Consider the following 288,358-nt stretch of genomic DNA (forward strand, 5'->3'; position numbering starts at 1 on the left):
AAGTCCAGCAACTCATTACACCACAGACAGTGGAGGGGGAAGACTACTGTCTATTTCACTGGTATGCAGTCAAACATTGATCGCTGTCACCCACTTCAGCATACAAACAGATGTACCTATATATTGCACAAAACATGAACAGATGAGCCGTAACAATATATGTAGAATATAGACATGCAGAAATTATATCCGATATCCTTTTGTTGTTTTTCACGTACTTGTACCAATACACACATGGAAATCTGTTCATGTATCTTCAAGCAAAAATTCGAACAAAATCAGGTACTTCTACACAGCTCAAATGTACCACAGACTGACAAAAATGAAAAAGAGTAAGATACAATTGTAACTTTGTATATAATTTAATCTGGGTATTTGTACATGTACACCCTGACTGATCTCTCTGCCACTAAAAAAAGCCTTTGATTCAGATTGCCACTGAAAAAAGCTTTTGATTCAGAAAATCTCATACTCTGTATGTAACAGTCCTTAAAAGAAAGTTAGAAATTAAAAAATTCATTCTGAATACTCAACAAAAATAAAACTCTCCTCTTCAGACTGTTGACATGGGTGTTTGTTTACATTAACTGAAAATTACAGCATACTAATATTTTATTTGTACAGACATCAGTATGAGACCCAGCTCCACTATGCAAGCAGTGATACAATAATAACTGAGCTCAGGTGCTCTCTTCTTTGTCATTAAAGCCCTTGTGTCTTTTTGCTCTTATTCTTGGCAAATTGCTGCAGCCCATCTTCAAATACAGCCTTAGTAAGTCCAATATCCTCATCTATAAAGATGCACGTCACACCTGGAGGTGACAGACAGACAGAATCATGGATTTACTGAAAAACACTAAACACTATTTGCTTTTTTTGAATAATGTTCTACCATTAAAATACTGTAGTATTTATTAGTAAGTTATTATTAGTAATTATATTATAGCTTTGTCAATACCAGTGAATTTTGTGACGTCATATCCATACATTATTACTGATAATGTATTCCATTATTCAGCACTGCGGCCCCACAGCGAGCAAGGTTTTTTTGGAAAAACGAAAATAGGACTGCGCATTTAAAAGGAGGGGAAATATCGGATAAACCATGTAATACACAAAACTATAAATCTTGACAATGGTTCACAATATTGATAATAATGTCTTACTGTACGATTTATTACATTTTATGAGTCCTCACGCACGCACTTGCCGTCTGTCTGGCTGGCGCTCAGCATGCAGTCCCCGTCCGATACGCTGGTTGTACATGTACTACGTTTGTTCATGGATGTAAAAAATAGACATCCATGGTTTGTTTACAACATGGTTCGCTTGGTATAGGTGAAACAGAACTCAGTACGTTTGCAAACTCCTAGACGATACTGGGTTTGACACATGGCATATTATGTATGTCAGTGGCCATGTAAACTATGCAAGCGTGAAAGGCTACTCGAACCAGCCGTAAACGGGCCAACAACGGCAGCTTGCTGTCATCAACCTTGACCGGAAGTGTCTACGGAAATTACTACGGAGCCATTCAAAGTCTCGGTCCAAGGTCAGCTACTACCAACAATCATGACGACCGTGGACTCTCCGTTGATCTAACATCTCGGCCACCTAATTCTGATGCACTGACTGTAATCGGAGACAACTTTCATTCATTGTTTTTTTCTCCACGTCTGTGATTTTACCTTGCCTTGTTCTCGATATGGCGACGGTACCGAAACCTTCTAGTATGTTTGTCAACTGTACCTTTCAAGCACCCGTTTACGTCAAGTTCTGTCGTTCGCCGAAATAAAATAGCTCTTCCAAGGAGCCATCGAAAATTAAATTTATAGACACAGTTATTATTGAAATATAAACATTTGAATAACAATGTTGAACTCTGTTGATATCGTTTGTAATGAATACTGTACTACTAGCGACATAATAATGATCGTATTGATCAGCTGATACCATGGCATGCAGCTCGCTGATCATGCTGATGTCGATGCATGAACATTCCGTTTTCTTCATCTCTGGCATTTCACCGTGTCGATTTTTTGAATGGCATGATATTTAAAGGTGATGTTTCAAGTTTGATATAGACGGTAGGGATGCAGTTACTTTTCATTTCCCTCGAAAATACATCGTTTTCAATTCAAAATGAACCGTGAAAGTGCTGGTCCTTTTTTTGTGCTGAACGTGCGTGTTCAGTGCAGTGCACTGTGCAGTGTGGAGTGCATGTAATATGTACAGAGTCAGGGCCGATCATGCTGGACGACGCTCACTGCGCTGGCTTCAAACTCGTTAAAATTCCTTTTTTATTCGTTTTCTACAACTACAAATTCACTGGCATTGCCAAAACTATAAAATAATAGCAATAATGCACCCCCTCCCGGCCCATAATGGACTCAAGCAAACTTTGCACTCCATAATGTACTCGGCTTCGCCTCGTACATTATGGCGTGCAAAGTTTGCTTTTGTCCATTATGAGCCGGGAGGGGGTGCATTATTGCTTAAGTATATATATATATATATATATATATATATATATATATATATATTTAGTGGAGTCTACCATAACATGGAAAGAGGTAGTCATTGTCTGCTACAAGAAGTCAACAGATTACAGAAGAATGCACCTCGGAGACAGATATTCCGACTCTAAAATTTTACAAAACTTTGGTGGTTTGCTTCTTGAGTAAAGTCATCTTGAGGTCTGTAGAGCAGATGGAGATTTTCAGTCTCGTTTTTGTGAAAATTGAAAGTTCAACTTTTTCCTGTACAATAGATGGTGGCAATATTGAATTTCAAAGATCAGTGAATTTTTGAAAAGTTGTTTCTCTGATGCCAAGATTTCAAACATCACCCCGTATGTCTATTCTCGATTTTGACAGAAAGCAGTTTATAATTTCCTTGTGGAAATGTATAAGCAAAATTTTAAAACTTTTAGTTTGCAGCGCATTACAGTCACCTGTAATCTAAATATGCCATTATATGGTCAAAGGGATGTTTCTTGGTATTCCAAATGCCAACATGAGGGCGCTGTTTTTAAAAAGCGGCCACCAGCTTGAAATCTTGTGATTGGTTAGATTTTCTTTTTCCATGGTTACTGGTACTGTGGCAAAATTGGAACAGGTAACAGTATACCTTTAAGGAAAAGATTTGCAGAATATTGCTGAGGTTGGATTATTATCTGTATTGGTTCATCAGCATAATCTCTGTTTCCCACAAATTCTAGTGCAAAGATCCTTTCAATTTCAAAAAAATATATATATCTGAAAAAACAAGTGCAGTGTTGTGTTAGTGCTAAGGCAGAGATGATTTGTTACTGTAGCTATAAGTGCAAGATGCTGGGCAGATTAGTTTTTATTTATGCAAATTATATTAATGAGCATTGTTTCAGTATTGAAATTTTATGCTAATGGTTCTTTATCAATGTGGAATATTCATCTGCCCCGAATTGTGTATTATATATATTGTAGTGTCTTACAGACCAGGTGATTTTGTATACTTGTAAGACACTGTGAATTAGCTGCATGCTTTTTCAGTGAAATTGGAATTTGAATCGAATTGGTTCTTAATTTACTGGTATCTACAAAGACACTTTGATCATTTTCTATGAAGGAAAATGTTTGAAAAGCTGCATCTTAAATTGGTAAACCCTTGAATTTCCAAATTAGCTAAAATAGCATTGCTTGCTAAAGGATATTTTTTTACAGTATTTCACCAGCTTGCACATATATACTGAGTAGTCAGCCTTGACCCTAAGAATCATAAAAACAGTTCAAAATGAGCAATTTCCATGGCATTGTGACAGATATTACAATAATTGCAATTCAGAAACTAAAACCCATTTCATAGAGTTACATCAAAATCAACACTGCTAATGATGCAATTCAACACAATTACTGTGGCGACAGTTCATACATTCATTCATATTAGATTTGATGTCTATGGTGAAAAATTGAATTTATGACACACGGTAATTCTTCTTCCTTTTCTCAAAGGCATCGCTAAGTGGTGAAAATACTCTGTTCTTGGTCAAAAAATCCCTAAAACATCGTACCAACATAATTCCCACCATTCAGCATGATACGCGTGAAGGACGAACTGTTGCCATTATTTTCAAATACGACTGGCGAACCACGAGAGGAACGATATTGACCAGTTTACCCGATGAACCAATATGATGCAATGTGATATTCTCTTTGACTCATAAAATTTCACATATTAAAGGTATACAGTCACCTGTAATCTAAATATGCCCATATATGGTCAAAGGGGCGTTCCTTGATATTCAAAATGCTCATGCGAGGGGGCTGCTTTTAAAAAGCGGCCACCCGCTTAAAATCTGTGATTGGTTTAGATTTTCTCTTTCCATGGTAACTGTGGCAAAATTGGAACAGGTGACAGTATACCTTTAAACGTATAAATGTAAGGCAGATTCAAGGAGATTTCAAGAAATCCGTAAATTGACTCCAGGAGTTCAAGAACAGCAAGAGTTAAGGACACACTGATATCAACATAGCTGCTTGTTGATGAAAACAAAAGCATGCCATTATGGTATAAATAATTTGACCTAGCCACGATCCCTCTTTGACCTAGCCTAACCCACAGTCCCTCTATCCACCGGTCTGGAAACGTGGCTGGTTTCTTTGTGACACTTCGTGATATGAACAAACACACGATTCACACCTTAAACAAAGGACACTGACAATGTTCAACTGGCCGTTATATCAATGTCGCTACCCCACGATCCTATGACAGCCGCAATGTGATCGTTCAAAAACATGACGTTTGTGGGTTGTTATTTTCAGAATATCACAAAACATTACAACTTGTTCCCTTTAGAAACACTAAACAATTTATTTTTTCATTAAATGGGTAACGTTGCCCCTCTAGATAAAGCTTGAAAGGGATGACACATTATGGTTGCATTATGATCACGATCGAAAAACAAAATGGCCACGCACTGTTCGCAAGTGTCATGGACTATTGCCCGAAATCAAGAAGACAGGCAAAATCAGCTGAATATTAACATCGACAGCTGAGTAGTTCATTACCGAACTTGTTATTGTGTTGACATGATAGCATTTTGTAAAAGGTATTTACTGTGCCTGAGCGCGAGCGTACGTATCGAGAGTTCGCCATATTGACGCTACATGGGAAAATATGCGAATAAAATCTACGTGCATTTCTGCAGTTGTCGTTCCTATTCTGCTCAGTTAACAGACATAATTTCACAGAATATTACACAGAAAACATATTTAGATCATATTTGGAGGCACTGACTACTAGCATTGCAAGAGAAAGGGATGACAAATTTTCCGGTGTGTTTCCAGCCGTGCCTGAGCGAGCGTACGTATCGAGAGTTTGCCATATTGACACTCCATGGGAAAGTGTGCGACCACACAACTAAAATCTACATGCATTTCTGCAGTTGTCTTTCCTATTCTGCTCAGTTAACAGACATGATTTCACAGAATATTACACAGAAAACATATTTAGATCATATTTGGAGACACTGACTACTAGCATTGCAAGAGAAAGGGACCACAATTTTCCGGTGTGATTCCAGCCGTTGCCTGTGCTATGTACGTCAACACACTCGCAGAGGTCAACCCCAGAAATTATCGCAGACTATCATCATTTACGATGGGATAAGGATCACCAAAAACACACACCGGTTTCAGGATATGCAGGGGTTTCATTAAGTTTTGAAGTAGGGGGCCAGAATGAAAAAGTAGGCGGCTTGCAGCTGCCATGACCACAAAGCGGTCGTCGTGGGGGAGCGTCCGGGATACCGAAGGCCGGAAACCCTGAAAAATGAGTTAAAATTCACTTTTTCCAGCTCACAGTCACATGAATTTCTGGTATTTTCAGGAGAATGGTCAGCAGTGTTCCAGGGCAATTTGTGTTCATATCATAAAAAGCCATTTTACCTGGGAGATTAGGCCTAAATATGATAATTCATAATTACAAATAATAAAATGTGGTAATGTTGACGATATTTTGAACAAAGAAAACTGAAGTCTTAGAACCTAAGAACCTCTATGCTTTTGGGAGGTAAACTATAATAATTCACTATTATTAATGATATAAATTTGATATTGTAGACGATGTTATAAGTGTTACATCTAGACAGGGGTTAGGGGATTGCCCCTCTGTTGAAATGTTGGCACCCCAATTAATTTGTCAAGGCGGACCATCCCCCCAATGAAATGTAGAGGTACAAGTAGAACACATGAACTGGTGAAATCCCCCCGAAATTTTCTATTAAAGGGGGAAATCCCCCTTGTTGATGCCATCCTGGATGAAACACTGATATTTTAAGCACAGTAAATGAGAAAATTTTCATTAATGTATAATGTTATGCTTTAAAAATTAATGTAAGAACCCTGATGTTTGGTATGGCAATCTGTAGATGAAGAACTTTTATACCACTGGGGAGGTAAAAAGGATAATTTATTTAACAATAACGATAAAAAATGACAATCATTACCATATTTCGCAAATAGAATCAAAGACCCTCAAGGTTATTTGACTATATGGGTATGCAAAGTAAGAACCTTGATATAGGATATGAAAATTTGTACGTTCAGAAGCTCACATTTGGATTTAACCTGACGATCGCTTTTGAAGTGAATTTTAGAGGTCTGATCGTATTTTAACCACTCTCTGGGTGACGTTTTTATTGGCGTCGATAGACCGAAAAGCAGTACATATAATACGTCCAGCTGGTTATATACCTTGACATTTACGCCTACCACGGTGCAACGCACGTCGGCTTACTAAAATTCGAACTGTAATCGGGAAGTTTTCGTGAGAAAAAAATCAGGTCATTGTCTTCGAAAACAGTTTAAATCCACGTAATTATCCTTCTCTTGTTTCTTGGTCCAGCTCAAAACTGAAGATCGTACAGAGAAGCTTGACCTTGCGATCGCTTCCGTCTTCATTTGTTCATCGACCATTTTGAATTGAGCTAATGACAGCCGACAGGTGTAGTACGCACGTTTTCATTGGCGTATATAAAGGTCTCCACATCGGGATCAGCATTTCAGGTAGCCAATTAGAATCGTCCGTTACAATTCTGATTATTATTAAGGCAGTATACGCCAAGACCGACCGTGCTGCATCGTAGTACAAGGCGATCGTAGTAGTCGCTCGTCTTGTAAATTTTGTTTCACATAAAAGCCGTTGCAAAGTTTGACTACACAGTTTGTGAAACTTGTCCGTATCATTTAAGAAGGTAAAAAATATTTCAGCGATGAAAGAGTTCAAATTTTCCGAAAAAGTAGCCGGCAAAATCGTGAGAGTAACCGTCAATTTCGCCGGCTGCCGGCTCTTAATGAAACCCCTGATATGATGATTTCTGTCTTTGTGTCGTAGATAGACGCAGAACACTTAATAGAGCCAAAAACAGCGAAAATTCGAGAAAAGCGTACACACAATCGGGGACTGTGGCATGCAGGACAAACCCAAGCTACGCATTATCACCTGACTGGCCCTCGTATCGCAGTTCGGCTGTGCTGTCTAGGTGATTGACACCTTTTACAATAGGCGTTTCCAGACCGGTGGATAGAGGGACTGTGCCTAACCTAACTGCCGACTAATCGGTATTTTCAACCTCTTACAATATTCTTTTGGCCTACCACTTGCGGGGCTCATTTTGAAGCTTATGGAGTAAATAAAGTTTTCACTGGCTCAGTCTTGTGAAAATTGGAAATTTATTTTCCCCCAAATAGACAACACAGGGATGGCGGCCATTTTGAATGTCAAATATGGGTGGTTTTGGATAATTTGTTTCTCTAGTACCAAAATTTGAACAGTGACCCCAAATTTTTATTCTTGATTTTGAAAGAGAATGTTTGAAAGTTATTTTGAGGAAAGTTTGCACAAAAATTAGGTCTTTCATTTTCGATACACAGACTACCTTAATGTGTATAGTCTGTTGTGTATGATACGGCTGAATTGATACTTTCATGTGAATGTTAATCTGTCACAGCTGAATACTCACCTATTGCACCAATATCACGAATGTTCCTTCCTTCATCATCAAAGAACAGCATATCTTCATAAGGAACTTTCATGGCGTCTTGAAACCTTGGAAGAGTGAAAATTGCTGGTCAATTTAGAACTGACTTAGTTTGACCAGAAAGTCTGTATCTACATGTATACAGCTTTACTTTTTTAGAGTATTGAAGTTCTTATGCAGGGACTGAAGAAAACTGACAACATGATTATGAAGGCGAGTATTTTGATACAAGTCCTGGTATTTCAGAAAGCAATAAGCAAGATATGCTGTTCACTGACAGACAAGTTTGCTCAATCATTTCTGGGGTTTTTTTTCCACCCTCTTGTTTCTAATGCTGTTGGGATCTCAGTGCTCAGGAAATACAGCTGGACACATGTCTACAAAAGCTGTTCGGCGAACCACAACAATGCAGAACTGAAATTTTAACTGTTTCTTTTATCTTCATGAGATTTATGAAGTTTTGTCACGGCAAAATGCAGAACCACCTTTCACTGTTTAGGTAGGTAGTAAGATCACCCTTTCACATTGCTCACTTTCAACAAAGTCATCATCACTTCATTGCAAAACATGGAATTTTATCGACTGACATCTTTTCTGTAATCTGCCGATGATTCTTTTCACAAATAGACAACTTACAATAATCACTTTTGTTCTTGTTTCAATGGGCAAAAAGAGACCCAAGCAGTAACGGACAGATATATAGAGCAAGTATTTTCCATTGTACTGTACGATACTATTGCCTAATGATGATAAAACTAGTACGCACCATACCGGTAAAAACTATATATGTTGGGGTAACAATGTTTAATTCAGGTCATAACAATGGTGTGATTATGGTGGCTGTGTATACTGCATGATGAGATAAAAAAAATCAAGTTACTACTACACACCTCTTAAAATGGGTCGTTTTTTTCCCTGGATAAATTTCTTTGTAGTCAAAATACTTATCAATATCATACAGTTTCAGTAGTGCTTTTGCGTCTGGAGGCGACTCCGTCCTGCAGTGAGACAATGGTCATAAATATTAATTGCAACTATAAAAGTGTAACTTGGTGTACCAGTGTAAAGTTGGCGTAAGCCTCATCTTCAAGTGACCTTTCTAGCTGACGCTGAAAATGACGCTACTCAGCATCAGCTTCAGCGTTGTATCTGAAGATTGCTGAAGTTACGCTACGTGATGACGGATAAATGATAAAATTCGCCCACAATTTTAATAAATAACAAGTCCGTTCTTTCACAACTTTCTTTTGAATCACAAAACTGGTTGGCAGGTAATATTTTATTGGGAAATTATCTCATAAAGACTAGTTTTTTGGTAGTGTTCATAATTTTCAGTCCATGATCAGTGGGTGTGTTTGTTGGTGTCCTGTCAACTCTTGCGATAAAACTTTCCCAAAATTTTATTTTATTTATCTATCTATTTATTTATTTATCAGATGGGTCAACAGGCCAAAAGGCCCAATAACAGACTCTGAGAAAATAAATACAAACAAACAAACAAACAAACAAGCAAACAGTACAATATCAACAAACAAATAAAAACTAAGAATACAATATGCACAGAATGAAAACAGAGAAAGGACCCTAAGAATAAAAACATCTGTACACAAACGTCTTAAAAGCAGTACTAGGTAAACAAGTCATCGTTGATGACACAGTCCCCACTTGTTAATGGGTGCTTTGATTACAGGTCCTCAGAGAGGATAGAGTCCTCTTCATTAGGTCTGTGATAAATATACTTTTGAATAAATTCGATTGATACATGTCTGAGTTGTAGTTCAGGAGATGAAAAAATTGTAATAAAATGGCCACATGGTGGCCATATTGGATCGAATCACAAAACAAATCAATGTGCATATGTATGACATAGGTCAATGTCGTTGTACCAAGTTTGAATAAAATTGGTTGAGATATGCCTGAGTTATGGCTCTGTACATGAAAAAATCGTAACAAAATGGCCGCACGGCAGCCATATTGGATCGTATCACAAAACAAATTGATGTGTATAGCTATGACATTGGTCAATGTCCTTGTACCAGCTTTGAATAAAATCTGTAGAAACATGCCTGAGTTATGGCTCTGTACATGAAAAAATCGTAATAAAATGGCCGCCTGCTGGCGGCCATATTGGATCGTATCACAAAACAAATTGACGTGCATATGTATGACATAGGTCAATGTCCTTGTACCAATTTTGAATGAAATTGGTTGAGATATGCCTGAGTTATGGCTCTGTACAGGAAAAAATCGTGACAAAATGGCCGCCTGGCGGCCATATTGGATCGTATCACAAAACAAATTGATGTGCATAGCTATGACATTGGTCAATGTCCTTGTACCAGCTTTGAATAAAATCTGTAGAAACATGCCTGAGTTATGGCTCTGTACATGAAAAAAATCGTAATAAAATGGCCACCTGGCGGCCATATTGGATCGTATCACAAAACAAATTGACGTGCATATGTATGACATAGGTCAATGTCCTTGTACCAAGTTTGAATGAAATTGGTTGAGATATGCCTGAGTTATGGCTCCGTACATGAAAAAATCGTAACAAAATGGCCGCACGACGGCCATATTGGATCGTATCATGATGTGCATAGCTATGACATTGGTCAATGTCCTTGTACCAGCTTTGAATAAAATCTGTAGAAACTTGCCTGAGTTATGGCTCTGTACATGAAAAAATCGCAATAAAATGGCCGCCTGGCGGCCATATTGGATCGTATCACAAAACAAATTTGCATGCATATCTATGACATTGGTCAATGTCCTTGTACCAACTTTGAATAAAATCAGTTGAAACATGCCTGAATTATGGCTCTGTACATGAAAAAATCGTAATAAAATGGCCACTGGCAGCCATATTGGATCGTATCACAAAACGAATCGAGGTGCATCTGTATGACATATGAAGTAATCCTTGTACCAAGTTTGAATGAAATCGCTTCAGGCATCTCTGAGATATCTGCGTGAGCGGACGGACGCACGCACGCACGCACGCACGCACGCACGCACGCACACACGCACGGAAATGACCAAACCTATAAGTCCCCCCCGGATAGGGGACTTATAGGTTTGGTGGGGACTAAAAAAATACCCACAGAAATGTCATTACACAGTGTAATAGACCTTGGGATTAAAAAGCATATTTTCTAAGATTCAACCTGCAACATGGAACTTCCAATAAAGATGGGGCCCTGAGGCATCTTAATGGTGCATAAAATGGAAATTGATATAAATGATAGAGACAAGAAAATATCCCTGAAACTATTCCGTTTAAAAAAGTTAGATCGAAAACCTTCAACCGAAGTGAGAGAGAGGGGAGATTAAAATGCATACAGGACTGTTTGTAATCACTATTATAGTACCCAATAAACTTCAAACACATATATTTCAGAAAGCTTTTTTGAACTTTCTGAACATGGTCACTCAAATATTGACAGTTTGGAGACCAGACCACAGAGCAGTACTCTCATCTGCTTCTTACTACAGATACATACAAGGATGTCAGAGCTCTTGGAGAATCACAAAAATTGATGCAAAAAGGGTGTCCACGGTTCGAAATGTGGAAAAATCGCCACCATGAGAGGCGATATAAAAGTCCCAATTATTTAGAGAACATATAAAATAATGAACTTGTATGACTTCAGGCCTGAAAATTAGACATATTAAACATATAGCATTCTGTTGTGTTGTAACTACATAGTGAGAAACGGATATTAAGGTGAAGTACTACGAATTACGTCAAAATTAGGTTGTGGTGTCATTTTCTTGAAACTTTGCACAAATATTCTTGGAAGTTGTGCAAGTCCAAAAATGAAATAAAAAATGGGGGTCACCATGCTTGTTTCCATGGAAACGGACGTTAAAATGGCGTCGTTAGAAATAAATAAAAATGATATAATTCACTTAGACTAAAGAAAGCAATTATAAAACGCGTAGCAAATGAGTTAATTTTAATAAATACCAAGAATTAAGATCCATATCTATAGAATGTATAGTTTTCATGATGTTTGTAAAGAAATTTTAACATAAGTACCGATTACAAAATGACAATATCGAAATTATATCACTACATAATTTTCGAACTTTCTTCCTGTCGCTTTGAATGGTGTCATTTTGACCAAACTTGGCGAATAAAATCCTGACATAATACCATTTAGTTTACACTTTTAATAAAAGGGTGTCACCACGCTACTTTTTACAAAATCTCCAGGTGAATGGGTAATATGCGCCATGTAAATGGAAGAGAAATGTTAATATTGAATAAAAACCAGCTTCCTAGGGGGTCAAAATATGAAAAGGTTAAAGGTCACATGTATTTCTGAGAGACTGGGTCAAAAAATTAGGTAAAAGCGCAATTTCAACAATGACAGGTGATGTTAAATACATGCGCTACAAAATAACCCATTTGCGGCAGGCTGAAGTTAAATCTGCGCAGAAATGTTCTAAAGCGTGTGCGCGTCCGAATTCGTCGCCCTTTACCTTAAGAGGAGTTACTAAATATTATGAAATACAAACACAACCGTGTTTTAATTAACATTTACAGTGATATGAAACTTGGAGCACATTTTTACAGTCGTTTTTACACTTATCATTCCACCAGACGCAGTCAGGAATAATCGGATCTGACGCCGGTGAAGCTGATGCTGTAGCATCATCCTAATCCTCATTTTCACGTGACCCCTGAGGCTGGGGATGAGGATGAGTATGACGCCAACTTTACGCTCGTACTTAGTATTGAACAAACGGTAAGGGTGACAAAGGGGATGAGCGGTGTGACCTATGACCTAGAAGTCTTCGGGTTAATTCTGGAAATTGCTTCAGTCCTGTATACCAGTATGTGTATAATTTTCTTCCATCAGAGAGACCTTTCTTGAGATAGAATTAAGTCACTTGAAGGTAAAATGCACCACATGGACAGATATTCTGACTCTCAAATTTTTTCAATAATTTTCTGATCTGCCACTTTTGGGGGCTTATTTTACATCTTGTGTTGCAACTCTGGGATGGCAGACATTTTAAATTTTAAGTATCATTAAATAATAGGTAGTTTGTTTCGCTAGAACCAAACTTTGCACAGCGACCCCTAATCATTATTCTTTATTTGGCGAGGGAATATTTTAAGTTTCATTAAGGAAAGTTTGAGAAAAAAACTATTCAGTCTTTCACTTTTGAGGTGCGTACTACTTCAACCTAGAAGGCCAGGCACACTAGTTGATGAAGATAGATAATGCAATGAGATTTGAAACTGTGTTGAGAAGCATAATACTAGCTGTCATGATACGCAGCTTACGACATAGTAGCAGGCTTCTACCAGTTGTACGTGTTTAACACTTTCACCACTAAAGTTTGGCAAAGTCCCATTTCTAAGGGAAAGTACTAGGTCATACACTATACCTTGTAGACCAGAGGATCAGTCCCTTGAGGGCGCTCTCTACGCTCCTCCTCTTAGGGAGCGCCCTCGAGCGACTGACCTTTCAGTCTAGATACCTTGAAGCAGCGGCAATTTTGATTCCTTTCGCTTTGATTGCTTGCAGAATTGGTACAACGTCTTCATGCAGCTTCATCTCTCGCTTCCTCCTGTCGATGACTTTACCATTGCTACAAAAATACCAAATTTATGAGGTTTTTGATCAAATAACAGTTGGTAAACACTTTCAAATTTCTATGCAAATACTTTACATTAAAACTGTGAGTGTACATTCATGAGAATACATCACACTTAATGTTATTCTAGAACATTTCTATGGACACAAACACGTGTCTAGTGTTTACAGAATTATTTACGGTCACACCGAGATATCTACAACTTCTTTACGTGAACTGATCAAATGAAAGGACATACAATTTCAGCCAGAATATCTATCAAGTGGGATGCAGTGAACAATCAATTCAATTGTTGATATATTTTAATCCAAAAATACCAGCTAGTGTTCTCAGAAATGTGTTTTTCATTACTTTTAAATTTTAAGAAAACTGCTTAGGTTGGTATGCACTCTTCACTCAAGTGTGTGCAATGCTGTCCTATGATAAGAGATTTGCACTCTTCTTTCAAGGGAATTATAAACGGGCATCCAATAAACCTGTCCATCAAAAAAGCTGTTTGTAAGCATTTCTTGCTGGGTGGTGGGTGATTTGTTTCTAAGCAGGTTTGGTAGGGAATTATCATTATATTGCTCAATGAGTAACTTGAAAAAGGCCTATTACACGAGGGATGGTGAGTATTATTTAATTTCTTTGGGTAGAATTTGCCGATGGTGAAGGAACAAGCATGTAGTAAGGGGCTGTTGACAATAAAAGCTGACGCACGACAAACGTAATTCTTTCATTTAGGGGGTAGGGCTAAAAAGCACATTTCGTTTTGTGTGCATCAAAATCGCATAAGGATTTTCTATTGTTTTTGAAGTGCGACTTTGCAGCGAGAACACAAAACTACCTTTGCGTTTATCAAGAACAGAATGACCACAAAATACGGAGACAGAAAAGACAACGAAAGGTCAAATAAAAACTTTTATAACACACCACATGCTCATTCTGTGTCGCGATTCGCCAGAATACGTCACGTGACGAGAAAATAGATACGTCTAGTCCCCACCAAATCGACAAAAGTGACGTCAGAGGGTATTTTTTGAAAAGCTATTTCCCTAGGGAAAGAGTTCTGACCAAATTTGGAAGAGTGCCCGGTCACGTGACCGTAGTGTCGTCTGCAGCTTTGCAACAATGGCGGGTGACTAGAACGTGATGTGCGTCCGGGATAGGTGACGACACATTCTCTAAAACAGATTTTCCAACATTTTCCAACATTCTAACAGCATAGGAACTTGAACAGCTCATCATACGAAAAGATTAAAGTACAACTAAGGATGTCGCTAGGTATGCTTAGAATATTTTTTGAAAGAAAGTGGTACAACGTACAACTGAAACCGCTGTGGAAACATCGCCCAGTAAACTTGTTACAATGGATTGTTGCGGTGCAAAATATCCAAACACATTAAAAAACTATATAACAATACAACATGAGCATGTGGTGTGTTATAAAACACCTATAGCCTGGTCTTTATTCGGGCTATAGCGCTCGTCTATTACCCCTCGTGGTCGTGTGTTACCAGAAACACATCGCTATACCCCTCGGCCTATGGCCTCGGGGAATAGCGATGTGTTTCTGGTAACACATGGCCCCTCGGGGTAATAGACGGGCACTATAGCCCTCATGACCAGGCAATGGGTGTTTAATATGGTTTTTCAACGTAAAACATGTATGTGAAACATTTTCCTACCTGCGAAATACATGTGCCCTTCCGGTATTTTTTCACAGGGGTGCGGATGGAGAGGTGCGTGTGGGTTTGTCAGAAACAGCATCATAATACGAAATTGATTTCGCATAAGAACTTTCGTTTTGAGGGGGGAGGGAGGGGGATTCAAGTAAAACGAAGGAATTACGTTTCTTGTGCGTCAGCTTTTATTATCGATGGCCCCTAAAGAGATGGTAGAGAGGGAAGTTGGGAGTTTATCAGTGGGGAGTATGAAGGGATCGTTGGATATTTTCTGGTAAGGAGCTGACAGAAGGGTAACTCAGTGGGTAGAAGGACAGTAACAAACAGCTATTTTTTTCTCATCCAAATTTTGACTTGGTTGAAAATGCATCAGAATAGCATATTCATATCTTAAAACAATTTTTCACAAGAGGCTAATTGGCTGCCCCTTATTGTGACCAAATGATTTGTAGCAGAGCTGGAAGGCAAGGAGAAGGTAAGAAAGATAACGTAATGACTAAAACCTGAGTTTCTTGAATGGTAGATCATAATGCGTATCAACCCAGAATGGCCATAGCGTGTAATCTGTAAAACAGGACAATGTAAAAGAAATGTTAGATGATTAATTTCTGTGAAATCAAAAGATGACAATAAAAGCACAGATAATATAAACCCTGAGGATTATCTTGTATTAAATTTTTAAGTTTTAAATTTTTGACCATACTTTGCTCAAGGGAACCATGCTTGTTCAGAATTAAGAAGAAAAACACCGGTCACCGTGCAATCTTTTGGATTAGAGAACTAGAAACACATTAATGACCTAAACTTTATCAATAGTTGAAAGTCACCGGTATACCCCTATTTTAACTTTATAATGGAAAAAAAATATTTTTTTTTATTTTCATGAAGACAAGACAGGAGGAACTTAATTTACTTCAAGGTTCAGTATGAGGTCTAGACTTGGTTCAAGTCGGTGAATATTGAAAAAATAAAATCATTTACAATAGTTTCTCTTGTCTCTCCTATTTCGAACAAGTTAAACCTATTCGGAATTTGGCAGCCCATGCCAGGTTTTCCCAGTGATGTAATGCGTTACCTTTGAGTCTACGCAGTAGTGAGTTAGTTTCTGCCGGATTCATTCCGGGTGAAACTCCCCTGTATAGCGTCCACTCCACTCACGCGTTTCACATGGAAATAAAACACAAATCGTCGCGTTCACTCCACTCAAACATTCACAAATCACAGACTCGAACCAAGTCTAAAATGAGGTCCTGATAGCAGTTGAAAATATTGATGAAATTAGAGTGTCCTTACAACTTGTCCTGAGGCACATTCTAACTGGACCTGCTTACCCTTACACACTCAACATTGATAACAATGGGTTTGGGTCAAACCATGGCGATAAGTCACCGACTCAAGCGATGTCAATTATGCAAAGGTTTGCCAGACTGACAAGCGTTTCATGCATCTCAGACACAGATGTGTGCGTTCCATACAGTTTTGCTTTCATTGCACCCTTTCACCAAAATGGTCTGGTCCAACGTGATTGTCATCAATGGTGATTGTGGACCTGTTTACAAGGTGCTGGGGATGAACAGGTTAATAAATGCCAACATGTCTTTCCTCTTTGCTTGTTGTGAAGAATTTACGAATTCAGCTTTGTTGCTTCATAACAGTAGTTGTTATTGGAACATCTTTCCTGGACATAGACACAAACTTTCTGTTGGTCAAAGCACTGATGATATGAGTGGTATGCTGTTAATGTACGTTGATGGATGATGGTACCGACAGGATGATGAAGATGATGATGATGAAGATGATGATGATGATGATGACGATGAAGATGATGATGATGAAGATGATGATGATGAAGATGATGACGAAGATGATGATGATGAAGATGATGATGATGAAGATGATGATGATGAATGTGATGATGAATACTAACTCTTGATGAGATTAACTGCAGCGTTATAAACAAAGTGTCGGAAATTACAGTACTGGAACTTTCATAGATTTGTTGGAAATTTCATGATTTACATTGCATAAATTTCCTCTGAACACTGTAGCCTAATCTGCAAATTACCTTTAAGCTTGCAAACCATTGCAAACACTGATTGCATTATACCGACAGTAACATCATCAAGCAGTTGTTAAATTTCAAAACAAGTAACAGTAATGAGTATTTTAATGGTTATTTCATCAATTTTTGTTACGGAATTTGGTTCTTGCATATCACTTCAACCATGAACCTACCACAGTAGGTTCATGGTTCAACCATGAACCTACTACCATGGAGGTAGTAGAGACCACGTATGTAGCCGGGCCTGAGCTTAGTCTGTGTCGCTGCATAAAGACACGGCTGGTCTGGATTATTACCGAGAAACAAGCTGACACCAACGAAGATGGAGTGATTTCGAAGATGACGTTACCCTCCTAGTCTCTGGTTGTGCAATTGTTTGTCGGTCAGACCATACACCCTCGAGAAACACGGACGACGACTGTGTGTTGATTAAATGTTGTTGAAAATATTTGCATCATTTAATCATTATTAAAATATATGAAAAAAAAACCAACTTCCTGAATGAAAAAGCAGATGCCGAAAAATTTAGTTCCGTGGTTGTGCCTTATTAAGTTACTTACCGAGATCAAAGACAACCAATGCGGGAACAATTGCTGGGAAAACTATGGAATCCATGCTTGGAGTTGGTCACCAAATGTACCATGCAACCTTCTTCCCCGCCCCGGGAACTTGACGATCGCCCAGACGCCCTATATCCGCCGTAAAGTCACCGTAGACTGTGCATTTACTTCGCTTTCACGTAGCTTATACTCGGCTACGCCACGTCGATACACGCCGGTACTTACCTAAATACCGACTTGAGCCACAACTCCACGGACCTGTGACCTGAGCTAACACACGTTTACTTACTATCCTACTTACTTACGGATAGCATAGGAATCAGATTGGGAGTATACCTCACAGAGAATTCCGCTGCGCCAGCACTGCGCCAACTAAATCAAATTTCCAATCAGTGGGGGCGCTCTTTTGATAGGCCCACCTTCAGTATTAAAAAAAAAGTTTAAAATTTAAGTGATGGGAAATGCCATATTTGTCGCCAAGAAGAAACACTGGAACACATCTTATTTGAGTGTAAATATGTTAAAGAAATCTGGCAGAAATGTATTTCTTTCTTTGTCAGAAAACACAACTTTGATAACAATATCAACATCAAAAGATTAGCAATCGCAGGAATCGAAAATGATAATAACGCAACATCTGACATTATTTACTGTAATACTCCCTTTGTAAAATACACAGTTTAGAACATTCGGTTACTCTTGATGGGATTAGAGTTTCCCTTCAATCCCATGTTATGCAATTAAAATGTTATCTTTCCTCATGGATGAATACATTATATTTCACCACGGTTACTCTACCCATCGGGGTAGAGTAACTGTGATTTCACTTATAAGATTATGACCAAAGCTGAGGATTTTATCACAAAGTTTTCAAGCTTTGTAAGACTTAAAGGAGAAGAATGCATCCTTAATGCATTTATATGATGATCTTTGTAGTTAAATAACTGATATTTTGGTTTTTTAAAACAAGTTGCATTGTAATTTTAACGCATTCACAGTTGTTTTATATACGACTTTGTTGAAATAAATTTATCTTTTTCAAAAAAAATATTTGGACAGGTGTTCGCACAACAAACACTACTACCTTCTCAAAATGCATAGGAGTCTATGCATAATGATATTAGTTTATCGATATTTTTTCTCTTCTTCAAGCAACATGGCTACTTTTTCAGACCCTACACTTTAATTTGATGCATTAACACATTCACAGTTATATAGATATGATTTTATATGTTATTAATGTTGGAATAAAAAAGTGTTCTTACGACAACTTGAAAAATAAAAGATATATTGGATAATAATAGAAATGGCTGCCGTGAACGATGGGAAATGATTGCGAAAATCAGAGGAGATACTAATATACATTTCTATTCCAGTTTCCTGAATCATTGTGACAAAAAATTGACAAAATGAAGAAAGTTGTGAAATCGTCACCGTAGAGAACTATGATATAACAAAGGGTCACGCTGACGTCAAAACCAAATCAATTTATTGGCAGTTGGTTGATTGGAAAATATGTACACGAAGTCAAAGGTCAAATTAGCCAAAACTGGACACAGGTCGATTAGGCATTATTTGTGATGATCTTTCGTATTATTATCATAAAAAATGATTATGAATATTAATAAATTATTAATATGAATGTTACAGAATATTAAAACTTTTTTTACAAACAATGTCGTCTATTTGAGGGCCCTGGGGAAGATAAGCATCTTTACTGAAGCTTACCAGGCTACCCTCGTTAAACAAGCGTTAATAAAATAATAAAATAATAATCTACTTTGTGTAAATACCGTCTGGAAACCCCGTTGTTTTGATAATTATGATTATTAATAAATTACGATTATGATTGATAAATCATATTTTACACATTGTAATCTGCTTATATGAACAACCCTCTAGAAATCCTTATATAGTTTCACAATCTATGCCAAAATATACAAGTGACACCATTGCCCAGGTTCAGTCTACGACGAGAGTTACTACACAGTGTATACGGACGGATGTGTCGCATATACGTGATCTACACGAATTTTAAACACGGCTTATACGTGTACACTGACATTTTTCAATTAGTCGTTAAGCGTTACACGTGTTGGATGAGCCGACAATCGCCATTCGTTTCTGCTGAATTGCCGGAGCGATGAAGTTAAAGACCTTCACCCTTGATAACATATTTGAAATTAGACACACACCTCAGGGACGTACCTTTTCACACAGTCCCTCCATTGACGGAGAGACTGCTTTTATGTACGGATAGATTTGTCAGCTACTAAACTTAAGTCGGGTGTATATTATTTGAGCATGAGGCCCTACAATTGCAAGCAATGGCACAAACATATTAAGCAGGAAATCAAGTCCTTTATTTCTCGCTAGAGTATCAGAAAAAGTAGCTTGGTCAACCTGTCCGATATCAGATCGTATTGTTTTCTTCCTTTGTAATTACGTAAGTGTGTACAATATCCATAATTAAATCCATAAAATACTAACTCGCATATTAATGAACGATAACACGGCACCTATATGTACGTCAGTGATAAACAGGTGTAACATGTGAAAGAATGTCCCATGAATAGTATGCTGAAATTAATTATCATATGATAATGGATACATGTAATGGCGCATAATTACCGGAAGGGTAACTTTATTGTTACATATACTGATACAATGGAATTCTTCAGACCTCTGCTCCTCCACAAAAGGGACCGTGTACACATCTATTCATCATTCACCCGGTGGGTTTTTGCACGCATTCCGTCTTCTTTATGATAACGATGCCAACATCGTAAAGTCGCGTTATAGCTAACAGGTCATGTATTTAAGGTGATAAACGATGATGTATAAATTTGTGAGTATGTTTCCCTCCCATCACTTTGCACAGCAAGTTCTTGTTCAGGGAAGAATGCCGTTTTCGGGATTTGCTATTCACACACAGGCATTTCTTGCATCTGACGAGAATTGTCATTGAAAGGATCATTATATCTTATTTGAACGGTCCTCAAAATTGGAGATTATTTACCTTGATCAATTATAGTCAGGAATGTCATTACGAATGCTATAAAACCTAAGTGGATATCCTCCCTAAGGTGATGAATTTACCACCCGGGAAAATTTTCAGCCAACGTTAGGGTTAGGGTAAGGATTAGTGTAAATATCCGTGGGGTGGATGTCAAAGGGACGAGAGTCCCAGAACCTCCGAATAACAGTGTATATGGACATCTGTTTTGGGGGATACACGCCACCAGCGGCAGAACAGTGAAACAAATCTCGAGAGGCACGTCATTCGGGCGGACGTCATCGTTTTATATACAGAAGCACTTACTCATAGATAAATTTCACAACTTTCTGTTTGTATATATTGGGAAATCTTTTATTTTTGATCATGAGTAATCGATCAATTTATGGCAAAGTGTATTGTGCGCGTCATTCATGCATTCCACGCTTAAATGTGAAATCTTAAGCTTTAGGCTAATGCTAGTATACTAGGCCTACAGTAGTCCGGCAGTCGTTTGAGTCGCACTCTGTGTGGATGTCATGTAGGTCGGTTCATGAATACTATTCATTCGTCCCAGTTTTACGTATACGTCATTTATATACCTACCTTTGCGTCGCTTTGGGCAAAGAATGTAAAGCACCTCAAATAAAAGTGAACAATAAAACACACTCAATAAATACTAGTCTATTTAAATCCCGGCCAATATTACAGTAAGACAAACACAGAACAAAAAGAATAATGACCAAAATTGCTCGTTACAAACTACGATCACTAATATCGAGGGAGACAGTACAACCAAGCTCCTAGAAAGGTTTGTCAACTTTACTCGTTATCATTGACAAATCATGGTCTATCCTGAGCGATCATGTCATATTTTTATATAACCTATAGGTCAAAGATCCTGGTACGGTATTTCTGTATGTCATCGTCAGATTTAAGCTAAAATTTGCTGAGTTAGAGAACTGTAGTTGGAACTGTTTGGCGTTGTTTGTTTTTGAATTATTAAGTTCCAGCCATTTGGATCATATTTTGTCATCGTCTTGGCCAGAGTATCGGCATAAGCCTAGCTTGTATCAATCTATAAGAGAGGAGAGATGATTTTTACCACCGAAGCGGAGACGTGAAATTTACAAGGTGACAACTGTCAACTTGAACGGATGTGTAATAATTTCGCGTCTCATTTGCCAGTGGTCGATGGAATTTTGTGTATTCATGTCGAACGCACCTCGGGGACAGATAGTCGGACTCTCTAACTTTCCCAGTATTTTTCTGAGCTACCAGTTAATGTTGTGGGGGCCTATTTTAAAGCATTGGAGTAAGAAATTTCTTACGGTCTTAGTTTTTCGAAAATCATAAGTTCTATTTTCCCCATCTAGTTTAACACATGAATGGCGGCCGTTTTAAATCTCAAATATCGCAGGTAATTTGTTTCCCTGGTACCAAACTTTGCACGTTGACCCCTGATTTTAGTCTTGATTTGGTAAGAGAATGTTCAAAGTTTCATTGAGGAAAGTATGATCGAAGGTTTAATGCTTTCACTTTTGACGCGCACACGACACGAATAATGTGCCTCATTTTTGCAATAAAATGAACCTTCAATTACTTAACATTTACTTTAAATTCTAATCAAATGTTGTTATTTCGTCATCCCAGACCATTTAAGTTTGTTAAAATACAAGGGGGTGTGCAAAACTTTGTTCCTACTAGCTGACCCTCAAGATCTGTGGTGCGTTTCTCCCTTTCAATTTTATTTTTCGCATGTTTACACCGAGTAGAAACCCGTACGTGCATTCAGTCATGCGCAAAAATTATAATCAATGTCTTGTTCTAGGTCACGGTCGTTTAGGTCACCGAAAGGGCTCCAAGTTTTTTCAAGTGTCAGTGATCTTTGAAGGGCTGGCCTCCACCGGGCCAAGGAATTTGATACAACAAACATATCCTTCAAACATATCCTTGGAGCAAGCTGGACTTTTATTTCGATGAAATGAATGACTTAGACGACTTGATATGCATCTGTGAGTTTAGGTGGTTACACTACAGTTGAAATACTTATTTATGATCTCATCTGTTAATGATTAAAGCGTGTAGGCCTAATGTTATCGTTCGTTTTCGACTACATTATCTGTCCGTCTTTTGACTTTTTGTTTCTAGTGTGAATCTAAACTTTGGACAATAATCCTTCTCGACTCGGTGACAACGTTAAAACGTACGTTTTTATTCAGGCTTCATGATAATAACCTCTGACGCTTCTTTCCATGTGTATAAAAACAGGTATGAGCAATTTATCGTGTGATCTTCAATAATAGGCCCGACGAAGGCATTCGCGCGCACATTAAATTTTGCAATTTTCGTGTGCAAAGTCGATAACTTAGCTCACTGCCGAAGATAACAACAATCCGATTGACTGAAAAAAAACCCAAACGTTAGTAGTTATGAACGGGTTGTAATTACATCCAATGGGGCGCTGAGGTCGCAGTACTGTCAAAGGTCTGTCAGACATAGTTTCGGTGAGCGTTGGAACGTCCTACTTTTCTTGCCTTCAACGTCTTCTATAAAGTAGCATTTGTGATCAATTGACCAGTAACAGTTTATCTGCAAGTGACACAGGACAAATATGTAAATTACTCGTACTGGTCTGCGAATGTCACCTTGTGCGTACTATACGCGCACACCTTGTAAATATAGTGTAACTACCATAACTTGTGATAAATAAATCAGAAGCACTTAAATACACAGTTAGTATGTTAAAATTTGGCATATTTTGCATATTTTGTAAAAAAATAACTACTAGTAATAGAATATCATGTTGAGTGAGTGAAATATTTGCGCCCTGGAGTGTTTTCATGAAGTGCCGGGGTCGTATGTGCATGCAGTTTACTCAAAGCAAAGAATGTCAGAGGTTATAGTTTGATTATGCATGTGTGCCAGTCTATTACTGTGGACAGATTTATATGCAACACAAGTTAGGGAGCATTCGTTTTTTATAGGAAGGGGGTCGGCGGAAATCAGGGGGTTGACTTTTACGAAACCGTTTGGTTTGGTTTTTTTAGGGGGGAGGGGGTCAGATTTTACAATCAATGATTGGAAGGGGTCAAATTTTACAAAGGTTTGTATGGAGTCATGGAAAACAATTTGACTTTGGAATTTCACCAAAATGTTGCTTGGTCCTCCATACATAATCTATGAGTAGTCTATGAGAAGCTATGAATAATTTCTTTTAAATACAAAACTAACTAAATCTGTGTATTTATAGACTCTTGATTATTGATATTAATGTACTTGATCAGACTAGGGTAGTTACTGGTGCATGTGTTAGCAAGAAATTTGATTTTGGAATTTCACCGACATGATGATTCACTATCTTGTCTATGAGGAAATTATGAATAATTTTTTTTTCCAATACAAAACTAGCTAACGGTCTGTGTATTTATGTACGCTTAATTATTTATATTAATGTACTTGGTTAGACTAGGGTGGTTGCAAATGGATGTTTGTGCAAGAAATTTGATTTTGGAATTTCGCCGAGATGTTGCTTCACTATGAATGTTGGTCTATGAGGAAACTATGAATATTTTTTTCCCAATACAAAACTAGGCAAATCTGTGTATTTATGTAATCTTGATTATTGGTACTTGATTAGACTAGGGCGATTATAAGTTCATATGTGTGCAAGAAATTTGATTTGGAATTTCACTAAAAATGTTGTTTTACAATACAAAACTAGCTGTGTTTTTAAAAAGTTGACAATTGATATAAATGTACGTGACGAGAATATTATATTTGAAAGACAGATCTGAAAAACCAATATGATATATTGAAATTTCACCCAGTGATTATATGTAAAGTTCAAAAAGGATTCTTTGAAAGTTCAAAGGGAAATTATAAGTCAATTAAGATATTACTGATACGGACTGTGACATTTTGGCGGGTTACTGTTTTTTGTGAATGAAAATTGGGGAGGGTAACTCTTTTCTTGCAAGCACTTTTGACGGGCCTAAATTTTCAGCTCGGGCCATAGGGTGCGAAGGGTTAATGAATCAAATCTGATTTTTTTCATTTTTTTTTTTTTTTTTTTTTTTTTGGGGGGGGGGCACATTTTACAATTGATGAATTTGACGGGTTTGAGATATTTTATTTGGAGGGGGTTACTTTTTACATTCAATCGACCCCCCTTCCAGTAAAAAACGAATGCTCCCTTAATACTGATTGTATAGCATCAAGAGCTAATATACGGTGGGTCTGAGACACTTTTTATGAACAACAGGTGGATGGGGGTTGGGGTAGCGCCCCCATAATCTGTGAGGGAAACAAGCTGCTTTGACGTGAAAATCTATAGGAGCTTATCTGTTCATGAATTTGCCCGTGTTATCAGCATATTTCGATCGATTCGTATCGACAGCTCCGGTACAGTGACGTAGCATCGTCGATAACGATGATGATTTTTTGTGTTTGTGTTTTTATTTCGTTTCTGCTGTCCTGGTACTGACGTATGAGGTATACACTGTTATCATTGGAGGTCGGTCGATGCATGGTAAAGTTCGGGCATGGACAGGGGTATATCGATAACGAGGCTACAGTGCCCTTTTTGTTTTGAAATATTGGCGTGACCTCAAAACTGTGCGAGGTTAGTCATGTGACGCGGGGTTTTTTTTGCAAAGATACGGTTGCTAATGCTTGTGTCTGATGACAAACGCGACAAGCATAGACGAGGACCGTCCAAATAAATTATACCCCCTCATAAACAGCTATAGATTTCGTAAATAGTAATAATTTCTCAATGACAACCATGGTCATAATGTAGACAGTAGTGTTCCTCGCTCGAGACCTTGACCACCAAGTCATGTTCAATGTCGCGACAAACAAAATCGTTCGTGGTTCACCAATTCTCCGCGACCTCGCCGTAAATGATCCAAATTCCAAATAGCTGTTATGGATTTATTGTTAATCTCGCTGTAGAATCAAATTTTATCGGTTCCTAATTTTTATTGTCGAGTGTCGGGAAACTGTAAAAATTGAAAAACAGTATATAAACTTTGAATATACGCACCAAGCTATTAAAATCTTTGAAGGACGACGGTTCAGGCCCAATGCTATGATAACAATTTACGCATTTCCTTTTCTGAATTATCTCCAAACCACACAGAGTTCGAAACTGAATGCATTTCCTCACAAATACACCGCCGCTTTTGTGAGATCTGGCAAATTGCCATAATAAATATCCACCGGGAGAATGGACAGGTAAACATACCATATACAGGTGGTACGTACCTACCCACACGGCGACGGCATGATAAAGCCTTTATTATATTATTGGGGTCAGACAAAGGTTATCCTGAAAGAGAGGTGTGTCTGTGGCTAACCTTTTTGCGAAATCAGCACGTTATGAACTTCCCTTTCTTGATTCTTCTCGAGTTTGTAAAGTAGCACCGACCTGACAGAGCCGACCCTGAGGGGTGTTTCTAGGGCTTCGTTACTGATAATTTCATGAAATCCTAGTTTCTTTTTCTGGGGTCTAAGCTCAAACATGGCCTAGCCCATGGCTAAAACTGTTTGCCCCTTCCTATAGCCTCTTATTACATGTAGCTGAGAAAACGATTTACACATGAATTTGTGTATACGTTGTTCACTGTCCTGTGTGGACGTGGGTGTACTCCCGTGACACCGTCACTTTTAGCTCTACACTCGATGATCGATGCGGGATCCATGAAGCAATAGACAGTGTTTCAAATTCAGACTTTATAATGACCAACGGGTCATAAAACGAAAGCCCGGAGAGCTGATTCCACGAAGGGCTGTTTTTCTTTCTGTTTATAGTTGTTGGGTGGCTGTACGAGGCGTTACAAGAATCCGAAGTGATAAATACTTTAGGCGTCACACAGAGAACGGAATGGCCCTGTATAGGGTCTCGTATCGAAGGACCCCCCCCCCCCCCCCCCCCGACAGAGACAATTTAAGTGTGAATCTCTGCTCTCACACTTGTGGGATTTTCAACAAGCAAAAAAATCAGAAAAGACAAACATTGCGTATGTGAGAGTCAACATATTTATTTAGAAAAAAAAATTGGTTAGCATTGACCGTTTGTTTGAAACATAACACGACACCGATAACATAATTAACAAAATTGGAAAAGGAAAAGATGAGAAATTTGTTTACTGAATCAACATGATTTCAGCTGGTTGTTCCACTACACAGCCAAGCACCTTACAGTATGCTAAAATAAAAAAGAAACACGTAAACGAAAGGCAACAGAGAAATACACATAGCAAAAGTATTAACAAATATTTACAAAATGTACTAGCTAAACACACACAGGTTGGGATGTACGCCCAACACACTCCCTCTCTCATGGAAGTTTTTTATCTTCGTTAAGTTTTTCGTTTTTTGTTTTTCTCTCTTGAATTCCGGCAGTAGTTTGTGTTTCAGGTAAGAGGAAAGTCTGGCAAAAGACACCTCGATTGGAAGTGGGGTAGCTCGCACTTCCGGCACAATACTCGACTGTTTCAAAAACTTAACAGTCATGGTGGGTAAAATTATTTATTAATAATTCTCCGAACTTCGATTAACCTTTACTGAATGGGGGCGTGTCCAAAATTGAGTACCAATGTTGGTATAAACACGGTATACCGCAACATATCGAGTGTCCTAAACCACCTCTTACCCATAACACACTGCTGTTGCCTTAAGGAAAAGTCTCTTGTAATTCTCATAAAACTGAGATTTTTCTATATGACTAGAAACAAAAATGTGCACACAGGCAGTGGCACTGGCGATTCAAGTCCATCACAACTGTAAACATTGTGAAAAAAAGGAATCTGGTAACAACACATTTACATACATCACTATGTCAATGTGAAAAATTACAAAAGTTATTTTGCGGACTGGAAAAAACTCATCGTATTGACCACAGGCCGCCTTGCGACTGGTCTAAACACATAGACATCACAAACGTTGACAATGCTATAAGTGCGATGATCGAACCTTTCGCATTACACGAAAAAGATACTCCTTTTAATGTGCGTTGAGGCATAATCGTAAACACTGCACATTTTACTACACGGCCTACAGGAATGCACACGGCTCAGTTGGTCAGCTATTATACGAATCATTATTAAGTAGAATATTTAGACAGAGACAAGGTATAAGAATGTCCAATGTTTCGCAACTTGATGGTGTAAAATATATAGTTACCTACAGGTTTTTGTTGGCCCTTCATTACACAAAGATTCGTTCATCCATGGAGGCAGGCTTTCCTATCTCCATGACTATCAATGAGTTAGGGACCTCGCTTTTGCATTTTTTTTTAATGTAGTGAACATGCATTCCATTTGCTTTTGAGTTGTCTCATAATGTTGTAACGTAGGAAAAAAAGCAAACATTTTCCCAGGCTAAACATCAAATGTATTTACAATAAGAAATTGCACATATCAAATCTTTGAAAATGACGGTAAGCAAGTCAACGTAAACATTTTGTTGATAAACGAAAACGACCTCCGCACTTTGTTTACACTGCGGGGTGGCCTTGTACCGTCCAGACAGTGTCTGCCATAACAAAAATCTCAAAATTCCAACATGGCGACGGTGAACTGCCGAGGACTGGTTCCACGTTTCCGTACAGTTTATGCAACAAAGTCCTGAGACGTTTGTAGAAAGTTCACTTCCAACGTGTCTTTCTTTGTTTTGTACACATCTGCCTTCAAAAATAAATCTTGTCACAGCGATGCCGGCGAGGGTGGTTCGCTAAAAATGTGGTCGTCCACCTCGGGATACGAGTATTTCCTCCGGAGTGGGTCTCCCGCTTGCTTTAGCCTTGCAACAGCCTCGTTGATTAAATTTCCCTGCCGTAAGAGTTCTTCTAAAAGCTGGTGTGGTTTCGAAGTATCAGTCCTTTTCTTTATGCGCCCTGAGTGTGTATGTCTGAGGTACGTACAATCATCGCCACCACACACAGTTCCAGCCCGACATTGTTTACACGCCACGCCATAGGGCGATGTTTTGTGAGCACGCTGCTTCTGTCGGGCCTTTAACTTCAGGGTTTCGCTCACTTTCTTCACCAGTTCGTCGATTTCCCCGGTGGAAATGGCATTCGGCGATGCCTGGGTGCGCCTGACGATGATTTGGCTGTCAATAGACGGCATTTTAGGTGGATATCTCCGTGTAGAAGTGGAGAACTGTTAAGAGTTCAGTATCTGCGTCAAAGGCCGTAGAGCGAAAGCCTCGAGTGAATGACAACAACATCGAATGTTTTTGTTCAGTTTCATAACATACGCCGCATTACTTTCAAGAATCCTTCCGCCAAGCCCGCGAAACTTCCAGGTCAAAAATGTATGTTTTACCCTGAGATACGAGTAACATTCAGCGAAAATGATGTATAAGGCTCTTAGCAAGTGTCGTATAAATTACTTCTCATTAAAACTTACGAATTCGATTTATATCTTGAAAATCTGTTGTTCACGACACGCCTTTGGACGGACTATATATCGAGGGGAGGAGGTATATTTCTATTTCCGGGTGGTGATTTGATTATTTGTTTACATCGTACCACACGAAGTGCGAACGTGACTGGCTAGGTGAGTCATTGGCTGAGAGAGATTAGGCGATCGTTGATTGGCTGTCCCTATGCCCTGCTATTTTCGAACTGCGACGTGTTTTCCTGACAAACATGTTTCTGCTCGCTGAACGGGGTTGTTGTTGTCGGCGGTTACGCTACAATGTCACCCCCTATGCTCCGATTATTAGTGCTGCGCTGCACGTAACAACCACCGGGGAAGTAGTCAAGAACGGAATGTACGTCAATAGACGTTTATGCTAAGTGTGTACACGAGTGTATCATGTTCTGGCAATATTATTTCATATTTTATAAGCATAAGCTTATACAGTAGAGTAGATACAGGGTCTTCCCCTGTGATATATAAATAGATGTAGTGTGTATTCTATCGGTGTTTTGCAGTTGCGCAATTGAACCAATAAAATTGAGCAATATTTTTAATTAACGCAAGCGATATTGAAAATAGTAAAACTGGAATGAATGACCATTTATTATCAGAACTAGGGACTTCTCGACACTTATCATTGTAAACATGTGTAGAGGTTGCAGTACGGAACGAAATAAGCTTACTGTCTGTGACCCTCATATTTTTTACATGTAAACAAAACTAATTTTGGCCTGTCGTCGGGTGATGTGAGGTAACATATCTATTTCCTCTAGCGACCCCCACCTCCAGTTCATCGTCTTGACGCTTGGCACTCATTTGCTGTGAACCACAGGGAACCGGTCTCTAATGTCGTTTGTTTGTTTTGTCTGTTTCTAATAGGAAGACAATAATTTACAATAGGGGGCCGATAGCTGAAACAGTATGTATGTATGTATGTATGTATGTATGTATGTATGTATGTATGTTAAAGCTTATGTATGTATGTATGTATGTATGTATGTAGGCCCTATGTATGTATGTATGTATGTATGTATGTATGTATGTATGTATGTATGTAGGCCCTATGTATGTGTACGCTGTTTGGAATAATAAAATGTGAAATGAAAGTCAGGACAATACGATTTGTTTATTGATAACGATGTTTTGCATGACTGTTCATGAATTTGAACCCAAGATCTGAAGTGGACATATCCACCAGTGTTTCATTTTCTGAACTAAAATAGATGCGTCTGATATACTGCCTCATGTTTTCAACTTTGAAACCTAAAACGTAGGTACGATTGCATCCTTTAAGGTAGAACACGCCTCAGGGACAGATATTTGAACTCTCCAACTTTTACAATTCTTTTCTGATCTACCACTTGTGGGGGTTCCTTTTATCTTGGTAAAAGAAAACTTTTCAAGGGCTTCATTTTTCGAAATTCGAAAATTCATTTTTCTCCACAGAGTTAACATGAGAATGGCGGCTTGAATTTTAAATATCGGTAAATCTTGGGTTATTTGTATCTCTTGTACCAAAATTTGCACGGTGACCCCCGAGTTTTACTCTTGACTGAAAGAGAATGGTTGAAAGATTCCTTGAGGAAAGTTTAAACAAAAGTTTAAGTCTTTCACTTTCGAGACGCATTCTACCTTAAAATAAAAGAGGTGACATCGTCGCGCAAGTTCCAAATCAAACCAAATCATCGATCAGGGCGAATATTTGGAGAGAGTGGTGGAAAAAGATGAGTGCTTACTCCTCATTACAAACGAGAGTAAGCTTATGCCTTATCTCGTAATTCTATTGACGTTATTCCCTCAAGGGTGAACACAGGCTGGTCAAGAACTAGGACTATAATAAAGAAGCAAAGAATTAAACAAAAAAATAATAAATATTTTAAGTTATATATATATATATATATATATATATATATATATATATATATATATATATATATGTATATATGTATATATGTTTGTGTATAAGTATATATGTTTGTATATACATATATATATATATATATATATATATATATATATATATATATATATATATATATATATATATATATATATATATATTATATATATGTAAATCCAAATTACAGGATTGGAGAGTGTTGGTAATTTTTGGAAAAATGATAAACATAGTGTGAAAAACTTAACAGATAAGATAAGTAATGACTAGACATTTTAAAATGGAAAAATGAAGTTAATGCAGAAAAGACATCATCAGGAGAGAATAACAAATTACGCATTTATAGAAAGTTTAAAACGGATTTTAAAATGGAAAAGTATTTAAGCTGTATCAAGGATAAAAATGACAGAAAATACATTACCAAGCTGAGAATAAGTGACCATAATCTGATGATTGAGAAAGGTAGACACATGAGACCAAAACTAAAAGCTGAGGACAGAATTTGTAATAGGTGTGATACCAACTCAGTTGAGGACGAATTTCATTATATCATGTGTTGTCCATGTCATACACAATCACGACAAAAATTGTTAGACTCGATAGCAGTCAACAATGAAAACTTCAACAACTGTGATTTGCAAGCCAAATTTTGCTACATAATGAGCAATACAGATAGCATGATGTACCTCACAACATTTATCCAAGAAACAGATATTTTTTTAAGATTACCCCACATTTCATATTCTGCATAAAGTTATATCTTATATATATATATATATATATATATATATATATATATATATATATATATATATATATATTTATATATTATTTTTTGATAAGTATCCTTTTCTTATTTTTGTAGTATTAGTTCTTGACTATGTTCACCTTTGAGGGAATAACGTCAATAAAGTTATTATAATGTGGAATTGATTTAATAGCAACATTTTAAGGTATCATTTGAGTATACTTATAAGCAAGCAAAACAAACAAACATGCAAAAACAAATAAACAAGCAAACACCGTCCATTATTGACAGGCATAAACACAAATACAGCCCTTTTTTGGTTCTTTCTTGCATATGGAAACAATCATACGTAACAATCAAACAAAAACGAACAAACGAGGGGCCAAAGTTCCCTGTTAACACACCAGTGGGGCCTTTCCAGTCTAAGACATTGTTGTTCACGGAATATCACGCTGAAGTGAAAGCTTTAATCTTAAATTTAATTCCAGGCTAGCTATATATCCCATGCAGGCCATCTTTCTTGCTGCAATATGCAAATACGATGTTCATTCCGGGTCAAGCTCGACCGCAATTGTGGCAGCGACGACAGGTCGGAGACCTTATCTGCAACGTCTTTTGGCACGAGTTCAAAAAAGAATTCATTGACTAGGATTAGCCCATTTACATGACTGAGACCCTTTCGCATTTCCAAGTGTGCCCTTACGCAATTGTTGACGAACTGAACTAGCCAAACAATTTTGTTTTTAATGTTCCCTTTTACGTACGTGCAGAGGCTCACGGACGCAGACACTGGTCAAGGAACGCGAAAAACACTCTCCCGCTTAGCGCTATCGATTGTGTATTTTCTTACCTTCACTCATTTGTCATAATGTATGTATGTATGTATATATGTATGTGTGTATGTGTGTGTATGTATGTATGTATGTATGTATGTATGTATGTTGTATGTATGTATGTATGTATGTATGTATGTATGTATGTATGTATGTATGTATGTATGTGCATGTGTATGTGTGTATGTATGTATGTATGTATGTATGTATGTATGTATGTATGTATGTATGTATGTATGTATGTATGTATGTATGTATGTATGTTTAGCGTTTATCGTGAGCATGCAACCAACCGCCAGTATTGCCACAAAACATTACGTGACCACGTCTGTGTGGTTATAGATACTGTAATAGATCCATGTGTTTTGACGGAGATCAGAGTTGTTTACTGTTATGCGTTTCGAGAATAACCTTGGCCCAGTAGACATAGACATGACAGACAAGGCGACCTTTTCTTTACGTGTTCAATAGACCCGTTCCCCTGAATATTTTACTCTGCCGCACACACGTCCTCATCTTTGTAACGTGCACCACCCATTAATGTTTTTTTTTTCAAGTGTCATTGATTTGTACGTGGTTTTGCGTATTATCAAAACATTTTCATATTCCAGATATCTTTTAAGTAATTTTTTTCTTTCCTGGAAGTATACTCTACTTCTATGGAGAATTTTTTTTTTTTTACAATTTCTCACCATCCCCTTGGAAGTGTGGCATGTCCTATCAAAGGGTCCTCAGGCTCCGATGATGATGATGTTGTTGTTTTTATTATTGTTGTTATCAACAACAACAACAATAATAAAAACAACAACATCATCATCATCGGAGCCTGAGGACCCTTTGGTCCTATGGCATTGAAGGGAGTCAGTGTACATCCATCGGAAACTCGGTAGTGGAGCATTGGCATTGACACAACAACGGATATCCAGCCACAATCACGTATACACCCGTCCGTTAGTTTTAAGATGGTGGAGATATTTCTGTCACTCACGCTCTGAAAACGGAAAGTTTTTATTGAGTCGCCTAGTCGGTGGCTGTATATACAGTGAAGGCCAGGTCGATGACTCCGGTCACTGCATACGCAAATATAAAGCAGAGTATGTCGCTATTATTATGAATGAAGCGCTGTGATCTGCGTGCTCAGAATAGTGGACACGTACACTTCTACGCACTTGCAATGACTGGCATTTTTATCACGGTTATTTTTAAAATTTCCCTGTAACGAATATCTTCATTCAGAGCAACGCTCATTTTCACTGACCGAATGTGATAAATAAATAAATAAATAAATAAATAAATAAATAAATTGATTAATAGTAACCAAACTCCTATAAGCGTTTTTCCACAGAACGAACCATTTACACAGTGTATAAACTTATCGCACATTGTTGATAACGCATGTATACTACCAATGGGAATTCAGGCATCTAGTTTGAAGGAGATGATGCTACTATCGCTGTTGACGTTGTTTGATGTTTTGGCAGACACCATTTACAACCAGCACAAATATTTTGTACACATGTTGCTTATGACGATGTTGGAAAACATGGTGCCATCAATAATCATACACTATCTATCTAATAGGTCGTCATTTATCTTCGAACGAATCAGTGTAGTCGGCGTAGCGCATCCAAGGAAGGGAAAACCAGACAGAGTTGAAAGCAAAGGAGGTATTGCTATGGTAGGTTTTAAGATTTATAATACAGTAAAAAAAACAAACAGCACAACCGCAAACACAACAAATGCAGTCGATATATTTTATCGACATAACAGTGTTCACAGTGGTCAGTTTTTAGGGATTGAACCCCGGGGATTGAACTGTTTATAGGTTCACCTTCAACAACGATGGCCAATCTCAGACTCAAGTGTCAGGTCGTGTTGTGGCAGCTAGCTGCTCTTATAGCTCCAGAGATATTTGAATTGAAAAAAAATGTGATTGTTTGATCTTAGATGATAAAATTGTTGGGAGTACATTGAAACATAGATGTTCAAATTAATCGAACCAGTTATTTAACAGATTATGAGGAAACACGTGCGTCCCCATGTGCCGATACACTTTTGTGTAATCGAAATCCCATATAAATAATCTATTATTATTATTAATCTTTATTTAAACTCGATAACTCCATAGGTGAAACACCTCTTTTCGTGGAGGTCGAATAGACAAAAGAAAGTCATAAAACACTTTACAGCACAGACATAAAAACACAAAATAATCTGTAACTGCCCGTCTAAAATTTAACGATCTCGAACTATGTCCTTCAACGATACCTTTAGGGAGCCTTCAGTAATTACAAGGGATGGGACAGGGGAATTGAGGCCACACCTGTATTGTAAAATGTGACCTTTCTACAAACATTCTACTTGACCCCCCCACCCCACCACCACCACCACCGCTGCAGTATTCTCTCCAGGAATTACTGAAACAGTATCAACTAATTTACATAACATTTTTTTAAATTGTTAATGTAAGTAAAGCACTGGACAGGAATAGTGGGGGAGGGGGTGTTTGTTTTAGGGGGTTGCCATTTTTCACTCAAGCATTTTTGAAGGGTCATGAAATTTCACGCATACCTTTGCGGGAGGGTATACAAAAATATCAAATCAAAATACATAGGAGTCTATCGGGCAAGTTATTAACAATTTTCCTCTACAAAACGAGCTATATCTGTGTGTGTTATCATATATATGAGTGTTTCTTGCTTGAAGTGGGCAGTAAAAAGTGCATGTGGTGATCTGTGTGTTTTATCATACATATGAATGTTTCTTGCTTGAAGTGGGAAGTAAAAAGTGCATGTGGTGTGTACAAGAAATTGGATTTCTGGTTTTCATCGAAAATGTAGATTCACTATATATGGTAGTCTATGAGAAAATTATAAACAATTATTTTCCAATATAAAATAAGCAATATCTGTGCATTTATAAACGTTTGATAATGTACTTGATTAGAATAGGGTGGTTAAAAGAGCGTATGTGTACAAGAAATTGGATTTTGGAATTTCCCCGAAATTGCTGATCAACTATACATGGTCTATAACACTAGCAATATCTGCGCATTTATAGACGTTTGATAGATTGATATAAAGTTTGCACCTGTACTGTCAGGGACACTTTACCTATATTTTTTCTCTTTTCTTTCATCAGTTTTAACTGCTCAAAGTGTTTAATGTAGGATACCACAGTGCATTTTCTTTGCTTGTGAAGCTTGTTGATAATGTATTTGTATATAAAAGAATTGGTGTATTTCGTCGGTGATTTTCTTTTCAGGAAATATCACATGGACAATCCAAGGTTCGGTAAGGTTCTGTTAAAAGTGACCCTAAAAAGTGACCCCCCTGTACAATTTGCTAAAAGGTGACCCTCCCTCCTATTCCCCCGCCACTAAATTACTGAATGCTCCCTTACGCAACATACATCTATCAGTCCAGGTACTGCAAATCAGCCCGTTATGTGAACGGTGGTGTTTTATAACGTGACGTGACAATAGGCCTGCAGCATTCCACAGACCCAGGAGAAACTCAGCAGTCTATGAACTTTCAAAAGCGTGTCGAAGTTTAAGGTAAAAGTGAAAGCCGTTTGTGACCGCATTCTCTCTCTACGGTTTGAAAAATTACCAATTCCGATCATTTTTTTCATTTCTCAAGCGAATCTCTGCGCTTCACCTCGTCCCCCTGTCAGCAACTCCGACCGACCTACGCACTCCAGCCAAACAGCCTCCAATCTGTCATTATTTCCCTCTATCATCGGCATACTCCGTACCAGCCCAATTTGACCTTTGTTTTTCAAATTGCTCGCTGAGCAAAGGACAACATTTGCAAACTGGCTTGCGAGCAAAAATATTGCCCGCCCGTATACAAAGAAATAGTATACACGGACAGCTGTCCCTGTATCCGTACTACGACCTCCACATCAATTGGCGTGGATTGGCAACAGGTAGAATAAAATCATGTCGCAGAGGAGATACTTTACTTGTACGTGGGAGTCTTAAATATTTGATGAGGAGAAGACAGATGAGGTACTTAAAATGAAATTTAGTCATGTTGGTAAACTTATGTTCACAGTATTTAAAATGATATACGTTCTCTTGAAAACATGTTCTGTTTTGAATTATTCTATGATTTTAGATGCGAGTTCAATTGTCCGAAGGATAATTTTATTGATACGGCTTTCTCAAAACTTTGGTTCCACTTTGACAAGTTCAGATAGCCTTCTGTAAAGCGCCATCACAGCTCGGGCTCAGAGTTAGTTTTCACGAACATCATGTTGTAATAAATTGTGCCACTAGAGGGTGCTATTCACGGTCGAAAACGTCGTCGAATGTGCACCGCGCCATAAGGTATCTTCAATAATCTTTTATGCCTTCTTTTTGCAGCGTTAATTTGAAGTCATTTTTGCCTTGATATTTATCGCAATGGCGTGAAACAGGAAAAGGGCTTATCCAAAGTAAGTTGAGACATAAACAAAAAGAAACGGACATACCCAGTTGTTGATTTTTGCATATAGAAATGAATGTTTTGGAAACAAAGTGTTATAAACGTAAATCAGGTTTTAACTATTTATGGAAATCTCTCCTCTTTTAAAGCATGGAGATTTACATTATGGAAACCCATGACTTGAACCAGCCGACAAATTGCATTTGGGCATGCGTTAGTGCGCAAAGTACACACAATATGATTGTTGAATTCTCCCAAAACCTTTTTGTCAATGGCATTGTTTGAAAACACTTCAATCTATTCACTTATTTGCATATACATTGATTTTTTTGGTGATTATTGAATTCATTGTTGAAAGTGAAGGTGGGGTATGCTTTATTGCATATTTGGAATTGTATTATAAACTTTTTATAGGATCATTTATTGACTATACTTGTAAACAAACAAACAGACAAACAAACAAAAACAAACACTGTATTTGTTGACAAACACAAACACAACTATTGGTTCTTTATTGCATATGAAAATAATCTTACGTTACTAAGAGACTTGTCAGTTTCTTCAGCCTGGGGGGACCGGTGGATTCATGGGGGGGTCACCCTGTTTTTGACTTTGGTGATTGGGAGGGGTCACCATGTTTTTGAAATGGCCAATAGGGGGGGTCAGTGTGTTTTTGAATGTTGACAAAGGCTAATCATTGCCTAAAATGCTAGTGTCAGCCACAAATTTCATCATTCAGTTGTATTTTTCGGCGCACCCTTTGGGTGCGTAACTTTAATATTATAATCAGTCATATTTTTCAGCACGCCCAACTTTAACATATCAAGCATACATACATCAGCGATATCTGTATGTTCAATATTTTCAGCGTGCTCTTCAAACTCATTACTTAAATATATCAGACATTTTTTAGCATGCCCTTCAGGTGCATGACTTTAATATACAAGGCATATATATTTCAGAGATATCAGGATGTTTCATATTTTTCAGCGTGCCCTTCGGGCGCCATACTTTAATAAATCAGAGATATCTTGATGTTTGCTAAATGAAAGTGTACCATTATGAAATCTGCATTTCATATGAAAAGGATGACAAATTCCTGATACTTTTCTGTTCTCTCTTAGTATGAGAATTCAGTATGAGAAAGCAACATGCACAAATATTTCACAATATATATTTGATACAGTGACTTATTTTAGAGATAGAAAAATGAGAAGATATCTTTCCTTCTCATTGATGCAATTATTTTCCTTTGTGTCACAAGTTTTCTGTAGAAAGATGCTTTTTTATGAACAAAATAACAGTTAAAAAGGGCAGTTTTGTCATTATTAGCTGTGCTTTTATGGTTTCAATGTTACAAGAAATGGTCCTCTCAGACACTGTACACATCAGATTTGGCTAAAAAAGCTCTCTATGGCTCCTCAGGAGATTTATTGGATGGTTGGCAAGTCTTAACACCCATCAAAGTTTTTGATTCACTGCTTTTTCCTCTTTGATATTAATGATTGACATCCATTTCTGTACAACAGTTCAGGACATCTGGTTAAGCATAGAAAGTGTGAAATACATTCACAGCTCATTCAAAATACAGCTAATTCAAAATATACTGTATTCAAACTTCAATTAAGATTGACACTTTGAAATTCCTATCTTACAACTGACATGTCAACAATTTCATTAAAACATAGAATGACTATTTAAAATATAAATATATATAAAATGTAAAATATACGTATATATATATACATATATATATATATATATATATATATATATATATATATATATATATATATATATATAATTATATAATATATATATATATATATATGTATAGGATAAAGCCCGAGTACGAGGGCTCTTCTGGTATATAAAGTCCAACCCAACGATAAATTGTCGAGGCCGCAGGCCGAGACATTTTATCGTAGGGTTGGACTTTATATACCAGAAGAGCCCGAGTACGAGGGTTTTATCCGACTTAAAAACTATCGCCCCTAACTGATATATTTTCGTTTTCAATGTGTTTACGTCAACCGTCCCCTTTGTCAATGTAACATGTTTAGGATATGAATTACAACTGTTATTTGTGAAATAGCCTTCCAATGTAATGGAACATCCTATATTAAAATGCCCTAGGGCACATTATATAAATGCCCTAGGGCACAGCAGATTTTATGTTGCAGCTGGTTTCCGCTGTGTTACCAAATTTGAATATTAAAACGTACCAGATGTCTACAGAATATGGCATGTTCACTTTTGATTGGACAGTATTTTACTACGGCGCTGTCATTCGTTTCTAGAATTTGGTGACCAAGGCTTTATGAGTAAATAAAACACCCTGAATTGAGCACTCTGATTGGTCAATCAACAGTAGATAGTTTTTAAATATATATATATATATATATATATATATATATATATATATATATATATATATATATATATATATATATATATATATATATATATATATATATATATATTATTTATATATACACAAAATGTATACAATGTACCCTCCAGGTTATCATCATAATGGTTTTATGGCAATCTCTGAACTTGGGCACAGAGAGTACGGTTAGTGGACATAAATATATATATATATATATATATATATATATATATATATATATATATATATATATATATATATATATATATATATATATATATATATATATATATATATATTATATGTCCACCTTTTGTTTTATCTATGTCGCGCGCCGGATGGGAGGGTCACCCTGTTTACAAAATTTGGAATAGGGGGGGTCCGCCACTTTTTGATGTCGGCAAAAAATAATCCACCGGCCCCCTCCAGGCCAAAGAAACTGACCAGTCTCTAATAAACAAACATGCATAAACAAATAAACAAACAAGAATCCAACTGTGACCAAACAGGATACAGAGACTGGAAACCATATCAGAATAAAAAATAAATAATTGTACAAGGGAATGGCAACATTGGAAAATCGATGTACAGTGTTCAGATAGTTATAGAATACTGTGTTCCTTTTGCACTTTTTTCTCCAAAGCAAAGTGATTGAATGGTTGCCAGAAAACATTGAGGGCACAGCTCAGCTTTCAGGATTCACTGCCATATAATTACCACCCTAAAAACCTTTCACAACCCGCATTGTTTGGCACACACCTATCGTTATTAATGGTGATTGTCAACCTGTCTACAGGGAAATAGGGATGAACATGTTGATGCCAATGAAATCATGAAGAACTTGGTCATTACACAATGATCATTATCAATGTCCTAACCAGGATCTGCAGAAAAAAATTCAGTCTTTGTATGCCAATTTGGTGCACACATCTTTACTGATTTTTGGCATGAACTAGAGCTCTGGGACAGACTAGTACGGCCCAGTACCCAGTCTACTCTTGTTGAAATTGATAAAAGTCACTGGTTTATGCCATTTAGTAATGACCATTCTCTATTATTTAGCAGGAGTTGTATAAGAAGCATAAGAGATTTGTGCCAAATACTAATTTAATTTTTTTTTTATTTAAGCCAAATACTTATTCCAGCATATTACTTGAAACACAGTACTCAGAACACATGCGTACACAGACCCTGTGATGATTGCTATTTCAACACACTATGGTGCTGGATACAGCACCCAGGATCTAGGAGCCATATGTGAAAGAGCCTGCTGTGACCTGTTCACCCCCCAATTCCAAGTGAACAGGACCGCACTCACCTTCGATATAAACAATGAGTTTTGGCCAAACCATTGTGGTGAAACAGTTTAAAGAGCAATGACATGACACATTGCAATTCATTTTAATAGATTTCCTTTTTTTTATTGTCTCGTAATTCACTACAGTAAACTGAAAGTAAATCTTGATGGACCAGCTATTTCAATGTACTTCATACATTGCCATTTAAAAAAAGGTGCTTTTCCAGAATTTTCAACATCACTTAACAGTCTCAGCTGCCTAAAGTAAATGACATGATCCTGATGTGTATACTGAAGTCAAACATTTGCAAGATATTTGTGCTTATATAATTTTGAAAATCCTTCCGCAAGACCAGTGCCAGAAATATTGTATTATGAAAATATAAATCAGAGTCTATTTACAGACTTATGATGCAATATTTACAAGAATATGATTTATGGAGCTTAAATAATTTGGCCGTTTTCCTAAACTTGAAAATACCATAAATTTCAAGACTGAAAATATTTAAGTTATGCGAACATTTTTTCAAAAGTTACCAACAGCATCATCTCATTCATTATGTAGTGTATTGTTCAAGAGGTTAACTTTTACCTGACTGAAGATTACTCACATCATTCTGAAGCCATATTAACATTCAATATTATTCTAGGGGGTACATTTCTATTTATAGCTAATGGAAGGCACCCTAAGACAGGTAGAGAACTACAATTTAGAAAACCGGGTGGACCTATCCTTCAGCTACACCTCCATTTTCATTTGATTTACCATTTAGTTATAAATCTTGGTCCACACAGAAATAAATTGTGCAAAATACTTCTGATCTACAGTATCGGAAGAAAAGGGGTCATTTTAAGGTTTGAACTGATAAAGTTGTCCTGGTTTCAGGGGGAGGGTAAACATTGCATGTTTTTTTTACGTTTCTGTTCTATGATCCCTCTGTGTTTCCATCAATGTTAATTCCATTCCGTCGATAGAATTCCGTGTTGACATGTTGTATCCTGACATGAAGTCTGTCAGGGGGGTCTTTGAACTGATCCAGTCTGTGTCCGTATTCTGAGGATGCAAGTGTTGGCACAACTTTGATAGTCTCCTAGAAGATAGAAACAGTAGATAAATAAATAAATAAATAAATAAAAAAATAAATAAATAAATAAATAAGTACATAAAACTTTTCTCATTTGAAGAGTCCCTAAGGGATGGAGCATGATGGTGAAAAATGCTTAAAAAGCTGATTGGATCATCAATGTGGGATGTGTTCTTTGGCTTATTGGAACATTTCATTGTACTCAATGTATTTTACGAATTTTAGATAAAATATATAAAGTAATGAGCTGTAGGATTAGAATTTTGTGAAAACAATTAGTTTTCACTCCTTGAAGGTTTAATTTCATAATTTACTTGAGTAAAAATTTATTCAATGCTCACACCAAGTTTTCTCATGGCTTTCAAAATATCTAATATATATATATATATATATATATATATATATATATATATATATATATATATATATATATATATATGACAAAGTTTATTTATATTAGTTTATTTAATAGCTAAAGATTATTGTGTGGTAAAAGTTGGAAAACAGAAAGACAGGTATCAATAGATTGAGAGATTACACATGCACACACACATACATACATACATACATACATACATACATACACACCTACATACATACATACATACATATGTGCATACATACACACACATACATACCTCATCATTGACATGTAATCCCCTTGATTTTGCATGTTCCCTGTCACATCTGTGGAGTTTGTTGTTGTAGCCCTCTTCCTTGTTGAATAATCTGTCAAATGTGGAGTGAGACCTTGGCTGGAGGAAGACATGACACAGTCACAGTTAATTAGGGCATTGGCAATGTGATATTTTGAGTAGAACGTTGATTTTATGATAGATCAATGATTTTTTTAATGAAAAAGAGCCTAAACACACAAAAAACACATTTTATCACTGCAGTTGTGATGCCATGATTCAAAACATCAATATGTAAATGACTGACTTGATACATAATATTACCCTGCTTCTATTGCAGAAATTGACTGTTCACTGTTCATGTTCTTGGTCTCAGTTGGACTGCTCCAACTCCACTTTTCTTGAAATAATATTATAGTAATACTGGATTTACAAATTCAATATTGTAGATTGTTTTGGAGTGTCAGGTCACATAACTGCAATGTCGTGAATCACTGATGATCATCTGACAAAACAAGTCATCCTCAAAGTTGATTACTAGAGAAACTTCAGTGTCTCACTGTCAGTGTACTTTCTATCTGTTTTACAGGCCACACATAATGTCCTAAGTATTTCACTCATATGAGGAAAAATGGGCAATGTTATGAAAATATTTATGGCATTTTAATAATTACTATGGCACGCATCTCACACTGATACAAGGAAACATGAAAGGCATGTAATTCAAATGGTTATGGCACCTAATTACGATGGCACCTTTTCATAGCTTCAGCAAATATTTTCCACAGCACTCTTTGTGAATATTTAATCTCTTGATTGTTAGTTAGGGACCAATAAAGAGTGTTTGAAGTAATGAAACAATACTTTTTGAAACATGAATTTTGCGACTTCAAACCTAAATTACAGTCAACAATAATTCTTTGAGCCTTGCAAAGGACTTATACTGGTTCACTTTTAACTGAACCAAAATATTCTTCTGGAGCAACCCCATTTTCCATTTATTTATTGATGAAAACACTTCACATAAAAATTGCAAAACCTTGTCAACAAGGCACGAGTGTAGAACTTAAATGGTTAATAACAGCCAGGTTTGTATTGCTTGTTGTGTGTTCAATATAGGACCGAACGTGCATGATATCATAGTGTCATCAACCTCAAATGAAGAGGACTTGGGTTAATCGCGATACAGATACTCACCATTGCTTTGCTATTGAAGACTGTTTGATCGGGAGGCTCAGTCCTTTCTGTTGGTATGTAGCTGAAAGCGCTCTTGGCAGCAAGCGGGTCCTTCCCGTGCATGAATCCCGGGTAGTCGTGGAGGCTTCGTCTTTCTTCTAATTCCGTCGTCATCTTGCCGATTTCGGTCACGGTTGGCGAGGAACTTCGTCAGTGTCGCTAGCAGTCCTCTGTGTCAGCGTATAACCCTATGTGTCAGCATCAAAGGTAACCAAGCAGCGAAGCACTTAGCAACTCATTAAATATTCACGAATGCATAATTAATTATGTGATACGGTGAAAGAAAACTCATTAACACAGGAAATTCCTGGTTTTGTTGTTGTTAGAAATTTGTCAGCCCCTTGTAGAAAATGCATGACATTGTTTTGAATTATTGCCGACCAAAAAGGCGTTAAAATGACCAATTAGTCGGTCTGTTTTAAAGTATTTCCTTCAGACCCTCTAAGCTTCTGAAAATTAAGCCTGAGCTTACACACTTCATTTCTGCTGGCAGAGCAATATTTCGATGTATCCGGGATGTAATTTTTCGGTAGTTTCAGCACAGTATAATGGGTTAGAAATTTTTACTACCTAGCGCCATTGAACGAGATTCCCGTCATTTTCGCTGTGACAGCCACAAGCTCTTGTTCATCTGATTTACGAGCTGCTCAGCTCAGATCTAGAGCGTTCGTCACAACACATCCCAAGATACATTGCGGAAGTAATTCCAAGATGGCCGCATCCATGTAAGTTTCGAGATATTCAAGAAGTTGTTGCCAACGTAATTTTGTCTCCTTCGTGGTAACATTTTAGCTACCTAATATCGTCGCGACGATAGCCAAATAATTAATGATCGATATGAAGTTTTAGTCTCGTGAACTGAAGGCATGTTCGGAGATTTGGTTCATGAATAACCGAGCAGTTCGATGCTCAAGTTGGGTGTGTCAACTGCAGTGTACACGGAAGATGACAAATTTGAAGTTTTACCTTTCACTAGTGAGAGGCTGAGAGGACGAAAATGTGAATTTGGTGGTCTTCAACAGCAAGGCATTACTCGCTATATCATTTTCTCCGGCTTATCTGTGATATTCGCGAGCTGGACTCATTTTCTTAATGTCTGAGATTTTCATAGGCACCTCCGCGTACGTGTAGAAATAATCGTACAGGATATATGATGATGTGAATGTTTACAATTATATTTCTCTTCACAGGATCAATCGCCAAAGTCTGTATAGGCCATTCTGCAAAACCGTTAACTCGTCAATGAGAAGTGGGAGTACCAAAGCCGTGTAGAGGAACTTAATTTGTTGACTTTGTGGAAAACAATAGCATTTATCACACAACAAAGTGTCAAGTTCCTGACACACAAAGGAGGTGGGCTGTGCCACTGATTAAGATGTGATCAGAACAAACCAGTTGTCTTTCAGGGCAAGCATCACAGCGGATGGTTTCAAAATATTAGATGTGGTACCTATTTTTACATAACAGGATCAAGTCATGACATTGATAATGGACAGGTCCTCTAGTTAGTGGTACATGTATTACATTTTCGTTACCTACAAAACTGGTTGGAGTACCCGCATGGTACTTTACGTGGACATTTTATGATAGTTGCAGTCTGGTTTCTCGCCCTTGCTCTCCCGCATCCCGTCAGCCTTGTGCAGTCTTGTGTGAACCTGTCATTAAAGCTACTGTGGAGAATGGGTGCGTGTGTATGCAAGGACGCAAACCCGCATTCTCACAGTGGAGACCACTATGCAGCAACCAACACCAGTAATACCACATCCAGAGCTCAAAGCCCCGACGGGATCGCAAGTCTTGGAACGGAAGGTTGTATCCCCTCGATGACTAGGACAGTACCAAGGAGCAACACAGACACATTGATCTTGGACACGCTTGCCGTAATCAGATCCTTGGTCGACAAGTAAGTTTCCACTTTGTCTGTATTTTCAGCAACACTTCAGAATGTCAACAAAGATCTCCTTTTCTTTCGATGTACCACGGTCCGGACTGTGGATGCACCACAAAGGTCAATGACATGCAACCAAGACTCATTTTCCCTCATATTATATTGAATGATATACCTTTACACATGTTCCGGTTTGTGATTTAGGCCGTTTAAAGCCCTCTTATGCAGTGTTTTTGTTAAGGGCGCTAAGCAGGTAAATGTTACCGGGGTTCCCCAGTCATTGTACCGGGGTTCCCCTTGTTATATCAATATAGTCAAATATGGGGACAGCAGCAATGTTACCGGGGCTCCCAAATCGTTTACCAATATTCCCAAACCTTAGCAAAAACACTGTTATGTGTATTGTAGTTTCATTTCAAACCATATATATGCGGGCTTGAATGCAATCAGCAGAGGGATCCTTGAGAAGTTTAGATTAAAGTAGCTATGTCATGCACATCATACAGTGCAACTTTGACTGGGCAGGATCAGCGAAAGTCTATATTTTTCCATGGATTGAGAAGAGGTTCATAAGAGGCTGTTGCAAACTTCTTCACACTTGCACCAAGTGTAGACAATTCAGGTTTAGGTTGGTGTGATTTCCAATCAGCATGAAAAGTTGAGTTGCCAGTGTTTCGTTGTCATCATGTGACGCTCCTATGTGTTTTCTGCTTTGATGAAAAATTTTGAGTGCTGTAATGTATTTGTAAATATTCTAATTACTAGTGTAATATTCGTAGGTTCTATTTTCACAGGCTTAAGAAGCTGTTTGTATTTTGCCAAAGGTCTTTTATCTCAAACTTTAGTTCATGTTGATTCGTTCCTCTGAAAAGGCTACCTTTTAGATACCACATTACATTGGAACACACATTGTCTTTAACCCTTTGAGCGGCAAAGTCAATTTTTGTTGCCTTTGTAAAATATACCGTAGACAATGTTTTTCAGATTTTTGCCAAAAGTTTGATAAAAAACTATAACCAATGAAATGTGATGTCTACTTGGTCCAAAATTATCAAAAATATGATAGAAAAATTAATATGAAAATTGGAAAATTGTTACGCTAAAATTTTGGTTGGAAAAATTACAGGACTCAAAGGGTTAATTTTCTTCCTTTTCAACACACTTTCTTCAGGTTTCTTCTCAGGTAATACCCTCATACAGTTTGATCAAATGTTTGCCAGTGTTCTGCCAAGCTTTTGCATCAGTGGGGTCTGAGGGCCCATGGAAGCTCAAAAGTGAGTCGCTGTTGAAAAAAGGGGGTCATTCTCAAGACAATTATACACTTTATTACGTGCCATACCCATGTTGTTGTTTCGAAGTTCGAACTCGCAGATTCCATGAGTGCTGCGGTTTTATGGTCCTACCTACAGTCTACATGGCGAGTAAGTGTACTCGTTCGGAAATTCATGTTGTCTCAGGTCATCGTATATCGTTTATTATTATGCAAGTCATTTGGTTGTTTTCGGCATCGTAGTGGAGCCAGCTTAAATCACGTATTCATTTTTCATGAAGACGTCGAACATGCCTCAATGAAGGCTGAGTTTCCGATGCATGGCTGCTCAATGTTTTGAGACTGCTCTGTTTTTCTGACTGATGCGTTTCCGATGTGGATGGCAGCGTCGTGCATTGGTTTTCAGTTTCCGATGATGTAAACGGCTGAGACACAATGTCATGTTCGATCGAAATGTCTTCACTCGTCCGGTTGTTGGATTTGCCTTTTTAGGGGCTGAATTGGTCCAAAGAAACTAAGAATTGTTCTGCCTCGGCGTTTTGATTTATTCATGGAAGCCATTTTCCTTTCCAGAGAGTACTGTGAGGCATTGAATTTAACAGAGACGCTGACTGGCTGACTCGAATCTAGCCAATGAAAACCTAGTTCACGATTATGCAAATAAAAAATCACTGAAGGTTGCTATGGAAGCAACACGTCTCATGTTCTCACGAGCGCTCGAGTAGCATGCACGCATGAGCAGCGTGGAATGTCTACTTCTGCGTTTGGCCTTTTGCGTATAGCACGTAAATAAGTGTATTTTTCTTACCCAAAGTTTAGTGGGACTGACGGCGCGCTGCGCCTTGCGGACCCGATGATTGATTTTTTTTTGGGTCTTCAATTTTATTTTTGCGGCAATGGCACAAGGTTGCGGCCTCGACAGAACACTGTTTTCATATCGTAATCTACTTTTTCTCAGGTACCTTTGTGACAACATTACCCGTTAAGTATTGTGGTAGTATTGTAATGTGAAATTACTAGTGGCAGTGTTCAGTTATAGTACATCTAATATCTCAAATTGTAAGTTGTGAATGGAAAGTGTACACTGAGCATCTGTGGACATGCTACTCAATATTGATGACTCCTCTGTAGACGTATGCAGCTGTAGTCATGTAGACAGCAAAGTTAGACAAAAAATGCGACATTTCCACTTTTGATGATCTTGGATTTTGTCAAGTATTACAGTTTTGGAAGGTTTGCTCGCACTTCAATACAAGGAACTTGTGTTTAATGGAAGGGTAAATATGTATTTTATTGTGCCAATATTGATTTTAAGCAAACATGATTTTTTGACATTTTTATTTTACAGTGAGCAAGATCCGCCGTATTCCATGCTGAAATTGCACCAAATAGCAGAAACAGGTAAGTCCATTTTAAAGCCCCAGTAATGCTAACTTTCGGAGGGATTTTTTCATTATTTTTATTTTTATATATCAATTGCAATTTCTTACCCTACTCCCCAAAGAATGTTGAAAAACCCACTATTTAGCTCGTCAACTTATCGTTCCAATGTGTAAAATACATTTTTATTGTTATTTGTGTTGTTTACATTTGAATTGTAGTCCGGACCAGAAGTCACTTTTCAACAAAAACAATGCAGTTTACAACCATAGGGGCTGAGTTGACAAGCTGGATACTGTGTACATCAACATTCTTTGGGGAGAAGAACAAGCAGTTATGGTTCACATTCAAAATAAAAATTGTGAAATTGTCATCAAAAGATAGCATTACTGGCTCTAAGTATCAGTGTGTAAATGCAAATAGCATTTACTGGTTGGTCTTTCAAAGCCAACTCTCAAGGCTATAAAACTTGCAAATCCTAGTGAAAGATTTGTCGTTTGTCGGCTCTAGAAGGACCTTTTACCCAGCTCAGTTTTTTTTATACAAGGAGGGTATTTGCCTACATGTTTTAGGGAACCTTCACACAAATGGCAGTAATAACTCATGATCGTTGCAGCAGAAAGATAATTTACATGGTGGCTGCAGGAAGTGAGAGTTGAATATTTCTGGGCTTGTTTAAATAGCAAATAATAAACATCTGATCATGGCCTTTTAATAACACTAATTACGGAAGAATAACAGACACTTGAAATCAGTTCATGATCATGATATTATTATGGTGAGGAGCTACTTCAGTAAACGTTTGTTCATGAATTTTAAAATTTGAAGGAAGATTCAATATTAAAATGAGAACAACAATCGCAGAGTTGTAAGGATTGACAAAGTGATATGCAAGGGCCATGCTGTCATTTATGGAGTAGTTCAATTTTTTGTTGTTGACAAAAACGTACTACCAAATGTGTTCGGTCATAAGTTTTGCATAAATATGATAAATCAGCGAAATTTGAACAGAAATGACTCATTGAAAAGTTTGCCCCAGTATTAGATGTCTTCTCACAGATTGTCATTGCAGAGATTCTTTATAGTTTTCTTGTGGTACGGGGATGAGCATCTCCACCAGCCTGACCTCACAGGCTAGCTGTTTTTCTGTCCAACCTAGCACTTTTTGGCATCTACTAGCCTGGCAGATTAGTGACTTTTGGAAAATTGATAAGGAGAAAGAATTTCTACATCACTTACCATCACTTACTTCCACTCAATATATTTTCAATGCTTGGTAATTCATGGCATATTAGTGAAATATTTCTAACACGCAACACTTTCTGATGTTAGTTAATTTGTTTGACAGTATAACTTGAACAGAAATTACAAACTCTGTTGAGCATGGGGCTAGTGGATTCTGATGGCAGGGTAGTACCTGAAAAGGATTTGCTCACCCCTATGATAGCTAATAAAGTGAATAATATATTTGTGTAATTTGCCGTACAGAGAGTGGATGGCTGGAAGTTGCCAACTCAATGATCAATGTTATACCCATGGATGATCCATTAGGCCCTGCAGTCATTACGCTGCTAATTGATGAGTGTCCGCTACCAACCAGGGTAAGTACAGTCGCAATTCGGGCAAGAATATTTTGTCACAGACAGGGTCTGTCTAGCTGTGTGTCTTCAGCAAGAGTAGATTATCAACAGAAAAGAGTTTGAATCCGGGGAGACAAGAATTTAAGTGATCAACCACTGGGTCAATGGAGGGATGGTCATAAGGGGATGGGGAATCTGTGGAACGAAATTGCTAGTTTTTTGCAACCTAACTGATTGGGGAAGGAAAAAACAATTAAATGACTGTCTACTTTAAAAATAGTTGGAAATTCAGAATAAACAAATATTTATGCACTGCAAATTGCCCCAAAAGAATGTACAAGTTCCTCTTTGTCAAAGATTGAACTTACTATATATATGCTGACTTGAACTGTTTTCCCTTTGGAGAGAAAAGGATTTAGCAAAGTGGCTATTTTTGAACGTGGCAATTAATTTACAGTTTGTATAGATGGTGATCGACTGTTCACACACAATAATGCCCCCTTATTGCAAATATTGCAAATTAAGATGAGAATATTTCTCCAAGGTTGTTAAGATGTTCAAATTTTTTCATGTATTTAAAGTACATTTTTTTCAATTTTGTTCAAAGTTTTGATCATATAGTGGTTTATTATTGCTTACATTTGCATTTGAGAAAGACAATATAAAGTAGGGATATATATATATATATATATATATATATATATATATATTTTTTTTTTTGTTGTTAATTTATTATGTTAAGACTGCTGTAAATTGTAAATTATAAAGTGTGTCAACTAGTGAACAAATACTGGCCTCCCGACTAGAACAGATCTAGGGTGCTATTAAAAACATGCAAAACATTATGTTAGGAGTATAACATAGTCGTGACATAGTTTGATGGCCATGCTAGGAAATATATGGAAGCTAAGGTTTCACTGCTACCGCATGGCTTGTGAGAGACCACTGTGCATAGCATGTGTATGGCCAGTGTCTTCTTTCATTTCATTTGAATCGTAAATCCAGTATTTATGTATTAGTGAAAGGAACACTCTTGCATCTCCGGTAGTTGAAGCACCCGAGAGAATGACACCAAGAACTACTGTCTATCTGCCTAGCTTATTTACATGCAGATACCAGTATTATTTTACACACAGTCAGGAACACACCTGTATTATATGTAGGGTGAAACCTGCCTAAACCGAACCTTGTCCAAACTGCAAACCTGTCTAAACTGAACCCTTTTCCCAGTCCCATTCCAATAGAGCTAGAACATCTCTCCAACATGAACAATTTTCTCAGTCCCTCAATGATTCAGTTTGGACAGGTTTTACTGTATTTATTTATGCATGTTACAAGCAGTGTGTCCTTCAAGCTGACGTGATCTGATACTGCATCATGTCAGTGTGAGGTCTCCCCTGACACAACTCTTGAAATCATTCATCTTATGAAATTGACTCAGAATGAGTTGTTGAGTAGGATAACATTCAAATAAAGTAAAATCTTTACTTGAGACAACTATTGAATTTTCACTAGTGGTACTTCCACCTGTTGCACTAAGGGCAATGGCAGACTCTAGAAAGTACTCTTTGATGCTAAAAAATTTTACACAATGCCAGCTCTTGGGTATGGGGCTATTAAAACCAAGAAATATCCACAAAGTCTTCCAAATTTGCTCGAAGAGAACAGAAACGTTATCATTTTTAACAGCACTTTGCTAACACATTTACAGAATTATGCAAAAAAAAATATTTTACTTAAACATTCGTATATGTATACTCAGAATCCCAGCATAGAATGTTCACATAGTACTCATATGCAAAGATATCCATTAGTAATATTTCATGCAAGAACTTTTGCTTTTCTACAAATGCAAATAGCAAAACAAATTCGTTTTTCAATTGGTGCATCTTACATGTTATTCTCTGTAGGAATCAGTTGAGAAGCTTTCAGAGATGCTAAGACTGGCTGATAGAACTACAGAATCAGTCCTGAAGATGCCAGCCAAACACAGAAACATAGCCACTGTACTTGGATGCATCGCGGAGAAACTTGCTGGGCCAAACAGTGTGGCTCTACTTACTAAAGACACTCTGGAGTATTTACTTGCTAACCTGGTGAGAGCATGTGGTTTTTTTCCTGATTCCTTTCCATGATGACTGTCTGAAAATGTGCAGGACCCAGGATATTTTTGAGCAGAAATATTTGGCAGGAGACTGAAATGTTCAGAGTTCTTGATGATTTGCCAAGTCACTGCCATTCTTTGGGTTGCAACGGGTTTCCTGTAAACTTGTGTTATTTTTATCTCCTGTGAAGCCAACTGGAATGTCATAAATACACATTGACATGAACCGTTTGTTGCCAGTTTAGTTTGTCACTATCATATCAATGTAGTGTAAACCGGTGAGGCATATAGTGGCAAATAAGATGCATATGAACAGACTAGATCATTTGAAGATGCTGAGAAACATATATGAACATGTTTTCCGACAGATTTGCCTTGTGGAGACATGATGCGTATGCATTATAATTTTCACTGACCAGAGCAGATTTTGATTAGGTATTTCCACACTGTGATCTCACTGATATCATCATTTTCATGCTGAATGTAAATGATTTGACATGACAAGATCCAAATTTCATAAGTCATTTCAAGTTTTGTTGAGTCTTATACACAGCACCTCAAGAGAAACAAGAACCAGGGCTGGTCACTGGAGTTACCTTTGACATCTGTACTTCATTTTGGCGATGAATGGCAGTATGAATAAATGCCAACTTTCATACTTTGAATTACAAGTAGTTCACATAGACAGGAAAATCACACAAGTTGTACATTGCAGCAGTATTTTTGTTGTATCTTCAGTGACTGTGAAAATCAAGCAATATAACATGTGATTGTGATGATTACAAATCTACAAAATTTCATATCTGTTTTGGTCTCTTACTTTTGTATTTGTCCCATTTTTTTTGACAGAATCCATGTTTACATGCCCAAGTGATATTGTTTTCAACAATTGCTTTGGAAAAATTCTCACAGACAAGTAAGTGATTCCTACATGAATATTCATAGACTACTGTGGCCTACTTACATAGTGCAATTTCTAAGTGTAATACATAACAGAGGGAAGTCTCTTTTCTCACTCTTTGTGATATCTATCAAACAACATTTGAAGTTTGATCGTACTCTTCAGTATGATTGCATAATTGCCTTAACTCAGGAAGGTTAGATGTAAGGTGGATAATATTCTTTATCGTTGTATATGTTGTAGGTAACTGTGAGTTGACAAGAAATGAGATGAGAAAAAATTGGTATTTCTGTTTTACTTTATGAGATACATCCTGTAGAAACATTGTATACCCTGCTCAGTTTTATGAAAAAAATTCAGCCTTAAAAAAAGTAAGGAGCTGATAAAGGGTGAAGCTTCCGGTGTTGATTGTGAGGGTTATTTCATATATTCTTATGTGAGGAAATGTATAATTTTGCCGATTTCATTTCCAATCAAGCTTAGTGTCACCACTCTTTGAGTGCACTTTTCAAAATGCATCTTTTTTTGAACATTGTCTTTTGTGAAAGTTTCAATAAAATGAAAATATTACAGTGAAATATTCTTGCATTTTCTACATGCAAGTCAATGGAAGTAGTAAAACTGTATTACACATAGGCAGTCACCTAACTTAAAGACAGAGATAGCGTGTCATAGAATTGCAGGTTTAATTCAGCCCACACCGCAATAAATAACATGGTCCAAACAAGAAATGACACAACCTATGCACTACCAAGATGCCGCGGGAAGGTCAGGCATTGTCCTTTACTTTGGGGTCAGAAATGTTCCTGGCAGGCATCTGACCTTTGCTCCTTTCATAAATTTGTGAGACAAATATTGAAAAACTCAAAATATTTTGTAACTGTTGATTATGATCAAACCCAAACAGAAGCCCAAAGCTTTTATTGGTGTTATGGTCTGAAGTGTGTATGAAAGAGAAATGATTAAGACTTTGCTGCTGAACAATATGTATTCCCAAGCTAGGTTGTTAGTACCGATATATTGCTAAAAAAGGTCAATAGCTGTAAATACTGTACCTCCTATATTATATGTTGTGTGTTTGAAAGGTTTGGAGGTATTAACAGATATGTTTCCTTTACAAGAACAATTTTTGTATTGAAAATTGTGAAGAGATTTCTCACGAACAAAGTACCTTCGTACACTTGTCATCCGTGCTAGACATGTACAGGCTTTTATGGCACTTGCAGGTACCACACTTCTTTTTCGGCTGAGCAGGTTTTCTTTACATAGAGGATGTTCTTCTGCTTCTTCTCCTCGCACTGGCTTTTATCAGTGTCCAGTTTGTCTTGTATGGATGACTAGCCCCTGATGTTGTTTGTGGACTGAAATGTTGAGGAATGTTGTCCTATATAGTGTCCATATTTTCTATCTATATGGAGATCCATGTGGATACAGTAAAACATGAACCCCTAAATGATCATTGCATATTCTCCAATCCAACTTTTTGATCATACCAAATCATTTTTCAATTTTATTTTATTTAAAGAAGAGTGCTATTCAGATAGCTACTATGAGTCAAAGATCCATTAACAGTCTTTTCTAAGAATTGTATTCTGTCTATAAAATACAGTTTCTCCTTGTAAAAACGTCCAGTATTCAACCTACCAGCTTGCATGTGTATTGTGTCCAATGCTGTTGCTGACAAAGTCAACTGAACTCTACTTGGGACTAAATATTGCTCATTGTTTTCAGAAAACGTTAAATCTGTAATCTTCTTGAGCATGATTTGAATATGAAACCCAGTCGGTATACTGCATAAGTCTGTTTGTAAGTCATTACTCAGGTCCATGGATGTTTTTGTTCTATGTTTTTACACTATAATCAATCATTGTCACTTTTTTGTGTGCTGTAGGTGAAAACAAAATTACAATCAAGCAAGCTGGTATCGGACCACTACTGCAGGTGTTAGAGAAATGGCTGAAACACGACGACTATGACATGAGACAAGTGGGCTTTTGTGCCCAGTGGTGTTTAGATAATTTATGTAAGTAAACTGATATTGCTGACCTGGGTGTTCTATCAAGAGTTTTCATAACGGAACAATTCAGGTGCTCCCATCTTCTACTCACAGTTTGGGTCTGGATTAGGATGGATGATGGCAGATTATCCACTCACAACTGACTCTTTCAGTCAAATCTACTTTGACAAAACAAGTCAATTGTCTTTTCTTGGTAGGGTTATAGTTCTCATCAGCAAAGATCATCTTCAATTGAAAGTGAGTTCAATACTTGATGAACTGTCAGATTGAAAATCAATTCCATATGTTATCCATTCAATGCATTTCTGTAGTTGTTTTCTAAATGTCAAAATCACATTAAAAGCTTCTATGGTTTATTGTTTTAAACTTGACTTTGTACCGTTTGTGGACATGTCATGGGTAGCAAACATGTTCAAGGAAGTTCAACTAGGGTAAGAAAAGATGAATTTGTAAGTTGTGAGAGTCGCGCTGTTGCTTACAAATTATTCACGGGTGCATTTGGACGTACTGTTCTCAACACGAACACGATCTTGAAAATGCTGAGCATGCTCGAATCTTCCAAGAGTATCGTGCGACTGTCTTGTCCCTGCAGTTGGAAAATTGACACTGACCTGTAACATTCTTGTGTTTCAGTTATAGTGGAAGGAAGAAGTTACACTTACGATACGTTGGACCTCAGCGGATGCAATGCAATGTTGAATGACAACGATGTGAGCGAGTATCTCAAGATATCGCCAAATGGACTGGAGGTGAGTAATCGTTTATCGCAGTCGATGACTTTCAGATCTAGGTTTATAGTTGCTGAGCTACGGACCTCTTTATCAGTTGTAGAGAAGTTGATGATGTATGTTTGTATGGTGTGTGTTTGTTTCCATCATTCAAGGTAAAGGTACTAAACTTAACCCTTTTACCACATTGGTACGGCCCAAACTTATTGTTATCAATGGTGTGTGTGGACCCTTTTACAGGGAATTAGGGGTGTAGAGGGTAAAGAAGTCATATCTGTGAAAAGACGATTTGGGATTTATGTCAGCTGTGTATTGCTTTTGACAATTATTAAATAAAGGGTCCTATAAAAACTGGAAACTTTGTAATTATGTGCGTAATACAATCATTTTAATTACAAGAAGACGCAAGTATGTTTTTGATTTTTTGCAATGGACAGTAGTATTGCCCTTTGCATTTTGTGTTGTAAGAGTCATAGGTGAGTGTTTAAAGTGAGCACCACAGATTTGTGTCACGAAAACAGTGTATGTAATTTTAAGTAACATGCTACTCATAAGATTCGTCTTCCTGTTCTGATAGGCACGCTGTGATGCATCGTCATTTGAGAGTGTTCGCTGCACCTTCTGCGTGGACTCTGGTGTGTGGTACTATGAGGTTACCATAATTACACCTGGTGTTATGCAAATTGGCTGGGCCACCAAGGATAGCAAATTCCTCAATCATGTAAGTAAGAAAAAAACAAAAGGTGTTTGACAATTTAATAGCTATCAAGGTGTAACTTTTGAAAAACACCACAGAGGGCGCTGTTGTTTGAGCGGGTTGGTCGCTCCTAGTAAAACGAGCACTAAAGAGAAAGAGATAGTGCAGTGTCCTCCTTGATTCTGTCAAGCAGACTGAATTTTTGATCTATCAAGCAGATGTCCTTTCTAAACTTTGATGTTGTCTCATGCAGTTGTCACATATTATAGTTGACGTAGTGATCTTCTTCACATGTGACATTACAATCATCGTAGCATCCCTCCAAAATATGTGTCACAGACAACTTTTTGCCAAAGAAAATTGGCTGCGTAGATTCATGTGTACTATCTACTAAAATCCCTTTGACATCCCTATGAACTGAGGCTGTTCCTGCAATAACAAAAGTTACCTGTGTCAATCTTTGTACACGCCTGTAAGAGATTACAGGAAGGATATTTAGGGACACACCATTAGATCTAGGGAGGTGGGGTTGGTCACAATCAGATTGTGAATATTTTTTTACAATTGTAAATTTTTGAATTTTTTTTCAAGTGAGTCATGACATGCTAATTTTTTTCTCTAAGTAAACTCAGATTTATCAATTTTTTGCATTCTGATTTTTTTTTGCAAACTAGTCTGAAGATTTTTTTATCCTAATTTTTTGCTTTGAAATTTTTTTTTCTGTTTTGACAACCCCCTCCCAAGATCTAATGGTCCATCCCTTAGGAAAAGGCATCTGTGTATGGAAACTTTGGTTGCTGTGACAAAATTGATCAAGTTGAGATATTGTTAATTGCCCTGATATATGTTTTTCACCATCTTCTCATTCAGGAGGGATATGGTATTGGGGATGACAAGGATTCATTGTCCTACGACGGATGCAGACAGCTGTTCTGGTACAGTGCCAAAAGTAGACCCCACAGTCATCCGACATGGCAACCAGGTGGGCACCATCTCTCTTTCAACCCTTTCATCACTGTGGTTTGAACCAGTTCCATTGTTTTCTGTGGTAAAGTTAGACCTGTAAAAAGGGAAATGGGGGTTGAAAGGGTTAAAGTGCTTCGTATATTTGGATGCATGCACCTCTCCATCTTTAACCCTTTGAGCGCAAAAGTCAATTTTTGTCGCCTTTATAAAATATACCCAGTCTAATTTTTTTCAGGTTTTTGCCTAAATTTTGATAAAAAAAGGTAGACAATGAAATATGACGTCCATCTGGTCTAAAATTATAAAAAATTACAGAAAAATTCATAAAAGTTTGCAAAATGTCGCTCGAAAACTTTTGAGGGAAAAATAACAGCACTCAAGGGGTTAATAAACAGAGTGTTGTTTTTCTATCCTGCTGCAGTTCTTATGCCAAAATTCACCTTGAAAAAGGCATGCCTTGGTGTTCTCTATGTTTTGTCATTATCATCATTGCGTTAGTATTCTTTAAATCTGCTCGTGGATGACCAAGTGATATTGAAGTGTGATGCAATGCCCGTACACTAATAATGTAATTATTCAAATATTTATTCGTGGATCTTGCAATACTTGCGATATACAATTAAATCACATCATAGCAAACTTCATCATTGTAAAACAGGTTTTAGAAAAAAATAGAAAATTAAATATTGGTGTCGTTTAACTTTGCACCCAAAAGTTGTAGTATTTTGTCTGTTTTAATCACAAGCATTTCATTTTGTGGTTTTATATTGCAGGAGATGTGGTGGGTTTCCTCTTAGATCTTGAAAAACAAGAAATGATTTTTTCACTCAACGGTCATGCCTTGCCGCCTGAAAACCAAGTCTTTCAATCTGCTAGGTAAGATTTGATCGCAGTTTGTTTTTTTTGAATGACAAAAATGTTTTCATGTCAAGGTGCATGGGGCTCATAGACTGATGGATGCGTGCTACCTGTGCGGTACATACCAATGGGGAAATCTGCATACCACTTTTGAAGAAATTCCTAGTTCTGTTCAAGAATGGTGAAGATTCTCTGATTGCTTGGGAACAAAGTGATCATAGCGATGAAAAATTGAAAATACAGTACATTCCCACATCATGTGTCATGTTTCATGTTTTTTTTCATTGTTCTCCTTTTCAGTTGTGGATTCTTTGCTGCAGCCAGTTTCATGTCATTCCAACAGTGTGAGTTCAACTTTGGTATGACACCTTTCAAATACCCACCATCTGTGCAATTTGACAGTTTCAACGACAAAGCTGTTTTACACAACGAAGACAGAGTCATATTACCGAGGTGAGATGTACGCTCTAACCAGAGTGCAAATGGCACCCCTCCCCCAAAAAATCCAATAAAATCCACCAAGTTGGTGTTTCATGTAATACCCTTGTGTTTAGTTCGCCAGAATTGTAGTGACATTGGTATGAAAGATGTCAATAATGTTGGCGTAAGGTTTGCAAAATTTACAGGCTGACTTTAAGATATTAACCCTTTGAGTGCCAAAGTCAATTTTTGCCACCTTTATAAAATGTAACCCACCCAATATTTTTCAGAATTTTCCCCAATTTGTGATCAAAAACTGTAGCCAATGAAAAGTAATGTCCATTTGGTCCAAAATTATCAAAAAAATTACACAAAATTCATAAAAAAAATTGGTAAAATAGTGCACAAAAATTTTTGCGGGAAAATTTACGGCACTCAAAGGGTTAAGTTTCCTTGTAAGTTCATGAAAATTTGAGCCATGAATACAGTAACAAAGTATTTTACCAAAGCTGGTTAGTTGCAAGGACTTCCAACAGACCTCGAGTCACCAACATTGTAATGTGTCAGCATGTTTCTATATAGCAGTTTACATTATGTATGCTTCCCTAAGAGTTGACGGTTTCTTTTTTTCCCCCCTTGTCAAAAACATGCAGGCACAAGAAACTTGCTCTGTTGAGGCATATCAGTGTGAGTGAAGGAGCCTGTAACCTGTGTTTTGATAAAATAGCAAATACAACCCTGAAACCGTGTAATCACAAGTAAGTCTTTTTTTCATTCAATGAAACATGTATCAGCAAATAACCATCTTATGAATTCTCAGGATTTATACTCACTTTCTTGAGGACAGTCATATTTATGATATTTTTGTGGTCTGTGAATAATCTTCAGAGCAGACCAGTTATACCAAAATAGTATTGATTGTCCGACAAAAAACTTCTGTAAGGAAAATGAGTGGAAATATTCGCAACTGTTTTTTTTTGAACTGAGAATTAACTTATCTATGATTGTGATTTTCTTTACCGCAGGGGACTATGCATGGAGTGTGCAATGCAAGTTGAGACCTGTCCACTTTGCAGGACGTGCATTACTGATCGTGCACAGGAGGACGCAAGACCCTCGTAGCAGAAAACCTTCTATGTGAACAAAGCCACAGTGTCTGTTGATGTGAACTCGTAAATTTACATTGATGAGAGTGTTTTTTTTTCTCCTTGAGTATTTTGTATACAGTGTAGTCGTTTTACCCTGTGATTTATAATGTGCACACACACGTTAACTGTCTCTTGCTCTTACAGACAGACAGACAAACAGGCAGACAGACAGACAGACACACACACACAGACTCATACTGATCCACACTAATGATTTCGAAGAACACTGAGATTTTTAACACAACTAGTTTCAATACTGTTTCCATTTCTGATACTTTTCCATTTTTGATGCCAGTTCACTGACGTGTTAGTTCTTTCCTTTAAAGAAGGACTGGCTGTTGATTTTTGCTTTTATTATTTTCCCGATGTCATAGCTTGCCAGATTTGCTTTTCCAGTAGAAATTTACAAAAAGAACATTTCAAGTTTGCTGCCTTGAAGAAGAAACGAAGCTCCACATTCCCCATAGTTACGGAACCAAATTTTGCCGTTGACAGTACAACAATTCATGGTACTATTGTAATGTTCAGAATGAGAGTACCTAGGGGTGTCTGCACACTAGAAGACTAGTGAATTAGATTTTTCCATGTTGTCATCACAATCAACTTTGTGAGAAACCTCACTTTATGTTTGTTCCTGTCAGAAAACAGTGGTTAAAAAATGTTAACTCGATCTCTTTCATTAATTCGCTACATTCATGGCGTAATACATGGCCAGGACGGTGTCTGCTATGTTTTAATATGGATTTTGAGAAAACTGAAAAATTATTGAGGATAATGAAAAATATCCACCATGCAATGGAATGTTATAAATCTGCTTCTCTGCAGCTAAGTTTTAAGATTTCTCATTTGCATATCAGATTTTGGCTACCAGTGATGTCACAGTGTACTAATTTACATATTTCAGTTGATTCATATCGTGGCCCATAAGAGATTACGAGTAAATCGTTTATGCAGAGTACTGTCAGAAGAGGTTTTACACATAGACGTAATATTTTGTACCAGACTTCACCAGCTATAACATACCATGCCCAGTAGGTTAAAATATGTATAGGTTTTTGGCAGAATACAGCTTTTTATTGACTTGATGGGGAAGTGGCAGGTTTGGCAGAGTAAGGGATATACCATTCTTAATTGAAGGTTTCATATATCTGATGTATCCAGCATGCTTTCACCCCTACATTGATGTATAGAGGTCGATCTTTGCCTGTGAAATCAATAGGGTTGTAGCATGGTTTTGCAAAGACTGGATTAACCAAGTCACTGTTAATTTTTAACTGGTGAAGTATTTCGATAATTATGGTGGCAAAAATTCTGTTGCATTTGAGTAGTACTGGCAAGCAAAATTGCTGCGTCGACATCAGGACTCACCATTGCTGTGGCTGGTGGTTACTGGAAATAATATTCAATAAAAACGAAGTCCCCCAAAGAATATGTTATAAAAGCCAGTATTCAAACAGCCTTCAGAACACATTCCATCTGGTTGTCTTTGAAAGTGAGCACAGTAAAAAAAACCAGATTCTTCTATGTAAAATTTTTCTGTATTTTGTTCACCTTGTGTGATTGAAATCATAAGAGCTCATGAACAAACTATTTTGATTTTTGGTAAGGGTAAAACTATTCACAGGACTGCATAATATAAGGAATGAAAAAATTCACATTAAAATTTCACCACCAATCCCGTGGTGTGGATTTCACCTTTAATGTAGGGAAAGTCACCCATAAGACAAGCAGGATAAATTCCACAAGGAAAGCTGGTCCCACTGTCCTACAAGTGTGTGGACACCTTTATCTTTTCCTCAAGTTTCTGAACTAATATCATTTTATGGAATGCACCTTCATTTCCATTTTGATACCATCAGTTGTAGTATTTGACAAGAAAAAAGTGTCCCATTAAATTATGATTGACCATTTTATGTCAAAGTCATACCTTCTGTAACTGGCCAGTTTTTTGTCATAATTAGCTCGGTAAATGAAGAATTGGCGTGTAGTCAAGAAAAATGGGCAGTGGTACCCTTCAAATGATGAGAGATATTATCTGTATAAACTATAGCACGTAGAAGACTATTCGTTTATTGGTACCCCCAAATGACCAATATTATATTTTCAAACTATAGAGAACTTACAAAGCTCACAAAGTTTATCGTTGTTCTGCCCCGAGTGACCAATACATAGAACACACATATCAGTGTCCTAAAGGGCCAATAGCAGTTTCTTGTTCTACTCCCCAAAGCATATTTAGATACACAGTATTCAGCTTGTCAACTCAGCCTGTACATATGTAGACTGAATTGTTATTGTTGACAAGAGAATTCTGGTCCGGACTACAATTCAAATGTAAACAATAACAGTGCATTTTACATGCAGACACTGTGGATCAGCTGAATAGTAATTATTTCAACATGCTCCAGGGAGTAGAATAAAAACTTGTGATTGACATACAAAACAAAAATAGTGTAAAAAATCATTAGAAGGTAAAGCTACTGGTGCTTTAATGAACCCTATAAATTGATACTGGTATAAATTATACATATGGTTGCTGATTTTTTTGATTGTTCATCCATCTTGCCTGGAAAGTGATCAGATATCTTCGACTTACAAAATCTATATTTCTCCTCCCAAAATGATGAAGTCTATTTGTTATGATAGGTTCTTACCTGTTGATATGATTTTACCCGTACAAAGAATCTATTTCCTGAATTCAGAATGAATCGTCTGGAATGGTATCATGGGCCAGTGGCTAGAGCAGTGGACTCACGATCAAAGGATGGTGAGTTCCGGCATGGCTGTGGTGTTGTGTCCTTGAGCAAGGCACTTTATTCCTCATTGCTTCTCCCTACCCAGGAGTGATGGACAGAGGTTGTTATGTGTGCATTTAGCTCTGCTGCGCTTATTGGCTGCACATGTGAGCTGTTGGTTGCTCCCCAGGGAGTTTGGTGGTATCAGGGGTAATAATAATTGTAAAGCGCCTTGAGCACATGTAGTTGTGGATATGTGCGCTATATAAGAACCCAACATTATTATTATTATTAATGGTAATAGGCAGCAATTAATCTTACCTGAGAGACCCCGTTTTACTATCCCATGTGATATTTGATGAACTTTTCAGTAGAATAATTCCCACTTTTGCTTCAAAAAACTTAGAGATACATATATTCCAGATTGATTTTGCCATTGATTCAATTCCAGGTATGATCAAAAACACAGTAGTAGCCATCTGTGGATAACTTTTTCCTGAATTGCTCATGAGAGACTCAGATTTTGTTAATGACAATGGCAAACGTCAAGCTAGAATTTTGAAGTGATTTGAGTCATGTAGTTTAAAGAATGAAATGAAGTCTAGCTGGCAATGTTGTAAGTGGCACTGACTGACGACCGCGGCATTTCATTGCCTGCCCACACACACACACACACACACACACACACACACACACTGACACTCATACATGCACTGCACAAACATAGCCGTTCAAAAAAGTGTGAAAATTTTACTGTGATTTTTGTCAGAGAAGCCTAGATTGTTTACACAAGTTCAATTATTATCGCAGTTCTAATATATTTCAATGTTGATTTCTCTGTACAAACTGTGATCTGATTTTGTGAATTTGATTTTTTTCCCTCACCCTCAGATTCCATGCAGGCACACTTTTTAACATTTGTTTAGATTGTACTCAACATTTCAAGTTATTTTCAATCTGAAAGTACTACCGTTATCATATGCAGATTACACTAAATTTTACCCCCGAAAAAATGTAAATATCGTAACTCATATGGTGGGTTGATTGTTCAGATTTGTTTTGAGAAAGATTTATATATATAGTGACTAGGAAATTTATACAGGCATGTAACTTTACAGCGTGGAAAACACGTAAGAATTGTAGTGTGTCAACACTGCTACATGTGGGACTTGGAAGCCAAGCGAGTATAGATCCACAAATTAGGTGAAAAAATGGGAAACGTTATCTGTTGAGATGGTTTATTTTTGTTCCAGTGGCAAGCCGTATGATGTTCAAAAAATTGGTTTCTTTTTTAAGTTGTGGAGATATTGCAATGTATGACTACAAGAGTACAAGTGATGTTTCTTACGCGTGCAGAACACTGATGTCATAATGTATCAACGGTTATGAATGCTGTAGCCTAGATTCTACTCGTCCGCTTGCCTCCGTACCTCCGACCCACTCTACGGAGGCGAGCGGACGAATAGAATCTAGGTTAGATATGCTGATGAAGTGGTAACTTCAATGATGAAACAATGTCTTTTGTAAATTGATAATAGGGGTACTATGTTAGCTGTTGGTTTTGTAATACTTTTCAAGTAATTTTTGTTGATTGTGTGTATCAACATTTTTTTGATATGAAAACACAGTGTATCGTATTGCTGCAGCGATGGTCCATAGAATGAAAGATTTAAGTCGTGCTTGGGCATTCAAGGTGGTTGCATAGGACTGAGTCTTTCTGTCTGTGTTATGGCCCTCTGTTGATTTAGCCAGGGTGATGCGTATTAGAAATTTGTGTAACCCCTGCACCACAATGGTTTGGTCCAACCCCAATCTCAAGAACTTCTCCCCAATCCACTGGCTGAATCAACTCTAGGTAGATGACACTGTTGACAGAAGACAACCTTCAATCTTGTAGTCTATGATATGTAGTGTATAGATCTCATATTTGGACAGTTGGATGCAAAACCCGTTTATTTGTAATTCTTAAACATGCAACACTGCAATTTAGTGGAAGTTTTGTAGGGTTTATAAGATGGGAGGTGCTGTATGTGAAAAAAAATCTCTTAAAATATTATCAGTGGTTTAAAATTACAATCCCTGTAGGAACAAGAAAGGACAAATATTTCTGTTGCAATTTTGTTGTGAAACAAAACATGGCTTCAAACCAAACTTGTACCTTGAAAAACGACTGCTGTAGGCTTTGTGGTTTATGCTTACAAAACACATTGCTTTCCATGTACTGTTAGCCTAGATTGTAAATTTCTGTACAGTGGATTTGCCCAGTGTATATAGAATAGTATGTCCGCGTTGAGAGGCAAACTTTGGTGTTTTAATATGAACTGTTGTAGTCATAGCTTACTCCTAAGCGTTCGTGGCACAGAAGAATGTTTATGATTTCAACTTCAAGATGAAAAGAAAAAAACAGGCCACTCATTTAACCTGACACAAACATGACATTTTGTGACAGTCAGTGTCAGTTTAGGAATTTAGGTCCAACCTCAGTATTCTGACGATGTGGCTCGACCATTTGCTGAGAAATGTTCACAATTTTTTCCGGTTTCTCCTGATAGGGGAATCCATCTTTCTCACCCACTCATTGCATTTGGAACATTTTCTCACAAGGTCCAGTGTCTCTACTCTGCAGATCACATATTTTTGTCAGCACCAAGACGGACGGATCCAGATGTCCCGCGACGTACAGATTTACATTTGATATGAGATTTTAATGGGACAATAATTTGGTCATTTCTTGTATATTGGAATTTTATTGTATAGCTCCTGTGCCTAATCAATAAACATTTTCCTTAAAAAAACATTGTATTGGTCATGTTTGTAGATATGCACCTTGTCACCATATAACCCTATCCAGCTTTGGGTCCACAGCTGTGGTGATGGTTATTTGATGGCAGTGTGAAAAGTCATTGAAGCCAAAATCATCGTGTTAAGGTATTCATGCTTTGAAAGTGAGAGACTTAAACTTTTGCTCCAACTTTCCTTGAGGAATCTTTCAACCATTCTCTTTCAAAATCAAAAATAAAAATTGGGGGTCAACGTGCAAATTTTGGTACTAGGGAATAACTCCAGATTTACAGATATTTAAAAATCAGAATGGTCGCCATCCCTTTGTTAACACTATGGAGACAAATAAAATGTTTGAATTTAGAAAAACTAAACTTATAAAAAGTTTTCTTACATGAAGAGCTTTAAAATGAACCCCCACAAGTGGTAGATCAGAAGAGAATTGTAAAAGTTTGAGAGTCCAAATTTGTGTCCCCGAGGCCCGTTCTACCTTAAAACGACAGGACACCTGTCAGAAAACCACCAGTACAGCTATGGACCACCAGCTAAACCTTATCATGACTTCAGTTTTGGTTTATGTTAGACACTGGCATGCCAAAGTTATCTCGGATTGGCAATAATTCTGAGTCAACTTTTGCAACCAAACTTTATTTTATTTCATGGAAAAAAAATCCATACTTCTTTGCTGAATTTGACAAAGTAGATAGAGGTTTTTAGACAAGAGTCACCGCAGTTCACTCTCATATCATAGTCTCATAACCCAGTTTGTAATATTGTTCAATGGTTTTTGGACCTACATGCTGTAGTTAGCCCCATTGATTCCCATGGGACGACCATTTGCCATAGGTTATTTAGTACATGCTTAAAGTGTGTTTGTGCCGGCATATGTTGTGCAATGAAACTTCAAGCCACATTTTATGGGAAGACTTCCAGCTTTTTCTGTCAAAATATTTTGCACACTTATTGGAGTTTGTCCAAAACTATCTAGGATGATCACTTGATCTGATGTTGGTATTACCGAAATATTTTTAAAAATAAGCGTGACATGCTGAAGTCAAGTACCAGGGTTGACCACAGAGGTAAACTTCATCTCCATGCGGCTTAGAGAATAGCGCCCTCAGTGTCAGAAGTTGATAAATATGAGCATCCTTGCAGAGCATCAGAAAGTGAAACATCATGTCAGTTTTTGTCAATGCAAGTAAGCATTGATGTTAATATTGTTGTCTAATTATCTATTATAGATTTATTCATCAATTTATTTTCACATTTTCTCAGGTACAATTAATTTTTACTTAATTTGATCATACTGACATATTGGGAACCCTCTGATCGGAGATGTGACGGTTTGTATCTGAAAAACACTCACGAGACGATAACTTTCAAGTTTCATGTTCCACGTTGGTGATTTCTGTTTTCCCCCATAGTTTTGATTGCCAGCTAGCTTCACGCAAATATCCACTAAAGCATGCCTGTACGCATAGAGGATGATTGCCTTTTTGTGCCTCCCACTTGCCATGCTGGTGGTAGCAGAAGTCCTTGGAGTAAGTAAAGCTTGTCACGGTCTTAGTTTTGTTAAAATCGAACCTTTCATTTTCCCCGTAGACTTAAGCACAGATACATATTTTGAATATCAAATAGCTGTAAAGTCAGGCAGTTTGTTTCTCTGGTACAAAACTTTGCACGATGACCCCCTGATTTTTATGATTTGATTCTCTCTTTGTTGAGTGAATTATTGAAAGTTTTGTTTGGGATAACTTTAGCGAAAGTTTTTGTCTTCGAGTTTAGAGGCGTGTACTACCTTACTTCCGGAAATTCCGGAAAAAAAATTTCCAATTTGTTGATGATATACACTGTGTTCGCATCTGTGACCACCACAACTGTCCCACTCATAAACTTTACCGATATATTCGGTTTGTGCATCTTCTGGTGCAGTCATATGACATGCTTTTTCAAGGCGAAGGGGTCAAGTGAATGTCAACTTCATTAATATTTTGATATTGTGTATTTAGTTTTTTTTCTGAGAACCTCTCTTCAACATGCGACTATTATGTATAAATATTTATTACACCTCACTCATTCAGCGTGCACTGCCATTGGTTAAACACGACTCACGTGACATGTAAAAGAACGTGATGATGCCCTCTGCGAACGTGATGATGCCCTCTGCGAACTTGATGATGCCCTCTGCATTTGATATTACATGGATGACGTCAGTTTACTTACTGCGCAACCTTTCTGCGCGTAACAAATTGTCGTTCGCTTGTAGGCCTACTTGCAGTCGGCAACTATGGCTGCGAAACGTCATGCAGAGCTGTCACCGGCACAGTTAGACGATATTTTGATGCAAGTAAACAGCAAACGAACGAAAATAGCAACAAGGAATGCAATTTAGCAACAAATTTGGATACGCCACCGAGGAGATCGGCAAACTTTCAGCGGCAACCTTAGACTTGGCACTGACAACATTTTACGCTGAGGTCCGGACTCATGCAGAAAGGCGAACTGTACTCGAAGAAGTTTGTTCGGTGTAATAAAAATAATAACACATGAGAGCGAGGGCAAGATCACGATTTTTTGCCTGCCCAAGGGATGGTGGTCATGATCGAAATATTGATGATGTCCGAGCTGTAATTTAAATATCAGTCAAATTACCATTGAAAATCGGCCGTAAAATTTTGATGTGCCTTTTGAAATCTAACATCCTGTTTGTATCAAATTTAGCATAAGATTTAAGAGGACACCCTTTGGTAGGGGACACCGAGTCCCGAAATAGTTGGTAACAGGACTTGGTTAACCCAAACACGGATTCGAACTAATTTGGTACAATTGGATCTTCATTTTGTTCAAATTTCTCAAAAGTGTTAGGTGTCCTATAGACGAATGTTGCAATATTATAAATTGCTCTTAAAACCAAGTGTATAACTTATAAAAAGAAAAGCAGATGAGCTTACATTTCCAGGTTAAACCGACATCATTTCACTATCCAATTATCCCAAATTAGTTAAAAAAGTGTTGCCGAGACATTTCAAACTGCAAAGCAGAATTTAACTCTACAGGCGCCAAATGTAAAATAATTATTTTACACATTAGAAGAACATATTCATACGAAAAGGTGTATTTGCATGCATTTATCAATAAAAATAAACTACTATAGCATAAGTATAAATAAATCAATACAGACATAAGTAAATACATATATGAGTGAAAAACATACATAGATGTGAACCAATTCACACAAGACATGAAGACAGACACATACATACATACGTGCATACGTACGTGCATACATACATACATACGTACGTGCATACATACATACATACATACATACATACATACATACATACATACATACATACATACATACATACATACATACATACATACATACATACATACATACATACATACATACATACATACATGCACTCACGCACGCACATACATACGTGCATACGTACGTGCATACGTGCATACGTACGTGCATACATACATACATACATACATACATACATACATACATACATACATGCATGCATGCACTCACGCACGCACGCACGCACATACATACATACATACATACATACATACATACATACATACATACATACACACATACAGGATCGAAAAGTTTACATGAGGGGAACGAAGTACGCATGCGTATATCCAGTCGCACACACACACACTCACACACACACACACACACACACACTGCTACTCGGAAAAGTTTACATGAGGGGGAACGAAATACGCATGCGTATATCTACTCGCACACACACACACTGCTCTGAAAAGTTTACATGAGGGGGAACGAAGTACGCATGCGTATATCCACTCGCACACACACACTTACACACTCACACACACACACACACACAACAAACAACACACACATTGCTACTCTCTCTGAGATACACACACTGACGCGACGATCTGCAGGCCCGGAAGTGCCACACCGGGGAGCTCACTCCTAACTCGGACTCTACGTACCTCGCGGCGTCGAAGGCTAGTGACGATGACAAAGATGTGCGACACTTTTTCTCTTTCTTGCCTTTGTGTCGTGAGTCGGGTTCGTACAGGGCTTTACACAGTGGTAAAGTGGTAGCCGGCCTGAGTAATACTACACTGCTTAGAGGCCCCGTAAGGGTTTCTGACTTAATGGTACCTGCCATGCCGGCGAAGTTCTGCTGGGGTTAACGGCCCAACCCAGGCCAATAAAACACTGGGAGTCGTGTATTACAGCTCTCTGCCATTCGGCTTATATTCTTTAATGGTTAAATACAGCATTCAACAGGAACTACAGCAACAGCTTACTGGAACTAAAGCAACAGCTTTACTGCTAAACTCTCTGCTCTCTAAACTCTCTGCTTACTTTACTCAGGATCGTACGTAGCCACTCAGCAGGAATGAATGTCTGGAATGCCAAGTATGCCCACTGGAACTAGACAGCAACGGAGTACGGAGAACTGGAATTTTCAAACTAATATTAAGAGCCACTGTGTATTTTCTAATAAACTCATTTTCACGCCTACGACATTTTAGTGCCTGATGTACAAGGCAGTGTATTTTTTTACGAATTTTCATTAGTTCTACGCGTGAATTTTTGATCGAAAATTGATGCTTTGTAAAGTTTGGTCAAACATCAAATGTATTCACTTTTCCCCGGACGTTTTTTGATGAAAGTCATATGGTCAACCCGGTCAATGTAGTATCATTCGACTCTTAATGGTACGAAATGTGTCAAACTGTCATCCGACCCCTATCGACCCCTAGCGTTTTCACGTAATGGGGGCTTTCTTTCTGCCTACTTTTAGTGATTTTCTAAAATGTGGACGCCTTATGTAAACATAGCCAGGCCGTCAGGCCTGCAGTTGAGGACCGGGGCAGCAGGTCACCTCGACACCTGTCCGTTTCGACCCAAGTAATTCACACCCTCTTGTCGTTGTTTGTGGTCAAATCAATCCCGGTGCCTTAGTCACTTCGACCTCAGTCAGTTTTCATGTTACATGTACCTGACAACGTTTTACTGAGTACACTTTTTATTAGTCTGTCAGAAATACAAAGTCCAAAGAAAGTACTTTTTCAGTAAAATCAATTTCCCAAACGACGATACTGAAAATCAGCTTATTTCTCTACTAACAAAACAAGAGTTATCTTTTAATGAACAACTTGCTGATTATATTTTTACTTTATATAAACAAAGAAATACCTAGTTATATTTATTATTATTAGCTACTATTATTATACTGTAATACTTTATCTTTATTGAAGAAAATTTTAACTTATTTTTGTATCACACTTTTATTGCCACAAATGTGATGTAATCCTATATTTACAAGCAAGCAATAAAAAAAAATATTATTATTATTATGCAACTTGTTTCTGTGAGAAAAACTGCTGGCTTCGCTACAACAATCCATGGGGTAGCTGTGATATCGCAGCGGTACTTGTGGCGTGTCGAACACGCTCGGGTCATTGGTTTGGGGTCATCGCCACAGTCCTGTGGCGATGACCCCAATGACTTCGATCGCGTTCGCCACGAGTACCGCTGCGATATCACAGCTATCCACGGGGCTGTGAACACTCTGATACTTGTGGGAGGCCTGGGGTACCCCGGCCCCATTGTCATTTACTGACTGGGAACGTGTCTCACTGAAGTACGGATGGATAAAGCATGTCATTTACTGATTTTTGGAAATAAAGCATTCGTCATTATCGCAATTGCTTGCCATATGCGGCAAGATTGGATGAGCGAGGCCGGTCCGCTCGCCTTGGTGTCTTGACGCCAAATGAGCCTATTTCCGGTTTAGGCGTTGGGCTTACAGCAATGCATTATAGGATATCTTACAGGGCGGCGTGGGTGAGTGTGTGTGTGTGCGCGTGCGAGTAGATATACGCATGCGTATTTCGTTCCCCCTCATGTAAACTTTTCAGAGCAGTGTGTGTGTGTGTGTGTGTGTGTGTGTGCGAGTAGATATACGCATGCGTATTTCGTTCCCCCTCATGTAAACTTTTTCGAGTAGCAGTGTGTGTGTGTGCGAGTGGATATACGCATGCGTACTTCGTTCCCCTCATGTAAACTTTTCGATCCTGTATGTGTGTATATGTATGTATGTATGTATATATGTATGTATGTATGTATATGTATGTATGTATGTATGTATGTATGTATGTATGTATGTATGTATGTATATGAGTGTGTGGGTTTGTGTGTATGTGCGTGCGTGCGTGCATGAGTGCATATGGGCTATGTATGTATGTATGTATGTATGTATGTGCGTGCGTGCGTGCATGAGTGCATATGGGCTTGTGTATGTATGTATGTATGTATGTATGTATGTATGTATGTATGTATGTATGTATGTATGTATGTATGTATGTATGTGCGTGCGTGCGTGAGTGCATGTATGTATGTATGTATGAATGTATGTATGTATGTATGTATGTATGTATGTATGTATGTATGTATGTATGTATGCACGTACGTATGTATGTATGTATGTATGCACGTACGTATGCACGTATGTATGTATATGTCTGTCTTCATAGGTCTTGTGTGAATTGGTTCACATATATGTATGTTTTTTCACTCATATATGTATTTACTTATGTCTGTATTGATTTATTTATACTTATGCTATAGTAGTTTTTTATTGATAAATGCATGCAAATACACCCTTTTCGTATGAATATGTTCTTCTAATGTGTAAAATAATTATTTTACATTTGGCGCCTGGTATAACTCTACAGTTTCTGGTAAACTTGGAGGTGGGAGGATGGGGATGGGAAGTCAACAAGTCTACATTTTTGGACAAAATACTTGTGTCAAAATTCCATATTTTCTATAAAATGTTACACCAAAACATACTTTCTCGAGGGTCCATGGGCCAAAGTGTTCATATATTCGGGGTCGAAAGTTGTACTAGAATCAAAAGAGGGTTCAAAAGTCTACATTTTACCAACATTTCCTCTTTCATAGTCCTCATGAGGTGAAACAGGGGGTCAAAGCCTTGGTACACATGTTTATGCCCTACTTACTCCCTGCTCAGATCCCCATGATAGCAACCGCGACAGCGCCACCACCGCTTGGTGAGGTTTCTATTCGTACTGAAACCATAGCTACAAAGCGCTGTCACGAGTAGATACATGGCTTGTCCATGCAAACATTGATAGCCACGATGCAAATTTGTTGATACGTAACATAGACGACTTCAAGCTCTTAAAAGTGAAAACTATGGGTTTTGTATTTCTAAAATTTCAACATCTCGACTAATCATGCAAAACACAGAACGTGGCATTAGTTGTTCCAACATTTACTCGGAACAGTTGGACCAATATTCACAATGAAGATCACGTTATGCTATGTATGATGAAGAAGCACTCTTGCACTTCAGTAAAAGAATCTCTTTTACGATTCCTTGTTTGAAACGCAAATTAAACCGAAAAGACCTGAATAACGGGTGTGAAGTTATGGTAGCTTCATTGCAAGCAAATTAGTTTTGTTTTCCTATTTAAGGCCATTTAAAGAAAATTATTTGTTTGCCATCCTTGGATTTGTGAAAAACCTACCAGCCAGGAAGTCAAAAAACAAACACAGACAAAAAGACACAAGTGTGTTAACATAGGCTCATTTTTTTATTTTGTTTCTTTTGGAAAATAATATTATTTTTATTTGTAACAGTGTTAACATTGTGTTTGTTTTCTTAAATTTCTCTGAAAACCTACCAGCAAGCAGATGGCAAACAAAGAATTTTATTTAAAGCGCCTAAAGTACTTTCTCGGAGAAGGTTTCATCAGGATCATTGGTGTATATTGTAGTACTGTATTTGTTCTGGAGAGCAAGGCTCAAATTTAAACTAAATAGGGTTCGCGTAATGGTGATTTACATCGTTCATCTAAAGTTTGTCAGAGTTGAGGTAGTTATGCTATTTAAGTGTGCTAAAATGAATGTAATTTCGAACTTTGCATGTCAAGCTCCAGTTGGTGAGGGCGTAAATAACGTGACGACACGTAACGGTTAGATGGAAAGAGCGAAAATGACATCTCGATCGATGGCAGCGGATATGATAATGATGTGACAGACATCGACAGATGGAGACTGTCACCGCCTACCGCATCGAATGGGACTTTAATGTTAGTTGTCGCACTGAGGTCGGCACCGAGAAACCAAACATCTCATAGTCTATGCGATAGAAATCTACCAGTCTTTCGATAACGTCTGGTTCGAGGGTTCGGTAATATTGATCGAGAAGTGTCGCCGCCGTTGATTGGTGGATCTCAGGGAACTTTACGAGCCCATCAAATCGCAGTGTAGATAATATGTACTCAGCGTCTGCGGCTAGTGTTTCATAGTGTCCAATGAACGAATAGCTTAGGTCACAGAACAGACCAACTCGACACTGCGGCAGCCAATGGTGACTGAGTCCGTTGACATAGCTGTCATTACCATTGTCAAGCACTAAGTGCGCAAACTCAGAAAACGTTATGTTTAGCCAATCGTGCTCATCAATTTTAAACTTGTACTTTGTCCTATTTTTCCCAGCGTATAATTTATCATAAGAATTTTTCGTCTCTCGGAGTCCCATTACCACTTTCCTTCCATAAACTCTTTCGTATAGTCTCTGTATGTGATTATGTGGGGTGAACTTGCACAGGTATGCGGACAGCAACCTCTCCAGCGGTTCTCGGACGAAGGTGAAAACCAGGTATCGCTGAAGTCTGTACGCGGACTCCTCCGCAGTTCTGCAGCGGCTGAGAATCCTGCTGGTCCCAAAATGGTCATGGATGATCGATCTCCAGGCGTTAGATCCGACTTTGGGCATCAGGGAATATATGAATTTGTATTTGTCGTTGTAAACGAGATTCCAATACTGCGGGTTTGGGTAGCTGTCGTCACGGATTTCGCTGATTTTATACTTCGTGCACACCTGACGGATCCTGCTAAGGCGTGCTGTACTCGCCAGGAACGGATCGTAGGTTGACCTTTGACCTGCTTCCTGCGTCCCAAAAACGAGAGAAACAAAAATATGATGTCTTTGGGGTTACAAGTAAACCCGTAGGGCAAGTAATTTGGTTGAGTTCATATACTGACAGTGTTGTCTAAAACGGAGCCGCTATGAAGTCTCTCTCTCTCTCTCTCCTCTCTCTCTCTCTCTCTCTCTCTCTCTCATCCTAAACTTATTGGACCAATTTTAAGAAATTTGCCTGATTAATACTTATTTTAGGACATCTTTCGGATGACATAGGCACAAAGCTGAAAACAAACAGTAACACTGATACGCAACTATAACGACACCTGCAAACCCGCAATTGATATATCTTACCGAAAGGTAGTAGCTCGCAGACAAAATGGCACCGCCAATCGATGAGTTATCTGTGAAATCAATCAAACGGAAGACTTGAAAACCACTAATGCACGAGACAGTTTCATCGTTCATAGTACAATGGATTTCGTCGGACTCAAAGATTTTGAACATGGCTCTTTCACTGAAAGCATAATTTAGTGTCACCTCGCATTGCTCTTCTTGATCCTTGATATCCCGCCTTGATAGAGGTTCTCTGACGGAATGGTAAATGGACTAATTTCATGCAACTTTTGATAATACCTTCAAGACGCGCTACGCTACACTGACCACATGCAATCGTTCCGTAACGAGAAATATAAGAATAATACAGAATTATCAAAGTTTGTATAGAATTTGAAAGTAAGGGCCAAGTCTTTGTTATTTCGTGGTCAATTATTGACAAAGCATCGAGCTACTCTAACATCAGCAAGCGATGTAATCTTTGTATAGCAGAAAAGCTGCACATTATCAATGCTGACAAATCTACACTGTTAAACAAACGCTCTGAGTTGGTTTCAAAATGCCGCCACCAAAACAAATATTATTTATCGAATTTTAACACCACCTATAAATAGAATGGTACATCCCGATCATACATATTATACAAGAGTGTCGAGCTAGGAATCCTTTCACTTCTGTCTAAAGATTGCAGGATGCATGAAACTTAAGTAACAGATTTCATTACTATACTTTGTACTTGAAGTAATTTTACTTGAAGTAAATATATATATCTATATAGATAGATAGATAGATAGATAGATAGATAGATAGATAGATAGATTAACAGAAAGGGACAGACAGATAAACAGCTACATACATGCGTACATATAGACAGATTCATACATAGATAAATACACAGCTTCATACATTCATACATACATACATACATACATACATACATACATACATACATACATACATACATACATACATACATACATACATACATACATACATACATACATACATACATACATACATACATACATACATACATACATACATAGTTCTCGATAGATAGAAAGATACAGAGATAGACAGACAGACAGACAGACAGACAGGTAGATAGATAGGTACATACCTGTGCTACAATGTCGCAGTATCAAAATTCCAGCTGCTGCCATTGTCACAACGGTTATACATTTCTTCAGTCTCAGGGCATACATTATTCGGACAAAACTGAAATAAATGTCATCCTCAGCGAAATTGGCAATTATCTTTTACGTCACATACGCAGCTTGCTGTCATGAAATCTCACCGACGTATTGTGTTAGTTTTACGCACTGAGACATTTTTGATTCCCAGCTGACACCTATTGCCACTTTGGCGCACTTTGTGCGACATTGCGATATTCCACCAATCACAGACAAGTTCCCTACCCATGCATAGGTCACATCTGGCGATTATGGCCACGACAGAGATGTTTTATCGTTTGCTTTGGCACACGCCTGCAGTTATAACCTTGTCCATCAGAGATTGGTCTTCCCACCTTAAAACAGTTTCCAACTCGTGTGTGTCAAATTGCAAGGAAAGTTCACTTTAGCCGTTCGGACAAGGGAACGTAATGGCGTTAAGAGCAACATGTACACCGGACCACGCTGTCCCTCGTGCCAGCCACACGAGTACACGACACGGCGAGGCTAGGTCTGAACAACTTTGATCAGCTGATGCGCGCGTCAGCTTGAAAATATCCTATTTTGTACTGCACTATTTAGATAGGGACTGCGTCCTTCTGGCACTGTGTTACGCCGACCATGGAAGAGACTGTAATGCTTAGAAGGTCAGAATTGAAAATAATAATTTTTGATCAACAAAGCTTTTACAAATGTACAGACCCGGTCACGACAGTAATAATACTAACCATTGACAATGTTGGTTTATACTGCTCTGCAGGTGATCCTGTAAAACATATCCATTCAAAACTAGTTTTGAAGTGAAAATACTATACATTGTTTCAATTTACCGATGTGAGATTAACGAGGAAACAATTATTAAAAGCTGTGATATCTGGATAACATTTTCCTGCCTACAGCGCCCTCACTCCATATGATCTCCCCGCCAAATATGAGCGTGACAGCATATGAATAACTACCTCTGCAGATAGCCCGAGAAAAAGCGAGCTATGAATCTCGATGGAACCGAACGACCAACTGCTATGATATCAGATTGTTGAAATATTTTAAAAGTTTATTTCAAACATAAAATATTATTTACAATCTGCTGGCAAAACAAATACAGACATTTCAAAATATAGACTTTGTTAATATTTGAGCTAGACACATGTCGATGGAACCAATCGACCAACTGCTATGAAATCAGACTGGTCAAATATTTAAAAAGTTTATTTTAAACATAAAATACTATTTACAATCTGCTGGCAAAACAAATATAGACATTTCAAAATATAGACTTTGTTAATATTTGAGCTAGACACATGTCGATGGAACCAATCGACCAACTGCTATGAAATCAGACTGGTCAAATATTTAAAAAGTTTATTTTAAACATAAAATACTATTTACAATCTGCTGGCAAAACAAATATAGACATTTCAAAATGTAAACTTTGTTAATATTCGATTTGTAACCACGGTTTGTAACCATTGTATGGCTAATGAAAGGTCTGGTTTTGCTTGTTGAATATTGGACTTTCCTGGTCAAATTGCTAGAATATTTCAAAAACTATAGGCGGAAACACGTGACTGTAGATTACAATGAGCATGGAGACAGGTAAATGTCCTGGAAAGATTTCATCGAGCATTATATATAAACACGTGACCTTTGCCCTATCAGATCTAGCGATGGGTACTTTGACTCTGTAACAGGTGTTTCAACTACAAGCTTATTTAAAACTGGACACAATAGTAGCAGTTTTCACCAATATAGCATTGCAAATAGTAGTTTGAGTATGTTCCACTCGACGAACTCACGAAAAAGTACGATCACATCCAATGCAAGAAAAATAGATGTGTTCCTAGTTATCGACCACTCTCCGCTTCGAAATCTGTGCCTCATATCTTTTTTCTCACTTCAGTGTGTTAAACGAAATCCTAGTACCATTAGATGAGTTTCTTGAAATGCCAAAAAATATCTCCATTCGTACCATGCCAGCCTTCCTAAGATTTAGGGGTGGACATACAGCTCGCACCTAACGTCATTATGGCGCACATTCCCCACTGCCGCTCCTACCACTATGATACGAGTATCTTTGTTTAATACATCCACGGGCAAGGCACATGTTACTTCACGGTCTTTCCTAAAAGTAACCGTGGCTTGTTGACCAGATACTCTTTCTTGGTCACGTTACCTATTACGGATCACGATCTCAGTGGGTACGAGTGTGGTGACGTAACAACGTCATTGTAAGAGGGAGGCGGAGTCTGAGGAATCTCGAATGGGGGGGTCTGGGTATGAACTGTAGCCATCGTTTGGAGTCGGGCGCGTACTTCTTGGAGTGTTCAGTATTGGATACGAGTTCCCATTTTGTACAGGGTGCACGCCATTGCTTCCAGCCGGCGACAGATGTGCGTTACTTCCAACACCCGTCGGAGGGTAGGCAGGGTCTCCTCCGTAAGGAGGGGCACTTTGAGGAAGATTTCCTTGGCTCTGAAACGCGTTGTTTGGGTAGCGTGGTGTCCGCTGCGCTTCGTCATATCTGAAAGAATACGAAAAAATATGCCTGGACTAAATCCCGTATCTTACACCGGCAAAACATTCTTTTGCGACAATAATTCAATGATAATACATGACCTAGAGCTTCCAACCGGTGTTTTAGTCGAAAGTCGATTGTTCTGAAACTCTTGCAGTGCTTCAAAATGGCAATTGCTGACAATCTTAAGGTAGTATGAGCCTCGAAAGTGAAAGACTTAACATTTTTGTTCAAAATTTCCCCAATGAAACTTTCGACAATTCTCTTTCAAAATCATGAGTAAAAATCGGGGTCATCATGCAAATTTTGTTACTGGAGAAACAAAATTACCCAACATTTTTGTAAACCGATATTTGAAATTCAAAATGGTCACCATCCCTGTGTTAACTCTATGGAGAAAATTAAAATTTTCGAATTGCGAAAAATTTAAATTGTTCTTACATCAAGAGCTTTCAAATGAAACCCCACAAGTGGTAGATCAGAAAAGAATTGTAAAAGTTTGAGAGTCGAAATATCTGTCCCCGAGGCGCATTCTACCTGAAGGCAATCTCAGATGTTGATTAGATTTACAAAGGCAAAACTTTGAAGCCAGACATGAAAGTGAATCGGGTTGCGTCCCTTGGTTGCGTGGTCTTGTATGCTCTATTGACGTTCAAACAGGAATTTCCATTTAACTGAATTAAACTAATGACATAAACGATAGGCTCAACACTGCTTCCTTTAACACCGTCGGTTCCTTGCAATAAAACCCTGAATATGCATGAAACAACGAAGCAAAGGAATTGCTCCTTTCGTTTGCATTTCACTCTCTTTGTGTCTGTTGGTTTCTCTCTGTCTGTCTGTCTGTCTCTCTGCAGGGCCGTTGCCTGAGCTTACCAACAGGCAGAACCTATAACTTAGTTCGGATTTGGGTAATTTACATAATTTACATAAATTTTCAAATTGATGGTGCGGAAAGTTCCAGAGAGCTGCTGCTCCTCACCCCCCTGCAATCTACGGTCCTGGTCTGTTTGTCTTTCCGTTTTCTCTGTCTCTATCTATCTATCTATCTATCTATCTGTCTGTCTGTCTGTCTGTCCCTCCCCCCTCTCTCTCCAATTTAAACAATCGAATGTCATATGCTTACGCTGGCGGCAAATCGTTTCTTCTGTTTCCTGTCCAGGCTTGGTTGGCTGGTACCGGTGCCGTCGCAGATCTTGACGACATGTGATATTTGTAACAGCAGATAGTGACGACGACGAAGATGGCGGCGACAACCGAGCCCGCAATTATACTAAGTATGCCTGCAAACAAACAAATCGAGGAATTTTATGTTCTGGATACTTTCATCTGTAATCATGCATCACCGGCATTCAAAAAACCCTTCTCATCCTTTATTTCACAGAATCAATGTGCGGAATGTTTGTATTTTGTCAGAGGGCGCTATTCATTTTCAGCCAGACAAAGCTGATGTGACGCAAAGATAGGGTATGCTGAATTGGCTACCGGAATAAGACACAACCAATCTACACATAGGAACGTGAAAGCGTCAATACCAAAATGAAAACAGTCCAAGTTCATGGCCTTTGAAAATTAGATCTACGAACGGTCCGAAACTACTAGTGCTTTTCGCTTAGTTATTTGGAAAACTCAAAGGAAAAGATTTTGTGGCAATTCCCCTATCCCAGGACTGTGTTTTATATGAAGTTGGGTCATCAAAATTTGGGACAGTCGCGTGAAATAGCTACGGACACGTGAAAATACCATTTGGCGTTGGCTAAGTGACACGATTTCTGCCACACAGCTTTGTGTTGTCACTTTGATATGCAAATCAATTAGCTTTAGTTCATTTTAATTTATTAATGGGAGAAGAAGTAGGTTGCATAGGTCAGAATTATGAACGAGTGACAAGGGAAAGGCCAATGGACTTAACTTTCAGTCCCTATTTTAGACAGGAAAGGCTGAAGAGATGAAATAAGTAAACTTCACAACCAGAGTAACATTCTCGTAGAAACGCACTATGGCTCTCGAATCCAGCAAAACCTATACTACACATGAAATGCAATGGGCGCTGTATTTCACAAACATTACATATGGTTAATAATAGTTTTAATTCATTGTTGATTTTAAGAAGCTACAAAAATGGGTGGTATACGGCAATAATATAAAATCAGCGACTTCGTTTGAAAACATTTCCGCTGTTATCGGCAGTGTTCTGGATGAAGTTAAATCAGTCAAAGCACGCCTTTACTGCTGTTGTTTCCGGTTCTCTTGACGTAAGTATAAGAAATACTATTCACTTACCGGGACCGCAGCCAGATTCGTCCGTGTTGTCCCCACAATGGTCGTGACCATCGCAGACCAACGTCTTGGAAATGCATCGAAACGACTTGGCACAGAAGAAATCCTGGAAGTTGGAGCATCCTCCGACTGAAGGAAAGATAGAAAGTGTTCAAAAATCGTCTGCGGTAATTGATTACCGATAACCTCGATAAACAGGTGTCCGGGACATCGACCAGAACACAGTAACGGCTTGTGTGAGCAACTCCTGTATTGAAATGAAACCACACCAGAAACTTCTATCCCTCGGTTAAAGGGAGGGTGTCGTTGGAACTCTACTCAAGGTTGCCAGGGACCCCTACGACCGATGTAAACACTGTATCTAGGGTACGTTTGCGGATGATGAAAGTTACAGCATGGTCGTTAACAATAAATATAGTAAAATTTAAATGTTGCTGCTATATTGACGTGATGCTAAGATATATCATGAAATACATTATTTGCAAACAAGAAAGTCGCACACGCGCAGTTCCGACGACATCCTCCCTTTAACTTATGACACAATATAATCATGGGTTTTTTTTATTCCATTGACTTTGATTACAAATTTAAACTTGCAGCGAAAAAAACAATGAAAAAGAGTTTACAAAAAACCAAAACCAAAAAACCAAAACAAACCAAATCAAACGACAGCGAGTACAACAAGTTAAACCAAATCTTATTGAAAACCGAAATATCCATTGCAAAAGAAGTCGTGCGAGGCAGACATTTTTTGATCTAAACTTGTACGTCTCTGTATTGTTCACAACATTGAAAAAATCTACTGATTTTGATACGTCCATTGATAAGTCAAAGAGAACACACACTTGATACCAGTCCTTGACACTTAGCAAAAGTAATTCTGTAATGCAATGTTCGAATTCCCCTCCCCTTACATTTTTTGTGTGACATTACCACAAAACGTAACATTGGTTTTTTGTTACTGACTGTAAAATACCTCCCCTTCCTGTTAGCATTTTACAGATATGAAAGGAAGATAGCTTCACATATACAGACAATTAGAAATTGAGACTTTCCATCATTTAGGTGATTCGTTCGGGAACACTCTTGATGAATATAGCGTTGCCAAGCCAAAGAATGGGAAAAAGACGACGCACACGTCGCAGAGCGATGCTGCCGTCCGACAGAAAAATGTATTTGATACACCTTGTTATGAATAAGTTGGTTTTTTTTCGATATCATAAAAGAAAGAAACTGTTTAACTTATATCTCACAAAAATTCCAATGTAGACCAGCTAAAATAATTGACAAAGGCAACTATACTTACAAGCTGTGTAATAAATCGAGTATACTCCTTTGAAGCCTTTATCGTCGGTTGTAATGACGCCCTCAACGGCCGACCTGACATCGAACTGAATAGTCAAGCCACTGTCCGCCACATACTCTTGCTCTGCTGTGTGCTGGTTGCAGAATTCATCGATTTGAGAATCGTCGTCTCTTACAACGATGGCGTCACCGTACGGATTCGAACAATCTGTTGGCGAAAGATTTGAAAATGCAATGGTCAAAATTTGAATCCAAACCACGTCCGTATAGTTGTTTTAATCGCAGTCCCTCCAAAGTTTGGCGTTGAAATAACACGGCTCATGTGTGTAGAACATAGGTTACCGTATGATTCTGGGTTATCGGATTCATATAATTCCATAACATTTCTTGTCACTACAAAGACATTGTAAAACGCGAAATACAAAACCAGCCAGTTGCATTGCAGAAAGTTTGTCATCTATTATATAAACGAGGAACACGCACAGACTACCTATAGTATTATTCCTGTTTACCCGTTAGCGTATCATTATTAATCCATTAAATTTATTACTAAAGTTATGTATTGTATTGTTTAAAGTTTTTCTTTTTTACTATAAGTTTCTACACAGGTGCTCTCAAATTTCGCTATAAGTAGCCAGATTACTGTAACATTCCCTCTCCCTTCAAAATAGAGCTAGCATTCTAGTTGTTTATCTTCACGCGTCAGGACCAATTGGCTCTGACGGAAGTCCTTCAAGTGGTTGGGATCTGTATTCATGTCGGCACCGGACTGCGCTGTTTATCAATCCCGGCAAGGGAACATTACTAATCCTCAAACTGTATGTATGTATATGTAACTCTAGAATTGTGTGCAGACAAGTGTGGCAAGAGTTCCTTTTAGGCCCCTCATAACTGGAAATCACTTTAATCGCTGACTTTCCTTGGAAGAAGCACATCAAATTCAACTTTTGGAGGGTTAGTTTTAGGGTTAGCATACTTAAGTGTTGTATATCCTACCTAATAAAACATTTTGGAGTGGGGGTTTCCGACAAGTGTACCTTAGAGGTTTCAAACTACAAGCATAAGCTTAATTTCTCCCGAAATTGGGGGCGGGGCGTAGTGTCACATGTCTACATTTTCGACCAAATGCTTAAATCAAAAGTCTACATTTTCTACGAGCTGATAAGTCAATAATGCATATTTTTAGATCAAACGTTGTGATTATTCAAAGCCGCATCACGCGGCGATATCAATGCGCAACATGCAAATTAGTAGGTATAAGTAGGAAGCAACACAGCCGCATGTTCTCCCTCCTTTGCAATTGACCAACGGTGGCACGTCATGGCGACTCAAGCTCCTTCTCAAGCTCCTACCACCGCTACTCAAGCCTTCGTCACAGCGCATGCCGGCCAACGTCCACCTACTGGCCAACAATCCCAAACCCGTGTCGCTCAGTCAGCCAGTGTAGCGCACCAAACTACGACTGCCACCCAATCTACTACAGGCCCAGGAGCAGCCGGAGGAGAGCAACCAACCATACAAAATGCTGGGCAGGTGAGTAGCGACTTCGCTGTGTGTACTTTCTGTGCGGTGTCTAGTTTTTTTTTTTCTATCTTGCTCGTTTACATGTCGTTATCTATGTCGCCTGTCACCGTGTACTTTTGCTGCTCCTTACGGCCACCTGTTGAGCTTCCCTTTGTCTCGTGTCGTAGTGCCGCCTTCTGGTATGGTTTAAGCTTTGTTCGTAGCTAAACCTGAACCCACACCTGGCTCAGTGTCGTCTTGATTTTCTGGCCCAGTGTGGCAGTCCGTTCTTTGTATGTCTTTTTGTACTTGCCACTTCCATAAATACGCATATTGCTGTTAAGGATGTACGCGCAATGGCCCGCGCCAAATTCTGCTTCTGTTGCGACCACGTCAGAGTCGGGAATTGAGGGTAACAGCCCTTCACTTTGGCTTTTTGACAAATTTTTTGCACATCCCTCTGCCAATACCTTTTCTCTCACTGTAAACACTCAAAAGTTTGGTCACCGGGTTTCCTTCCCGGCAGCTGAATGCTCTCGTTTGATTTGCCGTAGAATCTTTCTTGCAAAGGCTTGCCCAGCACCATCCCCATTACCATTTTTTTTTCTTCACTGGCACGCCTTAAAAAAACTCGTGCGGTCGACCGCCGTTTCCCTTTTTTCACTACAAAATAACTTTTTGGGAGGGGGTAGCCATATTCGCAAAATTTCTCCATTTTTTAATTTACCTGTTTTCCCATGCTTTCCTGTCGCGCGTACATCCGTCAGGTTCAGGCCCAGGTAGGCGAGTGCCTACGAGTGTGGCCAGTAATCCGGCCAGGCAGTCGGACCCGCAGAGGGGTTCGCTGCGAGTGTTGCCGATAAACTGTATGTGTATTGCTGAAGGCCCAGGTAGGCGAGTGCCTGCGAGGGTGGCCAATAGACTGTGCCAAGCAGCCTTACCCGCTAAGGGGTTCGCTGCGAGGGAAACCTCTGACATGCCGAACCTGCTAGTCACAGAGGTTCGTTTCCTTTTGATCTGGTGGCCGAGCAGGGCCTTACAACAATAATTCACAGCGTCTCTTACGGAGGCTTCCAAAAAATAAATATAAAACAAGACAAACCAACAAACAAACAAACAACAACAAAACAAGCAGTCATTTACTTTTTCGGCCAAAAAAAAAAAAAAAAAAAAAGACATTCAAAAAAAAAAGTTTTACATTGCTACGTGACAACACATGTTTATGTTTCGCTCCATAGTTTCCTTTTTCGGCTACTTATCTCAAAATCTCACGACCAAAGGATAGACCACTGTGGTGGTTCGGCCAAGTGCCCAATGGTGTTTAGCGTTGGGATAAAAGGGCGTGCCTGTTGCCTTGACTGTTTGCGTTTTCGTTTTACAGGTTGATGAGTTGGAAACACTCAGGCAACAACTCAAGAAACTGCAGGACAAAGCCGAAACGGCCTCTGTAGACGATGCCTTAGCTAAGGTGATGGAGATGGCCCACACACAGGCGTGCTGTTTTCTGGGTAGTTTCTATAAGTGTAGTTTATTCTACATTTCGACGTTCTCTTCCGTAGCCTAATCACCAAGGTAAGAAACAGAATTATCCGGCCAGCCAAGAAAACTGCACGTTCTAGTCGAAAAATAAACACAAATCCTTCATTGAGTTACCTAGTTAGATGCGGAAGGATCTCGGCTGTCCAAAAAACACACTCATGTCACGATAAAATGACAACTTCAGGAGAAATCTGCCGTGTTTTGACAAACTAGGCATTTCTGGCATCCAACGTTGTAATAACGCAACTCATTATCATAATTGTACGCCGTCCGCATCGCTGATTGGTCCGTGAGCAACGCCATCAACGGCATCAGACTGAGATGCACCACTTTCTATGTGCAGACACCGTCCATTATGTTAATGAGTTGCGTTATTACAACGGTGGCCATCAGAAACGCCGATGTTGTCAAAACGCGGCAGATTTCTTCGAAAGTTTTCATTTTATCGTGACATGAGTGTGTTTTTTGGACAGCCGAGATCCTTCCGCATCTAACTAGGTAACTCAATGAAGGATTTGTTTATTTTTCGACTAGAACGTGCAGTTTTCTTGGCTGGCCGGATAATTCTGTTTCTTACCTTGGTGATTAGGCTACGGAAGAACGTCGAAACGTAGAATAAACTACACTTATAGAAACTACCCAGAAAACAGCACGCCTGTGGATACGAGCCCTACGCCCGCCAGAAGAGAAACGCAGATTCGTTTGCATGTTTTGTATGTGGAGAAACTGGTCATATGGCCAGAGCCTGCCCTAACAAGAAGACATAATTTGCCTACCTAAGGCATGACATTTTGATGACCTTGGCGATATTCCACCAACTCCTGCCCTGACAGTGTTTATGTATACATGCATTCATATCCCACAAGTACTTTTACCCCACGCATTCCACTGACAAGCGCACACACGTTACACCCATATCCCCAGTCATACCAGTAAACATCGATACATACATACCCACCATCATTAGCACAGATGCATAGGAATGCTGTCAAGGCTATGATGTGTACCTTCGTATATTTACCAATCGCCATTAAAACTTAAAAATAAAATTTACATGTATGTGTCCTAGCACTTTATAGAGCGTTACCTCGTCGTTCCTATGTGTGTGTGTGTGTGGTCCACCTGCGTCGCTATATATGTAGGAATACAGCCTTAGTTTCTCTCTCCATCCGATTTCATGTAAACCCAACCCGCCCGACCCCCGAAAGCAGGGAGGGTCCACGTGACCCTTTGCATTTTATGCAGCCCGGCATTTGCAGGGTCCTGTCTAGGGGGCTCCCTCAAGACCTAGTTTCCTTTGGTTTTCCTTGTGTAAAAGCTGGTTTCCCTCTCCTTCACCAAATTTATCCGCCTCCCGTTCCTTCATTTCAGCCGATACCACAACCATGGGAATCCTACACTGCTGGAAACCGGCCTCCCCGTAGAACTGACTACACATGGGTAACTCTTGAGGGCGCCCCCGGGCAGGACCAACATCTCCCTGACGTACGAACCGTGGCAGCGGGGCTCCAAAAAGCTTCCCCACGCCTGTTGTCATTCCGGAACCCAAACGAATTTGTAGCCGGCGAAATACACAAAACACCAGACGGCATGGTCCGACATAGCCACGTGCGCAAGTAACCACGACCAAATTATGGACTGGGTCAAGAATGGAGCAAGTGTCTCCAGCTACTTCACACATTTCAAAGGAACTTTTAAGGGCGCTTTCTATGATTCCCCAAAGCCACCTCCAAAGGTCTTTTCAAACAACCCACTGTGTAAAAATTACGTAGATTTCATTTCTCAAACTATCCGCGATAGGATAAGAACTGGTGCTATTTCTGTGTATGGTTCGGTAGGGATTGATCCACCGCCACATATCGTTATGCCAATCACTATAGAGCCCAAAAGCCTCGCATGTGCATAGACATGCGGTTTTTAAACCTGTGGATTGCAGACAAGCCATTTAGATTTGACAAGTTGGTCGAGGTGTCTCGATACTTAGATAGATATGATTATCATTGTAAATGCGATGACAAGAGCGGCTACGACCATGTCTTAATTAAAAACGAAGATCGAATTTATTTTGGTTTTCAATGGGCTGGGATATGGTACGTCAATAAAACACTCCCGTTTGGGTGGAAATCCTCTGCATATGTTTATCACACATTGGGCTATACAATCACCGGTTATGCCCGAATGCTTGGCGTACCCTGTTTGCAATACATCGACGACAGGTACGTTGGGCCATTGCGGGTCGCCGCCCTCTCAACTGCTTCCCAAATAAATAGCTGGTCAAATCCGGAGCTGTCCGAGGCAGCCGCATACATTCTATTGCATTTATGCGTCTCCACTGGCTACTTCATAGCCTTAGATAAAAGCATCCTCTTACCGGTCAGATCGCTTGTTCTCTTAGGGATGACAGTCGACACGACCTTGCAGGCCTTTATCATTCCCGATAGTAAGAAAGCGCGATTTGTCGAATTAGTGGAGTCCGCCTTAGCTAAACATGCTATCTTGATCACGACGCTGCAGAAAGTTATGGGAAATTGCATCTCATTCTCCCTCGCAATTCCATGTGCTCGGATTTACATCAGACAAATGGCCCACGCTCTGTCTAAAGCCCAGACGTCCGCACAAAACCTTGTCCGCGTCAATAATCCCCTTAGGGAGGAGCTAAAGTGTTGGATAAAGATCGTTCAAACGGCATCCCACTTCAAATGGTTAGAGGAGAGACACACCACCCTGCAACTGTATACAGATTCGAGTTCACATAAGTGGGGGGCAGTATTCAAACCAAATTCTACAAAATCGCTTACATTTAGCGACAGCTGGGAAGACGAATGGAGAAAAAAATCAATTAATGAAAAAGAAACTGAAGCCCTTGCTAGAGCTCTGATTGCTGTTGGACCACAAGTTACAAACACCCGACTTAACGTCTTTTCCGATTCAGCCGTTCTTGTACACGCCTGGAATGCAGGTTTCCCAGGATCTAAATCTATCAGCCTCAACGATTTGCTTAAGAAAATATTTAGTTTCTGTATCGAGCACAACACCCAATTAAACATCGCTCATGTTCGCTCCCAACAAAACTTAGCCGACAGAGCGCCAAGGGAACTATCTATGATGAACGCGAAGCTGTCCGACCAAACGTGGAATAAATTAAAAAGAGAATTCGGGCCCCACACTCTTGACGGTATGGCTACATACTCAAATGCAAGGCTAAAGGACTTTATTTCACCCTTCCCTCAGCATAACAGTGCAGGTGTAGATTTCTTCCATCACCATTTCTCCCGCGACGATAACATTTACCTGTACCCGCCGTTCTCGCTTACGCATCCAGTCGTAAAACACATTGTCAACAACTCCCTCAACGCAACAGTCGTTATACACAAAGACAACAGTTACCCCGCTTTCTGGCCAATGGTAGCACATTTGGCAGTACGAATACTTAAGTTGGCCAATCGTGGAGATTCAGGCGTTATATTAGCGCCCTCTACAGACGGTTATAAACCATGCAGTACTCCGTGTGAACTCTTTGCAGCAAGATTCGTGGCACCGGCAACCTCAAGCGGAGATGAATGTGATGAATTAAAACAGTGAAACCGCTGTTTGAAAAATTTAACAACCATTCACAAGCTATATAACATTAAGTCCATGTTTATCCGCTTTTAAACGCATATTGCTCTTCTATCACCACAGGCATGTTGGATGAGCGGAAGTTACAATCAGGATCCCCCGATCTGCATGTTATGTGATTCCAAAATGCCTCAACCGCCGCAGCTGAGTCCCGCAGCCACTAAAGCTCACTGTGTTGATCTAGCGACAATAGATCGACGCATGGAAGAAGTGCTGGGCAAACGCTCCCCATATGATGTGCAAAAGGATCGTTTGGTCCAACAATTTGAAACATTTTTAGCGAGTTTGAGTGAACCCAAAACCGTGTGGACGGCTACATCCCAAGACATCGTCAGATTTTTGATTTATAAAGACAAGGACGCTAAGACAAGAGTACACGAAGTAACATGTCCTTATTTAGGCCAGTCTGGGTCTCACCAACCATGTCACTGCCCCAAGAGAATCCGGGTCACCACAGCCAAAAATATGATCTCTAAATTAAGCACCTTTTACAAAGCTGTGGCGACACAAGTTGGTTTCCCCCGACCAAACCCTGTCGATTCAGTATTAGTTCATAGATATCTTAAAAAGTCAGCCGAAGAACAAGCGAGGTCCATGATAACCCCAAAGCAGGCAACCCCATTATTTCTGAATAAAATGAGACGGGTCTTTGAGTATATAATCGAGCAGATAAAAGTATGCAGGCGCCCATCACAGATCTATGTGTTAGCAAGGGACTTGGCCTTCTTTAAAGTTCTCGCATTTTCAGGGGATAGGGCACACGACCTTGGTCACGTCAAGACCCAAGAAATAATGCGTTTCCCAGACAATTCTGGCTTTTTGTTTAACCATACGTTCGGTAAGACGCTGAGGGGGTCATCTACAAATATGTTTGCAATCAAAAGGTGTGCGGATGCTCTCATGTGCCCAGTCACTACAGTGGAGGCATACTTCGATTTGAGCATGGCTATCGGGGTTAATCTAATAACGGGATATTTATTTCGGCCCACCAACGCCCAGGGCACCGTCGAGCAAAAACCCGTATCGTCCCAATTAGTATATCATCGCCTTAAGACATACCTGCAAGAGACTGGAATAGATTCCGGCGAAACCCCACATGGGTGTAGGAGTGCCTGTGCAATCTCTTTGTCTATGGCTGGCTCGGACATCCAATCCTTGATGAGCCATGTAGGTTGGCGAGCAGAGGACACGGCGCTCTACTACATGCAACTGGCAAAAGTTACAAAAGTTGGGCACCAGCAGATAATCTAGCGAAAATGGTTGATGCGCCAGATTATAATAATATAGAGGCATATCACTCAATGAATAACCTGGTTGGTTTCACTAGAGCATTTGGAAATGATAATATTTGAAATATGCCGATTTGATTGTAAGATGAAGTTCACGTATGACTTTAATAATCTTGCTTTCTATTTGGGAGGGACGTATTACACTACATAGGCAGTCGACGGATTGTATGATTTCTCAGGCTGTACGTGGAAACCAATTCTGAAGAACAATTCTAAGGAAGCGAATAAATGCATATGTAAAAGCATCTCTTTGTCTCCTGACTGTGTTATGTGTGGTGATAATGGTGTCTTTAAGGCATGGGAGGATAAGCTAGTTCGTAAAGGCAAAGTTCATATAGTCCTCTCTATAAATACATATATATTGTACATACGTATATGCATATACGATAGGGTAAAGTGCTTGACGACAGGTTAGCCACCCAACACTTTTACCCAAACCTAACAATAGGCATATCCTTGAGCGGAGTGATAAGGTTTTAAATATTAAGTTATTCAAAGCCGCATCACGCAGCGATATCAATGCGCAACATGCAAATTAGTAGGTATAAGTAGGAAGCAACACAGCCGCATGTTCTCCCTCCTTTGCAATTGACCAACTTAAGGTTACGTATGGCCATACTATATGCAGGACTATAGGGTGTGTTTGTGCCGGCTAACCAGTAAACTGGCCCTTACCCACCCACCCTCCCAACATGTACGACTGGCTTGTGCTTCGCTGAGGATACGCCACCCAACACTTTTACCCAAACCTAACAATAGGCATATCCTTGAGCGGAGTGATAAGGCTTTAAATATTAAGTTTAGTAAAACCAGAACAAAGATCAAAAGTCATAAATAAATATTTTCTCTGTCAAAAGACTTAAAGACTTAAAGGGGTCGAAAAAGCGGTACATTTGCGTAAAATACTCTTTCGAAGGCAGTGCCCTTCGGGTGCCGATGTAGGCCTAACCAGAGTTGATGTTGCGGTCAAACAGCAGTACAGTATGATTGTGATACTTACCATGATTATTATATAATGCTATTTCGGTGAACTTGATATACACATGAGTATATGATCCGAAATTGTTCACCGTCAGGGAGCAGTTCGATTCGGATTCAGATTCGTACGAACTAGCAGGATACGCATCGTGGGACTTGAAGACGCCCCCAAATGACGTTATCGCGTTTGGCGAAGAATCACAAACTGAAAAAACAAAATCGGAAAGCAATAGCGTTATTTTAAACGCACTGCGACAATACCCTCTCCTCGAAAAAGGAAAGAAAACAAATTCTTAGAGAAATAAATACATTATACTTTCACAAATTGTATGAACGCCGAACGATACAAAGTGACGTCAATTCCATCGAATGATGGCAGTATAACAAAGTTATGTCGATCGAAAGAATGGTCGTCGCATGAATTCACTACCGTAACGGTGACAGGCTACCTCTAGCAAGATCAGGCTGGTCACTATAGGTACCAGTTTAGGGTATACTAAGTGGATGCTTAAATTTTGTGTCAGTGTAAGGAAACAACTTGAAACGCCAGCCTAAATGACTTGAAGTCTTGGACTGTATGGATATAAATTATTACACAAGCTAGGCTTAATACACAAGCTAGGCATGGAAACGAATCTGACAAGGGTTTGTGTCAAGAATCTGTCGCAAACTGCGGGTCGTACACAATAATTACCTGATGGAGAGCCTCCTACAGACAAGGAGCCAGCAGTAATGGCTGTATACGAAGCATGAAATCCCCGCCTTGTAATGGAACCGTCAGATTCGAATTGTAGGTATAAACTCTCGGACGAGGACGTTATGTCAGGTGGCATGCTTGAGCTGTACATTCCGAAGAGCGGTGATCCGCTCGTACTCCCGTCGTAAATGCGGAGTCTGTCGCAGCACGACTCTAGCTCAAACGCAAGAAATTGCAACTGAAATTTATAAAATAATAACAACATGATAACATTGATAGATATAAAGATACCGTTACTTACCATTCTAAACTGTGTCCCCTTAACTATGTATGTTGTCTGTCTGTCTGTCTGTCTGTCTGTCTGTCTGTCTGTCTGTCTGTCTGTCTGTATGTATGTATGTATGTATGTATGTATGTATGTATGTATGTATGTATGTATGTATGTATGTATGTATGTATCACTTATGCAATTAGATACATGTGTTTGTCGGTATTACTGATATTAATACACATGTATACTACTTCAAAGTGAATATGGGATGTACAAATACAAAACTCAATAGCAAAGGGTATCATGAAAGTGTTTTAAAAAGAAATTTCAATACTAATTTCAACATCAAAAGAATTGATTATATTTACCGAAATCTGTACAGAACGATGATCGAAATCTAATAAAATCATCGTGGTAACAATAAGCAGAAAGATGTCTGCAACTTTCGAAATTGTTGCGTCTGTAAAGTTTTGTATGGCATTGTTGTTAGTAGAGAAAGAATGCAGAAAAACGTTGAAATATTACTTACATGTACATGCTGGTTTCGCGCTGTGATACGCCAAGTACAGTAAGCGTTGTTGTCGTAATAATTGGGGTAATTGGGAGAGGCCAAAAACCCTGTCGATCCAATGAGTACACCTCCACAACTTCCAATATTTCTCTTATCTGGTTGTGTGTGTGTGTGTGTGTGTGAGAGAGAGAGAGAGAGAGAGAGAGGAGAGAGAGAGAGAGAGAGAGAGGAGAGGAGAGAGAGAGAGAGAGAGAGAGAGAGAGAGAGAGAGAGAGAGAGAGAGAGAGAGAGAGAGAGAGATTAAATGAAGTATGCAACTTATTCATAGGGAATATTAAATACAAAACGCATTTTTAAACACTGAACTAGCTGGCCAACTCTGACCACGACCAAGCTTTGTACAAAGGGTTTGCAAATCACTTTTACAGTGCAATCTTGTAAACATTATATCCACAATACAAGCATGGGTTTCTAATTAATGCCCGTTGCAGTCACTTGACACACTAAGCATTTTTACTGACGCACAGTTTGTGTCATATACGTGTCTACGAGAGGCTTTTGTGACGAAAAGATTTTATCTGGCTGTCTGAGTCATTATGACTTAAAGTTGACCTAGACGGAAATTCTGGTCACAGTGATTGCATGAGTGAGAGCCTGATCAAATATGTCTGATTTGGGGTTCTCATAGCTTTGGATTATTGTAAGAATAAAGAAAGTAAAATTACTATTCGAATTAATCTATGGTTTTACCGAGTAGGACATAATTTCTTTGTCCCTCTGCAAGAAACACTTTTTAGGCCTACTTTTTAATAATTTTGTCCTTTTGTAAATTCAAATCAGAGCACTTATGTCATTTCTTTACATGCCCGTCTCCGTTTTCTTTATCTCTATAAAATTTCGCACCAAAGCTATCAGAAAACTACATGAAAATTTGCAGATAAAAATCCGTGTACAGTGACAATAACAGCTGAAGAGTGCACTTCAAGATCGAAGTCAGGAAAAATAGATTTATTATTAAAAATATCCAACATCTTGAATCCCGTTTGGCTACGTTCAAGGGCGCCCCCAACAACAGATGTTATTCGATAAATGTCTGAGGGGAAAATGTGTGAAATTAAGTGATTCATCATGACGCACCTCTGCTGCGCCTCTTCTGGTCGAGAGTATTTGAATCACTGTCTTTCAAAATCGCTGCTTTGGCACTGAGATCATCTCCCTGGCTTGAGACTCTACGAACGAGGCTTCCAACTGCCGGGAGTTCGAGCATTACGGCTGTCAGAAGGAACGTTGCGATGACTTTATCAAATCTCGTCATCTCTCGCTGAAGTGGTTTTTACCCTTAAGTTGATTCAAGACTTTGGTACCCTGTTGTCTGAAATTGAAATATAGATAATCTGATTTACAAGAGTGATTCCAAACTTGATGAACCAGAGGTGTGCTAGTGAAATGCAGGGGATGGTTGATCCGAATGAGTATAGACACAGTCTTTGTCTTCAAGGTCCAGGATTTGACGTACTTTAGAACTCGTAGAATTACACACAGTTTGCAGTAGCAAGGGTAAAAAATTGTACACGATTTTCGCTCGGTATATATTTATATTAATTATTAACCTCCTCAAGAGACACAATGGCCTTTCAAACGATTGAAAGCAAATATATTTCCCAAAAACTCTGAGCCGTGCAAAGAGCCGCAGTTGGCACCAAATTGATGATGGATTTGTGTGACAAAAACAAGTTATTTACCACCTCTCATGGACTTGCCAACTTGATTCTGGTGTCTTGTTGGCTATGACTACAGATTTACGGTTCTACGAGAGGGGGGGGGGTAATAGGCCCTGGTCTTGCGTTATTATTGTTTTGTTTTAAAAATGGCGTAGTACAGGTACGCCTCGTAGCCTCGATATATTGATAACCACTCAAACCTTAAAAACAGTAAAATCTTCAAATATCAATAGCGTTTCCTACACCACACAAGGATACAGTCACTCAATAATTATCCTTCCGAAGTCCGGATTCCTTTATGGAGGGGTGCAACTGTTCTTGAAGAGGGTGATATGTTCCTTCTACCCTCCTCTTCGGGTTTGAGGTCAGATGGTCGTGTAAAAATGCTTACGACTCGGAAATGGTAAGTTCAAGTGACCGGAGGTTTACTTTTCACGAAAAACGACGACAACAACAACAACAACAGCAACAACAACAACAAACAAATACGAAGAAAAACAAAGAATAATAGTCAAAGTTCTACTGTACCTGCCACTATAGACTTCACCTAAAACTTCAGAGGTCTTGTGGGATGTCAAAATCGATGGACCATGGGAACTTGAATCCCGACGAACTAGCTAGCTTCGAAATGCTGTTATGAACTTGTTCAGGTTCAAATTCTGTTAACAATAGTTCGAAAGTGAGATTACATTTTGGGCGGACAACAACTGCTGATTCCATTCCCCACAGAAAACCCGGGTAAAGTATTGGTACCAATACGTATGACTCCTTTTTAACGGTTACGTACAAGGTCAACACTGTGATGCTTCGGTGTTTACCGCCAACTGAGTCACTGAGCGGCGGTGCTCTTCACTTTCCAGTTTCAACTTGACACTCGAAGTAGTACGAGCGCCTACTTGCCGAAGGCTTCGCACAGCGCGTTCAACATTTGCTGTTTCCTCACGAAATATGTCATACTCACAGCTTAGCAAACCCTACGTCAACATGGAGGCCTTTACACTGCAGCCGTTCGATGTCTTACAAAAGAAAGACTTTCATTGCCTTCTAAATCCGGGACATATGACGTTTCTTATTCTCTTCGTCGTTGCGTAATCAAGGAGCCGACGTCCGACACCTTATTGATCGCTGTCTCCATGTCAACGTATACGCGGAGCTGTTTCATATGCAAACACATGATCTCTCTTTTGAAAGACCGATACGGTGAGTCGTCCGCTGTAAAAATGGCAGTCAAGTGTCCAAACAATAAATAATTCCTAGACTTGAATTGAAAAGGTCTAGAATTGCTCATAGATAATTTTCGAGCACAGTTTTGCTGGAGTGTTGCGAGTGCTAATACAAATCCCTATAACTGCACATGGAGTTGATAATGATAAGCCCCAGTCAATCGATAGAATGCCCATTGTGTATACGAAAGACAATCAATTGTAAAGTGAATTCTAAATCCAACATAACGTGACTTTTCACCCATTTACCATAAATATCTGCTCCAGCCCGCGTTTCTTGAATAACACAGCAAATCTTATTAATTACCATCTTTCTTGTTAAAAATAATCTTTAAATATATTTCCGAAATTTTCGTTCATTGAGACAAGTTTGTTTTATACATCTCCCTCAATGATCTTATGACACAAAAGTTCCAGTACTGTAGACATATCTGATTTTTCACGATTTGCAATTTTATTGGCGCCCAAGGAATTCTAATCTGATAGAGTTACCCATGATAATATTGAACATCGCATATATATATATATATATATATATATATATATATATATATATATATATATATATATATATATATTACAATAATCAACCAATTTCAAAACATTACAGAGTGATTCAAATCCTCCAGTACACTGTGTAAAGGGTTCTCTGGGCTTTGCCCAAATTGTCGACTAATTTTATTTTTATACTAAGGTGAATAAAAACATCATCTCGCACTTATTTTGATGATCGTCCTGACTCAAGACAGTCTACCGTGATGAAAAGAGTATCTTTGAGCATCAATGTTCTAGCTCTGGCCTGCGAAAAATTCAGGTAGACCAGATATGTCAGACACAGTGTGTCCCTTCATTACCATAAGCACTTAAACATGAAACATTTGTCATCGAGAAAAATGATTGACGTTAATAAACTTTATTATAGAATTACAACATCAAACAGTACAAATCTTTGCATCGCTATTTACAAGAATGATCTATGAATACTAATCTAAAAAATAAACACTTTATTTATACTTGGGTTTTTGAAAAAACTGATCGTTATCGAAGTTGAAAATTAGAATTAGATTTTCTTCTATGAGTTCTTCGATACAGCATGATGGTGCCGACTTTGTCATTTTCATACATACACGTACCGGGAAGGGGTCAAAGTTCGAACATCAGAGTTCCTGCACTGTTTAGGTGAGTGCATTGTTCATGTCCTAAATCAGACATGTTTTGTTAGTGACACTAATATGCTACCGACACATCTGAAACGACTAACGTGTTCTTCAGCGGGAAAGCTGACACATTTGAAATGTAAGTGAACGTCAAAATTGTATCTGAATACATACACAAAACACACCCGAACATGATATATTTCTAGCTGTAATCAATGTGAGCGTCCAGACCTGTGGAGTTGGCGAACTTCTACTGCTCGTGGGGGGGGGGGGGGGGGACATATCCATAAACTGTCATTAATAATGTATAGCATTTATTACAGTCAAGTTTCGACAAACTTTTTTAATCTTGTTATTATGTATTGAACAATCCGTGGTTGTCGAGAGCATCGTCATGTAATAGACATCAAATCAGGTCCAATAATCATTATCATTCCAGGTGACTGTGAAATTTACCAGGTCCAAGGAACATATCGAAAATGACAAAGGCAATGGGGTCATCATGAACCACGAAATAGTGGTGGTACCAGGTGTAAAAACACCCTCGCATACCCTCTTTCTGACTGACAGTATTCTTAGTCGTATTTTCCAGAAAGAGCCTCCGCGTAAGAAGGTGGGGGAGGGAGGTCGCTTGCGTGTGTTATTCGAGGGGGAGGTGGAAACGCCGGGTCGTTCTCGTTCCCTCGCTCGAAAGTGTAACGATCGGGATAATCTCCTTGTCCGGCTATGGGCGGTAAGACTGGCTGACGGGGAGTCACGTTGCTTATGTAGTCCTCTGATGGCGGTGGCGGCGGCAAGGGTGGCATCTCTAACGCCGGTAGCTTGGTGGCCGGTGGTGGCCTGTCGTTGATAGATTGCAGTGAGATGTCGTCCCTCTCGTTGGATCCGGTCCCCCTGTTGATGAAAAATGGAACAGTTTATCACAAGTCAAACTTTTTTCTCCCCCAAGAAATATGATTAAACCGATACTTTCTTGTGCTACAGTTGTAACACAATCGGCTTCGAAAATTGTGAAGTGCGGAAACTTTGTTTCGCGAGGCAATTTTGGTGAATTTACTAGCAATTACGAGCAAAAGAAAAAAAAAAAACAAAGAAAGAAACAAACACTCATGGTTTTACCGCAGCTAGGAACAGCAATATGTAAAAATACATACGAATTACTTAGTCAAAAAATTTTAAGTAAAAATAAGGAGTTAAAAGCTGTAAGAAAGTGGTGTGAACGGAATGAAATAAGAACAGATACATTTAGTATTTTCTTTAAATTGCCGTTTCAAGTGAGCAATGATTTTTCCCTCAGAAATTTTCAATTTAAATTTCTACATAGGATTATCCCCACACAAAGATTTCTTTTTCTCAGAAATATCTCTGATTCTGATCTTTGTACATTTTGCTAAGTTGAAATTGAAACAATTGATCATTTGTTCTATGGGCGTACAATTAGTTATCAATTTTGGAATGACATAACTCATTTATTAAGAACCCAAAGTGGAATTTTCCATGGTTTAGCTAAAGTTGATATCTTACTCTGTAACCCAGAGTTTAAAGCTATTGAAAATGTTTTAATTATATTTACTAAAAGATATATTTTCCATTGTAAATGCCGCAAAATTTTACCGAGACAAGTGCAATGGTTAAATAAGTTGAGATACGAGTATGAGTCCTAACACAAAAAGGCTGTGATGACAAATGCAATAAGTATATTCCTCTGTTTTGTAACTTTTCTTTGATTTTTCTTTTCAATAAAGTTGCATGTTAAAAAAAAACGCATACAAAAAAACCCCCAAAAAACCAAACAAACACTCATGGTCTCACAAAGCCTAACTCTAGACGTTCGGGGTTTTTCGACTCTCTGCAGCCCCATATCACAACTGGGCAATGCCATAAGTGTGCCGAGACAGGTTTGCATGACTTTTCAGCACATGTCACGTCTGTGAAAGTCACGTTTTCCTTTAAACTGTTTCTCCATGCCACTGTACACTCAAGGCCAAGGCATTCGTAAAGCCGATCAGTTTTGACAGGCCACCTTCACAACGCCCTCATTTGTCAGGAAGAGGAGATCGAACATCCAGGATCACTGCCAAAAGTAACATCTCAAACCTAAAGTGGTATCTCGATGTATTTTGAAGAAATGTTGAATGTTTTTTTCTTTGGCAGCCGACGAGCGAGTCTGCCAACGAAAACAATTACTGAAAAGCATCTTTCTTGAACGTCAACGTGACAGCACTTTGCAAAATGAAGACTGCAGGATACCTATTAAAATTAGTCATCTGGGCATACTGGCAGTACGAATGTTCGAAAAATCGTAATCGTAATCTTAATTTCCCTCACACGGCTGAAGGAGAAGTAAAAAACGGATGTAAACGACAAATCCAAATACTAAATTAACTCCAACACTTACTCCCTAGGTCTTGAACCTTGCCGTTGAGCCTCCGTCGACGTAGACCCTGTCCCTGTCATCGGCGCTGTCGCTGACCGACTGTGTTTCCTGGAGTGATAGCGATGGATGGAATACACACAACATATGCCGACGACAGTTCCCACGATGCCACCGATCTTACCGGCATTACTCTCTGCAATGACATTATGCAAATGGAAAAGCGGAGAATAAATACACATACATCGCGTGAACATAGGTTTAGGTACAACCAATAACAGCGAGCGGAGCGTGTAATTTCACACATTTTGTATGAAGAGAGCACTTTGTAACTTAGACAGAAAGGTCCTTGACTTCTTTACGGATCTTCACTGATTTTCATAACCTTCCGGATCTTATCTCAGTGGCATTCATGTATTACGAGGCTTAAGCTTACCTTTATGTTCCGCTTCCTCTCCACATTCGAACTCGTCCGAGCCATCCGGACAGTGTTCGAAGTCATCGCAGACCAACACGTAGGATATACACTGCCCACTATTGCAAAGGAACTCGCCCGAGCTATAGCAGTAAGCATCGGTGGCTGTAAGAAACAAACACAGGATGACCAACAATACTTACACGAATCTGCTGTTATTTAATATATACCTACGTCTGTAACCTATGATTTTCATCGTACTCGAAGTTTCGGTAATAGAGAAAGCGGAGTACAAGAACTTTGGTCATTATCGGACGATATTACGTAACGTAGGGAAAACAAAACAATATTTCGCTGTATTTTTTTTCAAAAACACATACAACCACGATCACTAATTCAAACAGTCAATGATCTAAGTCAAAAACCTGTGAATTTATGTGAAATTTAACATGCTGCCGAATCGAGAACTAGAATTTTCGTTCTGCATGCTTTCATTGCGGGCGCGCTGGACGCGTTCCCATGGAGTCTACTCAATGTCGCGCGATGCAGTGTACGACAAGGCACCCGGAAAACACAAATTTTTAAAATTCGACTGGAAAAGATGTATAATAACAAGGTTATTTATAAGAGACGATCTTTTATGTCCTGTGACATCGTACGTTTCGGTATCGTCCACGCCGCTACGCGTCTCGGACAATACCTCCATAATACATTGGACAAGAACATACATCCCGGTGTTTTGTGAATAACCGTTTATTATTACAGTCAAAAAGCATAATGTACACTTGAAAAGAGCCTGTCTGTCTGTCTGTCTGTCTATATGTATGTATGTATGTATGTATGTATGTATGTATGTATGTATGTATGTATGTATGTATGTATGTATGTATGTATGTATGTATGTATGTATGTATGTATGTATGTATGTATGTATGTATGTATGTATGCATGTATGTATGTATGTGTTCGTGGATGGATGGAAGGATGGATGGGTGGATAGATGGCTACATCATTGTACAGATGGATAGATGTAAATTACTCACTTTGGTAAAACAGGGCATAATTTGCCTGAAAACCCTTATAACTTCCATAGGGCTGTGTATTTACGTTGAAGTGTAAACTTGACCCGAGTGACAGCTCCACGTCATGTACCTCTTGACTGCCATCTCCACAATACATGATGTCTATGACGTCATCGGTTAACAAGAGAACGTCGCCATCGTCACAACCTGGGGAGTTGGGGTCAGAGAATAAAGTATGAATTTTTGTGTCCGCCATAATTCTCAACTTTTCGTGAAAACGTTCGTTGTTCACTTGTAATCATGTTTCCATGTCACGTCTCATCTTCAAAGAACTTTTCGAGAGTAGATTCAGATTAGTCACAGCTAACCTTGCTACCATAATTACAGATTTTCATGTGACAAGGTGAATACTTGTGCCCTTCTAAAACAAAATTATCTTCTTAAAAAATCCACATTCTTATTTAGTAAAGTCGTAAAATCAGTCAGTCGGTCTCCGAAGTAATCATTTCTCACATAATCAATATTTCATGTTTTTTCCCCTCGAAATACCCCAAAACGGTCTTCCGGATTTTGTTTTCAGTTGAGTTGTATTACGAGTTGTCGTCATTTACACATATTTCGTTCTATTTCTAGCAGCGATTATTCACTAACAAAGACAAAGAGGGGATACAACCTTGTCCATAGTAGGATAAAAGTTGTTCCATCGATCCCTGTCTTTCCAAGAAAACTCTGTGAATTTTTAATCTCGCAGGCCTAAACCATTGATGTGAAATACCTAAACTTTTATGAATAAGTTCAAATCACCTCCATAGGGATTGTTGTTGAAGATATCGATGTGCGTAAACCTTAGGAAAATGCGGTCGAACGGGCTCAGGGCAAGGAAGGTCAACGAATACTGTGACGGCACGGTGGCGTTATCGTGGTATGAACTCGTGTACAAGTCCATAACATGAGACCTGATGATGCCACCCACAGACTGTACGTATGAGGACCCAGACTCTGAAAAGGAATTCAACACAATAAAACACGTCACAAGCTGAAGTGGAAGAGGAGTAAAGCCTTCATCTGTTTATTCGAGAATTCATAATCATTTCATAAAAGAGAGCACCATGTCAGAATGGAATGCACACAAGAGAGTAAAATCCAAGTGCGTGCCATTAGTAACGGTGTAATTCCATGAAAGAAAGATTAATCGGCCTTTATGTTTGTTTGTGTGTTTGTTTGTTCGGTTGTTCCTTTGAGTGCAGTGTATAGTCTTACAGTGTTAGACTAAGACTGTACATAAACAAAAACTAATATGGATACACAGATAGATAATAGATAGATAGACGGACAGATACAGACATAGACAGGCAGACAGACAGACAGACTAATAGATATACAGATAGATAATAGATAGATAGATAGATAGATAGACAGACAGATACAGACAGACAGGCAGACAGACAGACAGACTAAAAGATAGAAAGATAGATAGATAGATAGATAGATAGATAGATAGATAGATAGATAGATAGATAGATAGATAGATAGATAGATAGATAGGTGGATAGGTAGATAGATAGATCAGTTTTCGAGAAGGATAATTTGCAAGGCTGATATTATAAGTCAGTTCTACATTCCCTACGTGAAAGTCACTGGCTATGTGTCTTTCTTTCCTCCAGTGATGAGCTCTTTCAAATCCACATAGCTAGGCAAATTTTGAAATGGTTTTCACGATTCGTAATGGGATCGTTATTGAAGCAGAATTGAGTTTTGACTTAACAATTCAACGACTATGCATCGGAAATGATCGAGATGCCACGAACCTATCACCGTGATGTTCGGCCCGTGATTGATGTCCGACGAGTTGCCGAGGAACGCTATGTACGTTGCGTAGAACCCCAGTCCAGAGACCGAATGGTCTGACGTGAATACCAAGTACAGCTGATTGGTCGATGAGGCGAATGTACTCGGCAACTCCAATCCCGTCAACTCCAGATGAGAGTTGAAGCTGATGTCAGATTCACCGTCATACAAGTGCAGATAATCGAACTCATCTTCTAAATCAAATATCGTGAATGTAAGCTGTAAAAGAGGACATTATTTCGCTTGAAATTCGAGTTTGTGCAATGCGACCCAAGAAACGTCCATTCATGCAAGTGATTAAGTAAGTCCTTATTGGAGACGATGATAACGCCATTTCTCCTAAATTGATAGTACTGACTACATCTGTTCTCAGAGTTTATGTTTGGTCCCAAGTGAGATGTTCAGTTGATTAGAGAACAAGCTTCGTTTATGACTCTTCGAAAAACGTTTTAGATACTCGAGGTTCATTATTACAAATTTTCTTTATTGCAGATATCGTATCGAGTTTTGAGCTCTTTAAAATCATTTTGCTTTAATAGAAAGTTAATTTCGGCCAATGTCAGTCACCATTTTTACGGTGGAAGTACACGCCATACAGCTTCACATACATACATACATACATACATACATACATACATACATACATACATACATACATACATACATACATACATACATACATACATACATACATACATACATACATACATACATACATACATACATACATACATACATTCTTACAATTTTCCATACGATGTTTTTATTGAGGTTTTCATATTTTGATGCTATGATTTCTTATTTAATTTCTATAGCTTACAATTTTGCCGAAGTTTCAAATTCATGTACAGGCTCCCACTTTGTAAATTTTATTGTAACTCCTACATTTACATTATGTCTGAGGTACTGACAATTTAACTTACATTGGTTTTTCACTATTATCCACTATGCTTTACAAGAGCTAAGTAAAGACAAGACAGAATCATATTCTGGCGACACAAACCACTTGGTAGACTTTTAATCATACCGACGATTGGCAAACGTAATAGAGTTGGCGTCGAACTGCATTTAGTCACAGAGAGTTCGGTATGGAGGGCATGATGATAGAAAATTTGAAGATCAACTTACATATATGGTGTAGTTTTCGGGTGCAAGTAGGTGATAATAGCAGCTAGCATCGGCATAGTAGTTTTCTGGGTAGCCAGGGGAGCTGAATACACCACCAGTTCCTGTGTATGTACCACCGCAGTCACCGGCACCTCGCCGATCTGAAAGACATATATTTGTATTAACATATTTAACTGTTGCTCAATAGAATACAAATAAATATGCAAAAGTGTGGTTCTCGAAAATCATATTATCTATAGTTTACCGATACCTGGAATTCATTATGGCCGCAAACCTAAAGCCGTAGTCAGACTGTTATTACAATGAATACTTGCAACCAAGGTGCTGAACCAGAGGATAAACAAATTCATGTTTGCTCCTTGTCCGTCTAGCCGTGTTTCCTATCTGGGCTTATACGTCTCTTTGCGTGTTTATCCACGGATACGTTCCACTATCTATCTATGAGAGTATTCCTCGACCACTGACAGCCACTCACCTCTATCTCGCAGTATGTTCTTTATTTCTTTCGTCTTCACCCTGGTACCTACAGTGTGCGAGTGACAACAAGCAGTGTTCGTGAGTGCGACTAGCGCGAACAGCACGTATTTCACGTTGGTGTCCATTCCAGTGAGATCTTCAATCTTGTCGTCTGTGAAAAACACGAATAATTATGCCAATAGTCCACGCTGTGAATGAAAAAAACATTAAGTGGTGTCATGATTGCAGGATATCGCACGGAACAATTCGCAAAAGAGCAAAATATCAATACGCACAGGACGCTGGGCATAGGGGCCGAGCGGATGTATATCAATATCAATATAGCTTGTCTATAGGCAACGTTTCAAGTACCTTTGGCTTGTCGTATACTTGTAAGGTATATTCAGACTTAATTATCAGTCAATATTAAGACTCTCTAAATCTTGTGTAGGCTCATTTTAAAGCCTGTGAAGCAAAGGAAGTTTTGTGAAGATCGAAAATTGTATTTTCTGGACGGAGCCATTTTTTTCGATATTAGGAAATTTTAGATTTGTTCCACAGACTGAATAAAAGTTTGCATGGTGACCCCTGATTTCTATTCTCGGTTATAAAAGAGAATGGTTCAAAAATTTCCACGACGAAGGTTTGGGCAAAACCGTAAATATTTCCATTTGAAAGCGCGTACCTCAAAATGTTGTAATGTCTACGCAGTTGACAAAGGGAACTTACAATAAAATCGTCATCGTGAAGTGTTGGCCGCGGTGGCCACAATGATTCGAACCGTGTTGACCTTAAGTTATATTGACAATTAAAATCTCAGCATTGTGCGTGTCAGATAGAAGAGACTCGTCATTTACAGACCATTAAACTGGTTCCTTACGAAATTCATAAATGTTTGAAAAAAAAAACACGACACTGTAAATTGCCATACCTCTCAAGTTTCCGCCTCTATAGGATTAGTGTTTTGATACCAGTTCAATGCTTACTTATTTTGCTTAATATAAATATATTTTCTTTTTTTTCTTCCTCAGGCAGTTAATTAGACATTTACTATTAGCCTCACAAGCAGAATGCACTGTACAATACATAATGTCTTTAATCGAAGCTGAACGGATCAAAAATTCGGCTATTAACAATAACATCGAAAATTACACACATTCTAATTTAAGAATGTGTTGATTAGTCGAACACTAAACTTTGCGATATGACTTCCGTGATTCAACAAGACTACTTATTGTATTATACATACAGTAAACTATCAGATATATTGGAAAATACACCTAATTTACATGTGATCGAACTTTATTATTTTATTATTTATTTTCTTGCAGTTCAGTCACCTATTTTAGTTCGCTTTTGTTCTAGGCGAAGTGTCGATGTCTTGAAATCCTTATAATTTAAAATTGTCAGCGACGTCATCCTTTTGGAACAACAGTTTGAACTCCTGACCGAATGTCACATCAAGTTTCTATTTTAGCATATAACTTGTACCTATGCTTTTAATTTTGACCAGCAAACATCTCATGATTGATTCCAAGTTGTTTCCCAGGCGTACCAAGCCTTAGACAGGTGCAATGGCGGCGAAATGTCACATGTTGTTGTTTTGATCTCAGAGCAGCGTTCAACTGCCGCTACCTTCAGACCATGGTATGACTTTGGTAGCAGTGAGGTAGATACTTATGCATGAGATTCTCCTAAATTAATTACATGCAACACAAATATAGGCCAAATTGTTCTTATAGCTGTTGGTCAACCCAAACTGCTTGTGACCTATACAGGTCGACGGTGCATCTACAATCCTCTTGCTATATGTAACGCATTGTACAACTTTAAAGGTCACGCATTGTACCACTTTACATGTAAAGGTCACGATAGTCAGGCGGATCGTGTTTTCTTGGCCCACTTATTGTTTGTAGCGCATTCTCTGGTAATTCAGTGCTGGCACCCACAGGGTGGCTTGATACCCATGCTTGTTCCGCAAATTTTGAAACACACCCTATCTGGAATTTTTTCATTAACTCCCCCATTTGCAAAATGTAGGAGAGGGAGAGATGATTTGAAAATACGAGTTACAGCAAATGCCTTGATGTATAGAGCAATCGATATTGTCCATTGATGTTGTCTATACCAACTTACCTTCATTAAAACCTGCAGCAACATAATACATTTTGATAAAAGGCTACATGAAAACATAATTATTTAAAACAAATCTCATTTCCATTTTAGCACTGGCATAGCCGTACATTAAAAATTGTTTACCAGGTTTCAAAGATGTATTCTAATCCTTTCATGGATCAGCCTTTGGAAAAAGTATCCCTGTTTCTTGCTTTCACGGACCATGGTGATCTAAAAATCCCGCCCCTTTCCATGAATTTGAGAACTGGGTACCCATTTCCCCGGTGATGGCACCACCAGGACATGTGGGCTCCCAGTTTGTTACATGCACTGGCTTCCATCCTGTATACCGCGCATTGCGTAGAGAGAAAGGCGCAAGGTAAACGAACGGAAGGGAGGGATGGCGGTGTGCCATTACTGAAATGGACTGAAAGTGAGCTAACGAGTGACTGTGCTTTCAAGGACAAACAGACATGCAGACGTGATCGTACTCACCCTAAATAGTTGGAAACGACATTCATCTGTGCAATTTCATTTTACATGTAAGTCACTATTATTCCTGAAAAACCCGTTAGGTCATCTATTAACATCCACAGAGCGTACTCCTGACATCATAACTGTTGCATATGACGTGCGAGTGGACACCCCATGGCACTTAGTGGGCAGTCTTGTTGTCTTCAGTTCCAATAGGCATGAATAGGGGGTATTGAACAATCATATTGAATATGCTCAGTGTGCCATTGCGTAACGGAGAGGTCCGCCGCCATCTTGTTTCTTGTTGCCCTGTCAACGAACGGAGTCCTTTTCATACGTCGATTGTCGGCTGGCACACGCATTTACCAGTCGTGGTTCATTGACCAACGAGGGATCGAAGCGTGTGTCCCTGAGCATAGTAGATGACAATGAACAATCAACAAACCCAGATCGTCTGGATAATTCAAGTAACTAAACGCTGAAATATAGAGACGATCTCAGCTGGCAAATGTAATAAAGTGAAGATCTGCAGACTGTAGTTGTAAATCTCTGCAATATTGTACATCAGCGGTGACGACATCGGTACCCATTCTATGAAACCTGATCGATAAGACGTCCTGACGTAAAAAAGAAAGCGGATTGACCAACAAAAGCCACAGAATTAAACAAGACCAGCTGCTTCATTATCACCACATTAAACACGCAGGGTCACCTAAAGAAAGACTTGTGGATAAAATAGATGCACTGTGTCTTCCGGGCAGTCGTAAAATAGATTTGGTCTGGACAGTTAAATCCCTCCGTGATGATACAAAATCATAGCAAATGAAATGCTGATACCCTGTTCAACCAGTGTGTCAACCCTCAAACTCCAACCCCCTAAAACAACCAAAAAACCCCCCACAAAACAAAACAAAACAAAACAACAATAAAAAACTAACAAAATCCAAAACATGGAGGTAGCTAACTCCATGAAAATAACCCTTTTATTATCTTTCACGTCTGGTTCAACAGAACTGAAAAGGAGTTCTCACAGAAGAAGTATAAGCTCTTCAGTACGCATGAGTCTATTCTAGTCTGCCTTTACTCAGAAGATTCTCCATTTTTCATGAAGAAGTGAAATCTTACCCGATGAACCTCGTTTCAACATTTTCACTCCATGTTTCATTATTTCCGTTTATGTCGAGTATTTATGGAATCACGTCATTTGCCGATGGGAGATTGGCGGATCGTCTTTGTAGGCAGTCACCAGCAACCAGCGAGACAAAAGTGCACAGCATCAATTTGAGAGGGCAGCAAGGCTTCGGGAAAGTGGACGAGGTTTTAATGTATTTCTTCTACCATTTCTTTTGGTAATTCAACCCTATGTGGCTTTCAAATAGTGAAATTGACACTAGCTCCAAGATGAAGCCATAATCATTGTTAGGTTTTAACCCTAAGTGTGCCAAATTCGATTTTTGTTGCCTTTGTAGAATAAAGCGCCAAAAACCCTTTTTCAATTCTAGACAACTTTTTCAGACTTTTCCAAAAGATTTAATTAAAAATTGTAGCCATTGCAAAATTATGTCCATTTGATCAAAAACTATCAGAAAAATAACAGAAAATAGATAAAAAATATTGCAAAATGTTGCATTGAAATTTTTGTGGGAAAAATTAGAGCATTGAAAGGGCATTAGAAGCAAAGAGATAATATGAGATGGGGAGAGACTATCCCACAATGCGCCTCGGCGAAAGGATAACCGAACTGACGAATTATTACAAAACTTTTCTAATCTAACGATTGTGTGGACTCGTTTTGAAGCTCTCGGAGAGAATTAAGTTCACTTTAACGTAGATGAGGTGGCTATTTTGAATTTTCAATATCGGTAAATTTAAGGTAATTTGTGTCCATGGTTCAATGAAAATTTCTAAGTTGACTCTCGACTTTTATTTTTTCATTTCGGAAGACATCGGTTAAAAATTTCCCGAGGGAAGTTTGAGCAGAAGTTCCAATCTTTTAATTTAGAGGCGCGTACTGGCTTTAAAGACCGATTCTGTCATTTTTAATATGATAACAATTTGAAATAACAATGTCATAACGTTATATATATATATATATATATATATATATATATATATATATATATATATATATATATATATATATATATATATATATATATATATATTATATACACAAACGTGCACCACACATTCCCAAACACAATTCGAGGCACAATATCACGTGTGCAGACAAAATCGGTAATAGCTTTTGGTTGCAGTTGTGCCACACCCCGCTTGGTGGCGCTGTGTGAGACTCAAGCATGGTGCTTGCAAGCGCCACCATACCATTCATTCACTTGCAATACAACTTACTCACAAGTCTCCCTTATTTGTACTGGTGACATTTTATAATTATTATTAACAATGACTTTTATTAAAACTGATAAAACAATTGTCTGTAGAGAAAAAAATAACAAGAGACAACGATTGAAATGTATAAGAAATGCAAGAAGACAAAGAGACAAACTGAAGTTTGACATCATTACAAGCACAGTTATTAACATTCATAAAATAACGTTAGAAACCCCAATGAGTCACCAATGACATTTTATCCCAGAGAAGTACAGATTAGGTGCGTGTAAATGCTTATAAAATACGTTTTCACAGCCCTGAGGAAGGTCAAGAAAGTTACAAATAACCTTTCGTTTCAAGACTGAAAAAAGGTCAATATTAAAACAAGATAAGAACTACAAATTTGTGACAGGCCCAACAATCGGCGCGCGAAATACATTATTACAAGCATATTAGCTACGAATTGTAGATTATAAAATTGCCCCATATATACTTGTACAAATAAACATTGTCGCAGAATGCATAAAAAATTATTTTTTTCTCGACAACAACAGCTACTGTATTTTCTCTAAAGCAAATTTATGAGATCACACAATATCATCACCGTCTATGCGGGCATTTGTATATAAGACCCCAAGTATATACATTAAGAGAGTGCATGTATTTTAAACATTTTGTTTTAGATTTAAAACTCAATTACGCTTCGCCTTCCTAACATTTTATGATATATCATAGTCTTTATTGCTCACAAAACATAGTAGAAAGCACTTTGGAAAGACATTCTCCGAATCAAGTCAATTTTTTGAAGTGGATGTAAAAAGGGATTGGGTTCACCAACAAATAAACTCGGCAGCCGCCACCGAACTCTTACACAAGGGGTAAAAATGACCTTTCTTCATGTCCTCACTGACACAGCAGCATATTGGCAGCATTTTGAATTCAATAAGGGGCCGTGGATAATTAAAACATGCGCACGGTAAACGAAACTAAGTGCGTTTGGCCTCAACCCCCTCCCCCCTCCCCTAAACGAAAGTTTGGAAGTGCGAAAATTCAACCAAGCCTCATTCTGTATCTGCATCCAACAATCGGTAATTACGTCGCTATGAAATCACGCATACTCTACCGACCGTCCCCCCCTGCATACCCCCTCTAAAATCAATCTCTGTTCAGCGCCAACTCAACAATGACGCAACCAATAGAATAAAATGAAACTGTGTATCCAAAATGATTGTTACGTTATTTTACTCGTGCACTGATCATCACATGTATGTCAAAAGAATGCTGGTGTAGCGCCGGTGCCGTACTGGCCTGGTACACGCCAAACAATATAGCGCGATATTTTGCAATACAGAAAAACGTGTACCGAGATGTTGCGATAGGAAAACTTGTAGTGCGATTTTTGCGCACGGTAATCGAAATACAGCCAAACCCCCTCCCCCTAAACACAGAAGTTGCGTTTACTGTGCGCGTGTTTTAATTATCCACGGCCCCTAAAGGTCATGACAGGTCATATCACACTGCACAGAGTCGTATCTCTTGAACAAGCAGTGTGCGAAATTAAGAGAAAATAGCTTCAGGTCATAAGGGCCTGCACCAAGCCAAAGCTTCAGGTCCTTACAGAAAACTGCCGGTCCTCAATACATGAAGTTGTTAACGACAATTAAAGTCAACTTCTCCACCAATATTATGCTTTTGAATGTTGTAATATTTAATTTTTCATGTCCTTTTATCAATAGAGTCAGTAAGTATTCTCTGAAAAGGACTATTGTTCACATAGATTGCAGAATAGTGTAAGTGAATGAATCATTCAGCTACATGATCTGGAATCTGAAAAAGATCACAGCCCTCATCTTCCTCACTGTCATGCGCACACATTTATCAATGTTTTCCACCACGGAGGGGGGGGGGGGGACTATGGGACTAACAGGCCAAGGAGAATTTGAATTTTTTTCTAGCCATGTCAAATCCCCCACTCTCGGACTATAAAATTATGTCAAACACCCAGAGGCCGGCGAATACAGGCTCATGCACTGGCTACATGTGGCTGATGAAAGCGAGAAAGTTTGTCTCTCATGACTTTCTATTGGGATGGTGTTCTCTAAATTGCTGTGTATAATTGTACACTACACCTGGGCATGTGATATTGTGATTTGAAAATGGTTGGAAAGCTGAAAATCACTTCTGAAATTAGCCAACGCGAGTGGTAGAAGAGTGAGTGAATAGCTTAGTACCCTGAAAACAGTCATGAGTAAGGGGAGTGTATGAATAATTTTTTATGCAAACATTGTTCTTTTTTATTGTTATGTAAAACATAAGGGAGAAAATACCTGGTATGTATTTGATATGACGTATCGATTACTTTCAAAATTTTTCAAAAAATAAATATGCTTAAATATGGCCTCTGTTGCATTCATGAAGAAACAGATGAAGTTATACTTTTAATTAAAAGGACAAGTATCGTAATTTTCTCGATTATAGAAATTGCATGCAGACAACATGAATGGCACACGTCGCCACTCGCGGAAATGAACGCATATTTTCTGATCGTTTTGCCTGAGCGATTGTTGGGTCTCATCGCCCTTTGAAAGCGTAAAGTATTTAAAATGACTCTGAAAAGTTTGACAGACACTCGATTCTGCTGAAAACCACGAACAGTTATGCTAACATTACCAGGGTTACACTCATTGGACAAGTATTATTATAATATTGTATCGCATTGTTGCACCAAAATCAATTCATTCCATTGCTAGAATCTGCATGCATGGACGTAATTGACACTGATCTGAATGTAATCAGCTGCGGCACTGTGCTATGAGGGATTAGACTCTTCGTAAATGTAAAAAGTCGCGAGAAAACAATGTTGCGACATTGTCAACCCCCCCCCCCCAGTCTGGCGTACCACAGAGATTGAATTCTCCACTACCAGGACACGAAGTGAGATCAATATCCCCTGTTGCCACGCACTCCCACGGTGGAAAACATTGATAGGTGCATGACATTCAAGTCTGAATCACATGATTCAGAGTCAGTCATCATCTGCATCTGTTACAGGTCTTGACTGAGAAATTTTCATTATTTATTCAAAATTTCAGTCGGTCATAAGGACCGACATGTTGCTAAAAACTTTCGGCCCGACGAGAAATCTGTCGGTCTCGGACCGTCGGACCGACGTTAATTTCGCACACTGTGAACAAGTCGCGGGTCATGTCTTTCTCGAGCAAAATGTGATTGACAAGAAGTCCAAAGTATACACATCAACTCCTGATAATCAAAGTTTTACAGGAGCTTCATTTATGAAATGGAGCCCCCGGGAACCCCCTCAGTGGACCAGTGTTGTTAAATGAATACTTGGACTTTAATGTTCCTTGAAACTGGGTTTTCATTGTAAAAAATCGTGTCCCTATCTAAATTCACATTAAAATTTCAGTACCGCTGGCATTGACTAGCATTCTCTGATGTAAAAGAAATCTGACGTCTCGTCGTTCTGAAACGGCTCTGTACATCATTTGTTCATTTGAAATATAAAATACTGAGTGATTCAATGCCTCACTCAAGGCCTAATAATCCTTTATTATCTGCCAAACATAGAACGTCACGCGCCCGATAGAAAATTATGCATAAAAATCAATAAACCGCATAACAGTGACTTCTATATATATCAATGCGATGTTCGATGTCAAACATCGGTCAGTTTTTTTACTGATTTTCCTCCATCATGGAAATATAGCATACGATTGTCATTTGCAAATAAACGAACATGTTGAGTGAAAACCATGTAAGATAGGCATATAATAAAACATTAATAACTAAAACAAGGGACTATGTACCCTTCGAGGAAGGAGATCATTTGCACGGCGTCACCTGTCCTCGGGCACATAGTTCCTTGTTTGCACTATAAAATATAATATTTTCATATCAAAGCGGTGTATGAAATTATACTTTTTTCGGTATGTTTCCCTCTGTGGTATAATGAGTTAATATTTATGCAAAATCCCTTTTGCGACTATCTTGCAGTTGAGCGCACTATCAGGTCCCATACTTGCCAGATACGACATCTTCATAGGCTGGTGGCGGAGGAAGGTCGCTCGCGTCTGCCGTTTGAGTGACAGGTGCAAACGCCGCATCGCCCGCAAATTCTGGTCCGTACACCTCGGGATAAGGTTGGCTGTTCTGAGTTGGTATTGGCTGACTTGGAGGCGGGAAAGTGCTGTGGTAACGAAGTTGGGCAGATGGTGGTCTGTCATCCGGAGATCTTTCGTTTAACCACATGTCTAGGTTTAACTCGTTCTCGACTGGAGGTGGCGTTACTCCAGATCTGACAAGAAAGAAACGATGTACTTGTTAGACGTAGCGGAAAATTTTATCGAAAGGACGATAGTGGTAGGGTACTTTTTTCGGAATTATTTACGAGCAATATAAGTAGCCCTTGATGGAGAGCTCGAGGGCCTTCGAGATAAAAGTTAAACATGGCACAAAGACTGGCGCAAACATTAATAATTAAATATTGCGATGCAAACTTTCTGCAGGAAGATTCGTCCTTGGCCCGGTTGCAGTCCACACGTACAGCAGTACGAACACTCTCCAGCAACCCTTAGAGAGCCAGCAGATGTTGACTTAGTCACCATGAATATTTATCGGTGGAAAAGTCGAATTTCTTAAGTACTCAATAATTACAGTACTTTTTCTATTTCAACACTATGGGTGCAGGAACCCTTGTACAACACAAGAATGTTTTTAAAGCTCGCATCGTTATGGATGTAAACAACATGTATTCGACCCTAAACAGGAGTCTCTTAAGTATTCAATTTGTAACGTTTGCTCGTATCATTTGTTAAAATCCACACCCGTGCAACAGTTTAAAATCGCGACTAAGTTACTCCTTGGAAAGCAGAACACAAAACAAAATATAAACAAACCTGTACATCTCATAAACGAGCCATGCTTTAGGGACAGAACAGAATGCATAGAATGTGGACGCCGGGAAAGAATGTTGGACGGACAAGTTTGCAATCATGTCGAATCCCGATGGCTCGTGCAAGTACTATACAGACTGACATGCACGTGCTAAAAACAATGTCAATACGATTTGCGAATCCAAGAATCAATAAAACAAGAGAAATTAAGTCTTACGTTGTATCACTCTGAATTGGAGGAGCCGAGGCTGGGGCGGCCACTACTGCTAGCGACGCTGACGATACTGCCGGTTGTTGTTGTTGTCTTGTTGACAAATGCCGGATATAGCAATGGCGAAGAATGTACACAAAAAAAAGACATACAGCGACGATTCCGACTATGTGCCAAATGTGAACTGAGAAGAAACAAGTCGAAATAATACGGTAAAATTCAATGTCAGATAGAATCAAGTGATTTCGTTTGGGAATAAAAGCTTTAATAGTGAAAAATGTGAATCCAACAGTCCTTTCATTTCATTCCCGTTCTGAGCACATCTTTTTAAAACTGAGATATATTTTTGTCTTTTTTGTCAGCAATGGTGATTACTCAGTGTGTTTTAGCACGGATATTTTTGTACGACTTGAGCATGAGGAAATGAACTAAGACTCACAGGTACTTTTGTGTTCTTCCACACCGCAGGCTGAACCATGCTCATCCGAGCCATCTGGACAGTGTTCGTAGCCATCACATACAAGAACGCGGGATATGCATTGCCCGCCGTTACAGCGAAACTCGCTCCGGCTATGGCATTCTGATGCGAAGGCTGAAAATACAATTATTGGATAATCCAATCAGTTAACCTCCCGAAAACCTGACAGATTCTACCAAACAGATGTAGAGGTTGTCGACAGAATCATAAACCGTTCTAACACTGACAAATAAGTAGGCGATTGATATGCATGTTGGCGAGTATGAATTAATTTCTGCGTACGGACAAACAATGTAATTGATGGGCTATTGAAAAACCAAAGTGGTTGTTAAAGAACTTGGCCTTCACAAGCGCGAAACATTTGGAACGTCGGTCTGTTTACGCTTAATTAGACTTGCTCAACTTTGGGGGCATGATGATATAAAAACAAAATGAATTGAAGGAATGAACTTCAGCAGACTGTCGGCAAAATGGTAGGATGGTGCTTAAATCGTGGAGTAAACGCCTTGCCCCACAATGGTCGGACAGTAACTGCTTCGACGAGACAAGCCAATCAACTTGGCCAGTCTAACGCTTAATGAAAATGCTGCTAAATCGTGCACTTAGGCCTAATAGAAAGATGCCAATATGCACACGATTTTTAACAGTGATAAGCTTACTGGTTCTTAGCACATATAAAAGTAGTTTTGTCTCCACCAAAATTTTCAACTATAAATATAAGCCTAAGTATCAAAACAACGTGTGTTGAAATAGTTTTGGAAATTATTACCCACTGAATGACAGAATCCGCTAATCACCTGAAAACTACACTGTCCATCATGATGTTTAACTTCAATGAAATACTCACGATAGTAAAACTGTGCATAGCTTGCCCGAAATCCTCCATACGATCCTGCGGGTTCAGCAAGGACGTCAAAATGTAGACTAGTTCCGAAGGAAACTTCTACAGTCATTGGCGTTTGTGAGCCGTCTCCGCAAAATCTGTAGAGATCAATGGTATCATCTCTCAATGCGACAACATCGCCGTCGTTACATCCTGTTGATCACAATAGTGTAAAGATACAAACGTAGATAAACAGTGTGAAAAAAATGAAATTCAAGCAATTCACAAGTCAAAAAGTGGCCAAAACGTAACTGTAAATCTTCAGTAATTGATCAATGATGTGGCCTAATGTAAATTATTCATTCTTGTACATCGATGCTGTCTACTTGTAATCTCGTTCCATAGAGAACGGCTCTTCGGATCAATCGCACATTTTGTAAATACCGTTTAAAGTAAAATATGCTTCGAAAGTTTAAGACTTAAACTTTCGCTAAAACTTTAATCAATGAAACTTCCGACCATTCTCTTAAAAATCTGGGGTCACCGTGCAAACTTTGGTATTAGAGAGGCAAATCACCTAAGATTTCCGATATTTGAAATTCAAAATGGCCGCCATCCCTGTGTTAACTCTATGGGGAAAAATAAAATTGTCGATTTTTGAAAAACTACGACAGTGAAAACTTTTCTTTGATCAAGAGCTTTAAAATGAACCCCCACAAGTGGTAGGTCAGAAGAGAATTTTTAAAATTTGAAAGCCCGAATTTCTGTCCCCGAGGTGCGTTCTACTTTAAAGGTATACTGTCACCTGTTCCAATTTTGCCACAGTTACCATGGAAAGAGAAAATCTTACCAATCACAGATTTTAAGCGGGTGGCCTCTTTAAAAAAACAGCGCCCTCAAATGGGCATTTTGAATACCAAGGAACGTCCCTTCAACCATATATGGGCATATTTAGATTACAGGTGGCTGTATACCTTTAACATCCACATCTGAAACGATACAGCATCTTGCCGTTTGTCCGAAGACTCGTTCTTCATGGGAAGGTTTGAAACGTTTGCTGACTCACCTCCATCGGGATTGCTGTTGTAGACATCTATGTGACTGAATCTTATCAACACACCGTCGAATGGACTCAGGCCAAGGAAGGTCATAGAATAATACGCCGGGATCGATCTTCCAATGACTTCATGGTAGGAGCTTGGATATGTGTCATGGGAGATAACGATACCGCCAACAGATTGGATATACCGATAGGACCCGGACACTGGAAGAATAAACATGAATACAAAATCAAGAACTCGGATATCCGTCCAGTCGTTTTAACCCAAATTTGAGCGCTACAATTTTTCCACCCAAAATTTTAGTGCAACATTTTATTAACTTTTATGAATTTTTCTAAAATTATTTTGATAATTTTTGACCAAATGTATGTTACATTTCATTGGCTACACTTTTTTATCAAAATTTTAGCAAAAGTCTCAAAAGAACTGACAGGGATATATTTTATAAAGGAGACAAAAATTGACTTTGGCGCTCAAAGGATTAAAGTGGTTGTGGGGAAAACATACTCATGTACTACTGTTGATGAATCACTTTTGAACGAGGTTGGTCTGTGTGCAGGCCAGATCGAAGCACATGATTGCGTGAGTCATACTGAGGTTTGTCAGTTACATTCACCGATAGTGGATTCTCGTGAAAAGTTTTGTGTGAGTCCACAACACAAAGATTAATTCTACATCATTCTGCATTAACTCTGGGCATGAAAAATACGTGACAGTGAAGAAAACGTGACATTGAGTTGTCGTCATTGCATCACTCGCCGCGCCTGACAGCCAAGTTGTAGAGTGATGCGAATATTTAAATTGTGGATTGTGTTGTCATCATGTCAACGTTGGGCCTTGGACGAGAGGTAAAATAATTAATATAGTCAAATTTGAATGAGGAGACAAGCTGCAAAACAATTTATTTGCACTTGGCACACCGCGGTATCAATGCTCACATCAACTCGGACAAATAATGTCTGCATCGATATATCAATGGAGGTTGGAAGAGACTGGTCTAAGTCCTACCTCCTCCATGGAGCATACCTGAATAATCACCAAGGAAACGAGATCAAAATGGTTAGGACAACAAAGTCTTCGGACACACCTTGACGATATCTTAGAATTAGACACAGAACCATCTCTTCGCTGAGACTTAGTCGTGGCATGTTTTCGGTAAACCAAGTTTAGAGAGCTTGACCAGGAATGTCTGAGATATTATCTTGTTGAAGAACTGAAACGAACGTGTTGTGGATCAAAGGACCTGCGATAATTTACGTTTTGTAACCTCGTACCGGCCAAAAGTATCGCTTACGCGACAGTACACCCTCGGTAGGACCGCTAACGTCCCGGGCGAAGAGACACTTAATTCAAATGTGAAAATACGTTTGCAAATGCACGTTTGAAAATTGCCGGGTATAATGCAATACAACTAACCTGACACACTTAATCCGTGAGCAATGCGCGAAATATCGTCATTTGATGCTATATACGTAGCGTAGAATCCTCTTCCACCGACCGAGTCGTCAGATTCAAATATAAGGTACAGCTTGTTCGTTGTGGAGTGGAAGTCTTCCGGAATAGACGTTCCTGAGAGACGGAGAGACTCGGGAGCGTCAACGTTGGGCCCATCATAGACGGTTAGATAATCAAAGCCGTTTTCTGTATCAAACACCCGAAATGAAATCTGAAAAGCGAGAGCATAAACATAGACGTGGCACAAATTGATCCCGTGTAAATTATTTCAGTTACAGGTGTACAAAATAAATATGTCTTAAGGAAGAATGCGCCTCGAAAGTGAAAGACTTAAACTTTTGCTCAAACTTTCCTTAAGGAATCTTTCAACCATTCTCTTTCAAAATCAAGAATTAAAATCAGAGGTCACAGTGCAAATTTTGGTACTAGAGATACAAATTACCCAAGGTTTACCGACATTTGAAATTCAAAATGGCCGCCATCCCTGCGTTAACTCTATGGAGAAAAAAATACAATTTTCAATTTTTGAAAAACTAAGCCAGTGAAAGTTTTTCTTTCTGCAAGAGCTTCAAAATGAGTCCCCCCGCAAGTGGTAGATCAGAAAAGAATTGTAAAAGTTTGAGAGTCTGAATATCTGTCCGCGAGGCGCGATCTAGATGCAAGAACACACTCATCTGTACTCGTTTCAACTTCGGGCTCATGCTCTGTCGTGCGCGCTAGTTGTTCTTCTGCTCCTTCCACCTGTGTTGGTCTCTGTTGTCAGTACATTCTGTTCCTAGGCCCATTTATTCGACTCACGTAATCCATTAAATTGAGTCGTAAACATAATTAAAATATGCGCATGACTTCGATTAGCAGAATCTTCTTTCAGTTGGTCGATCGGTGATATTGTGATTTTTCTGCGTTCAGCTAGCGCCGGGTCCATAATTTTGGCAACTTTTGAATTGAATTAATTATATGAAAATTCCACTGTTCTAGCTTTACAGTGGCCCAACTAACATAGCTTGGTTGGGCTCAGTGGTGATATTCCTCTTACGCAGGGCAAAATTTAATGTAAACAAAAGCTTCATGGAAATAGTGGTGGCATAAAGGCAGAAATTTCGCTTTTAGGACACTTCAGAGACCTTGAAGTGCTATATCAATATCAAATTGAGAAATTTTACGTTTCGATTTCAAAGGGCCAGCAGCTGTAACTTTTGGCGACCTTTTCGCTATTCTTGTTTTGCATGTCACTTGCACATTCTAGTTCTATTTCCCAAAGCCTGTTGGAACCTGTACTATTTTAGCTTTCGAACACATGGTCTGTATCGGTAACATACACTGTTACTGTAAATATTTGAATGGTAGGCTGCACCAGAATTAACTTGTCAAAAATAAAAATGCAATTAAATGGTGTACACAAACTGAATGTTTCTCAACATGCTTTGATGAGAACGAGAAACTGTAGTTGACATACAAAAAAGTGAAAAAACTTCAAAGTTACAGCCACTGGCCCTTTCATTGAACTTCTTTTGTTAGTGTCGGGCGGTTTGGCAAGAGGGGAATGTTCATAGACATGCTTATTCCCTGGGCTTTTAAGTCTCTGTAAAGGTACGTTATAAACAAAGCGACACGTACCTTGCAGTTTCGTCTCTGACAACACCAGGGCACAAAGCGACAAAATAAAGCCATAAAAAGACTACATATACCAGCATCATGCACGTGGTACTGCCGTGCAAGGCACTACATCGAATTCATCGGGAAGCTATAGTAGAAAAAAAAACTCACGAGAATGGTGTAATTCGAGGGCGCCTCTATGACGTAAAAGCACACGTCATAGTCACTATAGTCTTCTGGGAAGCCAGGAGAAGTCAGCACGCCACCAGTTCCTGAGTACGTACCACCACACTCACCGGCAACTCGTCGGCCTAAAAGAGGATGAAATATTTCTATTGAGCTGCTCTACTACGTGAACTTGGATTTTTCAACAGCCCACTGAAAGATCCATACCCTGCCCTTCCTTGCTTCTGTTTTCTGTTCGACGGTACGTATTTGGATCTTTGGTCTCTTGGTGGGATGGCAGTTCCCTCACTTCTTGATGGTGCCGCGGTTTGTGGAGGGCCATCATCAATGGATTAGAGGAACAATTATCACTTTTGATGGGATTTTGATTGTGTTATTTAAGAAAACCCGTGTATTCTGCCTTTCTGATCTCCAGAGTATGTTGCAGAGTGTGAGCCTTGTCGTCAGAATTCATAGTGTACATTTAGCAATGCGTTTGTTGGGAAATCTGGTCTAAACTAAAATTCATGGGACACTTATATCACATTATTCATATGAAAACTAGTTTGTTGACATGTTGAAAGCTCTGCATTTTGGGAGCAGATCAAAACACACTATTTCACAAACAGAACGACAAGTACGGAGAATACATCGAAGTTAACAGCTCAAGGTCTTTACACAAACTTACCCCTGTGTAGTTGTATGGCTTCATTTTGCGGTTTCGACTCATCGTTGGTTTTAATTCCAGCGAATGAGGTGTCCGATGTTCCGAAATACATGCTTGTGATTACGAGGAGTATGAATCCGACTGGTTTAATGATAACTTCCATCGCGTCAATATAATCTTCCTACCGTAAATGATGTACTTTATTGTTTCCTTTAAAGTTACTCAAGCACCGATGATAATGATGTATCCGAATCTGTTAAATGAAGAACGTGCTAAAGTCATTTTTGGAATTACAAAAGGAAATCTGTGAATATATATTAAGGACATCTGTGAATATATATATAAATATATATATATATATATATATATATATATATATATATATATATATATATATATATATATATATATATATATATATATATATATATATATATATATGACAGGGCTCGAAATTAACTTTTTCCCTGGTAGTCCACTTGGGCTACCATTTTCTGAAGTTGGTAGCCCAGTAACAATGGCTGGTAGCCCATGCATATTTTAGTTTAGGGTTATTGTTTTTCATTTACAGACAAGAAAAAGCAATTTTCAAGATTCTTCCCATGAAGTGAATTTTCTAGTCATTTGATGTGAATACTTGCAAACCTGATACCTAAAGGAAAAAGGTATAAAGCCCCCCCCCCCCCCCGCAATATATTTCTGGTCCTGACATTCAGTAAAAGTGATGTGGCTAAGCGGTTTTCTTTTTTTTCATTTTTTTTATTCTTAGCTATGCTTGTTTGGCACTATTGATGCAACAGTTATTGTCTTTTATCACTGGCTGCATAATACTTCCGTTTTCTTTTTAGCATTTTTGGACATAGGATATCAAGGATAGCTGTACCGATGAGTATGTAACCCCCAAAAAGCCATAACGCGCAGGTTCTGAAATGACGCAGAAACATCTTTCTTTGGCCTAATGGACAACAGTGGTACTCAAAGTTTAGTGACCTATTGACAACTCGCTCACTCTCAGAATTGTACGCAAAATTTGACAGTCCTCATGACAACGACCACGACCTTCTCAGCACGACTAGACATACTGTAGCAGGGCTTAAAATAGACCATGGGCTTTCTGTAGGGAGGTGGAATATTGTCTGTGATTGATACATTATGATCAAAATGCAATGAAAATGCGTTTTCATATTGGCCATCATTTCCTACGCCTGTCATCCAAGTACATCAGTTGAGATACTTGGTTGCAAAGTTTCACTGCACGGTTGTCTTTGTAATTGGCATAACAAAGTCATAGTCTGGCCTTTCTCTGTGTCGAACTGGATTTGACTGCAATTTAGCTCGTTCCAAAGTGACGGACCGGACATGGCACAATTTATGTCCCGGTCTTTGGTAGTCCGTGTGGGCTACCATTTCATGGACTTTGGTAGCCCCAGGGAAAGTTGGTAGTCTATGGACGCGGGACTACCGCTAATTTCGAGCCCTGTATAATCAAGAAATAAATCATAAACGTATTCAATAACCTTGACCTGAAAAATGTAATTGAGACAAACCTGAAGGTAAAATTCTTCGATGTGATATTTATTGTTATTGATCTATTGATCACAATTTCTGATGGCCTCACTGACCCCAATTAATATGGCCAAGATGTAGAGTTGAATTTAAAGGGAGTGGTCGTCGGAACTCTGCTCAAAGGTTGCCAGGGACCCCTACGACCGATGTAAATACTGTATCTAGGGTACGTTGGCGATTGATGAAAGTTGAAACATGCTTGTTAACAATGAATATATGTTGCAGCTATGTTGAAGTGACGCATATAGATATCATGCACGAAATGCATTGTTTTTAAACAAGAACGTCGCACACGCAGAGTTCCGACGACATTAACAGCACAACGACAAAATTTTGCGCTATGGACAGTGTCTGCAACTTTTGGCAATTTAGAGAATTTTTCTCTGTGTAGCTTACTCCCTACTGAATCCTGAAACATTCAGTACATTGGCTGTAAATGTAGCATCCGTAAGTGGCACGACCATTGTTATTGATGACAAATTAATGCAAGTCCAGACTAGAATACAATTTTAGATCTGACAATAACAACGCTACTTGCACACATATATTACCTTTGTGCAGAAGCTAAACACTTCGTCCTAAGGTTTAGTTGGGTTGAACAAGAAATTTAAGCTGATACAAGCCTATTTATATTGCTCCTGGACTTCATACAGAATAAGTATAATTACATGACAATATTCCATTTTCTTTGAATTTTCGATTCTATCTTGGCATTGTAATAGTTTCATACAAGTTGTTTGTCAAAATAATCCCCTACCCCCTTGATTTCCATTGCCCCCTCCCCGTACAATAAAAAATAGTGACAATATCACTGTTCGCTCCCACATAGTTATCAAAACAAGCCAACAATTGTATGAAACATGGACATACATACAGACAGACTGATATACAAAGACTTGCATGGAGTGATGACATTGGCCTCAAAGTATGCCTTGGCCCATGGAGAGTGATAAAGATATAACAAACAGCTGTATGTAATGATAAAATAGTTAAGTATATGCCCACAGGCACTGAGGGTGATTATGTTACAGCAATTTGATTAGTTTCTTTTCCTTTTCTACTTCTGTGATAATCTTTAAGACAATCAATCTGCAAGGCAGTTTCTGTATTGACAAATATGTTATCTTTTACAAGCACAAAGGAAACTATTCTTCATTTTTCATTTACAGTATTTGACATAGACTGAAATACATAACATGCAACCAGTGTTTACATTTTGCCCATACACCAGATACATAGAGAGATTTCAGCATGCAATTATTAACTCAGAAACCTTACAGGGAAAAGTAAACATTGTTTTCTTCCAGAACAGCGGTGCATCCACATCTGGAACAACTTACAAACTTAACCAATTACACAAGGATGATAACACAAGAGATAAAGTTAAGAAATTTAACTGTGGGGAACTTGACTATTCCTTTCAAATCCCTACCTAATACACTGCATGGTTAATTGCGCTCAAAAATACATCGGGGTGGACCATTTGATAAAGGGGGGGGGGTGTCTGGAAGATTGATGAGGTACATTATCTATTTTTATCCGATCCATTCTTTTTTTCCCCACTCGCCAACCTTTTCTTTTTGTCAAACCTTCTCTGACTGATTTTTTATTGACATTTGTTTGGAATTTTTTTCAAAACCCCCCTCCCTCACTCTTAAACATTGAAAAAAATTTTGAAAATATTTGTTGGAAACCAAACTTGCTAACATCACCTCAGCTATGTTTTCTAATGATTTTTTTACCGCCAAACAACACCAAATACAGTTTACCATACCAAAGCTTACTAAATCACCACATTATATACTCTTAGTTCCAGTAGGTTTAAAATTACCAAAAACAATCTTAAAAATACAAAATGAAAGATATCCCAGTAAAATTGACAGTTTCGCAAAGTTGCCCCAAAAATTCAAAATTCTGGATTTCAACCTAATTTCAATATATCATATTAACATAAACCCTAAGAACCTGTTTACCAAATAACAAAGCAATCAGACTGGTAAATTTTGAGAAACAAATTTTTTGACCAAAAATGAGAAAAATTGCCCCCAAAATACAAAATTGCAGATTTCATCCTAATTTCAATATATCTTATTAACATAAACCCTTGGAACCTGTACACTAAATATCAAAGCTACAAGATCAGTAGTTGTAGGAGAAAAACTTTTTTGACTAAAAGAGGCAAAAATTGCCCCAAAATTAAAAAAAAATTTGCCAGTTTCAACATAACTTCAATATATTATATCGAGATTAATTTAGATACCTGTAAACCAAATATCAAAGCTATCAAATCAGTAGTTTTTGGATAAATTTTTTTTTTATCAAAAATTGGGAAAATTGCCCCAAAATTACAAATATGGCAATATCAATACAATTTGTACAAGCATGACTGAGGTATGAATATTAACTTTCAGAGCAATCAGACGAGCGATTTCAGAGAACAAGATTTTCGTACTAAAAATGGAAAAAAATACCCTAAAAATACAAACATGCAAATTTCACCCCAATTTTTGCACACATAGTTAAAAATACCTAAAGGAATCTGCATACTAAGTTTCAACCCAAATCTGACCAATGCTTACTTAGTTTTAGCCATTTGCAGGATTTTTCCTTTTTTCCCCTCATTTGCATATTTTTGGCACTGACATGTTCATTTGAACAAATTCACATCTCCACCTCTAGGTGCACCTGTACACCAAATACTAATACAATAGGTGCTGCGGTTTAGGAGTTTTTGTCGTGGACGGACATACATACATACATACAGACGACATTTTACCAGCTTATAAGAATACCTCCCATTTGCATATATACATATGCATGTATGGGAGCTAATAATAAGGGCTCCCTTACAAGCAGTTTCCCAGCTGAAGAGATAGCTTTCAATGTTATTGGCCATGGACAGTGATCAGAGCACTTGAAGTGACATCACCGACGTATTCATGACGTTTGCCAAACGAACCACGCCTATCCGGGCATTTTCCTACGATCAGCTGTAGCACAGTCCCTCTATCCACATAGAGGGACTGTGGCTGTAGCTATGAGTAACAGCACCTCTCGTTTGTTGCTGGTTGACGGTCCGAAATGGCTTCCCACTGACCTTTGGTCTGAAGCCTCTAAACATCACAAATTTTCTCTGGCATCGACTGTTTGAGGCCGAAAACAAGAACCAGAACCGCTCGCTTTCCTCACCGTCGCCGTATGTTTGTTTGTTGTGAATTCCGCTGCCACCATCAGTGTAGCTACGCCGATCAACAATGGACGTTCGCATGGCACCTCGGCAATAGTTAAAATCTAACGCACGGCTTGGAATTTTCTGCTAGTGGCGCTTTTGCCGCGAGATTTGGTATCGCGATCGGCCAGGGTCAGGTATAATTTCCTGTAAAAGACCGTGGATGTATGATAGTCCTTTCCGTACGTCCACGAATGGTCGTATGCCATGACCTTGTGACGTAGTTAATGATAACCATAGCCAGGGACCGCAAACACACCTAATGAGAGCATTCTGTTTGTCGTAAACGAACTTACATATCTGCCATGAACTCCGACTCCAGATGCGTGGTAAAGCACTCTCTCGTAATATGTACAGCACGGCGGATATGATCTCTCAGTTCAACGCCATGTCATCGATGTCAACCTCGTGTCGCATTGCTCCATATAATAGGGATTACGGCTTTATTGACACACTTTACATTGTGACGTAACAGAACAGTTACGTAGCGGCTTTGCACTGCATTTTTTGCATAATGATAATGATTTTCTCCTATTTGCATTGTTTTTTCTTCCAGGGGTGCAGACTAGACTATCATTTTTCCAGTGCAACTTTTATCAGAAATTATTGTCACAGTAAGGCAGTTATTGTTCAAAAGGAATACGAAATTCTCGCGGTTAGGCACCAAAACACAGAAAACTCAAGGAACAGACATGCTTTATTTCTGGAGCTGGTCTGGTCGACGATATAAGGCCTAGGCCACAGAGGGACCCGCCGTGCCTTGGTGGATGTGTGTTTGAATTTGGTTTTGGTATAAGCATGACACTCAGTCGGAATGAACCGCATATGGAAATTAAACTGTTATGTTGAATACCGTGATCATAACAATGCATCCTATTCAACTGTTCGCGAGAAAATGCGATGCGTAATCTCCATAGCTGGTGATATGATTTGAGTATCAGAAAACTACTATCAGCGATGTACTTTTTAGGACAAAACATTTGCAGAAGAATGCTATTAGTTTTGCTGTGTTTTAAATTTTAAAAGTTAGGCTGCGTTCAATAAAAATGGTAAGAGGGGCCCTGGAAAAATCGCGATTGAAATCTTATTTGTTTTCAGATCCCCCCTCAATACCCTCAAAAAGTTTCAAGTCCCAACGTCTATACGATCAAAAATTTTCAGGTCCCCACCAAATTATCATATAGCCACATATTTATTAGTAATGCACGCAGAGTTAAAAGAAACATACACTTCGTTGTTCTGCACGCAGGTGTTCGACACTACCACTTATCAGCAGGTCGTAGAGCCATATAACTAGGGCAAGTTCTTAAATTGATTCATTTTTAAATGCACCAGTGGACGTTTTGGATTTATCAGTCCAAGCCGACTTGTGTTTATCCAACTCTGGCCAGGTCAATGGCACCAGCTGAAAGCCACACAAAATGACAATCATGAGAAAGTACGCAAAGTGTGAATTCCTGGCTACATTTTGCCAAATTATAAAAAAAAAACTGAGCATGGTGACCTAACGAAAAATGTTTTTTTTTTTTTTTTAAAAGTGCAGGACATATGCAACTTAGATTGTACCGTGGGTACTTTAAATGCTTTATAAAATTGACAATACTGAAAAGTTAAAATATGCCGTCAAATAAATGTTTTAATCTCAGAAATTTTGGGTGTGATAATGGCAAATTTGGTAAAAAATACATGATTCCATTTGGTCATACATTTTTTCATTTAAATGAGAGTCTTTACTGTTCAAAGGTTTACTTTTGTGTTACTGTATGATGAGCTGTCCAGTATTCAGCTTGCCAACACTCCATATACGTGTACCCTGCATTTGTATCATTGACAAATAACTTTCAGTGTGAACTCGAATTCAATTGTCACTAATATTTAGACAAATGGGCTTTGTGGACACACTGAATATTGTGTTTTTCAGCATGCTGTAGAGAGACACCAAGAAACTGTATTTGATACATTGCAACGAAGTATTGGAAAAAAAGTATCAACAGTTGCAGCTCCTTCCCCATTACAAGGCCAACTTGTAGTTTTACGAAAATTTAATTTCATTCATACATTCTTAGATTTTTTCGAGATTAAAGTCATAAAATACGACAAAACGGTTCCGACTAGATTTTGTTTAATTATTACTAAAATTAGAACAATTGGACGGCATCAAAATGTTGGGAGCCAAAATATTTTCAGGTCCCCCTATAGGCAGAGCAAAACATTCAAGTCCCCCCTAGACTACCCCAAGAATTTTCGAATCCCTCACTACTTTTAGTGAACGCAGCCTTACAGTTGCAAAGAACACCAGCTGACTCATCCCTTGGAAATCTTTTGAGAGGATATAGTTGAACGTCTAGTTTTCTTTGCCGGCGTAGGAACTGATTCAATATTACAGTTCATTACAGTAAATTACGCCTTGTAAGGAATAATCGCCTCTTGGTATTACAATGCAAAATGCCCATCTTGCTCGCGCTGCCCTGTGACCTCCAATGTAGCAAAATTTAGTCACAATTCTGACTAACATGAACAACGCCCTCACCTCTCATAACACATCTATGAGTTGCGCGACGCGTTCGGTTTGAAACTCACAGCACATAAATAATGTAAAATGACGCTGTTGGTGAAGTTTTAAAGTCCATCACAATAGCTCTTCAGGCACTGAGAAAATATTTATTATTATATCATTACGTATTATTATATCATTACGTAGTTGTAATATTGCCAACTGATCTCGAGCATTTCAAACAAAATATTTTGAAAATCTTTTGTTGTCACCTTTAAAGCCTGTCGTAACTTTCGATAAATTTACAGACTGAAACTTGTCTTCTGTAGCTGTTTTCAATGAATTGATTACGTTCGCCCGAACAGTTTCCCTTCTTCCGAGTTTTCAAACACCGGCCGCCCATCCTCACTGGTAAATGTGTTCAGCGTCATGGTCGTTTTGAGTTGAAGTGGTTCACGTTTGCGTTCAGTCTTGGTGACAATACGGTCAGTCCGCAAACCATTTCTGGTTTTTTGTTTCATCTGACTGGCAGCTAGCGCGCATAAAAACCCTGTCTACGCAAGCCTTGCTAAAATTGACCTACCTAATTATCTTGGAGGTATGTCATACGGGCACCTAGGAGTTTGACTTCGTATGTGGACGTTAATATGGCAACATTATTGTCAACGCCCGAGAAGGACATCTTTACAAACGAGCATAGGAATTAAGGCATAGCACGAAAATATTCAAAACATTTTAGATACTTTTCGGGTATTTTAACACATTTTTGTGTCTAAAACGTATAGCAGCAATGCCTGAGGTTCCAGACTCGGTTTTGTACTTGGTAGTAAATAAAATTTAGATTTTACAGTCACAAATTTATTACACATATCTAACGTGTAGTAAGAGGATTCAACACTCTCGACGAATGACATCCACTTGTAGCCACAGGAACATCTATAGCGGTATCTGGCGGTGACTGGGTCCAATTAGACTGAAAGATGCGTCGCTCCCAACGCAACGTAGAGAGCGCCCTCGAGCGACGGATCTTCCAGTCTAGGGTCCAATCAGCCTCACATAAACAATTAGGTTTACGTAGGGACACCCACCATCATATCGATTCGCAAAAAGCTTGAGTATTGGTCACTGAAGTAACACGTTTCACCGAGTGGTGTCTACTTATACCGAGAAGGACACGTTTACATTTGAGTTGATGGTACTTTTGCTGCCATTGAAATTTTTAAAGTAGGACGACTTTTACATTCCAGTTAAATATATTTTGACGGGGTACACCCATGATGGCTGTTCCCATATGATACACCCTTTGCCTTCCATTTTTAAAAATTCGTTGAAATAATTTGCTTTCTGTATAATCTCACCTTGAACATGCCCCTTTAATTGTGTCACTTATCACTTACCCAAAGCCGCACATCGATGTATTTTTGAGAACATGTCACATTTTATTTGCTCGAAGAGGTCAGAATTCATACATGGCAAGACAAACCACGGTCAAGGACCGTCGATGAATCATATTATAGAAAATACAAAGTGACAACCAAACTTCTCTAGATGAAATGGTAGTATTTCAAATTTAAGAATTTAAGTGAGGGAACGAGAATAGTATATACGCTTTATGTCCAAAGATGTCACGATTTTACGATTCTTGATCATTCAACTACCCCTACTGCGCAGTCGCTCATCTCCAATTTTTCCAAGTCCCCGGATGTACATGACTGTATGCGATGAAAACTGGCACGTTGCATTACAGCGTCTGGACAGGTTTTCCATCTACTGTGATTATACTCATGTGCATGGCTAGCGAAGCTGTGGAATCTGTCAAAATTACATACCACCATTGTGTGTAGAGGGACTGTGATACCACGCATCAGTCCATGGAACTCAGCCTTGAACGGTGATAGCCCTGTCTCGGCTCGAGAATGCCAACAACTGCTACAACAGTATCATACAATTTCAATGGTTTTTCTATAAACGTCGCATCATAATTCCCTTCATACTGAGCTTCGATGCGACAATGTGGCATAGATAGCTCTCAAGTGAAAATTCTATACTTCTAACGAACTCTAACAGTGCTACTTTCAGGAACATAGTATCATGCATTACTCTCCTTAGGCTAAATGTAAATTTAACAAAATATTACTGACCGTCTGTACATTACACACATATATTGATTTGTCATATTTGTAGCTAGAACTGAGTGAAAGATTATATTTTCCCAAAAGGCGTGTCAATCGCTTCCGAACCAGTCTATTCCTCTTATGTATGTATGTATGTATGTATGTATGTATGTATGTATGTATGTATGTATGTATGTATGTATGTATGTATGTATGTATGTATGTATGTATGTATGTATGTATGTATGTATGTAACTAACGGTCTATCTATCTCACTATACGAGTGTGATATACCCACACACATATTCTAACATAAACGTTCATAATCTTGCAGCTATTTAAGGTGTATATATAAATAAACGTACACATAAAAATTGACATTAAATATGTTTAGTTTTCAATAACAATTGTAGAGTTGCATTCATATACATACACCTATGGATGAATTAACGCATATATATATATATATATATATATATATATATATATATATATATATATATATATATATATATATATATATATATATATATATATATATATATATATATATATATTATATATACCAAAACTTGTTTGTATCTTCTCAGAGGGGTAAAGTGCTCGATGCAGGGATGCAGAGCAATATTACAATACATATGAGAACACATCAAGTATGTTTGGTACCTATTACTCGAGTTTCACGCATACACGCGATCGTCAGATAGGTAGATTTTATTGTGTGAAATTTGCTTCAGGTGCTTACATATAAGTGTCAGGTTGGGTCAAACCATTTGGTGTTGTGGGTTGGATTGAAATTTGACAAGTAAAATTTGTTTTCGTGTCGGCACTTGGAGACCAACTCCGAACGCTTGTTTAAAAGGCTAGATTTATCTGCATTGATTATGAATAGCTTCTCTGTAAGGCAAAGGTTGCATTTCTTTGACACATTTGAGTAACTGCTTGCTTTTGATAGGATTGACCATGATATGTTAAATGGTTTGTCCTGAGATTTCAAGTGACAGACATATTTTGACAATTCTGTGCTGTTGGCGTATGCCTTACTTCGGAAAGATTGGACATGATTTGCATAGCGTGTTTTAAATGTGTTGTCAGTTAGACCGATGTAATGTTTCGCCTCATTGGCATCGCTTGTAACAGTAGCTTTATAGATTATAGATTTAGACTGGCAAGCCCCCTGGAGTGGGCAATTGGTCTTGATGCGGCACTTACATACGTCAGTGAGTTTTCTATCATTGCGCTGGGTGACCCGTTTGTTGTGTGATTTTATAATGCTGCCCATGTTGTGCATGCAACTGTAGCTTAATTTGAGTGTATTTCTGTTAAGAAATACACTCAAAAGTATAAAGGATTGTAAATTACAAAAATCCCAAAGGATTGTAAATTACATAAAGTTCTTAACAGAAATACACTCAAATTAAGCTACAGTTGCATGCACAACATGGGCAGCATTATAAAATCACACAACAAACGGGTCACCCAGCGCAATGATAGAAAACTCACTGACGTATGTAAGTGCCGCATCAAGACCAATTGCCCACTCCAGGGGGCTTGCCAGTCTAAATCTATAATCTATAAAGCTACTGTTACAAGCGATGCCAATGAGGCGAAACATTACATCGGTCTAACTGACAACACATTTAAAACACGCTATGCAAATCATGTCCAATCTTTCCGAAGTAAGGCATACGCCAACAGCACAGAATTGTCAAAATATGTCTGTCACTTGAAATCTCAGGACAAACCATTTAACATATCATGGTCAATCCTATCAAAAGCAAAGCAGCAGTTACTCAAATGTGTCAAAGAAATGCAACCTTTGCCTTACAGAGAAGCTATTCATAATCAATGCAGATAAATCTAGCCTTTTAAACAAGCGTTCGGAGTTGGTCTCCAAGTGCCGACACGAAAACAAATTTTACTTGTCAAATTTCAATCCAACCCACAACACCAAATGGTTTGACCCAACCTGGACACTTATATGTAAGCACCTGAAGCAAATTTCACACAATAAATCTTCCTATCTGACGATCGCGTGTATGCGTGAAACTCGAGTAATAGGTACCAAACATACTTGATGTGTTCTCATATGTATTGTATATATATATATATATATATATATATATATATATATATATATATATATATATATATATATATATATATATAATACAAATGTCCTCGTGGGAAATTACAGTGCTCGATACTAAAGCCGAGCGTTGTAAATAATAACATGAATTACTTCAAGGACAAAGTTATCATGGCTGTTACTTAAAGGCATGTGTTGGCACCAGATTGTCTCACCAGAAAATTTACCAACCTGATTACAATTTCAATGGAAAACAAAAGGCTATCACACCTCCGTAATCCTCTTACGGACTAGAACAAAGGCGATCCCAGGGATCGCGAGCTATGCCTTTAATTTTCATATATCCTGCGATCTTCAGACAGAACTGAAATGATCTTTACGTCTCTATCCTCATTTATATGGTTGGGACGCATCATTCTAATTTGTCATCTGACAAATCTACGCTGTTAACAAACGCTCTAATTTGATTTCAAAAAATCGCCACCAAAACAAATATCAAAGTTTAACACCACCCAGAAACAGAATGGTACGTTAAGTAACAGATATTATTACTTTACTTGAAGTAAATCGTGTTTTTATATATATATATATATATATATATATATATATATATATATATATATATATATATATATATGTATATATATGATCCTCGGGAATTGCTATTCATTTGGCACAATAGTTACCATACATGACATCGGTTGTCAACTTGCATTTATTCGATTGATAATACTTTCGTGTCAGTGAGCAGTAAGCTTAAACATCGGTATGCAGAAGTGTAGATATTGGTGTAAGGTCAACGGTTCATCCCACATCAGACGGGACCACTGGGATCTGAGGTGCTAGCGTCTTGTGCAGGAGCTTGTTGCGATGTTGCTGCATTCTGTGATAACTTGCACGGCTCTCCTCGTCTTTTCCGGTAATAATAATAATAACTACTTCCGCCAATAATGCCAAACAAACAACCTGACATGCCTCCCATGAGACCACCGACCATCCCGCCAACATTTCCTGTCAAGACGAATGTACAAGTAAATGTAGGTTACTTAAGCAAAGACAACGAGTCATTGTCAATGACCAGTCCTCGAGTTTTATGGTACACTAGTTGCACTAATATTAACTGCAGGGAGGTCTAGACCGTTGGAAATTAGATTGTGTGAAGACAGTGTATAATCTTCAACAAATATGGAAATAGTCGCCCGTATAGAGATGCAAGCAACTAGAATAATGTCCTTGCAGCGATTTCTTACGAAATCATTTCAGGTGTTGCTGTATCGTGCACTAGACATGAACTGTTGCAACATAACGAATGAAATCAATGTGCACGTAGGTCTATTACTTTGCGTTATGTCCGTGCGCCAAGTTTAAAACAAAACCATAGACCCTGGAGCGAGACCAGGGTCTATGACAAAACTGAATCTTGAATGGCTCGGTGATGGCATTTGATATTAATACATTATAAAAGAGAGGTGCTATGCAGCCATAAGCCATATAAGATAACATCGAAATCAAACAATATAAGTATGACGTAGGGACATTCCTTTTCACCAACTTTGAAAGAAATCGTTTCAGGTACATCTGAGTTGTACTGCGCTGGACAGGAACAAAACCGGAATTGAATGGTCACAAAGCAACCACATTGGATTTCATTGCGAAATAAATCGATGCTCACATGAGTGTTATTGGTTTTGTCTTTTTCCAACTGGAAAGAAACGGGTTTACGCCTTTCTGAGCCAAGGCTTCAGAGCTTAAATGTTACAACCGATACTAGCAGCCACTTTTTATTGTATCACAATACAAACTGACATGAGTATATGCAACCTAGGTTTATGTCCTTGCACAAACTTTGAAACTAATCGGTCCAGGTATATCTTAGTCAAGACATTAAATATATGAAAACTGAAACAAACTTTCTGCCTGACAGCCATATTCGATCGTATCGTGAAAAACCATATTGCATGTCATTTGTTGTTGTTATTATTGTTATGTCATTGTGTATAGTTTAAACGAGCCTGTTCGGGGCATGTCTCATTAACACTCTAGACATGAAAAAGTTGACTCAAAATGGCTGTCTAGCAGCCTTATTTGGTCGTATCGTGAACAAATTGATGTGGTGTAATTGACAGGAAATGCTCTTGTACCAACTTGAAGGAAATCGATCGGTCCAAGCATCTCTGTTGTAGACGTTTGGAAGACAAACGGACCCGACCAAGACATTGAGTTCCTCATGACTTCTCTCAATGGCTGAAAATATTAAGAGACGATGCATGCACTGGTTGTACGAGTGATACAGGAATTATCGGCCCCTGAGCATCCTTTCTGCCGGCAGGCTAACAGGAATATGGCAGCCGGAATAGATAATGTGGATTATTCTAACGTGATTTACAGTGTGTTTCACCTAGGTACCGCAACTCTGCGTACGAGACGGACACAATCCATGTACAAAACACACGATTAGCTTGGGTATCACGGACACATTTCAAAGCCACAGACTCGACGATTAATTACAGTAAACCAGCATGGGGCAGCCGCTGTCTGGACTGAGAGATAAACAGTTCCTAGACTTGATCTACAATGTAACTATTTCTTTTACAATTTAAGATAAGAGTTCAAGAGCTGAAGGTATTTACAACAGAAACTAACTAAAACGCCACACATTGTAGATCAAGTGTATCTCTCAGTCTAGACAGAGCGGCTGCCCCATGCTTGTTTACTGTAATTTATCGATGTAATTACAGATGCGACACCACTAAACGCTTCTATTCGAGACTCAAGTCATAAAACAGGGCGTAACATTGAACTATTAAAATTTAGCTGTACATGAGCTCATGACAAACGTTCAGTTTTCTTGCGTTCTGTAGTTTCGCAAAACATGCACTCTTTCTTTGTTAGGAATGCTTTTCTCTCGCTTCCGAAAATACCAGTTATTTGTGATAAGTGTTGTCTAAATATACAGATTGAAGAAGTTTTTGACAAGGGAAAGAAATCTTAAATGTATTGTTAGGAAGTTCTACATTACATGTCATATGTTAATTAGGAGCACTTGTCTATTCGACAAATGTTTTACACATTATCTGGTTGTGAGTTTGGCATTAGTCATCATATTTAAGGGGAGATCCATGTTGAGACATACCTTTCTTTTTCCCATCACAGCCGTTTTCATCCGAGCCGTCTGGACAATGTTTGCTGCCATCACACTTCAATACGTATGATATGCATTGACCACTGTTACAGTGAAATTCGCCCGAGCCTAGGCAGTCAGAACCGCTGGCTGCAACAGAACGCATGGACGATTATTCAGTGCTTCTCTTAAGTAACGTGAATGGCTTCCGACAAAATGAGCGACCGACAGAAATATTAAATGAACCATGTGAATACTGCATATTGTTTGTAGCCCAAAGTATATTGTTTAACTTTTGCAATGTATGACGGTTTCGTTCAGGCAGGTCAGTTACCAAAAGAGAGCTCTCTACCCATCCGTTGTGACAAGTGAGACATAATTCTTGCAACATTTCCGATCTCTGAATTACATTAATCCTTAAAATTGTCCGCGAGTTCGGTAAGGCGTCCCTTTGTGTGACAGCAACCATTCAGGAGATATTTTCATCAGTAATATACGATTGAATTCTAGCGTAAAACTGTCGAAAGAATAAACTTACGAACTGTATAAAAATACTAAATTGCATTGAAGCCAAATCAGAGTGAGCCAACCAAGAATCGACGTATTCTATGTATTCCCCTGCAGCAACTTTTAGAGAACTATTTTCCGCTACCAGGTGGAGATTCAAAGGTACAGCGATCCATCAGCAAGATAGATTCCCTACCGAGGTGTATCAAAATTGTATCCTAGCCACGTGATTCGTTATTATCCCGACAACCATTCGCAAGCCAAATATCTCCGTCACTTGTTAAGTCATAATGTATTTCAGATGAGAGGTTTCAAACATGTGATAGGAAATGATGTACTTACGATGATAGAACAGGGCATACGTTGCCTTAAAGCCTTTGTGAGATTCAGAAGGTTGTGAAGTGACATCAAAGTGTAAACTGGCGTTTAGAGAAAGCTCCACAGTAGTTTCAGTTTGACTGCCGTCTCCACAATACGTGTACTCGGTGATCCCATCTGTCAGGACGAGTACGTCCCCATCGTCACAGCCTGTTTATAAAAGATGTGTAAAAAGATCATATTTCTTGCTGTATTCTTTTGGTAGCTGTTCCTTTTTTTTACTATGTAGTCATAATATGTACACTCCGAAATTCAATCTTGCTGAGTTTTTAGACACGAAGGGAATCAAACGTAAAAACATAAGTTGTCAAATTACTTCCACATTCGTAAAGAGAGCCATCTTTCATTTTACACTGACACGTGGAAGAAATTTAAAATAAAAGACTTGAAATAATTTTTGTTACTCAAAGTCTAGAGCAAATACACTCACCTCCACTAGGATTGTTGTTATAGATATCGACCTCAGTTAGTCTGATCGTGATGTTCGTGAAGGGACTCAGAGGAAGGAATGTCAAGGAATACTGCGATGGTGGGACGATTCCATCATGATATGAACTCGGATAATCGTCGTGTGATTTGATGACACCTCCAACAGACCCTACGTATGACGCTGACCCCATGGCTGAAACACCGTAATATTGAATGCTTAGTAAGTGTAACTTTTGATAAGTCTTCCCACAGGGTTTTGGTACATATGCCAACAACCTTTCCTGGGTCTACTTCTCAGTGGACCCACAGCTTGTTAACATTCATTGCATATGTGTGTCCCGCATTTTCACTTTGATAATCAAATTCAGGTCCGGACTTTAATTTTTAGTTCAAAATACTATGTTGTTAAGGGCAATAATAACAGCAAGTTTCATCAAATTTGCTTAGTTCCTACCTAACATGATACATTCTTATTCCTAACTGTGATAGATCGTTGCCTTCTTTACGGAATTATTGATCAGATGTTTGTGTGACCCTTATCCGTGGCAAGACTCAGAAGGATATGATGCAGTCATTTTGAGAGTACAGGACTTCTGAATTATTGATTACATATTTGTGTGACCATTATTTGTGGCAAGACCAATAAGATAAGGTGCAGTCATGCTGAGAATATTGAACTCCTGAATTATTAATTATATGTTTGTGACCCCTATCTGTGGCAAGACCAATAAGATATGGTGCAATCATGCTGAGAATATTGGACTCCTGAATTATCGATTATATAGTTGTGTGACCCTTATCTGTGGCAAGACCAATAAGATATGGTGCAGTCATGCTGAGAATATTGGACTCCTGAATTATTAATTATATAGTTGTGTGACCCTTATCTGTGGGAAGACCAACAAGAAATGGTGCAGTCATGCTGAGAATATTGGACTTCTGAGTCATTATGTAAATTGGCTTTTCCTTTGGAAAAAGGTTCGCACCAACGAATCCGTTTCCCCCATTTCCTGAGCATAATATGAATATTTGATTTGATTCTAAGTCAACCAGGCAGTCAGACAGACAAACAGAGAGACACACAGACAGCAGTACAACATTATCGCACGTGCGTGAGGATAAATAGTTCATGATGATATGACATGGCAGATGCAAACAAAAAAGAAAAAAGCAGCAACTTTAAATGGATGATGCCAAGCACAATTGGAAAGAAACTTTACAAACCTGAAACATCCGGTCCGTAGGTAATGTCAGCCAAACTGTTCTGATATGCTATATAAGTTGCATAGAATCCCTTACTCGTGTCAGAACTGTCGGACTCAAATACCAAGTACAACTGGTTACCTGTCGACGTGAAGTCACTTGGAATAGACGAACCGGTGAAAGTTGCGTTCGACACGTACGTGTTTGTGTCAGCTCCATCGTACACGTGTAAATTATCACGTCCGTTTTCGGTTTTAAACATCGTAAATGTAAGCTGAAATGGAAGAAGAGTGTTGATATTCAATAATTGGACGGCAAAATGTATCGTTTATTACTCTGTCAGGGCAAAACGCTGATTGCAAAGCTGGAACCTGTAATAAACATTCTCTTCAGCCCGATGCTGTGGCACTGGAGGTAGCAAGCAGATATCTCCATGGTGATGACATCGACAGGTGTTCATTGCTTCCGGGTTGACTGCGTCACTCGGTCTTAGAAACTCAGCTGCCAGCTTGAATTTTCAGTAACCCCCAACCTTGAACTCTCTATATATTTGTGTTTCGGCAATACTTTCAGTTGTGCCTCAAATAACACTAGTACTGAAACCGGTACCGTGATCATGGAAACGTCTTTTGATCTTGGTTTTGAGTGGAAGGAAGTCACATTAACGCAACTGGAGGCGATACCAACATAGGAGCTTTGTAATGTGAGTGAACAAGTTAATGATAAACGATTTTCAAGTCCCTTGACAGAGTCTCAATTCACGCATAGTCTGAGCGAAAGAATACCGGGGCGAACCAGGCATGCCAACAGTCAGGTTGTATCACTGTACAAGGAAGGGGCCATCTGGAGGAAAGTTCAACCTCACAGTGTATGCCACTGATCATACTTTGCCTCTACCTACACTTGGTTCATTGCAGTCCCTTGGTTTGCAAGGGTCATATACGAAATGAAACGAAAGGATGATAAACTATATCCCGGAACACATTGACAAATATAGCTGCTTGGTTACAACGCCATGCATTTGGTCGCTGTGTGTGACGGCAGAGGCATCCATTTGTTCAAAAAGACTGACGGAACCTTCAAAACATTTCAAAATGTTCTGGATAAAACGAAAAAAGATTGATGTGTGAGGGTTACGGCACCGTCGTGAAAAAAGCTGGCGGACGAGGAGAGATTGTGGGATCACGGCGTGTTCAATACTGACACAGCACGAGGTTTGTGATACATCGTTTACTTTTCACAAAATGTTTGGACTGAGAGCTAGCGAAGCGAACCAATTATGGCATTGGATTCGATGAAAAAGGGCGAAAGTTTCTGCAGTACGGAGGACGGCTGTCTAAGACTTGTACTGGTAACATCGATTGCAAATCCAAACGTAAGGTAATCAGACAATATTCTGATCCGACTGAAGAGCGGTGTGTTGTGTCAATATATGAACGGCATCTTGCCCTCATTGGTTTTTCTGGTCGCTTTTATCGGAGACAAATGCCAAATCGAGATACTGGGAGTACATCTATAAGGATGCCAGCATCGACTCTGAGGCTGAAAACAGGAATATCAAAAATCACATCCGTAAAGATACATGCTGTACGAGACTATACGAACGGGGATATGATGAATAGTCGATCACCGGGAGAAGCGGCCATCGATCGACGGCAGGCAGAAGCTGCAAACGGCCATTGGAAGACATTTTGCAAAATATTTCAAACGCTCTTCAGCCGCCTAAACCGTACCAAAACAACAAAAAGTGCTCTCGGACAACGGAGAAAAACTGGTCTTCCTCAAAAAAAGAGAAGAAAAGCCCTCGAAAACGTTCTGTACATCGTTGTTCCCGACGGAATTGATTCGGTCAGTTCAGAGAGATCGGGGAAGAAAATGACAACTACTTTTGATTTCTAAAAGTTGTGTAAATTGCAAGTTAAGGATGTACTGTTTGAATTAAATTTGAATTGGTACAACAATGAATACATTGTAGTCTGTTGTATGACATCTTTTCAAGTGGCAACATCCTGTCAACCAATCAGAAGCAAGGATTGTGTTGTGGATTATGGATATAACTCACTTTTGAAGAGTGGATCATGGGTTATAATCCATGGCGATCCAGGTCTCTGATTGGCTGACAGGGTCTTGCCGTGTGACAAATGTAAATAAGTGGCAACATTCGTTGTGCAGCGTTGTAGGCATGTTACATGTATGTCTTGTGTGAAAGAATAAACAAATATCATTGATCATGGAGGTGACAATACAATACAGTCAAGAATGGCTTTGGAAAGTTAACACTTAAAGTGTGTATCTAGGTTTACGATCCAATTCCAGTAAGCTGGATCGTGTGGACCATGGATATTAACCCTGTATCTGAAATCAGCATTTGACAGAATATGTGGAATGTCGTCATTGTAACCAAAAAGCATTCGGTACGGAGGCAAATACTCATTTTGGGAGAGATTGTTTGTTTTCAAAATCTGACAGAAATAATCATTTACATCGGCACGCCGACTGTGCATTGACAATTAAAACGCCACATGTTAATTATCAGTCATTTTGGATATAACATTGACTTAAATAAGATTATGTTTGTTACGTATCAAAACATAGGAGTTGATTAATTATTAAAACGCCAGAGCGTCAATTACACGGTGATTTGCGAATGAAACAGACACAAATCGGCCTGACGCGGCATACATACATAGTACTGTATTACACTCAACTTCACAAGGACACCACTGAGATGCACGTCTTTATTATCTGTGTTGACATCTGATGTTTGGTTATATTAGGAATAATAGACCTGTTTCTTCCAATTTGAAATGTAAATTACAAGAGCCAATATGTTTCCTGTTGTTTAATAACGGAATGGTAATGAAATTTATCATATTGTAAAAGCGTCTTTTTTATTTTGGAGGAATAGCTTTCCATCATCAGCTGTCGCTTATTGATGAGACGTTTCTAACAAATACATTAAGGTAGAATGCGCCTTGGGGACAGATTTTCAGACTCTCAAACTTTTACAATTCTAATCTAATATACCACTTATGGGGGCTTATTTTAAAGCTCTTAGTATAAGAAAACCTTTCACCGCCTCAGTTTTCGAAATTCGAAAATTTTATTTTTTCTCCAGAAAGTTAACACAGGGATGGCGGCCATTTTGAATTTTAAATATCGATAAATCTTGGGTTATTTGCTTCTCTAGTACCAACATTTTTACGCTTACCCTCGATTTTTATCCTTGATTTTTAAAGAGAATGGTTGAAGGAAAATTTGAGCAAAAGTTTAAGTCTTTCACTTTCGAGACGCATACTACTTTAACTCATTAATCAGCAAGAAGTCTATGCTTAGGTTGTGTATTTCACGCTTTAGGAGCAAAAGAATGTCAAAGTGATACCTTTTTTTACTGATAGAAAGGAGTGGCCAACAAAAGTTCGTACGTATACAGACAGCCAACAGTAGCAGCAACAATTTACACCAACTTCCAACAAAGGGGGAGAAGAAAGAGAGAGAGAGAGAGAGAGAGAGAGAGAGAGAGAGAGAGAGAGAGAGAGAGAGAGAGAGAGAGAGTAAAACTTACAAGAATGGTATGATTCACGGGTACCTCCACACGATAATTGCAGTTGGCGTTGTTGCCATAGTTACTCGGGTAGTTAGGTGACGTGAGCACCCCGCCAGTTCCGGTGTACGTACCACCACAGTCGCCAGTAGCTCGTCGAACTGACAAAGGAGAGAAAATGTGTATTAACATTGCTGTTCGTCACTGCCAAAAATTCGGTAAGAAAAGACATTGCATTGTGATCAGATATTGACGAATGCAGCAAACCGTAAATGACGGAGAAGCGAAATCTAATCTTTTAGAAAATTCTTACACCATTCATAGAAGAACGACGTGATGTAACTGCTTTCTTATTTTCAAAGAACAACCAAAATAGGCCTGGATTTCACAATAAGGGTTTATCATTTTAATTTTCGAAAGTGTGGTCACTGTACTGTATGCGCGCGTATGTAACGTACAATGGCAACTTTACCGTGAACGTTGTAGGAAATTTTCATCTCTGCACGGTCCGAGGAACCATAATCTCCATGATTTTTATGATGACAGAATAAATTTATGCGGCATCTCACCACGCCGGTAATGCTAACTATTGATGATTTCCTCACTATTTTTGTTTTAAATGCTAACTATAATGTCTTGTTCTACTCCCAAAGCATGTTTATATATACAGTATTCAGCTTGTCAACTTCACCTGTACATTGTGTAAACTGTGTTGTTATTTTTGTGAAGTGAATTCTGGTCCGGATTAGATTAACATGTAAACAATAACAGTGCATCTTACACGCGGACGTTGCGTTGACAAGCGAAATAGTGAGTGTCTCAACCACAGTCCCTCCACCCACATTCTTTACGGCGTACAATACGAATTAGCAATTGACATAAAAATTAAAATAATGAAAAAAAAATCATCAGAATTTAGAATTACTGGCCCTTTTAACAATAAAGGATAGACGATTCGGAAATGGCTTATTGAACGACGGGGTCAATGTAACGAAAAAGGAGATTTACTATTGAGGTGACTTGAAGAGTAAATGTGCAAACATTGATGACGTAAGCACTCTCACCAGTCTTATTTGTTTACACGTACAACCTTCCATTACTGTGTGACTGTGATTGTCACGCGAATTATTGGACCCTAATCGCCACGAGCAAAGTATCACCATTGACAGTCCTCCCACACTTGCCTCCAGGACGTAGGGACACGATAATGGCTTGGGTTAGGATGAAGTATCTTTTTGCTGAAAACTGGGTATACAATAATATCACGTGATTGACCGATGCGACACTTATTTTGAATGCAGAACGTTTGCATATCACAGAATATTGACATCAAATCAATGATTTGAAGTCTATGAGTAGCCGATAATTGTTGTCGTGAGTGTAACCTATCGGGATATGCGCGTGCAGTAAATGACAGCTTGGTTGCTTTGCATTACTTTGGAACTGACATTTCAGTACCAGTCTGTCTATTCTCCAAGGCCGATTATTCAAATGAAGTGACAAATAAGCCAGTGTAATAGACGCATATGGAAATAAAACATTATGACTGCTCACTGTTTCAAACGCGATAGATGAAGTCTGTGAAAATGCCTGAATTAGCCGAGCTTTCTCGATACTATACAGAATGCCTTTCTGGCTACGAAAGACTTACACATATAACCCGTATTACAAATATAGCAACAGTAAACGCCCTTCAGCATGTAGCATTGCTATTTGAATTTCTGATCGCCGTGGTCGCCCAGGTAAAAGCATTTTATGTCAATTCTTTGGCAGACACATATATACTGTGATGAAGGCAATCGATGACCCATGATGAGAATAATCAAATTAAAAGAATAAGTTCGTAACGCCATATTTCATAAGGTTCTCGTGATGCATCACCTCTTGCACTCAGCCTGACTATGTGTGTCCATATTTGTATGAATCATCTGTGCCAGTCTGCCTCTGTCTTTTGTACCCGTCCCTTTTCAAGTCAATTGACTGTCCTCTGAGCGTTTGTTTGTTTGTTTCTCAGCTTGCTCATCTACCTTGCTACCCGGCTCATGATTTTTTATTCACTCTGTCCATGATCATTGCCGTTTTTTTGTCTTTTTCTGAATTTTGTTTGTTTGTTTGTTTGTTTGTTTGTTTGTTTAAATTATTGCTAACTCGTCAACCTTGCTACCCACAGAGTGGTGGCACGCTCAGGGAAAGTAGGGATACGTGCGTGTTCCCCAATTCATTGAAACGGGATGTGTTTTTCTATTCACCATAGGCATGGTCCGTGAAAACAAGAAAGAGGGCTGTTTTTTCAAAACTCTGGCCCATGAAGGGGACAGAATACCGAACGAATACTACAAACGTACAAAAGGTAAGGTTGACTGCTTCAAATCGGGGTGGGTGGGGGTCAGAATGGAGGGAATTCGTGAAGACAATGATAAACAGACTTCACTGAATGTGTGATTGGTGAAACACAATGCCGTTGCTCTATTTAGCATTGACCTGCAGTAAGTGTACTGTGATAATATTATCTCGTCAGGATCTGTAGAATTTTGTGATTCTCAGGGTGTTGTCAGGTCCAATTTTCTCTCCCCATTTCCAAAAATGCCATTTTTTGACGAAGATTCCCGAAAATTGGGTAACTTGAATTTTTATGTAAAAAGCATGGATAGCCCCAGTGATCCTTGGAGTGCCACCACCGCCGGGCCTGCATGACTTACCCCTGTTGTGTCTTCTGATATCTCCCTCAGACTCCGAATCAGCCTCGGTCTTCAATGCGGCACGTAGTGTGCGGGAATAGCACAAATACGCATTCGAAATTATAAAGAGAACCAAAAGCAGACATTTTACGTTCATTTCCATCTCGCTGACGTAACCGCCCTTTCTGCACAGTGTGAGACAAACAGACCTTAGTACGCCTGCTCTACACAACGGCACTCTCTACAGTGCTAGCTGACAAGGTATGTAGCCTTAAGGGTCAAAGTGAAACACGCCATTGTTGGCAATATGGTCTTATGTAACATTCTAATGGAGGCCAATGGGCGAGCTGATATTGCCAATACTTATTTTTCGATGGCTGGAATTCAAGAGAAGAGAAAAATGTATTGTTACATAACACAATATGAAACAGAGTAGATTTTTTTGCATAAACATATATGAACATTCTTATTGAATTTATTATTATTTGCGATGATTTGGTCGATGTATTATTTGCAGTTTGAAATTAGTGCGGACATGGAGTTAAAAGTGTATGAAGATTGAGAAGAGAAACTTCTTCCTCGATGGTGAGAGCACGAGGCATCTGAGCTGTGAGCGGCTTGGCAGTCCGGCTGTCCACTTAGCGTGAAATAATTCCTTCGTTTGTTTGCTTGGTTATTGTAACCCCTGCACAAGGCCCATGCCAACGAATAACGGTAATACAATTAGCATACGGTGCTGGGTAAAATGAGGTGCCACCAATACCTCATTCTGCTACGCATATCATCGAGCGTGGATTTGTATGGCCCCTTATTTTTGTTTGGTTTACACATGCGAAATTCTCCCCTTCATATTCACAACAAAAGTAATCATATCTAATTTAACGGGTTAAAATTAACCGATGCGCAAAGTGGTGCCCAATAATCGAAGTGGTTTTGAGCACTTTCCCATCTTAGTGAAAATTCTCATGTTCTGAAATGAAAGGGTTTGGTATGTCTCCTGCCCGAGGCGAAGATAAATACAGAACACGACAAAACGTGCGTTCGGTCAGTACTGAACATGATTCGGGAAACACGATAGGTAACGCAGACCGGAAATTGTTATATTTTACAACAGCCAAAGAAAATGAGAAAGGCTCAAAATTATTCTTGGCTTTTGGAAAGTAACACAACGGTTCCGTTATATTGATGAAGTCTAGGTCAGAGTTTAACTCACCAGAAATATGCATACAATGTGTCTGACGTATTGGATGATATTTTATTTTAGGGTAGAATGCGCTTCGGAGACCGACATTTGGACTCTAAAATCTTTACTATATTTTATGACCTACTGCGTGTGAGGGCCCACTTTAAAACTTTAGTATGAGAAAATTTTCGCCGTCTTCTTTATTCGATAATCCAAAAAAATTATTTGTTTTTCCCACTGAGATAACCCAGGGGTGGCGGCCATTTTGCATTTCAAATATCGTACACGTTCGGTAGTTTGTTCCTCTAGTACCAGACTTCGCATGGTGACCCTGAATGTTGCTATTCGTGATTTGGTAAGAAAATGGTTGAAAGTTTCGTTGAGGAAACTTTTAGCCAAAAGTTTAAGTCTTTTACTTTCGTGGCACATTCTGCCTTAAAAAGGATTATACTTAAAGTAGCCTGGCTTCGTTGTGTTCCTGTGTTCAATGTTAGTGAACTTTGTTTTTTATATTAATCGAGAAAACAATTTGGCTGTGCATTTTGACTGTTGGCACGGTGGTGACAAATAACCATGCTTTTGAATTGTTACGTATAAGTTATTGTGAAACGCGCATGCATGGAATTTATGGATGTAAAGGTAACGGCATATTTTATTCGGCCAGCTTGTTAGATAACAGCAGTTCTCGTTTTCGAAAAGTGCTCGAGTGCATGTTCAGATTACGAATGATACAAATTCCGGTCCCAAGTTCTAGACCCACTCTTGTGTTTGCTACCATGACGGTTTTGATTGGCAAGCTGCGAGTGGTAGGTTCTTAGTCACTGTAAAGGCCAGAGCAACTTCCATCCGTCCACGACACTTCTGTCCCGGACGTTCAGTAATTTGGTGTCAATTGTATTGCTCATTTGCATATGTTTACAGAACTGTTTCTATTGGGGATATACTAGTATATTTGGAAGAACATGTTTAACTTAAGTCAATGAAACTAGCCATATGATGTTAATGATACAAAGAATGTCCACTGGTGAAACATATTGAACAGTTCCACGACTGTTAATTGATGTAAACTAAATCTTCCTGATGAAAGTTGACGAAAACTTGGACAGAAATTGCTTACAACAAAATAAATGTGAACTGTGAGACGTTTTACAATTGAATGTGTCGAGTGGCAGTACCTTCGCCTAGAGTAAATTATTAAACTTTTCTGCTTATACATAGGTTAGATCTCTACTTGAATAAAAGTGATAGATCTGTCAATTCAAAGAAATTTTAAAAGTCTGAAATCATATTCTTTGCTTTACAAACGTTCGTATCATTTAAAATTTTGCTTGCTTTGGTCCTTCTTCACAGATCGCAACTGACACTGAGTTCGTAACAAAACTTTCGCAACTTTCTCTATGATGCAGGTGAGGGCGCTGCCAAGAGGCCGCTTGTGGCCAGTCAGTAGTAACAGAAAATGTACAGGAAATGTCGAAATGTCGGAAATGTACAGGGATAACTTTCGAAACAATCATTGCCGTAACGGTGTAAACAAACAATTGTCAATTATCATTTATTGTTTTCTAGTATTTTAATCCATTTGAAATAATGTGTCTTTTGTTTATCTTTAATATTTCCACAGCAAGTTCGTACTTTTGTTGGTACCAGTAGCTGTTTTTGACTTGTAAACAAAAAGCAAGCCATGGTTTCCTATAATTTTTAATTTCATTGCATAGGTAAACCGATTCACTATAACTGTGAAATGATTATTACACACACATTGACGGTCCATGAGGGTGTCCTGATATTCCCCCCAACAGCCTGAGAGCCACCCCAAAGACAAAATGTTTTATGAGGCTGCAGACCGAGAGAAAAAGACCGTTTAGGGCGACTCTCATGTACACGAGAGCACACGTAGTTATTACTGGAACATGATATGGCCAGTTGAAATTTCTCACTGTGAGAATTGGGCGATTCTCAATCATGTCGGTAGACCTACTGTCTCAATAGGTGCACCATGCAAGCTGGGCGTCACAACAAGGATTGGACCATTTTAGTCTTTGAAGAAATTATAAACCTAGTCCCGGAATGTACCTGAAAAACTTCGTAAGTAAATAAGTTGCATTTAGTTTAGTAAGTATGCCGTCGTGAACATTTCACGGGGAAGCGAGTTTAGTGTACGGATGGGCATGTTGTTTACAAATGAATGTGTGGCCATCAGTATACCATGGCATATGAAATTGTCGGACCCACTGAAAACACGTGCTACAACTATCTGCAAACTTCCGTAGTGGTTGTACAATAGTGAAATAAGAGCATCGATGTCACGAGGTCATCAAAGACAGTAACAAAATAAAAATCTTGAAACTCCCTCGATCAATGAACACAAACCATTATTGTTGTCTTCTCTTCACAGGAAAGATATTAACGGCTGTCACGTAATCGTCTGGGGCAAGCCAAAGTCACGTTCTGGCAAATGAAAATCTATTGTGGGTTTGCCCGATAAAACGAGTGAAAAAAAATCAATGATAATGCGCAGGTTCCGTTGATGAGAATACTGTAGCCACAAAACGGCCTTTAAATTGGTCAAAGCACTCATTTCTCAAGAATGTACTCCATATACAGATACAAAACATGGCGGCATTTAAAAGCCACTTGCGTCTTGATGGCGACAAGATGACATTAACTGAACAGTCCGATCCCTGAAATTACACAGCGTTGCTAGAAAGTAGTTCGCTAACAAGACTGGGTAGGAGACGATACAGATTCAGCTGCTAGGCTAGATACATGGTTTGCACCGGCCAATCCCTTCATGAATCATTGTATTCCTGTACATCCTACCGAAGAGTTAATCGTCGGCTGTTCGAATAAAGTTGGAAAGTTGGGCGAGATATTGCTTTCCGCATTCCGAAAATTGAGTAGATGAGTCCTGGAAAACGATTTAATATTTGAAATCGAAGTAAAAAATTTATTTGAAAAAGGGTGATACTAGTTCTATTATTCAACTCGCAACAAGGAATCGAATGGTTATATAAGCAACGTTTAGAATATCTTTGGGCGCATTTGCAACAGTACTCTTTCCAAAGCAGCAGACGAGTGGATACAAGCGATGATCAGCTTAGAAGTATCAAGCCACGATATTGCAAAGCCTGATTTGCTAAGAGAAGGGTTTACAACCTTCAATAGCTTAAAAAGGTAGCAACAGTGCAGTTTCTTACGCAAATGAAAGCACTGGCCAACAGTTTTGCGAGAATGTATCGCATTGAATCAAACGTTCGGAATTTAAAACAAAAGTCCACATCTATTTATTTGTTCAGAATTGGGACAAAGATTTTCCTCACGCCTGCACGAAGGAGCAAATATTTCTTGATCTGTTCGAAATGGTTTTCAATCCGCATCATTCTAGAAAATCATGAAAAATGTGCCGAATTTAAAGTTTTACCAATATCGATTATAATACAGCGTGGGACGTTTTATTATCGGCACCCAATAGAATTACTTTACAATTTAACTGATATACCCATTGAGCTGTGGCATGTGCAAGTACAACGACCGACATTTGTTCATCTGTGCTGTTGATCAGGCTGATATCACAAGATTAGACTTTTTGAATACAGTAACCTATTCTCATAACATAAGAGTTCTTGAGTATTATTACAAAACTATTAATTAAAAGATTTTAGTCGATGAGAAATTAATACGCCCGATTCTTTTTTTTTTTCGAGGAAAATGGGCATAAAGACTATGGCCAAAATGTTTTTGAGTTTGGGCAAGTGAAAATGACCGATTGAACCGCAAGTACAGAAACTAGGTACGTCCCATGCTGGAAATACTGAAGTTCGCCGTAGCCAGTATGTATCAAATGACTGGAATAAAAAGAATTGACTATACGCTTTACTGGCTCTTAAGTGAACTATGTAACACATGAACCGAAATATACATTCTTTGTTCTTGCAAAGGAATTTTATTGTTTTGTATACATGTATTTTCCATGCCTGAAGTTGAGCTCGATCTCGACTATCGACTAATTCGCATCTCTGCCAAAATGTCATTAGACCTTGTACTGCAAATTACAGGGTGTAAAACACACGACAAACTTCGTTTACATTTCGTGGGATGACTTCGAAAGAAAGTTATTCCCCAAATGTCATTTTAAAGACAAAAATATCATTGAAATACCTTTGAAGTACCTTCGTTTACAATATTCTTGAACGAATTAAAATCAATTGTTATGCTACATTTGAACGACTGCGTTGACACATTCAAGAATTTAAACGGAGAAACGACAACAGTACATTCTCTCTATATCCAAAGTTGTCACGATTTAACAAGAGTTAATCATTGCAGTATGCACCCTGAGGCTTACTATGCGGTCGCTTCCCCATTTTAATAGTTCGCCGAATGTACACGACTGTATGCCTTGAAAACTGACACGTGCTGTACAATGTCTGAACAGCTTTTCCATGCATTGTGATTACACTCATGTGCCTAGTCTCATGTTGTTAAAACTTTGCAAGTAAAGCTATGAAATTTCTAAATATTACAGTCCATGTAAGGCAGCGTTTGATAAGTCCTCTCCCCACTCACTTTCTACATATCAGCTAATTCAAATGTTTTGCTCCAACTCAATGGAGTATACAACAATAATAAAGCTTCATCATAATGCGTTTCAGTGTGAAAAAAGTGACAGAGTGAAGTAAAAATAATATTACTCTCGGCTGAAATGCCACACTCCCGACGAACTCTGACATTGCCACATTTAGGACCATATTGTGTATTTGCTATATACATGTCAACAATACTTTTTGTTTTTTGAGACTGAGAGGGCAAAGGACGAAGAAAACACATTAGAGCTTGGCGAACGGAAGGAAACTGAACCTAATCGCAGATATTGGTTTGCCACATTAGTACAGGGTAAAAGTGTATTGCTTTCCCAAAGGGATTGTCAGTCGTTTCTAAGCAGTCCGTTCTCAAAGGCTAATGACCAGGGAAACCCCACGATGAAAGAAACGTCAATGGTCAATTGTCCGATCAATCACTCAATTACTAAATCTCTAAATCAATCAATCAATCAGTCAATTAATCAATCAGACAATTACTCGAACACTCAAACACTCACTCACTCACCCAATCGACAATTCTATGTTGATACATGCTTGCCTGCCTGCCGACATACATACATACATACATACATACATACATACATACATACATACATACATACATACATACATACATACATACATACATACATACATACATACATACATACATACATACATACATACATACATACATACATACATACATACATACGCTGTGAAGGACAGCGACCTTAAGAATCTTCTAGATTAATTAAACTCAGGTTATAGAATGACCTACATAACAGAGATATACACAGCTTTCAATAAGAAATGTAGAATTGTATTAATATATACATACACCTATGGATGAATTAATATATATATATATATATATATATATATATATATATATATATATAACATTCCTATATATAACATTCCTTGTCTTCCTATATATATACATATATAACATTCCTTGTCTAATGCTATTTATTTGGCACAAACTATTTGGCACAATATTTTACCATACTCGAGATTGCGTGTTTGTGTAGGCCAGGTAGTAAGAGCCTTTTGGTCGAAAAACTTTAACCACGGTCTCTCGTGATAGCTTAAACTGTTGATCAGACTTTCCGTAAGGAAACTTTAAACCATTCTTTTTCGAAATCAAGAAGAAACAAATGAGAGGGTACCGTGCAAAAATGGTACATTAGAGACAAATGACCGAATAGTTCCTTACAATTGAAATTAAAAATGGCTGCCATTTCTGTGTTAGCCCTTTTCGCAAAAATAAACCTGTGAAAACTTTAACCTGCAGGAGCTTCAATAGGATCCCCATAATGGATATACAGGAAAACTATTGTATACGTTTGATAGTTCAAAATATCTGATATCTGTGTCAAAACATTTACTTTGACAGTAAATGTTTGTTTTTAGGAACGGAGTGGCAGAGGACAGCCAAGGTAGCACATATCACATTGAACCGTAGAGATCCGACTTGCTGGGTTCTGATGCCGAAGGTTCTTGCGCTACTGCTGCGGCTGCATCCTTCGAAATCGCGCACTTCCTGCCTCGTTTTCCATGATGATATTTAACTCCGTATACTACACCAAAAGTCAACCCCGTAACGCCTCCAATGACGCCACCGATCCAACCAACTCCACTTCCTGCAAAGACAATCATACTTGTGATTAGTAGAACGCAAATGCAAAGACAAATGTCACTATCAATAACCGGTCCCTGCGTACTATGCTGCACGGTGATTAATATTAGCACGAAGATCAATGCCACTTACCAATTAGCAAGTCTGGAGGTACAACGGATGTGCCTCAACAAATCTTACCTTACTCACTTTAACCCCCGCTCCCCCCAAAAAAGCAACAACGACAACAAAGACTGGGAGTTGTGTCCTTATACCAACTTTAAGAAATATATTGGTACAGGCATTACTTGCTTCTCTACATATGAGAATACGATGGTTTTCAATCGGGCTCGAACCCTCAACGCACGGTACCCAATCACCTAGCAGCAGAGGCCGCAAACCGAACCGCCCGGCTAAATCCCCAATATCAAAAAGATTGGTTCAATAACCGAGCTAAGGATGTTGCAATTAAAAACAAAAGGCCGCCTTGCGACTATATTTTGTCTTATCTCAAATTAAATAAATGTGCATATGTATGATGGTAATGGACAATGCCAAAGGGAGGTGTCAATCCCTTTGGCATTTACCCATGATGCATTAGGCCTTTTGCTTCTCTGTCCATTCTGCAAGTACATCTGATGAAGGAGACTGTTGTCTCCGAAAGCTAATGTTATGGTAAAACATTTGATAAACAGTGTGCTACCCTCAACAATATTGGTATCAGTCAAGATCAACACGGCTCTATTGATACATACATACATACATACATACATACATACATACATACATACATACATACATACATACATACATACATACATACATACATACATACATACATACATACATACATACATACATACATACATACATACATACATACATACATACATACATACATACATACATACATACATACATACATACATACATACATACATACATACATACATACAGACAGACAGACAGACAGACAGACAGACAGACATACATACATACATACATACATATATACATACAGACAGACAGACATACAGACATACATACTCACCATATAAGATCTTTTTGGTATTTATATAAATACCAAATATGAGCTAAAACTATTTTTTTGACTAGGGATAGAAATATTAAATGTATTATTGTGTTTTCTTGGTGTCTATTTTAATATCGTCGTTACTCAAGATGGGTGCTGTGTCGTTGATAAAATGTTTACCACAATGCCTGTTTGTTTGTCATAATGTTGATATCTGAAAAAGAGCTATTCCAGACTTACCACCCTTGTTGTCCCCACAACCATTCTCATCCGAACCATCAGGACAGTGTCTGCTGCCATCACACTTCAGTACGTACGATATGCACTGACCACTGTTACAGTGAAATTCGCCAGAGCCGTAGCAGTCAGAACCGTTTGCTAGAAAAAAAAGAGAACGTATGGAAGATTTCCATGTGCTTCTCTGAAGTTAAATCAATGATGTCTGGCAAAACATTCTGCTGACAGAACAAGTATACGATGACCACGTATTGCATGATGCAGTTATCGAATGATAATGGCATGAACTCAATTACTGACATCGAAGTTACATCACTGTCAACAAAACGACAATGCGTCGACTACACTTTACACTCAGAGGGAGTTTCCCATGAGTATCACAGTTGCCTGATCCAGCCAGTGTTTACACCTACAACAATTCTCAAGCTGAAATGTCTCCGTCACATGTTAAGGGATGGACATACTTCAGGCGAGAGATATCAAAACTACGCGAGGAAATGATGCACTTACGATAATAGAACTGAGCGTAATTTGCCTCAAAGCCTCTGTACGATTCTGAAGGTTGCGAAGTAATGTTAAAGTGTAAACTGGCGTCGAGAGAAAGCTCCACAATAGTCTCAGTTTGACTGCCGTCTCCACAATACGTGTACTCGGTGGTCCCATCGGTCAAGACAAGGAAGTCCCCATCATCACAGCCTATAAAAGATGAGTGTAAAAAGGACAGTTTTTTCCTGAAGTTTCTTGTATCCTTTAATTCAGTTAATCGGCCACGTCGTCTGACGTCGTCGGAAGTCCCCATCATCACAGCCTATAAAAGATGAGTGTAAAAAGGACAGTTTTTTCCTGAAGTTTCTTGTATCCTTTTGATATATGTGCATGCATTGCCTAATTGACTTCAATTAATCGGCCACGTCGTCTGAACATTTGAACTCTAAAACTGATCAATTAAATTTATTGCTACCGAGTTTACAACCAAAGAAAGAATCACCCGTAAAGCAAACTTCTGAAATTTCTTCTAATTTCGATAGGATAACAGTCTTCATTTTCAATTGACACCATACCGTACTGCAGGCAATATTCGTCTGGGAGTTGTGATCAATAAATGTCTTGTATTAAACTATTTTTATTATGAAATGCATAACATGTATCTTGTCTGTGCCTATTACTCTACTATTGCTATATCTGTATGACATGCAAAAAAACAAAACACAAAAACAAAACAAAAAAACAAAACAAAAATGAGTTACTCACCTCCACTAGGATTGTTGTTATAGATATCGACCTCAGTTAGTCTGATCGTGATGTTCGTGAAGGGACTCAGAGGAAGGAATGTCAAGGAATACTGCGATGGTGGGACGATTCCATCATGATAAGAACTCGGATAATCGTCGTGTGATTTGATGACACCTCCAACAGACCATACGTTTGACGCTGACCCCATGGCTGAAATATCCATGGTGTAATGTTATCGGCCGAGCAAGTGGTAACTTTTGACGATTCTTTGAATTTTTGAATGTGTTTATAGCAGTTCCCAATTCCATTTCAAACTGCATTATATGTTGAGGTACTATTTACCTACCTTGTTAACATGAAAAGGGCCAGTAATACTAACTTTTAATGACTTTTTCACTGTATTTGTTTTTTGTTCCACTCTTTAAAGCATGTTGATATATAGAGAATTCGGCTTGCCAACTCGGACTTTACACGTGTAAACTGCATTGTTATAGTTGACAGGTGAATTCTGGTCCGGAGTAGAATTCAGATGTAAACAAGAACAGTGTATTTAACAGTGTAACATAAAGACGCTGTGTTGACAAGCTGAACAATGGGTGTTGCAACATTCTTTTTGGAGTCGAGTAGACACATAAAATAAACATAATGAAAAAGAATATTAAAAGTTTGTATTGCTAGCCCTTGAATGTATAAGTGTTTCCTGCATTGATATTTGTTGAACAAATTTACGTCTGGGCTTTTCATTATGTCATGTTTCGGGGAGCAATTTAGCAAGTTTCATCAAATTTGGTGCCGTTGTCGGTTGAATATCGTTTAGATTAAAAATATAATTAAATATGCAATTTAGCAATCAGTGAAAATGTCAAACGTCTTTCACAGTATGTTTATATCACCAACACATGTAGCAAGTTTCATCAACTTTGGTGAGTCCCAACCTGTATCCATACTAGCCTACATGCCGTATTGGGAATAACGTAATTGCCGAACGACATCGAAACCTGCCATGTGTTGGTATGGGCATATCTGTGGTAAGATTCTTAAGATCTTGTGAGTTAAGTTTTGAGAGTTGAACTTCTTAGTAATTGAATATGCAAATGGAAGTGTATATTACATGCAACGTCCTCAAAAACAAAACTGTCATCGCCATACTCTAATATTATCTTGAAACTTCATCTCATTCTACGTAATGAGACGATCAGAACAGGGAAACAGATAGGACAAAGGGACTGATGTATGACATTAGCATTAGCATTAGCACAGCTGCGGGGACATCTGAACTAAAACAGGATCAATAGCAAACGGTTTCATGGAAAAGGCAGAAACAAAACAATTAAAAAGCAATTAGCGTCTAACTTTCACTGAATCTCAATCATGATTGCAAAAAGAGCTTGACTAACCTGAAACATCCGGTCCGTAGGTAATGTCAGCCAAACTGTTCTGATATGCTATATAAGTTGCGTAGAACCCCTTACTCGTGTCAGAACTGTCGGACTCAAATACCAAGTACAGCTGGTTACTTGTCGAGTTGAAGTCACTCGGAATAGACGAACCCGTGAAAGTTGCGTTCGACACGTACGTGTTTGCGTCAGCTCCGTCATACACGTGTAAATAATCACGACCGTTTTCTGTTTTAAACATATTAAATGTAAGCTGAAATAGAAGAAGAGTGTTGCTAAGCAATCATTAGCTGGAATATAATGCTGAAGTGTTTACACACATCATTTTTAAAATTCATTATGTAACACATATTCTGGTCAGTTCCATGTCATGCTAACCAGTTATGATACTGACATCTACAGGTGTTCATTGATTTCGGGTCATCTTTGTTAAATGACCCGCACATTGTGAATTACAGTCAACTCGCACTTTTTCCAACCCGCCCAGAACCAACTCGCCCGATTCCAACTCGCCCGATACCAACTCGCCCGACGCCAACTCGCCCGATGCCAACTCGCCCGATGGGCCGATGCCATTTTGCACGTTGTTTTGAGATGGAGTGTAGTTATAGATTCCATGTACGCTAACCCGATGGCCCGAGGCCAGCTATTTTCATATCACGGGCCAGTAACTCGTGAAAGACGGTCCTGCTGTTCCTAAAAACGTGAGCCAGTATAACTGCAGTAACTATCCCTTTACGTAAAGAAGCCGAATGAAATTAATTTTTTTCAAGAGATTTGCAAAAACGTGAAATTCGCAAATAAAAAGTTTTCAGTATTTCAAACCGCACCTGTGGTTCTCAATGTTAGAAATATTTGTTGTTAGAAATAAAACGTTTTATGCGTACCAGGTACTCATAAAATTGCAAAATAGTATCGGGCGAGTTGGCATCGGGCGAGTTGGTATCGGGCGAGTTGGAATCGGGCGAGTTGGTTCTGGGCGGGTTGGAATCGGGCGAGTTGGTTCTGGGCGGGTTGGAAAAAGTGTGAGTTGACTGGTACCCGCGTATTGTGTCGAGGACCATGGTCCAATGCATGTACGCAAAAGGGACGATGAAATGAGCGAAGCAACAATCCGAACAAGTAATGTCGTTCTTGTAGTTTGTTACGATTCAATATAATCAGGAATTGCTCAGAAAATATGCCGAATGTCTGGCTTTTCGATCCAACTGTAGTGAGCTTGATCACGGTGGTAATAAGTAATAGGAGAGTTGAAACAAGGGGCAATCAACTGAATCAACTTAAAACTGTGACAGCGGGCTTCACAATCGCTTCGGATGTCCATCGGTGCACTACCATCTATATTGTAATCCGACCTTGTCCCTGCGCATGTGCAGACGACCCCACTTAATTTCAAATCATAGAACGGCCCAAGATATCTGACATCCGGAATGCGGAAGACTCCTTCTGTACCATGTTATGACCTTATTTCGTGAAAAATATTTTTTTAATCGCATCTCATCATAGCTTTGCGTATCATAAGGCCGGATGTATTTTGGCCATTAATAGTCCGATGTCACGTCAAAACTAAATTTCCGGCACGACAGTCGGAATATCTGATTTTGGAAAGTTTTGAAGGCCTGCCTGTTTTCTGTCACATTCGGGGTGTCGAATGCATTTTCTGTCATTGTCAGATATTCAGGCGTCTAAAAATTATGCATTTTTCTTGTTTCTCTGTCGTTTTCTCCGAAATGCTGACTTTACTTTGGCAAATTACTCTTTCCAGTGAAAACAGTTGACACAAATCTGACAAACGTCTGGCAAGACAGAGAAAATGTCCGAACCGACGGATATCTCCCGGGGCAGCTCGCATATGCGTATGCCATACAAAAAATTGAGGGTCACGGGCAAACATTTTCATCCTTTTAAACCGTTTATAACTTCCTATAAGTGGAAATATCTTAAAGTGATATAGACACTCAATATCGATTAATATATCGCTGTATATACAAAAATATTAAAGTTAACATTGCTTTCATTACGAGGGTCGAAATCTGCAACAGAAAGCAATTACTGCAAAGCTGCCAATCTTTTTCCCAGATCAGCCATTTTGGATTTTCTGCGCACGTGTAGGGACCAGATCAGTAGGAATTTCGACGGCGCTGCACCTGATTCTGCAGCTGCCGACCCCTCTCAATGAGTCAATGGATTTGCCGATACAGTTGCTCGGTGATTGCTGAATAAAAAAAACATAGACGAACTATCGCAGCGCTCATTGAAAACATTAGGCATCGAAGATAAGGGTGGCCAAGTTTTACTCAAATGTTTTTTTAATATCCCTGAGAAGTTTACCAGTTGATTGACGGACAATAGGTGGATAAATTCTGTTTGAAGGTCGTGTATTTGAATTTAGATCTTGTTTACTTCCTCACGTTAACAGTCCTGCTACACAGATATGGCGATTGTCGTGTGAATCAGTGAATGGAGCAGCGACCAATGTTAATACAGATAGTGAACACAATTTGAAGAGATCAGCGCCTACCCATATGTAAAGGGAGCAGTGATGACAGTCCACAGATCAACAGCGACATCAATGGACACAAGCTGTAGAACTGTAAACAACATAGAGGAAAGAAAAAGCCATTGACCTTAGAAAAATTTTCATGCAACCAAGAGTAGACTTACAAGAATGCTGTAGTTCGTGGGCACCTCTACTAAGTAATTACAGTTGGCGTTGTTGCCATAGTTGCTTGGGTAGTTGGGGGAACTGATTACTCCCCCAGTTCCGGTGTAGGTACCACCACAGTCGCCTGTAGCTCGTCGAACTGAAAAAAAAAACAAACGAAAGAAAACAAACAGAAATAGCACATATTTTTTCATGACGCAGCAAAATACTATAATACTATTAGCTTGCTGGTATTCTCGCAGTTTTAGAGATTATTATTTTTTGACTAAAAATTGGAAAAAATTCCCAAAATATGAAGACAAAAATTTCACCACAATATAAATAAATCTGCAAGAGGTCAACCCTAGAATCGTCTATACCATATTTCAAAGCGATTGGACAGCGGCTTCAAAGAAGATTTTTTGACTCAAAACAGGAAAATTTGGCCACAAAATGCAAAAACAGGAAAAATTGCCCTAAAACTACAAATACCAAACTTTCACAAAAATTTGGAATATATCTATATTAAAGCCATCATACCAAGATTCAACCTAAACTAGCCTGTGGTTTCAGAACAACTTTAGCAATTTGCAGGATAATGTCTTTCCGACCCGTTTGCATATTTTCGACTCTGTCTTACCCATTTGAAGGAAATTCACATCTATATCCCTGGGTGCATCTACACATCAAATACTAAGATGGTAAGTGCTGGGGTGTTTTGTGTTCAAGTTGTGAAGCAGAGGTACATACATACATACATACATACATACATACATACAGACAGACAGACAGACCGACAGACAGACAGACAGACCTATTGTAAGATAGAAAGTGTTACGTGAATGGTCTATGACAGGTATGACACGGTCAGTTTGTGGTTATACCACTTGAATATTGCTCATCGATGTTGTGTGTCCACTTTGACCTTGAATACTCAGATTACGTATCATGCGATTGGTAAATTGCATAATCAATAATCGTTCTGCACTCACTGATGCTTTCCCGATAACGCTAAAATTCATGAGAATCGCCTAAACTCAAAATATCAAAAACATGTCACAGTCTATTCAGTCTGTTACCCCGAAAAACCCGTCATCGGATACCTTACAGGGCTGCAGGGCACAAAAGACTAATCGTCGACCCCCAAGGGTCTATGGACTAACACAGAGTCGCTTGTGATTATAGATACAAGGCAGATGCCGGCCCCTTCTGACAGAGTGGCGTTCGCTGTCTACCTATAGAGGTAATGGTCTACCAAACCACAGGCAAGTGAGGCACTTGACTTACCCCTATCAAATCTTCTGGTTTCCACCTGCGATTCCGAGTCAGCCTCGGTCTTCAATGCAGAGTATACTGTGCGCGAGTTACACAACCGAGCATTTTGGAATGTAAACAGAACTACAACCAATAATTTTATGTTCGTTTCCATCTCGCTGAATGGACAGTCCTTGTTGTGCAGAGGGGTACAATCAGGTCGATCGTAATTAATGCCACCCTTACTGTCAATGCAACACACCAGGCAACAAAACATTCAATAAGTGGTATTCAAATGAGTAGGAGTCATGGAATGATGACGTCACAAAAGGTAGGCAAACATAAACGAGGAGTTAAACATCTGCGATTGTATTTAGACGGTGTAGTGAAGCCATGAATCGGGATAAGCTGACTGTAGCGGAGTGAGCATAATCATCTGGGTGGACAAGGTCGCCCATATTTTGCAACACAGTCACTTTTTTAATCCGCTCTGCGCCTACGTGCCCCTAGACATGTGTATATGCCAGAGGTTCTTCTCAGGCATATGTAAACACGTCTATGGGGCACGTAGGCGCAGAGCGGATTTTTAGAAAACATGTGACTGTGTTTTTGCACATCAAGGTTCTCTCTCACTCAGTATTGAACCCGAAACTGACCGTTTGTCAACCCACACTCCACACAAGGCAGACGCTATTTATACGCAAAATAGTGATCGATGCAACGAGCAGTTGACACTCCTACAGGTACTCTGCTCCACAGGTTAGGAAACTCACTAGATTCCTTTGTTGCAGGCTGCGTCTCGGTAAACATTGCAGACAATAACGTTCGCCTATTCGCGTACTGGTATCCCGTGGCAATGCCCGTAATTTAATAGGAGCTAGGGTTTCGTCATCAAATAACGATGGGGGGCGGGGGGGGGGGCTGGAGGAATCGCGATTGAAATCTTATGTTATTCAGATACCCTTCAATATCCTCAAAAATTTCAAGTCCCCGTCTATATGATCAAAATTTTTCAAGCCCCAATTATCATATAGCCGCATATTTATTACGGATGTACATATTGGGCAGTTCTGCTCGCAGATGTTCGACACTACCTGTTCTTAGCAGTTTGTAGAGCCATACTCCTGAGGCAAGTTCTCAAATTGATTCATTTTAAACGCATCAGTGGGCTTTTCGGATTGATCAGTTTAAGCCGACTTGAGTTTATCCAACTCTGGCCAGGTCAATGGCACCTGCTGAAGAGCACACAAAATGACGATCATTACGGGGTATGCATATTGTGAATTCCTGGCTACATTTTCCTAAAGTGTGAAAAACTTAGCACAGTAACCTATCAAAAAGTGTTTTGTCAAAATTACAATACATATATGATTTAGATGGTTTTCAAGATTAACAATACTGGAAGGTTAAAATATTTTAGATGCTGTTGAAAATTGACAACACTGTGTTAAAATATTCCATAAAATAAACGTTTTAATCACTAAATTTTTTGGTACAATAATGGCGAATTCGGTAAAAAATAAATAATGCCATTTAGTCACAGTTACACATTTTAAAATTAAAATTAAAGTCTTTGCTGTTAAAATTTGACCTTTGTGTTATTTTCAGACGAGAGTGGGAAAATTTAGAAAATCAAGCATGGTGACCCCATCTTTTTTCTCTAATATTTGATCATTCTCATTTGCCAGAATTCAAAGATTCCCTGACAACTTTCTAGTCTCCTGGTCTTCCATGTGTTGCTCTGTGGCCTGATCTTGCGTGCAAGTATATTTCCACTGCCATGACTCATGAGCGTCATTTGATCCAAACTCTTCTTCAAATACATCAAAGTTAGGGTTATCACTGTCACCGGTATCAATGAGATTTTCCATTCGTTAAAACGCTTCTCGGGTACGTACGTCTGCTCGTCATGCTAAAATGTAGTAACTGTAGCGAGACTGTAGCGTTCGTGAATATCGATTCCCGAATATTCTCAATTGACATTATTGTTTTTACTTGTAGCAATATTGCGTACATTGTAAAAATGGTACAACAAAGTTCATTGTATGATGTTCAAACGACAAGCTACCATGTTGCACATTAAACGCTACCCGTCCCTTTGCTAAAATGAATTATCCATTGCCAATCGGCGATCTTGTACCACAAATAGCCGATACGCTCATAGTGCGCAGGTTCCGTTGATGAGAATACTGTAGCCACAAAAACAGCCTTTATATTGGACAAATCACTCGTCTCAGAAGAATGTACCGGTTTTTATAAGCCGGTTGATGGTGACAAGATGACATTTTAAAACTGAACAGTCCGATCCCTGAAATTACACAGCGTTGGTAGAAAGTAGTTCGCTAACCAAGACTGGGTCGGAGACGAGATACTTTCGGCTTCTAGGCAAATTCTTATTAAATTATTGAACTCCTGAAGATCCCGCCGAAGAGTTAATTGTCGGCTGTTCGAATAAAATTTGACAATTGGGCGAAACATTGCTTTCCTCATTCCGAAAATTGTGTAGATGATCCATGGGAAATGATTTTATATTTGAAATCGAAGTAAAAAAATTCTTTGAAAAAAGGTGATACTAGGTCTATTATTCAACTCGCAATCACACAAGGAATCGAATCAATATAACAACGTTTATATTTTATCTTTTGGGCGCATTTGCAACTACGAATGGATACAAGCGATGATCAGCTTAGAAGTATCAAGCCACGCTGGATATTGCAAAGCCTGATTTGCTAAGAGCAGGGTTTACAACCTTCGATAGCTTAAAAAGATAGCAAAAGTGCAGTTTCTTACGCAAATGAAAGCACTGGCCCACAGTTAGGCGAGAGTGTATCGCATTGAATCAAACGTTGGGAAATTTAAAACAAAAGTCCATTTCTATTTATTTGTTCAGAATTGAAAACTGACACGTTCTTTACAATGTCTAAGCAGCTTTTTCAATGCATTGTGATTGTACTCATTTGCCTATACACTCATGTTACTAAAATTTTGCAAGTAAAAATTTCTAAAAATTACAGTCCATGTAAGACAGCGTTTGATAAGTCCTCTCCCGCTAACTTTTTACATATCGGCTAATTCAAATGTTTTTCTCCAACTCAATGGAGTATACAACAATAACAAAGCTTCATAATGCGTTTCAGTGTGAAAAAGTGACAGAGTGAAGTAAAAATAATATTGCTCTTGGCTGAAACTGAACCTCATCCCAGATATTGGATTGTCACATCAGTAAGTGTATCGTAAGGTAAGTGTATCGCTTTCCCAAAGGGATTGTCAAGTCGTTTCTGAAGCAGTCCGTTCTCAAAGGCTAATGACCAGACAAAGCCCACGATGAAAGAAACGTATACGCTGTCACCAGTAGATGGTCGGTCAATTGTCCGATAAATCACCTAATTACTAAATCTCTAAATTAATCAAACAATCAATCAGTCAATCAATCAATCAATCAATCAATTACTCGAGCATTCAAACACTCACTCACTCACACAATCGACAATTCCATGTTGATACATGCATGCCTGCCTGCCGGCATACATCCATCCATCCATCCATCCATCCATCCATATATATATATATATATATATATATATATATATATATATATATATATATATATATATATATATATATATATATATATATATATATATATATATAACATTCCTTGTCTAATACTATTCATTTGGCACAATTTGTTTGGCACAATATTTTACCATACTCGAGATTGCGTGTTTTTGTTGACAAGGTAGTAAGGGCCTTAGATCGAAAGACTTTCACCACGGTGTCTTGTGATAGCTTAAACTGTAGATCAGACTTTCTGTAAGGAAACTTTAAACCATTCTTTTCCGAAATCGAGAAGAAACAAATGAGAGGGTACCGTGAAAAAATCGTACGTTAGAGACAAATGAATGAATAGTTCCTCACAATTGAAATAAAAAAAATGACTGTCATTTCTGTGTTAACCCTTTCCGCAAAAAGAAACCTGTGAGAACTTTAACCTGCAGGAGCTTCAATATGATCCCCATAATGGATATACAGGAAAACTATTGTATACGTTTGAGAGTTCAAATATCTGTCTCAAAGGTGCTTTTTGCTTTGATAGTAAATGATTGTCTTTAGGAACGGAGTGGCAGAGGACAACCAAGGTAGCACATATCAGACTGGACCGTAGGGATTCGACTTGCTGGGATCTGATGCCGAAGGTTCTTTCGCTACTGCTGCGGCTGCATCCTTCGAAATCGTGCACTTCCCTCCTCGTCTTCTATAGTGATATCTCATTCCGCATACTACACCAAAAGTCAACCCTGTCATGGCTCCAATGAAGCCACCGATCCAACCACCTGAAGAGCCTGCAAAGACGATCATACTTGTGATTAGTAGAACGGAAATGCAAAGACAAATGTCACTATCAATAACCGGTCCCTGCGTGTTATGGTGCATGGTGATTAATTGCACGACGATCAATGCCACTTACCAATAAGCAAGTCTGAAGGTAAAACGTATGAGCCTCCACAAATCTAACCGTACTCAATCTCAACTCCCTCAAAAAGCAACAATAACAAGAAAATCGACAGTTACGGACCGCAGACATGAAAATTAAAATAAGGTGACTGCCTGACAGTCGCGTTTGAGTGTATCTTGAGTCAAATTGACGTGCATATGTATGACTGGGAGTCTTGTCCTTATACCAACTTTAAGGAATATTATGGTGCAGGCATGACCTTGCTGCTCTACATATGAGAAAATAGAAACAAATGGCCGCCTTGCGACTATTGTTGGTCTTATCTCAAAACAAATTAATGTGTATATGTATGACGCAGCCATTATTTTTAATAGTGGACATAAGCAGTGTCTCAGACAGTCTGAAATTATGTGTAACTTTTGCACGCGCACACCCCCCCTACACACATGTATATAAGCAATGTATAAGTGTATGCATGCATGTATCTCGCTACTTTCCGCTACCCGTCGCCGCAATTAAAAACTATTTTTTCCGACTAGGGATAGAAATATTAAGTCTATTATAATATCGTCGTTACTCATGATGGGTGCTGTGTCGTTGATAAAATGTTTACCACAATGCCTGTTTGTTTGTCATAATTTTGATATCAGAAAAAGAGCTATTTCAGACTTACCACCCTTATTCCCACAACCATTCTCATCCGAACCATCAGGACAGTGTCTGCTGCCATCACACTTCAATACGTACGATATGCACTGACCACTGTTACATTGAAATTCGCCAGAGCCGTAGCAGTCAGAACCGTTTGCTAGAAAAAAAAAGAGAACGTATGGAAGATTTCCCTGTGCTTCTCTGAAGTTAGATAAATGCTATCTGGCAATATGTACGAATGATAGAAGTATTGAATTAAGTATATGATGGCCGCATATTGCATGGTTCTGTTATCGAATGTCAATGGTATAAACTCAGTTAGCGACGTCAAAGTTACATCAGCGTCAACAAACAAATTATCGACTACATTTTATACTCAGAGGGATTAGATACCAAAATTGCCCGTGAGTATCACATTTACCTGACCCAGTCAGTGTTTACACCTACAACCACTCTCAAGCTGAAATGTCTCCATCACATGTTAAGGGACGACATACTTCAGGCGAGAGATATCAAAAGTACGCGAGGAAATGATGCACTTACGATAATAGAACTGGGCGTAATTTGCCTCAAAGCCTCTGTACGATTCTGAAGGTTGCGAAGTAATGTTAAAGTGTAAACTGGCGTCGAGAGAAAGCTCCACAATAGTTTCAGTTTGACTGCCGTCTCCACAATACGTGTACTCGGTGGTCCCATCTGTCAAGACAAGGACGTCCCCATCATCACAGCCTATAAAAGATGTGTGTGAAAGGACAGTTTTTTCTTAAGTTTCTTGTATCCTTTAATTCAATTAATCGGCCACGTCGTATGAACATGTAAACTCCAAAACTGAAAGTTAAATTTATTGCTACCGCGTTTACAGAATCACCCGTAAGAGCAAACTTCTGAAATTCCTTCTAATTTCGATAGGACAACAGTCTTCTTTTTCAATTGAGGCCATTATGTTCAATAAATGTCTTGTATTAAACTATTTTTATTATGAAAGCATAACCTGTGTCTTGTCTGTGCTTATTACTTTATCATTGCTATAGCTGTATAATATTTCAAAAAAACAGCCTATATCTGTAAATTACCCTTCCTATTCCTATTTGTTTACTTTATATAAAACCTCCGTTATCAAAAGAACAAGTGAGTTACTTACCTCCACTGGTATTGTTGTTATAGATATCGACCTCAGTAAGTCTGATCGTGATGTTCTTGAAGGGACTCAGAGGAAGGAATGTCAAGGAATACTGCGATGGTGGGACGATTCCATCATGATAAGAACTCGGATAATCGTCGTGTGATTTGATGACACCTCCAACAGACCATACGTTTGACGCTGACCCCATGGCTGAAATATCCATGGTGTAATGTTATAGGCCGAGCAAGTGGTAACTTTTGACGATTCTTTGAATTTTTGAATGTGTTTATAGCAGTTCCCAATTCCATTTCAAACTGCATTATATGTTGAGGTACTATTTACCTACCTTGTTAACATGAAAAGGGCCAATAATGCTAGCTTTTAATGACTTTTTCACTGTATTTGTTTTTTGTTCCACTCTTTAAAGCATGTTATATACAGAGAATTGGGCTTGTCAACTCGGTCTTTACACGTGTAAACTGCATTGTTATTGTTGACAGGTGAATTCTGGTCCGGAGTAGAATTCAGATGTAAACAACAACAGCGTATTTTACACATTAAGACGCTGTGTTGACAAGCTTAACAATGAATGTTTCAACATTCTTGTAGGAATCGAGTAGGACCTTACAATTGACACATAAAATAAACACAATGAAAAAAAATGTTAGCAATACTGGCCCTTCAATGTATAAATAACCCCCTGCATTGATATTTTGATAAACAAATTGACGTCTGAGCTTTTCATAATGTCATGTTTCGATGAGCAATTATACTAGCAAGTTTCATCAAATTGGTGCCGTTGTCGGTTGAATATCGTTTATATTAAAACTATAATTAAACATGCAATTTAGCAATAAGTGAAACTGTCAAACGTATTTCACTATTGGCGTATGTTTGTATCATCAACATATGTAGCAAGTTTCATCAAATTTGGTGAGTCGCCAACTGTATCCATAATAGCCTACATGTCCCATTGGGAATAACTTAATTGCCAAACGACATAGAAATATGTCATGTGTTGGTACGGGCATGTCTGTGTCAAGATTCATAAGATCTTGTGAGTCAGTTTTAGAAAGTTTAACTTCTGAGTAATTGAATATGCAAATGAGTTTATATTGCTTGCCACGTCCTCAAAAACATAACTGTCATTGCCATACTCTAATATTGTCTTGAAACTTTATCTCATTCTACGTAATGAGACGATCAGACAAGGAAACAGATAGGACACAGGGACTGGGGTATGGCATTAACACAACTGCGGGGACATCTGAAGCAACACAGGATCAACAGCTAATGGTATCATTGAAAAGGCAGAAACAAAACAATGAAAAAGCAACTCGCGGCTTACTTTCACTGAATTTCAATCACAATTGCAAATATTGTTTGACAAACCTGAAACATCCGGTCCGTAGGTAATGTCAGCCAAACTGTGCTGATATGCTATATAAGTTGCGTAGAAGCCCTTACTCGTGTCAGAACTGTCGGACTCGAATACCAAGTACAACTGGTTACCTGTCGAGTTGAAGTCACTCGGAATAGACGAACCCGTGAAAGTTGCGTTAGACACGTACGTGTTTGTGTCAGCTCCATCGTACACGTGTAAATAATCACGTCCGTTTTCTGTTTTGAACATATTAAATGTAAGCTGGAATGGAAGAAGAGTGTTGCTATGCAATCAATGGCTGGAATGCTGAAAGTGTTTACACACATAAATTTTAAAATTCATTATGTAACAGACATTCTGGTCAGCTCCATGTTATGCTAACTAGTGATGATACTGACATCGACAGGTGTTCATTGTTTTCGGATCATCTTTGTTAAACGGCCCGCACATTGTAAAGACGAATAGTACTTCCACATCAAGTGGTTCATTCCAAGTGTCGAAGACCATGGTCCAATACATTTACGCGAAAGGGACGATGAAATGAGCAAAGCAACAATCCGAACGAGTTATGTCTTTCGTGAAGGTGGTTACGATACAATATAACCAGGAATGGGTCAGAAAATATGACGAATATCTGGCTATTCGATCCAACTATAGTGAACTTGATCATGGTGCTAATAACTAATAGGAGAGTTGAAACAAGGGGCAGTCAAGTGAATCAACAACCCCACTGTGACAGCGGGCTTCACAATCGCTTCAGATGTCTATCGGTGCACTGCCGGCTCTATCCTGCGCATGTGCAGACGATGCCACTTAATTTCAAATCATAACACGGCCCAACATATCTGACGCCCGGAAAACTCCTACTGTAACATGTCATGACTTATTTCACGTCAAAACTAAATTTCCGGTATGGCGAGTCGAAATATCTGATTTTGAAAAGTTTTAAAGGCCTTTCAGTTTTCTGTCACAGTCGGGGGGTATAATTTTCAGTCATTGTCAAATATTCTTTTTTCTATAAAATATGTATTTTTTTAATTCTCTGTCGTTTTCTCCGAAATGCTGACTTTACTTCGGCAAATTACTTTTTCCAGTAAAAATATTCGACACAAATCTGATAAACGTCTGGCAAGACAGAGAAAATGTCCGATGCGACGGGTATCTTCCGGGGCTGCTCGCGTATGCCTATGTCATCCAAAATTGAAGGTCACGGGCAAACATTTTCATCCTTTTAAACCGTGTATAACTTGCTATAAGTGGAAATACCTTAATGTGATACAGACACTCAATATTGATTTATATATCGCTGTATATAAAAATATTAACGTTAACATTGATTTCATGACGAGGGTCGAAATCGGCAACAGAAAGAAGCTAGGCAGCTTAAAGCTGCAAAGCTGTCAATCTTATCCAGGAGCAGCCATTTTGGATTTTCTGCGCACATGGAGGGACCAGATCAGTAGGAATAAGACGGCGCTGCACCTGATTCTGCCGACCCCTGTCAACCAATTGAGGGATTAAACGATAGATATGCTCAGTGATGGCTGAATAAACATAGTATTATGTGAACTATGTGAACAGTGGTGCCCACTGAAAAAAATAGGCATCGAAGATAAGGGTGGCCAAGTTTTACTCAAATGTTTATTTTTGATATACCAGAGAAGTTTACCAGTTATTGATGGACTGTGTTTGAAGGTAGCAGTTTTCAAATTCGGGTCACGTTTATTTCACCGAGTTGACAGTCCTACCACACAGGTATTGCAATCGACATTTGAATGGACCAGCGACGAAAGTTAGTACACATAATCAACACATTTGAAAAGAGCAGCGCGTGACAGTCACCATTTGTAAAGGCATGGAGCTAGGGAGCAGTGATGACAGGTCACACAGTTAACAATAGAAACGACATCGATAGAAACCAGCTGTAGAACTGTAAACACATAGGAGAGAATAACCATATGCCACATAAAAAAATTCCAGCCACTTTGAGAAAACTTACCAGAATACTGTAGTTCGTGGGCACCTCTACTAAGTAATTGCAGATGGCGTTGTTGCCATAGTTACTTGGGTAGTTGGGGGAACTAATTACTCCCCCCGTTCCGGTGTAGGTACCGCCACAGTCGCCTGTAGCTCGTCTAACTGAAAAGAAAACAAACAGAAATTGCACATAGTTTTCATGACACAACCAAATATTATAATACTATTAGCTTAGTGGTAGTCTCGGTAGTTTGGGTCTAGTGAAACAAGTTGAATTAAACACAAATTCATGAGAACACAGAAGAGCACAGGCCATTGTTCTTCAGAGTAATCATTATTTTGATGCGTATGATAACATTTTACAATTTCTTTTTCATTTATTTTTGTTTGATACTATCAAGGAAGTGCCAGGAATGTTTAGTTTCTCCCGCAGCAAACTGGTGAAACTTACACTGTATAAAAATCTATGTAAAATAATCACAGATAATGCAGTGGTTTGAGTCGCTACACTTAATAAGACGTGGTTACTTTCCATGGTTTCCCGTACCTGTCAATCATCGATTACACGTAAAAAAACCCACCAACTTGACTATGAGCATGGAGCCATTATTTAACACTTAGGATATTCTCCTCGCTTTGACTAAAAATATTTTTTCAAGTTGGCAGGATGCCAAAGTAGCTTCCTACAAGGTTTGTGCACATCGAAAATGAAAATACCTAGTTTTGCTTTTTCCCCATTTCAACCATTCTTTTACGTAATCAAAGATACATATCGAGAGTCGCCGTGCAAATTTTCATATGCATAGGAGAGAAACTATTAATATTTAAAATTCAAAATGGCTGTCATATCCAGGCTCATTCTATGGGGAAAATATAATTTTCGATTTTTCGTAAAACGAAGTTGGTAAATTTTTCTTAAACAGAGCGTTTAAGTGGTAGACCTGAAAACTATCAGAAAAAATTGAGAACACGAATATTTGTCTCCGAGGCGCATTCTACCTTTGAAATCAAAATATGTGTCTCTTGAAGTTGTCAATCGTATCATAGAGGTAGCTTCTACCTCTATGGTCTATGCCTGGAGGTTAAAAAAGCGTCAATGGCACTTTACTCAAATTCAGTTAGATGTTGCATGTCAGAATGACTTTACGTATATTTAATTGCTTCTATGGACCTCAGCTTGTAATATCCATAATGTCAAGTGCATTGCAACACCTTGCAGCCTGGTACATTAAAACTTGGTTATTCATTTACTATATCAAAGTTGAATGGAATCAAAGTCAACAATATTTGGTAATTCATTAGGCAGTAATATTCAAAAAACAACGTATTATTGACTGGGGTGCCTTTGGTTGTGTTTCTGTACAAAGTATCACCAACATATGAAATTCTGACTTGAGATATTTCGCTTTTTTTTGGAATCCAAACGACAAATATTGCCAGAAAAATTGCAACAATTTGAACGGAACTGATATAGCTCAACCCTTTGAAACTTCATATCGAATTTTAAAGTAATTGAATCAGCATTTCAGAGAAGACTATTTGACCAAAAAAGGATAAGACCCCAAAATACAAATGTGCAATAATTAACATCAGTTTAAACAAACTCAACAAAGTTCACCATAGTAACATGCGTGACTACTTGAAAAGCAACCCGACAAGCAATTTCAGAAAAGATGGTTTGACCAAAGAATGGGGGAAATTGACCGAACAATACAAAATATAAAAATTCCACCGCAATCAGAACGAACGCCACCATCAGGTCATACCATCAGATCATACATACCAAAATTTAAAGCAATATGAAAGCAGTTTCAGTAAAGAAGAAATGTTTTTACCATTGTCGCAAAATCATAAAAATGAAAATTTCACCACAATTTGAGGAAACGCTCTAAGGTAGCCCTTTGGAATACGCGAATCAATTTTCAAACAATCAGACACACAGTCTCAGAGTAGATTATGTTTTGACTAAAAATTGGAAAAAATGCTAAAAATATATGAAAACGAAAATTTCACCACAAAATAAATAGATCTGAGTTCAACACTAGGATCGTGTAAACCACATTTCAAAGCAATTGGAAAGCGGCTTCAAGAAGATTTTTTGACTAAAAACAGGAATATTTGGCCACAAAATACAAAAACAACTTTAGCAATTTGCAGGATAGTGCCTTTTTGACCCGTTTGCATATTTTCGACTCTATCTTGCCCATGTGAAGGATATTCATGTCTATATCGCTAGGTGCATCTACACATCAAATACTAAGATGGTAAGTGCTGGGGTGTTTTGTGTTTTTGAAGTGGAGTTACATACATACATACATACATACATACATACATACATACATACATACATACATACATACATACATACATACATACATACATACCAATTGTGAGATAGGAAGTCCATTACCTCGATGGTCTATGGCATTTATGACACGTGACACGGTCAGTTCGTGGCCATAACACTTCTTGAATATTGCTCATCAATGTTGTGTCCACTTTGACCTTTAATATTTAGATTACGTATCATGCGATTGGTAAATTGCATAATCAGTAATCGTTCATTCGGACTTAAGACGATACTGCACTGATGCTTTCCCGATAACGCTAAAATTCATGAAAATCGCCCGAAACTCAAAATATTAAAAATATGTAAACGTCAGTCACCCCGAAAAGCCCGCCATCGGATACCTTTTTGGGCTGCAGGGAACATAAGACTAACCATAGACCCTCGAGGGTCTATGGACTAAGGCACAGTCGCTTGTGATTATAGATACAAGGCAAATGCCGGCCTCTCCTGACAGAATGGCGTTCGCCTAACCACAGGCAAGTGTGACACACGACTTACCTCTATTGATTCTTCTTGTTTCCACCTGCGACTCCGAATCAGCCTCGGTCTTCAATGCAGAGTATACTGTGCGCGAGTTACATAAGCGAGCATTTTGGAGTATAAACAGAACTACGACCAGTAATTTTATGTTCGTTTCCATCTCGCTGAATGGACGGTCCTTTTTGTGCAGTGGGGTACAATCAGGTCGATAGTAATTAATGCCACGCTTACCGTTATGGCATTCAAATGAGTAGGAGTCACAGAATGATGACGTCACAAACAAGGTGGGCAAACGTAAACGTGGAGTTTAACATCTGCGATTGTATTTGGGGACCGTTCAGTTTTTACGGCCGGGGGGGGGGGGCCCGGCAAAATCCAGGGGGGGGTCATCATAATTTTGGAATCCGCGAAGGGGGGGTCATCACTTTTTCACTGGTAGGAAAGGGGGGGTCACCACATTTTCAAAAACATAATACCTACAATAAAGTTCACTTTATGCGATGGCCGTGGTCGACCCTCTTTACCGGCGGGCCGCCTTTGGCGGCCCACTATAATAAATATACTTTATGTATTACCCATGACCCTCTTAACGGGCAGACGCCTTTGGCGGCCCACTCCAATTAGGTTTACTTCATGCAATGGTCATGATCGACCCTCTTTACCGGCGGGCCGCCTGTGGCGGCCCACTACAATAAATTTACTTTATTGTAATACCCCATGACCATCTTAACGGCCGGACGCCTTCAGCGGCCCTGTTCAGTAAAGTTTACTTCGTGCAATGGCCATGATCGACCCTCTTTTTACCAGCAGGCCACCTTTGGTTGCCCAATAGAATAAAGTTGACTTTACGTAATGGCCCATGACCCTCTTAACCGGAGGGCTGCCTTTGGCGAACCACTCCAATAAAGTTTACTTTATACAATGTCCATGGACATAAGTTGTCTATGGAAATGAAGTTCAAAATTGCCTTACAGTCGTCCTAAGTAAGAGACATTTGCATGGATGTGGCTGAGAAGTTTGTGCACTGGCATCTCTGCTACACGAATAAAGTGCGCCGCGTACCGGAGTTCAAACCAAACCATGCTGGTAAATTTGACATATGGGTTTTGGTTATTTTTCAGCGGGGGGGGGGGGGGTCATCAATTTTTTTCGTCTGACAAAGGGGGGGTCATCATTTTTTCGCGAAAAATGCAGGGGGGGGTCTATATTTTTTTGAACACCGGCGACAAGATTTTGCCGGCCCCCCCCCCCCGGCCGTAAAAACTGAACGGTCCCTTGGACGGTAAAGCCATGAATCGGGATAAGCTGACTCATTGTAAGGTCGCGCACCCGATCGTTTGAATCACATCACAGTCACGTGTTTTCTGAAAATCCGCTCTGCGCCTCCGTGCCCATAGACGTGTGTACATATGCCTGAGGTTCTTCTCAGGCATATGCACACACGTCTATGGGGCACGTAGGCGCAGAGCGGATTTAGAAAACACATCACTACAGTGTATTGGCACATCAGAATTCTCTCTCACTCAAAATTGAACTTGAAACTGAACTCGAAACCAACACTTCTCAAGAGGCAAACGCTATATACGCAAATAGTGATCGATGCAACGAGCAGTTGACACTCTTACAGTTACTCTGCTCCATAGGTTAGGAAACTCACTAGATTCCTTTGTTGCAGGCTGCGTCTCGGTAAACATTTTAGGCAAAAACCTTCGCCTATTCGCGTACTGATATCCCGTGGCAATGCCCGTAATTTAAATGGACATAAGGTGGGGGGGGGGGGCTACAAGAATCGCGATTGAAATCTTATTTTTTCACCCCCTCAGTATCCTCAAAAAATTTCAAGTCCCCCCAATTATCAAATAGCCGCATATTTATTTATTTATTTATTTATTTATTTATTTATTTGGAAGTTCTGCTCGCAGATGTTCGACACTACCTGTTATTAACAGTTTGTAGAGCAATATTCCTTTAGGCAAGTTCTCAAATTGATTCATTTTTAAACGCATCAGTGGACTTTTTGGCTTTATCATACTAAGCCGACTTGAGTCAATCCCACTCAGGTCAGGTCAATGGCACCTGCTGAAAAGCACACGATATTGGAAGAGTATGAAAATTGTGAATTCCCGGCTACATTTTGCAAAAGTATGAAAAACTAAGCACAGTGACCTATCAAAAAGAATTTTGTCAAAATTACAATACATAGATGATTTAGATGCTATTCAAAATTAACAATACTAAAAGAATAAAATATTCTAGATGCTGCTCAAAATTGACAATACTGGCTGGAAGGTTAAAATATTCCATCAAATAAACATTTTAATCTCTAAAATGTTGGGTGTAATAATGACAAATCGTTTAAAAATAGTCACACATTTATCATTTAAATTAAAGTCTTTACTGTTTAAAGTTTTACTTTTGTGTTATGTTTTCTGATGAGAAAATTTAGAAAATCAAGCTTGGTGACCCCATCTTTTTTTCTCTAATATTTGATTATTCTCATATGCCAGAATTCAAAGATTCCCTGACAACTTTCTAGTCTCCTGATCTTCCATGTGTTGCTCTGTGGCCTGATCTTGCGTATAAGGGAGCGTTCAGTTATTATGGCCGGGGGTGGGCCGGCAAATTCTTCCTGCGCATCAAGCAAAATAAGTGAACCCCCCTACCCATTGTACCAAAAAATTGATGACCCCCCCTTTTAAGATGACAAAAATTTCATGACCCCCCCATTGCTTGAGTAAAGCTGCACAACCATACACCTTGGAGGGATAGAATCAAAAAAAAAGATTCTCAGATATTTTCAAATGACCCTCCTCACAAACTCACAAAGTGTTAATGTTCAAAATTCCCCTTCTGATTTGCTATAATTTTGAAATCACCCCTTAAAGGGATTAGACAGAAATTACACGTAGATCGCAATATTTTTGCGGAAGCGTGTGCGTAAAAATTTTGATATTTGGATTTAATTGATGATCAGCTGTTGATAATGTTGATTCACTGTACATGATAGTGTATGAGAAAACTTAAATACTATTTTAATACAAAACTATATCTATGCATTCATAGATGTTTGATAATTGACATAAATGTACTTACAACTGGTATGTGAACAAAACAATTGACTTTAGAATTTCACCAAAAATGTTCATCCACTATACATATGAGTCTATGATAAAATTGTGAACATTTTTTTTTTTGGAATGAAAAACTTGCTGTACATGAGCATATACAGACGTTGAATAATTAACATAATTGTACTTGATTAGAATATGATGGTTAAAGGTGCATATTATGTGTACAAGAAATCTGATTTTGAAATTTCACTGAACGTGTTCATCCACTATACATGGGAGTCTATGAGGAAACTATAAATAATTTTTTTTCCAATACAAAAATAGGTAAATCTGTGTATTTATGTACTCCCGATTATTAACATCAATGAACTTGATTAGACTATGGTGGTAACAAATGGAGATGTTCGCCAGAAATTGGTTTTTGGAATTTCACCGAAATGTAGATTCACTGTACATGGGAGTCTATGAGGAAACTATAAACAATTTTTTTCCAAAACAAAAATATGTAAATCTGTGTATTTATGTACTCCTGATTATTAATATGAATGTATTTGATTAGACTAGGGTGGTAACAAATGGATGTGTTTGCCAAAATTTGGATTTTGGAATTTCACCGAAATGTAGATTCACTGTACATGGGAGTCTATGAGGAAACTATGAATAATTTTTTTCCAATACAAAATTAGGTAAATCTGTGTATTTATGTACTCTTGATTATTAATATTAATGTACTTGATTAGACTAGGGTGGTTACAAATGGATATGTGTGCAGGAAATTGGATTTTAGAATTTCACCTAAAAGAATTATTTAACTTTTCATGGTACTAGTAGTCTACAGGTAACTGTTTAAAACTTGCCATATCTCTAATATGTAAGTAATAGGAATTGTTCATTGCCCTCAGTGAGCTCCATTGACAATAAGACATGCCTCAGAGTTGCCAAGTCAAGATGTTCATGTGATAGATAATTATATTTTTGTTCAGATTTACACTTAAATGACTTCAGAGAATGAAATCATGCAGCAAATCATTCTGATCTCCCAGAATATTTCTGAACACTGAAACTGCTTTTTGACGTGACGGATGCTTATGAAAATTAAGTGACCCCCCCTCTGAGCTGTTTGAAAAATACATGACCCCCCCCTCTGCAGTTTTCAATTTTGAGGTGACCCCCCCCCCCTGGATTTTGCCAGCCCACCCCCGGCCGTAAAAACTGAACGCTCCATAAGTATGTTTCACTACCTTGACTCATGAGCGTCATTTCATCCAAAACTCTCCTTCAACTAAATCAAAGTCGGGATTATCACTGTCACTGCCGGTATGCAGTCTGTACATACAGTGTCAGTAAAGTGACACTGCAGTAATAGGGCAATACCTGATGGTGACACTGCCCGTAGGCACAGTACTGAACTTTATTACATGCCTTGGCGTTAGTGCAAGTATGTTCATTGATTTGAATAGGAACATCCGGGGAGTTATCGGGCGTGTGAACGATATATTGACCGGTTTCCATAGTTACCCGGTCCGGTATAGCCCTTCGACGTTTTCGATGTCAGAGTAGACGCTTAAACGCTAAATGTAAAATATCAGTGCGCGCACTGCTATTTCGACTTTCGTTAAAATCTGTTTTATGCTGTTCGATAATGGTAAAATTGTTTGCAAATGCCCGGCATGTAACTAAATGTTATATAACGTTAACTGTGAAAGGCGTGTAATAAAAATATTATTGCCTGAAAACATGGGTGTATGTGCCCTCGCAGCAGGAGACAATTTGCCCTCCTGGCGTCGGGCAAATTGTCACCTGCTCTCGGGCACATAAACCCATGTATTCAGGCAATAATATATAGTATTGACTTTGATGATTTTGCCAATAATTTTGTCACTGTTCAGTTTATACAACTGCGTTCATGCTCTACTCCCTACTGCATGTTGAACTGTCCAGTATTCAGCTTGCCAACACAGTCTGTGAATATGTACCGTGCATTTGTATCATTGACAAATGACTTGCAATCTGGACTCTAATTCAGTTATCACCCAATACATAGTGATGAAATATACAGGCTTTATTGACAAACTGAATATTTTGTGTTTCAGCATGCTGTAGGCAGACAGCAAGAAACTGCATTTGATAAATTGCTTAGAAATATTGAAAAAAATTATCAACAAATTATGGAACCTTGGAATCGGAAACTGTAAAAAGTTAAACTAAAGGGAACTAAAATATTTTCAGGCCCCCTATAGGCAGCGCAAAACTTTCAAATCCCCTTCTACTACCGCCCAAAATTTTCGAATTCCGTCTGAATCCCCCCAGCCCCCTAAATATTTCTATGGACAGTAAAAGAGAGATATTTTCGAGTTCATCCCCCCAGGGTCACTGTCATGATGACACAAGTGCCCGTTGGAATTTTGATAACATATCCCTTGCAGAGAGTATATGTAAAGAAGTCAAATAGTGTACAAAAAATAATAAATCCGCGTATGCATGAAGCATTGTGTGAAGCATTCTCCCGTTCAAGAAAACTGTGGTCGAGCATAACAATTGCCGACTTCTAGTCAGTAACTTTGAGGTAAATAACTTCGAATGAACAACAAAACAAGATAGTTGCCGCCGCCTACCAGTAGCCGATATAAAAAAATACACAGCCGAAATCTTCAGACTGAGAAACATATAAGGCAAATTAAATTACCTGGGTATTGAAATGAATATTGAAATGAACTGTTTGCCACGATCCATAACAAACAAATTAGTCGAATTTTAAAATGAATGTTTTTGGTACGAAATGTCGTTTTTGGAAGACCCAGCGATACAATGGAGGTAGTGTCGAAGATTGCCATGTTGTGACATTTCTACGACCTCAATTTTCCTTTCAAAGAAATGAAATTCACGCAAAAAATGTTGTATTCAATAAGCTCAAACACAATTTGAACAATCCATTATATCAGCAGTTTTATTAGGTGATATTTTCATCAATTATTATGCGTTTGTAAAAAAATGTCTGATAGAATGTTAGAACAAAATGGCGGAGATCGACATCCTCGGCTATGACAGATGTGGCCGTCCTTAATTGGACCGAAAATCATCTGATTTGAAAACAAATAAAGCTGCAATAGAAATAAACATAAACTATATACTGGTACAATTCTAAGATGGACGTTCTCAAAAATAGCGCCTTAAGATTTGAAGGGTCAGATAATGCTGATGTAATGAGTGGTAACAAGGCTGCCAGCATACGAAAAAAAAATGCTGGGTTTTAAATTTCGCCGACGAAATAATGCATATAATGATATAAACCACGGATTGTCTATAGATACAAGCATTCATCCATCGAGTACGGTTTTTAGAACATCAAAATCCTTGGAAAATCTGATGAATTTATGCAGAATTTACAAAAATACACTGAACATCTACGCTTGAACGGATGCCATGACGTCATGGATTTTCAAAACACAAAATGTCTTTCCCGTCGACAACTTTGAACAATTTAAGTTTCCCAACCGTTGGAGTAGAACATGGAGGTAAAGTACCCAACCTTCTCCCTTGAAGAGATTTTATCTCGACGCGTCCCTCATGTGGCCAAGGTGTGTGAAGGTTGGTTCAAGATCGTTCGAGAAGATAGCATATAGCGTCATACTTTTAATTGATTATTTGTATAAGTTGAAAGAGAACAATCGAGAACGATATTCCATGGTTTGATCTTGAGCCCCGGTTTTGAGCATATGATGACAGGGCTTCTCATTGCTTGTCTCGCAACTTCCCGATATGGCATTTAAGTTTTTTGTTAATGCACCGGCGTTTTCAACTCTTCACTCTAGGCTTTTTGACATTCCACTCCAGTGAGTATAATAGCACAAGGGCTAAATTTAGTATCTATTTCGGCAATTGCGTAATAGTACAAGCCTGAGATATTTGAGTAGCGTGCTACCAACACTGATATCACTTGTTATCTCATAGTAGGCATGTCTGTCTCGAAAGCTGGTCCAATGGCAGGCAAAATGGAAAAATTGTGGGTGCAGTTTTCACAAAAGCAATAAAAAAAATCGAAAATAATGAAAAAAAACCCAAGCGTTAACAGCCCCTTTACCGGCCCACTGAGCCGAGCTTAGCTCGGCTCACCTTTTGAGGGCGCTATTATGGTCTGAGGTAAAGCATGGAGGTCAAGAAACCTAGGGGCTGGGAGAGAGTCTACTCAACTCGTAATTCCCCGAGCGCAACAAATTGGTTGGAGTGTCCGGAGTAGCTGAAGCAGCACAAATATGTGATTCTATGATTTGGCGGTAGAGTCAACAGGCAACGAGTACGAGAGATGGCAGAACCGACTGAAGGACCATTGGACCGGCAGCACGATCGAATCTTTGGTTTTATGTCGCGGCGCATCGAAGATTTACTTCAGCGGATGGAGGTGTCCACGAGAGAGAGAGAGAGAGAGAGAGAGAGAGAGAGAGAGAGAGAGAGAGAGAGAGAGAGAGAGAGAGGGGGGCAGGTTGCAGACATGGACGTCCGACAGATGCCGCCAATTGGTTAACTTCATCAATTTCGCAAAATCATCACAAAACATGTTTTGAAGGCTGATATACTGATTTCACTTATTTTTGACCTTCAACTAAAATTTGGAGGGGGAAGTACAGCCGTTAGTAACAGCCCTCCCACTGGCATACTCGGAAAATAGGCCCTCCCAAATTTTGATGCCCACAACCCTCCAGAATCTACGGTCTGCCCGCTCCCCACTCCCTATAACAATTCAAGCTCCCCACTGCCCTCTCCCTATTACTGAAATTTTCATTTGCTCACTATTAGATGCCCACCGGACAACCCAGATCATCGCAAAACCGTGCGAGCAGCTAGCAGTACACCTTGGAACATTGTTCCCCTCTAAGTTAGGTGGCGATTTCCTCTGAAGTTCTATCAGCCACGGCTTTCCCCTCCCTCTTCGTATTTTCCGGTACCAATGTCAAAATATTTTGTAAGCCCATCTGCTTTTCTTTTTAAGTTACACACTTGTTTTTATAAGTAATTTGTATTATTGCAGCATTCAGCCATGGGACACATAACGCTTTTGAGAAATTAGAAAAATATGAAGGTCCAATTCCCCAAAATTAGTTCCAATAGTGTTATGGGGAATAGCCATTGGGTGATTAACTATTAATTTTTTGTTTTGTTCACGTTAATTGAACGTTAGGGAGCGTTCAGTCATTATGGCCGGGGGTGGGCCGGCAAAATCCAGGGGGGGGGTCACCTTAAATTTGAAAACTGCAAAGGGGGGGTCATGTATTTTTCAAACAGCTCAGAGGGGGGGGGGTCACTTAATTTTCATAAGTATCCGTCCCGTCAAAAAGCAGTTTCAGTGTTCAGAAATATTGTGGGAGATAAAAATGATTTGTTGCATGATTTCATTCTCTGAAGTTATTCACCTGTAAATCTGAACAAAAGTATAATTATCTGTCACATGAACATCTTGACTTGACAACTCTGAGGCTTGTCTTATTGTAACTCAAGCTCACTGCACTGAGGGCGAGACAATTCCTATTACTTACATATTAGAGATATAGCAAGTTTTTTCAGGGAAATTATTTAACAGTTACCTGTACTGAGACTACTAGTACCATGAAAAGTTAAATAATACTTTTAGGTGAAATTCCAATATCATAATTGTTGTCCAAATCTGAACTTTTAAATACCCTATTTGAATCAAGTACATTTGTATCAATTATCAAACACCTATAGAAGCACAAATTAATTTAGTTTAGCATTGTAAAAAAATTATTCTTAGTTTTCTCATAGACTCCAATGTATAGTGAATCAACATTTCGGTGGAATTCCAAAATCCAATTTCTTGCACACATATCAACCTCTAACCATCCTAGGCTAACTAAGTACTTTAAAATGAATTATCAAATGTCTATAACTACACAGATTTTGATAGTTTTGTATTTGAAAAAAAATATTCATTTTCCTCATAGACTCCCATGTACAGTGAATCTACATTTTGGTATAATTCCAAAATCCAATTTCTGGCGAACACATTCACTTATTACCACCCTAATCTAATCAAGTACATTGATATCAATAATTGAGAGTACATAAATACAAGGGTTTACCTATTTTTGTATTGTAAAAAAATTATTCATACTTTCCTCATAGACTCCCATGTATAGTGGATGAACATTTTCAGTGAAGTTCCATAATCATATTTCTTGTACACATAATATGCACCTTTAATCATCATATTCTAATCAAGTAAAATTATGTTAATTATTGAACATCTGTATATGCACAAGTATACCAAGTTTTTCATTGGAAAAAAATTATTCACAATTTTATCATTGACTCCCATGTATAGTGGATAAACATTTTTTGTGAAATTCTAAGGTCAAACTTTTTGTCCACATGCCAGCTGTAACAACCCTATTTCATTTAAGTACATTTATGTAAATTACCAAACATCTATAATGCATAGATATAGTTTTGCATTGAAAAAGTATTATATAGATTTCTCATACATGTATGAGAAAATATATGTATACCATGTATGGTGAATCAACATTATCAACAGCTGATTTTTAATTAAATCCAAATATCAAAATTTTGTACACACACGCTTGCGCAAAAATATTGCGATCCACCAGTAATTTCTGTCCAAGCCCTTTGAGGGGTAATTTCAAAATTATAGCAAGTCAGAAGGGGAAATCTGAGAATTAACACCTTTTGAGTTTAGTAAGGAAGGTCATTTGAAAAAATCTAAGCTCTTTTTGGGGGGATTCTATTGCTCCATAACCCCGAGGTGTTTGTGTGTGCAGCTTTACTCAAGCAATGGGGGGGGGGGGGTCATGAAATTTTTGTCATCTTGAAAGGGGGAGGGGGTCATCAATTTTTTGGTACAATGGGTAGGGGGGTTCACTTATTTTGACTGATGTACAGGAAGAATTTGCCGGCCCACCCCCGGCCATAATAACTGAACGCTCCCTTATAATTTACCTTCCCTTACTGATTCTGTAGATCACTACCAACCCGAACATCATCACATGGAACATCGGGACACTGCCATCTCGTGATAAAGGTCTAGGTAGGTGCTCACAACCGACAATTTGTGAGCCAGTTTCAATTGCTAAATGCATTGCGACACAAACTGATACCTCAACTCACATTCCCCAAACGTACACACGCACCCAATGGCTGAAATCTGTCTGGGAGTGTCAGGGCACTGACTCGACACCGATAAAAATGAAAACGAAATGACCGCCTTTCGCTCATACTGGACAATATGGCAAACCAAATGAAAATGCATAAGCCATAATGTACACTCTTTTTGTACCAATTTTGAATAAAATAAATCATTTCACTTTACATTATTCACTATTGGCAAATTATGGACGTCTCCCTCGATGCGGAATTATTGTAATTATAATATAATTTATATCGCAGAATGTCTGTATGTTTGACTATTAGTATGAATGTACTTTACTAGCCTATGGTTATTATCAGTGCATAGATGTATAAAAAATTTATTTACGGAATTTACGGCGACCAATTCTCCACCCTTCTAATATTAATAGGGTATGGAAGTGGCCGATCCCCGACATGCTGTTTTATCGGATAATATTGAATAAAATCGCTAAGTTAGAGTCTAATATTAGAAGGGCGTTGAAGTTGACGATGCCCGACATGCTGTTTTATCGGATAATATCGGACAAAATCGATAATATTGTCAAACTTCTAAGTTAGAGTCTAATATTAAAAGTCTGTTGAAGTGGAGGATGCCTGTTACGCTGTGTTAAGGGTCGATGTAAACATTTAAGTTGAAGACTTACAGTTGAAAGTAGTGAACTTAATTCTGAGGTCAGGCTTACTATTCATCCAACATCAAAATAATCATTTTGTACAAACAACGTAGACGACTTTTATGTGTCAAATGAAGTTTATTTTAATGCTAACGTAAATGCAAAACTTACGAAGAAGATAAATCAAATGCAAATGTTAAACGTTAACTTGCAAAACTTGCAGCAATGTTGATTAAGGACAATACTTGGCAATCTGATAAAACAGCAAGTCCGGCATTGGTCACTACCCGACCCTTTTAGTATTAGACTCTAACTTACTAAAATGAATATTATCGATTTTATCCGAGAAAACAGCATGTTTGACATAAGCCCTCAAAACCTTTCTAATGTTAGACTCTAACTTACAAGTTAGACGAATGTATCAATTTTATCGGATAATATCCCATAAGACAGCATGTCGGGCGTCAGCCACTCCTCAACCTTTCTAATGTTAGACTCTAACTCAGAAGTTAGACGAAATTATCGATTTTATCGGATAATATCCCATTAACATGATGGGAGTAACATGATGTTTTATGATAAAACATCATGTTACTCCCCAGGCTATAATAATGACGGTGTGACCTATGTAGAGCAATGTAGCTCTGGCTCGCTACCAAAAAGAAGCCCCAAAGTAAGATGTTTGATTTAAGGAGTTTGATGAAAACAGAAATATCGTTCAAAAATTGCAGTAAAACCTCACACGATATTAAAGCTTAAGCTGCAAAATCAAGGCTTGTATCAACATAATTGAAGCATTATGCACATCCATCGCCAATTCACTTTGAAACCTCTCCAGTTTCCTTAAGTCTGGTTCCCTATATCCCATTTCTGCCGTTGACTGCGCCATACTAACAAAAATGTAAATTGTGGGCTACCGTTTTCGCCAGAAATTTGACTGAATAGAAATGAGGTCAGTCAAATGACAAGATTACGTGATCAAATCTCATGGAAAATATTCACACCCGTCTCATCGGTTTTCTGTTGCAAATTATAGCTTCAAACCACTCTCACTACTTATGCCATCAATAACATCTTTGGGTTGCTCATTCTTGGTTTGACCAGGGACAACAATGTGTACGATTTGGCAGGAGAAAGTGCCCCAGTGTGGGAGGAAGGCAGATCATTCACTTCTTGTGTGTACGGTAGAATAAGGGGAAGGAAAAAAACAAAATACCATCGTGAAATGACCGTACCAGACATAATTCTCGAAAAATTTTTGTCGCCAATTTTTTACGGCTTACAATACCTATCGGAGATTAAAGTTTATTTTCGTGGACTTGCGCGGATTCAGACTGAACTGTGATAGCCAATCAGCTTTCAGTATTCATTAGCCAATCACATCGAGTTTGTGATGTTGCGGTATCCCGCCAAAAATGGATACTTTTCTCACGTTCTAGATGTTACTGTTCAGTACTAGTTTTAGTGTTGTTGAGTTCTAGTCAATAAAGCGGTTGAACGCTGATTCGGGTGTCGATCCAGTTATTTATACTGACCCAGAACCTTGCTCACATCCCCATCCCGTACATTTTTTGGTGCCGAGACCAGGATGGCAGACGCTCCGGAGCAACCCGTATCGACACCACTCACGAGACTGAAGGGAACGAGAAGAGGCCATCGGGCTTCGCTGACCAAACTCTTCAACAAGGCCGAAAATCTCATCGCCTCTTTCGACTCTGAAGCCAACAAGACAACTGCCCTGGACAATCTGATCACTCTAAGTGAGTTGATAAACTCTAAGTACGATATTCTTGCATCAGTAGATTTGAAAATAATCGAAAGTGTTGACGAGGGTGCACTCGAAGGAGTCATCGAGGAGGCTGACGACTATCTCCACAACGTGTTCGACAGGAAACGTAAGATATGCAGATTTATCGACAGAAATTCGGAAAGCTCATCACCAGCCAGATATAACAACGGAGGAGCTTTACCCGCGACTCAGTCTACTTCTGTGAAGACAACTAGTTTACCGAAACTTCAACTACCCACCTTCTCTGGGGACATACTGAAATGTGGTGGCAGGGATAGAATACTTTTTTATTCTTGTGGCAAAAGTTTGCCACCGGATATAAAATCAGGTGGCAATTATGGAAAATCTGGTGGCAGTTTGTGATCGGCATAATACAACATTTTGTCATTGCCACATACTCACTCTAATTTATAAATTCTTGAAAATATGGTGAGTACACGTCACAAAAAATCAACCCATACTGCAGGCCTCGAAAAAAAATTTTCAAACTTACTAACCGTGGGACACGTGAATTGCATTTTTACTTGCCCGACAGGAAAAATTACTTGCCCTATATTTCTAATAACTGTACCAGTAATTTGTAACAGAAAGCAAGAGTTTGGCCATATGAAGTGAATTCAAAGAGAGAAAAAACAGATTCAAACATGAACTACATTCTTTTTAAAATGAAGGACTACAACCAAATCTGAAATGTCGCAGAAAAAATGTGAGAATACTTTAGCTTTTTTCTTTAGATTTGGCCATCTAGAAAACATCTTTGAATTTGGAATTTTTCCACAACCTAATCCAAATTAAAATCTTTGCATAAGAGTAATAAGATTGTGTGATTTACAATTTGCATAGCTGGCTGCTGCTCTTTATTATCAAGCTGAGATCACAAACAACTGCTCTGCTAGTGTTTATCTGCCAATGCATACGCACATGTACATCTGCAACCCTTTTACCTGTTTACATGTTTACTCACTGAGCACAGCCGTCTTTCAAAGTTTTATTTTGATAAATGTATTCGTCAAGAGAGCAGATTCAAGTTTCGTTTCGTTACTCTTCAGTGCAGATTTGTTTCTGTAAGTGAGAGCCGATCCCTAACAACCAAGGTCACGTAATTTGAAACTGTCTGCATCTCACGCACTACGTAGCTGCAATATGTGGCCTCCTTGGTCGACTGAGCCCGTTTCGACTACGATGTAAACTTGTACTTTTTCATCTGGGAGTTGATTTACGTTGAACAGTAAGCATTGCCGAGATCCATGGCTTCGAATAAGTTTACATCCATTTACCAAGCACAGGGTGCAATTACACTATTGCGTGAAGCCGATCGACTGTCATACGACTTATGCTGCACTTGCACAAAGAGAATGGCAACCACTGTCAAGAGCATACCACTTTACGGCACACATACAAAACAGTGAGTTCACTCCGTGTCGTCGGAGAGAGCATGTCGCAAAACTGTATTTTTACGACTTTTTGTGTTTTACAACAGCAAGAATTATTATTTTGCGACGTCGGGCGGATTTTCAAGGGTTTTCAGAAAAACTTTTGAGATCTGATTGTAGGCGTGTACAGACCTAGTGAAATACGTTTTCAAGCTTGAATTGTCCAGAGCTTAGTTAATTCAACCGCTGGTGCACTTGCCCGTCGGACGGGAAGCATATTGATTTTACTTGCCCGAACGCAAAATTCACTAGCCACGGGCGTCGGGCGATAGGAATTTTTGAGCCCTGTACTGGCTAATGAATTGCAAGTATTTATTGTTATTTAATTCATGCAGGCTGCAGTTTGGCTTTGTTTTCAAAATGTCACAACATGCTTTTATCTTGTGCCGTATGACTGCATATGCGGCTATCACAGAGGGCAACAACATGTCCAGTGTACAAAAGCTGCTGTCATCGATATGGAGATTAGCCAATCACAAGTTTGGATTCACGCTGTGTTTTCATTCATGCCAAAATGTCGCAATTAGTTTGGGTTTTTTTTGGCTAATGAGTTTTTCCGCCGTCAGACAACGTGTGTTCCTTCAGACTAGTGTTCCTTCATTCAAGCCGTAGGATCAATGACATGATGACCCAAATTTAGTGGCAGAAAAATACCACCAGAAAAAAATTTGGTGGCAGATTGACAGAGTTTGGTGGCAAATGCCACCATTGCCACCGATTATTTCGATCACTGGGTGAGTTTCTTTGACGCCTTCAAGTCTGCTGTAAATGACGACAAAAATCTGGGAGACGTACAGAAATTCCAGTACTTACGCGCTCAGCTTCAAGGTGAGGCAGCTCGGACCATCGAAGGTCTATCTCTCACAAGTTCAAACTACGGACATGCACTTCAACTTTGGATGAACGGTATGGCCAGAAACACAAAATCATAAGCGCCTACATGAAAGCGTTGTGGGACATGCCTACTCCCACAGGAGAACTCAGTAGTCTCAGAAATTTCTACGACACCCTTGAGAGCTACATTCGCGGCCTTCAATCTCTTGGGAAAAGTGAAGAATCGTACGGAGATTTACTTGTACCCATAGTCTTGGAAAAACTTCCAGTAAATACTCGCAAACAAATCGCACGGGAACACGGTAACAACGAATGGAATCTAGCCGATCTACGGAAAGCGATTTACAAGAAATCGACGCACTACAGGCTGGATACTCAACCGATGAACTTGACTGCGGTTCCTCCGACAAACCATCCATGACTGCCGCATTTCACGCCAAAGCTTCTCCCGCTAAACCCAAGAAATCGTGTGCCTATTGTAAGGACTCTCATTTTCCCAACGACTGCATTGTCGTCTCAGATCGCGCCAAGCGACTTGATATTGTGAAACGCGATAAACTTTGTTTCAATTGCTTGGGAAAGCACCGAGTGAGTGAGTGCAAATCAAGATTCAGTTGTCGTGTATGCCGCAGAAAACATCACAGGTCTCTCCATCAAGATCGCATGGACAATAACACCGATAAAACTGCGATGGCAACAGTAAATACCCCAGCTACTGAGACACACGTTCAATTTGCCAAGACGGAGGAGAGCTACAATGCCAGTAACTCGCGAAACGGACCAATCCTTCTCAAAACAGCCGTCGTTCCAGTCTCTACGAAACGCCAAACAGTTGACGCCACGGTGTTATTCGACGAAGGTGCTACGCGTTCATTCGTCACGAGAACTTTCGCTACAAAACTCGGTTTGAAGATTAAAGGCACTGAAGTAATTCGGCTGACATCATTCGGTGACAATCAACCTCGCGAAAGATCAATCGATGTAACCACGCTTACACTGAATACGCTCTCTGGACAGAAAATAGACATTTCTGTGCTCATAGTTCCTCAGATCACCACAAGAATGACTAACTTTGTCACACGATCGCTCATCAATGTACCCTACCTACGAGAATTGACCCTAGCTCACCCTGTTTCGGATGCCACTTCGTTCGAGATATCTGTGTTGATCGGTGCGGACTATTATTGGGATTTTGTAGAAGATCGCGTGATTCGTGGCTCAGGACCTACCGCCGTGTCCTCAAAGTTCGGATATCTCCTTTCCGGTCCCATTCACTCAGGAAAGGCGACTAAAAGCCGAGCCACGATTCTACACATTCTCACAGACACCTGCGAAGAAGAGTCTCAGCTCAAAGTTTATTGGGATCTCGAGACAATCGGTATCAAAGACGAACTGCTCGCAAACAATAAAACGAAAGATGACTTCGAACTGTACAGAGACACTCACTTACGCATTGAAAATGGCAAGTATGTGGCACGGTTACCATGGAAACCAGACCACCCGGCCCTACCTACAAACTACAATATCGCGGAGATGCGTACGCGTTCTATGGCTCGCAGACTGACACCGGACATTCTGGAGGCTTATGACAAATCATTTCCGACCAAAAGGCGCGGGATTTCATCGAAGAAACGACAGATAATGAAAGCGAGCGTCGCAGTGGCCACTATCTGCCACATCACCCAGTCAAGAAAGATTCAGCCACGACGCCAATACGGATTGTTTATGACTGTAGTTGCAAGCAGTCGACCGATTCTCCAAGTTTGAACGATTGCCTACTAACGGGCCCACCTCTACTGAACGACCTAACGCAAATTCTACTTCGATTTCGGGTAAACCGCATCGCTTTTTCGAGCGACATCGAAAAGGCCTTTCTACACGTGCGATTGGATGAAAGTGACCGTCAGTTTACAAAGTTCTTGTGGTTATCCGAACCAATGAACCCGGAAAGTCCGTTCAAAACGTATTGTTTCAAGGTGATACTCTTTGGCGCCGTCAGCTCCCCATTCATCCTCAACGCGGTTGTAAAGACCCACTTAGAATCTCACGAACGCACTCCAACTTCGACCGACCTCGAGAACAATATTTACGTGGATAATATCCTCAGCGGAACCGATAGTAACGAAGATGCGGTCGAATACTATGAGGAGTCAAACCACCTGTTTGAATCGTGCGGATTTAATCTACGAAGCTGGTCGTCTAACTGTGAAGATATTCGCGTGCTTGCAGAAAGAGACAATAAACTCGAACCGGACACTACCGTAAACGCACTTGGACTCCGTTGGTTGACCGAAACAGATGAACTAACGTACGCCAAGAAAGATCACAAACCGCAGGGAAAGACACTTATTTTTTTATCCGCTTGCCCTTCGGGCAAGTGGGGGGTTCAGTTCACTTGCCCAGATTGGAAAACCACTTGCCCAGTATAATTTATGTGTTTGAAAAAAAGCTAATACATTGGTTTTTCATTTCACGCACTTTATTTTGAAAATTATGTTATCATGAGAAAGTGTCAGACATTCTCATAGGGTTCTCCTCATACTTCTGAGAGTGCTGGATGGCTCATTTATATTCAATTAATTATTAAAGCCCCACTAGCTGTATCATTTAGCATTCTTTATGTGATTTTACTTCTGAACTAAAACAAGTTTTTGGGAATGTGCTCTTTGAGGGGTTGGAATACAAGTATTGTTAACTGCCCAGTGAGACTGCATGTGCAATTTTGAACAAGAAAAATAATAAATGTGTGCCCAAACGTAAAATGGCACCCCATGCAAATATAGCAAAACCAGTGTACACCGTGCATATATGCATTTGAATATTCACGGAAACAACAGAGTAGTCCAATGTAATGCATAGTGTTGAATGTTTTCAACTGGGACATGCTTTGTTTTCTTTTTAGTATGTGGGAAATCATAATAATGGTTAAAATGTAAATTTACTTGTCCAATTTTTCACTAAAGAATGTTTTGTACAGCAGTAAAAGACTATATCCTGTAAATGGGTAGAATTTAAAGAAAACCAGAGAAAATAGGAAGCCTTTTTAGGAAAACAAATTTCAAGTTTAAAAAAAATTCTAACATTTCATATGTTTGTATGTTTACTTTCTTGGGGCTTAATGTACAAATAATAACAGCCATTTCAATTGTACCTTCAAGGTCTTTTTGCTTTTAAAAGTTTTAACTTTAATCTATACAGAAAGAAAAAAATCTGTAGCTATAAAGGAATGTTTTGAAGCTTCTGAAAAATAATGTACTTCTTTGTCATGTTTTTACGGCGCTGACATCATACACAAGCCCTATGAATTTGGATTACCATTGCACTATACCAGTATCCTATGTTTTTCTAATAACCTAGGTGGTCTTTTTAATGCTCATATGCAGACTAAATAGAATTAAAACCAACAACCTAAGGCGTCGGTGTTTCTCAATGTGTCTTGAAAGCTGAATTTCTCGATGTCAAACTCGCTCCAATTGCTTCTTGACAGTCATTTAAGAATGGGAAAATTCACAAACAGAGAGGTTGGTCGCCACGGACAAGTAACTTTTGGCTTATTGACCTGAAAATTAAGTCAGTGTTTGTTGAAAATTCAAAGACTTGACCCGTTGACACCAAATATTGCTCATGACTTCATTGCATGCGGTCTTGCCACTGACTTTGCCACTTACTGTCCCTCAACAAGTTAACATTGAAGAGTACGTTTTAGTAAAAGTCCAATTTTATGTGGTGATTTTTAACCACTGGACTTTATTTTTACATCATTATAAACGTTCATACAAAGCACAAAAACCGCTGTGTGTTTCTTTTTTTACCGTATCGACATATTGTGAGACACCGTAACCTCACAGTCAATGCAATGAACTTTGGTGAACGTACGCTCCACCAGTTGAACAGCTTTTTCATATGCAAAATCAGCGTACGGTATTTAACCGGTGGTATTGTTTGAACTGGATTTTATTGACAGCGGTTATTCTTGACCGCGGACATCCGGGAACTTGCGGATTTTTACGTCATTTTTGCGTCACACTGCCGTGAGAACAAAATATTGAAGTGTGGATTTTTCAACCTTTACACCGGTATTCAACGTTTCAACATTATGTCGATGATAAACACTAAGTTCTGTACTTTGTCACATAATTTCTGCATTGTTTACTGTCCTGTACTGTCAAATCCCATTTCACCTCACTCGCGTGCGTGAGGTGAAAGTGACGTCACTCCGCGGTCAAGAATATGATTCTTTTCGTCAACCCTTCATGCAATTTTATGAAAAATCTTATGGAAATGTTCACAATGACATAATATGATTATTTTTTGTTGTTTAAGTCCATGGGCCCTCACCAGAAAATCGATCTCGTGCATTCGATTTCTATGTAATTATTTTTTGCACTTGTCCCGTCGGGCAAGTGGCATCGGAGGTTCACTTGTCCGAACGCGACTTTCACTTGCCCCGGGCAATCGGACAACCCTTAGTGTCTTTCCCTGAACCGATCGATAGTCTCACGACGAAACGCGAAGTCGTCAGAACAACAGCGAGCTTGTACGACCCTCTTGGCTACCTCTCTCCAGTTCATGTCAAGGCAAAGGTGTTCATACAACAATTATGGAAGAAAGGACTGGCCTGGGATGAACCTCTTGGTAACGAAATGTGTAAACAGTGGACAGATATAGCGAATGATATCAGTAAAACTACAGAGCTGAAATTCAAGCGACAGTACTTCGATTCTCCAATTCAGCCTGACAGCCAAGACTACGACTTACACGTGTTTGCCGATGCAAGCAAGAAGGCATATGGTGCGGTCGCATACCTTCGTCATGGCAACGAGACCGCAATCGTCATGGCCAAAACTCGAGTTGCGCCTCTCAAAGAACTAACTTTACCTCAGTTGGAGTTGATGGCTGCCTTGGTTGGCTCAAGGCTAATCAAGTTCTTGTGCAACGCATTTATGGATAAACTACGTATTCAACAGTGTATTTTATGGTCAGACAGCGAGATAGTTCTACACTGGTTAAACAGCGACAAGAAACTTCCAGTCTTTATTGTCAATCGCGTCAAGGAAATCAGAGGAATTTCTTGTACCGCTAAATACTGTCCTACAAAGGAAAATCCAGCAGATTTGCTAACCCGAGGGATTTCTGCGCGTAACCTAGAGACAAAAAACTTTGGTGGAATGGACCCTCTTGGTTACACCACGGCGACTGGCCAATCAGCGAATTGTTTGACAGTGCCATACACCACGTTTCACTGTCAGCTGCAAGAGACGACGATCTCCTTGGTAACTCAGATCAGATAGGAGATAACAAAATTGTCAGCGAACCGGAACGCGAAATGCTAGCAACTGGTATACAATTCATTGTGGACGCGAACAGATACAGCAACCTGCCAAAACTCCTTCGCGTGTCTGCCTTGGTCATAAGATTCGTATCGAATTTGAAGAAATCAGCTGTTCATAAACGCGGACCCATCACTGCAGATGAAATACAACACGCGGAACTCGTTTGGATCAAACACATCCAACAAGAGACTTACGGCACACGTTCAGTGCAACAGAAAGGACAGTTTGCTACAACACAGAAACAGCTGAAACTTTTCGCCGACGAAAGCGGAATACTGAGATGCGATGGAAGATTACAGAACGCGCCTATCGGTTACGATGTGAAATTCCCGATTTTGTTGCCGAATAATCATCGATTTACCGATCACTTAATTCTCGACGCACATTCACGACTTCTTCACGCCGGAGTACAGTCAACTGTAACAAACTTACAGCAGCGATTCTGGATCCCGAAACTACGACATACTGCGAGGTCTCTCCTGAGAAAGTGCGTCACATGCCGTAAGATAAGCGGAACTTCGTACACATATCCAGTACAGGCACCTCTCCAAACAGATCGTGTAAACATTACACCACCGTTTACTGTGACAGGAGTAGACTTTACTGGAGCGTTGTACATCAAATCTACGAAAACTGTACGTGACACAAAGGTGTACGCGTGTCTATTCACCTGTGCAGTAACACGCGCGGTTCATTTAGAGCTAGTCACTGACTTATCGACAAGAGGTTTCCTGCAAGCTTTCCGTCGCTTCGCAGCGAGACGTTCACTTCCTAGTAAAATGATCTCGGACAACGCGACTAACTTCATATCAGCATCGGACGAATTGAACCGATTATTCGACGCGCCTGAAGTGAAGGACTACTTGGTGAATAAACGAGTTGAATGGAAATTCATACCCAAACGAGCCCCATGGTTTGGGGGGTTTTGGGAGCGATTGATTGGGCTGACGAAAGAAAACTCTGGGACGTGCGTATGTAACCTACGATGAGCTGAACACCCTGCTAACTGAAGTCGAGGCAATGCTGAACGACCGGCCGATAACTTACGTCTCTGCCGACGTTAGAGACAATATACCGTTAACTCCAGCTCATCTACTGCATGGTCGTCCCTTGACTACGTTGCCATATCTATCTGTTGATGATGACGAACTTTCCGACCCAACGTATGGCAACCACGATGAGTTAAACAAACGCTATACTCTGCTAACTACACTTCACACGCGATTCTGGCGTCGATGGGTGTCGGAGTATTTACCAGCTCTACGCGAGAGCCATAACTTGTCCGGAAAAACTGTAAATGCCATCAAGGTTGGAGATATAGTACTTGTTCAGGACGACGTGAAGCGACGCCTAAATTGGAGTTTGGCTAAAGTTGAAAGACTCAACTACGGACGCGACAACCTTGTAAGATCAGCGGAAATTAAGACAGCCATGGGACATACAAGTAGACCCGTGAACAAACTCTACCCATTAGAAGTTAACTCTTGCTCTCATTAATGTGCATTACAAGAACTGAGTAAAGACACATTTCAGCATTTCAGTTTGTGTTTAGATAAAACAATGTTCATGTTTTCATTCGATATATTGATTGAGCTATTTCTCATAAATTCCGCGGCCTGGGAGAAATATCGGAGATTAAAGTTTATTTTCGTGGACTTGTGCGGATTCAGACTGAACTGTGATAGCCAATCAGCTTTCAGTATTCATTAGCCAATCACATCGAGTTTGTGATGTTGCGGTATCCCGCCAAAAATGGATACTTTTCTCACGTTCTAGATGTTACTGTTCAGTACTAGTTTTAGTGTTGTTGAGTTCTAGTCAATAAAGCGGTTGAACGCTGATTCGGGTGTCGATCCAGTTATTTATACTGACCCAGAACCTTGCTCACATCCCCATCCCGTACAATACCTGCCGATCACAGCTCATCGCCAATAAGGCAAAAACGATCTTAGACTAGTACAGTGTTGCAGCCAAGACGCGCCCTTGCGACAATGTCTCCCAAATCGAGCCGGTTGTCCCGCATTCTGGCGTACTGTAAGTCACCTCGGGCGCACTCAGAAGTCAAACCCTGTTATGTAGTCTGCAAGTAATATCTGTGACTGACGATGACCTATGTTTTTCGTGATTATTTTGAAAATTTGAGGCTTATGTTTGCGTACTTTCGGAGCACAGATTAGAATAATTAAAACGCTGCACTTGAAATTATAACTCAGTGCCTGTAGTCCGACTGAGCTCTCTGTAGGCAGATACCGTACACTATGTGCTACAATTACTTGCCTGAAATTCAAGCATAGTTAGGAGGTCCCGGGAGCTTGAATTTGTATCGTGAAACTAATTTGTTAAAATATAATAGAAAATTTGATAACTGACGCATGTTGTTTTCAAAATGTGCAAAATGTCCCCAAAAATAAACGGTAGCGGGAGAGAGTGTCCCCGGTAAAATTCTTGGCTGCAACACTGATCTAGACCAGTCCCTAAGGTCATATTCTGGATAAAAATGAAACTAGGTTATTACGAAACACGTGTGGCAGATTGACAAAACCTTAGTCTACTATCAAGAATTATTTCAAGTTCGGTGAAAACGATGAAATCCGTGTGATGTCATCAAATGTAATGCAGTTTCTTTTCTGAACATATCACACTAAGGGGTGAACCATTTGATTTCTGGGGGGAGGGGGATGGAGGAAATGGGTGGGGCAACAATTTTTTTTTCCCATGACTGTGACAGCAATTTTTTTTTCTATTGTCAGTCCTGCATCAAATTATTTTTTCTATATGCAGTGGCAAAGCAAATTTTTTTTTCTCGCTTGCCAATTTTTAATACAATATGCTATACATACACGTTATTGGTTCACAACCGGATGTTTTAATAACTTGTTGTGTTCATGGTTCTGCTATTAAAATTTTATGTAAAACAAATAACTAGTAAAAAACCAGACTGACAAACTTGACCAGCTGTATTCAAGCTGTGTAGCAGACGTGGAAAAACTCAGCAAGAAATCTGCGTCATACCAAGAAAGTATGGTTTTCTACCACTCTCTACAAGCCAAGGTCAAGGCAGTTGTGCTAATGGTAAATGAGAAAATGGCCACCATATCAGCTGTGCATGAGAAATACAAAGAACTGTACGGAGCTAGCCAGCAGGCAGCAGCCAATAACAGGAGAGCTGCTAACGAAAAAAGAAAGAAGAAGAAAAGAGCTGCGATATCAGCATCACTCAATACCAATCCACATGTCAAGGCAAAGTGCCGAAGAGAGATGGCAAAGGACATCCACTCAACTGACATTGTCACTTTATTCAACAGATAAGAAAGGGGAGACAAAGGTAGTCATATCAGCAGATTATTTTGAGTGATGACTTTGTTTATGTTGGAGTAATATAAAAATGCATATAAAAATCACCAATATTAACGCTTTTGTCCCTTTCCAAAGTGAGAAACCTTTTAATCAAACACAAAACTACTGCAGACAATTTTTAATAAAAATAACAATTTTCCTTTCTTACAAATGCTCAGCAGGTACCTGCATGTACCGAACCAAAAAGATATGGGATCTGCCTACTGTCATCCATGAAGCCACTGCCATAGTCTCCAGTAGAGTAATAGTAGCCTGGTTAAACTAGACGGCTGATCTGTTCCATCCACTGAACAGATCAGCCGTCTGGTTAAACCAGGCTGATAGTGACTAGTATAGAAGTGTAGTGATCATACAGTTGTGAAAGTCAGTACTATAGCTGTGTTTTATATAAAATCAGTACTGTCAACTTCTCAGGGTAAGAAGTCATGTTTTACAAAAGTCGTGTTTGTATTTCATTATTTGTTATTGTATTTTCATTGCAAGGAAAGACATATATATTTTGAGAATAATATGTTGCTTTTAAAAGTAGTTCATTGAATCGTGTCGTTTGTTTTAAATTTTCAGTAGATACAGATCAAAGCAAGTCCAATGGTACCCCTTTTAATACTGACTGTGTCAATGCTTTATTGCAACATATTTAAAACACTCATCACAATGAAACTTTGAACATTGTGTGGTATTGAAGTTTATTTATATGCCAGATTTTTTACATCAGGATTCGCTCTAAAATATTGAAAATATTAGTGCCGCCGTAGGCGGCCGCCCTCCAGCATTTTTTTAAAATCAGTCCCAAACTTTGGTGATTTTAGCACATGGCGACAATTTTTTTTTTCTCTCCTGTCTGTTGGAACAATTTTTTTTTCTCAAGCCATTGTTGGATCAATTTTTTTTTTCTGGTTTCACCTGCCGACAATTTTTTCCCCCCAGATCCTCCATCCCCCCCGAAATCAAATGGTTCTCCCCTAAAAAAAAATGGAAAGTTTTTGAAATGTGCAAATTAGACATTAATATAAATTGGATAAATTGTGTAGAATAATTGGCAGATTGTATGTATTCCTATGTTGACCCACTTAAAGTTTTTTCTTTCATTCTTAAAGCCAGGATGTCTAGTTTTGCTCTATTGTGTTCAAGGTCGTCTTCGTATTGCGTTTACAAGATTGAGAGACGCTTCCTTATTATGTAATCATTAGTGTATAGAATGTCGTTCCGCTTCCTCTGCTAACGGTTTGACTGGTATCTCACCATTTTACTGACAGAGTTCTTGATGACATGCCTTCGTCGTGAGATGTATAATAAGGGTATTCTTTGTTTTGGAAGGGGAAGTTCAGCTGCATTCGAGGCTGCTATATGTGTTGATGTTCATTTTGATTTGATGTAGTAAGTAAAGGAAAGCAACTCCACACATCGGTTGTTAATTTCTTGCGTTTAATGTATGGTAGAGAGTGTATATTATGTTTCACTTTCTTGTGTATAGAACCCATCAGGCAATGCGAGACACAGCTGTAATCTGCGTGTCACGTGCAGTCTGTAGAATGGAGATACTTCATAAGACACTACGATCCTTCAACGCTACGTTTCGAAAGTTTGCCAGACTTTCTCCGTCAGTCTCCACGTGGCCATCTTCAGTGGATAAATTGTGTTGAATAATTGGCAGAGACTGTAAGTATTCCTATGTTGTCCTACTTGGAGTTTTTCTTTCATTCTGGAAGCTAACATTTCTAATTTTGTACTATTTTGTTCAAGGTTGTGTTTACTAGATTAAACGATAGATATGTGTGGTCGTCAACATGTTTTATATTGTGCGTTTCTGTTAAAATATAATATTTTTTTTGCTGTTTTGTAAGTTGTCTGCTGTAAACTTTCTGTGAAATCACTTGGTTCACGGGTTATATTGGCGCTGCCTTTCGCTTCCTTTATCGAACGGTTTGATCGGCATCTCACCGTTTTCTCATACTACAATACATAAACGCAAACAGCCAATATATGAACGATATGTGGTTGGCCTTGCCTTTACTTAAGCCGCGGCTAATCAACGTCGACACCTTCACATTTAATTCTGGTAGTAATTTTCGTGATTGCACTGTTGCCAAATGTGTTGGTTTTTGTATTTTTTGAAAGACGGTTGACGGGTTTTGCCGTCGACGTTGCTCGCGCCCCATAGGAAAACAATGGCATCTACCGGCTGCAAATTCATCGCCGCTATCGAACCGATAAATTGCTTCAACGTATTTATTTCATCAGCTACAAATGTAAAAATCTGAATCCGTAATCTTTAGATAGCATTCTACAATCGTATCGTTTTTGATTTTTGAATATTTGCTTAAATTATTGCATTTTTACATTTTTACCGCCGTGTGTTGTTCGGCAACGCACATAGTAGCGCCCCATAGAAAACGATGGCATCTACCAGCTGTAGGCTATAAATTCTTCACCGCTATCATGCCGATCGCTTGTTTAAGATGTCTATTTCATCAGCTTTAAATGTAAAACTCTAAATCTATAATCTTGAGATACTGTACTACAAGGGTGTCATTTTTTATATTTGGATCTTGCGTTAGTTTTATTGAAATTTACATTTTACTGTCGTGATTCAGCGATGTACGCGTACGTTACTCTCCCGCACCCCATACAAAACAATGGCGTATTTACCGGATGTAAATTCTTCGCCGCTATCGTGCCGATCGCTTGCCTCAAGATAGATATTTCTGCAGCTTTGAATGTAAAAATCTAAATCTATAATCTTGAGATACTGTATTATAAGGATGTTATTTTCGATGGTTAAATGTTGCGTTGGTTTTATCTAAATTTACATTTTACTTTTGTGATTCGGCGACAATTACGCCCAAGCCTTGCGTACAAATACATTGGCATATTACCGTCTGTGATTATTCACCGGTCCCGAGTAAATCACTCGCTTGGAGATTATTATTCCTTCAGCTATTAATTTAAAAAATTACACCAATAATCTTGATGTAGTGCTCTTCAATTATGCAGTTTTAGATTTTTGAAGTTTAGCTTTAATATTTTAAATTTTACATTGTAACAGACGCAAGTAATTCAGCGGCTTACATGCCGAGTACCCTACATAACAACGGCCTTTCCACCGGCTCCAATGCTATACCGACCCCATTCACATCGCTCGCCTCTTTATGCTTATTGCTGCCACTATGTATATAAAAAATTACATATATTATCTGGAGATAATATGCTTCCATTCTATGATTTTCGATTTTTGAAGGCTTACTTAATTTGTTCATTTTTTTGCCTTTGTATTGCTGGTGTTCGGCGAGATCAACAAGCCCAGCGCGATATTGTAAACATTGGCTGAATAATCAGTCTGCAGGTGTGTTTCAATAATCCGACATATCTTGGAAAGTATATCTGGCAAAAAGAAATACAACAGTATCATTTTCTACATTTTGCTTCCTATATTTACAGCTGTTTTTAGATATATAAGTACTATAACTCAATATCGCAGCTTCTCTTTCTGGGCGCCGCCATCTTGAAAAATCTGTTGCTATTGACAATAGCAATAGCAGAGCCTAAACGATGGCGGCGCTGCGCTGAACGATTAGAAGGCCATTTGCCCCGTAGTGAGATTCCTAGCCATTATCTGAGGCCGGCCCACACTATTGCTAAAGGAAATACTGCTATAATTTAGCTACAGATTGACTGTAGAAAATTTAACATGTGTTTGTTAAAGTTTTAATTTTAAACATGGATGAAGTACGTGACGCATACATGATACATAAAATAGACACGGCTATACAAAAGTCAAATGACAGTGACCCTATTATAACTGAGTGGTGGTAACAGTAAAGCAATGGGTTCAAATGTTTTCAGAGTTCATATCTGAATCCTGACAAACTAAGGCCCAAGAAGGCTGTTTTAGACAAAGAGTTTGCCGTTTTAACCGGCTGTTCTAGCCCAGTTTCCTTGACTACTGAGAAACAAGCAGTCTGATTGAACACATGCGTGGTTTGAATATATCCGACTATCATTAGTGGCTTATAATCATTGCGCCAGCTTTTTTAGTTGAAGACACCCAACGAATATTCTGGTTCAAGTCGTTTTTGCCCGCCCGATGGTATGACTTCGGACGCTAAAATGACAGATTATGTTATTTAATGGTTATTGACCTTCGCAGCGCTGCGCGGACTGTGTATCGGTTTGTCGTCGTTTGGTTGTGTTTATACGACATGTGCATTTATTCATTTAACTTATACTTAATACAGAAAATGTTCAAGATAAGATACAACGTACTTTATAAATTCAATGTCGTTTGTCTCCATTTTATGTGTAATTTGATCAATTTGCATTTGTTCAAAATACGTTACTAAAGTCTGCTACTGCTGTGCGATTCAATGCAACATAAGGCTGCCGGAATCAGTACGTATAATTAATTTTATTTATTTATTTGTTTACACTGTTACTGAGCGACCGACAAGAGTTACTCAAAGAGTAATTTTCATCGGGGCTCAAATATACGGAGAAAAAAGCAGCATAATATGAATACAAAGAGCCAAAATCTCAATACAAAGAACCAAAATAATTACAGAGGAACATTTTCTTTTATGAATTGTTCACTTTCACCTAAAAATTGTTATATTTGAGCATGTCTTAATGCACTGGGTAAAGAATTCCAGACTTGCGATGATCGATATTCAAAACTTCTCTGCCCATACATATATTTGCTTTGGGAATATTAAAATCCATTTTTTCTACAGAACGTGTATAATATTGATGAATTCTACTTCGGAAGATTAACATATCTGAAAGATATTGCAAAGCATACCTGTAACACAGTTAAATGTTAAAATTGCAAGGAAATGATAAATTCTTTGTCTTACTGACATAACATTGAAAACAATTCAACAGAACGAAAATCATAGGGCAATTCTCTTCTGCAGTATAAAAAGTTCCTCCAGATTTTTCTCAGTCGTGTTACCCCATACTACGCAAGAATAATCTAATGTGCTTTTAATTAAACCATAGTATAAAATTTGCGATAATCAATGGGTACAATGCAATCATTTACTTTTATTCATTATTATGAAGTTGAATCGTAGCAAATGCAAACAAATAAGGCTCTTTTTTTTCAAAATCAGAGATTGATCTGCGACACTTGGTGAGAGAACGAGCGCAATTAATTGTAACAGGCCGGTGGAGAAAGTATTTCGTCAATTTTTCCCAGTCCCCCACAAGGGTAGCCAAAATTTTCAGTGCCCGCCTCTATTAAGAAGAACATTTTTGGAGGTCACCTACCAAAAATGTAAGTCCGACCGGTTTCCACCCAAAAGTGTAATTTCACTATGCATTCCAAAACTTGCTATATCTGTACATTACGATATGTTTGAGAATTCATATGAATTTATTTCACGATCAAAGGGTGTTAAGAACTTTACATGTGAATAAGAAATTTGATTTTGGAATTTCCGAAAGCGTAATTTTACCATACCTGGTTGTCTATCAACATTTTCTTTCAATCCAAAGTAACTGTATCTGTGCATTTACATATGCTTGACATTATATATAAATGCACTTCACTAGAGCATGGTGATTAGAAGGGTATTTGTGTACAAGAAACATGATTTCGATATTTCACCCGAAAGTGTCGTTTCACAATACACTGAAGCCTATGGTATACTAGTGTATGAACAACTTGTTTGCATTGGTTTAGTTTGTATATGTGCGACAATTGACGTAAATTTAATTAACCACTAGAAATAAGGTAATTAGAAGTGCTTAGGTGTACAACAAATATGATATTGAAAGTTCATAAAAGATTTTGAGTTATACAGATGAGTCTACTGAGCCAACTGGAAATAAATCAATATATCTAGATATATCTGTTAACGCTATTTATTTTCCTTAGTCAATTTTCTTCCGTTGAGAGTCAAGATATCTGTCGCTGAGGCGCACCCTTGCTTAATATTATCATTCATCCTCAGAATTTAATAAACGAGACTCGATAAACTTCCGAGTTAATAGATCATCTGATCTTATCATGCAATATTCTAACAGTTTCTATGCATCTTACCATGTTCATTCAGTAACCGAAAAATAAAAACTAGATCAAACAGAAAACCTACAAAACTACCATTCATGATAAATTGTATTTCTTTCGTGACTGTTCTTCTTTCTTTTTTTGCGTTATGTTTCTTGTCTTTCAATAAAATAAGTCTATCAAATAGATAAAACAATAACTGACTGACTGACAAACTAGCTGACTATATAACTGGCTCAATTATTTTCGTAATCAGTTAAGCCTTGGATAACATAATCGTGTCATTTAAATTTGCGGTTTGTGTGCCTCACATCGTACTGTACATTGCCGTACTATTTTCGTCCAGAATGCTAACAACCGTGCTGTTGACCATTGCTGGCATGTCTTCACCTTCATAAAGAATGCCTGAAATGATGTAATAGAATCACGTAAAAAAACGGAGCCACTGATCTTATTAGAGTATCACTAGCTGATAAAACAATTTCCGAAATAAAGATATGCCTAAATGAACAGTGATGGTCAGGTGATCCAATCACACAAACGTCTGTAGAAAAAGAAGATGAATATTTCAAACGTTTTTTTTCCTGATGCGAGATAAAAGATATATAAATATAAAAGAGATACACACACACACACACACACACACACACACACATATATATATATATATATATATATATATATATATATATATATAAGATATGTAAATAGCCATACGTTTCAGGGCTCGAAATTAACTTTTTTCCCTGGTAATCCACTAGGGCTACTATATTCTGAAGTTGGTAGCCCGGTGACACTGGCTGGTAGCCCATGCATATTTTAGTTCAGGGGTATCTTTTTTCGTTACCCAGACAAGAAAAGGCTATTTTTCAAGATTCTGTCCATGAAGTGCATTTTCTAGTCATTTGAGTGGACTACATGCATACCTTTAATACTCAAGGAAACAGATATAATGGAAGAGAGTGATACTCAAAAGTTTGGTGACTTACTGACAACCCATTCCATTCTCAGAGTTGTATACATATTTTGATAGTCGTCATGACAACAACACGGCCTTTTCAGCACCGAGACATACTGTAGCAGGGCTAAAAATAGACCGCGGCCCTGAAAAAGCTGTACGGAACGCCCATTCCGTAACGGTTTCCAGGCACCCCATCCCCTGCGGCTGCATGTATGCAGGTTTCAAGGGACTCATTGGACGAGTGCCAGAACAGGTTTCTCGCGTGCTCTGTACGTACGTGTGTTGTGCACATACTCTATCTAGAACTTTCAGAAGCGCGTCCGCTCCACACTAGTACTTACTATAAAACAAAAGAAAAATTGTTGACATTGCACGAAAACGGCCACATCGGAATTCTATGACAATTTGATGCCCCTGTCAGGAATGTAAGATGTATAATAATAAGGTTATTACGAAAACACCGCAAAGGATGCAATAGTCCTGTTTCAAAATGACCTACATTACACGTCCTACACACATGTACTGCATGCTGTGATTGGTTAATCCGCTTCTCTAAGGTCCACTTTCGGAGCATTCATTGGAAGGACCTCATGTGTTAGGTCTCATTATTATGTATTATTCAATTTACACCTTCCTGATTGGTTAATGTATAGTTCCGGTCCTCCAGTGTTCGCTCCCTCATTATGCAATGTCCCATGTACTTTTGGATGATGCCTGCACGTGGTCGGAGCTCGATCCCAGTATATGAAGAAAGGTACTCATGCCGAGTATTTGTCAAAATATCTAGTTAGATTTGACCTTGTTCGAGAGTTCCTTCGGTATTCATGGCATTTTATGTGATACTGTGAATTATACATGAATTAAATATTGTCAGGAGAAATTTTGTCCCTTTCCCTGTGCACGAGTTGGTTGAAATGAGCTACTGATCACGCCTGAAACCGTTAGGTAATTTTTGTTACGTAATGCCTTGAAGCTCTATTGTTTCCTCTTGTCATTCACAGGCCTCACTGTTGTCGATGCGAACAATGCCCCCGTCAAATCAAAATGAAAATGAAAAGTGTGAACTTTGTACGTTACCAACAATTGGAAAACAAAGAGCCAACATGCCTGTAATGCTAGATTTGGTTCAAGTCGATGAATTAAAAAAAAATAAAATCATTTATAATAGTTTCTCTTGTGTCTCTCCAATTTCGTACAAAACTATTCGGAATTTGGTAGCCCAGGCCATGTTTTTCCCAGTGATTGAATGGGTTACCTTTGAGTCTGCGCAGTATAGTGAGTTAGTTTCTGCCGGATTCACCTCCGGGTGAAACTCCCCTGTGTATAGCGTCCACTCCACTCACGCGCGCGTTTCACATGAAAGCAAAATACATATCGTTGCGTTCACTCAACTCAAACATTAACAAATCACAGACTTGAACCGAGTCTACTTAATGCATAAAGGGACAGGGATAAGTAAAAACATGGAAATTTAACGCATGAAGGTTTGTCGGGTATTTTTCGTTGTAACTTTCGGCCGATCCGTGAACATCACGAATAACGTATTACTTCAGCGGTAGCCAGGAAGCACGTGGGACAGTGCATAATGGCAGTGAACACTGGAAGACCGGACCTACACATTAACCAATCAGGGAGCTGTAAAGTGATAGTAATGAGACCTAACGCGTGAGGTTCCACCAATCAGCGTAACGCAAATGGACCTTAAATAACCGAATGAACCAATCACTGATGTTGGTACTTATGTCATGGACCTGACTTATGAAACAGGACTACTAGACGTATACCATTTAGGACATAAATTTGTGTCCTAAACTCCAGCGTCGCTCACGTCTATTGGTAGGTCTTATGTCCCTATGTCCCATCTGCGTTCATTCATTGGCTGCCTTTATGTCCTCAAGTCTCATTAATATTTACTGTTCCGAATGCAACTCATTCATTGGCCGCCATATGTTCTTGTCCCTGCCTCACTTTCGAGTGTTCCTTGTCTCGTTCTGCCATGTGCTCATTACTGTAACGCATCTGCGAGCCTAGCCAATCATTACCAGACAACTGAGAACGTAGTCGCAACGTTTGTGAAGACAAATTTGTCTTTGCACCTGCCCTGCACTTAATCTCATTGTCTGGAAGCTCTGGCATAAAAGTTGTCTGCATTCCCCTGACACGTGGTCATGTGACTCGTGGAAATATTGGTCTTATTAGATGTAAATATTTCTTTCAGTAAAAATATCCTGCTTCTTACTAAATGAACAACTTTGGAGTTACACTCTTCAGCTACAAATTCATTTGTACAACAAAATGCTTGCCATCGGATTGTGTGTTAAAGCTCCATTAGCTGTCCCATTTAGCTTTTTTCAGTATTTATCTCTGTTTTGACTCCAGTTTCTGGTGTTCACCCCTGGGCCATGATGAAATAAATACCAAATGCATACCTTGTCGATGCAGTCTAAATGGATATAATCAGGCGTTATTGTTGAATTCAAGTCTGGACTAGAATTCATTTATCAACAATAACAATGGTCATTACACATGTACTGGGTGTGTTGACAAGAAGTCTGAGAGTAATGGACACTTTAATTAGCATAGCACAAGTATTAGGATGAGAAACTATAGTAGATTTACAGAACTAAAATACTGAAAAAATAGTCAAAAGTTACAGCTCATGTCACTTTAATTCCAAATTGATAATAAAGGACTGCATTATTGATTCCAGGTGATCGCTGTACACGATTGTATAACGTAGTCACCATCTTCAATTAGACTAGCTCATTAGTTTGTTCGGACATTTACGTCTGTTGATGATTATTTTCGCAATCGTCTACAGATCCAATATTGGTGTACATATATCATCGAAATGAGCAAGGTAAATCTGCTTGTGATCCGTTCGATGCGAAACACAGATTACAAGACATTAGCTGTGAAGGGCAATTCATGCGCCTGTTGTGCACCTGTTTGAAGTTACTTTGACAAAATTCCAGGCAATCAGAAACAACCCTGCTAGATGCCGCGCATTTCCCAAATAAACTTGAGACTTCGAAAAAGAACACGATACCTTCAACGGAGGAATTCTTTTTTAATTTTCTGGCGAATGTTGACTATGCTTTTGGTAGAGGAGCTGCGGTAACCACAGAGACAATCAAAGACCGGGGGGTGGATTATATGACCATTTAGCAATCGTAAAGAGGTACTATAGTTGACCTAAGATTGTCATGGCGATACGTTGTGTTTGAATCAATCATAATTGGCGGCTTCACAAAGGTTACTGTCAGTCATTGTTCGAAAGTAATGAATGAAACACCTAGAGTCTGGGACTGCTTTGCTAAGCGCGCAGATACATGTTTATTACAGTAATGAGCAAATGGCAGAACGAGACAAGGAACACTCGAAAGTGAGGCAGGGACAAGAACATATGGCGGCCAATGAATGAGTTGCATTCGGAACAGTAAATATTAATGAGACTTGAGGACATAAAGGCGGCCAATAAATGGACGCAGATGGGACATAGGGACATAAGACCTACCAATCAACTTGAGCGACGCTGGAGTTTAGGACACAAATTTATGTCCTAAATGGTATACGTCTATTCGGACATTGGCGCTGCGCATCGCCCTCCGCAATACGCTGCGCGAATATTTCCTCGTGCATCCTTTGCGGTATTTTCGTAATAACCTCATAATACGTACCTGCGATAGAAGCTGTCAAGAAATTAGCAGCGTTCCCTGCAATCATAGCTCTCACAACCACAGCAGAAATGTCCTTTGATCGCTCGGGTGCTATGGCGATCATTGCTGCCATAGTCATACCAATACCAGCAATATGGGAAAATCCGCTGAGGGCGTACGTGACGATCACTTCAGAGCGAGGCTGCAATGAAGGACGACAAAGTTTACGTGCCTTTTTATGAGGATTTTTGCATGCTAGATGTTTCCTTAGAACACACAGTAACTTCTTTGTGTTGTGAAAATGTTTCTCCTTTTAATATCTTGTATTTGAACTTGCATGTAAGTTTACTTCTGATCACAGGTGCAGAAGAAAAGCAAAACCATGTTCTATTGAAGACAACCCGGGAAGACACCATACAATACTCACCGATATCGTTGGTTCTAATCCCAGTTTACGATTGTTTAAAATGACAGCGAGCTTCTTGTACGACACAAGAACACTTGTTACAATTTTCATACCGATAAGCTCACCAACTACGAAACAATCTTCCCAGTCAACACCCATCAAGTAAGCGATCGGCATGAACCCCCATGCACAGATAATCTGTCGACCAAGAAAGGGTTTGGCGTCAAAAAAAGTGCAGAATTGCTTTTTAGTCAGAAGGAAGTGTCTTAGACTAATGGATCGAAGTTTATTGAAAATCATTCTGCAACCTTCAATACACATTCAAAAAATAGTAGTGTTGATGTCAGTGAAGACTACATTGTAACGCGTTGGATACAGCTGGCACTGATCAATACACAAAAGTATCCACATTACTAATCCTCTCCAGACTGAGGAGGGCCGTGGAAAATTAAAACATGCGCACGCGGTAAATGCAACTAATTGCGTTAACAGGTTTTCCTCACCCCTAAACGAAAGTTTGGTCGTGCGAAAATCCAACCAAGCCTGATTTTAAATCAGCATACCTAAAATCGGTAATTACGTCGCTATAAAATTGCAACAAATTGTAACAATGCGGTAACACAGCAATGAATCTTTGTAATCTGACGAATACGATAATACCTGCAACTCTTTCCTTTTCAGGCACAAATTCTGCCAACTCGACGATGACGCTACCGATAGAATGAAATGAATTGAAACAGTTTATCCAAAATGATTGTTACTTTATTTTACACATGCAATAAATCACATGAAGAATGCTGGTGTAAGGTGCACTGGCCTGCGCCAAATAATATAGCTCGATATTTTGCGATACATAACTGTCACAGTATACGATACATATTGCTATACATAACAGTAGCAGTATATTGTGATATAATAACATGTAGTACGATTTTTGTGCGTGGTAATCGAAATACAGCCACCTCTACGCCCGGGCCCCTAAACGGAGTAACTGCGTTTACCGTGAGCGTGTTTTAAATAACATCCACAGCCCCTTACGGTATTAATATTAGTGAGTGAAATTTACAGCACATAAAAATATTAAAGTTATTAAGCAACTTTTTTCCTTTACTTTGTGTTGGAGATTTGCGTGACTACAAAACTTCATTTGTTTGAGCTGTAGATAAATACATGTGTTCTGTGGTTTGCAAGTTTGCTAAGTAGATAAAAATACATGAAACTTTGAAATTATGGTCCGCTACCTCCGCTACCCTTCGCTACCCAAAATCTCATTTGCATAAATGAATATTGCCCCATATCTGGCATTAACTGGTTTGTTGTTAGGGAGCCTTCAGTAATTACAGGCGGGTCACTTTTTAGAAAACACTTCAAGGGGAGGGTCACTTTTTATAAACCTATCTTTGGGGAGGGTCACTTTTGACAGAAGCTGATTTTATGGCCAAAACTTTGATTGTCCATGTGATATTTCCTGAATTGGAAATCACCAACAAAATTCGAATACATTATAGACCGCCATGCATAGTGAATTGACATTTCGGTAAAATTCCAAAATCAAATTTCTTACACAACCATGGACTTGTAACCACTCTAATCTAATCAAGAACAATAACCTAAATAATCAAGCATACATAAATGCACAGATTTTAATTTTTGTACTGAAAAAAAAAATTATTAATAGTTTCACATAGACCGCAATGCATAGTGAATTGACATTTCAATGAAATTCCAAGTGTACAGATTTATCTAATTTTGTACTGAAAGAAAATTATTCATAGTTTCATCATAGACCGCAATGCATAGTGCAGTGACATTTCAGTGAAATTCCAAAGTCAAATGTCTTGCACAACCATAGACTTGTAACCACTCAAGTCGAATCAAGAACATTAACATCAATAATTAAGAGTACACAAATGCAAAAATTTACCTATTTTTCTATTGGAAAAAACTATTCATAATTTCATCATAGACACCATGAATAGTGAACCAACTTTTTAGATGAAATTCAGAAATCAATTTCTTGCACACAAATGCACATTTTACTTCCCTATTCAAGCAAAGTACATTTAAATAAATTATCAAACATATATAACATACAGATATAGCATGTTTTGTGGGGGTAAATCATTTGTCAATAATTTGCCTGATAGACTCCCATGTATTATGATTTGATACTTTTGGATGAAGCACTAAATCAGCCACATCTTGCCTTCTTATAGTTGCACAAAATATGGTGACCCTCCCTCATATGCATGACATACCATATCTCTTCAAAAATTCTTGCGGGATAAATTGCGACTGTCCCTCCAAAAACACCAGCCCTCCCCTTTGTAATTTGTCCCTGACATAACAATTAAACCAATCGTTAGGTAAATTAGCTGATACTGTTTTAGTTATTCCTGGGGAGAATACCGCAGCGGTTGGGGGGAGGGTCAAGTTTTAGAATGTCGGACAAGGGGGAGGGTCACATTTTAGACAGGAGGATATGGGGAGGGTCACATTTTATGGTACAGGTGTGCACGTAATTCCCCCGGCCCACCCCCCTGTAATTACTGAAGGCTCCCTTACTCATCTTTCTCCCCCACCCCCCCCTCTCTCTCCTCTCAGCTTGCCCTCTACTCTGCAGATCATTTCTTACGGTAAAGAATGACAGTTACAAGGGCTCACTTCGAAGCTTAGTGCGGGATATCCAACCATTCCACCCGTCCACGACAGGAATGCATTCATAAAATCCAAAAGCGCCAACACTACGAGAAATGTACCACCCATATAGACAGCTACAGGCACGGCGGCCATAGCCCCTCCTACTGTTGCATCGATAACGTTACTATATTTTCTGAAAGGTTAAAGAAAAAAAAGGCAGATTACATACCATACACAGTAGGAAGGGAAGACTGCCTATGGCTATACAGACAAAAAGGTGGTATAACATGCTCATCTACCGTATGTTGAATTGCATAGATGACAGCCAATCTCAAGTATTGTCATACGAAGTACTGAACTAAATGCAAAATTCCAATGTCACCAATGAGACCCCATTACTTAAAAATATTTCTGAAGACTTTTGGTCAATCGACAATCATAAAGTCCACTTTAAATTAGTGACAGGACAATAATAGGCTACCTTGCAGAATAGATATTTCACAGGATGTTTTATATTTTGTTCTTCATTTCGAATAAGCCATCGATTCTTTGCGACTGATAATTTCTGTTCTCTTGACGTCATACTTTATTCTCTTATCAATGTGTTTTATTAATATTTCTCATTAATTGTCGAGATGCGTATGTGCATGAATTTTGTTTTCCGACAATCAATCTTCATTGTAAATCATTTTATGTTTTGAAAACATTTTCAATGTGGAACCAGGATGCGTAAATGATTTTTGGCGAGTTTATATTTTCTAACATAGCGGTGTCACTTAAGAATCAGTTTTACGTGCAAGAGTTCTTTCATTAGAATACCGACATAATTTATTTCAAAATTAGAATTCCTTGCTACATTTCCATGGCTTGCCTAAAATATCTTACTTTAAAGGCCCAAAAGCTGCAAATGTGTAATAAACCAAGCGCAAAATATTCTCGGTTTTCCAAGAGATTTCTTTGAATAAGACCCATTAATGACGGATAAACTGTCATAAGTGTCTTAAGTGGCATGTAAATTCAAACGTTTTGACACAATTTTAGGTTCCCGTCATTTTCAAATACTAATCATCTGACAGAGAAAATAAAGATTACAACATGTACGTGTTGTGCATTCAAGGAAATGGCGTCATGCTTGTTTCTGGTATGATCAAGCAGTGTATGTGCAGGAAATACTTTTTTGTACTTTTCCGTGGGGCGCCATTTTTTGAGTGCGGCACCCGTTTATTCTTTATGTTAAAACGTGTACTAAGCATGGTCCAAATCAGCGAGCAGTGATACTTCTATATAAGTCCCTCAGTTAGCACATTTACACGAACCAACTTTGGTTTGAATATAAAATAATGAAAATAATGCCCAAAATTCGAAGCACTCCCACTTTGTAACATTTTTGAAACACTTTTTTAATGCCAATTGTCGATATTTGACGTAGCGACTGCGCGCGGAACGCGAGATATCGATAAAAACATGTCATTTTCCGAGCGTATTTTTCACATCCCGAAGTTTTACGGTCATTTCTGATTTTGACCCGAAATTTAAGGTTTGTTGATTGACGATATTCTAGGGAGTCTATAATAAGTTCGAACGACGCAATTAATTTACTTCCCACTGCAAAGACTCTATATACAGCATTATGCCTTTACCTCAGGCAAGTTTTTAAAAATTCTGCATAGTTTTTGTCGTTTTTATTATTCTAAATCAGTTGTATTATATTTTTAACCAATACCACAGAAAAACATCAGTTTTTACGTGTTAAATATTAGCCGCCCCCCCCTCCCATGACTACATTTTGTCGTCTGCCACACAGTACGTGTGGTTCACCGCGCGCGTGGTATGCGTCTATGCATACCACGCGGCGGCCGCTGTGTATCACAACCGCACGTAACCGTGCTAGTCACCTATGCGAATTCTGGTGAAATCAGCAAGAGTTGCTTTTTGTTTATTCGCCAAATCAGTAATACTCAGCTTTCTCCCACGGGGCATGACCCATGCCCCGATCCATCACCGACGCGAGTGGTACAGTGGCGTACAGCAGCGTCAGCGTAGACTTGTACTCCATAGCTTAGTTGACAATGGCCCCAGTGCCGAACGTTCGATGTTCGGAAGCTGAATTCAGGTGGGCCACCGGAATTCAAACTTTTACTTTTTTGAAGACATGATTTTATCGATATCTCGCGATCCGCGTGCAGTCGCCACGTTAAATATCGACCGTTGGCATTAAAACAATGTGTTTTAAAAATGTTACCAAGTGGAAGTGCTACTTTAATTCCAAGGCTGCAATTACACGTACAACGCCGTTTTGTTACCTATCGATCTTTCGTAATGGTATTTGACCTGCTTCGATGCGAAACCCAAACGGAATTAAACAGCCGTCAGAAATACAAACGTATCGACGTACTTACGGCAAACTTATTTTCGCTGTGTTGGATGTTGTCGAAGACGGGGATTTTTCAACTTCCGGATAAAAAATCTTAGAGACTGCCAAAGCTGCCGGTGCTGACATTACAGAGGCTGTGATCATGTAGGACGCATTGATACCGAGGGAGACGCCGGCTCCGAGTATACTTCCCGAAACAGTTGTGTATCCAGCCGTAGCGACGGCATGCAGTTCGGACACCGACATGACCGAAATGTAAGGACCAATCATGAGCTGAGTTTCAGACTATGAATAAGAAATTACATAATCAAAATTATATATCAACATCAAAATTGTCGATGAAATCAGTGATACATGCAAGGATACTCACATAGTCAGGTGGACTGAAAGTTGCTGTCGTGTGCGGGTGCTCAAGAGCCCTCCGATCCCGTCACAGCGGTGTTAAAGACTGGTCTGCAGCTTTCTCTCCGGGGGGGATCGGGGATCGGGGTCGGGGTGGGATGGATGATTTTTGCCAATATCAAAAAGTGGCTGACCCCCAATTCCAGAGGTCGAGATACATATAAGCCCCCAAACACGGCTCAGCGTCTTTCAGGTTAATGTATCAGGGCTTTCATTAACAGCCGTCAGGCGGCGATTTTTCGCCGCCTGACAGCGGGGATTCGCCGGTTGAAACATATATCGATATCCCTTCTTTCACCTTTACTATCGGCATTTACATTGAAAACGGAACGATCGCCGGTTGAAATCTAAGTTTGTTTCAAACATCGTTCCTTTCTTTCACCCTTTATGATCGTCTTTTACACAGAATTATAAAAAGTTACATGTGAAAATGTGATTTACGCTTCAATTAAGGGCGAATCTATAACGCGAACTTGCCTCGGTAACTTAGTTCCGCATACGAAAACTTCACTCATCAGATAATGCTATGATCTTATTGTCCAATCAAGTCGATTGACATTGATGCGTCGCGTCATCTGATTGGTTTATGTCCAGTATCGTCAAATGTCGGATCCTGTGATTCGTCTATTGTTTACTACAGGTTCACCTTATACTTTTCACATGTTTCAAGCGACTTGCGACTACTCTGTTTGACTTATGGGGTGGGGGGGGGTCGGGAGGAAAGAAGAGAGGAAATTTTTCAAATTTTTTGAAAGTGAGGAATTTATGCCACGATAAGGATTTACAATGGAATACGGACCTTTACGTAGTTACGATCTCGGATTTACGAAGTCAACTGAATGAAACCGTATAATGCCATAAGGCTAGTATATGGTGGAGAACGTATGTAGTCATTTCTGGCGATCGAGCAGCGAGAGAAACGATCAGTCACCAAGGGTAAAGCTAATTTGCTAAACGACATTTTATCTTGAATGATGAGTCGAATAAGTCATAAAATACTAATATTTTAACGTTCAATACGAGGTTGAAAAAATGTTGGACTTTTTTCACGTTTCTAATTTGTTTCATGCCGTACTCATGGTGACTGTGACTGTACAGTCTCCACTTTCAAGCGTGGCCTCAGTGTCTCGACTCTAAGTTTGTTTCAACAAGTTTTAGGCCACAAAAAATAATTTGTTTCTGGTCATCTCGCGCATCATTTCAAACAGTGCGCGTCAACTTTTTTTTCGTGTTTTTCATTTGCCCCTATGGAAAAAAGGGGAAAATGTATCAAATTCCATCAAAAATTGAAAAAAAATTGAAAAAAAAAAACGCGTCGCCGCATCATTTTGCTACATGTCAGTGACCAGAAACAATATTTTTTTTTTACCTTACTCCTATGTTGTTGTATACTATACTGATCACATGAGATAGTTTTTACTGTCCGATTCATATTATTTTTATCACATCGCCAATACTGTTTGTGTCGTTCTCTGTGTTTATGATTGGGTTTGTGTGTGTGTGTGTGTGGGTCTTGATATGTCTATGTGAGCCATAGTGCGACGTAGCCGTAACCCGGCTGTCAAATGACAGCGTGATCCTTTGACGCTACGTTTCGAAACCAGCGTGCGGTCTCTTCCTCAGTCGCTTTTTGGTACTTGCTCTCCTTGGATTTTTGTTTCACTGTTTGTGTTTTAATGATTTTGAACAAAAATATCTATCAAACTTGATAAAATGCTGAATAAATTGCTCCTAAAATGCATAGAAAAAATCTGGAAAGCCACAAAATAGCTGTAAAAAGCCATAAAATCTCAAAATTTTCTAAGGGGAGACCCCCTAAAACGCCCATTTGAGAGGGGGACACATCTCCCCTCTCGAGCTCTCCCCCCCCCCATCTGCCGATGACCTTCAGTCATCGGCCGCAGCGACCTTTGGTCGCTGCCTTAACTAGTAGCCACCTGATAAATGTTTTCAGCCTGTTAGTGAAAGCCCTGATGTATATAAAGGGAAATCAACTCGTCACATTTACTAAGGTATAACAAGCTTACTTTTGATTTTACCTTACATACATCGAGTTACTGTGTGATTTTCAACACGTCAATGCAACATAACGAAATATAATTGGTAGTCACCTTTGTACACTTACATTACTGAGAAAGATCGCACATGCTGTGGCAAGAGACTCGCTTGCCGAGGTGTGCATTGTAAACTGCAAAAGCCAGGCCAACTTAGCAATAATTATCTGAATAAGACCAATGTGATAAAGTACCGCGATGATTGATCCAAAAAACAATACCAACGGAAGAATCTGAAAATGAATACATCACTTTTAATAATATTCATACCCGTAAGGATTGTGTACCCATGTAAAGCGGAGAATATTTTTGATTGAATCTGGCAGATATTGGTGATATAGTCAATCTTTTGCAATACATAACTCCAGTTGTTGGATAACTTGCATTTCAGATAGCTCTTAACCCGACCTTGAAATATGTTGGTGCTATCAGACATGTAACAGGCCATATCAATGACTTTGACCCTGTATCCTTTTTTTCCACAGAGGATGCTCTATAGCATCTGCAAGTTGTTATTTTAGAATCACATTTCGTCTCAGATTGGACCAGATTACGTCGCCTTGAATTGATTCCTTTCGATTTACGACGCCAGATATGACCCATTACAATTTTGGTCCCTTTACATTGCACATCAAATTGAATGTTCAAATATGTCTTGCCCTAAAGTCTGATAGCAACTGGTAACGTAATTGCTTGAAATTCATGTCCAAGTCATTTGTGTACACTCGGAATAGAATCTGTTTCAGAGGGATAGTATTCGGAAATCGAAGTTACGGTATACATATCCTACAAACAATCGTCACTGTAATAAGATGCATCATCCATATATGCACGCGTTATATGAAATGTCCAAAGTTGTTGGTCTTATCCAAGCAGGTGTTGTAGGCCTCAGGACAGGATTTTTAAAATTAGATTCATACATCACCATTACGACACCAAAATCCGAGTCCGACAGAACAGCCTTGGATCAGATCCTACGGCGATCATTTTCTGACGCCCGTGCCACTCTTTTTAAATCAATGGGTGGAGGGGTTGGGAGGGGGTTCAAGTGAAACTAATGAATCTACCACTTGGTCTACCATTGGGGGGGGGGGCTCATTTTGAAGGTCATGGAGTAAATAAAGTTTTCATCGCCTTATCCTTTTGAAAATCGAACATTGTTTTTCCCTGTAGAGTTTAAAAAGGGACGGCCGTCATTGAATTCCATATGTCGGTAAATATTGGGCATTCAGCTGTTACCCGAGTACCAAATTTAGCACCTTGAAGCCCGGTTATTTTATACAGTTATAGGGAGGAAATCAAGGTTTAAAATTTCTGTCAGACAATTTGGGTCAAAGTTTAAGTCTTTAAATTTCGAGGCGATTAAACTACCTGAACTTACTTTAAAGGCGAAAGCATGGTGGTACCACAACTCTCCGAACACAAATCTTGAGCCTGCTTCGGTGTAATCAACGAACGCACTCATTTGCTCGCCAAGGAATCTAAATGCTGAAAATCCCCACCATGTGCGTAGAATGACCAAGGCCAAGATCACCTGAAGAACCAGCCCCCAGATGACAGGTCGCCAACGAATCTTGAGAAAGAAATTGTAAACTATACAGTCATTGTAATGACAACAACCCAAAGAAATGTCTATGGAGAGTGTGGCATGTAGCTGCAGGGGGCAGAGCGGTTGAAAGTCACAAGTGTAGATTAAAGGTATACTGTCACCTGTTCCAATTTTACCACAGTTACCATGGAACGAGAAAATCTAACCAATCACAGATTTTAGGCGGGTGGACGCTTTTTGAAACAGCGCCCTCACATGGGCATTTTGAATACCAAGGAACGCTCATTTGACCATATATGGGCATATTTGGATTACAGGTGACTGTACACCTTTAATTACCGAGCTTTGACGGTAACTCGCTGTTTGGATAAAGCTACATTGTAACAATTTTGATATACTATGTGCGTGAATGATACTGGCGTTGTCGTCTCTATATATTTGTACACTTAGGTAGCTAATAAAACGGTCCGAGCTTGTCGAGTCCATTACTCCCCTTTGAATCGTTGAAATTGAACGTAATACTTGGCGTTGTACTTAGAATTTTTTTTTAACAAGTCACTATTAAAGTGATACAAATTATTTCACTAATACTACGTACTATTCGTGTAGAAGATTGATGAATTCAAGTTTGTGCTGTAGGTAGTGTTTTGCAAAATTTTAATATTTGTTAAAATTTGTCCATTATTACATAAATCCTCGGGCTTGGAAACATCCAATATATCGAATAGTAATGGCGACTAACATGGCCCCAATTGAGCCGTGAAAATGTCCCAAATTATAAACGGATAATGCACGGTATTTCAGTGGTCATTTGATATCAGTGGTAACATTTCATCCGTTTCATAACCAACGCTTGTATGACTGCCCGCATTCATTGAAATGTTCACTTTTACTCTAAATTCGTTTTCAGATTTTTTACTTGGACCATGCATCGCTTCGGTCTTTATACTCTTCCTTTTTGGATTAGCCTATTTCTTGTGCTATCTCTTCACTCAAACGTCGGCAAAATCAAACCGTAAATTGTACGGGTAAAACGATACAAAGAAAGCAGTACCTTGTCTGGGTGTTTGGAAAATAAGAACGAGAAGATCAGGATAGCAACTAGACCGACAAACGACATCATGTTGGATGGGTTCTTCGACGTGTCGATAATAATCCATACCAGAATCAACATCAAAATCACGATTGCTGTTACCCTTAGAAGAAAAATGTTTATCAGGTATTACAATATAATTTGAAACAAGGTTACCATTCCGCTATGCTGAACAATCTGGTTTATTTTCGAAATCTTGTGGCTATAGTAGGTACACAAGGCTGTATATAGTATCGTCTCAAAGTGGAAAGCCATGAAGTACAATACCTTTTTCATGGGAATATTTTGTTTACAAGAAGTTGTGGTTTAGTTAGGGCTCAAATTACAGTGTTTGGTTGTGAACCACTATCGTCATATAGAGGCATGATGATGATGCTTTCGTGTCGACGTACCATTTGACTCTGTTCCAATGTTTGTCGAAGAAAGTCGATAACGGTTGGCAGATCCCTGCATTGACCGCGTGTCCAAATCTGTCCCTGATGTACACATATATAAAACACACCACGACAAAAACTGTCATCGCCAAAAGTGCGCGGGCTTTCTCGAAGGAATTGTACATAGCACAGCTAAAATAAACGGAGTATAGAACCAGCAGGGTAACATTTAGTCCAATCTTCAGAGGTCTGTTGTACTCATCTAGAAATGTGTGCATACTGGATTGGATTCGTCTGACCCCCTAGGAGGAAGGTAGAAGGCAAAGGTTACTATTTATCCATTGCTTCAACGGAAGACACCTTGGACAATATTTGGCAATATACATAATTATGTAATTGCACATCGTCGATTTGAGCAAAGGACAACAGGTATACTACTTGTCAAATTTTATCTTTCGATTAACTAATGTTATGTATTGGTTATTATACTATATCTAGATGGAGAGAGAGAGAGAGAGAGAGAGAGAGAGAGAGAGATTTACCCTTGAGCAATAATTGTTCGGGTATTGAACTTCGCCATCGTCATCACACTCGTATATCACGACGCTCTCTTCTTCACGAATTTCTCTCTCCGACATTTGCTGATCATGAGTGTTCTACAGAATAAGATATTATGTAAAGGAGGCGATCTTGTACCAGTATGTAGTAGGGCATTTTATGAGCCATAAATTGGAACTGAAGTTAGCCTGCTAATTCAATGTATAATTTCCACACGATCGTTAAACGATCGTTTCACGATCCGTTGGAAGCCGTCACATCTATAAATGCCAAGTAGCAAATATCATCATCGTTATACATAGATTTACTAAGCGGGTTTTTAATCATGACTTTTGTTCTCAGGATATTGAACTGACGCTGACAGTAATTCACACCCAACGATAGACCCTCGTAGATTTGTATTTCTTGTACACCTTTAAATATTTGAACATAACGCTTGTAATCAAACACTTCCAACTTATGCCATGGTCAGGGTTATTATTTAAACCAAAGGTCGTCCATGACAGGCTGCGGCCACTCAGCTCCATGACGAGTCATATGTCAGTTTGGGTGACTGCAGGTGACAAAGTGACCAAAAACACCTACTTCATTTGCCTCATTTTCTACACACTGAATCCTATCATCAATTGAGCAGTTTTGTGGTCCTATTCCCATCTCGGCTTGTTCTGCCATCTCCATTTGTTCAATCGCAGGTTTCTTTACCATTTTCTAAGAAATTGACATTAATCGTGAAAACGGGCGAAAACGAAGTAAAGAAATATTCCTGAAGATAATAAATAAAAAAATAAATTAATTAATAAATGAATAATGATAATTTCTTGATGATGATGATGATGATGATGATGACATTATTATTATTATTATTATTATTATTATTATTATTATTATTATTACAAGTTTAGGGGCTATAAGTATTATATAGAAATCTAATAGGCCTAACAGTTCATTGAAGCTGTTCTGAAAGAGCTGTTGTTTATTTTAATTTTGTCAGTAGGGGTGTCGTACGTATATTCTTTCCGCCCGGTTAGGTGTTCCTTTTGACATCACTACCCTTATGAATATTCATATACTTGCAAAAACTAACAGTCGCTTTGTCTAGCAGCGCGTGCTCACAGCTGCTAGCTGCTGAGCTGCACAGCTGCAGCGTAGCCTTCGAATGCAGGCCCATCGTGGCAGTCGTGGGCATGCACAAAACAAGGCACAGCGACTGTGGAGAGTCTATGCCAGTGTAATTGCCCTTGTAAACGTATCTTTAGCGTGGCATTTGTAGTTGTGGCGAAAACCATGAACCCTCTCCCTATGCTGACGTTGTTGGTTTTATTTTGTTCATGTGCATTAAATGTAAGCAATCAAGGAAGTTTTGGAATGGAAATAGAGCAAAGACATGAGTTTCCGCGAGATCTGTGCTACAAATATAACTTTACGCGTGCGCACTCTTCTGCCAGTGTATTCTGCCAATATGAGCATGCGAAATTGAGTGAACATGCGCGTGAATGTGTAGTCTGTACACTACGTCTCGTGCTATAATCATGTCCTTCAGCTTTGCATGTTGACATAAACTGGAATTACTGCAGAGAATACTTCACATGTGAGTCTCTAGGGTAACAAGTAGGACGTTTAGGAAATACTTTCAGAAAGTTCACGCCGCCTGTGGCCATTTTATGGAGTATATAAGCTTATAGTTATACGTACCTGGAGCGTATACAGTATTTCTACTGTACAGTGTACATATTGCCGGATAATATGCGATGGAATTTTGCGTTTCACGTCGTTCAATCATTCAGATGGAAATGCCGCCCTTCTCCAAACTTTGAAAAAAAACAGGGTGACAGATTTGGAATGCTAACTCTTGTATATCAAGAATGACGTAATTTAATAAGAAGACATTTGTATTCGAGCACGGCTACAGTTTTTGATTCGAGAACTCTCATCATGGACCGTGGTTGTATTCAACAATCGAGAGGGCTAGGGTGAGTCGAACTTTTTCCTATGTCCATGTAGCACTGGCGCAAAGATAAGCGAATCCACATGCCTTTGGCGAATCAATAAATGCGTTTTTCACCAAGCTGAAAGGTTGAAAGATCCGTCCGTCACTTTGGGACGAGGAAGATAAACGCAGTCAAACCCAGCTGGGCACATAATGTGACTGTGTTCTGGAAATTACGAAGACGACCGGCCGTGCGGTGGAACTTTGCAACACAGTTTCAATATCTGAACTGATGTACTTGAATGACAGGCACGGGAAACGATGGCCAATAAAAACGCCTTCTCGTTGCATTTTGATAATAATGTATCAATCACAATGACACAGAAATTATGCCTCCTCCCGGCAGAAGGGCCATGGCCAATTTTTAGCCCTGCTACAGTATGTCTCAGTGCTGAAAAGGTTATGTTGTTGTCAGGTTGTCATGGCGACTTTTAAAATTTGCATACAACTCTGAGAGTGAAACGGGTTGTTAATAGGTCACAAAACTTTTGAGTCCCACTGTCGTCCATTATACCTGTTTCCTTGGGTATTAAAGGGCCTATGACATGATTTCCAAAGTTTTTATTTTTTCCCTCCAAAAACTCAGCTAGGGGACCTGTCCATGGATTGCATATTGTGTCCGTTCGGAAAGATGTGCGCGAAGGCCGAAATTTCACTCCTTTTTGATGCCTGGTTATCAGAGGGCCTCTTCGCACCCGAGCCAGGCAGCGGTATTCGCATATTGACCAACAGGTAAAATTGACGTCATTTGAACCAGGCTATTGTCAAGAAAGTGTATTTAGCGATTCTTGCATAAATTAGACCACAAGCAAAGTCAGCTATATAAACAGTGCTCATATATGGAAAGCCATAGCTGCCTTATAATGTATGATAACTATATGTCACCCCAATAACACATTACATGATGCAGATATGTCATTATGAGATGAGGTTATGCCATTATGTGATGAGGACATGTTATTATGTGATGATGTTATAGCATTATGTGATGAGGATATCTCATTATGTGATAATGATATGTCATTATGTGATGAGGTTATAGCATTTTGTGATGAGGTTATGACATTATGTGATGAGGTTATAGCATTCTGTGATGAGGATATGTCATTATGTGATGAGGTTATAGCATTTTGTGATGAGGTTATGACATTATGTGATGAGGTTATAGCATTATGTGATGAGGATATGTCATTATGTGATGAGGTTATAGCATTATGTGATGAGGATATGTCATTATGTGATGAGGTTATGTCATTATGTGATGAGACAATAGCATTATGTGATGAGGTTACGACATTATGTAATGAGGTTACAGCATTATGTGATGAGGATATGTCATTATGTGATGAGATTTTAGCATTATGTGATGAGGACATGCCATCATGTGATGAGGTTATGCCATTATGCGATGAGGACATGTCATTATGTGATGAGGTTACAGCATTATGTTAAAAGGGTATAGCATTATGTTATTAGGACATATGATTATGTGATGATGTTTTGCCATTATGTGATGAGGACATGTCATCATGTGATGTGGGTAAAGCATTATGTGAGAAGGGTATAACATTCTATTATGAGTTCACATGATTATGTGATGAGGTTTTGCCATTATGTGATGAGGTTATGGCATTATGTGATTAGAAAATGTCATAATGTGATGAGCAGATGGTGATGTGTCGTAATGTGATGACAAACGGTCCTCACTGACATTGAAGTAGGCCTTATACATATCCCATAGTGCATAGCTTCATGTTCAGTCTGCCATATTGAATGGAAATTTGCAGTCTTCAAATATGGAGTCACTGACAAGTATTTCCAATGTGCTGCATCAACTGAACCTTGGACAGCTATCAAGGACATTCGAAAAGGAGAAAATAACGCCTGATATTGTATGTAAATTATCAAGCTATGAAATGGATTTGCTAGGTTTGAAAAATCCTGCTGATCAAATGGCTTTGCGTACAGCATGCATAACATTTGGTTGTCGTAATCCTCCCCGAGTGCATGGTGCATGTGGTGCTCCTGAATTTCTCATACGAAGGGACATACTGGAAACTCATTTGGACCAAGGTTTCAAGATCTCAGAAATAGCCTCAATGCTCATGGTGTCAGAAAGAACAATTTACCGTCGAATGGGACAGTATGGTCTCAGTAAAATGATGTTTAGTGACATTTCAGATGCAGAACTTGATGATCATGTTGAGGAACTAACAAAAGAATTCCCCTATTGTGGGCAAAACATGCTGAAGCACTTGCTCATGGAAAAGAGTGGAATAAAAGTGCAAAGGGCCAGACTTAGGGACAGTGTATGCCGCATAGATGGAGATGGGGTTGAAGCAAGGAAAAGTGGTAGGTTACAGCGTCGAATATACAATGTTAAAGGTCCAAATCACCTCTGGCATATTGATACAAATCACAAACTGATACGCTGGAGAATGATCATCATTGGTGGTATAGATGGGTTCAGTCGACTTCCTGTAATGCTACAGTGCAGTGATAATAATCGAGCAGATACCCTGTTAGCATGCTTTAAGTCAGCTGTTACATGCTATGGTGTTCCAAGCAGGGTTCGCTCAGACCAAGGCATGGAAAATGTTGAAATTGCAGATTTCATGCTACAGGCGCGAGGACTCAATCGTGGCAGTATGATAACAGGTAGCAGCGTTCACAACCAGAGAATTGAAAGGTTATGGCGTGATATATATGAAGGAGTGCTTGCCTTATACTACCAGTTATTTCACTTTATGGAGGACAATTTCCTGCTGGATCCATTAAATCCTGTTCACATTACAGCCCTTCATTATGTGTTTCTGGACAGGATCAATAACAAACTGGAACTCTGGCGAAATGCCTGGATTTGTCACAGAATAAGGACAGTGGGTTCATCCCCACTTCGTCTATGGGTTGCAGGTCAGTTGCAAAATCCTATTGGGGTAGACCTATCTGAGACTGAAATTGCCAACTATGGTGTTGAAGGATATGTTGATGACTTTGTAGACTTAGAACAATCCAGACCAATATTGAGTGGTTCTTCCTTGCAACTAAGTGATGAATGCTTGGAACTCCTTTCACAGGCAATATCACCAACATGGTCATCAGAGGATTATGGTATTGAACTTTATAGGAATGCATTATCAATTATTCAAAACTCTGTGGGAAATCATTGAAGTAACCTTAGCGCAAGTCAGCTTTTAAAACACAATTAGTGCATTTATACATTTCTGAAAGGAGAAGTTTACCAAGGCTGATTTTTACAGATGTGCTAGCTATGAGATCGCTTATTCAAGAAACACAATTTTTGCCATTTATAATGCACCCTATTTTTCACAAAACTGACCAAAATAATTGCGGAAGTTGCATTTTAGGGCTTCCTCAACTTTTTGGATTTTGATTCATATGAAAAAGTGCCAAGCTTGGTGCTTTTATCACATGACCATATCCAATGGGTATAACAGTGTTTGTTCACTCATGCACATACACGCATCATCCGACATGAATGTCAATGAGCAACGAACGATACAATACCCGTTGGGAAATGGTCCCTGCTGTAACATGTGTTGAAAGCGCCAAGCTTGGCTTTTCCCATGAATCAAACCACAGTCCCAATAAACACACTGTGATCAAACCAATGAAGTTGATGAAACCTTAGAATGGAATATCAACCACTATTTTTGGCCAGTTTTCTATTTAAAAACCCATGCAAGTTACATATATTACATATATATTTGTTATATAAGCTGTTAATTAACATGGTACTGCTAAATATATCACTCTTCAGCCAGGTGTCTTTCAGATCAATATCTGTACAATGTTACTTCAAGTGTGATGCTTACTGATTACAAAAGTTCATGAAATGTAAATTAGCATTCAATTGATATGGTACTTATCACACTATCTCATTATTAAGAAAAGCTTATATGGTAAGTTTCATGATATTTGGTGCAGTAAATCTTAGTTTATAACCCTATGGTCATCATTCTTCCCATAGACGACCATGTAACAGAAAAATTAAAAATGTGATAACTTCATAAATATGCAAGCCACGCCCATCAAACTCCAATCAAATGTTGCCGTTTGATATTTGAACCTCTGTACCATATTTGGTTGAAATCTGTTCAGCCTTTCTTGACATATCATGTTAACAGACAGACAGACAGACAGAAAGTGCCACAACAACAGCTCAGGTGACATAAACATGTTAGCTAAAACTCAACCTTTGTGAAGCTCTCCTTTAAGACTACGTGACGGTTGTTGTATACTATCTCCTACATGTTGATATTTCCCTTTGCCTTGAATCCATCAAATAGAAATTTAGCACCAAATCAGTGTTTTACATTTGTAATGCTTGAAATTTATATGCACAAATTTGTGTTACTCAGAGTACTGATTATCATGATTATTGAAACTGTAAAGGTCCTGTTGATAATCAAATTACATATCCTTAATCATGAAAAACATAAGATAACATCTCCACTTAATTTTGTAATAACAATCTCAGTACAAATTGTGACAGTATTCATTCAAAGGCATATATTTTCAGTTTCTATAAAAAAGATTTATACTCTATTCAAAGTACACAAATTCAAAAAGATATTTGTGATCAGAAGCAAGACAGTGAAGTGGCCTAATTTTTTCATTTCCACCCAGTGGGATTTAATGTCCTATATTGCCTGCTTTACTAGCACTGTTGCCAAGTAAGGTCATTCATTGAAACATTCACAGTTTACTGCATGAATGGCAATCATTTGGTCTTGTGCAACATATTTTTAAAAGTTTGTGTAGACATGTATGGCCATATGTCACCTGGCTGGACTTTATTTTATAATTACTTCCGTGTTCATAAGTGGTCTTACCATAGCAGCATTCAACTCACAGACATCAATACAAACAACATTTACTTTATATAATGTAAATGATAAACATATCACAGTGAAAACCAGTATGTTAGTATAACATGTTTATTAAACTTGGTAAAAAGGTGGAACTCCACTGGACATAGCAACTTACAGAGAGAGCACATTTGCCAGCCGATTATGTAACCGAGCTATTCCTGATAAATGACCCACAAAAACACTTTCTTAGAGAATTCACCACTATAACAGCTTATAGACAGACTTATATTGCTTTCATTTCAAACGTGCAAAGTAGATGTAGACTTTCAGGGATAGAAATACTTTTTTATTTCTTGTGGCAAAAGTTTGCCACCGGATATAAAATCAGGTGGCAATCATGAAAAATCTGGTGGCAGTTTGTGATCGGTATAATACAACATTTGTCATTGCCACATACTCATTCTAATTTATAAATTCTTGAAAATATGGTGAGTACACGTCACAAAAAATCAACCCATACTGCAGGCCTCAAAAAAAAATTTTCAAACTCACAACCGTGGGACACGTGAATTTCATTTTTACTCGCCCGAGAGGAAAATTACTTGCCCTAAATTTCTAATAACTGTACTAGTAATTTGTAACAGAAAGCAAGAGTTTGGCCATATGAAGTGAATTCAAAGAGGGAAAAAACAGATTCAAACATGAACTACATTCTTGTTTAAATGAAGGACTATTACCAAATCTGAAATGTCGCAGAAGAAATGTGAGACTACTTTAGTTTTTTTCTGTAGATTTGGCCATCTATAAAACATCTTTGAATTTGGAATTTTTCCACAACCTAATCCGAATTAAAATCTTTGCATAAGAGTAATAAGATTGTGTGATTTACAATGTGCATGGCTGGCTGCTGCTCTTTATTATCAAGCTGAGATCACAAACAACTGCTCTGCTAGTGTTTATCTGCCAATGCATACACATGTACATCTGCAACCCTTTTACCTGTTTACATGTTTACTCACTGAGCACAGCCGTCTTTCAAAGTTTTATTTTGATAAATGTATTCGTCAAGAGAGCAGATTCAAGTTTCGTTTTCGTTACTCTTCAGTGCAGATTTGTTTTCTGTAAGTGAGAGCCGATCCCTAACAACCAAGGTCACGTAATTTGAAACTGTCTGCATCTCACGCACTACGTAGCTGCAATATGTGGCCTCCTTGGTCGACTGAGCCCGTTTCGACTACGATGTAAACTTGTACTTTTTCATCTGGGTGTTGATTTACGTTGAACAGTAAGCATTGCCGAGATCCATGGCTTCGAATAAGTTTACATCCATTTACCAAGCACAGGGTGCAATTACACTATCGCGTGAAGCCGATCGACTGTCATACGACTCGTGCTGCACTTGCACAAAGAGAATGGCAACCACTGTCAAGAGCATACCACTTTACGGCACACATACAAAACAGTGAGTTCACTCCGTGTCGTCGGAGAGAACATGTCGCAAAACTGTATTTTTACGACTTTTTGTGTTTTACAACAGCAAGAACGATTATTTTGCGATGTCGGGCGGATTTTCAAGGGTTTTCAGAAAAAAACTTCTGAGAGTTGAAGGACTTACAATGATTGTAGGCGTGTACAGACCTAATGAAATACGTTTTCAAGCTTGAATTGTCCAGAGCTTAGTTAATTCAACCGCTGGTGCACTTGCCCGTCGGACGGGAAGCATATTGATTTTACTTGCCCGAACGCAAAATTCACTAGCCACGGGCGTCGGGCGATAGGAATTTTTGAGCCCTGTACTGGTTAATGAATTGCAAGTATTTATTGTTATTTAATTCATGCAGGCTGTAGTTTGGCTTTGTTTTCAAAATGTCACAACATGTCTTATCTTGTGCCGTACGACTGCATATGCGGCTATCACAGAGGGCAACAACATGTCCAGTGTACAAAAGCTGCTGTCATCGATATGGAGATTAGCCAATCACAAGTTTGGATTCACGCTGTGTTTTCATTCATGCCAAAATGTCGCAATTAGTTTGGGTTTGTTTTTTTTTGGCTAATGAGTTTTTCCGCCGTCAGACATAGCGTGTTCCTTCAGACTAGTGTTCCTTCATTCAAGCTGTAGGATCGATGACATGATGACCCAAAATTTAGTGGCAGAAAAATACCACCAGAAAAAAAATGTGGTGGCAGATTGACAGTTTTTGGTGGCAAATGCCACCATTGCCACCGATTATTTCGATCACTGACTTTTGTCCAGAATTTTAGAACAAAAGTTGCTATGTATGGTGGAAATAAATTTGAAGTGTGAAAGTTTCTGAATTAATCAGCTGTTGTCAATGCAATTACTCTCATTACTCTCAGTGGTATTTCACTGATGATATTCCCAAAACAAAACCAACCTTCATCAAAGGTCATCAACAAAAATCATCAAAGAAAAAGTAAAGCAACGCTGTTTGCTTTTAACTGAGTGATTAGGTACCTGGCTATTGATGTACATAACACCGTAAAAGTAAACATTTTTGCTTTTATAGACTGAACAATTTCAATGTATTTCAAAATACACTAATTTGATTTTAAAAGCTTGTCTCAAAAATCTGAAATGAGAGCAAATAACACAAGTTTGCCTGAATCGAAATTGGGGCTTTGAGTATTTGACTCTTTTATACAACATTTTTGCATATCTGAGAAAATCAGTGGCAAAACCTTGCAAGTTTGTGTTCCTAATTTGAATAAAAACCTCTATCAAGTACAAAAATTTGGCCATTTTCTCTCACCACTGTCCCAACCATATCTACAAATCACTAACCGTACTGGTGATGACAATTTAAACACATGCACTGATAACAGGTATATACAAGTAATATTCATACCAGATCTTCCCATTACTGTTCTACATTTGGATGGGATTCTAATTCACATTGTCAACTCAATTTTCAAGGGGTCAAAATGATTGAAAACATCATCAGAAGGCACCAAACACAATTGTTGTTCTATATTTCAGCTTGATTCTGTCTGTCCTTAATTTGCTTTCAATTTAAAACCAAGAATATCATTGACCTTATCAGCATGAAACTGGTGTTGCCTTAAGAAATCTCACAAGTGCCTACTCCCAAGCCCCACCCCACTCCCTACCTCAACAAAGTTATACGACATACAAATGCAAATTCTGAACTCTCAACAGTTCACCCTGTCACACGTTTTTTTCAATCAATCATTTAAACAAATAGCTACTTAATGAATAAAAATCAAGTTCTACCTACTGTACACTAAATGTTGTTTAAACACATACGGATATTTTAAACACATTTAAGGCCTAATATGTACTTTCCTTGTACAAGTCAAAACATATTTTTTCTTTCTAGTCACGAATGATGAAAATTAATATTCAACAAGTCATCGCTGATGACACAGTCCCCGCTTGATTAAGGTATTTGAATTATGGTGTCTGAATTATATGTATTGCAGCCTCAATACAGGGGCAAGGGGTGAATTTTTAATGTAAAAAATCACATCAAGATGGTAATGTGGCAGCCATGTTTTTGCATTCGGGAGGGTAAAGTTATGGCCATTGGTTTTTTCAATGGCAATAGTAATACTTGACATCTTTTGGCGATTACGGCCTAAACAAACTTGTGATGCTCTCTGACCATTGGAAAATGACATTTACAAGCAAACTCCTGACATTTTAGTTGCAATGTGCATCCTCCTAAATATGGTACATTTTCTACCTAATTTTGAATTAAATACCCAAACAGCACAATAAATGATACCAGCCAGTAACATGACGAACTGTTTTTTTCAAAAAATTGTGTGCCACATTTAAATAAATTGAAAGGCATTTGAACACAATGATAAGTTTTTGTTGTGCCAAGTGTAAACAAAATTGATTCAGGAATATTTAAAGGGACAAAGTCAGCCATTTTTCATGAATTTTGTTTGATACGAGATACTACTTATATTGTGTGACTATACTGAATGAATGGGTGACCATGCATATTTTCGACCAAGATTTTAGACAAATGAAACCATCGTGAAAATGAATTGATGGTCATGACCAATAATTCATTTTCGCCATGGTTTCATTTATCATGTTTAAAATCAGGGTCGAATATATGCATGGTCACCCATTCATTCAATATATATCTTTCAACAAGTCAAACAATATAAGTAGTAGCTCATATCAAACAAAATTTATGAAAAATGACCAGCTTTGTCCCATTAAGTTACTGTTACACTTCCAAGACATGAAAAAGAATTGCAACAAATTTGCTGTTACGCAGCCATATTGTATCACATCACAGCATTAATTGACATGTGTATTGTATACCATAGTAGTTTATCTTTATCCCAAGTTTGAACGAAATCAGTTCAGGGCTATCTCAGAAATGGCTGCAGACAGATAAACGGACAGGACCTAATCTATAACTCCACCGGACTTCATTTGCAGGGACTAACAAACTCTCTGATTTAAAAGGTATATAATGAACTTTCAAACTAATTAGGAAACAGAACAATTACTGTTATTCTTGATGGACTTTTCGAAAAGACCATCAAAACCAATATTGAAGTAAGTTACATTGTCATGATATGATAGGAAAGACAATTATATAAATTAAGTCACATATAGTTTATGAGTTACAAAGTAAAAATTAAAAACTATCACCATGAAAGCACAATGTATTATACCTTAAAGCACTGATGCACTTTTGTATAACATGATAAATCCCTTTTCTGCAAAGCTCTATTAATTGGACAATGGGAAAGGTGTTTGTTTGATATTTGGTATGTCTGTTGAAGAAATACTGCCAAATTATAACAACCAATGAATAAGTCTTTTCAGGCAACAAGAAGTGATTATACATTTATATTGCACCAAAGTAGTGACAAGAAAATGCATAATCATACAGCTTAAACAGAGTGTCTTTGTCCGGCAGAGGATGATCATGGGTAGCTCTTGGCAGCTTCAGCATGTTGATACATGTATTTGCTGTTGGCAAAAAAGATGCGTTGTTTGGTACTTCATAAAAATCAATAGCTGGACCTTCTGTGTATCCCAGAATAGGCTCATCATAGTCACAAGTAACAAACTTGAGAATATGGTTCAATGTTATATCACCTTCACATCTCCTACCACCTACAATGAAGACAGAATATGTTTTATAAACACAGGCAAAGTGAGACTTAGGTGGACACAGTGGCTAATTGGTATGACTTGAGAAAAGAACAAAGTGGCAAAGAGGTGTACAAGAAAAAACAGAAAACTTGTGGACTTTCCATTAAATGGAATATATAGAGTCATCATGTTAAGAGATCAATAACAAATTAAAGCTGCAAGCAGCATTGGGAGTCCAAGAAATCAAGTAGTAATGCCTAAAATCTAATTTTAGGCATTACTACTTGTCGAACTGCATGGTATCTCCCTCCACAAATGCACAATGAGTATTTTTCACAAGTCCAACATGCACGGAATTTACACTGACAAGACTGTAAATCATAAAATTTGTTTGCCTCACTCTGTTTAATGCTATACAAAGAAATAACACCATGTACTTGGGACCAAAACTACTTCATCTAACTATATGGGTGGTCTGCCGCACCCAACATTTTCATGCACAGTAAAAGTAAATTCCCACAAAGGGGCATGTACAGTATATTGAACTTGTGTTATCATTTCATGTACACAACACACCCTCTCCTTTCTTTCTACAGATATTTCTAGAGTTCCTCGCATGAAATCCTTTTCAGCAAGCATTTACTACTCTGCAATTCTGTTTTTGTTACATAACAGTGTGAAAAAAATGTTACGGAAGTGTCTTTATGGAAATGACGTCACTTATATGCCTGCCCGACAAGATAGCCTCCTCAATTAATTAACTTTGTCGTCAAAAAATGATTTGGATAATGAGGCAGACATAAAAGTTCAGTCAGTACTGTAGTATAGCTCGATGATCAGCATAATGTGTGGTTTGACCTTAGTTTATATTTTCAGTTGCCTTTCTTCAAATAGGATTGTATGTTGACCCGTCTCAGATATGACAATGATAATTGAAAACAAGAAGACAGCATTGTTTTTGTTACATGTCTTGATGACTTTTTTAACATCGATACAGTACAGAGCATATGCTACACTAAAGTGGCTTGGTTTGTCCATCAAGTAAACAAACAACTTGATGACAAGACCAGTTCTTTCTTTTTCTGAGACTATTTAGTACATTCTATTATGACCATTAAGCTTAGCATATGATTAATATGAAATATTCATTGAATTTATATTTTAATACATCAAGAAACTTGTTTGTGATAGAATCTATTTCAGTAAAAGTACTTGCCTGCAGCTTCTCTCATATAAGCGATAAAGATGGTATACACATCATTTTCATGTTTTCGATTATTGGATCCTTCAGGACTAAACTTTGGCTTCAGAAGAGTTTTCAGCTTTCTAAATGTTAGAGCACTGTTGGCATTTGGAACAAATAAATGCAGCAAAAGCGGTAATTTCTTTGCAAGCTGTAAAAAGAGGCAAATTATGTAACCTATAAGACAACTCTCATAGCAATATGATTTAACACTAAAATTGTTTTACATGTACGTGCATTGTTAGAACACAAAAGGACACATACCCCAGTACTTAAGTTACATGAAAACTATTGGAAAATGCACATAACTTTTGGTAAGGTTACTATTGCCAGCATGTCTATTGCACATTAAAATATTTTACCCACAATTCTCCATGATTTGTACCATCGAAGGTTACCATTTTAATAACTTTTTCTGTTTTAAATACTGACAAGGATAAAATTATTTAATTTTTATATAGGAAAAGTATTTAGAGGAATTGCCATGAATTAAGTTTCAAAATCAAAATTTAAATGGCATAGAAAGCGCAGTATGCATGTACTGTAAATGTCACACTTCGGAGGAAACAAGCAGATGTACTCAGTGGCCAATCTCTGTTGAAAGTTGTCTTGTCAGTAGAAAAAATCTGCATCTTTTGTTAGTATAAACAGGTGCTTCAAGTATCCCTGTTTTACTATAAACTTTTCTGTACAGTGGTTATGCAATTGCTTGAATATTTTATAAAATTTGTATCTCCTCTCTCATTAATGCATGATTTAAAATAATACCATCAGGGACAGTGTGCTCATATTTGGTTTCAATTGGTCCATCAAGAAATATTTAAACCAGAAAAACAAGAATGACAAAAGTAAATAAGGTCTGAAACTTTAGGTACTGGAGGTCAACTTTAGGAACAGGCTTAGCAGAGGAATATTCAACATGTACACAGTCCTTCATGGTTTCAGCAGATCTGCCAATATGTATCAGTTCATGAGCAATGACAGGAAATGACTCATGGTCAGTGGAGTAGCCTGTTTCAGTCACTGCCACCACTCCTATACATAATAGGTACACTGCATACAAATAGGTTAGAGATTACAGAATCTCCAACTCAGGTGTGTGGGCTCTTTCAGTTATAGACCTTTTCCCAGTTATCCCACAATGCATTGCAGTGGCTATATAAAACACCATATATACACTCAAAACAACAAAAACATACTGACTTTTTTGCATAACAGATTGTTATATAAGAATGACATAAATTTGCAATGTCAAATAATACCCCGTGTATATTCTAACCATCAGCAATGAAAAATATAGGTCAGGGTGCAATCTGCCATAGAGTTCTATGAGTAACGTACCCTGCGTGTACCCTACGGCTAAAAAGTTCTATGCGTAACGTACGCTTTGTATACCCTGGCGCGCACTGCATCATGGAACCAGTAAAAGAACTATTGCCACCACTCCTGCACATTTGCATGATTTCCCCTTTTTCTTACCTCATTTGCATATTTATGACACTGGCATGTTCATTTGAATAACGTCACATCTCAACCCCTGGGTCTACCTGTAGACCAAATACTGTGATGGTACGTAGGTAAGGCAGTTTGGGAACTTTTTGCGTGTGACAGACATACATCCGCACATACATACATACATACATACAGACGCCACTGACTCGCCATATAAGCTCTTATTGGTATTTATATACATACATATACCAAATATGAGATAAAAATCATTTGAAATGGTAATTGACAATGAGAGTCTCAAAAGTACATTGTAAAATATTTTATTAGTGGTCTACAATTCTCCCTCCACGTGTGACTGGCTTTACTGGCTAATCTCTGATGGTACAAATGAGAACGAATCACAGTATATTTGTAGTACTGTGTATTGTTAACTGATAGTCAAGAGAAAAACTCAGAATGAAATGGAGCTTTGTATCACATGATCATGTGCAAATCATTGTTGTTACGGATATGTCTAGCCCTGTTGACCCTATAACGAATAAATGGCCAACTGTATATCTTCATATTGTTGGCATATCTAATGGATGTACCCATAACAACAATGGTTGCTCTTGATCACATGGTACATTACAGCTCCATTTTGTTTGGAGCTTTTCTCGCATGCAAAACACGAAGCACTATATGGAAACATTCCAGATTTTTCCAAAGTCGTGTAACATGTGGTTGGCCAAAATGACATTCAAGTACTTTATAACCGCCCCTTTGAAGACATAGATGTTAAAATCATGCCTGCTCATGCATCTTTTTCACAGTTTCACAAAACAAGAACCAACAAGGAAGTTATCCATGATGGCTATAAATAGCAATATTGAAATATTCAATGCGAGTACAGAAATACCAGAAAAGTTCTGTTGTGTACGTAACAGTTATAAATACGGAAGCTGGTTGCTAAATACCGGGGTATATGACACACCTTGCAAATGCCAAGTTTGTCAAATCCTCGTCTAAGTTGCTCAATACATAGTGACGGAAAGGGGCTTTGGAATAGCTCTCGTCGAACTTCTTCACCCATGAACTGTGGAATTCTTCCATTTTGTAGTGTACTTAATCCTATACATTGAGTAACAAAAACTCATTTGAAGTCTTGCAAAGAAAAGTTTGAATTGGACTCTAGAAAATCACATTTTTTCAACATAGGGCCAATGTCCCTGAAGCTACTCTAGACATGGACGGCAGAGAGGATATAATACTATAATATCAGATATAGCAAGTGCAGAGGTCCTTTGGCAATATTCTTACGGCAGAAGAATTCTTTCAGTATGATTCATACTTATAGACCCTCTATATACCCTATATACACATATAAATGGCAAAAATCGCCCTCCAAACACAAAATCGAGTATTTCCTAACTCTATGAAATTGTTTCACTAAGGTCATCATATATACGGGTACCAAATATCAACGCGGTTAGACCAGCAGTTTTGAAGAAACAAGCCACCTAACAGCCACTAGAGCTCTGCTGTGTTATGAAGAGAATAATTTTTGTGGCACACATGTTGATGAAGAAGATGGCTATCTTTGCTAATTCATTTCAGGATGGGCTGACCAAAAATGGCAAAATAGCTACAATGATACAAAATTGAAGATTCAATCATTATTTCAATATATCACAGTACGATAAAGCCTAGGAACCTGTGTACCAAATATCAAAGCTATGGGACATGTAATTTTTGAGAACCAAATTTTTATCAAAGATGGCAAAATTGCCTAAAAAATACAAAATTGTAGATTTCATCATGATTTGAATATATGATATTTTGATCAGCCCTATAAACCTGTACACCAAATATCAAAGGTACAAGATCAGTGGTTTTTGTGGAAATTTTTTTTTTTTTGACCAAAAACGACAAAAATTGTCTTAAACATTCAAAATTTGCATTTTTCTACACAATTTGAAGAAATTTGATATAGGCCATGCCTAGGGTCCTACACCTGAAATATAGAGCTGTCTGAAAAGCAATTTTGAAGATGAAGATTTTTAAAGAATTTTTGACCAAAACTGACAAAAAATGCCTTAAAAATACAAATTTGCATATTCCATCACAATTTGAACAAATCTAAATAAGGTTACTCCTAGGGAGCTGTATATCAAATATCAAAGCTGTCTGACCAGCACTTATGAAGAAGACAATTTTTTTACCAAAAACGGTTTTGAGCTAATTTGCATATTTTCAACAATATCAAACAACGAAAAAAGTCTAGTTTGCCATAGTCATATTTTTCATCTACTGGTACACAACAAATATCAAGTCTGTAAGTACTGCAGTTCTCAAGATATTTGAGTGGACGGACATCCTCACAAACATACATACATACAGACTGACGATGGATGCTGGATGGATACCCATCCCAATAGCTTCTATAGACTATAGTCTTTAGTAGCTAAAAAGGCTATTTCACACTTTGTATCCAGCAGAAAATTGTTTTCTATGGAAAAGGAATGTTAGTTAGTACTCTTTAGGACAAGTTCAACACACAATAAAAAATAAGCACAGTCCTTGTATCTGTGAGTATTCACCATGAATTTGAGTCAGAACTGCAACTGGACCCTTTTTCCTGTAAATTGAAGTGATTGCCGTGAGTTGGTGAAAAGGCATTGTTTGTTATTATGAAACTAATAATAATTGTCAAATCAGAGGAATTTTCCATAAATGTTGAAATCAAACCTGTTGGTCTAACATGTGCAATCAAATGAATTAATGTTTACATATAAGATATTGTTTAGTTGAAGTCACTTTTGAATTGTAAATTTTATTAATTTGACATATTAGGGTAAGGTTTGTATCTGACTTTAAAAAATGAGACATTTAGACATGGTAGGTTTGTACACATTATTAAGTCAACATATATTACACATTTTGCATGTTTAAATTTCAGACATGATCAGCTGTGATTTTCAAATGGAGAGGCTGAGACAAGATGTATGGGTACTCCCACTTACTTGCATTGATTAATCATTGTCTAAGTAAGTAGTACAACACAAGTACATGTATGGACTTTTGAGAAACAAGACAAGGCTTGCCTCTTAAATACTGCAATATTGTACAACTTACCCATTATGACGCCAACAGTTTTATAGTCTTCTTCAAGATGTTGTTTTAAGCCATTTTCAAAATACTTGTCATGTATTTCCCGTAGAACTTCAGTAAAAAATTCTTTCCTTGGGCCACCTAAGTCCCTGGCTTCCTGTAATTGGTAGCAGAATTATTGGTAAGTAATTTCATAGATGAGTGTAAAAAAAGGACATATTTATTCATGAACAATTTATGACAGGTATACTTCTGTAATGCAATGTGCATTATATCAAGGAAAATAATCATATGACACTTTGGGCAACATGTGCATCAACATTATGTAAATTAGGACTCAATCAGTGAGACTTAAAGCGCAGTGGTCGTCGCGCTGCGCATCCTCCTGAGGGGGTCCCCCTCTGTTGTAAACAAATCCAAGAACGCCGCACATGTTACGGGTTGATTGTAATGTTTGCGATATTGCCGCTTGTTAAAATGGCGGCTGAATTGTCACATATATACCAACTAACCAAATGTAACACGCGATAAAAGGTCAATTAATCTAAGTTAAATATCTGCTGAATATTGAACAATAATTGCACGCTGGATTGAGATCACATTTGCTCATGATTTTCTTGAATCAGTTGAATGGGGCTCGGCTACTGTTATCGCTCGAGCCATAGAGCGAGACGTACGCATGTACGCATGTATACGCCAACAGACTATAAACGACCGGGCTCTAGTTTTCGACATCGCTAGCAAGGACGAGAGCTTTCATTTCAAGAGGCCCGACAGGAGTACAAAGACAACAACCCAAACTACATAAATCTACAGCTCGCAGAGCAATGCCCGCTGCAGCAAGAAACATCTCTGCATCTGTTCCGTTCCGTGGTCTGTATGAACGTCCGTGTCAAACCGGGTCTATGGCGCGCTTCACTCGGCTGTGGAGAATCCAACTCAACTACAAAGTTTACCCCGTTTTGGGGTGCAAACGAGAATTCCGATCGTACAGGTATCAAGTCAAGCGAAGGACCTTTCATAGGTCTTCTTGTTATGTGGGGGTTATCTCACTTGAAAAAGGATTCAGACCTACCCGGCAATCAGGAGGTACAACAACGACGTTTGCCCATCACCGGTAGGCCTACACCAGCTAGCGGTTGGATCACTGCCATGACCGTGCACAGGGCCGGGGCACAGGATCTCTCGATACGTCTATGCACGGTGTAGCCGTGCAATTTTCCTGCCAAATGCCACGAAAACCCGCTCGTTTTGTCTATTGTTTCCTGTCATTTTACTATTTCTTACCACGTAATACTAGGAGAAGTAAGACATGGTGATCAACAGTTGGTTGTGGGCCAAGTCGTCGCGGGCCGGTAGGTTGTGTGACCGGATTCTCTATATCCGTGTACGTCAACGCGGTGACCGTCTCCCAACAACATCTCTCGTGTCCTGCTCTGGCTTGCCGATCATGGTCTTGAGTGTAATTTTTGTGTTAGGCATTGTGCTTGTTGCTGGTCTACATATATAGGCAACGTTGATCATTTTAGTTATGTATTTTCACTGCCTACTGTACATAGCATTGTGTACAACCAACGTGATCGCGCGAGATCAAACCTTTTTGTTCACTGTGTCTGCGTGCAGTAAACTCAGCGACATGTGCTGAGTGTAGTGTCCCGATGTTCGTAGCTCTACACGAGTTTATAGATAGAAATACACCACTGAAGTTCGTTTTTGATCTTAATATTTTACTATTGCATGATGTTGAGTCTTACAAAGGCCTTAACAGAGTGGGGGACTGTTCCCATCTCACTCCTATTGAAGTTGAGAAGACTTATGTTTACAAAAATTTATGTTTATCAAAAAAAAAAATCACGCACGCGCAGCGCGACGACCACTGCGCTTTAAGTGGACACTGTGGTTAATGGGCGTGGCTTAGGAAGACAGTACAAAGGCAAAGAAATGAATTCCTGTTATTTATCATATGTTGGACTTTATATTGAATAAAATATGGGGTCACCATGTAAACTTTGAAGATATATATGACGAAACAATAGAAAATTAAAGTTCGACATGGCATTGGCAGGGTCCAAGTAATCAAGTAGTAATGCCTAAAATTAGATATGAAGATAATAAATGATGTCTTATATTGCAAGGAAGGTATAAAATGAATAGTCCTTTACGGTGTCACACATCACCAAATACAAGTTCTTTACATGCTGTGAAGGCTAATGTGGAGTATTTCTCTTGATATGGCCTATATACTACATTTCATTACATATGCAAATGACCAATTAATTAACAAGCACTGCCCACTGAACTGTTATCATATTATTGCACTCACATGATCAAAGTATGTGCAAAATCCCAAAAATTTGATTCAGTAATGTTTGAGATATGGCCTACTTACTCAAATTCACTAAATTACAAATGAAACTCATATACCAGTATATATATATATATATATATATATATATATATATATATATATATATATATATATATATATATGCAAATGAGCAATTGATTAACAAGCCATGTTAACTTTCATCATAGTGATGCCATTAGATGATTACAGTATGTGCAAAGTCCCACTAAATTTGGTTGAGTACTTCTTGTGATATGGCCTAATTACAGAATATAATTAAATATGCAAATGAACACTTCATTAGTAAGCCACACCCACCAAAATCTAATCAGATCTAGAGCTTTTCATAACAATGCTACATACAAAATTAGATGACATTAGACTCAATGGTTCTTAAATTATGAGTGGAACAAATCCGTCAATGGAGAGACAGATGGACAGACAGACAGACAGCCACACACACACATTGCGGCAACAAATTGAGCACCTTTGATACTTCCCGCCATGGTGTTGAAAAACGAACAGACTGGAAGAAATTTTTTGTAGATGTGTATTAGTCTCATTACCTAGTGATGTCCAATTAAAATTCAACGCATAGCAATATTTAGTAATAATTTACTGATGAACAGAATGAATTTTTCTTTTGTTGCAGAGATGTACTGTTCACAAACAGGGCAAAAATCATTGAAAAAATGACATACTGTTCTTGACAACTCTAACATAGAAAGCATGCAAGCTAATTACATACCTCTCCATAGAATTCCACCTCCAAAGTCAGTCTTGGGTTGTCAATCAAACAAATCTCATCTATTGCTGTTCTTAAGATATTAGATCTGTCAACCATAATGAAATTTGTTTCACCTTCAACAAGAACAGCTGAATCTTCTATGTCTAATTTCCGACCAGTAACCATTTTACTTTGAAAAATTTTCAAAATTTCAACTGGATCTGATACACTGTTTGTGTTACAGTATTCATAAGTTGCAGTCACTACATCATCCACAGTCTCCTCCTTTGGTAAACTGTCATCCATTGGCTAGACAAAAAGAAACATAACATTCATTACATTAACAAATTGAACATATGTATGTATTATATGTCAGTATATATACATTATGTGTTTGACACCAAGTGTGTTTATTGAGCTTTTTAGTCTCCTGTACTGCTTGACATTTTTTAAAAGTAAATATGGTTGTGCATTAGTTACTTACAGGATATACACTTTTTTTATTTCATACATGTACATCAGGTTAAAAGCCCATGAGCTGCAACTTTTGACATCATTTTTATGATTTTATATTCAGATAAAAATAAGTTCATATACATATTCTTACTCACAGACGTTTACTCAAGTGTGATTGATTATCCACAAAGTTCAACAGCATTGGGAGATTTCAGTAAGACAAATGATAAATGAGTGTCACACCTAAATATGACAGCCTCCTCACGGTATGATCAACTGTCTAATGGGTGCATGTACACAACCCACTGTAAGGAAGGACAAGAGATTCATTCCTTTCACAAACAATTCTATGGCAAGATTTTGAAAATAGCGGTAATTTAAAATGAACAAGTCATCGTCGATGACACAGTCCCCACTTGTTAAACGGTACTTTGATTACAAGTCTTCGGAGAGCATAGAGTCCTGTTCATTGATTGGGTCTGTGATTAAAGATGAGTTACATGGTGGTGACAACATAAAACCAATGTGGGCTGCCAGATGAATCGTTTCTCGCTATATCAGCCAAATTACGAAAATTTATTGAATATGCAAATCAGCAGTTAACTGACATGATAATACCACTTATCTTTGCATGCCATTACATTACTGGAAGATCAACATCTGTACCATGTTTCATCAAATTTGATACAACATTCCTAGACATATCACACTAATTATAAAAGTTCATCAACTTTGCAAGTTAGCAATCAATTGACATGTTACTACTTAATGTCTTTGCACAGTATTACAGTACTGGAAGATGAACATCTGTACCAATATATTTTTTACTATAACCCAAACGGGATTCAAACCCCCACACACTCACGGCAACATCGCCTAGCTGCTAGGCGTCACACAAAACCAGTCGGCTACCGTTTCCAACCCAAAAGATTTGGTCACAGCAACTGACTTAGACCAAGTTTCATCAAATTTGATGCAGTATTTCTGGACATAGCCCCCTAATTAGGAAAGTTCATTAAATATGTAAATTAACAATTAATCTGAATGACACTAGTAAATGTCTTCATTCAATGTGAGCTGAACATCTGTACCAAGTTTCATGACATTTGATGAACTATTTCTTGATGTGTCAGCCTAATTACGAGAATTCAGTAAATATACAAATTGGCAATTAATTAACATGATACTACTACATATCTATGCACACCATTACACCACCAAAAGATCTACAGCTGTGCCAAATTTCATCAAGTTTGATACAGCATTTCTAGACATAGCACACTAATTATGAAAGTTCATCAAATATGCAAATAAGCAATTAATTGACGTGATACTGCTTAAAGTCTTCATTCAGTATTACGGTACTGAGAAATCAATATCTGTACCGTGTTTCATCAAATTTGATGCAGTGGTTCTGGAGATACCCCACTGATTAGCAAAGTACATTAAATAAGCAAATTGGCAATTAATCCCCATAACAATGCTTAGTGTCTTTGTACACTAATATGAGACTGTGTGCTAAAGATCTGAACCAAGTTTCATCAAATTTATTTTAGTATTTCTGGACTTATCACCCTAATTACAAAAATTCATCAAATATGCAAATTAGTCATGAATTGGTGCAATACTGACTGTGTACAATCAGAGCTCTGTGTGACAAATATCTTTACAAAGTTTCATAAAATTTAGTACAGTCGTTTTAGAAATAGAGGTCTTTTTCAAAAAGTCATTGTCAATTACATAGTCCCCACTTTATTAATAAAATGTCTGTCACATGGCCATATTTGATCGGATCACAAAAAAAATCAATGTTCATATGTATGACATAAGAAATAGTCCTTGTACCAAGTTTGAATGAAATCACTCCAGGCATCACTGAGATATCTGTGTGAACCGACGGACCGACGCACAGATGCATGCATGGACACACAGACATGACCAAACCTATAAGTCCCAACAGACACCGTCCGTGGGGACTAATAAAAATCAGTCTTTAAACTTCTATATCATTCAATTTATAGATACCAATGGACATCTGAGAAAATTGGAAGGTATATCTTGAGGTTAGACAAATCTTGCAGAGTTCCAGCTGATGGGCCGTTAACAGATGCAGACTTAGAAAAAACTATTGAAATGTGTACACTGAGACACTGAAAAATACCACACACATCTTAATCAATCAATCTATCAAACAACTTGCCTTACTGTTGCTGCATCAAAAGAGGTTGGCAAACTAAATTTGAAGTATTATATTGCACATGACAGCCATATTGACAAACTCTCTCACAGTGGTGGTATAGAAAGCCTACTTTTGTCTGTAATACCTTGTGTGTTTAATGGTTAAGTTTCACAACTTATTTCCAAACTATTCACTTTCAAAAATCTAATTTTCAGGATAGACGAACTTTACATATCTTTTATGAAAGGGCAAACTTACTCATTGTTTTCCCCTTATTTCAGTTATTTGAATTTCCCATGAAATATTATTTATTTTGTTCAACTGACTGAAATATTCTCAATGGCAAGTTGTTACAACTCAACTCTTATCCAGTACATGGCCACAACACTTGAATTATAATAAAATACCATTTTGGTTCACACCAAAAATTCATTTACGGCAGGAATCATGCATTGTGTCCATGGACAGGGTGTAAGATGAGCTGTGTCAAACATAGACCGAACCCATTTCTGTGAAAAAACATAATTACTAAAATTTATATATTCAAAAAGAAACCGAAGTAATAGAAATTATGTCAAAAATGAGTGACTTTGTTCCTTAATGTCCTGTATTATCTTCTTTTCATAATACAGATCCAATCTTGTTTATTACTCTCAAATGTAACTGCTTCCTTGCAAAAGTGTGAGATCTAAAGTGAGGCAAGTGAAACAAGGAATATGTTTATAAAATCAGGATTTCACACACAGTGAAACATTTTCACAGCAAAAGAAAAAATTCTTCCCTTTGACAGGCCCTACACAGGCCTTGATATAGCCTGCAGTATAGGTCTGTGTTAGCAAAGACACCACAGGGTTTTACCAGGGGCTACAGAACATGTCTGTATCCAGTACTAGCTGTGAGCTGTATGTATGGCTGTATACAATGCTGTGCACACAGTGCTGTGACAAGGTATGAAATCTCTGCCTCTTACAGCACCTGTATTACAGGATCGTATATGTACCGTGAACACAGACCTGTGACAGGGTCTGAAATTTTCACACATGAAATCCTGCAAATTTTCAGACCCTGCATCAGGCCCTAGTTTGTAAATTCAACGCTGATACACCATTGTACATACGCCAGTGTTTCAGTTCTGTGATTTCAGGTCTGCATGGATACAGTCAGAAATTACAGCACTGTGTACAGTCCTTCACCACCAGGCCTAATTCAGGACTGTGCATATAGCCCTAAAATCTGAATTTATACAGGTTCTGTAACAGAGGTTATTTTTCAGGGCCTGATACAGGTACTGGTCAGCCCCTGTTGCACATACTGTACAGTGCAGGCTTGATACAAATGAATATTCACCATTCATAATGAGTCATTATCATCAAATGTAAATAAATAAACAATGCTCATTAATATACTTTGCATAAATAAATGCTACTTTGCCTCAATTCTGCATGAGATGCTGTTACAGGCATGTACTGTAATCTGCCTTTGGTTGTCTTGCTGTGTACACCAATAATTACTTACAGTGTTATCAGGATTTGAAGCAGCAGCAGACTGTTGGACATCCATGTTTGGTATCATATTTGTGGTACCATTGGCAGTATCACTGGAGAAGGAAAAACATAGAACTAAAGAATTCCAAGAAATTCCATCCTACAACCATGATAAATCAGCACACTGAATTATACATGGACTAATTGTAATTTCTGAGAAAACTGAATGGACAGACAGAATGACATACTGATACATGAATACAGACTCGCGTCAGCTAGATCATCTTCCTAAAATACTTTCATTAGCATAATAAAGTATGGTAACTGATACCTAAATGTTGACCTGTCGACAGACAATACAATCATTGGTATGTACATAAGATAAAATCTCATTTACATCATTACTTGATCTGTTAGAATTTTTTTTATATCATATGAGATTATTAAATGGACAGGCCAACAATGTTATTAAGATTATAAGCCAAAAGTATAAAAAGCTCATTCAAGATTGGTTAAGGCATGAAAACATTGAATGAAAATGAAAAAAAAACAATGGGATGCTTTTGTTCAAGACAGTTAATCTCATTTGTTTACATAACATTGAAATATCTTTGCATCTTTCTTTGCAGCTCAACTGCAAACTATCATTCAATGAGCAAATCTCATGTCATGTCAATGTACATGTGATTCATTGACACTGCTGCAAAACATAAATGACATGGGCATGTAAGATTGTTCTGTCTGAATATTTGGTGGGAAAACCATACTCATTGCTCACAAAAACTGTCATCATCAGGTAACGAGGCCATTATTGACTCATTGCTGATTTGTTGGTATAAATTGGTGAAATTGCTGCACACTATTGTTATTTGCCATCAAGATAAAGTGTGTTACGCAAATACATGTACATATATAGATAGAAGTTTTCATAAAAATAGATCATATTTCATTGTTCAAAATGTTTACAACAACAAATTTTCATAATTTATATAGTTCACAAAGGGCAACCCATTGAGCTTGTGAGAGTGGATTTGTCTACAAAATCACAAATATTATACAATTAGATACTTGTTGCATAAAGGATATAAACAACACAAAGTTGATAAGTGTACATTGCAAATCTTTTATAGCATTTTACTTACCTTGTGTTATCCACTAGATCAATAATGTTCAGATCTTCCTGTTCTTCATTCCTGTCATAGGATACATCATCTTCATCTTCATCAGAGCGTGCTGTACAGGTCCACAGATGATCACGTAATTCACGAATATTAAATTCTTTGTTGCAGCCCATACATGTCTGAGTAATCAAAGTCTCGTCAGTCTCTGAACTGATAGGTTTCGTAGACAGGTTTTTCTGGATGGGTCTAATATATATCTTACTCTGAGAGCCTAAATTAGTTTTCAAATCAGGAACTGACCATTGCATGTGATCACTTTTAATTGCTTAGCATATGCACAGTGAAGCAATTCTACACCCCCACAATCACGTAGTTGTGGGAATCCAGCATCGGACATCAAGGTGTCCATCCAGTCTCTACTCTTACACTCGCTGTCAAAAGTTAGTCGTTTCAGTCCCAACCCAGCTCGAGTTAGTATCTGTTTGATCTCAGAAGATGGGACGCTACTGGCGTTACGGTCAGCAAGACAGACAAACTGTCCAGTCCATGTCCTTTTACATTTCTTTGCACGATTTCCTCGATTTCGCCTGTGTTCGGCTGGATTCTGATGAGGCGAAAACAGAAATGATCGCTCCCTGCGGATGCGGCTTGTACTTGCAGTAACACTGGCACTACCACTACTGGTACCGGAGCCAGTTGTGTCATTGGGAGAATACTCGCTTGATGCTTCCGGGCTACATAATTCTCTAAGTCTCACACGATCGCCTATGGTGGTGACTCCTAATCGAGTCAGCTCTCCATCGGTCAGGGACAATATAGTTGTACTTTCGATTTTTTGCTCCTGAAATCTGGGGAGCAAACTTGACAGATTCGCTCTTCTCAGTATGTCCTCCATTTTACTTTTTACTTCAATAGAAATTGAGCGCCCTCAATGACAAGAAAATAGCGCCCTCCTCATATCATAAAGAAGTAACATCACATCATAATGAAGAGTCACCATAACGTAATGGCTGGTGTCAGCATCGTAAAGATACAACACCACAGCGTAATGGCTTGTCAGACATACATAATGAAATAGCAACACAGTGAAATGACTTGTCTGCATCACATAATTGCATTACCTCATCACACAATGGCATAACCTCATTTCATAACGGCATGTCCTCATCACATAATGGCATGTCCTCGTCACATAAGGCTATAACCTCACCACATAATTGCATTACCTCATCACATAATGGCATAACCTCATCACATAATGGGTTGTCCTCATCACACAATGGCATAACCTCATCACATAAGGCTATAACCTCACCACATAATTGCATTACCTCATCACATAATGGCATAACCTCATCACATAACGGCATGTCCTCATCACATAATAGCATGTCCTCGTCACATAAGGCTACAACCTCATCACATAACGGCATGTCCTCGTCACATAAGGCTATAACCTCACCACATAATTGCATTACCTCATCACATAATGGCATATCCTCATCACATAACGGCATGTCCTCATCACATAATGGCATGTCATCATCACGCAAGACTATAACCTCACCACATAATTGTATAACCTCATTACATAATGCTATAACCACATCGCATAATGTCATATCTGCATCATGTAATGTTTAATTGGGGTGACATATAGTTATCATACATTATAAGGCAGCTATGGCTTTCCATACTCATAGACGCCCAGTAAACACTGGCAAGGAAGCCACACCGGCGGCCCAGCTGCAGTTGCTTCCAGCGAGGACCCTCGGGGCCTATGGTTGACCAGAATTCAGAAAGTGATTTCGAGGGGAATTAGCTTGAAGGCGCATAGGCAACCCAGGCATCAAACACGAGTGGTTCCAAATCAGAGTCAGATTCTGACTCTGAAGAACGAAGCGCGAGTGCATTGAAAGCAATGGAATGCTCGGGACAGATTTGAAAGTACGATGAGTCGTCTACGTTTCATTCCTTTGTATGAAATAAGACAATATCAGTCTCAGTTTGAACTTTTCACGGTTGAATTTATTTTGTAAATAGCGAGGCAATCCCGCGCCTTAGTATTTCGATTCAATGCATTGCATGTTGTAGCTGCAGTACAGTACGTACACTCAGTGTGTAGTTTTCACACGACCACAGTTTTTGGACATTAAATCACATGCTGTTCTACGGACTCACTTCGCTCCATAATGATAGCGTTTAACAAGTTGTGCGACCTCATATTAAGTGAAGTGATACTGCTGTCCCGTTTTGGACAGTCTGTTTACTATTTTAGGCTTTGCAAATTTGGCGAAGTTATCCAGACCATACTATAAAAGGTGCCGAAAGCAACGCACAGAGACAGCAAGTATACACATAAGAAGACTAGAAAATTCACTTCATGGGCAGAATCTCGTAAAATAGCCTTTTCTTGTCTGGTTAACGAAAAAAGATACCCCTGATCTAAAATATGCATGGTTTAAAAAAAACTGTGGTTACCTAAATGGTTACCATGGCAACATGAAACAAAAATGAACCTGGAGTTCATGCTGTGATAAATACACTTAGGAGAGCATTTGCATACTAACTGGGATTACTTTTAATGGAATTTGGAAAAAACTTTGAAATTTTAAAACGCAAATAGGTTAATATGGAAACACAAGGCAGTAAAAGTGGATATCATGTTTTGTCTTTCTAACCCAAAATAACCCTTTGGTATAATATTTTCTGTTGATTACTGGATTTTTACACTGGATGTTTGGTCTTTCTAACCCAAAATATCCCTTTGATATAACATATTCTGTTGGTTACTGGATTTTAGGTGGAATCTTTGAAAAACTGGTAATTTTTACTCCTGAATGGTTACCATGGAAATATCTCACATTAAAATGAGTGTGATCAAGTTTTTTTGGTGTGCTAACAAGAAAAACCCTTATTATCAATTTTTTTACATCAATCAATAGTTGTTTAATAGGAATTAGGGAAAAAGTAACATTTTCAATCCCAAAATAGTTACCATGGCAAATCGAAACATTAAGATAAGTCTGGTTTTTGTGTTCTCTGACCCAAACTCCCTCACTAGGTAATTTTCATATCAATCAAAGTAACTTTTCATGGGATATTAGAAAAACTGAAATTTTCAACCCCTAAAATGGTTAACATGGAAACATGGGGCAGTGAAATCGATATCATATTTGGTCTGTTCGACCCAAAATACCCTTATGGTGAAATTTTCACGGAAATTGAACCTATTATTATTCGCGTTATTATTTCTATATAATACTTATATTAATTATTATTATTATTATTATAAAGGACATCATTGACAGCTTTTGGGAATAAAATGAACCTATACTTACAGGATAATAATCAAGTACCTGCTACCAGTGGCTTCTTTCCCTGTCCGTCAGAATACGATTTTATCATCCATAAAAGCAGATACCGGGCCCCTCATTTCTCTGTTTACTAAATTAACTTGACTTGCAACGCGTCAAATATTCTGGAGTATCCATTAATAGATTCTTTATTTCCATTTATACAGGCTACATCATCGTTATCTATTTGTAGAGGCGTAGGTTTCAAAATAGCACATGTTAATAGTGAGAATGTTGGCCTCGCTGACCATCTTGATGACGTCAAAAGTGTAATTTATGAATTCAAACCTGACGTGACTGTGTGTAACTGAAACGTGGCTTCATAGTAACATAAACACAAACACTGTTTTTTTTATTTTTTTATTTTTTAATGCAGTCATGAAAAAGTTTACACAACAAAGATTTGAAATTGCAGGTAGTTTTTCATATTTAGTTAACTACTTCAATACCATTTACTCTAAGTTCAAAAACTCGAAAAAAATCCTCCCTTCTTTTTATGTTTTTGTCAAGCTTGCCAGTACGTTTAACAATAAATAACTCTACTTTGTAAATGCCATAAAGAAAGGATATAAAAATGTGTCAAATTTTGGACTTTTTATCATATCTTTTTATGCACGACCTCTTCTACCTAATTTTACGTACACTGGATCAAGGAACGTTGCTTTGTCAAAGGTAATGTATGCGTTTCGGGTAACCCAGACCTACTCTATTTAAAAGGTGGCAAAAATTTGGTGGCGCTTAATTCGTGTGACCACCCAGTGAAAAAAAATAAACAGAGTTCCCCCGCCGACCCATGATCCTCTAGAGGTATCTTGTTCCTTCTAGGCATGATAACGGAAACACATGATTGTGGCCTTACCGAGTGTACGCACACTGTATGAAAGGTAGAAGTCGCAACGGTCAGACCGAGTTTACTTTGATTCATGGATCAGCCGTGTGTGGCCTATAAGGGTGGGAAAAAGATCGAGCAGGGTTACAGTTGCTATATATTAAATCGTAACACAGCCATTGCATGATATCAGACCCTGTGTCGCAGCACTTCAAACGAATCAAACGTATCTCAACTACAAAAATTTGGAATTTCATTCCCCCATTTTTCCGAAACTGTGCGGCCTTGAACAAGCCAAAATCAGAATTACATGGCATTACGGGAAGGCTCCATTAACTTATGAATACCCACTTCCCTAGAGGATCAATTTCACTGACCTGCCTTTCCTACCATGGCACTACAATAGCACCAGCTGGATTAGATAAACATAACAATGGAACATTCACACCTTGGGGATTAAAAGTCTTTTGTTTGTCACCCGAGTTGGTCAGGCAAGGACTGGGGTTTCAGGTACCATGCAAGTTAATGCAGTCGTCCCCTAATGGATATCTTTTTATGAAATATTGTTATGAACGAACTTACTCAGATTAGCCTGTGTATTTGACGATCTGTTAGTGTATTTTTTGCGTCTTATTCAGGGGGGATCTGATGAAGGTCACAATAATGATCAGATTACCCTCTTAAAATAAAGTGTAATATTAATAACATGCCTCCGAAAATTAGGGTAGGTTCGTCGGAGAATTTTTTAATTCTGTTTTTGCTGACTGAGACCCACAAATACGGTAAAATTCAGAAAAAATACTCGAGACTTTTTCAAAATGGGTAAAAACATGTCTAGCCTCAGAGTCGGTGGGTTTTTCTAATCGCCGGAAACACACGTATTTATTTACTTGGCCTAATACCTTACATTAAATTTTGTGTTAAAATTACCGAGGGCGTTCATAACAAAGTTAAAGCTGTTTTATATACGCAACTTACGTGAACATTACGCTGCAGAACTGTCTGTTAGAGGTTAATTAAATTGTACCTATATTACCGCCTTTAACTGGATGTTTATATTTCACAGTCACAAGGTTCTCACATCAATGTGAATCAGGTTACGCTGATGAAAACCTGAACAAACTCTTTATCATGCCCCCCCCCCCCCCCATCACATTACCGGTAAGTGTTTGAAAGAAGACTGATTTTGAAATCTAGACTTCGGAGTCCACTGAGCAAAATATCGACAAACCGGACGAAACACTCCTGATTATGTAGGTTGCTGTTATATAAAAACAATCTCAGAAAATTGCAGGCTCATTTGTGACATGAATGCATCACAAGTATCTACCAGTTTAAGTTGTCTTGATACAGAAGCTATGGTCACAGATGAGGTTGCGTTGCCTGGTAATAGTTCACGGCCTCATCATAAGATGGTGGCGGAAGTGGAGGATACGCCGGGTCGTTTTCTACTCCTTGTTCGAATTGATACGGGTACGATTGGGTATTCGCAAAACTTGTCGGATGGCTGAACTGTTGGTTCTGTACAGGTGGCAGGTGACCTGCTGGCAGGAGTGGTTGGTTGCCGTATGCCGCTTGCTTTTGAGGCGTAAACCTTTACAGGAAGAAAAGATCGGGGTGGCTGTAATCGCGATTATAGGAAGAGTTAAGAAGAAATACATTTGTCGGATGGCTTTTGAGACTTAGTGACGTAATTATTGAACTTTGCAGAAAACAGTAAAAACATAGTTAAACCCCCCCCCAAAAAAAAATTTATACTAATGACGATTTTAAAAACACTTGTTGCCGCCCATTCTTTAGAACAAAAGCTCCTGCATTGATCTTTACTGGCAAATCAAACGTGCACACTATTGATTTCTTTAACTTTGCTGCACAGAGTGCTAGCTTTACGGCCTATGGAAGGCTGCGAAGCTTTAGACGTACATTCTTCGAGCTTGATCAGTTACGCTACCGTGTAAAATAATCGAAATGAGGAAAGAATTATTATCACGAAATCTGCGCAGCTTGAGACAATTCCTCAAACAAGTTTCGAAAGCTGCGATTTCCTCTTACCAAGAAGGCGGTGCTGCTCTGATGTCTCGCCTGACACCGGTGGTAGTCATTGGCGTTGATGTGGCCGCCGTTGGTGGCGCTGTGGAGGTGGCTCCCGTTGCAGGCGTTACAGCTGGTGATTTCTTCTTGGGACAAACGTAACAATACAGCGCCAGTGGTAGAATTAAGCCCACGGGTACTAGGGTGCTCACCAAGATAATTAAAACGGTGTTGCTGGAGGCTAGAATGATACACAATAAATCAATGTTGACAATGTATAAATGACAATGTGAATTAACATCCAGAGACTTTTCTCAGGCTGAATTTTTTTTTCGCGTAAATCGCTCATCGGAAGACACACTGTAAGATATTACGATTTATTTGACACATTTATCAATTCCACCAATGATCTGATGTCAAAATAAAACAAGTCCTAACTGTCAATCGGATGTTTTGTATAACGTGCTAAGTTATCGCTGTTGCTCTCAGTATCCTTGGATACGTGCTATTTATATAGCATTGTTTGTCTGCTTGTTGTTTGAACTGCTGTACGTGCCGTTGTCAATTTCATTTACGTAATATAATGTAAAAGCAACGTTTAGCAGTGAGTGTTTTGATAAATGAGGACCGATATTTATATATGCTTGTAATGTTATTCCTAGATGTATATGTGCAACATTTACGCAATCTAATAATTATCTACAAATAGACCTCATATCCAGCTCAGTATCTGTCCAGTGAATTGTTGCTGTGATTAATGGCATGCGTTCCTTACGTGAAGTGTTCCCTTTATAAACTACAGATCGAGTGTGTAAACATGCTATGAAGGCTAAATTTGAATGCGAAGAAAGTTAAAGGCAAGATTAAAAAACATGAGACGAAGGAAAACGATGACAAAAACACAAAACAAAGTTTAAGTTATTTGTGCTTCCAGCGACTGGCTTCCATGAAGTATCGTTGATTGTTGGATGAACAAAATTGTATTTTTTGACATGCCTTTCAAATCAGGTAACTTAAAATATTTTCTGAAGTACGTAAGACAATTTTAGGCCGGTGTCAACCGGTTTAAAAAGGGAGGATTAAGGTTGCCAGTCTTATGTTTTTTGAAAAAAGTGAAACATTCGAACATGAAAGACTGAAGCTAATCTTGCCATTCTCACCTGTGTGAACCAACCTTGTACAGTGGTACCGACCTCTATGTTCCGCCCAGCCGCCGTCATAGTACGCGACATACATTGCATGGACTCCTCTTCTCGAAATCGAACTGTCAGTTCTGAATAGCAAGTACAGGTTATTGGACGTGGTGATGAAGTCGCTGGGCAAGTTGGATCCAGTGTAGCTCATCGCATCGAAGTAGGTGTTCTCTTCCTCGCCGTCATAGATGTGCAGGTAGTCGTACGAGTCTTCCATCCTGAATGAAGTGAACATCAACTGAAAAGAGACGATGTTGAATGAGTTACCATAGTCAACGGAAACAGTTTCCAGTTCCCCCCGGACCCTCTGCTGGCTAAATGGGGGGGGGGGGGGAGGGGAGGCTGTGAGCTAGGGCCTACTCAGTGGCAAAAGTTCCAAGTGATCCTGTCTCAAGCGTTGACGCCAAAAGATCTAATAAAGTTACATAGAATTGACATTACAACTTCGCCGACGCGTAACTTGACACCTATCAACGCCTGTTCATCAGATGCGAAAAGCGCCACCTGTATGTATTTCGCGGCGAAGTGTAAATGAAGTTAGTTTGCTCACAGTATTAGGTAATGAGGGGATTATTTACGATGAATTTTCTGGTCAGCATTATGGCAATGCGGACCATGATATGCTCACTGACCCTCAATCCCCTCCACACGAAGGACTATGGCTGACCATATACCTCCATGGGTTGACCCATGGAACTAGAAAAGGACGTCTCTTGCTTGGAGGAGGGACTGTCAAGGTGATAAATCGATACCGGTTTTGGCCGTGCAATACAAGAGTACATTGACACTTGATCATGTTTACCTAGACGTGCATAAATCATCAGCGGTTTACACAGCGCACAGTCTCTTTATCCACAGTCCCTCTATCGATAGAGGGACTGTGCACAGCGGTACAACGTATCGGTGTAAGCATGGAGCCAGATTCGTTTCTAGCATCAAACAGTACTACAGAAGAAAATTTACAGGGCAAATTTCCATGGACTTTTTTCCATCTTTTTGAAATCACATTATACCTGCACTTATCGTGAAGGCACACTTCTCAGTATAAAAACATTAATTAAAGATAGGTTTTAATATCAGTGACGTGTGCATGTGCGCAATTTTACTGTTGCTAAAGAGTGTCGATCGACCTTGTTCTGCTGTGAATGCTAAAACACTTCTCCGAGCCATAGACCCTCGAGTGTTAATGTCCGAGCATAGCATCAATAACTTGTAGTAAAGTAACATTCCCGGAAGATTTCATTTTCTGACATTTTGATCCTGCATATACCCTCTGCTTGTTGACAAGCAATGAAGCGAACGAACGTCCTACTGTTCACCATATCCTTGCCCCGAAAACGACTACGAGGCAGATTATTTCAATTTTTCAAATTTCCATGGGATTACGAGAAAGAGGGTGTAATCAGACAATTTTCTGGAACTCCCAGGCTATGGTCACCTGATCCAATCATTACCCGTTTTCCGAACGATCTCTTGATATTATTGTAGTGTGTCATGATCAAAGTTTCACTTTATTACAATGCTGAACTTCTTTCGAGAAACCACAGTCACTTGTGATCTATTCCGCTCTTGGACGATGCGCCCCATAGACGTGTGTACATATATGCCTGATATGGTGGCATAATCCCTATAGGAAATAGCCATTTGGTTTCCTGATTTTCTTTTTCTCGGGCATATGGACACACGTCCAAGAGCGGAATAGATCACTAGTGACTGTGTTCAGAAAGGCAGTGTTTCACACAGGCGAGATCCGCTTTGTCTCGAGGCTAGACCAACCGGAAGTTGACCAGGAAATTCATTTCGCATTCCAGTTTCTTCCAGTGATTGTCATTCAGAGTATTTTTTCACAACGGAACAAGCTATAAAACTCTCGACCAGTTTTGCTATTTGCATAAATAAAAAAACAGACAAATAGCTAGATAGATGGATAGATAGATCATGCGGATGGGGAGATAGATTCTCTGTGTGACAGCATGGACGTATGGTGACAGCGACTGTGTATGAAGCTACAGACACAGGATAAGATACATGTAGAGGGACAAAGAAACGAAGAGAAACATGGAGAAAGGAGCAATCATTGTTCGCCGCGTTCGTTCAGTGAAATTTAAAATCGACGGAGGCTACACTACAGCAACAGGACTAACATACCAAGATTAATGTGGAAATGGAAATTCAAACTTCATGGTCACTGTTTTGGCCATTAAATGATATGATTTTAAAGTGATATATATATATATATATATATATATATATATATATATATATATATATATATAATATATATATATATATCCTTTAAAAAAATCAGCGATGGCTACAAAACTTTCAGCTGAGTCATTTTGAAGGTATGTCTGCAGTAACATAGGATGGGGATTACGATATTGGCGTATCAAACAATGAACAGATATTCATAGAACCCTACTGTAGTAGTAACTGCGGCAAATGAGCACCAATAAACTGTTGAGTCCTGGCTTTAAACGTCACCTCTTTGCAAAATATCGAAATCGCCCTGACCGAACAGACAAGAATTATGCTTCTATCGAATATGGAAAGATGACACCATCAAAAATTGACAAAGTTATATGAACCAAAGATCGGCGAGAGCTACGCGATAGATTTAGATTTGCCAGCTACTTGACACTGTCTTGTCTCTCTGCAACTGAGGCACGGTTTCATCCACAGATTCTATGAATATCTGTTCATTGTTTGATAGTATTTGCAAACAATAATACAATGTTGCGCCTCTACACGAATAAGAACATTCTCCTCAAAGTAAAATCTCTAATAATTAAGTCACTAAACATTATTAAACATGACCCGAAATCAGGCGAGGAGGGCAACATTTATGGAAAGACTTTTCCCAAGCGTACGTAAGATGGACGTCGTCGTCGTCATCGTCGTCATTATCATCATCATCATCATCATCATCATCATCATCATCATCATCATTATCATCATCAGAATTATCAAAATATTTTTTTTCAATAACTTAATTAAACTGCGACAGGCCTAGGTGTTGATAATAAAACAATACTTTTGTACTTATCCATCGGTTATCAGTAAGTAAGGCTGTTGCGCTTTGCATACACGAGACATATTCATGAGAATTAGCACCCGAGCTATCAGACGGAAATTGAATAAATTAACTTGTGTCCCCTGAGGAATCGTATTGTCAATGCTCGTTAGAGTGATTGCTTTATAAAGACTCATGGACTTACATTGTACGATCCCGACATTTAGTTCATTGAAAACGAAAGTCTTCGATAGGTATTATGAATTGCCCGGCGTCCAGGGCCTTGACCGACATACGGGACATCATCCAGCTGATGTGCTGAACGTATCACCCTAGTTGAAGCCCCACGCTGAGTCACAAGTGAATGTTATTCCTCGACGAAGTGTCAGACGACCCTGGGGAAGTAAGACCGAGTTGTTGTATGCCATTAATGTGTGTTGAGCCATAGCCATAGTGCTGAACTCGAAAACGCTTTCATTTTGTATTATGCGAGACGTGCCGGTCCGTCTCAGCTTCGTGTTTCACTTTGTTTTGAACACAGAGGTTAAACAATACACTCTTGCGCGACTATCAACCGAGGACTGTAGCTGCCGTAAGGGATAATAGTTGCAATAATCCGTCGGCATCTTCTTGTGTGTTTCAGGTGCCTGCTGATTGCCTTTCGGAACGATGGTGCGATCGTGCTAGGTGTAGGTAAGTGAGGCCAAATACGTGTCATATTGAAAGGCACCTTTCTACGTGTAATATTTGAGGCCCATCCGGGGCTATCTGTCTCGAGACCCCGCCTGATCGCACGGCTTTGTCACCGAGTCCCACGCCCATGTCTTTTAACATTAACGATTCACAAGTCAATGGAAATATGATGTTATTTCAATTTCTGTGAAATAGAGACAAGTGATGTCTACACAATTATCAAAAATGATTATTGTTAGTGTCTGTTGTGTTTTCCATTGTTTATCTCGCCAGGCTTGTGTATACATGTAGCTGCAATAATTGTAGCTTTGGTTGGCCGTGGGACATGGGCTTCTGTCGTGCGGTTCGCGCCTGGTTGGGGCAAGGCGCGAGCCGCACGACAGAAGGCCTCGGCCAACCAAGGCTATAATTATTGCAGCTAGCTTGTATCGTGTACCGACCGTAAACGGTTGAAAAAACAGTCGCTTATGAACTGATACACGACGGCCGCCATATGCTATACCCTTTTTTCTAATGCACAGTACACAGCGGCAGCCGTGTATCGGTTTACAAGCGACTGTCCTTTCGCCCCTTAATTATATAGGCCAGATCGCAATGACGACGTGCCCTTAACAATGTGGTCGCTCCGGTCGATCGCTTTTCAAATCACTATCTTGCTTCCATGTAAATATTAAGGTTAGGGAACGTTCAGTTATTATAGCCGGGGTGGGCCGGCAAATTCTTCATGTGCATCAGTCAAAATAAGTGACTCCCCTACCCACTCCACCAAAAAATTGATGAACCCCCCCTTTAAGATGACAAAATTTTCATGACACCCCCATTACTTGTGTAAAGCTTCAAACATATACCCATCTAGAGGTGGGAGGGCGATAGAAGCCAAAAAGATTCTCAGATAACCCTCCCCCAAACACACTCACAATGTGTTTACGTTCAAATGTCCCTTTCTGACTTGCTATAAGTTTGAAATCCCCCTCAAAGGGATTTAATAGAAATTACAGGTGGGTCAGAATTTTTTGCTCAAGCATTTTTAAGCATCATGAAATTTAATGCATGCCTTTTTGGGGTCACCATTTTTTGCGCAACTATTAGAAGGCAAAATGTGACAGATATAGTACTTCATCCTAAAATATCAAATCATAATACATGGGAGTCTATTTGGTAAACTATTAACATTTCCCAATAAAAACAATCTATATCTGTACATTTACATATGTTTGATGATTCATGTAAATGTACTTTGTTTGCAGTGGCAGGTAGAAGTTCATGTATGTACAAAAATTTGATATTTGGATTTAATTGACAATGTTGGTTCACTATACATTGTAGTCTATGAGAAAAAAAATGTCATACTTTTTAATTCAAAACTAGCAATATCTATGCATTTATAGACGTTTGATAATTGACATAAATATACTTGGTTGGAATAAGGTGGTTACAACTCGTATTTGTACTAAAATGTTGATGTTGGAATTTCATTTAAAATGTTCATCCACTATACATGAGAGTCTATGACAAAACTCTGAATAATGTTTTTCAATGCCAAACTTTCTATACTTATGCTTATGAAGACGTTGGATAATTGACATTATTGTAATTAATTAGAATAGGATGGTTAAAAGTGCATATGTGTTCAATAAATTTGATTTTGAAATTTCACCGAAAATGTTGATTCACTAGTAGCCTATGAGGAAACTATGGACAAATGTAAAACTAACAGTATCGGTGCATTTACAGATGTAAAATAATTGATATACATGTACTTGGTTGGACTTGGATGGTTACAAGTGGATGTGTGTGCAACAAATTTGAATTTTTGAATTTCACCAAATGATGTTAATTCACTATGCATAGTAGTCTATGAGGAAGCTATGAATAGTTTTTTTCCAATACAAAACTAGCTAAATCTGTGTATTTATAGACGTTAGTGTGTGCAACAAATTTGATTTTGGAATTTCACCAAAATATTGATTCACTATACATGTTAGTGTATGGGAAAACTATGAATAATTTTTTTGCAATGCTGAACTAACTAAATCTGTGCTTTTATAGCGAAAATTGATCCAAATGTACTTGATTCAAATAGGGTGTTTGAAAGTCCAGATGTGGACAACAATTATAACAATGGAATTTCACTTTTCATAGTAGTCTACAGCAGGTAACTGTTAAATATTTTCCCTGACAAAACCTGCTACAGCTCTAATATGTAAGTAATAGGAATTGGTCATTACCCTTAGTGAACTCGATTTACTATAAGACAAAACTTCAGATAGTCAGGTGGCTTAACAAAAATATCGTTACACGGATGACAAAAGTGCCAAATTTGCTACAGATGTTCGCATATATGTGTAGATCAATATTAGCTGTTGCTCCAAAAATTTGGCCACCGGAAAGGCTCGATGACGTCATAAATTCAAAATGGCCGCCATTATAACGCTTAAAAATTGTAAAATACGTCTAATTCAGGCAGTTTTCAATATTTTTCGAATAAACCGACACAAACTTCCTAAATTACAAATACAACATAAAATTGATGCAAATCAATTATTATGATGACGTCATAAAGCCAAAATGGCTGACCAAATTCAAAATATCCCCCTTTATTATCGTCTGATAATGTTCAAATACTGTTAATTAAGCCTGTTTCCAGCATTTTATCACCTGTACTGAAATTAACACCCAAAATTATAGACAAAACATATAACTGATACAAATTCATTATTGTGATGATGTCATAAAAGCAAAATGGTGACCTAAAATTACAAAATGACCTATTATGAAGTTCACTGTGCGTAGTAAAATAGCCAATTTACGTGACAAAATAATACTTTAATCTACAATTTGTCTTGATAATCCATAAACTCAAAATATATGATAAATGTACTAAAACTTAGTAGCCCAACACAAATTACAAAGCATTATGAAATTATTTACTTTTAACAATTACCTCTGTCTGATAAACTGAACCAATATAAAGGAAATAAAGGTATCTTTACCCATAGGTTCCCCCTTTGAAAGTGTTACGTTATAGTGAGTAGAGATCAATAGTGATGTGATTTCATGATAACGAAAAACATGGCGAGAAACCGGCGAATAAATCATGCCTTGACCATGTGACCTTAGTCCCTGAAAAAAGGTTTTATGTTTGTGATTTTGGTCTTTTACTTCCTTTGTTTCAGAAGCCTTTTTCGTTTGAATTTTCTTGGATTTTTATGTCTCGATGTGTGGTGACATAGTTTTGTGCTACAGCTACTGTAGTTCTCTTTTTGGAGGATGTGCCGGCCTCAAAAAGAAGTTTGGTCAGGGGTTTATGAACAAAAAGAAGACTATTTTTGCTTTTTGAATCTAGCTTAGCTTACTTTTTTGCAGCTTTCGTGAATTTTATGAAAAGCGTCTTTGCCTTTCGTTGTTCTTTTGATACATTTATCTTTTATTTTAAGTTTATGGAATATTAAAGAGGCACTCCCACTTGGTAACATTTTTAAAACACATTTTTTAATGCCACCGGTCGATATTTGACGTGGCGACTCCGCGCGGATCGCGAGATATTGATAAAAACATGTCATTTCCCGAGCATATTTTTCACATCCCGAAGTTTTACGATCGTTTCTGGTTATAACCTGAAATCCCCGAAAGTGTGTTGTTGTGCTGATTTACGATATTCTAGGGAGTCCAAAAACGTTCGAATGACGCAATTAATTTACCTCCTACTGCGATGACTTTATATACATCATCACCAATGCCTTTACCTCTGGTAATTCTTTTTTAAAACTTCTCCTTAGTTTTTGTCGTTTTCATTATTCTCAATCAGTTGTATTAAATTTTTAAACAATACCACATGGATATCAGTTTTTACGTGTAAAATATTAGTTGCCTCTGATGACTACATTTTGTCGTCTGCCACACAGTTACGCGTGATTCGATACATAGCGGCCGCCGCGTGTGGTATGCGCGCATACCACGCGGCGGCCACTATGCATACTATGTATCAACCGCACCTATCTGTGCTAGTCACCTTTGCGAATTCTGGTGGAATCAGCAAACTTTGCTTTTCGTTTTTTTGCCGAGTCAGTAGGACTCGGCTTTCTCCCATGGGACATGACCGCTCACAGACGCGAGTGGTACTGCTGTGGCGTACCGCAGCATCAGCGTAGACTCGTACTCCATAGCTTAGTTGACAATGGCCCCAGTGCCGAACGTTCTAAGTTCGGAAGCTGAATTCAGGTGGGCCACCGGAATTCAAACTTTAACTTTTTTGAGGACATGTTTTTATCGATATCTCGCGATCCGCGCGCAGTCGCCATGTCAAATATCGACCGTTGGCATTAAAAAAATGTGTTTTAAAAATGTTACCAAGTGGGAGTGCCTCTTTAATACAAATTGTACATTACTTTTATACTATCGTTTTGTCACGTAAATGGGCTATTGTACCAAGTATAGTAAACTTCATAATCGTCCATTTTGTAACTTTCGGTTGCCATTTTGGTTTTATGACGTCATCTTAATAATTAATTTGCATCAATTATCTGTTTTGTCTGTAATTTGGGGTGTTCATTTCAGTTCAGGTTATAAAATGCTGAAATCAGGCTTCATTTACAGTGCTTTAACATTTTTAGACAATGTTATGGCGGACATTTTGAATTTTGTTGGCCATTTTGGATTTATGACGTCATCATAATAATTAATTTGCATCAATTCAATGTTTGATTTATAATTGAGAATGTTTGAGTCAGTTTATTCACAAGAATAGTAAAAACTGGCTGAATAAACTGTATTTTACCATTTTTAAGCGTTATAATGGCGGCCATTTTGAATTTATGACGTCATCGAGCCTTTCCGGTGTCCCAAATTTTTGGAGAAATAGCTAATTTTGATCTACACACATATGTGAACCTCTGTAACAAATTTGGCACTTTTGTCATCCGTGTAACGATCTTGCTGTTTTTTGTTGCTAAGCCACCTGACTAAGAGGTGTCAAGGCAAGATGTTCATGCGACAGATAATTATTATATCGTATTCAGATTTACAGTTAAATGAATTTATAGAATGAAATCATGCAGCGAATCATTTTTACTTTCCAGAATATTTTAACACTGAAACTGCTTTTTGATGGGCCGGTTACTTATGAATATTAAGCGCTCCTACTCTGTGCTGTTTGAAAAATACATGACCCCGGCCCCCTTTGCAGTTTTCAAATTTAAGGTGACCTCCTGAATTTTGCCGGCCTACCCCCGGCCGTCATATCTGAACGCTCCCTTAAGGCCGTTGGTCTAAATGAGGGACCATAAAATCCACAATTTCACATGACCGTTGTGACTTGGCATGGTTTTTTTTGGTATGAAATACATAATGATCTGCTTCTACGCGTCATCGTATATGGAGACTTTGCATGAATTTCAATATGCAAAGCGAGACTGTCATGTGGACAATGACTTATACTAGTGGGTCTTGACGAAAGTCCCCAAAAAAGACCAGTATGGGGGTCACCCTCAAAAGTATTGAGTACCCAAAATTATATTGTTGTTGCTGTTGTTGTTGTTTTTGTTATTGTTATTGTTTGTTGTTGTTGTTTTTTTGTTGTTAATCCATGGCCTTTCTTTGACAACAGGCTACAGCGTCACAAAACATTTCAGATTCCATGACCAATTGGAATTTAGTCCTCGATGTGCCAAAACTGGCGCCAAAATGGAACTGAACATAATTCTCCACCTAGCAGTTCTCATCTTAATCGCCCATGTCAGGTTGGCTTGCAGCGACAAGGCTCGTCATGAGAAGGAGGCCACATTGATGGAATATTCGGATGAAATTGTTGTACAAAAGAAAGGTGAAAAGTTAAAACAGTGTTGTAATGAAATATGTCAATTGTGATACTATGTTGAAGAGTGTGAGAGTACTGATTTGCATTTTCAAGTAAAATTATCGGGACGGTTCATTAGTATAATTCCGTCATAGTAACCATTAGAAGAATGATGATCACGCTGACGGCGCCATGGAGAGAGAGAGAGAGAGAGAGAGAGAGAGAGAGAGAGAGAGAGAGAGAGAGAGAGAGAGAGAGAGAGAGAGAGAGAGAGAGAGAGAGAGAGAGAGAGAGAGAGAGAGAGATGATGATGATGATGATGATGATGGTGATTGTGACTCAATAAGAATGATTTCGAAATAAGAGGCTTATTATTATGCCAACTTCTCAGTATTTTGATGATAATAAAAAAATCGGCTGCTGCGTTCTTATCTCACAACAATTATCAGTCAATGGCGTTTAAGGAAGTATCTCCTTACTTCATAACTCTTATCTTTCATTACACCCTCTTAATGCAGACAAACGAGGGATCGGAGAATGTGGCGGGACGTGGACCTCTGACAGCGGTACCATCACATCACCGTCCTATCCCAACGACTATGGCAATTTCGAAAACTGCATCTACTACATCACCGTCTCAAGCGGATATGTTGTCGAGGTTTGTTAACACGTTGACTCTTTACTCGATTTATTCAGCCCTCTATTTCCTCGCGGTGCACTGTTTGAATAGACTGACGGAAACTTACACCTAAATTTTACTATGAACACCGACGCTTTTACCATATTTCATCATAGTTAATTACTCTAATCTGTTCCTATTTTAACGTTTTCCATCAAGTTAAGAAATATGGTATGCATATATATATATATATATATATATATATATATATATATATATATATATATATATATATATATATATATATATATATATATATATATCACATGAACTGGCCCGTATCTCCACTTGTGTGACGTACACCAGCACAGATAAGAAATCCATATTACCGCTGTTGTACGTCATCAACCGGAACTTTTTTCCTGCAATGGTACCGTTCGTACATGCACGTCGCGACACAGACCGATTTGTCGTGATCGATGCCGTGCTCTCATGGCATTTTGACAAAAAGGTGACCTAATAAATCCAGATATGGAAACATAAAAGGCATGTACAACGAAATTTCGAGTCGCTAAAGCTTTAGCTATTCCCAAGAATCGAATGAGGAGACCGTCGATCGTTTTAATGGCTCAGTAACGTCACGGCTCCAGTCGTAAGGCTCAATGTGGACGTCGTCGTACCTGGCGATCGCCAAGCGACGTCGTACCTGGCGATTCCGGTTGGCGATAAACCCGAAAGATACACCTCAACGAAAGTTCAGCTTAATGAATGAATACCGTATAATCATCGGGAAAGCGACATAGAAAGCACAAGCATAAAGTCATTCGACGAACAACGATAAATTTTCTTCAATGTCAAACGTCAAACAGAGAAAAATATGATGTATATATATATATATATATATATATATATATATATATATATATATATATATATATATATATACATGTATATGTGTGTGTTTAATCATCATACTAAAATATTGCCACGTTCATGTATCGTCATTTTTATATTTTATCATATATATATATATATATATATATATATATATATATATATATATATATATATATATATATAGAGAGAGAGAGAGAGAGAGAGAGAGAGAGAGAGAGAGAGAGAGAGATAGGTAGATAGATAGATAGATAGATAGATAGATAGATAGATAGATATATGCGCGCGCGCGTGTGTGTATTTGTTTGCCTGTTTGTTTTCTGAAAAAGATGTAATAAAAGTAAAAACATGCAGTGGGTTTAAGAGCGACACTACCTTTCCCGAAGGATTTGGCATTTAGACGACATTAGTGCTTCCTAAAACTATTTTCATCCATCCTCTGTTGAAAATGTCCCTCGTTTCACATATTAACTGCGTTTCGATGCGACATCTTATTTTCTCTTGAACACAGCTGTCATTCTCTGCATTTCAAACGGAAAAGAATACCGATGAGGTCGAGATATATGACGGGGGAAGCTTATACACACGGCAGATAGAGACGTTCTCGGGCAACAGCATCCCACAGCCTGTCACGACTACCGGTTCGAGCATGACTGTTCGCTTCAGGAGTGATTCTTTTTTCACATACTCGGGTTTCTACGCAACCTTCCGCGCAATCACCAGTGAACAAAAGGATGAAGACTGCGGAGGGACGTTTTCTGCAGACTCCGGTTTTTTGTCTTCACCAAATTATCCCAGTCACTACGAGGACGATCAGGATTGCTATTACCTTATATCAGTTCTCACCGGAAACACTATCAAGGTAAGACAGAATGAGTATTGTGAGAGGATTGCCATCTTTAAGTGCGCCGGGCATTGGGTCGGTTGTTTAGCGTCAGGTGGCCAATCCGTTACTTATTTCATGCCCGAAACTGTTTCATTGCTGAACCACTTTGATCGATAAAGATACCATCGTGCGGATCTGTATACGTTTGTTCATATCATACTATTCAGATGATATCAATACAATACTTTGAAAACTGTTCATAAGATAACGTAGAGCAGCATCGCCTAAGCCGTTAGGTAAATCCTACATATGACTCCAACTAACATGTTTACGATAGGCGATATATATATATATATATATATATATATATATATATATATATATATATATATATATATATATATATATATATATATATGTGTGTGTGTGTGTGTGTGTGTGTGTGTGTGTGTGTGTGTGTTGGTGGTGTGTGTAGGTGTGTGTAGGTGTTGCAAGATGTATCAATTACTTATGTCAACATATGCGTCCCATGTAATGTTTTGCATAATGAAAATTCTTGGTGGTGGTCTCATGGAACGGCGAACAAGTTCTGTGTAATAAAATAAGCACACCCATGTATTTGCATCCCTTGTGTTTTCTTCATTGCAGCTTACGTTTACCTTATTCCAAACCGAGGCTTGCTGCGACACCGTCAAAGTGTACGATGGCGACGGGATTACAGACCCTCTGCTCGGTACTTTCTCTGGTTACAGTATACCGAATACAGTCACATCATCGGGATCAATGCTGTACATTCATTTTCATTCCGACAGTTCTTCCAGGGACGAAGGTTTCTACGCAGTCTACGACACCAAGACAAATCAGGATGGGTCTCCTTCATATTACGGTAATGAAATGATGTTCATATACATATACAGACATATATACAGACAGACAAAAAGACGCACACATACACATACATACATACATACATACATACATACATACATACATACATACATACATACATACATACATACATACATACATACATACATACATACATACATACATACATACGGTTTACCCACATACATTATTGATGACAAAGCAGATCATGTTTATCATGGTGCAATTATCATAGGAATCCTATAGGCTTTGCATTTTTACCCTGAATGTGTCAATACATGAAAACACCAGGAAATTAGCACTTGCTTTGCATTTGGTGTTGATGATTTTACTGCGTTACCAATGCGTGTAAATCTATTCAACATGAACATGATATTCAACAGTTATATTTTCTCCAATTTTTTTTCCTTCGAATAGGAGAGTTTCGGTACTTATTTTCTTCGTGAACACATAATTTGACGCATAAGTCTGCTCTTGAATGGGGACATAACTGATCTGTTATTTTGCAGTATGTAGCGACGACAGCGTACATGATCTTGGAGGTTTGATCTACTCCCACGAAGACTATCCAGCCAGCTATCCTGAGTTGATGTCATGTGTCCTTACGATTTTCGCCAGCGCACTATATGAGAAAATTTATCTGAAGTTTGTTGATGTTGACCTATACCACCCTCTTCACGTTGGTATGCTACTTTATATATATATATATATATATATATATATATATATATAATATATATATATATATATATATATATATATATATATATATATATATAATTTTTTTGACATATCTATCTTGGCAGTCAACAATTCGTGACCCTGATGAAGTTTAAGCCCACAGAACATCGGACAATAAAGTTTCTCTCTCTCTCTCTCTCTCTATATCTTTGTTCGACGGAGAACTTACTCATAAAGTGTTCACAAATCAAAACTGTTAAATGCACTTTCTGAATTAATCTCCAAATGAAGACGAGGCTCAAAGTTTAGGTCGAACTTCCAACCTGCCACCGGAAGGTATGAGTTGCATTTTGAAGATTGTATTCGATATTTTTCATAAAGATTCATCTTGCGTAGAGTTCAATAAATACTCATCCTGTTTACTTTGCGCGTTTTTATTTGTGTTTCTGTGTGTCTGTCTGTGTGTGTCTGCCTGTCTGTCGTCTGTCTGTTTGTCTGTATGTGTGTATGTATGTATGTAACTTTCTAACTATCCATGCGTATCTGTGTTTTGTATGTTACCGTATGATTTGCATTATTCGCATGGATATCAAAATTTAGAGTGACACCGACCAACCTCTCATTTACCTCTAGGGTGCGGTTCATATGACGTCATCCGTGTGGCCGAAGGGGATGGTGAGGAGCTTGGTACCATATGCCAAGATGGCCACACAGACGATTACATCACTGCCAGTGGTAGCATGGTTATCACTTTCAATGCCAAGGATAACACTTTGAACAGTGATGTCAGAGGGTTTAAGGCAATCTTTACAGCTTTCTATGACACTACCTGTAAGTAGATTTTGACAAAGTACTAGTATGTGTGATTTTTTTACTTTTTTTGTCAGCTTGGGGATCGTATCTAAAAGTGGACCCTCGCAAGGCGCCCTCTTTCACTTGGCCATCTTAAAAACGAATAATTTAAAACCATCTGAACTGCATTCGAATATTTCAACTTCATACTTTATTTCCCGTTATTAGTTGCATAACGAATTGCCTGTAAACGCCTGACTTAATAATCGGTAGACCGATACTCCTTGCGGATTACATTAATAAACTTAACACCCGGTGTACGTTAGTACGTACATTATACAAATTACAGAATCGTTTTTAATAATCTATACTTAGATGAACTGGGAAAGCAGCAGAGGTCTTATTACACATTTGAAGGCCTTTCCAAGATGTTGAATAGGGTAACCCTCAGCCTGGAGCCCAACTTTTCTTTCAAGACTTCTGGGTAATAGCAGGCTGTACTGCTCTGTTTGCCATAAATGTTTGAGAAACACAATTTATTCTTTCCTTTTTCATTAATGTCGCTGAAGATTCATGGGAGGACTGTAGCATCGACACTGACTTCCATTGCAATAATAGACGATGCATCTATGGGAAGCTACGCTGTGATGGCTATGACAACTGTGGAGATAATTCTGATGAAGAAAATTGTGTTAGTAAGTATGCAAACAAGAGCATTCATTTCAACAGAGCACTTCTTCAGGCAATATACTGAGCTTATTATTATACATCTACCATCGAGAACAGTAGAATTTTGCGTGCGCTAAAAAGCCGTACGGAACGCCCGTCCCGTAACACGTACGGTTTCGAGGCGCCCCATTTCCCGTGGCTGTATCAGTGCCTTACCTGTAAAACGGTTTCAAGGTTCCATTGGGCGAGTGCCAGGTCTCGAGTGCGCTCTGTACGTACGTGTGTGTAGTGCATACACTCCAAAGCTTGCAGAAGCGCGTCAGAGATAGCGTTCCACAATGGCGCGATAAAATCGGAAGAAAATTGATGACATGCACGAAAACGGTCACTACTCTGACATTTTGATGACCAAGTCAGGAATGTAAGATGTACAATAATAAGGTTATTACGAAAATACCGCAAAGGATGCACGAAGACATTGGCGCAGCGTATCGCCCTAACCTCATAGTAATTTATGGTGTTGTTTGTAACGCACTGCTTTGGCATAGTCACTTACCCCAAGGACATCTGTGCATGTGTGTTTATATATATATATATATATATATATATATATATATATATATATATATATATATATATATATATTCCCCAAGAGATGAGTGTAGCATAGGTGCATGAATGAGTATGTGAATATGTTTGGAAGTTATGTTTCAGATGTGTAGGTACATGACATAATTATATGCATGCATCTGGAGATGAACAATCCTATTTGAAGTAACACAGCGAGGATAATAGTGGTTAGGTATTTTACGACATTATTTGCCATTGACAAGACGTCCTTATATTTTAAAAAGGTTCCGAAGTTGCTAGTGTGGTCGGAACGTCGGTTGGTATCATCTTCGTCCTCGTGGTCATAATCATCATCGTCTGCATCTGTAAGAGAGCATGCTCGCCAACACCAGCTGGCAGAAGAAGCAGGGGAAGGCCAAAGCGAGCTACCACGCAACCGTACGTAGAAACTGAATTTTTTTTAAGCAGGATAAATTGATTTTGACAGCCTTTTCCCATATTTTAGCGTACTTTCGAGATGAAATTTAATATATGAAATTGTAAATCCTCCATTTCGATTCAAGTAGCGAATGATCATACAAATGTACCCTTTTAGGTACAAATGAGTTTCAAGACCTTTTCATACGCAGTGGACTGTTAGCTCAGAGTCAATAGCATGCATTATTCATTTTGTTACACTTTCTGATCATACTATTCCACTTTGTAAGAGCTTCTAAGTTGCTCGTCAAGTGGAATATGGTACAGATCATCTACGTGACGCACTGAACGATAGCGTCTCGCACACACATAGATACATAGATACATAGTTACATAGATACATAGATACAACATACATAGATACATAGATACAAAGATACATACAAACGTACATACAAACATACATACATACATACATACATACATACATACATACATACATACATACATACATACATACATACATACATACATACATACATACATACATACATACATACATACACACATACACACATACACACACTTGCTTACATACATACATACATACATACATACATACATACATAATACATACATACACACACACATACATACATACATACATACATACATACATACATACATACATACATACATACATACATACATACATATACATACATACATACATACATACATACTTCAAGAGTATGAGATGCGTAGATTCTTAAATGTATTTTACATTTATTTTTATTTGATCAAGAAACATTCAAGTGGTGCTTTGTACCCTGGATATTGTGTCTGCAGAGAAACTGTGCTTTTACGTTAATGGTAAACGTAGCATTTTCACAGTGTAATATTACCATGTTACTATTTCTTCTCGCAGGCCTCCAGTAAACTACAGCCAAGGGCAGGTGAATGTCACTCCCAACCCACCCCAAGCCACTTATTACGGAAATGCCCCGCCCTACCCTTCTGGCGTACAACAGAACCCTGCAGGATATCGACAACCGGCTGGATATAATCCGGTAATCGTGCCTGGACCGACCTACCCCCAAGGTCCACAACAAGCTTCGCCCTATCCCGCAGGTCCACAACGAGCTCAACTATATCCCACAGATCAACCATACCGCGCCCCAACACCAGTGCAAGACGCCAACGATCCTGCATACCCGCCCCACCAGCGGCATATGCACCAGCTTCCCTCAACAGCCTGCCCCGGAAACATTATCCCCGCCTTCAGTACCCCCTCCGTCATACGAAGAGGTCACGTCCGCGAGCCATGGTGACAATCGGTGATTGACGAAATTTCAAGTGATGGAGAGATCATGAAGGTGATGTGATACCCAAAAGATGGAACACTGATGAAAATTTTGAAGCAATGGTCTACTTGATGTGTATATGTGTCTCCTTGAAAACACCGCCCTCAAACGTTTAACGGTGACGTCACAACGCTTCACAAAGCTGACTCGTCAAGATAAAAATATCAACTACATGAAAGTTTCGAATGCATCTTAGAACACATGGAAATACCGAGGACTAACGCCTATTTGGATTACATATATACATGTCTTCACAAACCCACACAATTTGACTTCTTGTCGCTCACTTATATTATGTGATTTTAACTAAAGACTAAAGCTTGAGGCAGCAGAAAGTGAAGAAGTAAAACAAATAATTGAAAATAACGTCAGATGTTAAAGTTTCTCCTTTCCCTTCCCATATCAGGTGGCGTGTGTTAATCTAGTAACGTTACAACATTGTATTAAATCGTATGGCAAAAGAAAACCGAAAAGAGTGTTTTCTTCTGATGTTAATGAAGTGAAAATGATAGTTGGTGTTGGTAGTGCTTGTAACACATTCTCTATAAGAGTTAGAGGAGTTCTCTGTGAGGTTCATACTTAAGATAGAGTCTATCGCAGGATTTGGCCATGCGGCATTGCAAGATTGGGCCATACCTATACGTATCTGTACGCCACAGTACCTCTTATATCGGGCTCGGAGATTAAGTGCCCGTCGGCAATCGGGTATCAACCCGACCTTTTTCACTGTTTGAATGGCACTTAGTTGATTTTAAGTGATGGATATTTAGGAATACGCTGTAAATATAAAGCTAAGTCTAGATAGATCATTAAATAGTCACAAATAGAATTCACTTAAGTATTTGTTCTTTTCTACACTGTTTTACGAAAGATAGATATGTTGTCTGATCAAAGTTATGAACTATCTTCCAAACTGACCGCATTTAGCGGTCCATATTTACAATTTCTGCTTGCCTGTAACTTCTTTCTGTCAACATAGGTGTACATATATGTTTGGTACTGATCAAATCTTTGATCGGTCTACTTTTAAGATTAACTTTTTTCCTACTAATCAGAAGATGTAATTTCATAAAATTGATTTCTATGTTTCTTTAAATCAGGGAGATGTATTCAAACTGTTATATATTCTGTTTTTCATTTCAGGGAAAATGTAGACGATGTGTTTCTAGATAGTTTGTAGTTGATATTTCATTGGTGGACTTAACACAGAACATCTATAACGTAATGACTGCCAAATATCGAGGATACCAATAGTTAACCATTTGTGTTTAACGGTGTCATAATCCATGACATGCCATCAAGATCATTTATTCTAAAGAAAAGGTGATATGTTAAAGTCAGCGTGTGTGAGTTGTAGGCATTAATTTTCAATTTTCGATGTATATGTGAACCATATTGTGTATTTGTACATGTTTACAAGTGTACATGTTTACAGTGGCTTCGCTATCTATTACTGAAAATGGTTGTAATTAATAGCTAATCCTCAACACGTTAGAGCTATCAGTAAACGCGAAAGTAAAAAATAAAAACAACGAAAGAAACGAATTTCAACGTTTCTGCTGCAGTGCTGAAGTACATGCTCATGACCATACCTAGACTGAAAGATCCGTCGCTCGAGGGCGTTCTCTACGCCCCCCTCGAGCGACGGATCTTTCAGTCTGGGCCATACCCTATGGTGATAACATTTGAAAAGAATAAAATACTAAAACTGTATTTATTTAAACTCATTCGATTGTTTCTTTGGTCTGAAAAGTAATTACCATAATGATACATTTCCCCAACCATTGCAAACCCTTCACCAGAAATACTCTTCACTTGTTAGCAAGCATAGCATTCCCTGCTTCCACAGTCGCAGCTACAGTATTACCTCTGCACCGTTCTGGCGATAATTCATCGAAATACGACGCTCAACGCATCTGCAAAAGCAATAGTTTGCCGATCGATGTTACATATCAAACCGATCTAGAACAGTTTGATGACAACAGATGAGAACAAATGTTATGTGTTTATTCTTTTTACATGTATGTGATCAACTAATACGAGTGAATCATGATTTCATCCACTGGTCATAGAGAAAAAGTTCAATCTCTCGCACAAAAATTGTGACGTGTCAGTTCAAATTTGATGATGTTCACAAGCAGCAATTTTCACTTGTCTAGACTTGGTTCAAGTCGATGAATTAAAAAACAAAACAAATTCATTTGCAACAGTTTCTCTTGTGTCTCCTCTATTTCATGCAAAGGTATTTAAAATTGGCAGCACAGGGCAGGTTTTCTTAGCGATCGAACGCGTTACCTTTGAGTCTGCGCAGTAGTTAGTTAGTTTCTGCCGGGTGAAACCTGCCTGTAAAGTGTTCACCCACTCATCGCGTTCATCCCACTCACATGATATGAAAACAGAGCACAAATTATCGCGCTCACCCTACGCAAACGTTCACAAATCACAGGCTTCAACCAAGTTGAGCATTGGTCTTGCATTGTGATATAACAAAATTACGCAATCATAACACGTGTGATGAAAAACTATTCTCCACTTTATTTTATGAATAACACACAAATTACCACCTATCTGCTCTATTTTTGAATAGCATGTAATCGGAACAAATTTTTTATTGGTCTAAGAAGGAACTATCACCTTGTTGTAATGCTTTTTTGTATCGTATTTTGCTTGTGTAGGTAGACTTTTATATAGCACGTCATTTGCATGCGATTTCGGATATGAAATATTTCATAGGCGTAACGCCAGTACTAATTTATGAATTTCTCTAATTCAATTATGTTGACAATATTCTATTAAATTAAAATCTAAAGAAATGAAGAGTATGATCAACACACCTTTCTCACAGACTAAAACCTTCTTTTTACCTATATCAAAAATAAGGCGTCATCTGTTCATGTCATAGGCAAAATCGGTGATTGCACTTTAAGTCGTAGAGGGCGCTGCAGAAAGCAATGCTTCTGTTTCCATTCGTGACAGAACGCCTGAAAAGGTGACAAGGCGGAAGTGCCTCTAATAACGAACATTTCTGTGTCGTGGTGTCAACAAGGACCAACATTTGTTACTGTGCTGGAATCATGAAGGAATCGGTGAAGTTAAGCATCTTGTTGTCGCTCTCGCTGTTACATTTTACCGTACAACAGCAAGCGCGCCGATAAAACCGCTCAGTGCTTTGACACCAACTGTTGTTCAAAGTGCAAGAATGATGAGAAATGGTGTTCCTACACTTTCTTTACACCGAGGCCGGAAGGGGATACCTGTCTAGCTATGAGTGCCACCGTCCGGGACATGATGCGCCTGCAGACCGAAAGCGAGGGCTTGAAAGCAATGACTGTCGAATTACAAGAGCAAGTAAAGGAGCTGCAGAGTGAAAAGAGTGTTATGCGAAAGGAGCTGGAAAAAATCAGCGCCAAGGCAGGAAAGCGCAAGATGATCGACGACACTATCGTGTACAGTAGAGGTAAACATAATATCAGTGAATGTATACGGATTTTTTGCCATTCATTCAATCGTCGCTTCTTATTTATATGTTTCTGCATACCGATTTTATGCGTCATTACTCTCTTCATTTAATATGTTGCACAGCTGCCAAAAGGTTACCAGTTAAGTGCGGAGGTCATGCAAGGGTAAAGAACACGCCAACTCAGAGTGAGGCCGGACAATTTTCCCTTGAATTTTCACATGGAAAATATTTAACCATTTAATATGTCAGTGCGGACACTATCTCTGTAATGCCGTTGTATCTTTGGCTCCTTCAGACGATAGAGTTGCCTACAAGCCAGTTTTTTTTCTGCTAGAGTGCGTGTATGACCTCTCTTTGACCCACAGTATTTTACAAATCATTCCAAAATGGCAGTCACGTGTAATTCACGCAAAAGGCATGCACAAACAAATATTCAGAGAGACAGACAGACAGACAGACAGACAGATAGACAGACAGGTAGACATACAAACAGGAGACACAAATTGACAGAGGGGAGAGGGGAGGCGTATATAAAGACATATTTACATGTAAAAATTGTGAACTAGTAATGAAGAATATGGACATTCCCTATATGCACCGGTGTTTGAAAACATGAACACAAGTTGAGCAGGGACATACGATTTCGTAGCACCTAGGCTGGTCTTTAAATTGTATTTGGCGCAACGTTGACGTAACGTAGCATAGTTGACACTTAAGGTCAATCATTATAGCCAATAGCAATTTTGTGTTCGCTTCGCGTCACTCATAAGGGAAAAAACCGTATGTGTAACTTGCACGGATACACACATCCGGACAATGTGATTTCTTTGTCTTTTCATTTCTACAGACGGATGCCTGTCTTCCCCCTGTCGCTACGGAGGTACCTGTGTGGAAATAGGACACGGCTATCGCTGTCTCTGTCGCGACGGACGGAAGGGAAATGATTGTCGAATTCGTAAGTCTTCTCACGGGCCTTGCCATCGAATATTCTCCAATTCCAAGTTGTCCTGCTATTCAGTGAGTCTGCGGGTTACGGCAGGTCACATGAAACTGCCTCGATTCCCTTGATGGTGAATGAAGGTTGGCGACTGCTCTTGGGTAGTGCAGTTTTAGAAAATTACATTGACCTACATGTAACAAATGGAATACGGAAAATGTAATTGCAATACAAATTATCATTTCCTTGGAACGTTCGTAAAAGACTTGGTACAAAGAACAATTCCAAAAAAGAGATTAAAAGTTAGTTGTCACAATGGTAAACTGGGAAACTTATGTGTTGCTTCATACAAAAATCGATAATAAAAAAAATGCTGAGTCGGCAGTTTTTCCGAGTGCTTTATATATATATATATAATATATATATATATATATATATATATATGTGTGTGTGTGTGTGTGTGTGTGTGTGTTTGTGTCTGTGTCTGTGTCTGTGTCTGTGTGTCTATGTATGTGTTACGCTTCGTCACTGTGAATACTTGGTCAGCGTCACACTCGTTTCTACATCTGAAAGTCGTTTGTAAATGACTACTTTGAAAATCTAATCTGAGGGTGATGGCATTTCTTCATTCTTAATCTGCTTTGTACTTTTTCGAAGGCCGAAATTTGTCATAAAAATGTGAGATAAAAAAAATTCAAGGATGCTATGTGTAATCCTAGAAGATGTGTCTTCAAAAAATGTATATTACCTACAACATATTCAGAAACTGGAAAATGGAAATATTTGTGCGTGGTCGCGTTCCTTAAGATCTTGCACAATACTTACTGCATTTTGTTCTTCTTCATGAATCTGTGGGTCAAATTACAAATCCTTTATTCTCAGTGGTACAGATTATTTTGGAACACAAACTACATCTACATTTCATTTTCAGCACCCGGTAAGGTCGCTTGCTGGAGGGCGGCCATGTGTCTGTCGTGTAGTGATGACGTAGTTAGCACCTTCAGCGGTTACGCCGTCTGCTGTCCTTATTGTCGGCGTACGACTGAATACATTGGCATGGGTGGCGTACCCTGCCTTTGTGATGAAGAAGGTAACGTGCATTGGAATTTTCTTGACGAATTTATAAATATTTATAACCTTAGCATGCGATACCTTCTCAGACAGTGAAGAAGTCGATGGCCGAGAGAGAGAGAGAGAGGAGAGAGAGAGAGAGAGAGAGAGAGAGAGAGAGAGAGAGAGAGAGAGAGAGAGAGAGAGCAAGCATCAACAATTCGAAAGACCTGATCAGTATAGTCAAATACTAAATCTTCTGATGAATTCAAACGTATAGTGAATCACTGTATAATTGTTACTGTTTAACAAAAGCTCTATACACACTTTCAAATATTATTTTATTTCTAACACCATTGTCCGTAACGTATATAAGAAAATGGGATACTCACAGCATATCATGATTTTTTTCAGACACTGACGAGTGTTTGTCTTCTCCGTGTCAAAATGGCGGAACATGCCAAGACTTGATATCCAGCTACCGATGCATTTGCCCTGTTGGATACAATGGTACCAATTGCGAAATAAGTATGTGCTCAGGCTTTATGAATTATGTCGCACAAGTTAAACATTTGTGGAGCTTTGTATACGGTCACTCTATAATGTTAATACATGTATTTTTGAGATGTGAATTGCTTATAAGTCATTATTACGAATGACTTCAGATTTGATAAAACGATGATCAAACGATTCAAAACTCTTCTTGTAATCTTCTGTTGTGGGAACTACACATTTACACCGACTTCAAGTTGAATATGATCTGCAGCATTCAGAAATAGTTCTTAAAGTCAGGCTGACAGGCGCAGCAGCGAAACCTAGGTTCTTCCCCAGATTCTGAAACACTACACTTCCTAGGCTACGAAGCAGAAGAAATGGTTCGAACCACAGTTCTGTGGGAGGAGGAGGAGGGGAAAGCGAACGAACTCACAGATTCGATTACCTAACAATTCCGACTTCTGTTGCTAGACATGTCACATGTGCCATAAACGAGTTTAATCATCTCATCTCTGTACATTATGGAAACTTCTGTAATATTACTTATTTCGTCAACTATCATCATATGGAGGTATGCTAAAGGTGATTATTTCTTGCAGATACTCGAAACCCTCCAACGCCTGACCCGCTGTGTTACGGTGAAGTAACGGATACTTGTGACGATTGGGTCTGTCCTTACGAAAGAAGCATCGGACAAGAATGCGTCGGTGGTGTGTGTGAGTGTCCCCATCCTGACTACAATACATGCACGTGTCTCCGTAAGTACATAAGTCTTATATTAAAGGTGTGTCAACACGGGGCATGTTCGATACAAAATCTGTGTACTTCATCTTGTGTAGATATAATACTGTATTCTGGTCTTTAAATTATGTGCTTTACCACAGACAAATATGGACAGACTGGAAACGCGGCATACATTTTGTTCCATGATCTTCTCGGTAGACAATTGGCTTTTCATATTAAAATGAGCTTCAAAGGTGTTAAACTTTTTGGAGGCTTTGTTTGTAGTTGATAATTACACGAGATTATGCGAAAAATACGACGAGATGGCATCGTACTGCCAGTCGCGTAGCAACCATAGTTACTTTGTAAGCTCTCAGGCCAGAAACACTGCTTCACGCCAATCAAAACATAAACACGCCAGCAGTTTCATAAACATGTCCTTCCTTGACGCATGTGTAAAAGACGGTATGACTGACCGTAAACCATTGAGTAAAACCAGACAGTATTGATAAAAGACTTTCAAATTTGGTTCAAACACGCTCATTATATATTCATGAAATATGAGAGGAATTTTTAAAACGGTAAAACTCACTTTCCTGAAGCTCAAAATACTCCCGTTTTCGCCAGCACGTCAATTCCGCTCGGCACTACACGACAACAACAACACAAACTTTGCCGAACATACTTTCGCTTAACAATTGGCGAAAGTCCGAAAATTACCGAAGGATGCATGGTCGGCACTCTTCGGAAAAGAGAGGCGAGAGCAACCTGAGGCGAGGCGAACATGGATGGGTTACGTAACCGCTTCACGCCTTAAACACTACCCGTTGCGAGTCTGTTTGTCTATGTTTGTCTGTGGCTTTACTTAGGTTTATCGCCGAGGATCGGTAGCACCCAATTCATTTACCGCATGCAGAAAATATATATTTAAAATCAAAGATGTTGATGCACGCAAGTGTGAACTTTGTCTATCTAATCTTTCCCTTTCCCGCAAAGCATAGCAAAAGAAAACAGTCTATATGTCCTGAAATATTTAATACTTTTTTTTCCAAGTTGATGTTGGTTGAATATCACAGCCGAGCCAATTACTTCCTCTCAAGTTCAAACCAACTACCTGTAATAACAGCATTTCTGCTCTTTCAAATTTGGTGAGAATAAGTATCCGTATAGGTCCATCGAAAGATTTGGAAGAAATAAATCACAAAACTATTAGAACCTTTTCGGAGACGATTTAACGTTCATCAAACGTTGAGCACACGATTGTGTACTTTCAACCAATTAAAGACATGCCATTGTGAAAAGGGGTGATGCGCCACAAGATGTTTAAAGCCCATCAGTTAAAGAGACTTACTACGTTGCTGGCTAAATTAGTCAAAGTGGTAGCCTTCCACAAGAGAATTTGATATCAGTTACGAATGGATGATATTAATCGGAGTGGGTAGTAAACACTGTGGAGACACAGTTCAGTCTTTAGTGTATACGCTTTGATCTTTAATTCATAGCTTTGTTGTCAGGCGAATCCCTGAGTACATAGCTCTACCCTTAGTCGTTGTAAACTATAGTCTAGACCCTGTACCCTAATTTCTTTAATCCCTTTTCTGCCCAGAGAGTTAGTAAAGGTCATGAACACAAACAAGTTCTTGTCTTTTTGTGTATGAATGTATTTCCATCTTTCGCTTTGTTAGCCGCAGAGGCTCGCGTTGAATTGCATTCGCTCATGGTTATCACATTTGACATTGCCACAACCTCCCCGCTTCCCGCACTCCAAAGGAAAAGGGCAGATTTTATCGACTTTTTTTCGCTTTACTCAGGTAAACTATAAATGTGCCCACACTTATTAGCCTTGTTTAACTTAACAGTCAGCCTGCATATACATGTTTACCTGTTTTTACCTGTTCAAACAATGCCAGTTTATGTATCTAGGTCAAGTAACTTGGTAGGCCGTGAAAAATTATTTTTATTCTTAAAGGTGGTAGATTTTTAGCAGCCTTATCTCTGAGAAAACTTACCAACTGGGCACTAATTTCAAAGGAGAACAAAGGATTTAAATCACATAAACTGTCAATGTCAACAACCATCGATTCGAGAGCCAGGGATTGGAGACTGTTCCTTTAACTGGCAGTGCTTTTATGCTGATACAGAACTAACATACTTTCCACTTTCCCACTGCAGCAAACGTGACCACCTGCACCATTGAACAGACCCAGGGCGATGCAGGCGATGCTGTAGCTTCGCCACGATTTACTGGCAAGACCGAGTCGGGCGCCATTTACAGTTGCCGTGCCAACAATGAGAGATACAACGTCATAGTCATCGCCGTGAATAATGGTGTATACAGTCGCCATGGATGGCCATTGATGCCAGTCAGAATTATCGGGACTGGAAACGGCAAGGACATTATTCTTGTCTTCTCCAGTGTCTCCAACGTCATCTGGAACGTGACCATTTCCGACCCAGGCGTTACTCTTGAGAAGGCTATTCTGGTAAGACAGTCCTATTTCTGGTAGTGCAATATTTAGAAACACAAACCACGTACGGCAAATTGAATTTGCGGTGTGCTGGTTAGGGTGACACACACATACACACACACACACTCTCTCTCTCTCTCTCTCTCTCTCTCTCTCTCTCTCTCTCTCTCTCTGGCACAGCGATACAAGACAGTATTGTATTATGATTTTTTGTAGGTTTGCTAAAACAGTGCAAACCGTCCTGATCAATCAGAATGTAGCATACAACGCTTGCGTAGTGCAGTGAAGGTCACTCCATTGACTTCCATGTAGAAAAAACAAGAAATGCTGTTGTAATATTGTCATTCCCTAAAATAACGACATTCTGAAAAAGAGTTTTCAAAATATTGTCGGCTTCTGAATTTGACAACCTCAACGGGGAAAACTTTCCTTACTTTGCAAACACCTATTTGTGTACATCGACACTTCTCGAAGCCCCTTTTATTTGGAGAGATGATTTTAAGAAATGTCTGCCAAAATGAATAGCCTGATGCCTTCTGCCTTTGTGGCGAATTTAGTTCTCTAGTAATGAGGGCTGCACAAAATCAGGGGCAAGATTATGCCAGGACACCTAATTCTCATTTTCGTATCTAAAACTTCTTTCAAATCATATGCACTTATCGACAAAATAAGGGACCGTCGATAATAAAAGCTGACGCACAAGAAACGTAATCCCTTCGTCTTACTTGAAACCCCCCTAAAAACGAAAGTTCTTGTGCGAAATCAATTTTGTATTATGATGCCGTTTCTGACAATGCCACACGCACCTCTTCGATCCGCACGCCCATGAAAAAATACCGGAAGGGCACATTAATTAATAAACCTCCACTTTACGCGTTTCACTTTTTAAGACAGAACATTTTAATGTATTTCGCACGTAGGAAAATGTTTCACGTACATGTTTCACGTTGAAAAAGCATACAGGTTTTTATTTCACATATATGTCTTTTCGTTGTCTCTTCTGTCTCCGTATTTTGTGGTCATTCTGTTCTCGATGAACACGAAGGTAGTTTTGCGTTCTCGCTGCAAAGTCGCACTTCAAAAACAATATAAAATCCTTTTGAGATTTTGACGCACACAAAACGAAATGAGCTTTTACCCCCTAACGAAAGAATTACGTTTGTCGTGCGTCAGCTTTTATTATCGCCGGCCCCTAATAATAATCCTCTTTTGCCGCAATCCTCTACCTTAAATCTTAATAATGCAAGCATACCTTGTTGACTTAACACAGGTTTCGAAAATCATGGATATCACCAATATCGAGTACTTGGTTGGTTCCATTCGCTCACTGGAGGGAATATATCACAAAGTATATGGCTTCGGCGATGACAGGAGAGGCTACAACACCGTGGGCTTGCTGAAATATCTACACCAACGCTTTGGGCCAATCACATCATTCACGGGAACAAGTTCGCCAATAGGATGGGTGGTCGATTTAGATAAGATCTGAGCGGTTTACCTTAGCACCAATGATATTATTCATACGAATATGACAACATTGACATTTAATACTCCGAACTGTGCACTCTCACGTCAGTGTTGCAACACATGATTGTTTACCATTTTCAATTTTGATGAACAGCTCAAACTTCAAATTGACAATTATTGGCTCGATATTTAGGCATTAAAGTTACAGCTTCGGCAAATTTTTCACAACTGTATCAAACAGCCTGTAATGTCACCTTCTATTCATTATGGCATTTATTTAGTCAAGCTCTTTCTTCCACTCGCCCAGAGCATTCAGTCAATCCTCTCGCCATCTATGTCGCTCCTTAAAGGTATACTGTCACCTGTTCCAATTTTGCCACAGTTACCATGGAAAGAGAAAATCTAACCCATCACAGATTTTAAGCGGGTGGCCGCGTTTTAAAAACAGCCTCCTCACATGGGCATTCTGAATACCACGGAACGCCCCCGGCCCCTTTGACCATATATGGGCATATTTAGATTATAGGTGACTGTATACCTTTAAGTTCGGCTAGTGGACTCTACTTGTTCTTCTCGTCAGAGAGTGAAGCAACCAGTGGTCCTTTGTATCACGGAATTGGTTTAAAGTCTTCGGTGGCTTTTATCATAGCTCGTCCATATCTTTTGCAGTAGCTAAGCCCGGAACACCTGGCAAAATGCTTGATATACGTTCAGTATATTTACGTATTTTGACGTATATAGAACACAATATATGCATACGTAACGTATATCTTTGTATGTGAAACATTCAATCCGTTGATATGCGTCGCGTATATCTACACAGATCATGAGTATACGTAATGCAGATCTTTGCATACTAAGTGTACACTTTAGTTTTGCATTTTATTAGTATACGTACGTAATGTACAGAATCAGTATATGTGTATATATTGTTGTGTATCAAGCATTTTGCCCAGTGGAAGATGGATTGAAGTACAAGAACTTGCACTTGAATGCCTCCGAGAGTCTAATTATTACGGAAGTCGCAAAATTGTAGTTGCACTCAAAACAAACGCGGATGAGTGTCATTAAAGTGTCAATGATGTTCATCCCTGCGAAGGTTGCCACTCGGCCATATGTGCATTCAATATGGGAAGACATTTGAGTAAATTAGCGAGACATAATAACTTTCTTGATATATGCGAGAATCATGCAAGAATTTATTTTTCTCACCATCATTCCGCGAGAATTGTGATTTCTCGCAATCAGCCTGCAAGAAATGCATTTCTCGACATATGAATTCACTTCAGATTGAATCCTTACGACCAATCTGAATTCTATTTCTCACAATAAAATACTTTCTCGCAGGTTAACCGCGAGAAATTACAATTGCGACTGCCTAATGACGAGAATTCTAATGGCGAGAATTTTATTCGTCGCAGATTCATGGCAAGAAATTGCGATTCTCGCATAATTAGGAAAAGTAAATTTTCGCATATGGAGAGAAAGTTTCAATTTCTCACCATGTTCTCTTAAGTCTTTCCATAGCAGTACAGTTTGTAATATATAGGTAATTGAAGAATATAGACAATCAATAAGTGAAAAACCTTTAAAGGAAAACTAGGCAACTATTGGTTTTAGGGAACATCGTTAATAATCAAGCATTCCTTGTGAATGGAATGTTCCATATTTGACAGGGTTAAGTCTCTCTCTACAAAGTAGCCTCTTAGAGTATATTATGAAGTACAAGCCAATCACTGACACTGGTGAGTCGATATTAAGCAAACGTACGTACTCATCCCGTTCAAAGTGGCTATACAAACACTAGTGAATTTTAATTTAAACCTCTTCACCATATTTCATGCACTAACTACGGCCTCTTCAGAATAAGTATGAATCAGGCATCCGTTTTTTCCCCCCGTAATAGCAGTACAAAAACTTTAGGCCATTCCATTTCACTCCTGTGATAAGTTCTCTGACATCTTCTCGGCAAATTGTACATCTAAAGAAAGTCACTTATATGAGACGCAGCCTTCATGACGTAGCTCTTGAAGACAGTAGGGCCGCAGTTATTATTATCCAATATATCGGTCATGACTTGTCAATTTCCGCAATGTACGTCACGTGATATGCGTCATTTGAAACCACGCCACAGTAAGTGAGGCTACCCACAATTCTCCATGATCCGTACACACGGAGATCACTCACTGAACTGAAGCAAATTTCTTCTGTACACAGAACAGCTTGGTCCATATTTCGAAATTCTGGGACCACAGTTTTAATAATCATAATTCTCTAATTTCTCACTGTGAATAATGAGAAGATCAACCCCTTTTCTGCGGAGGAGATAGCAATTTTGTGATTTTGTCAACATACTTTTTTGACAGCCATATGCAATATTTTCAAGGAAACTAAGGGAATAAGTTGCATCTGTGTTGGCTAAAGAAAGGGTATTGATTGTTTGAATGTTTGTAACAAAGGAAATTTGCATATCTGACAGGTAGGATGATGAGACCATCTTAGTTGCTGATAACTTTACGTTGACAAGTGTACAATTTTTAGCACCTTCAAACATCGAATTCTTATTCAATTTACTCCTAATTTTTAAACATGATCAATAATTGTGGACCATAGTTTAAATCAATAATTCTAAAATTAAATTTTAAGTTTCAAATTGTTCAGAAACTGATAAAATTGAAGAAGCCTTTAGCAAATAATGTCTGAGCACACAAATCTAGGGGAATTGTGGGTAGTCTCACTTACTGTGCACCCGCGAGTCAAAGTACGTAACCCTGCGATTTGGCCTGATGGTATACTCAGTTCCGCAGCTATTATTACTTTCAAGGGACACAGTCTTTATTACAATTATGGGTATTCGACCAATAGCGATATATGAGAAACTTAATGTACCGCACATGCTTTAAATTCTAAAACGTTACATTGACGGTGTTCAGTTTGAAAAAAAAGGGTGCACATGGCGATCAAGATTGTGCCATATCTTCATGCGAAACATCAATAACTAACATCGTTATATGTAGGGATTAGCCGAAAATGCAAGTGCGAAAATCAATTATAGGAAATTAGCTATTTGCCGAAATACCGATATATTGATAAACCGATTTCAACTAGATATATCGATATCACGAATTGCGAATATTTCTATTTCTCACCTTTTGTATAGACTTCATCCATCCTTATGGATGTGGTCTCGAGTTTCAAGACAATCAGATGAAAATGATTTAGGCCTAATGATATATGCATAGAAAATGAGCAACAATTACGTCTGCAGTGCCATAGGATTACATGATTGATAGAAAACTCTGTTCTTCCATTGTAATTTTCAAGAAACTTGGCACATAGCCAAGTCAAAACAGACCAGATTTCAATATGCTAGATATTAAGATAAACCATACACATCGAGAACCCCACAAACGGTTTCAAAAATTATGTGAAAAATAGGCTTACTCGGGATTTTGTTATGTTATTGACACAATTAAAGACCTAAGTTATATTTTTAAAACTAGAGCGGTGACCTAATTTTTATTATATACTTTGAATAATCCTGCATAGGAGAATCTGCGTTCTAAAAAAATGACATTTACACTTCACTTATTAAACATTCTCAAGGACAAATATTTATGCATATTACATATTTCTTGCAATTTCAAGTCGCTGTCTTCACCTCTGATATCAAGTTTACATGCTGATATACCACATGATTTTAAAATGCTTATTTGTTCATATTGAACTATAATCAACGGTCACACGACTACAGTGTCGTCACTTTAATGGAGTCATTTTTTTTCGCATCATCATCGGTGTCAAGAGAAGGAGAATGATACTTTTCCCGTAATTTGATTAAAATCAGATGTAGAGTACGGCGACATCTTCTTATGCGTACGCGGTATCGTCTCGCTGTCCGGGTCTCGCTGTCGCCTCTCCCGTAGCCTGTAGGGATCGTGATACTACAATGTCTCCTTCCCGGGGTCTCCTTGTGAGTTCCAAGCACTTTCTAGCACGTCTGTCTTGGTTTTTACGTTTACTCTTAGGTTGTGAGCGTCCAAAACTCGTGTTACCGCGGATTTGAAATCTACCGCTAAACCTGGTCTCGGAAATCTTGGTCAATGACGTCGTTGATATGACATCATCATTGACCTTCGCCTTACATATTACAAAAGAATGACATTGCTAATACTCATGCGCCTTTGTTATGCAAAGTCGCTAAGTAGTTGTTGTTGTTGTTGTTGTTGTTGTTGTTGTTGTATTTGTTGTTTCTTTATTCCTCCTCAAGACAGAGAAGAGTTACAACACACAAATAAACTCATACAAATACAAAATAAATGAAGAAAACTAAAGAGGTAATTACATTTGAGATCATTCGTTCAGCTGAATAAGCTAAAATGTTCAAACATCTAAAGCTCCTTTACATCAAAAAGATATTGATAAGTTATCCTTTGCGATGTACATTTTGTTTACCACATCGGACGCTTATCAAGCATTCAAGCACGCACTTATAAAATCAAAGGCAAGTTCTTGGAATATTTCGTATTCTGGTGGTTGTTGAAAGTTGTGGTTGTTATCTTGTAAAATACATGAAACACAAAATATGTTGTAAGAAACAAAGTGCAGTGGTGAAAAGCATAAATGAAACGGAAGTAAGAGCACCGCCACTGTTTGGAGTGTGACGTGCTTGGTGACGTGCTTAGGCATCACCGAAGGAAAAAAGGTGTCAACTTAGGTTCTACCACAGTCCCTCTGTTCAACCATGTCCTTTGGTGGTATAACAGAAGACCTGGTTAAATAGTGCTTTTTATGGAAAGCCGTTCGGGACCCCCGGCGACAACAGTCAAACCAATGCAAAATTACATAGGAATGCAGCGGCGACAACTGTTACACAAATCTGGCAGTACAACTGGCGACAACAACACAATTTTGACCGGCACCGACAACTCCAGAGCCGACAACTGTAGAATATCACCCGACACCTACAACTTATCACCCGACACCTACAACTTAAAAGCCGACACCTACAACTACAGCTGGCTCACTGGCCCGGCAGCGGCAGCGCTGTTCATTTGGAAGCGCCTGCGCACTTTGATTGTTATGGAAAGCCGTTCGGGACCCCCGGCGACAACAGTCAAACCAATGCAAAATTACATAGGAATGCAGCGGCGACAACTGTTACACAAATCTGGCAGTACAACTGGCGACAACAACACAATTTTGACCGGCACCGACAACTCCAGAGCCGACAACTGTAGAATATCACCCGACACCTACAACTTATCACCCGACACCTACAACTTAAAAGCCGACACCTAACTACAGCTAGCTCACTGGCCCGGCAGCAGCAGTGCTGTTCATTTGGAAGCGCCTGCGCACTTTGATTGTACTCGATGCCGCTGGCGACAACTCCAGTCAATTCAAGCGGCGCCTACAACAGTGCATGCAGTGGTTTGTTCATTAGTAAACGCATGCGCACAAAGTTGTACCAAAATCCGCTGGCGACAACTCTTGGCACTGCTTGCAGCGGCGGCGACAGTGCTGCTCATTGGTAGGCGCATGCGCATTTACATGATACCAAATGCCGCTGGCGGCAACTCTGGGCACTGCTTGCGTCGGCGGCGACGGTGGTGCTCACTACCAAACACATGCGCATTTAGATTATACACAAGACCTACCAGTCTGACAGTGCTGTATTTTTTAATTGTCAGTAATGCAGTTGTAATGCCTGTTTGTCGCTTCCTTTTAAAGGGAAACCTAAGTCTAGCGACATTAACCGTTTATCCCTTCCAAAATCACCCTTGAATAAATGCAGCTCAATTTGCAACATAATTGCACGCGCTGACGACTACGGAGCGACGAAAAGAGAAGTTGAAGTAGACGACATTTATGAAAATAAGCTCGGAATCCCATGGGCGCGAAAGGGCTCATGGGAGAAGCGTGCGTGACGTCATCGGCGATACAGACGATTGCAGCTTGCAGCTGGAGGAGTACCGTGAACAGTTCAGCGCGTTCGTAAGACGACTCTGGAGAGTTCGGACAGCGATATTTCTGACATCGAGTATTACTTTTCCCCGACTGAAATCAAACCATACTAATTTGAACCAAGATATGTAATAATGGGAAAGCATTTCCACACATCGTTCATAATTCCGCGGAGGGAGTCACTGTGCTTGTACTGACCCCGAACTGGATTGGAGACACTGAGTGACTCTGCGATCCTTCAGCGCTACGTTTCTAAAACAGAGTTTTCTTTATCAGTCGCTTAAAATTAATTTTTGGTTCGTGAATGATACGTAAGTCGAGCTTGGCCAGATCTTTAAGGTTGCGAAATCTTCGATATATATCGGAAAATATTTATTCGCAATTTGACGAATGTATAGTGTCGTCTTTTTTTTCGAAATTGGTGTCTAAGTCAGATCTACAAAGTGATGAAATCTCCGATATAATGGATATTTGTCCGCTATTTAAAACAAGAGTATCGTCTATATTGTTGTAAAGAATGTATTTCATACAAGACCAGCCAAACTCTCGATGATGTCCGATATGTCCTCTGTTCAAGTCCCGATCGCCAAGTAAAAATGTATTACATGTAAAGAATGTAATTCGTGCAAGGCGCTCCCCAACTCACGGTGATATCCGATCGGCCCTCTCGACGAAGTGGAAATTTAATGAAAAAAATCCTTTACATGTAAAAAATGTATTTCGTGCATGAATAATTCTAATAATGTAAAATATTCAGTATTCTTGACTATCGGCCACGGATGCTATGAACTAAGAGTCGGACAGAGGTGGTCGGGTGGTCAGAACTGTTAGGCACGTCGTGAAATATCCGATATACATAGGATATTTACCCACATTTTGACAAAGTATCGTCTAGTATCAGAGTTAATGTCCAAAGTCGCCGATATTTATCGGATAAATATCCGTGATTTCGCAGACCGGGGTCCAGACACTTCGCACCAAAACCAGTTCGCCCCACACGACTTCGCCCAAAGTATAGTACCGTCAACTCGTCCTGAAACAACGATGTTACGACGTATCATAAGGTTGTTTTTACCTACAACTTGGAAGCATTAACGTGTTAGGACATTTTGGCTACCACGAACCATTTATTGTTGCATGAAACCATAAACGATAGAATAAGAAAAAAGAAACACGCAAATGCTACAACTCAGGTGCCGTGCGCGGAATTGCACGATGTCAATTTTGCGAAATGCGTACACTTTCAAGATTTCAGTATAGTACCAGGATGACAGGAAGGTGCTTATTTTCAGCTTTACCAGTTAGCGATAAGTTTCGGGCAAAGTGGTTTGGGGGACATGACTTTTGGGGCGAAGTGGTTTTGGTACGAGGTTGTTTTGGTGCGAAGTGGTTTTGGTGCGAAATAGTATGGGACGAGATGGTATGGTGCGAAGTGGTTTTGGTGCGAAGTGTCTGGGAACCCGAGACCCAGCGTGCCGACACCACACAGTGCACGTAAATCTAGTATCGTCTGGTATCGATATCGATATTAGCCAAGGAGTCCCGGCTATTGATATTTATTGGGTAACTATAATATCGGCGATTTCTCAGACCCGGCGTGCCGATCGAGACACATCATTCTCGACCGCGGGCCATCCGGGTACTTGCGGATTCTTACGTCATTTTTGCGTCATAGCGCCGTTTGAAGTTCGAATTTTTCAACCACTAAAGAAATATTCAAAGTTTCAATATACATAAATGACATAACTTTTAGTTCCGCTTTTTTCCACACAATTTCTGTATCATTCGCTCTTCTGTATCGTCTGATCTCTCATCTCTCATTCCCTCGTCGTATGTGTTTCACCTACTGACGTCACTCCGCGGTCGAGAATAGGCAAGAAGTCATTCCAGTATCTTGTTGTAATATCAATATTACCAGGTATAGTCACGAAATTGCCTATATTTATCGGGTATATAAGGGCGATTTCGCAGATCCGGGCTGTCGAGATGAGAGACGCTTTGTGTAGTTTCGTCTTCGGATTTTAGAGTCCCGAAATCGCCAATATTAACATTTAGGCCTATCTGGTTAAAACCGGCGATAGTAGGCTGACTCAGCTTGTCAAGATGACCGCATTGTGTAGTATCGTCTTGTATCGGTATCAGAGTCCCGAAATCCTTATAAAACAATCCTCCTGAAAGAAGTAGAACATAACTTGTATCTTTTGGAGATTTTAAAACTCGCCCGACTTTCTTTAGTCACTGTCTTCGAAAAAGCAGTTCTGTGGGACGACGATAAAAGCTGACTCCGTTTGTTCTTCTTGAGTGATTTTTGCACTCAACTGAACAACAGTTAATCATTTTTATGCTACTGAGCATTAAAGAGTCGTAACGTGCAGAACTGCACTCCTGCAGTCATAGACTCCAATGCTTTGGTAAGCGGTCACACACGTTCTTGTATCACCGATGACGTCACGCACGCTTCTCCCATGAGCCCTTTCGCGCCCATGGGATTCCGAGCTCATTTCCATAAATGTCGTCTACTTCAATGTCTCTTTTCGTCGCTCCGTAGTCGTCGGCGCGTGCAATAATGTTGCAAATTTGAGCTGCATTTTACTCAAGGGTGATTTTGGAAGGGATAAACGGTCAATGTCGCTGGACTTAGGTTTCCCTTTAAGGTCTATCGTGAATATTAGGAACTGTCACATGCATACTTCTCTCACTCTCTCTCTCTCTCTCTCTGGTCCTTTTTATCTATAGTAAGATTGGTTGTTTAACTTTTATTGTAATTTATATCCATAAGGGGATACGATTTCAATAAAGATTTTACTTTATAAACTATCGTTGCAGTCTGGACGCAATAGCTGAAAACGAAGTTAAACATTCTTAACGAATGAGTAGGGTGAAATTTGAATCCGTATGGGGAATGATAGGGCTGTGTACTCACAATATATATGTTGCGCATCTGAATGTCTTTCTCAGGTATGATTTCGTATCCCAAATTTACCTAGCAATATTATACCAAGGCTCTAACACCTAAATTTCTAGTAGTTTGTCTCCACCAAATATTTTCGAAAAATCATGCCGCATAGCTAGCGAGCGATAAGGGGAACACCATTTGATTCTTGGGGGGTATGGAGGATTTTGAGAAAAAAAATGTCGCCAGGTGAGATAGAAGAAAAAAAATTGATCCTGTCATGGCCTGAGAAAAAAAAATTGTCATAACAGACAGAAGTGAAAATTATCAAAATTTGGAAACCCTGTTCTCATGTATTCTTTGCGGGCGCGCCGCCATAGGCGGCGCAACTGTTTTTACCACAAGCAATTCTTTTTTTTTTCCCCAGCACTTGTGATATAAACATGCACTACATAGGTCTACTTTACACCTCAGTACACTCAATGTTTTCCTTCCCTTTTCTGACCCAAGAAATCATATTTCAGCATTTCTGTTGCAATATCTCAATGGCATAGGCACTATCTAAAGGGGACTTTTTGACTTCTGTAAATTGTGAAAATTTTAAAACACAAGACAGGATGACGTTCACCGATGTAACCTTTGACCTAACACGAGACTCAGCGTGTAGAACTTGCAAGCTTGAAAGGCAAAGGAGCTTTTCACGAAATTCACGGAAGTTGCAAAAAAGCAAGCCAAACTAGCTTCCAAAGGCAAGAAGAAATAAAGATTCTTTTCTAACAAAACCATCCGGCCTTTTTCAAGGCCATCACATCCTCCAAAAAGAGAACTACCCTTAAACTCAACCATGTGTCCGCCACCGCACACACCTAAACATAAAAAAGCAAACAGAAAATTCAACAAACGAAATAAGGCTTCTCAATCAAAAAAAGCGAGAAGCCAGAATCGTAAAAAAAGACACATTGCCCGTAAAAACAAACGAAAGGTCAAACAAAACAAAGAACTGAGAAAGAATCTCAGATTCATTAAAAACCTTTCAAATCAAACTTTAACAAATGTTGAAATCAAAGCATTAGGCAAAGGCTTGAAATTTATTCCCACTCCAAAATGCCCGAACAGAAAACCTCTTGTTCGTGGCATGAGCATATTTATTCGCATCATGAGATTGCGTTACATCATGAGAAACAAACAATCTAACAGACATCCGTTCAAAGATAAATCCACGTGGACACGTCGAACGACGGATAATCACAGACTGGAGAACTATCTCGAAGCAACTAAAATTGAGATAGCGGAAATTCCTTTCAGAATCCATATCAAAGTCAACATGACTAGAGCTGAGAAAACTGCTCTGAACAATCTGTCCAAAAACAAACAAATCACTGTAAAGCCCTTCGATAAAGGAAGAGGGATAGCAATTGTGAATACGACAGATTATTCTATTCTCCGATATGCTCGCACATGCAACAACAACATGGACTTCATTGAAAAGGTCAATTTTTTCACACGAAAACTTCAACAACGAAATTATAGAAAAAAAAGATATATCTCATATCAAGAAAAATGTTAATCTCACAAATCGTCAACGATACCTCACCGATAAAGATAAGGGGAATGACATAACAA

At 38.7% G+C, this 288,358-nt stretch overlaps 20 protein-coding genes across 25 annotated transcripts; 9 read left to right on the plus strand and 11 right to left on the minus strand.

Moving 5' to 3' along the window:
* Positions 1–343: 343 nt before the first annotated feature.
* LOC139148024 (magnesium-dependent phosphatase 1-like) lies at positions 344–18,270 on the minus strand. Its single transcript, XM_070719287.1, has 6 exons — positions 17,920–18,270; positions 15,801–15,861; positions 13,514–13,624; positions 8,908–9,015; positions 8,000–8,085; positions 344–812 (listed from the first exon to the last, which is right to left on the minus strand). The coding sequence occupies exons 1-6, from the start codon at positions 17,972–17,974 to the stop codon at positions 703–705; spliced, it is 531 nt and encodes a 176-aa protein (XP_070575388.1). The 5' UTR covers positions 17,975–18,270; the 3' UTR covers positions 344–702.
* A 10,353-nt stretch (positions 18,271–28,623) lies between these two features.
* LOC139148536 (GSK-3-binding protein-like) lies at positions 28,624–29,049 on the minus strand. Its single transcript, XM_070720024.1, has one exon. The coding sequence runs from the start codon at positions 29,047–29,049 to the stop codon at positions 28,624–28,626; it is 426 nt and encodes a 141-aa protein (XP_070576125.1).
* Positions 29,050–41,041: 11,992 nt separating this feature from the next.
* On the minus strand, positions 41,042–44,576 carry LOC139148027 (cilia- and flagella-associated protein 90-like). 2 transcript variants are annotated; one of them, XM_070719290.1, is made up of 4 exons: positions 44,470–44,576; positions 43,861–44,087; positions 42,667–42,783; positions 41,042–42,034 (listed from the first exon to the last, which is right to left on the minus strand). In XM_070719290.1, the coding sequence occupies exons 2-4, from the start codon at positions 44,011–44,013 to the stop codon at positions 41,870–41,872; spliced, it is 435 nt and encodes a 144-aa protein (XP_070575391.1). In that variant the 5' UTR covers positions 44,014–44,087; positions 44,470–44,576; the 3' UTR covers positions 41,042–41,869. The 2 variants fall into 2 exon arrangements, with proteins under 2 accessions (XP_070575391.1, XP_070575390.1); XM_070719289.1 differs by lacking the exon at positions 44,470–44,576 and having other exon boundaries at positions 43,861–44,122.
* LOC139148025 (RING finger and SPRY domain-containing protein 1-like) lies at positions 44,484–61,780 on the plus strand. The gene is made up of 14 exons (XM_070719288.1): positions 44,484–44,624; positions 45,090–45,802; positions 48,406–48,458; positions 49,926–50,038; positions 51,928–52,113; positions 52,971–53,037; positions 54,914–55,045; positions 55,673–55,788; positions 56,345–56,488; positions 57,335–57,446; positions 58,204–58,306; positions 58,589–58,741; positions 59,362–59,466; positions 59,734–61,780. Exons 2-14 carry the CDS (start codon positions 45,483–45,485, stop codon positions 59,828–59,830), a joined length of 1,701 nt encoding a protein of 566 aa, XP_070575389.1. The 5' UTR covers positions 44,484–44,624; positions 45,090–45,482; the 3' UTR covers positions 59,831–61,780.
* Positions 61,781–72,984: 11,204 nt separating this feature from the next.
* On the minus strand, positions 72,985–95,159 carry LOC139148028 (neuropilin and tolloid-like protein 2). 3 transcript variants are annotated; one of them, XM_070719293.1, is made up of 12 exons: positions 95,038–95,159; positions 94,605–94,735; positions 93,493–93,727; positions 92,374–92,510; positions 91,571–91,811; positions 90,899–91,081; positions 81,951–82,157; positions 80,648–80,773; positions 79,491–79,647; positions 75,798–78,370; positions 74,696–74,745; positions 72,985–74,368 (listed from the first exon to the last, which is right to left on the minus strand). In XM_070719293.1, exons 3-10 carry the CDS (start codon positions 93,668–93,670, stop codon positions 78,073–78,075), a joined length of 1,527 nt encoding a protein of 508 aa, XP_070575394.1. In that variant the 5' UTR covers positions 93,671–93,727; positions 94,605–94,735; positions 95,038–95,159; the 3' UTR covers positions 72,985–74,368; positions 74,696–74,745; positions 75,798–78,072. The 3 variants fall into 3 exon arrangements, with proteins under 3 accessions (XP_070575394.1, XP_070575393.1, XP_070575392.1); XM_070719292.1 differs by having other exon boundaries at positions 94,864–95,102; XM_070719291.1 differs by having other exon boundaries at positions 94,605–95,102.
* LOC139146934 (uncharacterized) lies at positions 83,155–86,611 on the plus strand. The gene is made up of 3 exons (XM_070717795.1): positions 83,155–83,482; positions 84,834–84,944; positions 86,363–86,611. Exons 1-3 carry the CDS (start codon positions 83,270–83,272, stop codon positions 86,609–86,611), a joined length of 573 nt encoding a protein of 190 aa, XP_070573896.1. The 5' UTR covers positions 83,155–83,269.
* Positions 95,160–96,192: 1,033 nt separating the features above from the next.
* On the minus strand, positions 96,193–106,522 carry LOC139148029 (neuropilin and tolloid-like protein 2). 2 transcript variants are annotated; one of them, XM_070719294.1, is made up of 9 exons: positions 106,310–106,522; positions 103,719–103,908; positions 103,244–103,383; positions 102,076–102,334; positions 101,072–101,266; positions 100,289–100,474; positions 99,267–99,410; positions 98,855–99,026; positions 96,193–97,350 (listed from the first exon to the last, which is right to left on the minus strand). In XM_070719294.1, the coding sequence occupies exons 2-9, from the start codon at positions 103,843–103,845 to the stop codon at positions 97,032–97,034; spliced, it is 1,542 nt and encodes a 513-aa protein (XP_070575395.1). In that variant the 5' UTR covers positions 103,846–103,908; positions 106,310–106,522; the 3' UTR covers positions 96,193–97,031. The 2 variants fall into 2 exon arrangements, with proteins under 2 accessions (XP_070575395.1, XP_070575396.1); XM_070719295.1 differs by having other exon boundaries at positions 96,871–97,350; positions 103,719–103,871; positions 106,310–106,442.
* A 2,151-nt stretch (positions 106,523–108,673) lies between these two features.
* LOC139148030 (bone morphogenetic protein 1-like) lies at positions 108,674–125,226 on the minus strand. Of its 2 annotated transcripts, none has more exons than XM_070719296.1 (9): positions 125,080–125,226; positions 120,010–120,241; positions 119,328–119,467; positions 117,522–117,771; positions 116,111–116,308; positions 115,069–115,257; positions 114,183–114,335; positions 113,750–113,927; positions 108,674–112,934 (listed from the first exon to the last, which is right to left on the minus strand). In XM_070719296.1, exons 2-9 carry the CDS (start codon positions 120,149–120,151, stop codon positions 112,646–112,648), a joined length of 1,539 nt encoding a protein of 512 aa, XP_070575397.1. In that variant the 5' UTR covers positions 120,152–120,241; positions 125,080–125,226; the 3' UTR covers positions 108,674–112,645. The 2 variants fall into 2 exon arrangements, with proteins under 2 accessions (XP_070575397.1, XP_070575398.1); XM_070719297.1 differs by lacking the exon at positions 125,080–125,226 and adding an exon at positions 124,744–125,003.
* Positions 125,227–131,494: 6,268 nt separating this feature from the next.
* Positions 131,495–143,640, minus strand: LOC139148032 (blastula protease 10-like). The gene is made up of 7 exons (XM_070719298.1): positions 143,362–143,640; positions 140,684–140,823; positions 137,140–137,392; positions 135,917–136,108; positions 135,451–135,636; positions 134,614–134,751; positions 131,495–132,491 (listed from the first exon to the last, which is right to left on the minus strand). The coding sequence occupies exons 1-7, from the start codon at positions 143,501–143,503 to the stop codon at positions 132,295–132,297; spliced, it is 1,248 nt and encodes a 415-aa protein (XP_070575399.1). The 5' UTR covers positions 143,504–143,640; the 3' UTR covers positions 131,495–132,294.
* Positions 143,641–150,061: 6,421 nt separating this feature from the next.
* On the minus strand, positions 150,062–158,914 carry LOC139148033 (scavenger receptor cysteine-rich domain-containing protein DMBT1-like). The gene is made up of 7 exons (XM_070719299.1): positions 158,556–158,914; positions 157,289–157,428; positions 154,625–154,877; positions 153,246–153,437; positions 152,505–152,690; positions 151,998–152,135; positions 150,062–150,749 (listed from the first exon to the last, which is right to left on the minus strand). The coding sequence occupies exons 1-7, from the start codon at positions 158,797–158,799 to the stop codon at positions 150,556–150,558; spliced, it is 1,347 nt and encodes a 448-aa protein (XP_070575400.1). The 5' UTR covers positions 158,800–158,914; the 3' UTR covers positions 150,062–150,555.
* Positions 158,915–161,376: 2,462 nt separating this feature from the next.
* Positions 161,377–171,196, minus strand: LOC139148034 (scavenger receptor cysteine-rich domain-containing protein DMBT1-like). The gene is made up of 7 exons (XM_070719301.1): positions 170,962–171,196; positions 168,136–168,275; positions 166,145–166,397; positions 164,771–164,962; positions 164,173–164,358; positions 163,652–163,786; positions 161,377–162,865 (listed from the first exon to the last, which is right to left on the minus strand). The coding sequence occupies exons 1-7, from the start codon at positions 171,101–171,103 to the stop codon at positions 162,672–162,674; spliced, it is 1,242 nt and encodes a 413-aa protein (XP_070575402.1). The 5' UTR covers positions 171,104–171,196; the 3' UTR covers positions 161,377–162,671.
* Positions 171,197–186,157: 14,961 nt separating this feature from the next.
* On the plus strand, positions 186,158–187,612 carry LOC139148537 (uncharacterized). Its single transcript, XM_070720025.1, has one exon. The coding sequence runs from the start codon at positions 186,158–186,160 to the stop codon at positions 187,610–187,612; it is 1,455 nt and encodes a 484-aa protein (XP_070576126.1).
* Positions 187,613–187,782: 170 nt separating this feature from the next.
* LOC139148538 (uncharacterized) lies at positions 187,783–191,136 on the plus strand. The gene is made up of 2 exons (XM_070720026.1): positions 187,783–188,153; positions 190,341–191,136. The coding sequence occupies exons 1-2, from the start codon at positions 187,783–187,785 to the stop codon at positions 191,134–191,136; spliced, it is 1,167 nt and encodes a 388-aa protein (XP_070576127.1).
* Positions 191,137–191,171: 35 nt separating this feature from the next.
* Positions 191,172–192,167, plus strand: LOC139148539 (uncharacterized). The gene has a single exon (XM_070720027.1). It carries the CDS (start codon positions 191,172–191,174, stop codon positions 192,165–192,167), a length of 996 nt encoding a protein of 331 aa, XP_070576128.1.
* Positions 192,168–192,198: 31 nt separating this feature from the next.
* On the plus strand, positions 192,199–192,675 carry LOC139148540 (uncharacterized). The gene has a single exon (XM_070720028.1). The coding sequence runs from the start codon at positions 192,199–192,201 to the stop codon at positions 192,673–192,675; it is 477 nt and encodes a 158-aa protein (XP_070576129.1).
* Positions 192,676–198,958: 6,283 nt separating this feature from the next.
* On the minus strand, positions 198,959–246,105 carry LOC139148731 (solute carrier family 28 member 3-like). Its single transcript, XM_070720203.1, has 12 exons — positions 245,988–246,105; positions 217,198–217,320; positions 216,597–216,710; positions 216,073–216,356; positions 215,642–215,783; positions 214,420–214,611; positions 213,110–213,271; positions 210,608–210,867; positions 208,233–208,401; positions 205,590–205,766; positions 205,184–205,364; positions 198,959–200,947 (listed from the first exon to the last, which is right to left on the minus strand). Exons 2-12 carry the CDS (start codon positions 217,315–217,317, stop codon positions 200,850–200,852), a joined length of 1,899 nt encoding a protein of 632 aa, XP_070576304.1. The 5' UTR covers positions 217,318–217,320; positions 245,988–246,105; the 3' UTR covers positions 198,959–200,849.
* LOC139148541 (putative golgin subfamily A member 6-like protein 19) lies at positions 219,533–220,051 on the plus strand. The gene has a single exon (XM_070720029.1). It carries the CDS (start codon positions 219,533–219,535, stop codon positions 220,049–220,051), a length of 519 nt encoding a protein of 172 aa, XP_070576130.1.
* On the minus strand, positions 227,403–242,940 carry LOC139148035 (uncharacterized). Its single transcript, XM_070719302.1, has 7 exons — positions 242,668–242,940; positions 241,557–241,638; positions 237,428–237,715; positions 234,357–234,489; positions 232,216–232,352; positions 229,764–229,941; positions 227,403–228,568 (listed from the first exon to the last, which is right to left on the minus strand). The coding sequence occupies exons 1-7, from the start codon at positions 242,817–242,819 to the stop codon at positions 228,297–228,299; spliced, it is 1,242 nt and encodes a 413-aa protein (XP_070575403.1). The 5' UTR covers positions 242,820–242,940; the 3' UTR covers positions 227,403–228,296.
* A 13,265-nt stretch (positions 246,106–259,370) lies between the features above and the next one.
* LOC139148036 (tolloid-like protein 2) lies at positions 259,371–267,666 on the plus strand. The gene is made up of 9 exons (XM_070719303.1): positions 259,371–259,582; positions 260,074–260,213; positions 261,580–261,930; positions 262,543–262,780; positions 263,292–263,465; positions 264,097–264,294; positions 264,825–264,950; positions 265,779–265,932; positions 266,840–267,666. The coding sequence occupies exons 1-9, from the start codon at positions 259,444–259,446 to the stop codon at positions 267,240–267,242; spliced, it is 1,923 nt and encodes a 640-aa protein (XP_070575404.1). The 5' UTR covers positions 259,371–259,443; the 3' UTR covers positions 267,243–267,666.
* Positions 267,667–270,235: 2,569 nt separating this feature from the next.
* LOC139148037 (uncharacterized) lies at positions 270,236–278,971 on the plus strand. The gene is made up of 7 exons (XM_070719304.1): positions 270,236–270,732; positions 271,583–271,690; positions 272,604–272,762; positions 273,137–273,250; positions 273,817–273,975; positions 276,113–276,423; positions 277,679–278,971. Exons 1-7 carry the CDS (start codon positions 270,540–270,542, stop codon positions 277,895–277,897), a joined length of 1,263 nt encoding a protein of 420 aa, XP_070575405.1. The 5' UTR covers positions 270,236–270,539; the 3' UTR covers positions 277,898–278,971.
* The last annotated feature ends 9,387 nt before the right edge of the window (positions 278,972–288,358 follow it).

This window comes from Ptychodera flava, chromosome 13 (genome assembly GCF_041260155.1).
Source record: "Ptychodera flava strain L36383 chromosome 13, AS_Pfla_20210202, whole genome shotgun sequence".
NCBI lineage: Eukaryota > Metazoa > Hemichordata > Enteropneusta > Ptychoderidae > Ptychodera > Ptychodera flava.

Coding starts and splice junctions, on each gene's coding strand:
- LOC139148540 (XM_070720028.1), top strand. CDS start 192,199: ATGCTGAACGACCGGCCGATAACTTACGTCTCTGCCGACGTTAGAGAC.
- LOC139148536 (XM_070720024.1), bottom strand. CDS start 29,049: ATGCCGTCTATTGACAGCCAAATCATCGTCAGGCGCACCCAGGCATCG.
- LOC139148028 (XM_070719293.1), bottom strand. CDS start 93,670: ATGACGAGATTTGATAAAGTCATCGCAACGTTCCTTCTGACAGCCGTA. Junction 91,812..92,373: donor CGCGAAACCAGCATGTACAT/GTAAGTAATATT, acceptor TATAAATTTCAG/TTGCAATTTCTTGCGTTTGA. Junction 79,648..80,647: donor CGAATCTGGCTGCGGTCCCG/GTAAGTGAATAG, acceptor GTTTGTTTGCAG/GCATACTTAGTATAATTGCG.
- LOC139148029 (XM_070719294.1), bottom strand. CDS start 103,845: ATGGACACCAACGTGAAATACGTGCTGTTCGCGCTAGTCGCACTCACG. Junction 103,384..103,718: donor GAACATACTGCGAGATAGAG/GTGAGTGGCTGT, acceptor TATGTCTTTCAG/ATCGGCGAGGTGCCGGTGAC. Junction 97,351..98,854: donor CAAGGTTCAAGACCTAGGGA/GTAAGTGTTGGA, acceptor TTTCATCAACAG/GGGGACCGGATCCAACGAGA.
- LOC139148539 (XM_070720027.1), top strand. CDS start 191,172: ATGCTAGCAACTGGTATACAATTCATTGTGGACGCGAACAGATACAGC.
- LOC139148027 (XM_070719290.1), bottom strand. CDS start 44,013: ATGACGACGGAATTAGAAGAAAGACGAAGCCTCCACGACTACCCGGGA. Junction 42,784..43,860: donor TCTTCAATAGCAAAGCAATG/GTGAGTATCTGT, acceptor GTCTTCCTCCAG/CCAAGGTCTCACTCCACATT. Junction 42,035..42,666: donor GATTACATGTCAATGATGAG/GTATGTATGTGT, acceptor TCTATCTTCTAG/GAGACTATCAAAGTTGTGCC.
- LOC139148731 (XM_070720203.1), bottom strand. CDS start 217,317: ATGGTAAAGAAACCTGCGATTGAACAAATGGAGATGGCAGAACAAGCC. Junction 216,357..216,596: donor CGAACAATTATTGCTCAAGG/GTAAATCTCTCT, acceptor CCTTCCTCCTAG/GGGGTCAGACGAATCCAATC. Junction 215,784..216,072: donor CATTGGAACAGAGTCAAATG/GTACGTCGACAC, acceptor TTTTCTTCTAAG/GGTAACAGCAATCGTGATTT.
- LOC139148032 (XM_070719298.1), bottom strand. CDS start 143,503: ATGGAAATGAACGTAAAATGTCTGCTTTTGGTTCTCTTTATAATTTCG. Junction 137,393..140,683: donor CCGTGAATCATACCATTCTT/GTAAGTTTTACT, acceptor CTTCCATTTCAG/CTTACATTTACGATGTTTAA. Junction 132,492..134,613: donor CTGTGATGGGAAAAAGAAAG/GTATGTCTCAAC, acceptor TCGTCTTGACAG/GAAATGTTGGCGGGATGGTC.
- LOC139148034 (XM_070719301.1), bottom strand. CDS start 171,103: ATGGAAACGAACATAAAATTACTGGTCGTAGTTCTGTTTATACTCCAA. Junction 163,787..164,172: donor TTACGCCCAGTTCTATTATC/GTAAGTGCATCA, acceptor TTTTTTTTCTAG/CAAACGGTTCTGACTGCTAC. Junction 162,866..163,651: donor TGGTTGTGGGAATAAGGGTG/GTAAGTCTGAAA, acceptor TCGTCTTTGCAG/GCTCTTCAGGTGGTTGGATC.
- LOC139148538 (XM_070720026.1), top strand. CDS start 187,783: ATGAACCCGGAAAGTCCGTTCAAAACGTATTGTTTCAAGGTGATACTC. Junction 188,154..190,340: donor ACCGAAACAGATGAACTAAC/GTACGCCAAGAA, acceptor ACCGATCGATAG/TCTCACGACGAAACGCGAAG.
- LOC139148025 (XM_070719288.1), top strand. CDS start 45,483: ATGATAGTTGCAGTCTGGTTTCTCGCCCTTGCTCTCCCGCATCCCGTC. Junction 45,803..48,405: donor ATCAGATCCTTGGTCGACAA/GTAAGTTTCCAC, acceptor TTTATTTTACAG/TGAGCAAGATCCGCCGTATT. Junction 50,039..51,927: donor AGTGTCCGCTACCAACCAGG/GTAAGTACAGTC, acceptor TATTCTCTGTAG/GAATCAGTTGAGAAGCTTTC.
- LOC139146934 (XM_070717795.1), top strand. CDS start 83,270: ATGGCGACTCAAGCTCCTTCTCAAGCTCCTACCACCGCTACTCAAGCC. Junction 83,483..84,833: donor CCATACAAAATGCTGGGCAG/GTGAGTAGCGAC, acceptor TTCGTTTTACAG/GTTGATGAGTTGGAAACACT. Junction 84,945..86,362: donor TGGAGATGGCCCACACACAG/GCGTGCTGTTTT, acceptor CCTTCATTTCAG/CCGATACCACAACCATGGGA.
- LOC139148036 (XM_070719303.1), top strand. CDS start 259,444: ATGGAACTGAACATAATTCTCCACCTAGCAGTTCTCATCTTAATCGCC. Junction 260,214..261,579: donor CAAGCGGATATGTTGTCGAG/GTTTGTTAACAC, acceptor TCTTGAACACAG/CTGTCATTCTCTGCATTTCA. Junction 262,781..263,291: donor TGGGTCTCCTTCATATTACG/GTAATGAAATGA, acceptor GTTATTTTGCAG/TATGTAGCGACGACAGCGTA.
- LOC139148033 (XM_070719299.1), bottom strand. CDS start 158,799: ATGTTTTGTTGCCTGGTGTGTTGCATTGACAGTAAGGGTGGCATTAAT. Junction 157,429..158,555: donor AACCAGAAGATTTGATAGGG/GTAAGTCAAGTG, acceptor TTTTTTTTTCAG/TTCGACGAGCTACAGGCGAC. Junction 152,691..153,245: donor TAACAACAATCCTAGTGGAG/GTGAGTAACTCA, acceptor CATCTTTTATAG/GCTGTGATGATGGGGACTTC.
- LOC139148541 (XM_070720029.1), top strand. CDS start 219,533: ATGCCATTATGTGATGAGGACATGTTATTATGTGATGATGTTATAGCA.
- LOC139148035 (XM_070719302.1), bottom strand. CDS start 242,819: ATGGGCTGCAACAAAGAATTTAATATTCGTGAATTACGTGATCATCTG. Junction 237,716..241,556: donor CTTCAAATCCTGATAACACT/GTAAGTAATTAT, acceptor CTTTTTGTCTAG/CCAATGGATGACAGTTTACC. Junction 228,569..229,763: donor TTATATGAGAGAAGCTGCAG/GCAAGTACTTTT, acceptor TCTTCATTGTAG/GTGGTAGGAGATGTGAAGGT.
- LOC139148024 (XM_070719287.1), bottom strand. CDS start 17,974: ATGGATTCCATAGTTTTCCCAGCAATTGTTCCCGCATTGGTTGTCTTT. Junction 15,862..17,919: donor ATTGGTTGTCTTTGATCTCG/GTAAGTAACTTA, acceptor CCTGTTTTACAG/ATTACACGCTATGGCCATTC. Junction 9,016..13,513: donor AAAATTGCCGCTGCTTCAAG/GTATCTAGACTG, acceptor GTCTCACTGCAG/GACGGAGTCGCCTCCAGACG.
- LOC139148030 (XM_070719296.1), bottom strand. CDS start 120,151: ATGGAAGTTATCATTAAACCAGTCGGATTCATACTCCTCGTAATCACA. Junction 117,772..119,327: donor CCTCGAATTACACCATTCTC/GTGAGTTTTTTT, acceptor CTCGCTTTTCAG/ATTTCATTTCGGGTGTTTGA. Junction 116,309..117,521: donor TCACGGATTAAGTGTGTCAG/GTTAGTTGTATT, acceptor TTATTCTTCCAG/TGTCCGGGTCCTATCGGTAT.
- LOC139148037 (XM_070719304.1), top strand. CDS start 270,540: ATGAGTGCCACCGTCCGGGACATGATGCGCCTGCAGACCGAAAGCGAG. Junction 271,691..272,603: donor GGGAAATGATTGTCGAATTC/GTAAGTCTTCTC, acceptor TTTCATTTTCAG/CACCCGGTAAGGTCGCTTGC. Junction 276,424..277,678: donor CTCTTGAGAAGGCTATTCTG/GTAAGACAGTCC, acceptor GACTTAACACAG/GTTTCGAAAATCATGGATAT.
- LOC139148537 (XM_070720025.1), top strand. CDS start 186,158: ATGGAATCTAGCCGATCTACGGAAAGCGATTTACAAGAAATCGACGCA.